Source organism: Anticarsia gemmatalis, chromosome 24, assembly GCF_050436995.1.
Source record: "Anticarsia gemmatalis isolate Benzon Research Colony breed Stoneville strain chromosome 24, ilAntGemm2 primary, whole genome shotgun sequence".
In the NCBI taxonomy this organism is placed as follows: domain Eukaryota; kingdom Metazoa; phylum Arthropoda; class Insecta; order Lepidoptera; family Erebidae; genus Anticarsia; species Anticarsia gemmatalis.
In genome coordinates, this window is record NC_134768.1 from 7,717,971 (window position 1) to 7,997,306 (window position 279,336).

The following is a 279,336-nucleotide window of genomic DNA, read 5'->3' on the forward strand; positions in this document are numbered from 1 at the left end:
TATAAATAACAGAATTTGTACGCCTTTAAAACATTTTGAAGAGGCTGGCAGCTCTTTTCCAGAAAAGGCAGTCCCAATTAGCTGCAAAAGAAAAACAATCGTAAAATAGTTAAAACAAATTTTATTATTTTGGCTTATCACAATGATTTTTTTTTATTCTACTCATCAATACTTAAGCCAATTGAATTTGTATAGTTCGAAAATAGTTGGGTTAATTCTGCAACGAAACAACAACATGAGAAGAAGAGAAATCGTGCCATATTGTAAAAGCGTAAGCTGTCCTAAAATATATTTTTTTCACTAAGTATTTTTCTTGTGCCGCGAGGACTTTAAAAACATACAAACAAGGGACACAAAGTACAACCACACCCGAACAACTATTGGTGGATCGCACAAATAATATAATTGCTCCGTGTAGGAATCAAACCCACAACCTTCCAACGCAATGGTAGTGGCGTGCTGATCACCTTTACTACTGCGCCACGGAAGTCGTCAATTTTTAAATGTACTACTACAGTACCTTTTTGTGATATAAGTTCATCCACAAAACGCGTACTATATTCCGATTCATCCATCCTTTCATCCACATTCATCCACATAATCCCAACCAAGTAATCTTATAATTGATTCAATCCGTAACTCAATATGACTGAGTCAACAAGCTCACTTATTGAATTGCTACAATCTGAAGGACTTGCTTAAACTGATTATGTTATGCTTTATTAGGTATACGTATTATTGTAATGGATCTGTTATTATCTAATATAATACGTAATAGCATTTGATATGGACTAATAACTTAGTTTTCTGTTTACTCTACTTAGGAAGAGAGGGGAGGTATGCGAAGTAACTTTGTCTCTTTCTGTTTCTGAAAATTTACTGATATTTTGTTCAAAGATAGTTTGAGATATAAATAGTATAGGATTGCTTTAACCCGTAAATTCCACGGAAACGAGAATAATACCAGTAATAAGCCATATAACTATAGCACACGAGGTATTTTGCAAATTTGTCAACTAGCGATCATAGCCATTGTGACCAAAAGCTCGATTCTGTACTACTATCGACTAGCGACAACCGGTTAGCTATCGAGATATTTTACACGAAAATCTGTTTAGCGCCTCTACCGGGCTTCGTAAGAACTATTTTGGTAGTAAATTATAAATGTCAAAGTCTCGATATTCGGCAGGACAGACTATACAGAATCACGCTACCGTGCCGAAACATTAAACAATCTACCCATACCTACCTACTCGAATGTTTATGCGTTAATTGAATTTATACTTAACACACTAGGGAAGATTTTTTGGAAAAAATTATGAAAAAAACAACCAAGAATTTCGAAACAGTGTTTTGTTTTATTGTCATAATATATTTTAAGCTAACAGTCACGTTAATAAAAGAACAAAAGACTTAAAAGTAACATGTGAGTCAAAAACGTTTTGAAACTAGTTATGTCAGTTTATATAAATAGGTACTAACTACTAAAGACTTTATTCTTTTGAAACAATAGAATTTTAGCTTAGTTTTAAATGCGAATATCAAGCTTATTTTCCACGACGGCATAGTGTGTTAAAACGGGGATCATGATAACCATCGGTCTTTCGACAAATCCATCGAAATCGACCTCCGTTCCCTTCTTTTTGGTTATAGAATTTTTTATATTAAGGGGATACATTCCAAAAACGATAATTGTACTTTTTTAGGTCTCCAACGACACAAAACTTGTCTATGGAGTATTTTAAAAGTTCCAATCTGGATGATTCACAGATTTTCATAATCCTTGGGGGCACTAAACTGGTCATGCGTCTGCCATAACAACAGTTCTACGAAAATATCATAATATATGCCAGTAATTCTATCCAGGTAGTTTCAAAGACATGCACAGAGTGCTATTTAAAATTCCCTCACTCTCAAAGGAAGTTTTAAAATCAACTTGTATAGTAGGAACAGTTCCCGGCTAATGGAGTGAAAGATCAACAGACTGGCTCCTTAGTTAGCTCAAAGAAACGCAATAGGGATCCCTAATGCACTGCGCAGTTAATCCGCTTACTACGTCTTTACTTTTTATAGTTTGAAATACCGTAGAGTATGGAAGAACAGAATAATAACTGCTTTATATAAGTCGTGTTTAATAAATGTATCGGTATAAAAATCTTGGCATCTTGTTACATTATTAATCAGTATTTTATGACAGCTACTGCTTTGATTCTTGGGCTTTGACATTAGGTTGTAATGTCAAAACCCAAGAATCAATTAGTTAGTACAACCAACAATATTCTAATTCTTTATTTTATGGAGCAAGAAGCCTGTTAAGACTTCACAATCAAAACAGTCGAATTTCTTCAGTAAAATCCTTTTATGAAGACTTTTATGGATAGAAAACTACATAATAATAATATACGATAAGTCTTCGCTTGAGATAAGTAGTTTTTGTCTTACTACGAAAACGATCAACTTTTCATTTATGTTCAATGGACATAAACATAACCTTAAGTTCAGAAAAGAGTGAAGATGCCACACGTGATGCTGTTGGTCTCCATACCTAAGCATAGCTCTTCTCAGAGGGCAAATTTCGCCCCACAGTAGTACATTTAAAATGTCAAACTGCCGATACTCAATGTTACCCGTGCTGGACAGAAGAGGTAAATCTTATATAACAAACCAACACACTGAATACACTGTGTATTACAAAACCAACTAATGAAGTGTTCTTTTTATCAGACGTGAACTGAATTATGAACTAGTGATACATTTTGTTTCTGAAACGTGAACATTAAAGGCTTTCATTAGACTTTTCTTTGTAAGAACGCACTAGGCTAGTACGAGATTAGACTAGAAATTAGGTGAAGAGTGGATATAGTAGTAAGCACTTAAAAAGCGTTGTACTAATGAAATGTGCAAATAAGTGTTAGTATTTTTTTTAAGTTACTGATTACCGTTAATTGATGAGAGCAGTGATAGCCAAGTAAGAAGAGAGAGCCAGTAAGAAGCAAAGCAATGAATTTTCGAAGTTATTTGTATGTTAGAATTAATTATCACTGTCTTTTTGACACCCACGGTGGAGGAAAACATCGTAATGCAATCTTGCATGCCTGAAAGTTTTTTAGTACAGTTCTCTTCAGAACCAGCACTTGGCCAGTGTGATGAACTCAAGGCGTAATCCCTCCCTAACAACGGGAGGAGATCCTTGCCCAACAGGGTGTGGATTGTCAAATCAACGACAAACGCTTTAAACTGAACGTAATAATTTCCAAAACGAGGAAAGACTTTAAATTATTCCATCAATACTAAAGAAAGTTACAATCTATGAATGACTCATAAATTCATGATACTTGTAGTAAAAACATTGTTGACAAATATCGAGACATTTGAGTCACGCTATAATGTATGGAGATCCTGTTTTGATGCTTCCCCTACCACTTTCTGTAGAAAGTTGGCATGTCTACATACACCACAGAGAATAATCAACCTTAGTACAAACGACATACGATTCAAATTCGTTTCACAAGAAAATAGAACTGTCTTATTAATCTTCGCTGGTGAAAGGGAATTCTAAATTGAGTCTTATTGTAATGGAGATAGAGTTGATTTTGCTTTTTGTTTTTATAATTTTCGTGTATTAATCAGCCGGTGTAATGTGTAATATTTTGTAATAACGTATGTGTGTTATTCGGTTAGTAGTGCCGGATTCGAGCTTGTGTTTTGGCGGGCAGTAGGTTCGATTGAGGTTGTTGACTTCTTTGATGACGTCAATTGACTTTGCACCATGTGACATGTAGATTTTTACAACATCTTGTTTTAGTATTCTTATTACATTCTTCTAGCGTAATAAATCTGAAGTCTAAACTCTTAACCCCAATTCCGGGAAGAGACTTTCGCCCAGCCGTGGCACAGTAATGGGTATTCGTAGTAATATCTTTTTTTTTAAGTTGATGACACATTTATAATCCTACTTAGGACATAACTCATCCTTATGAAGGTATCGTTTAGTTATATTATTATAATATGTGACGCCTACTCCTGTTATGTATCGATTTCAACTCAATTCCATTTCAACATCCTAGCCAAAATAATATACAAAATAGAAACATTATCAAAGGCCTATTAGCAAATATAACAGGCTTTTTTCTGAGAAGAAGAAACGTCAAGGTGAGCCTCTAATTTAAAAATTATTTCCGAGAACTTTTTCCTAACAGTCTTATTGACGCAGGCACACATAGGGCATGCAGTATTCGCTTAATATTACTATTCGAATAATTCGAATACTAAATTCGGCACTATTCGAATAATTCGAATAAAACGAATTTTACGAATACTTTAAAGAACTATTGAAAAATTATTTAAAAATAAACAACTTAAAACTGTTTTGTTAGATATTTATGAAGAGTAATACTTAGCTAAAGCACGAATAAAAGAAATAAACAATGAAAAAGTTACAAACAAAACAAATTCAAAATAAATAAAACAATTCACTTTCGTGTGTTTAAATAGTAAGAGCGCATAAAACTTAGTGCGTCTAGTGTACTGTCGTTAAATGAGCGGCCAGTTATTCAACTGCTATTGGTCCGTACAAATAGCCGAAATCGGATACACGCATATTTTTATCGACAGTTTTGTTTATGTTCGGATACAACAGTCTTTATAACACACTAGCTGACCGCGCAGCGTCACATAAGAGAATCATAATTTTCCCCGTTTTTGTAACATTTTTCACTGGTACTCTGGTCCTATTGGTCGTAGCGTGATATATAGCCTATAGCCTTCCTCGATAAATGGGCTATCTAACACTGAAAGAATTTTTCAAATCGGACCAGTAGTTCCCGAGATTAGCGCGTTCAAACAAACAAACAAACAAACAAACTCTTCAGCTTTATAATATTAGTATAGATAATCAAGTATTCGTTTTATTCGAAATATTCGAATAGTCATTCCAAAATTATTCGAATAGTAAAATGGACGAATATCCGAATAAAACGGATATTCAGATATCCGAATTGCATGCCCTAGGCACACATGAGACCTTAATTTATAACACAAATTACCGTTTGGCAATAATCACTAATTTGCTGCTAAGCCTAGTTTGCAATAGGCTAGTAATAGTCGAGTACATCGTACAGGTTACGATAAAATCGAACGGAACGAACATCAATACTGAAATTTAAAATAACTAAACAATAGCTCGATTCTCTGCTACTATCGACTACCGACAACCGGCAACCGATCTGTCATCGAGAAATTCTGTATGAAAATCTGATCAGCGCCTCTGACGGGAGTTGTAGGAACTATTTTGGCAGTACATTCTAAACGTCAAACTTTCGATACTCGATAGAACCGACTGTACAGAATCGCGCTTCCTGCAAGACAACCAACATATGGACGTTAAAACATTACTCTCCTTTACGTCACGAAATCGGGTAATAAGATATCCGATAAATAACCTCGTAATGTGGTATTCTCCCTTCATTTAAGATATGAAAGTATTCGATGACGTAATACCTAGTGTTCATAATAGTAAATACAATTTTGAACGCACTCTGAAAACCCGTGACTTAACAGATAGTTAAAGAGTCATGCACTTTCTTATGTAAGAAACATAATATTTTAGCACAGTTCCTATATAGAAAGATCAAGCAAATACCTTGAGTTGTGGACAATGTTCCATTACTGATCAGGGTCTAACTTTCCTTTGTCAAGCTAAAAGCGAGCATTGCGATTATTTCTACCAAGAACTGTTTAAAAATTCAATAAATTTAAAACAGATCCGGTCAAGTTACGATTAACGATTTAACATTCCTAGAAAAATCTAATTATGCTCATACATGAAAAACATTTGTTAAATGAAATAATCTTTCTTTAAATTCCAAAAGTAGAGGTCTCCTATATGCATTTATATTTCAATCGCCTTTAAATTGTACCTATTTTTCATGAACACAGTAATTGGATATGACCATTACTGAGTGTCTGACTGACAGACAACGCGAAGCCAAAATCCTAAGCGCTTGAATTTTGGCATATATCTTCATTGGAGATTGCAGGGAGCACTAAGAGAAGCTTCTTGGAAATTCTACCCTGAGGGAGCTGAAACTACACGCAGGCAAAGCCGACGGCGGAAAGCTATAATTGAATACACAAAAGATGACAGATATGACCGTACTGTTACATCAGGGGCGTAGCTAACGCCGTACCTGCCGTATCAATTATACCCCAAAAGTGTGTAAAGAAAAAGAAATAATAATAATTATTGTATATTTTATTATTATTTAATATAATTTTCTTTTGTGAAAAATCTTTACCCCCAAACAATATAAGGGCCCCTAAACAATATAAGGGCCCCCAAACAATTTTATATACGGGGTCCCGCCAATGCATGCTACGCCACTGTGTTACATGTTTACCACTCACAATAGTCATAATCTGTAGACATAAACGAAGCTGCACTCACATTCATACAATGGATTGGCCGAGTTACTCCTTCCGAAGTTACATAACCAAACTTTGTAAATAAAGTCTTGAAGGTTGTATTACGCAAGTGTAACGCAAAAACCAATGAATCATCACTATGTGTTTACGTCACAAGTAATACAACATGGATCATTAACGGTAAAACCGCTAACCACCTTTTTAGTTTTAGAAAAAGTTTCCTACGTGCTAAGTTTTAAAAGAAAAAGCCTTAAAAAACATAAACGATTGTGTTTATTCCTATTTACCAGAGGTCATTGAACTCAGGAAATGCTATTTTGATTCGAAAACGATGCTTTGAGCAAGCTCTACAAGTCTTTCTGCATAATAACTATCTATGACATAAATATATAAAATCACGCCTTTTTTCCCCATAGAGGTAGGCATAGACCAGAGAACGCCAATTGGTAACATCCTTACAAAACTGAACTTGCTTCATTTACATCCACATTGTCATAATCATGTATAGAGTTGCGTGAAAACAAATGCAATCAGGCATCAGATAGAAGGACTTAAAATAAATTGCACTACTATTGTCCCGCTACTGGGCAAGGATCTTCTTCTGCAATGAGGTAAGGTTTAAGGCCTCGAGTCCATCTTAAGCCCAAATGAAGGATATAATAGCTTTTATTTCGACAATAAAAAATCCCATACAAACTCTATCAACAGGCTATGGTGAGTCAAGGTTAAAATTGACAAACGCTTACCAAACGTATTGCTGAAGGGAATTCCTGGTAGTCTCCATGAACTGAATTATGAAACCCACCAGGATATAACAACTGGAGTGTGCTGATACATTTGTATGGAAACGGCTTCTTGTTGCGACAAAGTATTAGTCATTTGCAACTACTACGATACTGCTACTATAAGGCTTTTTTCGCGACGTTACTTACCGTAAAATCTTCTCTGTGAATGCACCGGAAATGATGCTGTGGGTTATTTTCACATACGTATGTATATCCTTATTAGAAAAGTTACTTTGCAAAATTGTATTAAATACCTTTTAATATTACAACCTGGGAGGTGTAGATTATTTACTATAGACCTTTCGCCATATACAAATTGTATGGTCCCACGTAAAAAAAAGCGAACTGTAACCCTGAGCACTATCAAAAATATACTAACTGAATTAGAATATATCAATAGTACTTTGTCCGACCCGGGAAACGAACCTGAGACCATGTGATCAACAGGTCAACATTACTGACCGCGCCACAGAGGCAGTCTATTGTATATTTAGTTTCTTTGAATTAAGGTCTACAATAGTCTACATGTATTTATAGATATAAACTACAATCGGGGGCAGTATGCTAAATAAATGCGTGCAGATGCGTTAATTATTATTTGTAATCTATTATGTATTATTTTAATGCGTGATTAATTTATACATATCACGTAATATACCAAAAAATTCTCTGAAAATGCCAACATTTGTATTTCGTATTTATATTAAGAATCAATCATTAGATAATCGTTACAGTCCTTCCGAACAATTTTCCGAATATGCATATGTCTCAAAAATACTCTGGGGTACATGGAAACTATGCTCTATCGAGAATTGTTGCTAAGTATCGAATCGTGGCTCCTTTTGAATAGAATAACCTGACGATGGAAAATTGACTAATCCCCGGTTTCTTAGGTACGTTTAGCGGTAGTTTATCTATTCAATAGCGTTTAAACCTATATAAAAACGCTATTGAACAGATAAACTACCGCTAAATGTGCTCAGAAACCATGGGTAAAACCATTATAATTATGTATATCTTAGAAGCCTACTCCATACTAACCAACTCACACGAATATTCACTGGGATATCCCAAGTTACGCTAACTTCATTCAAACTCCGGTTCGCAAGTTCATTACGAGTATTACTCAAGCAAAAATCAACTTTAAAACAATTCACGTACGTCTTTTATTAGCTTGACAGTGCTTCGTGGTCCAATGATAAACTTAAGTTTGTTCAAGTCTGCAGTGAATTGTAGAAAATAGACTTTATGGTTTTAGATTTAAAGTTAAAAGTGTTCTTTTACGTAATCGTAATCGGTTAAAAATTAAGTTGAAGACAGATGTGGCGACTGAAAGTTGCCCGTGATTGTCGAGCAACTGTATAGTGGCGAGAGATAATTTTTAAGTCACATTTACAGATATTTAAAATTTTATAGATATTTGAAATTATACAGTATTTTACGTGTCATTATTTAACTTTTAACGTTGCAGGCTTACTATTGTTTTTATAGAGAAAACTGCTGCAGCAAAACAGAAGGAGAACTAAACAGTCAGTAAAACCGGTTCAATTATAAAAAAAGATGTAATCAACCCTTGAAGTAAATTAAATTGGAGGACACAAGAAACTATCGACATCACTTAGTGTCTTAAAGTGACTCTATTTACCTATATCATAATACTGAAAATTCAGACTATCAATCGATTCCTAACCTTTATTTCAATTCTAATAAAATAAAATAAAAAAACAAACAGCCTAAAAACAGTAAATGTCTATACACTACCTCTTTAACACAGCTAGCTTGAGTCATCAAAAGACACAACTAAAGTTCCGTTTCAACAAAAAGTGGCCCAGTCTGTGTGTACCCTCACAGAGGTTTATGCAATTCTTATGTTTTGTTATTATATAAGGTTGTTTGGCAGCAGGCCGGCCACTCTCGTCTGCAACGTTCAGTGCATTGAACGCGATCTAGTTTGCCACAAATTTTGGATTAACAACAAATAAGGTAAGTTTTCAGTACATACTTGTTACATACATATTATTAAAATTTAAAGGGATTTGAATAGGGGTCAAATTATTTGACGACTGATTTTATGAAAAAACATTTAACTATCTCCGTCCTTTCATCAATATCGTTTTGACGGCTTGGCTGAAAAAGCCTAACACATACACTTTCGTAGTATTTTTTTTAATATGTATTATAATATAGATAGTACTAGATACCAATAAAGATTTTTCTAGCTTTGAGCTTCGCAAAATAAATTTACAAATATCATAAAAAAAATTAACCCATTTATTATTCAACTGCTAAGCAAGTGTATCCTTTATATTGAAAGTGATTTAGGTCTTAAGTCTATCCGTACTTAAGTACTCATTTATGCTTATTATTGTCACTAAATAAAACATTTCTACTACGTCAATAATAATTCATATTATCAACATATAAATTATCAAACAATAACCAACATATTCAAAAAGTTAATCATTCGATTCAAATTCATAAGTTAATCAAATCAGAAATTTATTGTTCATTATTTTAATACCACAATTGAGTTATAATTTAATTTATCATATGTTATTATTGGATGACTTTTAATGAGTTTTGAATTAACATATCAATCTCGTACATTCATAATTTTAAATTAATAAACTTTGGATTTGGTTAATTTAATTATTTAGCTAAAGGATTAATATTAAGACAGTTTCAGAAGTTTGTAAAAGATTATTATTCCTAAGATTAAGTATTCTCAAAAAGTTTGTGTATTTTGACAGTTATCTTACATTTAAGTATTTCATAATTTATTGCACTAAAGCTTGCTTACAATTGTTAAGAGCATTAATTATATTAAACTATCCTTAACAAGGGATAGATACTAACTATTACTAACCTAACCAAGATATAATTTTGATCTCTTTTTCGATAACACTTACATCATCAGCCTGGCCTTTCTTGGAGTTAGTTATTTAATAACTGAACGATCATAGGCATAACTAGTCGCTAAAAGCCGGTAATATACTAACTAAAGTACAGTCTTATTTTCTATCTCTTTCTAAAGCTCTACATAAGAAAGAGATGCAACAAAAATTGGTGTATCAGTTTCGGTGACATGTTATTGTTGTATAAGGATAGTGAAAGTTCTGTTTCACACAATACCCTTTCTTGGATCATTACGTCAACTACATTGTATGGAAATATAGCCTCAATGTTATATTTAGATAAAGCCTACTTTGAACTGATTTTTTTTGTGACATAAGTGGGTTTATAGTTTTATAGCAATTTTTTCTGCAATATGTTTCGTTTTTGTTTGTAATGAGTTCGCAAATTTGTCATCGTAGATTTTTATCACCTATCGTATTTTAAGTAAAATAAGCTCTAACTGTTTTTTTTACACCAGTAAACTAGCTAAAAAAATCTTAAAAGAAGCCACAAAAAAGTTCATACCCTCTTTTCTAGTCTAGGTTCTTAACCCTAAAACACTCGAGTGTTATACCTTTAACCCTAAAACACACAAGTGTTTGCCTTTAACCCTAAAACGCAACAATAGTCAGGACACAACAACCCACTTGATGCGTAGAAAGTTCGTTCCTTCGTCATTATTATAGTGGGTCAAGTACATGTATGAACGAATATTGGATGTGGCAGCACACAAGTCAATACCGAACTGTATAATTTGGGTAGAATTTTTTAATACCTACAGCTTCATTACATTGAATTAAATCATACCTTAACTGGTTGTAGGACTCTTACAATATGCTTATCACAGCAAAATTTGAACAAACATTTTACTATTTTTAATCACACCTATAATACACTTTTCTTAATTTTATCCTGTGAAAAATGCAAGATAAGGCTTAAAAAATATACATTTCAATTGCAATTTTCAGGCTCGCTTTTGCAAAGCTTTCGTATTTTTTTACAATACAAAAGACACCTTTTGCACTCTTGGGCATCAATGCGAAGATATGATATTCTATGTGCCTCTAAATATATTCCAAGCATTGGCAACTATTTCTAATGGTGCACAAGACCCTGAACTACTTATAACATAATAAACACTAAAACATTACGTCTACCAGACACAGGCCAGTCATTGAGAATACTAATGACATTATGACTAACTGTCGACACACAACAGTTCTTTAGAAAGTTAGTCCTTCGCGAACTGGGACGAGTCTTGTATAATATTTGAAGATACTGACGTCACTGTTGCGAAGGTTAAAGTCCCATTGGCAACAAATGTTTTACATACATACATACATACATACATACATAATATGACGCCTTCTTTTCATAGGGGTAAGCAGAGACTAAGCAACGCCACTTGGTGTACCAAATGAGGCACAAGAAGTTTGTAAGGATTGTAATCCTTACAAACTTGACTGTGCCTCAAGAAGTTTGCACAAGAAGTTTGTAAGGATTACAATCCTTACAAACTTCTTGTGCCTCATTCACATCCATACATTTTTAAGAAAAAATAACTGTTATCTTTGCCTTTCTGGCTTTGCCTAAGGGTTGAGGAAAGCATCGCTAAAAAATGAGCTCGAGGAACATTGTTTAAAACTATTTTAAATTAATGCGAAGTCAAACCCCAATTTGCATTTTAGACTCAAGTCATTATTTCGTGATTGATATTGAATTAAATTTACTTGTGACAATACCACATTTACTTCCACATTCCCTCATGAAAGTTTTCAGAACTTACGTATTCAGATCACAACGGTAGCCGGAGAGCGCAATAAGTTGTTTTTTTATACAGTAACTGAACAAATGATTAAGAGCCAAATGTTTTTGCACTCCGTTTAGGTTCAGTTATTTTGATAGAATGAAAGTTTGGTTAACAGTTAAAAAAGTATAATTGGGGAGTAAAAAGCGTTATATTTGATGATGTAAGGTGATGATTCATTTGAAAGGATTGGTTACATTGTTAAATAAATAAATATTTTGGGGCAACTCACACACGGGTAGCTGTAATTAATATTTTGATGGCTTCTTTTGTTTAATGATAAATTATTGGTATTTTAAGCAGTATGATTAATTGTTTTTGAAGACAAACTGGCTTCTACTAAAACGCAGGTGTTGGCGTTACTTCCTGTCTCTTAACTCTCTATTCCAGATACTATGTTTAAAAAAATATTTGTTTGAATCTTTTTACTCTAAACATAAAGCAGATTTACATTAATTTTGAAGTCTACACAAACCAATTACTGACCAAAAAAAGTGACAGCTATCCTTACTTTTTGCTACTTAATGTCATAATAGAAAAATCCAACAAGACTCCGACCAAACTACATTTACAATCACTAACCAAAACCTAGCCAAACTCAACTTTCTATTACAACATTTATCATCAATGTAAAAGTTTTTCTCTATACAAAATTCAGCCACCGTCAACAATATCTCGGAGGTATTTTCAGGCAGTTATCAAACTTCTAAGAGAGTATGAAAACTTGTCTCTTCGGTCAAGGCCACGAGATAGCAATAAACAACATTGAATATTCAAACCACTTTGACCAACTTTTGCTTATGTAATTTTCTTGACGTGAATTTTTAATGATTTAAGATCGGTGTGAAATCTTTTATAAGTTTGACTTTTTTTTGCCTTGCTTTAAAAATAAGTAAGTAAATTAATCATTGAACAAAATTTATTTCACTCATTTGACGACATACGTCAGGGCAAGCGTCTGCTTCCAGAATGAGAACTGGATCAGGCCTTTAGAAAATAATTATTTCTATTTGGTCAAAAGAAAAGGTTTCTGCTCTACTATGTAATAAGGTGAAATTAATTAATAATAGCCAGAGTTTCAAAAATTATATGATTTTTTCTGCTAGCAAAAATAGTACTGGCTATAGCATCCAACCATATCATGATAGAGTCGGTCATCACATTTAAGTCTGCAAAACGTCATTGACAGAATTTCGACTCTACACTGACACAATAAAGATTATTATAAAAATTCAGAACGTCCAACAAGAAATAATAGTTTCTGAATCAACATGTTCTACTTATTCCTATAAAAGAATAAAAAAAATGACCTAAAATTACTTTTTTAAGAAAGAAATGAGTACAATCACGTAATTAATTCGTTACTTTTCAAAATTCATCATGGCGGCCGCTATTTGGCCGCGCGTGCGCAGTCCGGCGTCGCGCTCCGTATGCCTCGCTCGTACGATGTAGGTGTCCAACCGTTTTCCAACTGAAACTGTGTCGAACACCGTGTTCAAATCGCCATGTGAATATCTATACTTTGTGTTGAAAAGTAAGCACTGTGTTTCGTGTTTTTTTTTGTTGTGTTTTGCCGTACTCGAAATGTAATTGGCCTGAGAAAGTTTAGTATTTTGTTAAAGTTCGCCTTTTGTTATAGTTTTGGTGGTAAACAAAACTTTCGCGGCTTTTTTTGTTTGTTTGTGACAAATTGTTTACTAATTACGCTACTATTATCACATAATTGTTATTTTTCTTAAGTGACTGAATTCATTAACCGGCTGATTTCTTGCTGTTTAATCTTTTTACTTTCCTGCTTTTGTTTCCATATTGCACCTGCAATTAAAATTGTTTTTCTTCTTTATCGATGTATTAAGTTGTACTCTTTCTTGGAATTGCTCTATCACATTTTCCTGTTCAACTTGTAAGGGTCTTGTCATATTAACATACAGTTTTCATTTAAATTACTTTCTTAACAACTGGTATCTTAACCCTTTAAACACCAATAACTGCGTATTTTTTGCTTTCCATACCTCAATGCAAGGCGAGAATAAAAGGTTTTTTTGCTTTTATTGTCACGCTTCATCGCCCGTTGATTGACCGTAGCAGATTCTTGGAAGTAAACTAACAATCCATTTAATATTAATCTTACTTTTATTTTGTACCGCATATTACTATATGCAGGTAAATCTTGCAAAGAACAATTCATATGACTAAGGGACTACGCTACCTGGGGCATATCTATCTTAACCTTGGAACGAAATATCCATTATTAACCTGGTCATGACCGTAATCTTTCAATGCAATATTTAATAACACAATATACCGGCTTAGTATCTCGCCTTGTCTTCTTTGGGTAGGTAGAGTTTGGAACTATTTTCTCTGGTGGAGTAATGTTAGTTAACGCTATACTAATATTTAAAAAAAAACTTATTTTATTTTACTATCAGCACTACGTTAGACTATTAAGTTCTTGCTCTTTTTTTCATTCTCCATTTGAATAATTTTCACTTCACGCTTGAACAATCATACAAACAATTGCACTAACTTATCGACCACATATTTTTATGTACGATACAAATTTCTCGCATGACTTGTCCAAATGAGGGTACTTTCAACAAATTCAGTACAACCGTTAAGTCACGTAGACTATTGTCTCTTCCTCATTTAGTGTTGATGTTTTATTCGTAGGTCATTACATTTAAGCGACTATTACCAATGTACTCGAAATATTTTTTTCTCAGCACATAGATACAACGAACCTTAACTTTCGACAGTTTAAATGACTAGATACACTTTATGGTGTTTAATTTTGTGCACAAAGTTTTTTACAAAATATACAACAGACACGAAATACAATCAGACCCAAAACAACGATTGTAGGTGACCACATAATTTTGTCGTTTCATTAACGCACAGTGCACAAGTGTCAAGTGTCAAATATACAGGGTGTCCCAAAACTCAACGATAATCCGAGACAGGATGACAGGCCAAGTCATACCGGTCCTAGGAAAAATAAGAAAAAAATTCTATATCACTTAGTTCAGCAATAATAGACATATTTCCAAAAAGTTGAAATTCCACACCCTTGGTCGCATTTTCAAGTCCTGTGATCACGAATGTCACAATTTCGCTGTGTTTTTTTGAATTTCGTGATCTTCATTAAATATGCTATGAATCGTCAAACAAATTAATGCACAAAACATTGTTAATTTAATAAAAAAAGCTAAGTTTTAGTGAGTCATGGTTCACAAAAATATCGTTAGTTAACTTTGACGCTTCGTATTGAAAAAAAAATGTACTAAACTACCCTTGGCAAGTTATTTCAAAAGTTGGCGCATTTAATCAAGATTTCAAAATGGTGCTACACTTGCCACTTTTCTTGCCATTAAAAATGTTATTTTTATTTGAACGAAGAGTTTCCTCGCAGATGGACGCAGTGGTTCAATTTTGTGGCCTCCTCGTTCCCCCGATCTAAATCTAGTAGATATTTTTTACTGGGAATGCATAAAAGAAAAAGTCTATTCGAAATCAATACAAAATCTATCAGAACTTCGCCAGAAAATTGACACAGCGTCAAAGGAAATAAATGCAAGGAATTTTGCTTGACTGTTGAAAAGATCTTTTGTACGCGGTTGCAGAGCCTGTATTCGTGCCGGAGGAAAGCAATTATTTTTAGTAAAGAGGTAATTGAGTCAATCCATAACCAATATGTGTCAATTTTCGGGCGAAGTTCTGATAGATTTTGTATTGATTTCGAATAGACTTTTTCTTTTAGGCATTCCCAGTAAAAAATATCTACTGGATTTAGATCGGGGGAACGAGGAGGCCACAAAATTGAACCACTGCATTCGATCCATCTGCGAGGATACTCTTCGTTCAAATAAAAATAACATTTTTTGATGGCAAGAAAAGTGGCAAGTGTAGCACCATTTTGAAATCTTGATTAAATGCGCCAACTTTTGAAATAACTTGCCAAGGGTAGTTTAGTACTTTTTTTTTTCAATACGAAGCGTCAAAGTTAACTAACGATATTTTTGTGAACCATGACTCACTAAAACTTAGCTTTTTTTATTAAATTAACAATGTTTTGTGCATTAATTTGTTTGACGATTCATAGCATATTTAATGAAGATCACGAAATTCAAAAAAACACAGCGAAATTGTGACATTCGTGATCACAGGACTTGAAAATGCGGCCAAGGGTGTGGAATTTCAACTTTTTTGAAATATGTCTATTATTGCTGAACTAAGTGATATAGAATTTTTTTCTTATTTTTCCTAGGACCGGTATGATTTGGCCTGTCATCCTGTCTCGGATTATCGTTGAGTTTTGGGACACCCTGTATATAGAATCTTTCACTTTATGGAGCTAGTCTGTGAAAAGTACAACAATCCTGATAAGTATTTAATCGATTTGTTGCCATTTATAATTATTTATCAATAGTTTTTTTTAATCCATGACTTTCCACTACATATCAAAGGTGTCCTTCCACACGAGGCAGGGCTTAGGTCTCGAGTCCACCATACTGGCAAGTGTCAAAAGTTAGTTTCTTCGCAATCCGCTAGAGGCGTTGAACAATAGTTCATACAATAATAACGATAGCAGAACTGACACCATCGTACTAGGAAATGGCTTTTTTGCACTACAAAAGCGCTTTTTATTTTTAAGTTTTTATTCGTTTTTACCTTACATTATATAAATCAGTAATGTATCGATATTCTAAATAACTATCGTGCTATAGATCGCAATACACGACTAGAAAGTACGACACAACTCCATAATGTAAAAGTAGGAAATTGCCTGCACTCGCGCTAACTTGTTCCGACTAGTTTAACTATATGTAGTTTGCTTTTTGTTTATGCGTTTAGGAGTTATAGGGTAATATATGAACCAACAAGTTTACTACTTTTCTTTATGTTTTTGTGTTCTGCGAGTAGAACAATTGTAATTTCTTTTTGAAAATTGTAGCCTCAGCACATAATTATTTTGCATGGTTTCTTTAAAAACTTTAACTTTACAATATTTGACTGCCTCTGTGGCGCAATCGGTAGTATATCTGACTGCTGACCTCGTGGTCCCGGGTTTAGTGCCAGGTCGAAAAAAGTGTTTTTGGTTTTTCTCATTATTACATTATTCTCAATGTTAAATTCTTTTTTTACGTCTATCAAGCATGTTGTTAAATTTACTTGTAAATTTTCGACTTGAAAATGTTTGCAATCAAAACGACTAATTAACTTCTATTGAACAAACTAATAATATATTGTATAATGAAATTGTAACCAAGTTCAGTGAAATACCGCTGTAAATGTGGAGCTAATTACAAAACCGTACAGTGTATTACTCTTGAATATTTGACATCATTTACGAGTTTATCCCGAGCGATGTTTCGCCAATTAGCCCTACAAATAATATTAGGATTATTTTACACCGACATGAACTTTAACACTAATCGTAATATACATATTACAAATTTAACCAAACTGTATTGACCTGCATTGAAACAAGTTGTATAATGAAAATGGTCAATCACAGGTAGTGTAGCCTGTGCCGAAATATCAAGCATATTTTTTGTAGATTTCTGTTTTATAAAATTGTCACTTAAATAGCTACGATTTGAATAACTAAAGACCAATTTGCGGATAAGATGCTTTACACTGTCTTTATCTGACGAGTATTATTCTAGAGGTATTTTTTGGGCACAAATGAAAGAGCAATATAGTTTCATTTATATCTCAACCTATATTTTACCCTTTACCTATGTTTAAAAAAAATATTCAGTGCAGAAACATCCCCAGATTTTGACTGTTTACATATTTTAGTAGTTCTTTTAAGTCGTAGTGCGGTTGTATTGCAAAGTTTTTGATTGCATTAGGTTCAATGTCATTATGTCACGTGTTGAAGTCCCGTCAACAAATAATATATTCTCCATGAAATAGTGCCTAACATAACGGTGTAAAACAAGCCACTAAGGTAATTTAACACAAACACTACTCTCAAAACTCCGTGATTGCCGCGGTTCATACTAACGTTTGATGTGTTTATGCCGAGCGAAATTGAATTAAGACCTGTCAATGTTCACAATTATTAGTATCATATACATTGAAATGTTCTACAAACAACATTATTTGTGTATCTTTAAGTGTTTGTTCGTTACGCTAAATAACAGCTTTTGTACTATAGCGAACATAATCATTTTGCTTGTTAATTAGTCGAGCTTGTTAAGAGCTAATTATCAGACTAATTGGCTATAGAATTTGGTGTCTTTAGCTCTTATTGATACATAATTTAAGGTATAATATACTTCTAAACAGTTTAATATTTATCATCAACCAACATACGCCAAAGCTTTTTTTGACAATTCGTGGTTAGGAAAAACTCAATTACTTGAAAGTAAAGACTATTTGATAGAATAGAAGATAGAAATAAAGACAAAAAAGTCTGAAAGACAAATGCATATCAATATGAAACAAATTTCTATATTACCACTATAAATATATTCAAATAGATTTATATCCCAACAAACGAAGTTAGATAACAGGAAAAACTGAACACGCGATTACCAAACGTAGGACTCAAATGTACCCAAAGGAACTCACCCGATAATGCAACTAATTCAAACGAAGCCTTAGGGATAGGTACCCTGCCGTATTTCCCTGCAGGCTCAGTCAATGTAGTAATGTAATAAGCAAAACTGAAGGCCTGATCAAAAACATGATTCTGGATTAAACCTCAGATCCTAAGGGAGGGAAACCAATCGCAACTACAAAAATGGACCTAACTCGGCACTTTTGAATGAACATGACAGGGATATATAGCAATTTAGGCTTTTCATATGAAATATAGGAGATGAATAAAATTTTCTGTAGGAATTTTAACGGAAAGGTTAAAAGGAATACATCTTAGCATAAGTTCAACTTGTCTTCAGGGAAATTTAATATCGACGCAAAGGCATCTATAAAGTTGGACGGTCAACAAAAATAAAGGAAAAATAAGCACATTAATAATTAAATTGTAATTTACAGTTCTCTTTCAAGAATTAGAAAATATTTTAATTAAATTTCATTTTCGAAACATAAGCTTCTTTTAAGAGAAGGAGCCGTAATCCACAGAATCTGAACAGTGTCCAAAAAATCTCTTCATCACATTGAAAATTCATTTTCTAAATTTCAATTAAGTGTAGTTTTTAAACATGTCTCCTTCACCTATCTTCTTTTTCCAGGTAGTGTTTCAACATGTTATCACAAGCTCGATGGCTGATGTTGGTGATAGCGGCAGGGCTCACGCTGCAGTCGCGAGGAGAAGGCGGCATCAGGCTGCCTGACCAGCCTCCTAAGCAGGAGGGCGTCTCCGAAGGAAGGTCTTTGAATTTTGGAAGTGATAATGGAAGATCGGTGAGTAGCTTCTAATTACCTTAACTAGTAGTTAAAGGGCCTTTAAATTATTTTTAGCACTCCTGTATCGACTAAAAGGAATTCGATTAATAATTTGATAGTTTCTAAAAAAAATCTTCGTAGTTAAATTGGTATAAAGGCAGACCGGATTGATTATGTAGATAATTTTTCATATGCAGTTTTGTTCAAAACATGATGTTGCTTTATTAAGGGTTTTTATTAGAGATTTGGGAAGAATTTTATTTCAAACTTATTTCAGCTCCCGATTATTCTAGCCTTCCATCATACTAACTATTTTGCTTACTATTCCAGCCTCAAGCCTCAGGCCGTGGTCTTCTAGACTGGATCGGTCTCGGTGAGGACCAGGACCCTTACATCCAACAATCAACCCAGCAGTGCATTCAGGGAGATCTGGCTGACTGCTTCAAAGCACAGGCTTTAAGATCTTTCGATGATTTCTTTGACAAACAAGCTTACCAGTAAGTAGACCTCTTTTCTTTTACTACCTTACATTTACTGTGTTGGTTTATTGCCTCAAGTCATACCAAAAGTATGAAAGGTCTTTCATGGTTTGCGTTTGAAAATATAATTTTAAATATTTTCTTCTGTTAAACCATTATTTAACGTTTAATAAAAGCATAGTGATAAAACAAAAATTTTGGAAGACTTTTGCTTAGCAGAGGAACAGTAATGGGTTAAATGTCTTTAAACCTTCTTGCACACACTTCTTCCAAAAAAAAATAATGTTTCATCTAAGCTTCAATAAAATGTACTTTTCAGGCTCTCAGAAAACGCGGTCCTCGTAAAGGTAGAACATCAAGCTCGTGCGTTAGCTCGTGAGCCTCCAACCTTGGAGTCACAGCCGAGGAGTGGGGACTCCGACTGGGATGCACTCGTCAAATATGGCATGAGGAAGATTGAAAGGTAACTTACATTTATATTTAAACTAGAGCCCGCCCGCGATTTCGCGACTTTAAATACCGATCCCTAGGATAAAAAGTAGCCTACGTGTTATTCTGGGTCTTCAGCTACTTATATATTAAATTTCATCGTAATCGATTCAGTAGTATTTGCGTGAAAGAGTAACAAACATCCATACTTACATGCATACATTCTCAAAAACTTTCACATTTTTAATATTAGTAGGATCTACACTAGTTACTATTGTTTAAATGGATCGAATCGTCGCGCTGAAGTTGTAGTATAGCACCGCTGATATCAGATTCAATTCTTCTTCAAGACATTTCCTACTACTATTTAAATGTATTGTGGTTCGTTCTTATACAAGTACTAAACATTTAAACTGTCTATTACTCAAAGTTTATGTTCAATGAATAAACTTAATAAAATTGAAACTCTACAAAGAAAATTTATCTACCACATCATATTAACAATTTAGGTCTAATACCACGTAATTCTGTGAAAACTTCACAAACAGTCTTCCATTTCTGGAAACGACGAAGCACTCAGACGCGAATTTAATCGGAAATCCATTAGGGATCTTAAATATAATAATTGCTGAAACACGTACAGTCAAAGCAAAAATATGACGTATACGCGGTCACTTCAACGGTGAATTCCTAACACAACTAAAAAAAAATTAGGCCGCTGGTAAAATGGTAGTAGTCTAGTTGTGCCAATGGGAACAGTTGCAAATAATTGTTCCTGATAACACAACCAGTAGTGCCATAGAAGTTATAAGTTGTGCCATTGGGCAGTCACCATTTTAATAATCAAAAAAGTAAAATAATTTTTGTTTTTTTTAACTTCAAAGTAATTTAACAATCATTGTGTATTTATTACTGGCTAATAGCAATAATTTAATTGATATTTACAAACAAAATAGTACGATTGAGCATTTTATAGGTATTTTTGACGTTGACTGTACACACGTACAAGCGCTTCACAGACGTTTGCCGCGGTGATATCGCGCGAGTAGAGATTTATAATAGGATTACTAAGAATTACGAAAGTGGGTAAAATGTTGACGTGTTAGTAGTTAATAGGAACATTTCAGCAACATGATTTTTGAAACGTTTAGTAGTTTAATAATGAAACTGTTTAGCAAAAAATCTGGCAATGGTACAACTCAACTTAAATCACCATATCTTTTAATCATTGACGAGGATATTTTTTCACCTGCAATACTGACGAGTGTCGAAAGTTTGACGTTTAAAACGTACTGCAAAAATAGTTCCAGCAGTGCCCGCTAGTGGCGCTGGTTACATTTTTATACAAAATTTCTCGATAACTAATCGTTAGTATTAGAGAATTGCGCTACTGATAGTTATGTAACATTGTCATGGTATACTGTAAGACAAAGTAAGACAAACTTTATAAAAATGTATTTACTAAAAACCTCTTTCTTTTTAGTTTAGTTTAAGTCTCACACAACTCTTGTTCCAAAATTTCCATTTCAACTATCCAAGTAACAATGTTAACTACTTTAAGTTATAGTTCCTTGCAACGTAAGGCTCTTGGCACACCGTCTCCAACTCATTGCCAAATCTGTTAGTACTACATAACTTCATTTGCATGGAACAAGGCCTAAGTCTCATTTAAATAAACGTGAATTACATTCTACAATATGTTCAGAGTAAGTTTGTGAGATTTATATGTAATATGTGGACTAGATTTAAATAATTGAAACTTTATTAAAGTATTGGAAACTGGATGATGCTGATGACTTTTCTGAGGATTATGGCAGGTCTTACCTTGCCGTCTCGATAGATTCAGTTCTTTCCAAAAACCGCCTGAGTCTCAGTAATTTCTATTAAAGTAAAGTTTCAATATGTTCGTATCAGAAAATGTTACTTTGCAATTGCATTATCTGATACACCTTATGATAACTATAACTAATGTCATTGTCGCGACTACAATCCTTATCACATTTTTGTTATAATATTTGCAATTGGCAATTTTATATCACTTGCTCTTTATACTAAAGTCCCCTTCATTTCTTTCCCAGGTTCTTAAGATCAACGGCCCTGGAGATGCAACTGGACGACGAAGTGACATCCCAAGGAGTCATCGCTCCACGATTCATCAACCAGATCGCTGATGAAGTAGACATTATTGAGGACAAGAAGGCGTCTTTCCGTAAGTACATATATACCAGAACCGTACATGAGTATACCTTCCCTTGTCAAGACCGAGAAACCTTGAAACTGACTTGCTTTGATTGAAAGGTGTAAGGGCATGTCTTGTGTCAACATGTTGACCAACAACTTTTGCACGATATACTTACAGTAGAGCAAACCCGTCGGACTATAAATAATTGCCTAAAAATTAGAAAGTATTGGGTGTTTTGGAGTTTCGGCACTTCAAAAATAGCACCCTCAGAATACGGTAATTGGTTATGGCACATGTTCTTTAAGAAAGACAAATCAAGATATGAAAAGCTTCAAAAGAATGCAAGAAGAACTCTCCTATTTATGATATGGTAAATCATTTAATGTATTAACATGATCCTAATGAACTATTTTTCAATCCAGCTGGCCGTCATAAGTTGAAGAAGCTGATCATCCCCATGTTGCTGATCCTCAAGCTGTTCAAGCTGAAGCTGCTGTTGTTCCTGCCCCTCATCCTCGGCCTCGCCAGCTTCAAGAAGTTCCTCGGATTCATGGCTCTTATTGTACCTGGTAAGTACCTTAATATAGGACAGTGAGGTCTTGGACTTCGTTATTTCGGTGGGCAAGTAAAGCCTTCGATCCTGGGCCTGATCTCTCGCCGGTCGTGTCGATTAAGCCGTCTGTCTTGAGCCTTATCTCCTACCAGTCGTGTTAATTACCCATCCCATATGGTGACTTTGACTACGTCTGGGGCGCAGTGGTTAAGATCACCACGCCGCTGCCATTGCGTCGCGTGGCCGGGATTCTCACACGGAACAATTATTTGTACGATCCACAAATAGTTATTTCGAGTATTATTATACTTTGTGTCCGCTGTTTGTATGTTTGACAAGTACCCGCGCCACAGGAGTAATTCTTAGCGAGGGAGTTAAAAGTGATGGAATACAGAGTGTATCTTTATAATATGTAGTCTCTCGGATACTATAAATCAACTCCTACACAAACCAGCCAGTTTCAATAAAACTGGCCTGTAGTCGAAAATCGATTAGAAGTACGTTTTTATTTATTGCGTGTACTATGTATGAGAATTATTTTCCCGACAAAAACTTTCTACAGCCAAGTTTGCTCGAAGAATATAAATTAAGTCTGAAATGTTATGTTTTCACTAACAAGTACTTAATTAAAAACGGTGTCAGATATCATTGTGACAACGATTTATTACTTATCTTATACCTAAAATGTACGAATATTTCATAGGTTTCTTATTCCTTAATTACGAACTCTACTTTTACTCTAACTTACTCTGACCAAAGGTGGGATTTTCTACCTCTACCGTCTATACCAACGAGTGTCAAAAATTTGACATTTGAAATGTGTTGAAAAATTAGTTCATACGGTTTTCTTACTCCTTTAAAATTTCTTCGATAGCTATTGTGGTTGTTGATAGCCGATAGTGGTATAAATTGACTATTAGTATTCGTTTCTTTGCCTTCCAATCATAAAGAACTATCTTTCCACTCAGTTTGGAGACAGGAGAGCAGACGTTTGGAACCCATCCTATTCAACAATAACAATTCTGATTATTCATGATTTTCTACAAAATACAATAAAAAACTTTCTTGTTCCTTTTCCAGGTGTGATTGGTTACTTCAAGTTCTGCAAGCCCAACTCGTCGCCGTTCTCTCCTGGACATTACTCTGGCCCTCAGTACAGTCCAGCTGGCATCGGCCTCGGTTCTTCCGGCATCTACAGAGATGGACCACCGCCATCTTATGGCCATGGACATTATGACAGCTACTCTGTGAGTATTCACTTTTAAGGATTATTTTTAACCGATTTTAAAGATTAGAGGAGGGCTTCAGTTCTTATGTTAGTCTATTTTTAAAGATTGTTTTTGTGATTAAAAGAAATAAGGATAGTAGGTAACCTTTTGTTCGAAAGATTTTTTCCGTTCAAGTCTCATTTTAGTTTTGTAAAGAGCTGAGAAGTGGTAACTTTTTCCTCTTTTTTCCTATAAAGAAAACTCAGCTTTTGTACTATATACACAAATTATTCGCAATTAAAAAGATTATCTATATCTTTTGTCGTAAACAAATCGTGATAACAAACTAGATATTTATTAGCGTAATTTAAATCACAAATAAATTAAATTGCTCAAATAGCACGTCCAAATGGCTTGGAAATTAGTATTTAGTCACTCGATAACTCGAATTCTACAGATATATAAATTTGTAGCTCTGGCATTATTTGATTTAATGGAGTGCAATCAATTTGAATAGATAAGCTTCGTGTAATTATAATAAATTGTTATGTAATAATTTTTGTTTGACAGTAATGCGATTAAATCTCTACATACTATTATATATACTATACTTATACATTATATACTATATCTTCACTTCTCTGCATCATGCACGGCAGCAGATCACGAATTCTCGAGTTCGATTCCCGGGTCGTACAAAGTGCTATTGGTATTTTCTATCTTATATTAGAATGTTTCTCAATAGTAATCCGAAGTTTAATAACGGTATATCCAGGCCAATTGTTACGAGACTAAAATTGTTGATGGCGCAACATGGCTTGATAACAGACTAATTATTTCCTTTTTCTTATTTCAGAGTGGTCACAAATACGGTTCAGGTGGCTTTGCCTTCAGAGACAACGATAGCCCCCAAGACCTGGCTTACCAAGGCTGGGAGCAGTACAGGAACAAGCCAGGAGCGGAAGACATCAAAGCTGGTGACGTTTAAGACTGACTAAATATAAACACGTCATTTAGGGTAAAAATATATGCCATCTCTTTCTAATCCCTCTCTGAAGAGAAAGACAAAAATATTTTTGTCAATCTGTTATATATTTATGTGTCTGAATTTAGAAACAAGTCGTTGTTAGAAAGAAGATAGAGCAAAACAAAAGACGTATGTAACGGAGATGTAAACACGATGTGTCGTGCTAACAACAGCAACTTGCGGCTATATTCAGATAAACAAATTTAACTAGCACGTACCAGTGATTTTAAATAACTATTCAGTACATAGTGGTTTATTTATAATTTAATAAGAATCTTGTTTATATCTAAGAAAGCTGCCTAAAAGAGTTATTTAAAGTTCTTTTGGCACAATTTAATGCTAATTAGCGAACGTCTGCCCTCACCTTGTAAACAGCCGATTAAATTTAATTAGGAGATGTTTTAAGCTTCTTGCGCTGTAATACATTTGTCGCTACAAATTAATATTTTCATAAACATTGAATTTATTAATACTATTTGCATGAAAGAAGCAATTATTTCAAAACAAATTCGGCATATGGTACATAAAACTTTCCGGCTGCTTTTCCTCGTATCTTATTTCGAAAGGGGTAATTTTACATCTTTTTTTTTAACGAATGCTTTCATCACCAAAGCTACTTATAGATACACGTGTCGATGTTCCAGTTCAACATTTTCTTTCATATCCATTTTCCTCAACCAGTTATATACATACACTAGCTGACCCGCGCAACTTCGCTTGCGTCACATAAGAGAATCATAATTTTCCCCGTTTTTGTAACATTTTTCACTGGTACTCTGCTCCTATTGGTCGTAGCGTGATGATATATATACATATATAGATAGCCTATAGCCACCGAAAGAATTTTTCAAATCGGACCAGTAGTTCATGAGATTAGCGCGATCAAACAAACAAACAAACTCTTCAGCTTTATAATATTAGTAAAGATAACTTTCTAAACGGTCAGTGGGTTTAAATGGGAACCTTCGACGCGGACATTCTTAAGACGGATGGTCGCTAAGCGGTATTTTATTAGAGTCCCTCCAGTCTCCATTCTTTGAAGAGCACATTAAAATTCAGTTTCAGTTATTGGCGATTAATAACAATCTTTAAGCTTAGTCAAAAGTCGTTATAGACTTGAATTATTTTGACAGACCAAAAATACTATAAAAGTTGCTTCTAAAAGCAATCTATTCCAAGTATTTTAGCCTCAAAATCTAGCTAGGAAACAAAGATAGTATTGTTCAGCAATATCGGTGGCAGTCGTAAAGCAATTTATAACCTCAAAATTTACAGTTACAACTTAGAACCGTACAAAGCGACGTACGTAAATCGTACGCGATTTATTACTCTGCATACATTCGTACATGAAATACACTGTACGATTTTGTAAACACATTTTCTATTTTAACAACAGACAATTCTTCTTCTATCTTAAAATAGCCGTCTTACTTTTATCATTATTATTATTATTCTCTGAGGTTTCCAACTTGTTCTAACGACTGTTCATTAATGCTTCTATTTGCAATTAGTTAAGTTAATATATCATAAAAGTCTGATAATAATGCTCTTCGAAGAATGGGAACGTTTGATCCAATTCAATAGTAATCAGGATTATCATTTGTCTCAATTTTGGTCATCGAATCCTACTAATTTTGACTCAGCTAAGTGCTAACCCATATAGATACAATTAAATGAGTCGGAAAACCATTGTCGTTTAAACCATAATTATTATTGAAAGACTTCTATTATGTTATTCTCTTCTATTGAAAAATCAAACTACGTCTTATTACATTTACAGATACAATTTCTAAAGAACAATTTAGAGGAATACCAAGGCAAATATTCCCATCTTTTTACCTCAAATATTTCTGTTTACCCATTTCGCCGGTCATTCATTATGATCATCATAATAAATAACGCTTCCATTTACGATAGAACCATTACTACGCAATTTGTGCCAGATTTCACACAATCTAATACCGTTTTGTATTAAACGGGCACATTTTCTTTTTTCTTTTTTCACCGTCATTTTCGTTTTAAATTTAACAACTTGCAATTTTTTGTAACGTCTCTCTGTAGATGTTTTGAAAATATTGTATACGTCTTTTTAATACTGGACTCTAGTTAATCCCGGTGATAATATTATTGGTTTACTAGCTGACCCGACAGACTTCGTCCTGTCAAAAAGATTTGTAATGTGGCAGTTTTTTTGCCTACTTATTTAAAAAAAATCTCCTGAACAGAACCTTCACCCTGGTGATAGGGCGTTGTGAATTAAAAATAATTAAATACAACATATATAAGGATTGGTCCAATAGGAATTAAAATGTCCCAAATTTGTTTCTTTCCATACTAAATTATGTTCTTTCAATTCTAGATAAGTCTCTTTTTATGAGAATGGTGTTTTTATTGTATTATAAACTTTACTCTTAATATAAATAATATTTTCTAGCTTTTAATGATTGCTACCTCCAACAAACTGCTATTCTTTTCAAATATAGTCATATTTTATGAATTATTTAAATGTCTTCTGACTTATCCATGGCCAGCTTGTCAATTTTGACAGATGTGTGCAATTATCTGTCAATAACGTCAAAAGTGTCAATAAGAAAGTCGGTGTTAAGACAAGTCGCAGCGTTTAGTCTTAAAGTGTGTACTAGACCTAAGTGATCGTGTTTATACTCTCGATTAATAGTTTGTAATTTGAGAGTCGACCTGCTGTATTAAGTTACTGATGCTTAATTTAAAATGAAACCTGAAATGTGATAATTGCTTCAAGATTTTATTTCAATCTATTTTCGACATGTGTTTCGGTTTAATTTTGATATTTAAAGACTAGTTTACAACTGCGGCCCTACCCGTGTTACTTTCTCCCCTAAAGCCCTTTCCTCGAAATCTATTAACTTCAAAATTATGTACAAAACAGGTCACCCGTTTTAACGTGATCGAAAACATACGTTTTTATAGTATTAGTAGATTCAAATCATGATTTTAATTCGACTTTTTTCCATTGAATAACCCTATAAATATATATCGAGTAACGAAATACACAAGTAGATATAATATTGTGTTTTTAAGTAGGTTTTTACATTTACCCAAATATTCTCTTACAAATGTTGCCTAATTTCTATTACTATTGTCATAAAATGTGTTACAAAATACCACAATTTCAGGTACATTTTAATTAAGTCTCAGTAATATTAGCTCTCGTATTAAATATTCTATAAAGAATGTTTCAAAAGATAGTATCTATCTTTGTGTTTGTCAAGTATGACAATATTTAATATTTTTGTATAATACTTATCTAGTTCATAAGTAATGTAAATTATTCTGTATAGTTTGTGAATAAATTGTTTTTCTTTTTTATATATTTTTTGTTTTTATTTGATCTCCTTTGTATATACTGCGGCATTTCTTTCATCTTAATTGAAAGCGTTGAAAGTAAATAATTAATAGTTAGTATTCATTTTTAATACAACTTGGTTCTTATGTACGATAAATTCTGCGACCTTTCTCGATAAATAACTCTCCGTGGCGCAGTGGTTTAGGTCACCACGCCAACACCACTGCGTCCGGAGGTCGTGGGTTCGATTCCCACACGGAACAATTATTTGTGCGATCACGCGACAAAAGAGCAATTCTTAGTGCGGGAGTTTTCAAAAAAAAAAAAACCTGGTTGAGTTGCCAAGCTTCAGCAGTTAAGAAGCACAATTAGATAGAAACACAAGAGTGACTTACAATTTAATTTTAGGATGGTTGAATAGTTAAGGAAACTTAATAACAAAAATATTTATTTTATAGTATGTGTCAGTAAAGTATTATTAGTTTACAATTTTCTAACAGTTTTCTCTAACCCCTTAAAAATATCAAACTGTTATATGTAACCGTGGATCTGGATATATATTTTACTTACCTACATTTCATAAAAAAAAACAAAAAATACTTAATTCTTGGATCTAATTGAAAACCGACACATAAATCTACAATTTCCTTGACCTTAACATTCTAACTTAACCTTGTTAATGAATTACAACGTCTGAACATTACTATTATTTACACTGAGTGTAGATAAGGTGAGGTGGTTTAGGTATAGCCCGAAAACTTAGTACAGAATACATGGAAATACAAATAAATATCGATTTGAATTCAAGAACCTTTGCATTTTTTATGAATAAATACACACACGCGTAAAATTACGTATTTTTCCCATTCTCTCTATAGGCAGAAACCAGAGAACGCCACTTGGTACGATCCATACAAACTTTCCCTTGCTTTATTGTTATACAAGGCCACTGTATAAAAGTACTACACACCTGACCAGCATTTATCCAAATTTGATTAATATTTTTTTGTAATTCCTATTCCTATCACATCTGTTTAACAGGTCACCGTGAGCTGCATAAGCCCGGGGGTCCCTAATACTCTAAATTCTCATACCTCCACCACCCTTTATCCATACATACAGGGTCGTTGGCTTACTGGCTACTTAGTTGTTGGCTTATAGCGTGGTCGTCAACAATTATTTTCATATTAAACGAATTAAGATAACGGCAAAGTCTGCACGCAAAATGATTATTAAGAAAGGCTTTAATTATGTAATTAAATAGGCGACTACGTGACTAGACGAATAACTGTCCGGAATTTATTTCCTGATAAAAGTTTAATATACTATTTCATTTGGTCAAGTGTTAAATCTTATTATCTTTAATCGCAGTGTTTTGAAATTATGAAAAACGAGTAGCGCTATTCCCTGCAGTTGCCATTAAAAATGTACTACAAAATAAGTTCCTACGGCACCTGCTAGAGGTGGTGATCAGTACCTCGATTCTCTATCACTATCGACAACTGATAAACTATCGAATCGCTAGTTATCGAAATTTTGACATTTAGAAAGTACTGCCAAAATATTTCCTACGACACCCGCCAGAGGCGCTGATCACATTTTCATACAAAATTTCTCGATGACAGGTCGGTTGTTGGTAGTCGATAGCAGTAGAGAATCGAGCTACAGTAGCCCGATTCTCTACTACTATCGACAATCGTCTAGCTATCGACAAAGTGTTGTATGAAAGTCTGACGATTCTACGACGTCCGCTAGAGTCGCTGAACCGATTGCGTCGCAGGTATGTTTATGGCCTCTAAAGGAACCTCATTTCCCAATCGAGTATTTTCATTTAGACTTTCTGCCGCAAAAAATAATATCCGTCTAAAATATCTACAAGAAAATAAGTATGATAGTAAAAGGAATCCTACCTCGAGGCGATGAATCCATATATTAATAATCCTTTTAATACCATTGTGCTACGGTTGTAAAATTGTAGAATAACTTTCTTATAGCCCACAGCAACTAACCCTACCGTTATTAAATTTATATTCAAAATAACACGAACCTAAAATTCTTAACAAAATACGTCGTAATGAATTTATCCCTATTGGTTTGAATAAACAGATTTTAATTAACAATCCTTAATAAATTCCTATTCCATGGGAGTTTGATTAATTACTCCCAAACGTATTATGTTCAATTAATGAAATAAACCTACTTCTGGTGCTTATTTTGTGAAAGGAGATTATTGTATTGCTAGAGAGCTGTACGTCTATTAATATAATAAAGCTATACTAAGTAGTTCGATTCTATTGTAATCCAGTCAGTTAAGCTTAAATTAGGTAAGAATCTCGGAATTCGAGATACCCAGCTGTAAATCTGTAAATACTTGTATATTGACATCCTAAAAGTTGTCTCAAAACCTACATATGGTAGGGTGTACGCATAGGGTGTTCTGACTGCCTCCGTGGCGCAGTGGTTTAGGTCGCCACGCCGATACCACTGCAACGGGAGGTCGTGGGTTCGATTCCCACACGGGACAATTATTTGTGCGATCCACAAATAATTGTTTCGGGTCTGGTTGTGCTTTGTGTCCGTTGTTTGTATGTTTGTAAAAGTCCCCGCGACACAATTCTTAGTGCGGGAGTTGTCTTTAAAAAAAAAAATAAAAAAAAAATAAAAAAAAAATAAAAAAAAAGAAAATAAGGTCAAAAGTCACAAAAACCGGTTTTTTGCGCTTTTTTTGGAAATATCTCATTTCAAATAGAGGGCGGAGAGCGCGCGGTCACAGGATCATTTCAGGTCAACCGGTGATTCCGGTTGAAAATGCGCCATATACAGTTGATGAACTATCGATAAATCAATGATTATAAATATTATTCCGCCCTCTATTTCGAAAACGGTTCACCGTAAAAAAAATGTTTTAAAACAAAATTTGTACAGAATTTTATACTGTACAATATTAATAATGAATACGAATAGCAAAAATTTCATAGGAAATGAGATATTTACAAAAAAAGCGCAAAAAACCGGTTTTTGTGACCTTTGACCTTGAAATTTTATAGTTGCGTACACCCTACCATATGTAGGTTTTGAGACAACTTTTAGGATGTCAATATACAAGTATTTACAGATTTACAGCTGGGTATCTCGAATTCCGAGGTGAACTTACTATAATGACTGGACTATTGTACATACTAAAATGTAAATTGTACCACTTTACAGTCACACTCGTTTCTCATAAGGGTAAGGAGAGAAGAGGGGTATCATTGCGATACTCCCTTGCTTCATTCACCTCCATTCATCTTGTCATACGGTACCGCCGGTTAGGAGTAATACACAACTGACCTTCGTCCAGGACATCACCATGAATGTGATATGTTTCCTCCCGGTGTTAGAACGAAATAATACACCTAAATTTTCATACAAATTTATTTAAACATACAAAATTCATAAAACTATACTTGATCAGACATGTTAGTTGTACAAAAGGTACAAAAAAGTTAGAAAAATATAAAATCTTAAATTAAGTTAGTGTGTTAATATTTTTACTTAAATATAGTGTTAATTATGTACTTACTAAAATGGCGATTAATGAGATTTTAGACACAGTTATTATCTTAAAATTATTCGTACTTCTTTCAAATTCTACCGAATAGGGACGTTCTTAACCTATTCATATCTTCAGCTTATAAATAATCCACGACCGGCAAAGGTATTCTCTCAAAAATAATAATTTTCAAAGACTCACAAATATGATTTTTTTTACTAAATTTTTTGATAATCCGTCTATCATTCATCAAAATTTTCTTTTAGACTCGGATTATTACAAACATGCGAACTACGTCAAAGTCAAAAGTTTTATAGGAATGTGACAACACTAGGCTAGTTCGATAAGACACGCAATAGCAAACTAGAGGTCTTATAAAAATAACATATTATATGACGTAGTTCACACGTTTGTAATGGCCCAAGTATAATCTGATTTGCCTAAGTACATCCACTACCAATATTTCTTGACATGCGCATTAACCACACTAAAATCTTTACCTTCTTTAATAAACTTCATTTCGTTAAAGTCCTTCAATATGTAAAGATCATCTCTTTCTACTCCTCTCTTATCTCTTCTATGAATATTCATCTTCTGCAGCTTTTGGAACGGCATTTTGTATCCAGCAGTTCTTGAGTTCCATTTTTTAGATTTCTTCTTCAAATTTGAAGACATTGTTGTATAGAAGTCGTTGGATTCCCTCGCGTTGGCCAAGTCTTCTTGAGCGTCGTATTCTTCTGGAGACATAGTAGGGCTTGTCATCTTCACCACGAATATTTTCTTCATTTTCTGCCTATTTTTCTTTATAATCTTCTGTATCGTACTCTTGGGGGATTTCTTCAAGAATCTCTTTTTGCTCTTTTCGTCGTTCTTGTCAATTGTCGGGAATCGAATCATGTTTTCTGCTTTTTCTATGTATGTCCCGTTGCGTGGTATCTGAAATGTATTAAAGCGAGGTATTAAAAGCATACTTGACTATTGAGAAATAACTTTATCAACCCAAAATTATGTACCCATAAAACAGTACTGTTTATATAAGAATTAAAAAAAAGAATTTCAAATACCCAAATATTGAAAGGACAGAAATCCGAAACGGTACAATAATAAATTGTACAATACTAAAACACATAAAATAGACAAAATAAACTCAAGTCCAAACAATTCTTGCGAATCCTAAATAAACATTATCTTCGAAATATTTGAACTTGAACGTTTAAAAAAAAATATCTATTTAGGGTCCGAAAATTAATTAGTTTATTTAGAAAAAAAGTTGGGCAGCCCGTTAAAAGTTTGTTCAGTGAATAGCTAAACTCTGTCATCAGCCGGGTGGGCAATTAATTAAAACAAATCCTATTTGTCGTTTCCGAAAACGAGACTAATTGGATGATTATTACGGAGATACTCCAGCTGGGTGAACAGTCGAGCTACAAATAAGTTGCTGGTAAAAATTGTGGTTTATGCAAGAAAGTTTAGTATAAATGTGCTAAAGACGATGATGAAGTATGACACTTTTATAGTGTGATGACATAAGCCCATAGGAAATCCTCCATGCCTCTTTTAAGAAGAGTGACCATTAATACCAAGAGAGAAGACCATTTTCATAGTGTGATAAAAAATTCCCCAGGCTCTTTTAACCAGAGTGTTGATGGAGCTAGAAATGGCATGGAGATAGATATAGGCATTGGACGCTAAACCATCATATAAATTGTTGTAAATAAGTGCTGTTTGTGCATGGTGTAAACTATTTGCGATCTTTGCAATAGTAATTCGTGATCAGTGTGGTAAAAATATTTCGAACGTTACTTTTTTCGGCTTCCATAAGTGCTGCTTCCATATAGGATCACCCTAGAGGAGAAAATACAATGCTTTACAACAAATTTATGTTTCTTTTCTTCTACATTTAAGTATTATAGGACATGTCTTCGGTATACGTAACAAAACAATCACATAGCCTTGATATTGTCCATCGAAAACTTAAATTGTACAGTATAAAAATATATAATGAATTTTTTTACCCGTGACGCAACTCAAAATGAAAATATGCCTACCGATATTTTTTAGAATAATTTATATTGGGTATGTTGTTTTGAACATGGGTTTTCTTAAAGCTGTACCTAGTACCTACTCAAGACACTAGCATTCTAGACACTAATATTTGCCACATGTCGCTAGGTGACATGATATCAAAATATAATACATTACCATAGCACTCATATTTTCGACAACACCCGTCCTGCCACTTTCATCATACTTCGATAGACTCTGAAACAAATGAAACGATTCCATTAAATATTTTCACGAAGCTGTTGCCCAATTTATTTGCATTGAATGTTATTATTTGCTTGAAATGTCTTCAGATAGGTACTACATGATATAAATAAATAAATAACACACGACTTATGTTTGTAGCGACATCCAAAACGTAGCATGTCGAACAAAGTCCGGTAACATCGCACTACATCTCTCTACGTCACTAACAACACGTGTCGCAGAACATTTGTCCCCTAGTCTATCCAAATCTGTTGCGCGTTTGATATCACAAAGGGTATGGTTACAAATGGACCTGTTTCTAAGAAGCCCTTCGTGTGAAATATCCTTTTGGCTGGCGTCGGAACTAATTTGCAATGTTTGTGACATTCTTTTAAGCAATTACGATTGTTTTGTTAAATTAATGGACTTTTAGAAAGATGTTTTAGCATTTTCTGTTGTTTGAATTAGTAATTAATCTTTACTTACTAATTTAGCCTATCTAGTTGCAAAAACCACTGAGCTATTCGCCCAAGAAGAATATTTTTCAAATGGTGTGATTTTTTTTCCATTTTTGATGATTGATGGAATAAATTAAAATTAGAAAAGTATAGTTAATCGTCTTTTACAAATAGTTTTGTAATATCTACCGACCTATAATTTGCTCAGCATAGAACAAACGCTTATGAAAAGCATGTTAACGCCTATCCTAAATGCATGATGACTACACATTTAGCTGTTTGTGTTTAGGTACTAGTTATCAAATTTTACAGCTCAATCTCATGTCGTGTCATATCGTCGATAGTTATGCGGATTTGCACGATCCGCTTAAAATAGTATTGGATAATTCCTTGTATCTGACAAACATAGCATTAAATACATAAACAATGGGAAACTGTAGTGTAAAAAAACATGAATGAGTGTAAGATTTCCGAAGACGATGTCCAGGACAGAGCGAAGTTATACAAAGGATCAGGAAGGCTGACCCCACTACCATATGAGATTAATAGCATGGATGAGAGAGATATACATAATATCACGCCTGTTATACCCAAAGGCAAAGGCAGAGACCAACACGCAAATACAAATAACCAAGCTTAATTACTAATATTATAAATGCGAAAGTTTGTGAGTATGTACGTATGTATATTTGTTACTCTTTCACGCAAATACTACTACATTGATTACGATGGTATATAGGTAGTTGAAGACCCAGAATAACAGATAGGCTTTTTATCCCGGAGTTCCCGAGGGATCGAGATTTACACGAGAAGGGTTTCCACGCGGACGAAGCAACTAGCTTAACGATAACCACTAGGAAAGTCACAAGTGAATAATGAACTTCACTAATCTAACATAAGTCGTCGCTTTAGTTATCTAATCGTCTCCAGAAATGCCGGCCACTATTTTCTAAGGAAACATTAGTCATTGTCCTTTGCCAAGTGATAAGAAGTTTGGGACTTTTTACTGTTCCTGTGTTATAACCTTGAATGAGGAAAGTTTTTCTGTAATCTCAAGAATTATAATAATTGTAATCTTGTGTAAGGGTTATCCTTCTGGCTGATATTCGGCTAGGGCGGCCAGTTTTATTGAAACTAACCAACTGTGTAGGACTTTCGTGTGTGCACAAAACACAACACTCTCTATTCCCTTACTCTCATAACCTGGTGGGACGAATAACCGACTGCTTTACGTGCTCTCCGAAGCAAGTGACCAACCTAAACTTTCTAACTCCGGGCAATCACTAAGCATTTTATAAGAAATATTTTTTGACCCGGGCCGTGATTTGAACCAGATACCTCTGACCGCGCCACAGAGATAGTCGAAGTAAACTAAAACTTATTTTGAAACATAGCCATATTTCTTAACCAAATTTCTCTAAAGCGAACCCAATAGCAACCGAACAAACTATTTATATTCATAAACAGATCATCATAAATTCAAAAGTAGATGATTTCAAGATTAAAAATCATTCAGCAATTTCTTGTGTATCAACAACAGGGCATAAAGCCACAGAGGTCACTGACCTTAACACACAAAAAGACCACAAATTACAAGCAGATAGAAAAAAACTAACAAATTACTGAACAAACGGTAGAGATAATGTGTTTTGTATAAAAACTTAGTTCCGTCTACAGTTATTTGTTTTCTATAGGAATGTAGATTACGAACCGAATGTTAAGTGCGTAAAAATATTTACTACGGTAAGCCCTATTAAATATATTTTTTATACATAAACAGAATGTAACTTTAATGATGTAGTTTTGACATAAACGAAAATATTATATTTAAAAAAAACTAATAATAATACTTCCTTTATTTATAAATTAAACGAATAGAATCGTAAACGAGACAAAGAAAACCTATTATTTACCATTCTTTCGGCAATACTTGTTTTAAAAGCAATTACTGAATTAGGAAAATATGTTTTGTCGAAATCTAACCTAAAGTAATCTGTTAAGCACTCCTGTATATCGGAAATAGCTAGAACGGAATTTCAGATAAGATATCTGCAACAACAACTGCTCTACATAATTAACGAACAAAAATACAAGCGAATCTGCAGCCATAATTATGTTTAAAACGTATTCTCCGGTATCCCTTTCATATCTAATGTATCACTCAATCATATTAATTTTATAAAATTACAGAAATATCCAAACAAAGGATCCGTGAAGCCAATAACCATAATAATTTAGAATGAGTAATGGTGAAGATCGGCTTACAAAAGGGGGAATAACGTCATGGGAGACGTCTAACAAACGAAACCGAGACACCAAATTAATAAAGATTTTGTATACATAAACAACTTAATCTTAGAAAATCTGTTAGGTTTTTATTCACAAACTCGTCTAAAAGGACTTGGAAAATATTCTGCACATTACTCTATTACGGATAGAAGGTAGGTTATGGTTTCGATTGTAGTTTCTTCTTTGGTTAGGTTTTTCTGCTCAAGTAATAAATACCATATATTGCTTTCTTTATTTTTAACAATTCAACAAGACAGCCTGAGTAAATTTTAATTGAATACTTATTTTCTAATAATTTATTATGTTATTTGACGCTTCAAACACAATATTTATAAAATACTTGATCTGCAATAGCTACTCATTGTAAAAAGGAAAAGAATAAATAGAATTATGTTATGGGAGACGTCTAACAAACGAAACCGAGACACCAAATTAATAAATATTTTGAAGACATAAAACAACTTAATCTTAGAAAATCTTATTTCATAAAGATCTTATTCACAAACTCTCAAAACATATCTCCTTACTCTACAGACATTCACGAACTTTTCTGAATTTAGTTTGAAAATATGCGTTTTTTACTCGACTACGCACAAAAGGAAAGTTATGCTTTTGATTGTAGTCTGTACATATTTTTACAGTTTTAGCTGTTAGTCTTAAAAGGCTCCTTACAATATTTTCTTCTTCGTTGACACTTTAACAAGACACTGCAATTTAGATTTGATTTAATTCTATAAGTTTTCATAATTTAATATATTAATAAATTATTTGACGCTCAAATAAAAATCAAATTTAAATAAAAAATATCTAACCATATCATAATTACTTATAATATTAGATTTTAATAAGTTAACTTAACTACAAAAAAATATTCCACTTACTTGATCAGCCAAAACAAAATGAATTAAAACAGTAATTAACACTATCGGGTGCATTATAATGATATCAAAAGTTACTAATGAGCATTATACTGTGGTGTGGAACTTTTATAAACTATCCTTCAAGTTTACACCTAGCGAAATTATAAACATCATTGTGTTCTGAACGTGTTTGAAAAAGGTCTACCAACGGATACAACCTTAAGACCGTTTTCTAAGTAAAGTCTAGTTTTATTACACGTAATTATGCCAAACATTTTGATTGAGTGTGGCACAGAAACATAGATCTAACTGTTGTTTATAATGTGGATGACAAAAAAGTGATCGATTTTACAAAAAAAATATTTGATAAAAATATTTTTGGAGATTTTTTTGACTGATTTTTGTGACTAATATTTAATTCAATGTGCTAAATTGATATGTGTTTTCGATTAAAGATTATAAAATATTTGTTATCTATTTGAGCGATTTCTGAAATTTATGAAATTATTATTGCTACATTGGATTAATGTTTTAGAAAATACATTTTACGTATAACGTGAAAAGTTTGTTGTTATTTATTCAACAGTTATTTTATAAAACATTTAATTTTTATTTATTTTCAAGTGACAATAGAATTTGAGTGAGAACTGAAAACATTAGAAATATTCGTGATTAATGTTTTCGTAAATATTTGTGAGTTACTGAAATGAGGTGTTTGGATCAAGATTTCTTTTTTTAATATGTTGTTGGTATACTTTGGACAATTATGATGATTTTAAAGGTATGTTCTATTTTTTTAATATTATGAATCTAAAACATATTTTTTGCTATTAAAATTGCAGCCAAATACATACGTATTATTTAAAAAAAATTGCCGCCAAATACTCAAATTACACTCAGATATACTGAAAGTATCACACAGCACGAAAATTAGGTTTTAACCTATTTTTATAGGGTAAAACCTAATTTTCGTGGTATTTAAAATGTTGGTTAGCACGGCCCTGCTAACCAACATTTTATTAAACGACTCTTTTTGAATCCCACATTCTGTATTCTTCAAAAATCTAACTCACGATGCCTAGCAACTCAGTAGCAAATATTGAAGACCATACATCCTCATAGGCTATAACTACAAACGCAATAGACTTCTCAAGTTGAGTGATCAATATTACTGCTTACTCTTTTGCCTTATGGCTACAGGTAATATACCTCATGCAGGCTTTTCACCAGTGCTATTATTTCTTCCAGTTACTCCCCCTGCTCATCATAGTGCATAGTTCAGGATGTTCTCAAGTAAAGGACACGTACGACCACAGGGGCATCTATCTGGCGGACTTCTGTCCTCGCATGGAGTTCTGCGCTGAAGGAGCTCATGTCATGTGCATGTATTATGACCCTGTAAGTATCATACCTTTATGACGGTATTATTATTTTGACAGATAATTATCTGCAATAGGTGTAGACAGGCTAATGATGATAGGCTGAAAATTAATTATTCAATAATAAGCTCTGCTGTAAAATGGTCTTCTGGTATGTAAAAGAGGTTGGACTTTGCCAAGAGTTGAGTTGCCAAGTGAAATACTTTGCAGCCTTTTAAGAAGGTTTTAATTTTAGTGTAGAATAAATATAATCACTATTTCTAATGACCCACGCAACTTCGCTTGCGTCACATAAGAGAGAATCTATACTTATACTTATATACTTATAATATTATAAAGCTGAAGAGTTTGTTTGTTTGTTTGTTTGTTTGAACGCGCTAATCTCAGGAACTACTGGTCCGATTCGAAAAATTCCTTCAGTGTTAGATAGTCCATTTATCGAGGAAGGTTATAGGCTATATATCATCACGCTACTACCAATGGGAGCAGAGTACCAGTGAAAAATGTTACAAAAACGGGGAAAATGTTGACCCATTCTCTCTTATGTGACGCAAGCGAAGTTGCGCGGGTCAGCTAGTGGGTCATAATTTTCCCCGTTTTTGTAACATTTTTCGTTGCTACTCCGTTCCTAATGGCTGAATCATGATGTTATATAGCCTATAGCCTTCCTGGATAAACGTTCTATTCTACACAATAATAATTTTTCAATTCGAACCAGTAGTTTCTGAGATTAGCGTGTTCAAAGAAACAAACAAACACTTCAGCTTTATAATATTAGTATATTAGTATAGACACTCAGGTAACTCCGTAAAATCATGTTGTGTATCGTCAAAAATGAATCTATAAGCCTTTCGGCTACCAATGCATCTCGCGTATATATAAACAGCATTGAAAGAAGGATTCAAAGAAGGTGTTCAAAAAGCATGGCTGAAATATGATACTTACTTCCAACGTCTTATTAACTTCAAGCGCTCCTACTTAGTACATAATAATAGTGTTAAAAATAAATAAATTAGGAACAGGAGCCATACTTGGCAGTCTTAACGTCTCAACTTAGCTTATAACAACGTTACCAAGAGTTCTTGAACAAACTCGACGAGGTGCTTACTACTAAATTATATTACGACCAAAATAATAAAGCTACGTGCTCCTTTTTGTATATTTTTGTAATTATTTGTTTTGCTTTTTCTTATCTTTGACAAGATCTTTAATAAATACCAACATACCAAAATAAAGAGTGCTTAAAATTGCTTCTTTTTATTTACATATATCTAAAAGATTAGAATCTTTTACTTCGTAGTAATTTGTTTCTGAACTAAAATCACTAGGACTTCGAATTAGCTACGCAAATAGTTGTCTCATTGTCGCATTTGTCACCTACCAACAAAACCTCACGCAAAACACCTTTTAAGCTCTAAAAAGTATTTACTTAAGCCCTTAAAAAACAAAGAAGAAGTGCAAAAGATAACAGACGATTATTATGCCTTTTGCAGCAAAATGCCCATATTTCTATTCATTCACCTCTAGGTCAATAGTTGCAACAAGTTTTTGTACCTTACAGCCCTTCCTCACTAGAACGCCATGGCGTCGCTGGCTACATATCCAAACAGTTAGTATTGAAATGTCACGTTGCCACACCGTTGCCACGTCAGTTACGTGACATACATATACGTTAGTAGTTACGTAGCCGGCGTCGCCGCCATGGCGTCCTAGTGAGGTAGGGCTCTAAACATACATCCGTGACCCATCGTACATCTTTCACTACTAACCATACCTCACACAATACTCCTGTCAAACCCAAAAAAAAAGTAAATAAAAAGGCTCTAAAGGTAACAGCAGCGACACTCTAATTACGTCTTGATGAAAATTTAATCGCAGAGTAACGAAGCAGAAAATATAAGGGCCTGGCTATTGTCCGCTCTGATACAATTACGAGGTGCCAGGTTTTCCTTGTTTTACTGTACTTTATATTTATGAGTATGTTTTCTGGGAATTATATTTGTGTGTTGTTTGTGAACCTGTTATTTTTGGTAGAGTTTAATGAAATTAATTAATACCAAATTAATTTGTTTTTTAATCTTTCCTAGAACCAAACTATAGTTTGGTTCTAGGAAAGATAACTCGACAAAGGCGCCAATTTTTGATTTACTTATATGCCATGAGCAAGCAATGATTTTTATACTTCCAATTGTTAGTATAATATTCGTAAGATATATGTATTTCTTGCCACTGGCGGTCTTATACAGTGCTTTGTGCATGTAAGACACATGAAAACGCAACACAGAACGAATGTACACATTCACATACACACACAGATACATAAAATATCTTTACTACTATTGTTTACTAATGTTCGTTTACCACCTTTTTATTGAGATACTTACACGTTATTCTCATCAACATACAAAATTAAATACAAACCCCACATCAACCATGCCAACAAACCTCTGAAACGCACTAACATTTCACATACCGTCCATCAAATTCCCACAATGCATCCACAATGATTCCCTCGGTCCGAGCGTACGTTTCAATGCACTCAATTCGCTGCCAATTGAAGCTGCTACATTTAACTATATAACGTATCCATACTATTTTTTACTGGTATTCCTCTGTGGTGCAGTTGGTAGTGTATACGACCGTCGAACATAGCTCTCGGTTTGAATCCCAGAGTGAGTCAAAAAGTTGAGGGTTTTTCTGAGTATGTTCATTGTTCAGTGATAGCCCGGGGTTCAACAGTTGAGGTCGGACACCTTCATGTCGCGGAGAGTATGCGAAGCGGTTCTTCGCCTAATCTCCAACTGGTCTTGTCGGTTATTCGCCTAACCAGGATTAAGAATGAAGAAATAGTGTATTGTGTACTGACTGTGACTTATCAAAATGGATTTTATCGTTTAGCAATGAAACTATAGGTAATAGACAGTCAAACTTTCGCATTAATAACATTCTATATTCTTATATGTTTGTATTTAATACAACTTAAAATATAAAATAAATAGTACATTATCGTGTAAAATGAAACATTAATCACATTCCCAACACGTTCCAATCCATGTAATTACTTCATTAAGTTTGTTAACAAGAAATAAGTAGGTACGAGGCGACGGCCGTGGATTTATTTGCCAAGTCTTGTATAGACTCATGAGCCTTCCTAATTAAAGGGGCAAAGCTTAAGAACTTCGTTATTTGTCTAGAAAATGTTCGTATTTAATTAGGACGGCAATTTGTCTTGTAATAAACGAAATAAATACAGGTAAAGAAGTTTTTTCTTTAGTAATCCCGCGTTGATTTTGGCCAGTTCATGTAAGTGTATTAAAAAAACCGTTAAAAATGTTACCCTCAACCGCTAGGATAAAACTAACTCATATTTGATATGAGCGTGGTTTTAGTACAATCGATTAACTCGAAATCAAAAAAATCTAATAAAATAATTTATTCATTTAAGTCATATGCTGACACTTAGGATAGTCAATGATACAGAGAGTGAATTAACCACTAGTCCAGAAGGTAGGGCCAATGACAAGAGCTGGCAAGAAACTCAGACTAGCCAGCCAAAATTTGTCAATAGTTTGCCGATTGTCGATAGCCGATATTAGTAGGAAATCGGTCCTCAGTAGCTAGATTCTCTACTGCTAACGACTACCGACAACCGGCTGGCTAACGAGAAATTTTCCGAAAAAATCTGGTTAGCGCCTCTATCGAGCTCGTGAAGAACTATTTTGGCAGTACACTTTAAATGTTAAACTCGCTAATGAGCGCTGCATTCGTTCAGTGTTTTGGAATATTCTACGCAACGGTTGCCGTTTGCGAAAACTTTCTGAGATCCTCTAGTGTTTCGTGAAAACGCATTTTTAAGTTCGATCTGAAAATAAAATTTAATAAGGAGTACAGACTATGGAGAACGTAACTCGTAGTATAAGTCATTACTATGATTAACCCTCAAATAATCTTACTATTAACAATAATATTATAACAGGTGAGGGTTTAAGTTAAATATTTACATAAAACTTACAAACGCCATTGTTTCACAATCTCCGGTTCATAGTTCTATGTTTTTAAACATAGATCAATATTTAATGCATTGAAATTATATATTATATTATAACATTATTATTTATGTTATTAATTTGACAATAATATAAACGCTCATAACTTTTAAACTCTCGCGTTGCATGTTTAATGTATAATAGAATACGGGAATTAACGCGAACACGCATTTTACCTTAAAATGCCTAACGTTTCGGCGCAGGTTGCACTCGCCGTGGTCGCAGGCTGTCAGCCTGCCAGCTGAAACTTAAATATAAACGTTCTCGTATTTTCAAATAATGTTTTAAAATTTTCTGACGCGTCACTCCTGTTGAAATGATCCTCAAAATTTCCAGTTCACAAAAGTAACAGAAGCTTCTTTGTGTGTTAGTATATTAATACCAGTACTACTAGTATACTGTACTACTAGTATTAAAATACATAACAATAACCTTAGTATTATTTGCAATGCTGTATATTAAATTACAAGAGGAAAATTGTAACTTTTTTAAAGTAAAAATACCTAAAACATCAATTGTTTTAGATATAATTTCCTACATTACACAAACTAACACAATACTCGATCTGTATATAACAGTAGTAGATACAGATATATGTATATAGTATGAAAGTTTCATAAACTTAATACGAGAAGGCATAATCTTCAACATAATTGTGAAATACGAGTACATAAATAGTCAGTAGGGACGGATTATGATAATTACTTTCAGTTCGTCTCCTGGGTGGAGCCTTGAAAACTGTTACCCTTGTAATTTTATTACGTTTGTGTACAAACGGATTTTAAATTGAATTTAGATGTGAGAATTATAATGCATTCGTAATGTGTTCTAGATTATGAGGAGAATTATTAAAATGTAACATAAAATACCTATGGCCCTCTGTTTTTGAATCAAAAATTGTTGGAATTTTAGTTTCACTTGTCTGAAATTCCCTTTTTTTATTAACTTTAAGCACCCTGAATTACAGACCGCCAATTGTAGCTTCCTGTAAAAGTATGTACTTACTTCTTTTCAAATACCAACCAGGACAAATATTTATAAGAAGAACATGCGCTGGGGTAAACAAAAATGTTTCCTCTTACCCAAAAGTTTTCTGATTAAAAGTGTTTTTTTTTTTCAGAATCATGCAATGGGTCCACGATGTAGCAACCCACAGAACATCACCATGACTGCTGAACTTGCCAACCAACTGCTAGACATTACCAATGCGTAAGTTATACAAATAAAATATATTTAAGTAATTAAGTAAAGACGTGTATTGCAATCTATTGGAGTTTTATATTGTAGAAGCCGCATTTGATATGCGTAAATTAATGTTTTTCTTAATTTACTTTCATACTTATGTATTATCTTGCCATACATACCCGCCGGTTGCTGGTACGTGAACTGCTCTTTTCTCAAAATTGTATTTCCTGTCATCCACATTCATAAACCTTATATGTACATTAATTGTACGTCATACATAACTGACGTGAATACTACGTACCAGTTCCTTCTCTAGAAATTCACTGTCCGGGAATCGAACTCGATTCTTATGATCCGCAAGATCTTTTGTTACTAAAATGACAGTTAACTGAAATTATAAAAATAGGTTGTGATATTTATTTTTGAATTCAAATTATATTTTAAACGATATTAATTTTGAGAACTAGGACTTCTAAGTATACATCAGATTACCTACTTAATATAATATGATATTATGACAGTAGTTTAAATACATAGTTTTGCAGTCACTTTATTTGTCAGAAATGTTATCTGACACTTGAATTAAACATAAAACTGTGAAACTAGCCCTTAGAATTCACACCAACAGTAACGAACATCTCAAAAACATTTGCCCAAAGATTATCCTAAGTGATAACTTATAAAGCACACAATGCGACACTTAGGTGAGGCCCAACTTAACCTCAACTTAAACTAAAGTTAAACTTGGATCACAACTGTTATGATGTTTACAAACTAAGTTATAAGTTACAAGGTCCCTCTGTCGATACGAAAGCGAAACTTGGACTCGAGTTATGATTTACAGCTCTTTATCTGGTGCACCAACTGGTTCAGTAATCATATATTATGACTGCCTCCGTGGCGCAGTGGTTTAGGTCGCCACGCCGATACCACTGCAACGGGAGGTCGTGGGTTCGATTCCCACACGGAGCAATTATTTGTGCGATCCACAAATAATTGTTTCGGGTCTGGTTGTGCTTTGTGTCCGTTGTTTGTATGTTTGTAAAAGTCCCCGCAACACAAGAGCAATTCTTAGTGCGGGAGTTGTCTTTTAAAAAATTATGGTGTGTGAATTCATGAGTTTCGGTGAAGTCATTTGTAACGATTATACTATAGTCCGAAACTTAGTAGGCCTTGCCATGATTTATCCAGATAAAATATCTGTATTAAACAGGCCACCTTCAGCTGCACATTGAACATAGGCAGGCTAATTAAGGCTTCTAAATTGTTGGACTGTAGAGTTATACACTTTATGAGACGTGCTAAAGGAGACGCTGAGCTACATATATTAAGAACTAGCTGACCCGCGCAACTTCCCTTCCGTCACATATGAGAGAATGGGTCAGAATTTTTCCCGTTTTTCTAACACTTTTTACTGTTACTCTGCTCCCATTAGTCGTAGCGTGATGATATATAGCCTATATCCTTCCTTGATAAATAGTCTATCTAACACTGAAAGAATTTTTCAAATCGGACCAGTAGTTCCTGAGATTAGCGCGTTCAAACAAACAAACAAACTCTTTAGCTTTATAATATTAGTATAGATTGTGAATGTAATAAGAATGCTGAGATATATTAACTGATTCCACACAAGATCGAACAAGAAGCGTATTCCACATTAACTATCTTTTTATTCAAATAATTGTCTAATATACGAGTACCGAGAGTGTAGGAAATTCTGCTGCAGTAGGTTTAGCATTCATAGTCCATAGATGACTTATCTACGTTGTGTCTGCATCTGCGTGGTATTTGAGCTGAACGTTACCGAACTTTGCGGGCTCGTTCAATATTGGCTCGGGTTGCTGTCAATTAGATAACAGTCACTGAGCCACGTGTGGACGGCTTGAATAGATTCCAAACTTAGTTGTAGTCTTTGTAGGCAACCAACTTAGTTAGTTATTAATTCCTTTGCAACGAGTGCCGTAGAATCGAATTTCTGAGTTCGAATTGACATACTTCCTACTTTAATGTTCATACTTCAGGTGTACATACATTAACATACAATCACGCATGTTATACTCGAAAATATAGACAGAGGTCTATGAAATACACCCGTTACACCCGGTGTTTCGCCATTTACAATGTAAGTCCATGTAATAGTAGCAAGGCAAGTGCTTACCTACTACTAATAAAAAAAATATTATCATTAAAATTAGAAAAATCCAAATATGTCTTTTAAGCAACCACTACGAAATTCTCTACAGAAGTGACTCAGAAACATTATCATACTAACACCTCCATGTCACATAATACCATATCACCTTCACTAAGAAATTACACTCATACGAAAATAACTCACAATATTGTCACAAGATATTCAGGAATACATAATTCACGAATACGTGAAATAAATTTAACATAACGGGGTACATTTCACAATAAGGCTTCTTGAAATAACACTGTCGTCAACAACACAATTTGTAGGAATATAAATAACTTTATTGTTATCTTGTCTTGAAAATCACATTATTTTCCATGTTTCATAAGAAAAATAGAAAAATGTGATGTCGTTTTTAATAATTGTTCTGCATCAAAATAGGTGATAAAAATATTTCTTCAGTAATTATTTGTGCGATCTACAATAGCTGAACTTTGTGTCTAGTGTTTGTATGTTTGTAAAAGTCCCCGCGACACAAGCGCAAATCCTAGAACGGAGCTTATCTTTTTGAAAAAAAGAAAACAAAGAAAGAAAAAACTATTCTTTTTTTTCCCAAATATATTTATTTTTGTTACATACAGTTCATGCTACCAATGTTTTGTATAACAAGATCTAATCTATACTAATATTATAAAGCAGAAGAGTTTGTTTGTTTGTTTGTTTGAACGCGCTAATCTCAGGAACTACTGGTCCAATTTGAAAAATTCTTACAGTGTTAGATAGCCCCGTTGTCGAGGAAGGCTATAGGCTACAGGATATATCATTACGCTACGAACAATAGAAGTAGAGAACCAGTAAAAAATGTTACAAAAACGGGGAAGATTTTGACCTATTCTCTCTTATGTGACGCAAGCGAAGTTGCGCGAGTCAGCTAGTTATACATAAAAACACAATAATCATTTCCTCAACATGTTTCTTTTTGTATTTTTTATTACAGAATAAGAAGTAAGATAGCCTTCGGCAAAGAAACGGGACATTTCGACGCGAAACTACCGAGAGGTTATGGAGTATTTCGAGTGGTATGTTATATTATTTGAATGTACGCGGAATAACTATTGTACCTAATTTATTAAGGTTACCTATATTTGCAAACTTTATCATTGATCTAAAATATTTGTGAGTTCCATAGTTACTTGGTTATTTAACGAGTGTAATAATATAAATATAAATAACTAGCTAATCCGCGCTACTTCGCTTACGTCACATAGGAGAGAATGGGTCATAATTTTCCCCGTTTTTGTAACATTTTTCGTTGCTTCTCCGCTCCTAACGGCCGTAGCGTGATGTTATAGCCTTCCTAGATAAATAGACTATCTAACACTGAAAAATTTTTCAAATCGGACCAGTAGTTCCTGAGATTAGCGCGTTCAAACAAACAAACAAACAAACTCTTCAGCTTTATAATATTAGTATAGAAGTATAGATATAAATTGAATTTGAATTGTTAAAACGGGAGATAACGCCCAGTTCTGTTATATGAAACCTCTATGAATTGAATCCTGTTATTTCCTTTTCTACACATACTTCTCTATATTTCAAATAACTAAACTTTTATTGTAAATCAATATTTTACGGTACATAAATAGGTTTTTCTCTGTTGCAGAGATGGGATAACGAATTGGCTACATTTGCGCAAGTGTTGGCGAACCAGTGCGTCCTTAGACATGACTTATGCAGAGCCACAAGTCAGTATTATGAAGCCACTAAAATCTCCTAAAAAAAATATTTGCGGTCAGACATACTCCCTTTTGTGAAAGAAAAGTATGTGTGTGGTCGTCTTCTTAGAAATCCTTAAAACGTTTCGCAGTGACAGGGGCGATTACAAAACGAATCAAATATTAATTACGTGTTGTCATTGATGTACTATTTTATGGTCTGCAATTCTTTCTTCTATTTATAACACACTAGCTTTTACCCGCGACTTCGTCCGCCACCTGAATTTTCCCATGGGAATGCGTCGTTTCCTCGGGGTAAAAAGTAGCCTACGTCCTTTCTCGAGTATCAAAATATCTCCATACTAAATTTCATACAAATTGGTTCAGTAGTTAAGGCGTGATTGAGTAACAGACAGACAGACAGAGTTACTTTCACATTCATAATATTAGTATGGATAAGACCTTATCATATAACACTTCCTATATTGATATCATGGTAATATAAAAAAATCTGCAACATGCATCAATATTAGCAGTTAAACCTCAATGAAAAATTCTACGAATCTACTCCACGCAATACCCGTACTAGTTTGGTATTTTTCCTGTTATTTTCGTCAAAAGTTAATAAAAGTGTCGCACATACGCCTACGTTTGTTCACGCTTGCCAGTTATTTGTTGTGGGACAATTTTGTTTCGTGTACAGTATTGTACATCAGGCTGCTGATTCATTGTAGCATTTTTGTATGCATGGAACGTGGTGGCTCTTTGAAACTTCAGTTTAGGGTTTTTGGTACACTATGACGTGTATACAACCGCTGATTCTAGGCTGTTTGTATCTGAAAAAGGTTTTTGTTAGTGCAATTTTTGACACCCGAGAGAAAAATATTGTAGAACATGTGTATCGGTATGTCTATTTTTAACAGCGTGCTCTGAAACGGATGGACTGAATAATGTGATTTTTTGTCATTCTTTAGATACTCGTTTGTGAACATCTATGGCACCGATATTTTGATATTTTAGAGACTTAAACTACTGAATACTTAGAGCTGGCAGTTATAGTACCTAATAAACCAAAGTGAGGCTAGGTTAGGAATAATGACTTTGCCTTAAGCCAAAATATTCTTACAATCATTAATTCTTCAACTCCTCAGCATTCTATTTACTCTTTCAAATCTTCCAGAAAGGTTTGCCGACCCTGGTCAGACGGCTGGCCTGGTGCGGTTCACCCATCCTGAGTGGATGCCCATCTCCAAGGTGAACAAGCCCATGGTCCCGGGGTTGAACCACGACAAGCTGACGTACTCCGTGTCACAGACCCTCAAGTCTTGGTATTCGCAGAAGGTAGACGTCACGGTCGAGATGGTGAATAATTATCCAGATTGGAGCTTGTAAGTATATATACGTTATATACATACATACGTTCTTTTATTTGACAGTCTTATTATTCGATCGAAATCTCTGATTCATTTCACACTTATGATTGTCAACCATACAGAGAGTGAATCTACCGCCTGTTTGGAAGGTAGGGAAAACGAGAAGAGCTAGCAAGAAATTAATATAGTAATTATGATAGATTGATTGATAGCCCGAAGTGAGCACTTTTGACTGTTAAGACATGACGTATTGTCTATTTGAAACCACATTATTTGATACCGATTGCCTTTAGCCACTTTTGGTCTTAATTATTAACACAAATCTATTACAATTTTAAAGCCCTATCATTGTAGAAAACGATATTTTCATTAATATAATATTAGAAATTTGGCAAAAGGCAAAAGTAAAATAAAAGTAGATACTAAACGACCATAAAGAACGTAACAATTTCAAAACAAGTAATACATAAAAAAACCTTTTTCATGTCGACCAAAGTCCAGTGAAGGATTTATTCTCCAAAAACTTTGACTTCGCCCGAATCTTAGAAACAAATTTATTTCCGCAAAACGTCGACTCGCCCCTAATAAATCTGGCTAAAACTTCGCCAAATTAACCGCCACAAAAAGGCTTTACTTGTTATATTTGTTACCGTGTGATAGCAAAATCCGGTAGATTTCGTGTTACCTGCCAAATCCTCGGCTGAAGTACTTGCAGCCATTTCACACTATTATTTTCCTGTTAGGATTGTAAGAATATTATAAGTAACAAGGAAATCCATTTTTGATAAAACTATATTAATGAGTTCGACGCTCCAATCCTCTGAATTCTCACATTTAAATTCCAGATAAGGTGTACTTATGTGACATTTTCTAAATTAAGGTTTATTATTTATTTATTATTATCCGAGGTATGAATTGGGAGCATAGAGGTATGTAAATCTAAAAGAACAACAGAAGTAATTTATCCTCAATCTCATTTGACCTTTTACGTCCGTCGTACCAGTTTAAACTAGTCACTGAAAAATACCCTGTAATACACGAGTCTTGATTACACATAAAAACGGATACAGTTCAAACAAAATTCAATTGGGAAAAAAAGTAATCATTGTTGTTATCATAGTTTTAATTATTCCACAGCATATTCATATAAATCCTGAATTTTACAGGCACTTCTATTTTGCCCTAATTCAATATTTACCAGTAACATTCGTAATAAGTTGTTTCGTCTATCGCGTGACCTGGTATAACTTACTGGCTAAAAGATGTTATTAGATTAAATGCTACCTCACAGTATAAAGCATGTTATTCAAACGTTTAAACTACCTTGTGTACTGATAAACATGTTAATTTAAAACTTACACGCGATTTTTCAGTAACAACGTAAAATACGTTTAATTGAAGCTTTACATAACACACAACAAAATAATAAAGAAAAATGCTTTATTTAGTAATCTTGTTACCACGACATGCAACGTACTGCCTACAACCTGTTATACATACCCAAAAATGAAATTAGATATGTTTGATAATAAAATTAGTTTTCATGTAATAGAATACAGGCATATTTTAGAAAAAGGAGTTTTTTATAACAGCGTTATCAAACGGTCTGTTGTTGAGAATATCACTATAAAATTATAGAACAACCCAGGAGTTGGACCTGCGGCCCCGTGATCGGCTGGTGATGCACCAAAACTGTTCGGTTTGTCTATACTTACTTACTTTTTATAGAAAGCCGGAGCTTGGTGGGAGATTGTACTTGGAAATGATCCATGGCTCCACAACGCACATGGGCTGCGGCATGTCTGCGTACACTGAGTTCGCGTACTATGATAGTCGACGTGCACTTAATTATAATGTAAGTAAATAAATTAACTAGACATTTTTTTTAACAAATAGCACTTTTAGTGACATTTTAGTAAAGATTATTTCGAAAAGAGATCGATGGTTGTAATGAATGATCATTTGATTGGGGGGTGAATTCTATCGAAATCGGATGTATTTCTGAATCATGTGTACACAATAAGGGTAAGTCAAAAATTGGTACCGCCCTTTGGAAAATGGGTCAAAGATATGCATCTGAGGTAGAAGCTTACAGAATTTTATTTATATATTTAGTAAGGTGGGATAAGACTAAGACTGTGTGTCTCTAATCAATTAACGATAAATGAACAAAATATCCAAATGTTATTCCCCGGTCTTTCTTAACCTTATCTTATTTGTGATTATCTCACAGTCGGTCCAAATGATATGCAACTTCTCATCTCGTCCTAAAACTGGTGAGGTGACCTACAACACCTCTCGGCCGTCTGACGTGTACAGTACTCCGTGTGGGTGTCCCGTGGGTACTGAAGAAGATTCTGACTGCCTTTGCAGTTACATCGTGGAAGAGCCTACATCACCAAGTAAGTTTTTTAAACATCCCATAGGTGATTCTCAGGTAAACGTTGTTATTAAAAGCGTCTTAGTTGATTCTCTTTCACACATAATCAATACCTGAAGGCCCTGCACGAGGCATTCATATTATCTTATTTAACAACAACCAAGACCAATTTATTTTAAAAAACTCTCACTCTCTGACCAACCTGTAGCACGATTCTGTAGAGCCAGCTACTTTCGAGTATCGAGAGTTTAACATTTAAAATGTACTGCAATATATCTTTCTACGACGCCCGCTGGAGGCACTGAACCGATTGTTATACAATACAACATTTTCCGACAGCTAGCCGGTTGTCAGTTATCGATAATGGCAGAGATTCGCGGTACTGAACCCAACTGGCTGAGTTCGTAAAGGTCAATTTTCTCGTAAAAAAATTTTGAATTAAGGCGACTCAAAATAAATCTAAATTTGCCAATGTGAATATGAACGTTTTACGTGTGCACCAATTTCAGTTTAGTTGTCTATTGATTTTTTTTTAATATAAAAAATAAGTAAAAATGCAATGGTATTGCATAACTATATTCCGGGACATATTTTCAGGTGGAGTCGACATGAGTATACAAGTAGATACTCAACTCTGTTCAAACCCGGAGAATAACTGCGAGTCCACAGTGGTCCTGCTGCCTATATTCACTGTAGAAGACGCACCGCCCGAGAAAATTATTGACAGAGCTGGTGATGTTGAAGACTTGCAGAATATTTATGATTCTGACAGGTAAGTTCTTCAATACATTGGGGTTTGTTTATTCAATCGTTTCTGTTTTCGTACGTGATTAATTTTTGTTGCTGGCAAGTGTTGTTTTCTCAGTATCTAGTGCTGATGCCGGGAGGAGAAGATTGCCCAATCTATACTAATCTATACTAATATTATAAAGCTGAAGAGTTTGTTTGTTTGTTTGAACGCGCTAATCTCAGAAACTACTGATCCGATTTGAAAAATTCATTCAGTGTTAGATTGCCCATTTATCGAGGAAGGTTATAGGCTATATATCATCACGCTACGACCAGTAGGAGCAGAATTACAGTAAAAAATGTAACAAAAACGGGGAAAATTTGGACCCATTCTCTTTTATGTGACGCAAGCGAAGTTGCGCGGGTCAGCTAGTAGTAAGATAAAATCGTATAAATCTAGATTAGTATCAAAGCTTCTTAATCAGTATTTAACTCGGAATCCGTAATCGATCAGATATACAAACAACAGACTCCTGGAACAACTATTGGACCATACAAGTGCTCTGTGTACGAACCGAATTGATCACACCACTTTATAATGTCATAAAAATTTTGATTATCTTTTTCTTAACATTTTAGAGCGGACAACAAATCAAGTATGTTGCCGAGGACCAAATCGATGGAAATATTAGATTTCTTTGAGGAAGCTGAGAGAGAGGTATGTTTATTTTTACCTTTTTCATTTAAAATATATTTATCCTGCTTATTGTGGCCAAGCCGTTTTGCCTGAATTTGGCATTATTTCCTTAAAAAAAAGGTAGAAGTATGAGTTCTGTAGTAGTACGCGTTTATAAGTAGGTAACACCTACATTATCTAACCATTATCTCTCTCTCTTAACTTGTATCGATTCAGTTTGAAATACCTAACAAAAAAAATGTAACTGACATACGCCAGCAGTAGAATGATTAATAACTAACATTGTTACTAATACTTACTAAAATGTATAAATATTTTAGCATCACAACACACACCTGCATTCTGCTGCCGCTAAACCACACAAGACTGTTATGTTGCCTCCTGATCCAGAACCAGCCCAGTGAGTAGTCGTTGTTTACTTACCCATCTTTACCAATAACTTATCTTTATATTTTCTCTATCTACAAAAATATATTAAATAATTGAATAAACCTATACTAGTATTATAAAGCTGAAGATTTTGTTTGTTTGAACGCGCTAATCTCAGGAACTACTGATCCGATTTGAAAAATTCTTTCAGTGTTAGATAGCTCATCTATCGAAGAAGGCTACAGGCTATATATCATTACGCTACGACCAATAGAAGCAGAGTACCAGTATTTTTTTTACAAAAACGGGGAAATTTATGACCTATACTCTCTTATGTGACGCAAGCGAAGTTGCGCGGGTCAGCTAGTATAAAATATCTTCCTTATACTTCTAACTGTTCTAATACCTGTTCCATCCTGTCTCTAACGTTATTTCCACAAACAACTAATAGTTATGGTATTCAGAGAGACACAAGGAGAAGCATTAGTTTAAATGTTCAGAAAGAATTTAAAGTAGAGTCATTTTTTTATTCAGTCCTCCCGCAACCCAGTCCGATGTAGATTGGCCGAAACATCGAGAACCGAAAAGGTATCGTACCTTTATATTTTTAAATTACATTGCGATTTTATTCATTGAGTAATATAATAAAGGTATAGGGCCTAACCCCTCTCTGGTTCGGGAGGAGGCCTTGCCAAGCAGTGGTACAGTAATGATTTCAAATATTCTTTCATATTATTAAAGGAAGTCTTCATACACCAATAGGAGGAAAATACCAAAAGAGCAACATTACACGTACCCCGAACCGAAGCCGAAACCAAAACCGAAATACGAGGCTCCACCACCGAGACCCGCTTACGTTCCACATAAACACTTTTCAACAAGCAAGGTAGAACCAAAATATTTAGTATTTTTGCTACTTATGGGCTAATGAACATAACTCACGAACTCTGAAATAATTCTTGTGATCTTTCCAACATTTTCTGAACTTCAATTCAGGACTTCGAACACTAAAGCCCCACTGACTTATGCAGCAGATGGTGGCCTGTTTGATTTAGCTGCTATATTTTAGAAATACATTATAATTTAGATACATTGTGCATGCAAGCTCTACAAAGTTGTAGGGCTATCATTTATTAGTTGATTTTTTTTAAATTTATCCTAAAACTTTATTTATCTAACACTCACAATTATTTCCAGAAATCAAGCATATTCAATCGAGGAGCAAGATTCAGTCTACCAAGCGACAAAAGATTATTCGATCCGTACAAACCTAGGAAAGCCGACGTGAAACCAAGGAAAGACTTCAAAAACATACAAAAAGTAGTCAATGATTATATCAAACGGCGAAATAATAAATTTGATTTCAAAAAGCACGAAACTAATTATCATGATGTGGTTTTTAAACACACTTCAGCAGCTACAGAGGCTACGTTTGAAACAGAACCGCCTACGGAAACTATACTAAACAAGGTAGAAGAAAGCGTTATGAATTTCAATCCATACATAAAACAAAAAGCAAATGTCACTGTAGAAGACACTCCTAAACATATTGATGAGAACTACGAAGAGAATGACAACAAATTAATGAACCTACTTGATACTTTAGAGAGAGAAGTTAAACATATAGAACTAGACGGTACTGAGAAAGAGATTTTTGATGCAAAGATTAGAAAAATATATGGTAGTGTTGTTGGTAAACCTGTGGCTTCTTTGAATTCTGTAGCTAAGCCTAGAGGTCAAGTTCAGCAGACGCCATTACCTTTGCCGCTCCCTACTGTAGCTCCACCATCGCCGCCGGTAGCACAACACACGCTCCCACCATTCCTTCCTCCTTTATCCCCACCTGGCGAGATACCAAGTGATCTGGACGGCTTAGGAACAGACCTAGGTGAATCAGACAAAGCCTATCTTGATCATAAATCTGACTCCGATCATAGTCTAGACTTTCGATCTGGGCATGAATCGGATCGTTTTTCCGAAGATGAAAAGAACTATAACAAATTAGGTTTGGACACAAAGAGAGATTATATGAAAAACAAACATATCTTAGACAGAAAGTATATTGATAAATTTGATAAAAGATACAAGAAAAATATTGATGATAAGAATTTAGATTTTACAGAGAATAAGTCTCTGAATGACATGTTTGGTAACGATCGTGCAATGTACAGTGATATTGAACAGAAATATAATGAACGTTTGCGTAAATACAGCGAGACGCGGAAACACGGTGATTCAGGTCGGAAATATTCTGATATGCTCTCATCTAGAAATCAAAACAATTTAATCAAGTACGATAATTTTAGATACAGACCTAATTCAGGTGAAGATAGGAAAATGAGGGGTTTTGATAAATATCGAGATAGACAGAGAATGACCCGTGGGAATTCTGAAAGAGGCTTTTATAGAAATACAGAAGACAATATGAAACATAATATGGGTGATCTCAAAAGGAAGAGTTATCCAGGCAAGGAGTTTGACCACGAAGACCCTTTAAGTGAGAATAGAAGAAGGTTCTATCAAGAAAAGTTAGAGAATATTGAAAGGAGACTGCACAATGCTAGGTCTTTCCGTCACAGGACTAAGGACGACGTAAGTTTGAAATTTTAGTACACTAATTAGAAAATTAAAGTCTTGGTGTCGACTAAAGTCATACAATTTTGGTATTCATGTTTTCATAATAGAAATTAGGCTTCAATACTCTGTTTTGGTATGGTACTCGTCGAAGTTTAAATAACACTTGCCTAATTTAAAAACATCTTGTGTTTTGACCCACTTATAACAATAAAAACTATCAAATATTTTATTTTATCAATGTCTAATACAATGATAACAAGGCGTTTGTATAAGTTCTGATCTGCTTCTGACGGCTGACCTATGCGGCTGCACTTGTATACAAAATTTTCTTATCTATTTGTCAGAGGCAGATATAAAGAAAGTATACCTGTATTTGACTTCGGGTCTTTACCTGCCGAGTAATATCAAAATCGGATCGCTAATTTAGCCAAAAAGTTGAAAATACAGACAGACTTTTAAATTTATCATGTTAACGAGTGCATGTTGTAAATATGTAACAAACTTATTTACGTGAGCAGTAAAATGGAGCTTCATATTAACCCATTTGCCGAGTTTGCCGCTCAAATTTTGCATACAAGTGCAAATTAGATGAAAATGGCTGAAACTTGTGCTGTAACCAGAGTGGCCGGTAACAAACTTTCAGCAGTGGATAGTTTGAACATGTTTGAACTAATTGCACCAGACATACTACTGCTTCTAAGGTTTTATTATCGGATTGAGGAATTTTAGAGACCTTAGGAAATTCGGCGATTTTTATAGCATCAGAGAGAAAATGTTTCTCAAAGTAATCTTTAAAAAAATACGTGGAAATATCAGGCACGGAACATACTTCTATGTTTCTATTCCGCTTTTACGGCTAAAGTGCAGAATCGATTTCGATGCATATATTCCTCATAATTGTCATAATCATTTATTTGCCAGAAATGTGGTAATAACAAAGATATTAAAAACAATTTATAGGAGCATTTATATTAAGCATACATAACATTTTATTTATATTCTTCTTCTCTGAGGTAAACTCTCAAATCAAAAAGCCAATTTCCTCGGCAGATTCAAAATGACAATCCTAGTTATTTCAAGTTATATCGCGTCAAAAGATTTCCCGAGGTAAAAACTATTTGTTAGCAGAATTTCATCCAAATCACTTCAGCAGGGTTTACGTGCATAAGGAACAGACATATGTACACACATACATCCTTACAAACTTTCGCATTGATATTATTTTAGTAGGATTTTCCCCCAATGAAACAGTAGGTACGAGTATATGGACAGTATGCATTGGTGATGTCAAATGTAATCCAGCACAAAACGAATTCAAAACACCAACCTCTTTCTGTCAAACCTTCAAATCCACACAAATCTATTTGCCAATGATTTTGACTCACAAATGCTAATATATGTGCATGTTTTTCAGAGAGGGGGCGAATCTCCCGCGCTGCGTATGAGACCGAACCGAGGCGGCGTGACCGATGTGAAGTCGAGAGCTAAGGCGCAAGGAGACTCCTTCTATGTGCCTGATCGAGCTAGATTTATACATGGATTTTGATTTAAATTGTAGTTTTAACATGTCGGTTGTTGTTTATTAGTAAGTACCTAAGTAGTACAATTAATAGAAAAAAAATAATAGTATGTTTTGGGGAGTACCTATGGGGCTTTTGCTATGTATTATTCCTAAGAAAAGCACCATTTGAATTTTAATGCATGCACTTTAGATCTCTTATTGAATATTGATCAATGCACTCACAGAAAAAAAATATTTTGTTTGAAAAACTATAGCAACGATGTAAGAATATGACTTATGTGATGAAACACACTCAATTATATTTAAATAATGACGTCTATTAATAAAGACATGTAATTATAATTAATAAGAAAAAAGTACAATAAATAAATAATTATTTTACGGTATGGTGTTTGTTTTGTTTATGTTCATAAGAAAGTCTTAACAGCAAAATTCCTTTCACACTATTAAAATATGACTTATAGATCAATGTCAAGATGCCTAAAAGGAAAAAAATAGATTCCCAATAGACCGGGATAGTAGCTCGGTAGACCGAGATATAATCTTATACATTAAGTCCGAGCTGATCGACCACCATCCTAAACAGATGCTTCATTGTGCTTGAAACAAAAATCATGTTGATCCTTATCAACGAAATAAAGTAAAAAATCCAATATAATTGAAGAAAAGAATACGTTTACCCAAAAAGAAAAGCCCACTTCACCCAAAAATACGAAAAGTAACAAAACTGAAATTGAAACCTGCGTTGTACAAAATGTAGGTACTTAAGTTCTGTTCATATATTTTACATAAAAACAAGATTAAGAGGATATATTTTTTAATTTGCCTAATTTTCCTACCGACTCTCAACTTTTCCCAAGAAAAATTTCATTAAAATCGGGTTATTGGTTTCTTAGTGAAAACGTAACAGACAAAAACAACAACCTACTTTTGCTATAAATATTATTAAAAATGTATTGACTTATACTGTATTGCTTATTTCAATTTTTATTATACCCACGAGCTGAGTTAAAGACTCCCAAAAAAAATCTAATAAACCCAATAGCACTGGAATTCAAACCCAGGACCTCATGATCGACAGGCCATCACCTAAAGCACCACAACAAACGGCTTGTGGAGGAACGAGGTGATCGTGTTCCTCCAACCAAAGGGAGAATCCTCCGACCAGGCGAGGTGATCATGCCTGGTGGGCCTAGGCTGCCCGACTGTTGTAGTCGGGAACTTGTATATATAGTCAGTTGAAGTGCAAACTTCGATAGCGCGATCTAGGACTTGTGACGTCAGTCACACTGCGCGTGGTGGTTGGTTGCGCGCTGGTCCTAGTAGATGTCGCTGTATGTAGCGAGCCGCTACAGGCTCGATAGAAAAAGAGCAACAAAAATAAAAAAGCAAATCGTTATCAAAGAACCCATACAATTGTGTTCTATCAACAATTATTCAACCAATAAGAGTTCTTTGATATTGTTCGTTTAAACTGACAAACAAGCGGTGGACGTTTTCAATCAAAAATGATTTCAATTTTCAAATTGATCGTCGTTTTGAGTTTAGCTGTGGCCGTTTTTTCGAAAATGCTGCATATAAAAGAGGTATCGTGTATTATTTTATTGTATGTTTTGGGTAAATAGTATGAGCTTATTGCTGCTTATGGATAAGTGTTGGATAATCGAACTGCTAGTTTTTTTTATGATAACTGGAAATTAAAATTTCGCCTTCTGAGTTAACAAATTGTTTATTTAGACGTAGCGAAACCAGGGTTTAGTAACGGCTATTTTTGGTCAAAGTTTTGCTAATGTTGACTGAAGGGCTATCTAATTACTTAGTTTATTTCAAATTATCAAAGACTTTTAGCTGCTCTGAAAAATGGATCGTTAAAAAATAGATTCGGAAATCGTACCCAGGAGCTGGTGGTAATAAATTCGAAATGACTATTTCTTACAGTGTATTTCTTATATTCTGAAAGCTTCATAAAATGTACCGTAAATCATATTTAATACTACATGAAAACATTTTTATAAACTTGAATTTATAGCCAATTTAGTGTGATAGTTCTGCGTCATTGCGGATTGTCTTATCCATACTAATGTTCAAAATGCTAAAGTCTGTATATCTGTTTGTTACATACATCTAAATCGCTAAACCGATTTTAATGGAAAGTGGAAACTTACTCAAATAAAGTAAAACTCAAGTTAAACTGATATTTTTTTCTTCAAAATGTATTTTAGTAGGTAGTAGTAGTTGTTGGTAGCTGAAAGAGCTGATGGACACAATCGGAACCATGCGATATAGTTAGTTTGTAATAGTAACAATAAAAATTATTTAGTGCTTTTATACTTGTTATTGTCCCGCAGTATAATAAATATATTTATAGCTATTATTTTAGTAGTATGGGATCAAATTTTATACGAGACAATAATCCAAAATGTGGCACATATAGCAAATAGTGTACGCTTTTATATACCATTTTATTTCATTTTCTTTATGTATACAAGTAAAATGAGATAGATTGTAATATTAATTTCATATTGTTTTGATTATTGCAGGATTTGGAGCAGAAAGACCCAAAAGCGTTCATGAATCTGTTCAACAACGAAGAAATCTTTAAAACGAATGAAAGGGTAAAGTATTTTATTAAATTAAATAAGAAATATAATAAGAAATATTAAACACAGACTATCTTAGCAGCTACAAAAAAAAGAATAACCTAATTTTAGGTTTCTTCGTACCCCCAACCGAAAAGACAAAATTTATATGCAAATAAGAATATTTATAGCAAAACGAACTAAGTAACTACTACTACGAATAATAAAAATAAATATACTACTAAGAACTAAATTTTGCTACCAAAAATAATCTTCTAAAACCAGGAATTAAAAAAACTATCCGAAAATGTACGTAATAATCTGGGACTTGAACCCAGAACTTCACAATAAACCTAAACTTATACATTTATTTTGTTTTACAGCACGCAAGACACGTTCAAACAGTCACGGAAAGCGTTCTAGATCACCTTATAAAGGAACTAAAACACCAATACCATAGCACTGGGTACAACAGCAACAGTCCAATACGCAGGTTAATAAGAAACCTAAACAAAGAAATGAAAAGAAACGAACACACCAAACTGATGAAGGAAAAACTAAAGAAAAAGGCTACAAATGTCAAGAAAAATAAATTAAACAAGAATAAGAAAACTACAGAACAACCTTTTACTAAATATATGTATTGAGAAGTGTGGTATTTTTCATGTATTTTTTCTAATAAAATTATTTGTGATTGTCTTTTCATTATTTTATTGACCAGATTTTTGCCTCTAAAATCTGTTACTTAAATGGTAATTTAGCCTAATGGCCACAAGAGCTAAAACCTTTGAAACGATCTGTGCTTGACTTGACTTACCTATCTCAATCCCTATCTAAAACGATATAGAGACTATCTACCTTAAGTACGTAGCTTATAAAATAATAATATATCTATAAAAATTGCCCTAGAAAATATATATTTTATATTAGTACGTGTATCTTTACACTGATCATATCGGTGATATCGATTGTACAACTGAATAAATACGCTAATTATGTAATTCTATAACATGACAGTTATTTACACTACCATTAACCATTCAGGCCACGTCAGTATTGAAGGAAATATAAAACAACTGTGTAAATAATAATATAATGGATACCAAATCCAAAAACAAGGGTCCCGCTGACTGCCTCTGTGGCACGATCGAAAAAAAAAATTCTGTCGATATATAATCACGATAAACCAGAGTTAGGAAGTTACAGTTATAATCCTCCGTGCCTCGAATCTATACTATATAATATAATAAATCTATACTATATAATATAATAAAGCTGAAGAGTTTGTTTGTTTGTTTGTTTGAACGCGCTAATCTCAGGAGCTACTGGTCCGATTTGAAAAATTCTTTCAGCGTTAGATAGCCCATTTATCGAGGAAGGCTAAAGGCTATATAACATCACGCTACGGTCATTAGGAGCGGAGTAGCAACGAAAAATGTTACAAAAACGGGGAAAATTTTGACCCATTCTCTTAGGTGACGCAAGCAAAGTTGCGCGGGTCAGCTAGTTGTACATAAAAATGGCCCTGGACCTGACTTCCCACTGGTTAGCCGTCCCACCAGGCTGCGAGAGTAAAGAAATAGAGAGAGTGTTTTTGTATATTGTGCACACATTTCAAAACTATTAACCAAGTCCTATAGAGTGAAATTAAATAGGCCACCACCGTAGCCAAATATTTGCTTTAAGGACGTCATCACATAGAAAGTGATAATAATTTATAAATATTAGATCAATTAAACCAATGTTTAGGGATTAATTAACTACGAAAGATCTAATGGAGAGGAGATTCGTACTACCACACTGTCCCTAAAAGAAAACTTAAAGAAGGTATCAAAATTATATTTCATTCGCACTTGCTATCAAATTCGGTCCTTCAAATGCGAACAGCCATTGAGATTTTGTATGCAACACGTCGAACGATTACAATGATACATACGAGTTGAAAAGTCTTTCATAATTGAAGTATTTCATGACATTTGTTCAGGTAAGCACTCAAATTAATGACAAAATGTTAGGCTTTATAAAATGGCTGATCAAAATAAAATTTTCTGCGGCAATGTGTTTTTTTACAGAAAGTCTTCGTGACTGCCATGGGTCCGGTAAGGTCATATTAAGACAAAAGTGCTGACTGGGATCCCCTAAACTAACATTGGATTAAACCGGGAATGGAGACAGGTAGATGCAATTTACTCAAATTCGCTTTTAATGAAAGGAAATGAACCTGAACCTGTCTTCACCCGGGCCTGTAAAACCGTTGCCACTTAGAGGCAGCAGCTTATGGCTAGCCAGTTGTCGATACTCGATAGTAGTAGAGAATCAGTCTATTGTTTAACCCACAGATTATGCAAAGATCGGCGAGCGCAAATGAACAGTAACTCTATTCCCTACTACTATCGACCACAACCTGCTTGTCATGGAAAAAAATTCTATGAAAATCTGAACAACGCATCTGACGGGCGTTGTAGGAAATATTTTGACAGTACATTCTAAATGTCAAACTTACGATACTCGACAGTACCGACTGTACAGAATCGAGCTACTGTAGATGAAATATTTGATTATCCCACAACACTTTCGTTCTCCACTGTACATGAACTAGAAATGTAAACAGGAGGCCATTAATTGGTAAAAAGAAAACATAGTTCAGTCTTAGTTTTGATCGCCGTACGCACACACAATAGCAATATGAACCGGTGTATCATTTATATTCAAATTATATTTACTATATTACTTCTTATTGAATACTATCAGGTATTTTTTTATATTATTTTAAATTATATAAAAGATAACTGCTCGGTCGTGTCGGTTATCCGTCCCACCAGGCTATGAGAGTGAAGGAATAGAGAGTGTACTTGTGTATTGTGCACATGCTCGGACACAAGAGACAGAGTCCTGCACGTTGGCTAGTTTTAATGAAACTGGCCACCGTAAACGGATAACGGCTAAGATGACATTTTATTTCACAGGTGGAAGCCGGAAGGCCATCAGAAGAAATAGCAAACTGGCTTCAAAATATGGAAAACAAAATTAATGTACAGGTATTTTTTACAAAAGGTAGTTTTATATATTACAAGATATTTCTTATTTTGTGTAATTTTGATATTATAGGAGACCAGAGTGTGCCCATGGATGAAAAAACTTAAAGTTCACATTAAAGGGTTGTTAAAGTTAATAATCCCTCCGTTGGACTAAGCTACAAACCCATAGTTTTATATATTATTCTATAGTTTTGTGTATATAATCATTCTGTAGTCATTATAACTAGCAACTATTAAAATATATTCTACAAATAAAACTAAGTAGGTACTTAATAATAGCTCTTGAAGAATACTTCCATAAAATCACACCTAGTTCCCACGGGGGTAGGCAGAGACTTGAGAACACCTGCGTCCGTCGTATCTTACCATTATTTGCAACTTTTGAAGAGAAAGAATGTTGCAAGCAAATAAAAGTGTAAGTTTTACAACAGGGGAATATTTAAGGTGGAAATAAAAGTATGGTGTTTAAACTAATATAAGCTAATTTATCAAACAAATTCATATGAAAATGAATTCAACTACCTACAATCACTATAGAACAAGTATAACGATAAATGAAACATCGTGCAAAAATCAGCATGTCTGAAAGTTAAAACAGTTTTTGTACAGTCCCCAACTCGCATTTGGACTGCGTTGTGGACAAGGGTCTAAATTCTTCTATACTGAGAAAAGACCCCAATAGCTCAAAAATAATGAAATATATAGAATACCTTTAAAAACATTTTATAGGACTGGTTGAAGGCAATGGGTCTAAAAACAGGACCGGAACCGAAGGACCGAGTTGAAATAAGAGATCCCGAAAATCTGTTATACACAGTGCGGCCTACAGAGACCCCAGTTAACATGCCTGAAGAGACCGACCCGTCAATGGTCGGCAAAGTCTTTTACTTGAAGGAAAAGACTCGAAAGAAAGGACACCTCAATGACGACAAGGACAATTTTGGCAACGGCAGTAATATGTCTAAAGAGAAATTTGATGTAAGTTTGGAAAGAAATAATTCGGGATTGGGATCTGACTAACACTTGATTTTTTGCCCGTGCCTACTAAAATTTGGAATATGCTTTGGAAAAGAAAAAAAGGGAAAGTTTTTCGGGAAGAGCGGAGTGATATTGGGTGCTTTGTGTTGGGCTGGAAAGAAACTTGGACTATAGAATCTGCTTAAAGACGAGAAAAAAGATGGCTGCTTCTTATATGGAACTGTTACGTGGCTTGCTTCACTTGGTGATTCGTGGGTGTTCTGGTACCTCATTCCTGATGATGGTGCATAAACTTCTGCCTACAAGCAAGTTTTTACAGTTATAATCATTCGAAACAAAACATAAAGTGAACATGGGTATATGTGCGATTGTAAAAATAACATGTGTTGTGGGATCCGTCAATAATAAGGATTTTCTGTATCACACTTAATGAGAGTGTCACACATATAATATAATGTGATTGTCTAAGCGATTATATTCGGTATTTGGATATACCAGAATATGTTTACCCGCGGAAAGCACTTTAGGGGTTTAACCCAGTCGGGTCTTTAACCGACACTTTTGTCTGGCCTTACCTGAGAGGTCGAGGCATAAATTAATACATGTTACCTAATTAACTATCCTAAACCTCCTTAGTCCTAATTTAATCATTGTTATTTTTCCAGGGTGAAGAAAACATACGCGTTCAAGATCCAGACCGACCTCGGCCAATAAAGAAAAAGATAAAAAAACGTAAAAAGAAAAACAAAAAAAAGAAAATACATCCACACATAGAAAAGTTTGAATACGATACACAGACGGAAACCGAACCTGCACCTACGAAGAAACCAAGAAAAATCCGTAAAAAGAAACAGCCAAAACCTAGGAAATATGAAGTACCTTCGGATAGTATAACGGAATTCCCAGAAGTTAACCAGATGTTACCTGGAAGAAAACCAGTAGATATAATTGTACACATCAAAATGAATGAATAGATATAAAATAGTTATATTTTTGTAATTTTAGATAAGAACACGAAAAAATGCAACAGGTTTTTAAATTTTCTAAGATGCATAAAAGAAATAAAATAATAGTCTGTTCCACGTTTTATTACACACTCTCTTTGGTTTCTCTCTGAAGAATTAAAATAGAAAATTGTTCGTTTTCCACCAATGATTCCCTAAAAACCACTTTGTAATAAAATAATTAGTCAGATTTCTGTCAGATCCGCACAGCATCCGCAAGCCTAGCTACTAGTAGACTACTAAATATCACTAGGACATAACTAAAGCTAGTTATTTCCCTGTTTTTTTTCCATGAATTGTAATAAGACTACGTATATCCGCAAATACGCTTAATACCCACAAAACCTACTGCCATAAAGATTGGTATGGAGATATTTTAAGATTCGGTAATATTTATTAGACTTACTAAATTGATGGGTCAGCTAGCGAACAAAGTAAACCTACACATCCTATCCCCAAATCTGCAATCCAAAACAAAAGACATACAAACAAACAAACAAAGAATCTCCTATTCTCGAAGCGTCCATAGCTCCATAGTTCAGACCCACCGTCGCGTGGACGACAGTGACACGAGCTGCTATTGACAGCCATATCCTACCTCGGACTTCGGACAATACTAGTTACGTCAATAAACGTATGCTGTTCGGGAAATAGGTGGACAAATGCTTTTATTTTATGTAGAAAAGAATAATGAGTATAACATTAATATTTTAGCTTAATTTAACCTTAGAAGCTAGGATTGTAGTCATCGGAAACTCAAGATTTTGTGTGGTAATCAAAACTGAAAATCCTTTTAGGATAAATAACTACCTAAGATACCTACCTGCATATGATAATAGGTAACAAGATTAAATCTTATGTCAATTTGGCATTGACGATAGTAGTTACAGTTACTGAATCTGTGACTAGCTTGGAAAGGAAGAAAATCTCGGGCAATTTGTTGATTAAAAATTCTAGAGGATTTGATTGTTACGCGACTCCCGGTTGAAATTCAGGTAGACTATAACTTACAATTCCCATGAAATAACACAGTAATTATTTATTAACTATGGAGAGATACTTTCGTTTGTTCAAACCTGAGCTTTGCAGATGAAAAATGGACAAAAATATTACTAATTTCAAACAAAAAAGAACCAAACTAATACATTTCGGACTTGGAATGAGTTGTGGTTTCATATCGTTGAAGTAAAACTACAAATTACTTCGTATTTCAATTTAACAGAATACCAAAACAAAAGCAAAAACTTCAACGAACCTATTCTAAGTTATAATAATATTAAAACTAAATAAAACTTTGGCTACAACAAAAGAACGAAAAGAGTGAATATTTCTAGTCCCTAGAACTTACATATTTTAGAAAATATTCTGTAAAAGTTTACTGGAATAGTTTTCAACTTTAACTCCAACTAAAATATGTATAGATATGTGCAAAAAGAACAAAAATTCTTCGTTTTTTTTTACAAATTCGAAGTAACTCTTTACAGTCGTTTCATATTACAAATCACTATATTCTCATATTCAAAGATTAGATAAATAACAAATATTGAACACGTGTATTATTAATCACAAAATTATCTTCTGATTCATAGATAATGCTTTCAAAAACAAATAGGAACATTACGACATTTACATTTCTTTAGCTTGTCAACTTGTTGTCAAAGTTTTTCGAGCCACCTGAACTCATTTGGACTGGCCAACTCTGGTCTGAAATCGACTTTTAACATTATCTCGGAAACACAAAAACGTTCAGCTCAAATATTATTATAGTCCGACAACTTAGTAGCGAGCCTTAGCATGCACGATTTACCTAGAATATTATAATTATTCCTGTGTAAAATAGAGTATTTAAAGTGTATTTCTAAAATAATGCAGCAAATAGGTCACCGCCAGCTGTAAAAACCTTACTGATGTACTAAATTATGAATTTTGTATGCCTTCGCCAGCCGCAAACCTTACATATAAGGCATACCTTAAAATATCGCTTGAAACTGCTACTAATCGTTCATCGACTGGTGAACGTCAAATCTTTATTAAATCTGGAAGTAAGATGAAAATTTTCCACACTGCGTTAGTCAAGAAAATTGTCACAAACTCACTAGCAGAACGGCTACAATTAGTTCGTCAAAGTCCATTCAACTTTGTACTTTTTTAGTAATATACTTCGTGGTTTATGTACGGTATAATACTACACTCAAGTTTTGACGACTACTGAGACCAAGGAATATTGAAATCATATTCTATGTTAAATAGTTCACTCCAACGCTATACATGATTTAAAGTAATCTATAAAACTGCAATGCAGCAACTGCATATGACGATAATATTTGAAAATTACTATAAATTTTCAGTATTTGGTCATCCTCGTCTTGGTTATTCGTGCCACCGCTAACTTATCATAACTTCTTCACTAAAGACATGAAAGTTAAAACAATACGAGTACGGAAATTAACCACCATAACACGAGTGCATGCCCTAGAAGTAATTATACTCTTTTTTCTATTTTTAAGTCTTTTACATGCACGTTTGAATGATCCCCCATTCAAATACTTACAAGTCGCGACAAAGTTACTTACCTTGCTTTAATTATGCGACTGGAATGCGCAAGAAGCTAACAGCTTAAGATAGTAAACCAAATTTACATATTTATAGTAAAGAATCAAGTCTTCATAGAATCGTCATATGACCGGAAAAAATTAAGAAAAAAGGTCAAAGGACCCCAAATAACAGTAAAAACATAACAGTCCTAAAATGTTCTCTTATTTTGATCCTTAGCGGTCATTGACAGCCAGATTTCACACCTAGCTGGTAATTATAACCGCATCTCACTTGCACACACGCTTTCATACATAAGGTGGAAAGAGAAAGGTTGTAGAAACGGTACATCTTTCTTATGGTACAAGAACTCAGAGTCAAGGACGAATGCACTCGCTGGAAGAAAGAGATAGCGCTACACAAGAGAAAAGAACGACAATATGGTCTCTGTTTAGACCAAAAAATTCTGTTGAGTCGATGCGCGAGCGCCGAACGCTCGATTTGAATTTACGTTCCTTTTTTTGACATTTTATTCAGTGTTATCGTGTTATAAATTTAATTTATTTTTGCGTAGGGTAACACTATTATTTAAATAATGTATACGTGTTTTTACGGTAGCCGGTGAATCGAGAAATGGACTGTCAAGCGGTATCTTAGTGTAGGATCGTGATTACTGATATAATATATATTTTTATAGATAACAATTAATTAATACGTATATCGTGATAGTGCGAGGTGGTTATATTTATTGGAATATTGTTAAACATTGAAGGTAAGTTGAAAATACATTTTATTTAACTACTTTATAAAGTTTCCGATAGTTTACGCAATAAATAAATTAGTTTCAGAATTATAAATGAAATATACCTTATTTTTACGTGTTTAATAAATGTAGCCTCCTTATTATGAAAAGATTGAATTATTTCATTAGAAATAATGTTGGTTACTTTTCGCTTTCTCTTCGCAATGACACACAGACAACACTTCCGTTAAATAACTGTATATAACTATCGTAAAAGGAATACCAAGCTCGGTATTATAAATTATACTATTAAAAGTAGTCTCATTGCGTGTCCCAATGCTGGGCAAAAGCCTCCCGTAGACTTTCAAATTTCTGTTTTTTGTGATTAATTATTATTAATCACTTTGTTTTTTTATTATGTTCTTTATGAAATGGCAATAGGTTTCTTCCTGAAATGATCATTAACTAAAATATTTCGTGGTAAAACGATATAACTAATGTATAACAACATTTTTACGCTTGGATTAAAAATAACTATTGTATTAGAACTCGTATTTATTAAAATAAATGACCTGTGTGCAAAAACTTTAAGATTCTTGTCTGGCGTTTATACTAAGATAAAGCGTATATACCTCTTATTGTGAGATAATACTACAGCCTTCCATGCCCGTAATACGCTGCATCTGTATCTCTTGCTTCTCGACATGTATGAAGAATATTATGGATACATAATTATGTCCGATGCCGGTTTCTTTATCAACATTTTCCTTAATCGTAAAAGCAAGTGATTATTACATTTTAATATGCACATAACTGTGATTATTCTGGTTTTGCAAAAGAAGCAGGGTCTTTTGCATGCGAATAATATTTTAGCAATATAATGCAGTTTTAAAAATAACAGGTTTTCACCCGATTCCATTTCCCTATCTATCCACTGTTACTAAAGACAAGCATTATCTATCATTGCATCGTTACTTCCAAATCTACAATTCGACATGGATAGTCATTTCTATCGAAAACAGTCGATGATAGATCATTTTGTCGTACTAAAAAAGATAGCAATCTATCTGTAATCTTTCACTGAACAATAATATCTGAATATTTACGTTAAAGTAAAAAATAGAGTCGTAATTACTAAATTATTAATTTCCGTATATATTATGCTTACAAAAATATGTATAACATTGCATATAATAAGACAATGACCTATTTACCTACTTAAAGAGTATGTAACTTGTATGCTGCATCGGCAAAATGATCACGTATGAAAAGAATTTGTTAAAATTGCTGAATCATTTAAACATTATGTTTATCTGTTTGTTAGATTTATTGTTTTTATATATTTCTATGTCAATCTATGTTAGTTAATTTATACATTTTTTAATAAACCATTTAAAATAATGTCAGAAGTTTCTGCTGAAAACTTTTCATGAACGTTGCTACAGTTAAGAATAAAACATTATTCGTTTAGTCAGGTCTAAATTGACGTCATTATGTATAATATTATGCCACAATGATTTAATGAAATACAGACTATGATAAAATAACAAAAATCGCGACTTTGTTTTTATTTAAGAATAAGTCTTAAGTACATTCATATCAATCATAAGAATATTTCAAAATCGACTTCACGACATAAACTACACTTAACACGATAATTTCAACCACAAGAAATAACAAGTCTTCTTAATAAACTCCACAAAACAAGGATATACCTATACATAGGTCCTTAAACCCGCTATTTCTAAAATAACAATATAACAGAACAAAATGTTCTAATAAAAAAAAACCTGAAAGCTTACGATTATACAGACAGTAAAAATAAAGGAGAACTGCCTAAGGATTTGATGATGCGAAGTTTTGAAACATAAGAACTTAGTACCTAGACAATTGGTATATATTATGTTACAAATAAATACTATGCTTTTTCATGGGATATAAATAATAATATTCGTAATATCACGCAAATTATACCCGAAGGTAGAGGTGTATGAAATACGTGCACTTTTCCGCTATAAACAATGTTATTCCCATGTCATAGCGGGCCAAATTCTTGCTATTAACTGGACACGTTATCTCTACTCTTGGCTACTATTAAGAAATATTGTAATATAAATTAAAAACAATACCCATAGTACTTAACACGATCTAAGAATCGAACTCGAGACCTCATGATTTGAAAGTTTCATACACTATAGACCGCACCACAGAGGCAATCGAGAAAAATACTCCTGCCTATTTATTTTCTAAATTAGTTCAGCTATTTTGACACGAAACAAGGACAAACAAACATTTTCATATTTATAAGCTTTCGCTCAAAGGAGGTTAAGATCTCAAAATAGACTCAGAAAGTCTTGCTAAAAATATGTAGATATAATTATTTTGTTTATCTTTTCATTGTAAGAACAATACGTTTTAAAACAATGGCGAAATTATTTAGAGAAAGCAGATTACTTTGAATGACAATGTCTACTGCAAAATTATAAAAGAATTTGAAATAATGAAATCTGTGGAAAGCTGAGATGATAATTATAAACATAAGATGAAAGAATGATTGCATCTGTTTGGACATACGACTGTTGACCACGAGGTCTCAGATTCGATTCCTGAGTCCGACAAAATGGACTTTTGAAAATTTATATTAGACCATTCTTAATAGTAGTTTAGAGTTTGGTAACATACTCGGCATAAGGCTGTAAGCTGGCCTCATGGGACCCTATTACATTTGACTATTACATTGTTAATTGCGAAACTTGGTTACATCAAACATCTCTGCCTACACCTTAGGGTATAACAGTCGTGATATTACGTATATAAGGAAATACAGTATATTTGGTTTTACCCGTACTTTGAGCCAATTTCACATTAATAAAGTCCCATATACGTTAATAAAGTCTCAATACTGGAATAACCAAAAATTTTATAGCGTTTTAATCAACTCAATTCCAACAAAAATGAAGTGCGTTACCTTAATGAGTTGTTCAGAAAAGGCTTCAAAATTGCTGGTCCAGTGGCGATGGTGATTATAATACAAGTATAGGTCGGCACAGGTGGGTCAACGACTTGTGACGTCACGAGTACCGCTACTTAGGGTGGCGACTCACTCGAGCAGAGTCGAGCGGATAGCGGTTTTATGGTATTGTTCGATTTGCTTTCTCACACGTCATAGCATATTTATGATTTTTTAATACACACGTAATATACGCATAGTATATCTTTTTGCTTCTATTAGCTACTGACTAATTAGTAATATTAAATTACACCAACTATAAATCTAAGTTTTGCCTTTATCGTTTTGGAGAAAAAACTAAAATTAAAAATATTTTAAGAAAAATCTTTTATGCCTGAGAGTTCCTTGGATTTAGTTCCCGGGCTATTTACATAACTATACCGTTTAAAACTAACTTTCCAAATTTTTTTCCCCTAAAATTCTGTCCAGCAAATTTTCCATTGTCGGACATCTTTACACATAAGAAAATCCCGTAATAGCCAGGATTAGAATCTGTCGAAAATGTTAAACTTACTTCAAGTTTACCGAAGTTAGTAAAATCGTTGTTTAATAAAAATATCTCAATAATATAAAAACAAATCGTCAAGTTTATTCACCCCGTAAATCTTTACGAGTATACAAACGACGGAATAGATATCATTTCACATTCTAAGCAAATGGCGCTTCATATGAAAAACGTGAGGAAACGTTTAGCACAATGTTAGTCATAAACATTCCATAGTAACACCCTTTGAATAGTTTATAACGGATTAATTCCTGCCAAGAACTTCGCGTTGAATAACTCTCTTAAGCATTATGCATGACAAAGCTGATTTAAGACTAAGTACCTAATGTTTTAAATGAGTAAACAAGTGATTAGAATGAAAATATATGTTTTAGAATTCTGAAATGTTTCTCCTAAAGAAAATTTTAAACTGCAACTTAACACGCAATGATAGAGATAAAATCTTATCAATAGTAATTGTCTTTGCCGACAATCTGATGTTATACTTATTAAAATCAATGATACACAAAAGTTTGCTTAAAGTGTCCAAGTGTAACCACAATACACAGGTACACTCCCTATTCATTGCTCTGATAGCCTGATAGGCACCCGCCCAGAGGTACAGAACCGACGACTTGACTTACTCTCTGAAACACGGAGATTTGTGAACTTAACACCGTATCCAAGATTTTTGGACCGGAAAACTCTAGAACAACTTTTTGCCGACCCCAGTTTAGAACCCGAGACCTGTGAGTAACGGGCATATACACTACCGAAACGTAGAAGCAATCGTCAGCACCCGGCCTTTTTTTCCTTATCAACTATCAAATACTTAAGTGAGTCACACAGAACGAATTCAAATAAACTATTCCAAATATGTGTCAGCATACGGATGGCATAACGGTGTCAATACACGTCACACTTTGACTTGAAGTTATTTGCGAGGAGACTTTTTTGTCAACTATTTGTAATAGTAGCTTATTAATACAAATACTGTTAGTTACTATTGAATGATAATATAGTATATGCGCGTATTCTGCGGGTTATTATAGATGCAAGGATTTTGCTATCTATGTAGCTAGTAGTAGGTATTACGGTGTTGTATGGTGTGGTTTTTAGGTCCTAGGTTTCCTTTTCAACCACGCACCAAATGGTTGGTTTTCGAGGCGGTTTTTTGGTGGTCACACCACATAACCCAGTCTTTCTTCCTCCAGGAAAGGTGGGCATTCCAAGGGAATTTCCCCCATTTAAATATATTACGGTGTTTAGGTATATTTTGCTAACAAAAATGTAGAAACTTAATTATTAATGAATTTAGGTTGTAATGCCAATTAATATTTAGTTAGTGTGAAAATATTTCCTGAGATAAATAATTAGTTCAGGTGTTGATTTAGGTTATAATCTTTCTGTGTACTAAATTTCATCTAAATCGATTCAGTAGTAGTAGGATTGAATTACAAACATCTGTACGTCCAAACTTTCGTATTTATAATATTAGTAAGAGTAAGCAAATACTTGCCAAACCCATGAATCATTCAGTAAGCCTAATAAGCAGTACAAAAAGTGTTCTAGGAATTTTATTTTCGCTATAAATTGTACAAAAGACTTATTTAAGTACCGATAAGGTAGCTAAAGAACAGGACCCACGTTTTTGTCAAAATTATCTTTGAACAAAAGGAATGTTTTTCGCATATCTAAACCTAAGGGGCCTTTTAAATAACAATTGAAGCATACCTACCCTTATCTAGTTTTGTACCATTTTATTGTGATAACCGGTTCTCTTTGAATTCCTTGCTATTTGACAATTCGTACATACGCTCTGTGCGTTAAACAATGTTCCGTATATCATTATAAAAATACGTAGAACCAGAAAATATATGTGAATGTTTTAAAGTAAAAAGTATTTTGAACACCGGAGTCAGCCAGAGAGTTGAACCGATTCAAAAAAGATTTTGTTGGGTAGGTAATAAGCCATTCTCGAGAAAGAAAGTTACAGGATTATAAGTATTTAAACACAAAAAACTATGCAGACAGAGCCGCAAGCTTAAGCTAATGTTCTAATACATGCTTATATAAAAGAAAACCAAAGCTTTTCAATGGTTGACATAGTAAAATAACTTTAGTAAAACGGTTCGAACAAAATCTTCACTAAACTTCTTTTAACTACTACTTGCAACTACTTCAACAACTCGGAAATGGTCTGTAATGTAATACAATTTCAGATTAAAGTTAAATACAACAAAGTTTCAAGAAAATGGCCACTAAAATGCAAGCGAAAGCCATTCTAACAATTCCTAGGCTTTCCTATTACACTAAGCGTCTAAGTATATAGTCCACATTCAGAACTGATATCTACGTAGAAAATTAAACCTTATATAACTTAGATTTAGGTTGAAAATATCTTATAAAGTCTCCAAGACAATCAAGACTGAAGATTGCTATGATTTGAAGAAAGTATTTAATGCTCCTTTTGTACTATAAAATGAGGTTTTAACGGTATCTCGTATAGCGACACTAATTATAGAAGAAAATTGGCTACAGTTTGACTATGTGCGTTTCGGGTTATGGACACTAATTTACGTAGTAAAATGGGTATTTTGTTGGATTAAATGGTTATTTAATTGCTTAGCCTATACGCTATATCAGAGGTGTATGGGCTTGATTTAAGTTTGACTCCTAATCGTAAAAGAAAATGTTTCAGAACAAAGATTTCATTTTTATTTTTAAGTCGGCCATAGTTTTCTCTCGTTTATGGTTATTACTGCGCTCCTGTATGTCGTATGGTAAGATTAGATAGACCATAGCCTTTAACGAGAATGTGACTATTAAAATGAATTTATGAGGTCCGGTTTCCCTACTTGTTGTCCTTTGGTTTTTTATAATTAGAAATTATTTCTAGTTGAAAACCAGAGTTTGGTAACGCGCCCGATATAGGGCTATAGACTCGCTCCCAATCCGTCCAATATTCCAAAACGGGGAGTGTTTCATTCGCCTTTAAGTATAAGTGAGTCGTGAATATAAATAAAATGATTCTTCAAAAATATTCAATTTTTTGTCCCGTGTGGGAATCGAACCCACGACCGACCCGACCCAATGGAAGCGTTGTGGGGACCACCTTAACCACAGCGCCACGGAGGTCGCCAAATAAAATACAAAACTTCTTCAGCTTCCTTAACTTAATACAGATGAACATTTCTTGATAACTTTGTAGTTAGTACTCCATTTAATTTAAAAACTGCTTAATTAGTGCTTTCTTATCACTAAAAAGGCACGTATGAGGCAATTTTATCACCTAGCCGCTTCTTTTCTTCACAGCACTCAAGCAAAGCGTTGAATTGTTCTATTTCCATTAGCAAAGACCACTTTCCACGGCAAAATGAATTTACTTTCCTCTTGACAACACTGAAAGAATCTGATATCGGATTTCACTTTTAGATGCCGATGAGACGGTCTGTCGAAGCGGATACATGCCAACGTTTATGTTTATTCAGTGGTTTTTTAGTGCCTTGTACATTTTTTTGGTTTTCTTTATTGATTTTGTGGCTTTAAGACAGAAAATTTGAAGACGAAAAAATCGGGTCGGGTTAAATTTTCGTATTACCTTGACTGTTTTTAAAAAACAGGCGCATATCATATCATTATTTATAATCACGAATTAGTTGTACCAATATACCTAAACGTTTTTTCGCAATAAAGAAAGGGGTAGGTTTTCAACTAATGACATATAGGGACTAGTGCTTATTTTGCCAATATTATTGGCACGCTTCAACACACAAATATAATTTATCTATACTTATATTATAAACGCGAAAGTTTTGATATTTGTCCCTCAATTTAATTACTGAGCGGATTGCGATGAAATGAGATGATGAAATTTTAAATAATTTATAACCTATCCATGTCACTAACAACATAGTATACCTTTTACGAAATCTTTTGACGCAGACAAATCAACGGACGAAAGCTAGAATTTCATATAGGTAATATACATAGATGCCTGAGATAATAATAATATCTATAAAACAGTTGTATTCATTGCAGAAATATCTGGAAATCTCAATGTGCAATAATAATTGCACTTTATAATATAAATGACAATATATCACGCGTTATTACATTGAATATCTATCATCGTTCACGCGATGTATGTACATAGAGACATTGATGGAGGTAAATTATGTCCATTATTTACTGTGATAGGCTTTCCGATAACAAACATTGTGAGTAAATGAGTGTGTCGGCACGCTAATGAGGAGCAAATAACAGCTTATTTTATTTATATTATTATTATTTTACCTACTACAATAAGTAAAAAAGGTAATTCATAACATTTTAAAGACCAGTTACAAGTTTTCGCTTACAATATAATAATATCTCAATACTAGTGTTAATTCTAATTATTACTGGTGTTACATATTTTAACCATTGCGGTAGATTCTGCACCACTATCGACTGCCGACAACTGGGTAGCTATCGAGAAATGTATGAAAATATGATCACCGCCACTAACGAGCGTCGTAGGAACTATTTTGGTTGTACATTTTAAATGTCAAACTTTTGATAGTCGACAGTACCGACTATAATGAATCGCGCTACTGTACTGTTGAAACAAGTTCAGGACCATTTTGACTAGAAATTAGTATGTAATCTTTGAAATTTTCCAGTGTATGGAAGTATAGACTGTAGGCAAAAAGTATATTGTGAGACTTAACAATAAATCTTTTAGAAGTTCTAGACCGCCATACTTAAGTTCATCCCTGAAACGCAATTTTAATTAACACTTCAGAAATAAAGTCGTTATCTCATCCAATTTGGATTGATACATAACTTGAACATTGAATTTTAGCACCTAGATTCTTAGTACAATTTAACAATTACTGAATAAAATCTCATACATTATAAGCTGATAATAATCTCAGTAGTTCCCGGCAGGCATACCATTTGAGAATCATCATGGCTTAGCCTTTTTTTTCCAAACTATGTTGGAGTCGGCTTCCAGTCTCACCGGATGCAGCTGAATACCAGTGTTTTACATGGAGCGACTGCCTATCTGACCTCCACAACCCAGTTACCTGGGTTATAACACGATATTCTTCGGTAAGACTGGTTGTCAGACTTTCAAGCTTCTGACTACTGTTAACGACTGTCAAAGATCTTCGAAATTGACAGCCGGGACCCACAATTTAACGTGCCTTCCGAAACACGGAGGAACTCGATATGTATAAGATGGGCACCCATCCACAGAACAACCTCGGCAAACGTAGCTTAACCTCAGAGATCGATCCGCGCGGCTGTTGTTAACTAAGCCACGAGCTCCTCCGAGACGAGAATGTATTGTAAGCAAATTAGTTTCTTGCGAATTCCAAAAAAACAACATACCGTTTGATGCCAATATCGTGCAGCAACGTAAAGCGAGTGATGAGCTATGTGCGACATTGCGACATGTATGGTTTTACGCTACAATTTACGATAAAATACCATGCATCGTAAATGATGCGACAAAATGACTGTATAAGATGCTAGAACTATTATGCCTAAAGATCCGTCATTGCAGTTTTCTTTTATCTGATATTATCCTCACTTCAACCACTGAATATTTAACCATGATCTTCCTTCCTTCGTACAAAAATGTAAAAAAGGCACATTCAATAACTGAAAAATTACATAAAAAAATCTTTCTTATTTTAAACGATTCCGACCATTACTGTACCTTAACTGGGTATAAGTCTCTTCCAAGAATTAAAAGAAATTAGGCTTTGGCAATATTAAATTGCTACTAGGATAATAGATAGATAACATATCCAAAACATGCTGCAAGATTTTTTTCTAAGAGCAGTAGCGCGAAAGGGTTCTATTGGCATCGACTAACTCACAACTTCGCAACGACTCAATTTTATTTCATACACTGTTCTATAACAATATAGGAATGTTGATAACCACTCCATCAGTCGCGTTTGCTAGTTGCTGAAACGACGATCATAACTCCAATATTACGACAGACCGTCGTAAACGTCGTGGACCAATAACCGTAAAATTTCCCCTCAAATGTATCAAGTGAAGCTGTCTGTACTTACTATAGATATTTCGCGAATACTTTTGAGTATCTTTAAGGGAGTTTGATTGAAAAATTGTTTGGACATGATACTTCTAACGTTTGACATACAAGCACATAGAAATACCTATCTATACTAATATTATAAAGCTGAAGAGTTTGTTTGTTTCTTCGTATGTTTGTTTGTTTGAACGCGCTAATCTCAGGAACTACAAGACAGATTTTAAAAATTATTTCAGTGTTAGATAGCCCATGTATCGAGGAAGGCTATAGGCTATATATCATCACGCTACGACCAATGGGAGCAGAGCAGCAGTGAAAAATGTTACAAAAACGGGGAACATTTTGACCCATTTTCTCTTATGTGACGCAAGCGAAGTTGCGCGGGTCAGCTAGTAATAAATATAATCCTTCTATTAGACTTCGCAGGAATCAAGTTAAAATCTAACCTAAGTAGTATATCTGGGGTTTTTTTATTTTATTTATTTATTTAATCTTCATGTACAGTAGTGGTAAAGGCGGACTTAGTGCATCAAATTAAGAATTAAGCATTCTCTGCCAGTCAACCATTGGGTTAAATAAACTACTTGGTTTGACTAACTATTTTCATTGTTAAATATTTGAATTCAAAGAAAAATATTAAGGATTTCATAGATAAGAAAAGTAAGTCAAAGATATTCCACATATTACATTTTCTGACGGTAGAAAATCTGCTCTAAATTGCCAGAAAACATCGCAAATCGTCAAAGATCAAAAGCAAAGTTGTTAATACTGTTTTCATATAAGAACAGAATAATAATTTATTAAAGAAATTCAAATTCAAAATATTGTAACATCATAAACACACAAAGAAAAACAGCTTAGTAACAATTAACAAAAAATAAAATATCTTGTACCGAAAATTCATGTATATCATATTACGTCAGTCTTTATTACAAAGTTAATACTTCGGAGAAAATAATATCTTACTAATTTCTTCTATGTTGAACACGTGAAATTGATTCTGTTCTCAAAATTTTCCTCATTAAACGTATATTATAATCTTTCAAACATCTAAAAATAACTCTCAGAAAGTTTGCTGTAGGGTTGTATCGGATGGGAATTATAGACATTTAATAAATTAAAACCATGCATTAGCCCTTAAAAAACCTTTTTTTAAAGACAACTCTCGCACTAAGATTTGCTCGAGTCGCGGTGAAATTTACAAACATATAAACAACGGACACAAAGTACAACCAGACCCGAAAGGACTATTTGTGGATCGCACAAATAATTTTTCCGTGTGAGAATTAAACCCAAGACCTCCTGACCACAATTATAGTGCCTTGAAGACCTTAACTACTTCGCCAATTGAACTAGACTAAATTTAAAACTAATGGGTAAATGAAAGTTCCAGTACTGTGCGTTAATTTTTTGTAGATACAGAAGCGTAACTAAATCAAACTTCAATCGGAATTTTATCGGAGGCACATGTTTTCTTTGACATTTTAGGAGACGTACGCTTGATTTTCAAGCGTATTCATAGATCTAGATAGTTAAGTTTTCCAGACCCTGAAACGTTAACTATTGGGACTAGTATTATATTGCAACAACCCATGTGCACAGTTTTATGATGCAATAAATATGTGTCTATGTCTATGATATTCTTGAGGAAATTCCGTAGGTGTATATACTGTAGGGCATCAAAGCTCAGTTACAGCCCTAGTTTGTTGTTGATAAATTACAGAATCGTTGGTTAATTTATCAAAAGATTTACTTGTCCACAATCTGTAAGCCCTAAATTGAGACAGACATTTTCTATAGATAAGTACTAGAGCTCTTGTTTCAGCTAATTACATATTAATTGATATAAATTTTCTGAATGCTGTCGACATTCCTGATACAACTGTCAAGTTATGAAAAGTATATCACAAATATAAAAGTAATTCTTTAAAAAAACCAAAAAAATGTGAAATACGGCTTTCCACGGTTTAGTTTGCGACACAGTTTGTAATGTTTTCCCAACTTGTAAACCTATGTTTTTTAAGTAGCCTTAGGCATTCCCTCACACATAATCTATCTCTAAGATAAAAATTTAATTCAAACGTGACTAGCTAAAAGTTAATCTCGATTTTAATAATAAACACATTAATACGTACCCTTGGATAATTCAAAGTTATGTATAACAATGAGCCTAATTCCATTTCAGACTGGAACACATAAAAATGCATAATCTCCAAGCAAACCCATTAACTCTTCACAGTATTATCAACAACAATAAAAATACAAAACAATAACACTTACTTTATTTATTTCAGAAACATGGCGCGACTCGCTCTCGTACTCATAGCGTGTCAAATCTTCACGCTACCTCTCATAGCAAGAACTGATGATGACAATCCATTCCTCGACCTTGCTTCTACCCTCCTGCAGAACATGGGTGGTGATGGAGGTAACGCAGGTTTGGGAGCCATTGGGAATATCGTTGGGAGCCTGATGCAAGGTGACAATGCAAAGAACCTTGGCGCTCTGTTGGGACAAAATGGCGGCGGAAATGCTGGTGATATGCTGTCAGGTATGATTTTAATTTTAAAATAATTTGCTAATAGCTAAAAAGTATGAATATAAAGGTAATTTGTGCGGCTCTGCTTACGTTTATTGTTGAAAAACAAGCTTATAATTGGACGTAGATGTTGGTTTATCTACATGCTAAGTTTCATCAAAATAGAAACAGCTATAGTTCTAAAGGGTCTATCCCACTAGTCCCGTTGAGTTGTCCCGTGACGGGACAACTGGCACTATTTTGTCCCAGTTGTCCCGTGGCGGGACAAGCGACACTGTTTTTGTGTCAGTTGTCCCGTTGCAGAAAAATCACGGGACTAATGGGACAGTCAGAGGGGTCAAACAACTGGTTCCATTGAGTTGTTGTGTGACAACAGGTACTTGGTACTTTAGTAAGATAGCAGACGTTATACGGTGTGTTGTAGCACATTTTTTCTTAATTTCTAGTAGATAAGTTGAAATTACATTAGGTACATGTTGAATTGACTCGAGTGTTTGAGCTGCTCCAGAGGCCTGTTAACAATATATTTTTAGTTTTCATTACATTATGTTTTTTCAAGTAGGGAATTTCGGATAAGCATTTTACATTTATGGCATGGAAGTTCATAGATATAGACACTCTTGTCAATTTAATTATAAAGTGAAAAGCCCAAATGGTAAAAAAAACTTCTTGTGAATTTAAAGTTTACTTAGAGCAGCGTACAATTCATCATCTGCTATCTTACCAAAGTACCAAGTACCTGTTGTCACACAACAACTCAATGGAACCAGTTGTTTTGACCCTTTCATCTGTCCCATTAGTCCCGTGATTTTTCTGCAACGGGACAACTGGCACCAAAACAGTGTCACTTGTCCCGCCACGGGACAACTGGGACAAAATAGTGCCAATTGTCCCGTCACGGGACAACTCAACGGGACTAGTGGGATAGACACGTTCTAAAAGTATAGTAGTCAGACAGGTAGACTTTCGTTTTATGCTATCAATATGAGCAAGAAATGGAGCAAGAAAAGCATAATTATATAAGTAATTAAATTCTGAAAACGATCAACATGTCATCCAATTTAAATATTCACAAAATATATTTATTCTTGGTAATTAATTCTGCGTAGTTATATAATGAACACCTGTTATAATTAAGCACAAGGACATCGCAGCCTGAAATAAAACGGCAAAGAAAATTAAATAAGATTACTTGTCCAATTAATTAAACAACAGCATTTATAATAGACTATTTTTTATACGCTATTTTTTTACAAGAAATTTTAGTAAGCAATATAATAACGTGATTAATTTCACCAGGCAAAAGTAAACTCATACCTATGTTCCTTTAGTTAAAACGTCACTTAAATGAATCTTTGTCTATGTACTATTTGTTTGATGGTCAGCAGAACCATAGCATATTAAATAAATATTTCCTTAACATCCATCGCACAGAGTTATTTATCTAGGAAGCCACCTTTAACTCTTGCGGCTAAGATACAGGCTTATATTTAAAATGCTCTTATTTACCCAAAGTCTACTTTTCTCCAGGTCTCGGCAGTCTACTCGGCGGCCAAGACGGCAAAATAGACCCAGCATTAATAGGTTCCATGGTCTCAATGTTCGCTCAACAAATGACAACCACAGAAAAACCAAAACCACAGAGAAAGAAGCGAGACAGCACAGAAGGAGAACTCAACCTCGAAAGTATGATGAGTTTAGCTTCAGGTCTACTAGGTAACAAAAACCCTGGAGGTGCCGCGGGAATTTTACCCTTAGTTATGAATGCTTTAAGTTCATTTTCGGATACAGAAGCCCAGAAACGTGCTGACGATCACAAAGACCATTCATCTTTCCTTCCGCCGTTCTTGGAAAAAGCACATTTGTATTGGGACATCTTCATTAATTCTGAATTAGGAAAGACTATTTGGGAGAAGTCAGGGTTTAAGAGAGTGATGAAGGCATTCACCGGTCCTGACGGTAAACTGAGCTTTGAGACGATGTTCAAGAATTTTGAAAACCATTCGTTCAGGAGGCACTGGATCAAAGCGGCTGCCAAGTACTTGACTGATATGGTGGTGCATGTGGCTAAACCTGAGGTTTATAACAGGTAATTGCTTTGAATATTATTGCTTAGAGAATCTCTTCTTAGTTTACAACAATTATTTCGTCAGGAAAAAGACAAAAAATAACAAATTAAGAGAGAAATTTTAAACCAGTTGGTTTGAAATTTTTCTATCTATCGGTTAAACAGTTAATAAAATTTATAGTTTGTTTTTATTAAAAACACAGCTGATTTTGAAATGATTACCGTCATGGTCACTTTTCAATCAGCGAAGATACTAAGAATTGCTTATGTCGCGGGGACTTTTACAAACATACAAACAACGGACGCAAGTAATTGTTCCGTGTGGGAATCGAACTTACGACCTCCCGACGCAATTATACCGAACCCACGACTCTCCTGTCTCAATGATAACAGCGTAGAAACCTTAACTACTGCGCCATGGAGGCAGTCATTTTAAATGTAAAAAACCATCTCATGACACCGGCTGCAATACTAAAAACGATATTATAAAATTAGATATAGGTACTTTTATCCCACAACACGTCTAAACTAGTGACATCAATTTATAAAGCTGCCAGTCACACTATGATCCATTAGTAGTTTGTATAATGATTTTCACTGAAATTTCCTAATTGCGTGCGCCACTGAACAAGCGAGTTAAGGGGCTTATTAAATTTAGTTTGAACTACTAATATGTATATCGTAATTAATTATGGGACGGATTATGGGAGAATACATACTCATGGGAGACGGCCTGTTGTTATGGTTTTTGGATTAGATTTTGATTACTTTGGTAGAATGGGTTATGGTGCTCCTTACATAAAGCGGAGATCCATACTACCCACATTAATGTTCAAATTTTAATATTTGTGATAGATAGAGAGAAAGCTATTCTTTATCAATTTCAGGTTTAAGCTGTTATAGATAACAGCTAAGTAATCGAACAGTACGTATTGATAATAAAAGTAGTTTTTGGCGATCGTGGTAGTGATAAGTATTGGAATCTTTTCCTACATGAAGAAAATGTTTGACTTATGTTATCCAGAAATAGTTGTTACGAGTATTGTGTCCGTTATTTGCATGTTCTTAAAAGTGCAGACTGATTTAAAGAGCTTTTATATTCTTAAAAAATATTTTACATTAGCGTGTATTTCATACTTTACTGCCTTCATCGACTGGTATAAGAGTCGTGAAGTCCTGAATGTATACAAGTATTTATATCCTCAACAAAAGACCTTACGTAAACCTCTTTCTTCCACAGGTACCTAATCACAGCACAATACGTAACAAACAGCTTCCTAGACTCGCAAGGCTTGCCAAAAAGCACTCACTTTAATATGAAGAACCCGGAGAAGTCCCTCACCACGCTACTCAACTACGTGCTGAAGAAATACCTGGATATGGACACTGATGTCGGAGAATATGTTGTGCCTGCCGTGGAGTATATCAAGGTAAGACCTTTAAAAAACGTTCATTTACATGCCGATGACTGACATCTACAATAATCTACATATCTTTTGACATTCTTGCTAATAACTAACCTCGCACGTTAAAAGCAAGTTTTCTATTATCCTATTAATAGAAAAAGGAAAAACTCTGAGTACAAAATGTGTAAAATTGGAATAGTCCAATGTTAACGAAAGTTTTAAGCCCCACACTAATTTTTTTAAGTCATTACTCGCGTCGATCTAAGATCTTTTTATTAAAATTACTTTTGATAGAAATAGTTTGGCGTCGTACTATCATAGAATAACATTCATAAACATATCCACAATTTGACTAAACTAACTACAGTAACAACCTAATCAACTGGTAACTTTAATTTATACTTCTAATTCCTGAACTCTTAACTCCACAGCAAACCCTCAAAATGGCAGAAACCACGACAAAAACCATGTCATCCCGCGGCGACTACCACGCGATCGCTGACCGTCTGACTGACACACTGAACCTGGAGGTCATTGAACCCGTGCTGAGGGTGTACAGAGCGTACCAGCACTCAGTCAAGGCGCCACACTGTCAAGAACATCTCATGTGCTTGGTTAATAGACATCATGATCAGGATAAGAAGGGTAAGTGCGGTTTTTGTTTTGAAACTGTAATGCGATTTCCAAAGAGCCGAAGGGCTTATATCAACAGGCAGAAATTAGGAAATGACGAATAAAATAAGCAATTTTGCGGTTCTTTAAATACGTGGGATGCTCTAATAGACAGGGTATTATGATACGACCTATACGAAGGACGTGAAAGTACATCGAATATAGTCCCTCTTCCGCGCAGGCCTTTAATAATGTGACTATTTTAATCTTGGAACTAATTGTTTCCTGTTTTTTTCCTCCCTACATTGGGCATATTTTTATATACAATTTCACACACATAATAAATAGCATTCCCTTATCAGAAATAAAGGCACCGAATATCCGCTCAGTTTTTAAGTACTCTTATAATAATTTATACGTAAGATACGTATAAATACGTAAGACTAAAATGCTTGTTGCGTCTGTTCCAGGTCTCCCCGGCTTCAAGGCAGGTCTGACAAAGCTGAGCAGTTTAGTCGCGTCAGCCGCTCTCAGCTTCCAGCACGGAGGTGGATTCTTTGACCTGTATAAGGCTATACAGGAGGATGTCAACTGCGAGGTATGTTAATTAAATTGTTACTTACTTTTAGGCGGCGTTAGTATTAAGAATTATTCAAATTAGAGAACTTTAAGAAAACGCAAATCAAAAGCATAAAAAGAAAAATGAAAATTTTAGAACAATAGTGAGTACTTTTTCATCAGGAATGAAATACTTAAATAGGTTTATATGGGTGACAGTGACCAGTGGTTTTTTCAACCGATAGTTAACGTGTCGACATATTACAATTACTAGGGTTTGATTTCCAAGCAAAAGGGACTTTTTGTTTAAAATTATCCTACTTTCATTACTTCTGCATAAGTATCGATTAGCTTATCAGGCGAATATTCGACAGTAGTTTTATACATTTGCTACTTTATCCATTAGTTATACGACCTTATCCATACGTCGTGAGACTGGCCTATAATACTCTATTAATAAAAATATTTTTTATCTATTTTCAGGCCGCGTATCCAGCAGATTGCTCTTCGTTTCACGAACACGAACTCAAAGTCACCACTGAGGTGTATCACAGTGAATTATAAAACAACACTTATCTTAACATAAGTCATCAAGAATTTATACGATTTTATTTTCACGCAAAACATTAATTTATGTTCTTTATTTGCTTAATCATCACTCATCAAATGCTTCGTTCTTTCATTACTCATTAACAAATCATTCATTTTTGACGTTTTCATTAATCGTTGTTCATTTATAACCATAGATTTCTGTCATTCATTTCATTCAAAGCTGTAATCGTTTTAAGTTTACTCATTTGTAATCGTTATATTAAACTCCTTTCTAATTTTACATAAGCAAAACAGCAATCAAATCCATTCATTTATTCGCCAATATTAATCATTCACAGACACTTTCATTCATTTTTAATATCTTCATTCATCATTCTTTGCTCATTTATTTTCTTGACTAATTATTGTAAAAAATAATTTACGCGTGTTACTTAAATATCATAATAATATATCGTGATAAACTATTTCATTATAATTTTAATATTTTATTAGAAAAAAATATCCTTATTTTGTAGTGAAATCATTTAATTATTATTTATTGATTTAAATTATTTTATTTCAATTGACGATTATTGTGAAATATTCGAAGTAAATAAAATTAAAACTAAAATTGAATATTTTACAACAATATTTATATTATGTACTTATTTAATAATATATTTGTTTAGTTATTATTGAAATTTGAAAATAAGTAAAATTAGATTATTATTGCTGGACATTGTGGTGCTAGTAAATATTATGATATTGCATTTATTTCCTCAAATAACGAGGTTTTAGATAGAATAATAAATAATAAACATTATATAGAATCTCTATTAAGAAAAAGTACATACTTAGTTAAAATTATTCCTTCAAAAATAATTATAATTAAGTTCATTTGATAATAATTATTTTAGGCTTGGTTAAAAATAAATATTCTAGGTTTTCGCAATTTCAAGTACACATTATTTCCTTTGTATTATGTAAATACATTTCACATTGTTGTAAGTAAATAAAAGACTTGACTGAAAACCGTATCGTTTATTTATTTATGGAAGTTACCTAACAACAAATAGCACAAACAGTGAGATAGTTAAAACGCACAATTTAATAATATTTTGAAGAAAATCACACCGTAAATCAACCACACAAAAAATGATAGTGTTTTCACTAAGGACACGTTCCCACTATGTCGTAACGATAAATTTATCGTTGAACGACTGTCGTCTCTAGCTGTTCCCATTATAACGATTGTTTGTCGTCAAAAAAATTATCGTTTAGTGACTATTGTATCTAGCCGTCCCCACTGTCACGATAATCTGTAGTCACTACAAAAAATGTCGTAGACGACAGTAAGTCGTGTCGTTCTATATGTGAACACCTCCATTTAAACATATAAGGCACGACACTTAAAACTACACCATTATCTGTCGTCACGACATAGCGGTAACGCGCCATAACAGTTTACTATTGAAATGTCACTCAACTTTTAGCAACTCTAAAGACAATGTCATAGTGTCTTTGTCACTTTAACGTGAATATTAGCAACAGAAATACTTTTGAGCATTTAAAAATTTAATGACATATTTTCTGCATTGAACTGCCAGGTTAATAGAAATTGCCAGTGCTTCTGGTAAATGTCAACAGTTTGAGCTTTTAATACAACTATTTGCTCGTTTCAATAATCTTATTAAAAATAATTGCATTAAGATTGCTTTCTGTAATTTTTCATACTCACACAAATATTCTCTAAATCTTATTACTATTAGCAGTGTGGACGTAAAGGTTTCAACAAGTTACTCCATTCATAATATCTATTGGCATATTTTGGAAAACATAAAACAGCAAAGACGAAGAGAAGTCAGAATAGAACTAAGGCCAAGTTTTATAAAAGACTTGCGATCTAGAGATTGCGGGTGGTTATAATTCAACAATTCCGTAGAGAGCTCCCGTAAGCAGGTCGGGTGGCGAAGGCATACATTAGAACGTCAGTTACTCACTGACTAAGACCTAGTCCAGAAGGGCCAAGTTCGCGGCGAGTCGATTCGCACGTTATCAAGATACTAGGCGCCCCTACATCGTGTCCACAAGCTTCGCATGAGTTTAAAATACACGCAAAGCTTACGTTCCTTGGACAAAACGATCGTGCGAAATACGCCCGCAAGAATCGCGGCGCTTTCGCCTCTTCTGGAAAAGGTCTTTTGCATGGTTGCCAGTTTGATATGTTTACTTAATTTTTATCATGCCTACGCTACATCGTCCATGCCCCGGCTTTTTACCATATTGTTAATCTGAATCTCACCTATTGCACTCACGCCGAGAAATGCTTAACAGTAGACTTAAAACTTAGCTGAAGGGTTTATCAGAATTACTGATATGGTAGATACCTAATAGTCACCTTTAGATGATTTCAACTACATTTAATCCGACTATGTCTATCGGGACGCATTCTGTTTACATGCCTGTAGATATCAATGGAGCTTGCGAAGTCATAAGCACTTTACAATATTATCATAATTTGTATGAAATTTTCTAAACATCTAACAAAACTAATTTCTATTATATAGTTACGTATTTTAGTTTCCATTTGTGATAAATATTTGAAGCTTTGTTCTCATAAAGTAAGTAGTCGGGACAAGACAATGGGACCTACTTAAAAAAGCAACAAATTTCTTATTGATACAAGTTTTATCGATATTTGTTTGCCTCGGTCGTAAAAAAGATGCTTATTGCAAATGAATTAAATGACTAGGACCTAGGTTCGCTTCCTGATCGAGTGGTTTGTTACTTATACAGTTCGAAAATAATGGCCAGCAATGGCTAATGTATCAATGAAGAATAATGAAGCTTAATATTGGTATCTAAATAGATAAATACACTTCTGCTTATACTTTTCAAAATTGTGATGAAAAGGCGTTCTTTTACCATAAATGCTTTTCCGAAAAGTTGAAGTGCTTAATTATATTTTGTTGTCTTGTCCCAAGTAAAGTACTCTATGAAAAAACAGCTCATTAAATCCCATACAATTTGTAATATTTGGACGGATATCATTTGGACTAGAATTACAATTAGGTAACATAATTAATTAACCAAAATAATAATATCATTATTCTTGATTAATAGTGATTATAATAATTAAATATAATTAATCTAAGAAGATAATTTAATCATAAATAGTGATGGAATCTAATAATTACAAAGCATAATAATTAAAATTATAATAATAAGAATTATTTCTTAGCTGGAATATTTTTGCACACCCACTCCATACCCTCCTGAAACATTATAAAAGAAATCATTATAACTGACATAAATAAATCGTAATTTTTATATTTATACAATTAGGAACAATCTTTTGTCATGGCTGACTGATGGAGGATATCTAGAATCTATATATGTAGTATTATGTAGGTATATGTCTAAATTTTTAACAATATTTTCATGTCTTGAGGGTTCATTTGGCTCTTATAAACATGCAATAATTTTACTAAAATGTCAAGTTTCTATAATTTTTCGTTCAATAACATTAATCTAGAATTTAGAGGTTAAAAGTAGGGTACCAAGAAAAAGGGTGTGCAGGTTCAAAAGAAGTACTTATTGAGAAAGGTCTCACCTTGACTCCAGTGCCATCAGTGGCTACACAAGCTTGTATCTGCCAAGTGCGATCTCTGATCAAGTGCAGGCCTAGATGTTGAGCTATTTCACTAGCTGGCAATGCTGGAAAATAAAGTTTACCTTTTATTTTACTATTTATACATTTATGATTTACTGTGTTGAACTGTGTTTCCAGAATAATTTTGTCTAATTTTGTAAAAACCAAAAAGGTTTTAATTTGAAGTCTGAAGAGATCTTTTTCTGTTATTAAAAGTCATCTATTTGTCTATGGTCATTGTGTTGGTAGACTACAAAATTGATAAAATTGTATTCAATGTGTTGTTTAATACCTACCTATGTAAATGAAATTAAAAAGTATTTAAATTTACCAGTAGCCAAATCTTGTTTATTAGCATACACCAACAGAGCCACTCCTCGTAACTTCTCATCTTCAAGCAGTTCAGCTAACTCCTGGTTAGTTTCTTCCAGTCTTTGATGATCAGAACAGTCTACTACATAGATCTGGAACAGTTTATTATATTCTGGATTATTAGGTAAGTATAATATTGGACCATTATTTAGTCATGCTAAAATGATTGTAGAAAAATTATAGTTATTATATTAACTATTGAGAACAAAAAAGGCCATTAAATCCTGTCAACAACAACTTTTCAAGTGCAGATACTGTCAGATGACTTACCAAAATATCAGTATTCTCAAAATAATTTCTCCAGTATGGCCTTATCTTCCTCTGTCCGCCGATATCCCACACGTTCAACTTAAAACCATTCGATAAAACAGACTTTATGTTGAAACCAGCAGTTGGCGTCACATGATTGACGTCTTCAGATGCTAATTGCTTCAAAAGCGTGGTTTTCCCAGCGTTGTCAAGCCCCAGCAACAGCAGCCGCAACTCTTTCTCAGGATTAGAACGCAACTTTTTCAAAATATTCAATAGACCCTACAAATTACAACACAAAATAAGTCCAAGAATAAACATTATTACACACGTTCTGTAAGTCAATCTGAATAAGTACCATCATCGAAATGTTTGTGGAAGTTTGATTAAATAGGAATTGATTTGATATCAACAATAACGTTAATATTCCATCGTAATTTAATTAATTTGTGGCGACTTGCGTAAATTGAAGGGAATTTGTTGACATGCAGCCGTATCCATAGCAACCCGAGTGTGCATTACGATCCGTTTCCTCTTCACTAAATAACGTTAACATTTTGCTAGGTCGATATGAAAAAAGCGTAGAACGAAACGTAGATGTATCGTCCAAAAATTATAAACGCCTTTACACAAAGGATGTTTTAGTCAAACTATTGATCCTATTTTAGCTATTCAAATAACATAATTACTTTTCTTTCAAAGTATAATTTTTGGTTTGATACTCAGTTTTATGTTACGTGAGCTCTGTTTTCGTTCAACAATCAACACACGTAAATCGTTTTTAAACGTCGCTACGTCTGTCAAATTCGCGTTTCGGTGTTGTGCGGCACGCACGTGTATCAATACAAACCCAATATTTTTGGTTGAAAAATCTTTAAAATGGGCAAAATTAAGAAAGAACCCGTTGAACAACAGGAAGAGGCTGATGCCAGCAATATTTCCATCAAAACGGAACCACAAAGCTACGATGAGAAAGTTGATCATTGCTCCGTGATTGCCAAACCCATGGCGCCCAAAAAACTTAGTAAGAAGATATACAAATTAATTAAGAAATCAAGTTCCCACAAAAACTACATTAGAAACGGTCTAAAAATCGTTCAGAAGCAGTTAAGATTAGGTGAAAAAGGGTAAGCTGATATTTTTAATTTTGAGGTTATGTGTACTTGTGCCCACTTGCGGCGTCATTAGTTTTGTAAATACTATATCAAATCCATTCTTCATTACAAATTCATTAAATACATACGTGATTTTATTCAAATAAACCTTTCTGTGGTTCCTTTGTTCATGTTAAAGGTCATTGTAGAAAAGACCACATTTTAACACCAATTTGTATGAAAGTAGCACAATTACTATTCACACCCTTTGTTACACTCCAACCATAACACTAATGACTTGAAACACTGTTCTGATTCCCTTGCATACTCCAACTAAACTTTAAAAATTTTACTTTTCCAGGCTAGTATTCTTCGCGGGCGACATCTCCCCAATAGAAATCATGTGCCACCTGCCCGCCGTCTGTGAGGAGAAGGATGTTCCATACTGCTATACCCCTAGCCGTAAAGACATCGGTTCTGCTATGGGCACTCTCAGAGGTTGCATCATGGTGCTGGTGAAAGAACATGATGATTACAAAGACTTGTACAATGAAGTCAGAAGTGAGATCAAGCTGCTCGGACATCCTCTTTAGGTTAAGATTGAGATATATGTTTTTAATGGCCTGTTTTATCAGAAGCATGTTTTCTTAGTTAGTACTATGTTGGCAGCATTTGATATAAAATTACCTAAAATAAATAGTTCATACACAAGAGGCACTAAACAGTTTCTCATGCATTTACATAATTACTGACTAAGAGTATACTTTGTTTTCTAAAGGTTGATTAAATCCAATGATAATTATTGTTTTGTTGTGATAAAACAGGCCATGTTTTGTAGTTAATGATGACTTATAATAAAACATTTATGTCTGTTACTGTGTAAGAATAGTAGATTTTTCACAAAGAAACTTAAGTTTAAGAATTTTGAGGTAACAGTAAATGTAATATTGGTGAAAATGCTATCATTTTAGGTGCTGTCCTTTTTTGATTAGCATCTATCATAGCAACAGAAACTGACAAGTTCTGCTGACAAGCAAGAACTTATTAGTCCTGAAAAAAATATTGTTACAGAAATTTATTAATTATAATTGTCTAATTAAAAGTAATTTTTCTGCCCAAATTTGTTATCTTTCAACATTAACTATAAAACGTCTTTTATGACCTAATTAATACAATTCTACTATATTGATGAGGTTTATAGCATAAGTTAGGTTAAGACAAATTATTGGTGTGCAAGGATTGTATCTTAGAAACATGTTCTTGTGGACCAAGATTTTTTAAATATAGGAAAATTATTACTAATAGTTTGTCTTTATTTGACCCTTCAGATACCTTAGCTGTCCATTTGTTATAGCCTCCTCTTATCTTTTACTCTAGGTTCAATATGGCCTTAACTAAAAGTTAGTTGTTAGTTTTGCTTCATTGTCTTTGACTTGAAAAGTAACCATCACTATTATTAACAAAATAAAGGTTAGAAATTTTCACTCAACTGTCAAAATACTGTCGATGGGATTAATGCCTCTCTTTTTGGCTAAACAATACTATTCCGATTACTCTGAAATACCTACAATTATAAGTAGAAAAGGGTATTGCAGATTGCAGAAATTAAATAAAACCAATAAATTAATTACACATACATTTAATACACTTATTAAAATCTATGGGTACGTAAAAAATGGCAGATTGTCATTATTATTGACAGTGAAGATTGGCAAAATACAATTATTATTAATTACGCACTAGAAACACTAGAATGTCTAAGCTAGAAGTCTAGATCGCTTTGTGGAGCAGATTTCAGTAATTTTACTACATTTAACAAGAACTTTTTAACAAATTTTCGAGAAAAGTATTAATATTACCACATTTAGAATTGAAAAGTTGCAAATCAAGTTGACATAAGAAAACAATCTTATTACTTAAGTGATTATAAAGCTTAAAAATTGTGTTAAGAAAAGCAGTTTTAACAACGAAAATAAAGTCTATAATAATAAATTCCCCATAGTAATGATAAACTTAGAGTAATGGATACATTCCTATAACTATTTGAAATACAGTCTTTACAGGCTAAATTATATTCCTTACAGCCGTTTTTACATTACAGCATCCTTAGTTTATTTATATTAAATTGTGTCGAACTAAAAATAATACTAGAGTGCAATAAAATCTACTGAAATCTAATCCTAATAGTACTAATAATTGAAGCAGTATTTAATTTCATAGAATAACCCTGCTTTTGAATGAGTGCTCAGTATTTTATGAGATCATAGGTTAATAATTCAGTAAAAATTATACTTGCTTGCAAACAAATAATAACGATTTTAACTTAATTTCTAATACTGTCTGAAAAGTCTCTCAATATAATTTAAATATCAAAACAAATGCAAGACAACATTTTATATAAATTATTAATATGACCATATTTTTAATCCTTGCTGTTGAACTGCAGGGTTTAGATTTAAAATGGTGCCTTGAAGTGGGTACAGCATCAATATTTCTAGAAGAAAACCTAGAACTTTGAATTTAAGAAGATCTTATTTTGAGTGTATTTTCAGATTTCGTAGTCATATCTTTTACTTAATAAAAGACTGGCCTTCTAAATCAAGATAAAGAAAATCGATTATTTATTTGCAAGTAAGTATACAAATAAGAAAATACAGCATAACACGTTAGATGTTTGAACGGCGTGCTGGTTAAATCAATACATTACGTAGTTACTATAGATACAATAGTGTAAGTAGTCCCGTTTTCTGTACGTCGTCGAGTGATCATGATGTTTTGTACTTCAAATTCTTAGGAGATTATTTAAACTACCGTGCGTTTTGTGGATTTGTTTCAAGGTTCAATACATAAAAGTGTTTCAATTCCTCAATCTCAGAGCAATAATTATAACTACTCTGTGAGTTTTTCATAAAAGTACATTTTTAATTTTGATATTACATGATAAAGTGTGATGTATTTGATCATGAATCATGTTAAAATTTCATTATTTGTTAGATTTCCTACAACGAAAGCATACAGCCTTGTTACATTTTCATTTTTGCAACTACCCACAATGTTACACATCCTAAATTAAGGTTTTTTTTTAAGTTTTGCATGTTTTTTCATTCCGAGGTGTTGCTTTTGTAAGTATTCCTCAAAACAAATCCACAGAACCACTACTTAACATTATAAAAACGTTAAAACTACAAGATGTGTCAAATGAATATCCAATCGCATCTACATTCAAAGCCGTACCGTACTTCTGTTCTTAGTACGTTCACTTATAGTTTAAAATCGTTCGCACTAATATAAGCTTAGTTAAAGCTAGTCAGGCTTCAAAGAATAGGGTACTCAATCGTTGTGCGTCGATTTTAATGGATTTTTATTAAAGTCTTAGTAATAGGATTTGATTACTTACATGGTAGTTTGCCGATGAGTTTAGTCTACAGCTTTTCAGTAGACATTAAAGACCGGTTTAAGAACTGAAAGCTTAAGTGTAGGTACATACGAAGACATTATTGCAACTTCATAGCCCAGTTTCCATTGAAGCGGAAAGGTCCTATTAATGATTTCGTTAAACTCGCAAGCGCAAACTGCATTTTGGTGGAAATACAAGTATGTAGTTTGAGCTTGCGAGTTCATCGAAGTCATTAATGTGTCCGTTCCGCTCGCGGTGGAAACCGGGCTATAAAGTTGCATTATTGGTCTCCGTATGTACTACACTGAGGGTTGTTTTGGATTCTGACGTAAGCTTAGGAGGGATTGAACTCATCCTTATTAAATAAACCTAGAAATTATAACCACAATCTCACATAACACTCAAGTAAATGACTTTTTAAATAGCAAGGTTTTAAGAAAATAAAGTTCTAGATCCATCCTTCGTATTCAAGTTAGAGTCAGCTTCAGATCATCGGCAAACAGTCATGTAGTAAATAGTTTTCACTAGAAGACTAATGCAATGATTTTATTAGGTATATATATTGATTGTTTTACTATGGAAATTCCAAGCCTTGAAATATTTAGCAGGTAGATAGGAAAGAAAAGAAGGGCATTTTTTAGCAAAGCGAAAATTGAAGCGCAATTTTAATGTAGCGCGTGATGATTTTGATTCTTTTGTATACAAAATGAGGGTTTTTTTTGTAAAATTCTAATAAAAGTGTATACATTTGTCTTCTAGTGAAAACTGTAACGTTTGAAATTCAATATTTGAAACTTTTAAATTCTCTTTATAGCGAATGTTTAGTAAGATATTTATTTTGTCCAAGTGTCAATAACTATTCATCTTACATTTGCTTTCATATTTAAAACATAATGACCAAAACCTGATTATGACCATTTAGTTGAATTAAAATATCCCAAGTATAATGGATTTTATATTTGATACTTACTCCAATTATTAAAATCTGTAAATAAATAATCCTTTTTCTTAAAAATTTCAGATTCTTTATCATAAAATCTAAGATCGCACGATCACACTCTTCAAAAAATATAGTAAGATGGAATAGTGTTGACACTTGGCTCATTCTCCCTCGATTCGGCTGGCCCCTTAAAATATATTGAGACACGCAAACAAAACTACGTACCCACTACACTCAACGATCAATATCAACACACATCACTTATAACTTTACACACGACGAATATAATGTTCTTGATACTTTAGTTTTACTTCAGTATTACATATGAAATACCTACATGTTTGTATTCACTTAGTGATACAATCATACATATGTTTACGTTATACGTAAAAATATAATTAAAAGAAAATGATGGAAGATTTTAAGAGCTTGTAAAAATGGTATCTGGCATCGGCCAATCCACAAACTGGATTTTTATATCATACAGAGAGCTGTTGCTTGAAAAGTAACTCGAAGTCGAGAAGCGACGTCTTAAAGCTACTTTTAGCCCTAGCGTTGTAATATTGACTATGGTTTCAAGTTTTAAATAAACTTACACCATGTTTTTATTTAACTTGCAGTGTCTGTTAGCTAGTTTGTTGGTTCCACCAAAAATTCTAAATTTGTTTATTCTCCTGTGCTCAAATGGAGTGATATACAAGAACATTATATTGTGTTGTGTGCACAAATCTTTGGTACGATTACGCGTGGTTCGACCGAACGGATCACAGTTCAGATTATTCCTATCACAGACTACACACGAGACCTCAAGCGTTACTAACTCCAACGCTAATTGAAGCACTTGGCTTTGATAACACTATGACAAAGAAATAACCATACGTACATAAAAATACGCTTTTTTAAGGTAGGTAGATCGATCTCAAACTGATCAATAAAAGTATCTTTTGATTTGACGAAGAAATATATGCTACGATTTTGCAACAATCTCGTCCCTTATGAATTTGAAAACGCCTAGCGAAATACGATGTTTTGGTATAATTATACGCTTGTTTTTCTTTGAAATCGGTTAAAATAGACAAAATACTCATCAATTTAAAAAGAAATGCCTTGGAGCAGTTTAGGTAAACTGCATCACCAACTACAGGTCTCTTTAAATTCTAAAAAATACATAATGTTTATCTAAGACTCTTCTTTGAAAAGTTTAGATGTTATTGACAATTTACGTCTTGATGCAGCAAGGATAAACTGGGACCGACTAAAAGCTGCACCAACGATCGATGCGAAGGTTGCGCTTTTTAACGACGCTGTTATCGGTTTATACGACACACATGCACCTGTGAAAAAGGTGAAGCTTAAACGTCCACCCGCTCCCTGGATGACCAGAGGAGTTCGTATGGCTATGAGGCGTAGGAATAGGGCATTTATTACATTTAAGAAAGACCGTTGTGACGAACACTGGGTCCGGTTTAAGGTTGCAAGGAATCGGTGCAATCAGATGATACGTAATGCCAAACGCCAGCACATTCTCAATAATCTCTCTTCTTCTTCCCCAGCTGATATCTGGAGGTTCCTTGGAACGCTGGGTATTGGCAAACGATGACCTTAATCAACATTTCTCCACCTCTTTACCACTGGATCACCAAACCAAGTGCGAGACTGTTCGTATGCTTAACAAATTGCCACGACCCAATCTTCATCCCTTCACCTTTTCCCAAGTGACTTCGGAAGATATTCATAAGATAATCCTGTCAATTAAATCCAATGCGGTAGGCGCTGATAACGTCAGTCGACGCATGATCGTCGCCGTATTGGATTTTCTTCTCCCCGCCATTTCCCACATTATAAATTTTTCACTTGAATCTTGCTCCTTCCCATCCCAGTGGCGTAAAGCTCATGTTATCCCTCTACCCAAAAACTCTAACCCTACACTTCCTATTAACTTTCGGCCCATTTCTATTCTCCCATTCCTATCCAAAGTGCTGGAGGCCTGTGTACACAAGCAATTATTACAATTTGTACTCACAAATAATCTGCTCAATCCGATGCAATCGGGATTCAGACCAGGTCACAGCACTACAACTGCACTCCTCAAAGTGACTGGCGATATAAGGGCGGGCATGGAGGACACTAAGGTCACAGTGATGGCTTTGGTAGATTTCTCGAACGCCTTCAATACCGTCAGTCACGATATTCTCCTCTCCATCCTTTCCCATCTTAACATGTCTTCCGGAGTTCTAGATTGGTTTTCAAGTTATCTTCAAGGACGCCGGCAGTCGGTTCGTGTCGGTGAATCATCATCGATCTGGTGTAAACTCGACTCTGGCGTTCCTCAAGGCGGCATCCTCTCCCCTCTTTTATTTTCTTTTTTTATTAACCATGTAACTTACAACCTTCAGTGTTCGTATCATCTGTATGCCGACGACTTGCAGCTTTACTCACAGGGAACCGTGGACTCAATATCCACGACGATTGACTCGGTCAATACTGACCTTGATCACATCAGGAACTGGTCAGAGAGGTTTGGCCTGGTTGTTAATCCTGACAAGTGCCAAGCCATTGTGGTAGGCAGTCCTAGGAGTATTAGCCGGTTAAAGGATGTGCAAATGCCTCCAATCTTGTTTAATGGCACCACAATACATGTATCTTCCCATGTTAAAAACCTTGGCCTTTACATCGATTCCACTCTTAACTGGAGAGACCAAGTGGCAAATGTTTGTCGTAGGGTTACCTGTACTTTGCGAGCCCTATATCGCCTTAAGAACTTTCTGCCATCCAGGACAAAAACAATGCTTGTACAAACCTTGATTATCCCTTTAATCGACTATGGTGATGTGTGTTACTTTGACCTGAATGCAGATCTCCTCAATAAACTTGACCGGCTTCTTAACAATTGCATTCGATTTATCTTTAACCTTCGAAAGTATGATCATGTCTCTTCCCATCGCTCCCAACTCAGGTGGCTGCCAATCCGTGAGCGCCGTAACTTACGGGCTCTTACAACACTTTTCTCCCTTCTCACCTCCCCCACCCCCCCAGCCTACCTGACTCCCCACTTTCAATACTTGTGCGATAACCACAATCGCCATCTCCGCTCTTCAAACAATCTTCTTCTTCTTTGCCCCTCCCACACCTCTGGTTTTGTTAACTCCTCCTTCCCTGTTCAGTCTATTCTATTATGGAATGCACTCCCCTTCGAAATCAGGGCGTCCACTAACCGTCTGGCATTCAAGGCCAAAGTTCGGGATCTCTTGCTGAACAAAGTCGCAGAATCATCACTTTTATCATAGTTTATTGGTATATATTTATGGTATTTATATAGGTTTCTATTATTTTACATGTCTTATAATTTATAATACCTAATAATAATATGTATTATAACGTATTTATTTATGTACCTAGTATTATATTTTGTATGTATGTAGCTATGTGTATTTATCAATATTTATGTATTTTTGTATACTTCTTTCCATTTTAATCTTTCTTAACTATTTGTTTATTTTGCTCAACTCACTCCTTCACTTCTATTATACACCTACTTCTTTTTATCTCTGCATCACCCGTAGGTTGACTGGTAGAGAATGCCAATGGCATTAAGTCCGCCATTATACAACTTTTGTATATAAAGTTAATAAATAAATAAATAAATAAATAATTCTACTCATCCCTTAAAATTTTCAGTTTTCAAAGCCAAGTGTTTCAAATCCCACACTAAAATTAAAATAACTATTAAAATATAAGCATTAATTCGGCGCCTTACACTATCTTACATTATAATAAAAGGAGTCAGGAATTGTGATGTTTACTAAAGGTGTACAAAAATATTTTGATGAAAAACCATGGATATTAAAAATTAAGTTTTTTTGCGACGATTTACTTGGCCCTTTGGCCGTGCGAGATTGCTGGATTCAATAAATAAAAAATCTAAAAAGTTACGCGTCGAATGCCAACCTCCTCCTTTTTTTAAGTCGGTTTAAAACTCCTTTAAAATATTTCCACAGTCAATGTTAATAAAGAATTTGTATGGAATTCTTAAATCAATTTTAAATGTTTTATTTCCTTCATAAATTATGTGCTACCAAACTTTTTTTTTAGATTTTCTCCAATTCCTTTTTTTTTATTTTACAAAACAGGTTTACTACACAACTAATCCAAATTTTACATTTCAGCATTTGGACATAAAACCACAAAACGAAGTCTATCTATTAAATCCAGCAACCTCACCAAAAATGGTCTAACCATTTACCTTTTCCCATTTCATAAGTTTTCAATAAACACCTACAAGCACCAAGCTAAAATCTACCCTCGAAACGTTCGCTTTCATTTTAACTTGCTAATTTAAACCTTACGCGGTCGTAACAAGGACTAACAACTTATACGCGTGTAGAAAAATATCGTTTTTATAGATTTTGTTTCATATATAAGTGGGAAATTATTTAAAGGAAAATGCAGGTTTCTTGTGTAATTGCATAGATGGGCTAGGAAATAACTTAGTCAGGGATTAACTTAGAAATCTTTTGTGAAAGATAGAGATGTTTTTAAACACTGTTTTCAATATTGACCATATTTTTTTTCTCTGAAAATGGTCACTATTACAACCTAGAGCAGAACCTCATTGAAGACTGTTTAGAAAATTTTCAAACACACTAATCTTTTCATTATATTTTGCCAAATACATTACTTTTTTATTTAATTCCTTCAATTGACAACATACTTAGGTAACGAGCATACAATACACTAAACTTACATCACTCTATCAAGGTATTGTACAGTACTAGGGGCGCTCTCTCTATCAAAGTGTCAGGCAGCGTGAGACAGATTTCTCGTTCTCAGATAAATTTAAAAATGTAAGGTTCATTTTCTATCTAGTTATTTTATAGCCCATTTTTGCAACCAAAACTATGTCAAACTACACTATAGTACAAAACTCAGGCTTCATGCAAAAACAGACCTTAGCGTTAAGAGATTGAGCTCAGTATCGCTAAACTTAGCCGTGATAGCAACACAACGATACACTTAATGGAAAATATACTAAATCTATGTTTAATAAGGTCGAATTTCGCTCTGCGCTTAGTGAACATTCTTTGAGGTTGGTGTTACTTTGAAATAAAAACAATATAAGAAATAATCTTTAGGTTTTACATAGATCATCTTGTACACACAAAAGTACGGTAGTCTTAAAATAATTATATATATTTTTTAAATAAAATACACTGACAAGCAATAACATATACTTTTGTTTATCCCTGCTTTGGGAAAACAGTATTTTAAAATAAAGCAATATTACTGAATTACACAAAAAGCTAAACCCATCTTTATCCCTATACGGCACTTACCCACCTTATCACCGGCTCCCTCTCTCTCTAACTCTCTCTAAAATACACTTTCTCTGTCTATAAGCTCTTCACTATATTCTAATACTGTATGACACTTCACTTCACGCAAATTTACAGTTTTTGATGCTAAAACTCCACTGAATAGTAAATTATAAGGGGGGGACCACAACGCAGTCTATTTTTTTCTAAATTTTAATACGAGTCTACACTCGAAGAAACCTTATACTTTATCATATTCTTTTAACCAACCAACTTGTTGTTTTAGCCAACTTAATCGACGTTACGCAAATGGACTGTTTCTACTACTTATAAAAAACAGAAAAAATATTTAACGAATTTTCGTATATATATTTATATTATGCAGGGTATAATCTCTGGTGGACTCAAGGCTTAACCCTCCCTCATTATGTGAGGAGACCCTTGCCCAGCAGTGGGACATTACTAGGTTTATAATGTCCGGTACTATTTCACCATTCGAAAGTCACATTATACGAAGGCGAAAGAATAGAATAGAAATACTAAGGTTTCTAAGGTACATTTAAAGGTAGTTTATCTCATCAATAGCGTTTAAGCTCATAAACATGACAATTTGAATAGATAAACTGCTACTAAAGGTGCCTCAGAAACCGAGCTTAAGGGAAGTTTGCTTAAAATAATAAAAATGCTTGTATAACACCAACCTCATACCTGGTACATACCGTGTTATAACGTTAGTGCAACGGACTATACTAGTGAGCAGTGTCTATGTGTACACGTGGAATAATATGAGGATACTCAGTATTGTGCTCATGAAACACATCGATACTGGCAGGAGCACCGCGAAACGGAGGGACCTGGAACACACAATATAATGTAGTGTAGGCAACTTAATGTGTAAATCAACTGACTAAATCAAAATAACTTTTTACACAATTTTTATTTAAGTATAATGTTATTATATTAAACTTATTCCAATACAATACACTGGAAACAATATAATCTGGAAGTTATCGATCTTCAATTGGGAATTTTCAGTTGTTCTAATCATTTGGTGTGCCGCGCTAGTAGCGCGAACGTACGAATGCGGAGGTATAGCTAAAGACGCTTGTTTGCGTATAAAACATTTTGCTGTGCTCACTTTGTCATGTAATCGAAACAATCGATATTTTAAGGTTTCTTACAATAACACAGCCGTTATATCCGAATTAGGTATACCTATCCATACTAATATTATAAATGCGAAAGTAACTCTGTCTGTCTGTCTGTCTGTCTGTCTGTCTGTCTGTCTGTCTGTCTGTCTGCTACTCAATCACGCCCAAACTACCGAACCAATTTGCATGAAATTTGGTATAGAGATAGTTTGATACCCGAGAAAGGACATAGGCTACTTTTTACTCCGGGAAAATGACGCATTTTCCGGGAAAATTCAGGTTTCGCCACCGAAGTCGCGTATTATCAATATTATAATGACATTGAATTAACAAAATTCCGTTGTCATGGCAACAGTTTTAATGGCGGATATGCTTTAGCGCGAGTTATATGAGATATAAATAATTTTGAGAATATTTTTCGTGAAAAAAAGCATATTTTGTTGTTAAGGAATAATTAAGCTTTGTATTAGTAAAAAAAAATCATTCACGCAAGCGAAGTTGCACGGGTCAGCTAGTTGTTATAATATACCAGGCACGAGACTAAACTTCGGGTTGTTCATTATCCTCATACTGGGAGGAGATCCTTGCCCAGCAGTGGGACAGTAATGAGTTACATTAACCCCCGGTTTCTGTGTACATTTAGCGGTAGTTTATCTATTCAATAGCGCTTTTTTATATGAGTTTAATGCTATTGAATAGAACTACATTAGATTATATTAGTGTTACCTCCAGTAAGGCAGGTGTCAGAGCGGCGCGGAGGGCTGGTGCTGCAGCGGGTCGTTGCTGCGGCACAGCGCCGTGGTCACGTCGGCCGGCGCCGCGCTGTCCCGCCGCGCCCGGCCTACACACACACTGCGTCAGCTCCAGCACTCGCTCGCACTTATACTAGTGTTCAAGTTAAATGTGAGACGACTACAATCACAGACGGGATATGGAATGCCACGTGCTTTTGTTACATCGTCTTAATAATGTTTGTTGGTATGTGCAACACCAAAATCATTGTATTGGCGTCGGTAAAGTCTATGTGCATCAATAGATTGAAATGCCAATTCCACTCCCACTCGACTTATAGTATGGGATTGTAAATGTGAACTTTGCCTTGCATAAGAGTGAATTACTCTTTAAACAACACAATGTGTTGTGTGCGTGAACGAGCGTGAATAACTTAGCGACCATAACATGGTCGCTAAGTGACTGAAAAGACTTGTTGAAAATTCAGTCTTATTTAACACAACATAAAGATATATACATTTTGATATCAAACTGTAAGTTTAAATGTTGAATGAAACTATTCATTCCAAAAATCAGCCATATATATGACTATAGTATGAAGCAACGGACTCATTTAAGCGGTAACTGCATTTGTAGATGATCGCATGAAAACAAAATAATCAATAGGCAGAGTTTGTTTAGTGAACTTAAAATACTAGAGATATAACTAAATATTCGTTAAGTTTGCAGTGGGGAGCTATGGGGAAAGCCTTTTCCCAGCAGTGGGACAATACAGACTCAAAAATAAATAACTATATAATACTCACTGGTGAAACACAGACAGCCGGTCTGCTGGTTGGCTTGTAGCGAAGTGGTCGGTCGTATCTCCTTCTGCTCTTTACTCTGCTCGTTCACGCACTTCTGGTAGTAGTCGTACTCTTTCACGTACCTGTACCAATTAATACTACATTTATTGACAAGTAATAACAAAATAATTACAGTTTATAAAGCTGGAAATACGCTTTCAAACTTGATATTTATGGGCGGTGAAGGCATTAACATATGTGCACGTGTACGTTGTTCCTGGGCACTTAAATACGTACACGTGTACGTGCCCAGGGGCGAATAGAGAAGAGGATAGACCGTCCTACCGTGATTTGAGAGTGATAGATTATCAGCAAATCTAAGTACTATGTTCATTTAATTTGAAGTATGTGGGTATGACCTGTGTCTCACACGTAGAAGTTAAGAATTTCGATTCTTTCGGAGTTGGGGCTGAGTCCCATGGATCCACTAGTGAAGAGTTGTAGTGTGTGTATTGTGATTGAGGTCTACAATGAACTATAACTAAGTACATTTGGCTAGGTTTGCCTATGGCATGCATGTGTATATTACCAAACAGGCGGGTATCGGTTGTCGGACAGGTAGTCCCTGGAGGCGGCGCTGAGGTGGCGCGCGCGGCACACCTTGTCGTAGGCGCCGCACAGCCGCCACATGCACCAGTCCGCCAGGTTGTGCGCGTTGTGCAACTGACATCATACATACAATACGTTTATTATAAAGTGCTATGTATTTCTTAACTCTTCCAGTAAATTACTGGACAAAATCTATCGTAAGAAGAGAAAAAGGGTACAAAAACCTATAGTAATGAAAATTTATAAGGTAGATATTTGGGGCATATAATAACTTCAATGTAAGTAACCAGACATTACCTTGACAGGCTCCAATAAAGACAGAGCAATGTCAACCACCTGGTCGTCTTCGCACACCCTGCACACAAAATTATATTGTTAAACCCCTAATATTTTTCACAGGCACAAATGTGGCACAGGCCGGGTCCAGGCGTCGCCACAGTATCGTAGCAGAGAGCACGGCAGTCATATACAAGCTGTAGCACGAGCACGCGTAACCTTCTTTCTATATTGCGGGTCATCAGTTAGGTGCAAGAATAAAAATGGGAGACTGTACACTCGCGGCTCTCCTTACTTCCTCTTATAATCAAACGTCAGACACAAGTTCAATCAACTAACGTAATCTCAGAAAACTGTTAACTTGCCGTTAAGCTAGAATACACGATTCGTCAATGAGCCATGGCTGAACCAAGTTAATCGAGAGTCAAGGATGTTTAAGTCACCACGAAGATTCAAAGAAAGCAAGATAACGTATGTTTTTCTGTAACTCACATTTTCTTATTGTTGACATAATAATATGATAGAGTCAAGACCCCCCTCTCCTCTGCACCATCAGCCCCACCACCTTCACCAATCACATCTTAGAGTAAAACTCACCGCATGTTTTTTTATTTGTTTGTTTGTCTGTCTGTCTCTCACCTGTCCATCTGCTGCAGTTGATCTATAACCCTGGCCTCAACAAGGTTCACGAGGCGGTTCATACACAGTCTGTTGGCGAGCTCGAGTAGCTCCAGACATCTGTGGGGGTCCACCGGAGGGATCTTGTCGCTGTATATGTAGCTCAGGAGGATGTGGAACGCGTACATTTTCACTCCGGGGAATGATATCTGATGAAAAATATATCGTTTTTAATAGTCAAACAAAGGAGGCACCATCTCTTATAGGTTTTATTTAGTTAATGCCAAGTTTTGTACGCTAACGCCAGGTAAAATTAAGTTTTCATAACATATTATGTATAGGATAATTTTGAAAAATGTTGATATCTATGCCTATTTTTGGGTTAATTCAAATTTAAGCAGATAAGTATATAACGTAATTGAGCTTCTGTAAAATTCTATATCTATTCTTTATTTGTCGATTTTGTGTCCTTAAATAACTATGTATTACCAAATCATTTGAAAGTTTTGAGAAAATTTTTTTTGTAATATTTACCTAATAATATTTTGTGTATTTTGTATATTTCGTTTTTTTTTATTTATATTTAATATATTTTCCAATTTTATGCGTATTGTTATCAAATATACGTAGAACTTACCACTCTCGATGTGCTTTCCCTGAAATGTCCCTGGAACATAGCCTTCATGGGGTCACATCTTGCCATGAGTACCGCGCGGTGTGCCAAGTGTATGCCATCGTCAAGGTCAAAGGTCACGTCAGCAAACAGGTTGCGCTCCACATACATGTCACGGAGTCTTGAAGGTAGAGGCTGAGAAAGTATGATATAGAATTAACAACAGTCTACAGTCCACTCATGAAAGTCTTAAAACCTATCTTTCCATGAAAAAAATATTTGCGAAATAGCCGAAAGTATGTAGTTATGATACTACATGGCCTAAAATAATGGTAGAGAATTTTTCATTGCAAACAATACAATGATGTTGCGCGTTGTTTATAATCGCTCATAGTTTTATAAACGTACAAATGTGCCAGGTGCTTTTCATCCGCAGGGACGACCAACACCTTATTATTAAACAAACTTAATTTAATTTAAGGACAGATAAGTTAACCAAGCATGTACTTATTTAAAACGACATTAGTCATCTTGTAATTCATGTTACGTATAACTCACCATATAAAACTGCAGCATGAATCCCTTATCGAAGAGCAGGTGTTGGTCCAGTATGAACTGGCTCAGTTTGGTCAGCTCGTGGAAGCCGAGCAGTTCCGCCGCCTGACGTATCTCCTATACAATTCATAATCACATACATAGTATTACCTAAATGTAAAACTTTTACACAAATCGCATTCAAAAACCTCAAGATGTTTCTGAAGTATCATTTTTTTTGTATAGCTGTATTTTTTGGCGTTTTAAAATGTAAGCAAATTTTCTAACGCCATGATCTTTCCGAAAAAATAAGTTATTCATCAAATAAAGTTATAATTATGACAATAAAAAATGACATTGAGAAGGATAAATTACGTATAATATGCTACTTGTAAACACAGTTGCACACGCACACACACACATATACGGTATATACCAACGGTCAAAAAAATCATGGGTGGTTTTTTGACGTAAATGAAAGTGTTCCAGAATGAAGTCGTTTCTCTTTAAAGTTTATATAAATTCAAAGACCAAAATGCTGAGCCGTATTTTCTTATGAGAATCACTTGTGGGAAATAATAAATTCCGTAGAGGGCGCCACCAGGAGTCAATTACATTGTAAATCTATTTATTGAGTTTTTTTACATTTTTGGATTTTCAGCTCCCTATAGATTTATTTATGACGTCGTGATCACGTTTTGACATTTGACGCGTAAGTTTCAAGTGCCGCCCTCTGATTTCAATGCAAGGCAATGTTTTTTTATTATATTGAGGATAAAACTGTTAATCTTAAAGAGAAGAATAATTAAAAATCTTAATTAGAAGCTTAAATATAAGACTTAGAATAGCGTAATGTAAAAAATAATATAGTGTGATAAAGATATCTACTGCAATGTGATAAATCTAATATGAATAATAAAAATATAAGAAAGATAACTGTGCTTTCATAAGATTCAACATTGCTTTTCATACTTGAAAATAAACTGAAGCAGATAGTAGTTATAGATTTACCAAATTTTGTTTAAGTATTTTATCGTTTCGTTTGTGTAGAAATTATGATTCTGTATTGTTGTTTTTTAACTGCATTCCACGAAGAGACCCTTGCCTAGCAGTGGGTTTAATTTATATTAAAATGGCGTATGTTATAGAAATATGACTGTAAAATAAATGCCCAAAAATTTGACTACCAAATAATTTAAGCCCAATATAAATAGAGTTAATTTTATTTAGAATTTGGTTTTATAACTAACAACGAATGGTTGTAATATAACTTAAGAAAGCACAGTTCAAAATGATAAACTACAAAAATATATCAAGAAAAAGGAATACGAAGGTATCAGATTTTTTTTATAATAATAATAATGGTAGAAATTAATAATTATGAATTTGTTTAATGAATTAATTATTTATTATAAAGTTTACCAGTAACAATCCGATCGCAGCCGACTGCAGAACACATCGTTGTTATTATAAAAAATATTATTTTTTATATATACTTTTTTTAATTGGCAATACTTTTATTGGTGGGTACATAGATTAAAAATAGAAGCATAGAATAAGAGAGAGAGTAATAATATATTGATAAAGGAAATGCTGTCTCCTTATTAACACATTTTGATAGAGGCATTCTTAGTCTAACTTTTTAGGTTGAGTAGGTTAAAAACGATTAAATTATTCATAGATATTGAATTATACATATTCTAACATTAAGTATCATCGCATAAAATTAATAACTAAACATTTTTGCTAAATAAAAACGCGTGCCCGACAAGAAGCCGTGTAAGACATTAAGATCCAATTTTCAATAAAAAGGTGAACTTGCTTAATTTTACAAGAATTTATTAATGCACCATATTATTGCTTTTTGGTACCGATAATTAGTAGTTAAACGTATAATAAGAAGACAGCGTAATAATAGCTCAAGTCAAGAATAATGAATAACTTGAAATCGTACATTGAATAAAATAAAAGATATAAATAGTTTTAAATATTTATACGAAGCTTAAGCTTTTGAAATATTTAAAAATATAATAAACAGTGGTTGTTGTGATGAAGTGACATTTTATTGAACTCGTATATCCAAAAAGTCATCATGGCTGCTAACAATAACATTAATTTGAAAATATAAAACCTCTTGGACAATTTAAAATCCATAGTTTAGGAATTCACACAACTTTTTTGAATTTTAATCAAAATCAATACTTAATTTATATCCAGCTGTCCGCTTTTCACAGCCAACCATCAAAAACCATTCAGCCGTTTTTGGGTTTATCGCAAACAGTCAGACAAACTCGACATAAGACTTTAATCTATAATAATATTTATTAATTTAGCTTTCATCTATACCAAAGAACCCCACCTAGAACTATAGTATCAACAATAGTACTAAACTATATTTTAGACACTATGACGTCACTTCACCCCAACAGAACCAATAGCCAACCTCTGTTCCACTGACCTGCTGCTTGAAGGAGCTGCCATCCAAAGTGCCGGTGTATATGAAGTTGATGATCTCCTGCATCACGGCCTGAGAGATCAGCTTGCTCATCGTCACTATTGTCTGCGTTTGAGATGTCGCGTGCTGGATTTTGTCACACTGGAATAATATATTGTTGGTATTGCATTCTAGACTGACTAAGAACTTGCTGTGTTTTAGTCCTAGACTAATATACGAAATATACTGCTTTCTAGACTACTTCCTTCCGTCATGCAAACTGCTATTGGATTTATCAAATATAAGTCCTCGAATATTTTTGTAGCCAGGAGTTTAGTTAGTAAGCGTGGGACAAGGGTATTGCAATAGGCTCGTCCCCTATTGCAGGAGGATAACATTGTACTTGGCTAGACAGAATGTATGTTTCATACACCTCTGCCTGTACCTAGTCTTTAAAAGTCGAATAACATAGAATTAAAGTATACAGGTATATTGTGTCCAAACAAGCATGCCACAATAAATAAGGTAAACACAGTTGGCCGGTTCCAATAACACTGACCGCTACTGCCAAATACAAGTCAATGGATGTTCAGTAAATCAAAATTGTAGAATATAGGTAGTAGAACACTGAACTAAGTAATTTTAATGTAAATATTCTATTATTCTTAGTATTTACCTTGACAACTCTGATAGATAATATAGCGGGGTGGTTGACCTCTCTGTACAAGTCTGGCGGTTTCTTACAACTGTCGCTAAGCGGTAGAATCTGACACGACGATCTGCGCTTTATCTGGTCCCACACTCTGAAACGAACGATACTTAAATATACGTATTAAATATACTAACAAAATCATAGACTTGGTAAGAAACGGAATCATATAATGACTTGCTATTTGGAGTATAAGAGTATTCTAAACTGCATCTGTGGTCGGAACAAATAGTGTACGCCATTGTAGTTCATGAGGTCTCGGGTTCGATTAGTGGAAGTGTTATTGAGTGTTCCCTTTTAAAAATGAAAGTGGAGGAAGTGCTATTAAGGTATCCCTTATCAAAATAAGAATGGAAAATGAAAAACCTGAAAATCTCAACCAATAATTTAACTATTTGGGCATTGATTACTTTTTTATTTTTTAAATTATGTATACGTTTGCGCTGTTATTGCGTAGGTATACGTATAATACGTAATAAGATGTATGTATTTGCTTACCTCATCTGCTTAGCCTGATCTTGTCTGATTAAATATTCCGTGTCTTCATTGAATTCTCCAGTCGTGGCCTCACCCATACTGCTTACCTAGGAAAAACACACAATAATGTTAGTTGCTTTAACCAAATATTGTATTCCAAAATACCCACTATGAAAGTAAGGGTAAAGGAGTTATTTGGGATAGAAATCTATACCAGGGTAAAGCGGTCTTTAAGATACCCAAAGGGTAAAAATTGAAATCATTTACGAAGAATCCGCTGTCCTATTCCGCTAATCCGTGTGTCTATCTGTCGCCATGCTAGATTTCCTGGCCGGTTATCAACGTTTTCAAAGATTATTTATTTATGTGGTGTTGTTGTAAAAAAAAGTTTTTTTTGCTGATTTTTGCAGATAATGGTACAGAACCTTTTGTACATGAGTCCAACTCAAATTTTGCCGGTTTTCTTTTTATGGTAGATATTTCACCAAAAAGCGATAAATGGGAAACTCCACATCTCAAAATAAGAGACAAAATTACCAATTTTAAGCATAGTGAGTGCTATATAACATACCATGCTACTCTCGCTGGAGCTCCTCGCCAGTTCGGCCGACAGACTGACGCAGTCGTTGGTGAGCAGGCGGTGGAAGGCCTCGCAGGCGCCCGCCAGCATGAAGCGGTGCACCGGGAAGCCCTTCGCGCCGCAGATTATCACCATGTCCGCGAAGTACTGCACACACAAATAAATATATCAATGAAAGGGGACTATTTTTACAAGACTCATATTAAGAATTATTAATGCGTCTATTAGATCGGTTTTTAATATCGAGTATTGAGTTTGACACCTAAAATGTACATAAAATATAGTTCCTACGGCACTCGCTAGGGGCGCTTATCTGGTTTTCATACAACATTGTCATTTGTCAACATACACATTTGTCGATAGCTAGGCGGTTGTCGCTAGTCGATATCAATAGAAAGCACTAAAGGAGATATCCACACCATATATTATTGTAGAATCAATTTTTTTGTCTCCAAAATATTATTGTACTTCTTACCTGTTGACGTAGTAGTGTTGTCATATTTTCAAGATAAGTGCTGTTGACGATGGCTACTTCGGGCTCTATAGGTCTAGGTGGTCTGAATGGCGCCTGTGGACAAAATATACTGAATTAGGAAATATATTATTGTGGCCTATAAAAGAGACTAGGTGTGGTATTCCTGATTTTGCAGTTTGGCTCACTCTGATTATTCAGATATAAAGACAACAATATTGTAGTCAAATGGTGTTTGAAGAGAATCTCCGTCTGTCGGTAAAAATCGATCCGTGTTTGTGTCAACAATTATTTTTTCTAGTTTACCTGTAGTAGTGGTCTCTGAACTCGCTTCAAGTTGGTCATCCAGAATCTCTGCTGTCTCCTAGCGATGAGTGCTGCTCTGATAGCGTTCTCGAACACTACGTTAACTAGCAAGTGAACACAACATAACTAAGTGAGAATGATTCTAGTTTACCTGTAGTAGTGGTCTCTGAACTCGCTTCAAGTTGGTCATCCAGAACCTCTGCTGTCTTCTAGCGATGAGTGCTGCTCTGATAGCGTTCTCGAACACTTCGTTAACACCGTAGTAAGTGAACACTGATGTTTCGTAGTAGTAGATACCGAACTCGTGGGCCAATGCGCGCCCCTGGTCTGGCATTACTAAGTCACTTTTGCGGGGAGCCCTGAGGTTTTAATGATAAGTTAATAAAATACTATGTAGGTTTACAAATTGGATAAATCTTTAATATTTGGTATATTGATAGATCTGGGTTTTAATTATGGACCTAAAATGCAAAGCAGCACTTTTGAACACCTTAAATCGTAAGAAATTGTGCATTATATACTGATTGGTTAGCATATAAAATAGCCCAGGTCAGACAAATAAACAATGTATATATTTTTACCAACATTCAACAATCCAAACCCCCTGATGTTAATGATTTAATTAAAGGCATGACTTACCGAATGAAAGGACTGCGGTCTTTACAGTAGTTTAGATAAGTCTCATCTCTGTACATGTAGCGCAGATCATTCTTACAACCCACTAGTAATATAGGTGTGTTAGGACAGAAACGCCTGAAAATAAATGTACGTCATTAATACGATCACACTTTTCTTTTACTATATTCATAACGCAATAGAGATATGAATAAGATTTTTTTTTACTTTTAAAAATGTAGCTATGGAGAAAATGAGATTGTAGTTGCTTACCTTATTTCAGGATACCACATAGCACCACAGTTCCTTAAAGATATCGGATTTGTAATAGAGAAACATAGGAGTACCACATCAGATCTGAAAAGAATACAGTACTTTTAATCATGTGTAAAACTTTCTACAATCAGGCCTTCAAGAAATAGTAAAACCAGACGAGATTATATTTCGAGTTTTAATCAGTTTTTTATGTAAGCTCCATGATTTTGGTAGAGTTACCTTCCGTATGCGAATCTCCTATCTTTCTCATGGTCGCCAAAGGTGTCCCAGAGCCGCAGGGACACATTCACGCCGTCTACTACCTCCCATGATCTTTCCAGCACCTGGTAGAAAAAATTACATAATTTTCCTAGATTAATCCTATAGCACAAAACTAACCTCAATACTGTCTGATCTAATGGCAAATGATCAGTGGCGGCTAAAAATTATGTCGTAAAATAGTGTTGTAATTGTGACTGTTGATCCTATAATCTTCTTTTATAGTTGCTGAGTTTAAATAATTCTAGCAAATATAACTACAACAAAAATATCTATAAAATTTCAAAGATTATCATTAGATAGAATAGGGACTTATTAATAACAATGTGACTACCTTAATGAAAGGCTTTATAGAAGTATATAAAAATTCACTTGTAAAATAAATTTATAAATTTGAATATCAATAATTCTCCTATTACTATAAAACTCACATCTTTATAAATCCGATACTGATCAATAGCCCATACAGTGGGCACGTGTGTGGTCATCAGCTGCGACAGAGACACGTGCTTGTTGCACGCACGTGCACATATCAGCCGCGTCTTGCCGACAGCCGTGTCGCCGACCACCACGCATTTCACCAGCTCCTGGTGAGGCTGTTCGTTGTCCATACTACAGAGAGAATAAAATGTTTTTTGATCTTTAAATACCAACATAATGTAACCCAGACTATAAAAAAAAATACAGGAATTGTATATGGCCTCAAGGGCATGTGCCTACCTAAGCTTTTAAGCCAAATCAGAGTATTTGTAATGTTATTCTTCCACCCAAAATCCCCAGTAAATACAGTGAATTTTATTACTCACGCTTCTGTGCTACAGCAGTAGAGAATATGCATAAAGAGTCCTCACAGATCTAAGAAATAAATCTAAGGTTGTTTTCTGATTTTCTGGGAAATAAATTCATAACACTCAATTTGAATTGAGATGGGTGGATATCCAAATGAAGGTACTGTGTTCTCAGCTCCTTAAGACAACAACAACTGAAGGAACACCATCAGGGTTTCAGTTGGTATGCCTAAGTTAAGCTGGAATGCCTTGCTGGCTGGAGAAGAACATCGGCTTGATATAGAGATCTGTGTTGGTAAGTTTAACAGATATTGCTGCTAGTAGTTGCCCACTGTCTGAGATAAACTTAACAAGTACTCAACAAAACTTTTATTCTCACCAAAACTGAAGGTTGCTGAAGGCTTGACTTAGTTTAATTAAAATAAGGCCTTTCTTTCAGTTTTGAATTAGTTATGGAAATATATATTATCCAGATAAAATACAAATAAATAACAACCAAAACAAGTCCAACAAATGAGGGTGCCTAAAAGCCTAAACATATACAAACATGAATGCTAAAAGAAACCTGAATTAAGATTCACTTGGCCGGCTTGTTGATAAATCTAAACCATTCTTATACTGTCAGGGCAGGATGCCAAGTGAATAATAAAATATAGTAACTCATGTACGATAATACAAACAATAATATGTTAGACATAAATATTTGTATTTTTGTATCTAATAGTCAAGTTCTGTTGCCATATAATGTGGCAATGCCGCCAGCATTCTGGAACTGTTCCCTGTAGTGATGCGGAAGAGTACTTCTAGATATAATGCACGGTTCCTTTCTTTTTTAATACTATTTGGTAAATATATTTTTAATTTATATACATTACTTTAGTAAAAATATCTTTTATAAATTGTAACTTTTCTTGTGTAAATAATAATTGCTTTACAATTATACATAAATGTAAAATTAAGATTAAGTCCACAACCCGCACTTAGTAAATGTAGTGGATTCCAGGCCTAACACCTTCCTCATTCCAGGGTGTGACCCTTCGCAGCAGTACATCAGTAAGTATAAAAAATTCGATTTGTGACAATTATTTATTTACATACCTACCTATTAGTGAATAGTGCTGCAAAATAAATTGGGAAAAAAAGGATTTTAACTTCACTTACTTCTTTCTTACAAAAGAAACAACGACATCTAGATGCTATAAAAGTTTTCATTGTATGGCTAAACGTAGTTACTCTAGCAAATTGACCAATTAGACCCATTGTCAAAGTGTATTTTTGGATATTTCTTTTGTAACTTGTTTTGACCAAAATAGACGTATGTGCGAACTTTAAAGTAAATTGATTTTTAAATGACAAACATTAATTTCTGAAAATTTACAGAAAACAATACAACATCATCAAAGCAAAACAAATATCCCTAACAAATTTTGAATTTTGAACAATTTGAACTGTCAAAAAATTGACAATAATGACAGTTGTGCAAAATTGAATTTTTGTAAAAAAATATATTAGGCGCGTTCAAGAAGGCTATATTTTATTTAAAGATTTTTACTGTATTACTTTTCTTTGAACCTCACAAACAGTTTTATACTTTTCTCGTGCTTAAAGGTCGTAAATAAATTTTATGGATGCTGTTGCCGTACTTTATGACTTTGCAGATTTCAGCATTGTATAACATGAAAAACCAATCGAAATGTCGGAAATTTGTAAAGAAACACAGTGGTTATAAACTATTATTATTACTTTTGAAAATAATCCCTATCCACATTCATGAAAATGACACAATGATACAGCAATACGTTAATTGACTTACATTTTCTTCAATGAATACTTAATTGATTCATACACTCGAAACCTCTGATGATCACAGAAAACACTAAAACATTTTCATTCACTAACACTTATTAACGATCACTAGCACAGAGTAAAATCTGCATTATGTCGTGTAAGTATTATTGCAAATAAAAAGATAATCTTTTCACGATATTTGAGGCAATGGAATGAAGTTGATTTTGTAGCAATGCAGTGATCTGCGCATGTTGGACGTCTTGCGCAGAACTGTAAGAACGCGTACAGGGCGAGTTCATTTTAATTTTGTTATTGACAATTTTAAGTCAACGAACTTTACGGCTATTGTTAAAGTTTTGAATATCCTGGGTTGCAGATCATACTCAATGTAGTACAATTAGTGTACAATGAGAACATAACTATTGTAAATAAAATACTTCCTTTGAGAACTTATGGATGCGTTCACGTAAAAGAGCGGTCAGTGCCGTATTTCAATAAGCAACTTTAATCTTCAAGCTAAACAATACTGCAGATTAGAACTTTCTAAAACTTTTAGGGCTATCTACTGCTTTGCAAAGCCTTGTAATTATTACAAGTATTGCTGATCATATTCCAATAAGCGCCTTGTATTAAAAATATATCAATATTCATTAAAGTATTAATATTTGGACAGGCGTTCACGTATCATTATAAGTACAGATGTTTGACTAGACCTTACTTTTGATGTTTTGGCTTTCGCTGCGGGCTTTATCATAAATCTTAAATCAGATTGCAGGTTTTCTGCTGACAATAAACGATATACAAGTATGTTCTTAGCGTGAATGAGTTTTTAAATGCATACTTGAGAAACTTTTTTTACAGAATAACCTCTTTTCATAATAATTTAAAAAGAACTAGTTAATCTTCTGTCACCTGTCATTCTGTGAGGAGCGATGATTTTGTATCGACGCAAAAATGTGTTTCGTCTCATTAAAGACGAATATATTCACTATAAAAGTTAGGTAAAGCCACCCACCATGGCTTTCTTCGCCCTTCTTTGGAAGGCGCGAACTATAGAAAAGTACAGACTAGACTATGAAAAGGAAAAGATCAACTCAATAGTTATGGGGAACACGCAAATGGAACAGACTCTTTCTCAAAGATGGCGCCACTATCGATACGACACACAGAAGAGGATATCGAGAACTTTTAAAAAGTGGTATCCAGAAGGCAGTGGAGTTGCAAACTTTTTCTTATATTTGACTACAGATCAGACATTTCCTAATTTTCTTCTGAAGAGTTTGATGGGTTTCGTCGGAGGCATTGTACTGACTTACCTTTGCTTCATGTTCTTTGTGTTCCAACTGTCGATATCGTTGATCCATGCGACTATTATGAGCTCTATCATTGGAGTACTCCTGACTCTTGGACTGGCTTTTAGCTATAGGATTAGGTATGTATCCTTGAGCACCAAGATACCAGAGCAGCTGGAGTACCAGCTTCTGTCTCCTGGCTATTATAATTCCATAAACCTACACGACAATAGACATTATCTAGGACCATTACACTCTCGAGAGTCTGTAATTTTGCAGTTTGTCTTAAACCATACTCGTGACATATAAACAATTCTTGTCAATCTAGAAAGTTCTTGGAATCTGTATCACCAAATCATGACGAATCTCTTCCAGATGCCTGGTATTTCTCCTGATACCTCAGTTCTTCTCCCGCGTCGGAAGGTATACGTTAACATGTTATGCCCTTGTACTCATATTGACTGGACCAGCGACTAACACGTTGAAGAACTCCGAAGTGTTGTCTGAATCTATGGCATGTGCTCAAGTAAGTTAATTATATAGAAGACTTCCGATCTCCTAAGAGTTCCTTTTCTTTAATAATGTGGGTGTGGAATACTTCGAAGCAAAGTGCAGTGAAGCAAGTATCCTACAGGCTGGACTTTTTAGATTTTTCTACAAATTACTTTTGAATAAGTATTAGTAAAGATCCCGCTAAAGTGCTGTAGTTTAGATATTTGAATATAGCCCGATTTTTGTGGGCTATAGAAACTCTGTCCCTTAAAAAATCTAGGTGGCGTGTAAAGCATACACAGTAAAGGCGTGTTATTAAAATATCACTTTTGCCGTAGGTCTCTATGTAGGCCTGTAGGGCGATGTACAAAGTTTATTTAAGTTCGCCGGATCTGCTAGTTAATTCAAATTGAGTAGGGGGCTAGCATTTCAATAACGGATTAACTGGTCATTGGGGTGACAAAGTGTAAATTCACACGATCATTGAGCCGCAAACCGATGGCATTGTACATACATACTTATTACGATAGGCTCTCATGTAACTCGGATGGTTTTCACGAATAAGCAACAGATAGATTATGAAATTAAGCAGAAATTAAAACTCCTCAGCAGAGTTTTTTCGATACAACATGACGACTTTTAATCGCTGTTCGATTGTTCTATCCACAAAATCCCTACGACTATTACCAATAACAATTTTTTATTTAAATGTTTTGATGAACTGTTAAGATCTTGCAGGCCTTTTAACTACGCTATATAGCAGGCATGAAGTACGATTGACGAAGACATTAACAATGACGGCATTGCTATGTTTCAGCAAGCCGCAATTTTTACTGACATATATTGTATTTATTTTTCACTTCTTCCACAACGGTATACTGCCAGACAAATATAGTTATTTGGCGTGCAGTCTAATACTAGAAATTTGCCTTGCCTATTATTGAAAATAGTTCTAAATCTACAAATAAAATCTCGCCTGTTGAAGTCTAAAGTTGCAATGCATTGGCAGCCTTATTTTGCCGCAAGGGGAGGCAGTCAGGTTATTGGCATCACTTCAAACACCAGATGTCCAGCTTATTTAAACTGGCGTTACCCGTCCTTGAACATGCATTAAAATGTCGTTTCCACTTGATGTCAATTTGATCGTGATTGCTTTTCAAAATGGCTGTTTCCAACCGAGATTTTAAAGTTTTATACGAATTTTAGATGTAAGTTTAATAGATAACTGCACAGTGCACTTGTAGTTGTGTGTGTGCCTTGCAGAAATCAAATGATGCGGTTTATTTAGGCTTGTTTTAATCAATGGATTGGAAACGGCTGTTAAAAATGTTCGTTACAAAATTTGTATCAGTTAACTTATTTGTTTTTAAGTCGGACTCTGCTTGCAGCGCGTTATTCAGAATTGGATAGATAAATGCCTACTAACTAATATTCTAAGAGCTTTTCCAAATGATTTTCTTCTCTGTCTATTCGAAATAGAGTTAAGCGTCGTCGGGCAACGATCTTGAATGTTATTTATTTCGAAGAAAATACAAAATACATAGCTACAAATATTTCAAGCGAGCCTTTTTAAATCCCACTCAGTAACATCTTGAGTTGAGAATCGTACCTCATTTAAAGTCCCGTGTTAATTGCACTCCTACGAGCTTCAACCTCCTTGAAGTTCTTTGTAGCGTACTGAATTCCTTGCTTTCAAGATTTAAAAAAAGTCTTATAAAATATTCTACGCATTTTGATAGCTATATGAATAACTTGCTGTACAGGTGTAGCTATTATGTAGGCTTATAGTGTTTTATTATATTTATATTTCACTTGGTTGAAGAAAATATTTGCGTTTCTAGACTAGAGTTTATTTAATACTTATTTTAGTGTGAAGTTTGATCCTTGTTTGTAGTTTACATGCTTCAAGTTTTCAAGCGTTCATTTAATATCTAAATAGATTGGACAGAACCGAAATCTATCGCGAAAGATATTGTTATACATTTCAATTTGATTATAAGTATTTAAAACTTCAATATTGGAAATACCTTCGAAATACTCACAAGTTAAACTGAACATTTTCATCGCCAAGAGATTTCACTAGACGCCAATAAATTCTAAAGTTTTCGCTTATAAGTAAACATGTTAAGGTATTTAACCTCATAACTTAAACTCCTTGTTGAGAATGGCTAAAAAACGTTTATTTCCATTGATTTACAACCGTCTGCGAACACCCCTTGTTGAGAAACTATAAAAATGAAAATTAAGGGCCGTAAAATTCCCCATAACATTTTACGCTTAATATACTGCATTTCCATTAGGGTTAGCACTTACTACAAGATCTTACATCGGTAGGTAGGTACTATTTATAATCCAAGTGTGTACAACTGTACATACACCTACATCATATCGAAAAAGGTCAGGTGCAACAAAATGTATTGATATGAATGAAGGGAGACCCTTGTAGGGATAGTCGCAAGTAGCGTTATTTAGTCTTTCTCTACTGCTTGTTAGTTAGTGCCTACGCCTATGTGGAAAAAACGTGGTTGTATGTATGTACCTAATGTATACATTTCTCTTTAGGATAATAATACGTTGGACACAGTTTAAGGGCACCGTATTTGTGACTTTTCCGTGACAAGTTCCCTACGTCTGTGCTATTCATATAATATATCGTCTTCTGATCACGGTTTGCTGCTGTATTCAGACACAATAATTTCAATATCGTACCATAAGGCCATTCATACATAAGGCTACGCAAATCTCCGATACACAGCAACTTTAGTCTACGTCGTCTTCGTACATTCGTCTCGCTAGATTTGTATGGTGGTAGACACTTAAGAAGACAAATCTTTCGGTATCGGAGACTTGCGTAGTCATGTGTAAGAACAGCCTAACTACTAAGTACTACGTCATTCAGGAACCCAATTACCCAACTAGTTTAGTACTAGGTATTACGTCTTTCTTCCGCATTTCAACTGCCACGGCAAATGGTTCACAAGTGACCCATTAATTAATGGTCGTTCTTTGTTGTTTTACTTAGGTTATTTAGGCTTCGTTGCATACGATAGTCAGGCTTATGTACTTTCTGTTCTTCTTATATCGTACGTCTTTCTAATATTATAAACGTTTGAATGTTTGTTACTCAATCACGCCAAACTACTAAACGGATTTTGTATTAACATAATTCTTCGGCTAAAAATAAAATCCACGCGATGGGAGTCGCAGGCAAAAGCTAGTGGGTTATGACATCTTATAAACTCAAAAGCATAAAAAATTATATTACATAGCCGTTAACCAATCACAGGGACCGCCTATCTGAAGCTGAGCTGTCTTACCTTAGCTAAACCTGGATATCGGACTGGGTACTGGATATCTCAGCTGCGAACTTTGCATATAAGGCTCTTTACTATGTTGTTGGACTAGTAAAAACGGGTCAAACAGAACGCTATCCCAATGACTTAACTTTACCTTGTGTTTCAATTACCAGGAACAAATAAAGAGCAACGTGCACCGACTAAACGATCTGATGAAGAAACCTTACAACTCCATGAAGGACTCCATCAAACAGATGACGGAGAGGCTGCAGGTCGTCGCGAAACAAGTCAAGCTGATGATCATTAGACTGAACAGATTAGTGATGAGCCTTGGTGAGAAATAATACCTTGCATAACAAAATGTTACTAAGACACTATGACACCTAGACCTCCTCCCATTACCCCAAAATAGCCATCTTGAATTTTGTTTCAGTCTAACCCTAGTCCCTTTACAATAAGAAAAAAAAACAGTATAACAAAAATATGGGTAGTAGCAAAGTTCACTGCAAAATTCGATATAATATTCGTCAGGATTGTTATCGGGACTTAAAATCTAAATGTTAAATTACCGATCAGTATGTCAAAGATACCTTGCTTATTACCTGACGCTTTAAATTTTTTAGTACCTCGCACACCTCATCACAAGCCTTCGTGCAAGCTTGACCACTGCTGTTTTATTTAATGTATAGTAAATACCACCATTCACAACAAATATGAATGGTGGTGTTCGAGCTGGGCGTCTCCGTGCTTCGGAGGGCACGTAAAACGTCGGTCCCGGCAGTTGTCTACTAAGATAACAGTCGTTAAGCCATGTCAAAGGCCTCTAGGGCCGCTTGAACAACTTTGACACTAGGTTGACCACTAACCATACGACAAACAAACAACAACAACAAATATAATAACATTTAACCTCATTTACGATTTTCCAGTTGGCGTCATCAAATCATCATTCTCCTGGCTGCAATCAATCTCAAAAGACTGTCGCGCGAAACTCGGGGCTCCATACAACCGATGCAGATCTCTTCTACAAAAGGGCATTGCTGACTGCAAGCAAGCACTGAAACCGGAAGTAGCTATGATTTGTAATATTGCTTACATAACGGAGGCTGCATGTGCTACAGTGAAGCCTTTTAAAACCTTGTGTTATGTCACTGATTTTATGGATGAAGCGATTCTTGCTAGTATTAGGAAAAGTAAGTAGAAGTCCCCAGTGCATAAGTATGTTTTTTGACGGCGACTTCTAGGGCTACAATCCATTAGTAGTCTTATTTAAGTCATGTAAGTTGGTTACTTCCAAACGACTAATTGTTCGTTATTCTTGTCTTGTAATCTTGTTATATTGAATCGCTTCTCACTATATAAGTTATTTTTACCCATATTATTACAGTTATTTTAATCATGATAGAATGAGGCGTTGCATACCAAACATTCTTGTTCGCTGTAAACTACTCATATCTAGTATCTACTGAACCTAACTAACCAAAACACTCTCATTCTTGCGTCTTCACTTCGAAATAGATGGCGTCGAAATTCTTGTAGACATATAGGTATAGCACATAAACAGCTAAAATGGATATATTCAAATAGTTTATGTTGTAACATTACAACTAGAAACAATATAGGTAGTACAAATCGTATTGACTATTCAGCGACACTTAGAAATGATATTTAATTGAAAAAGATTCTCAACAAATGTGACTTTATTTCCAGAGCTAAGAGACTTTACAGCACAAATCCGTGCTCTCTTTCAAGTGAAGATCCACATCCACCACTCGTATTCGTTCAGTAATATCACTCGTGCTGCCAGTCAGGGCGCAGCTGGCATTGTGACTGAGATCAGGAACAGAGCTGATCCTCTCCTGACCTGGCTGTCTTGGAGCTCTTGCGTCACTAGTTTGTTCCTACTCCTTATTATATTCAGGTATGCCTTCTAGCTTCCTTGGTCTCATTGGAAGCTTAAATGGAATATACCTCTAGGTACTTACAACCCGCGTTAAAGCAGAACGGCTACGATCTTACCTTTTATTAATAGATTTATGAGGAAAAGTACAGGAAAACATCCTATGTGTTCAAAAATCCACGAAAAACATCAAATAACAATAACCTTACAATTGTTATAATTTCGTCATTCGCGGATTCTCTTTGCTACTTGAAATTAGGCATCATTTCGCTCCACAAAACCCCAATAAAAGGAAATAAAATCCTTTTTTGTATTTTCCTTCTTATTCATCACCATTATGTAATTGTACATACTTATACATAAGTTAGTTCCTTTTCAGGGCTAAAAACTACCAACATATGTACGAAACAAGATCTCACTTCGACAATCGCTACGTGACCAAGGAGTTTCAGGAGTTGGACCTGAAGAGACAGCGACAGGGCAGAGGAACAGTACTGCCCTTGAACAGAAGAGAACGAGCAAAATACATTACCGTATGACTCTATACCTTTTTTCTTCTTGAATGAATGAACGCTGTATTCTTTGATAGCTGCTGTTGTCGCCTTTCCTTAAAAAATGCAAACTGCATTAATTACTGTTGAATGTCGGGGTAGAACATGTAGTGAACGCTATTAGAACATATCTCTCTAGCGATTAAAAGTTGAGAATAACGCAATCTTGCCAGCAGAATTGTCTATCTGCATAGCAGTGGGCTATATCTATCTAATAGTGAGCTGGGGCGTGAGCTACCAAGTACGATCACCAGCTTTGATAGATATTCCCATTAGCCCCCTTTACACACATACTCTATCGCGCATGAAACAATAATTGCGCGTGAAAGAGCGCGTATGCAAAGGGAAAGGTAAGACCACGCGCCGCGCTCATCTGTCTAACCCGCGAAGAGAATCACGAGCGAAGACCGCGCTACTTTCCCGCGCGTAATTCTGTACGCTCTTAAGAACGTGCGATAGAGTGTGTGTATAAAGGCGGCAATTATTGTGTCAGAGTGGTACACGATCACCTGTGCTTCTAAAATCTAATAAAGAAGGAAAAGATTTCTTCATAGTATTTCTTTTAAAAACTGGTACAAACTTATTGTTTCTTTCAAAAGCTCTTGTAAAAAATGTATAAGAAATGTCATTAAATATTCATGTCTCGCGACATATTATAAGCTAACGGAGTTAATTGTTTGAACAGAATGTCTTTCAAACAATAAAACTTGTTGTTGACTCTTCAGTTCCATTTACCTTGTACACATGAAGTGTTTTCAAGGACTTTTTTATTTACTTATCTATAGGAACGTGAATACCTTACACGTGTACGTTTTAGAGAAAACTGCTTAAAATTGCCATCATATTTTCTTCTATTACTTTTGAGTAACAGCACATAATACAAAATTTATATCATGATACTTTAAACTAAGGCAAATCTGCAGCTTCGATTTAATTAGGTAAAACTATCACGTATGGATCTCCGACCGTTGGTTGATGCCAAGACGTCAACAACCCTGTCGGCTAGCAACATTGCTGCTCTTCAGACGTCCATAAATGTTCACCGCAGGGAATTTAAAACAAAATATCAGGTTAAAGGGACCCGAGAGCGATCCATTTACGAATTAATAATAATTTTTACTCATTACAGACAACGTCATTCCGTCTAGTGGCTTCAGAGAAAGTCTACCTGACTCGGTCAGCAGTGTTCATGGCTGTCACCACGTTCAAACTGCTGATACACATGGTGGCCGACTACAGTCTGTTCTGGGTGCTTGTTACTATACGGTACCATGGGAAGTACCAGACTAATTTGATACGTAAGTTATGTTAATAAGTAAAAACGGTTTATATTTATTTTTAGTAGCTCGGAAAATAGTGTTTCATTAAATCCTGTATCAAAAAACCCTGAATGGTTCTGGCGGTGAAGTGCTGATGATGGCTCGGTTGCAAATCTCTGGTCGGGCTTTCCCCAGGTTCTATCTTCGACAACTTTTGTCAGTTTGCAGCTTTCGACAACAGCCGGCTCTTTTTCCAATGAATTTAACTAGAAGAGTATTCCGACCAAAATGGACAAAGTAGTTTTTAAAACTTTAATAATTAATCAATAATCAATGGTTACTCTTCTTTACAGCTGGAGTGCCTGAAACAGGTGCTTACGTCACAGGCGATGGTTTCGTGGCAAGAATGTTTACATCAATTGTCGATACTTTGAACCTACCGTTGTCAATGCCAGCACCATCACTGATTCCATGCTTGCCAGATCCATACCCACCAGACTTTAAGAGATATTCACAGATAGGTACGGTTTATCCACATGTTATCTTTGTAGTGTTTGACACTGAAGATATCTGATTCACGAGAATAGTCACAGTCTCCATCCCCTATAACTACATCTAAGAGATAGATAAACGCCAAGCAAACTGTTGGTCAGAATGCATAATCGTGTGAACCTGTCTTGCAGTGCTGTGTAAATCTTACAACAGAAAGAACAACAACTTACGAATATGACTGTTATATTAAGTTAAAGTTCTTAATCCCTTATTGTTTTGTATATTCTCCAGGAGTTCTCATTTTCCTGCTCTGGTTCTTCGCCCTCTTCGAGCCTTACGGCCTTCGTTTGCGGCATCTCATCATGGGGCAATATCGACCTGAACGAGCAAAAACCAGAGCTGCGTGGTTGTACAATCATATTTTAAGAAGTAGAGGTAAATCTTTACTGAATAATTTTGTTCAATTCCGGCTGTGCTAAAGACGCGAATAATGCATCTTATGCTAGTAGTTAAATAATATATGACGATGATTTCCATTAGTTAATTGGTGCGCTTAGAAGCATGAACACGCACGCATCTTTGTGGAGAGAACATAAACAGATACAAACACTTAATGAGACATTTTGAGGTTTTTCTTAGCTTTTGTCCAACAGATAAATTCGGAAATCAGGACATTTAAATATTTTTTTATATATGCCTTTGTTTCACAGCTGGATTTATGAAGTTTGCGCGGAAGAAGTTGCACCGCGAATACAAATATACGACTGAATCTTCTTCAACGTTCAGCAGCTGGTTGGCCGACCATGTGCCGTAAGTAATACCAGCCCCCTTGATCTGTCTTAATATCAAAACCATCAATTCTTCTCCACTAAGAAGAGATATGCTCCTTTAATGAGATTCAAGAGAATTTCTAAAATATTTATTTTAAGGTGTCTTATAGTTTTCAGTGGCTGAAATATCTGCTGGGAATAGGTCCAAAAGAACCTCACTGTCTTCTCTGTGGTACTACTAGTTCTGCCAATGACAGAGATTCACAGCTGACCAGGTATTTATGATCTTGATTTGTAAGACAAGACTTTAGACATATGATTAGTTAGCTTTTGACTGTAAGAGAAAGCATTTAGGGGTTCTGACTATCACTTTACTTGGAATATTTATACTAGATTATTTATCTCGGATGTGATGTAGACTTTTTATTCATTATTCAAGCCGTTACAATAAACGAACAAACTACGTCATACTCAAAAGAATCATAGGAATGTGACAATGTGTAAATGCGAGCGAGAAACTCTGATAATATATTATATACGTAGTTACTAATTTATTAATAGTATTTACCTACATAACTATGTAAAGATTTGCTAACCCTGCTTCAATTTTAGGTGTAAGACCCCGAGGTGTCCAGGCATTTACTGTACACAATGCTACTCAGACATCGGGCAACTGTGCACTATCTGTATGTCACCAGACGATTATGGCGATCAAAGCGACGTTAGCTTGGAAAAGTAAGAACAACATAACTTCATTGAGTACAATTCCGGAGACTAGAGTAGCCAGGAGATGTGCTTCTGCTACACTTTTGGTTTCTTCGTATGCATTTTATGAAGTCTCTTTGATGACTTGCGTGATGTCACCATTTTTGTTATGCATAGAAACTTGGGCAGGAAAAAAGACTCGTGCTTTTGAAGTCTCTTTGATGGCTTGCGTGATGCCGCCATTTTGTTATGCATAGAAACTTGGGCAGGAAAAAGGACTCCTTGTGCTTTTGCTGCTTGCAGTCTGTTACATAATTGCACCATATTACAGTTACCTACTTTATGAAGTGTTTAGGTTTTTAATCGTTGTTGTATTTTAACAGAGGATCCTCCGATGACAGCGATGATGAATCTCCTGACTGTGGCACTTCCAATACAAATGCAAATGTAAGTAAATAATAAACGACTTTCACGGCATATTTTTTATAAAACATTCAAAATATTTGGATATAGACCCGCAATATGTCGATATATTCAGTTACAAATTTTTCATGGCATGTAACATATGATATGTTTATATTTTTTTTTAGATCAGAATGTCAGAAAGTCAACCTGGAAATAGATCAAGATCAAAAAACACATGGAAGTTCTTTAGTCGGACTCAAAGAACGGAAACACAGGATATTATTCCTTTAAGACAACACAACGGTGGTGAAGACAAAGAGATGAACACAAACAAGGAACTGGTTACCAAAAGACACGGTCGAAGAAGAAGTAACAATCGTAGAAAGATACACGACTCTGAAAATCAAAATAATTATCATGTTGACCACAATAATAACCGAATTCGGATAAAATTAAAAGAGAAACCGCAAATGATATCTATAGGAGTTAATACAGAAAAACACAATAAATTGTACTTAGTAATTAGATTCATAACACGAATGCAGAGACGTAAAATACAAAAGAAGAACTCCAGTATACCTTTAAAACCACATCCGTTATTAAAAATTCAAGAAGTAAATAATATTGAAACCAATAGAGAAAGAAAACAAGGAGATAGTAATGAAAAACGTTTAGAAGATTTCGGCAAATGTAAATCTCGCTTTATAAAATCCCACTTCAATAATTTCCGAATAAATCGTAGAGTTAAAGTAAGGAACTCAGCACAAAGTGATAAAAAAATTACTTGCAAAGAAATCAAAGGGGTTTTACAAGCTGTTAGACTGTTTATGCAGAGAAGCAGTCATATTGCTTCTACAAATAAGAACGCTGTGGAAGAACCAAATAAAGTTGAGGATACAAGTAAAGCTGATGAAAATCCTCCTCCTAACGCTCCAGAAGAAAATGATAAAAAGGCTGTAGAAGAAGAAGAAATAAAAAAAGAAAAAGAAGTACCCAAAAAAGAACCAAAAGCAAAAATTTCACGCGACCGGATTGCAAAGATCAACGCATTTTTAGCAGAGCAATGGAATTTCTTCAAACAAAACATTATTAGCAACACGACTGATCAATTTAAAACTGGCAGTGTGATCTGCAAAGAGATAAAGAATCACAAACGTCGTAAAAAGCGTAAAGACGACGGTACTTTTGTAGTTAAAAAGAAGAAAAAAGATGTTAAGGAAAAAGATAGTAAACGCATAGGAAGTAGCAGGATATCTGCGTTTCTAACTGAACATGATTGGTTTAAGAAAAAGGAATTGGTTCCTCGCAAAGGGCCAGACGATTCGTGCCTCGTGAACAAGTCGGCTAGTGGCTTTGTTGTTCCCGCTAACACGAATAAATTAGTCGCCGTAAGTAGAAAAATTTCATTCTTAGCAAACAACGTTTCTTAGAGCTTTATCTTTTGATATGTATGCCTTCAAACACCTCAATTATCTCTCCTAGATAGATAATTAGATGTTAAGGTCGTATTGTAATAATACCTAATTGATAATGTTACTTATCAGTGCTTTAACTACAAAAAAGTCAAAATGATAAAAATCGCAACAGGGGTTTCGCCATTCGGGATGCAAGTCTTAATATTTAAGACTCTTTATACACTATTTGATACATTTTCTTACCAGATGGTACAGTTGTCGAACGTTCCGTTTCAATGGCAAGAAGCAAAAGCAGAGAAGCCGAAGGAAAGTAAAAAGTGTAGCTGTAACCACTCAAGTCATCTACTGAATCCGCCGCTTAAAGGTAATTGATAAATTAATTAATTGTTTACATATAAGAACGACACACATCAACGTCTTCTCCCTAGAAAATATAACTTTTCATACACTTACCTAAGCTTTTCAGATTCATAATTCATACACACATACATACATATATTAGGTCGGGGAAAAAGTCTTTTCGCATTATAGTATGTATGAACTTGTAATAAAATCTCTTTGGCTTCAAGAATCACAAATGAGTACACGGTTAATTAGGTTTCTTTTAGTGAGCCAATGAGGAACCCAAATATATGAGCTTTTTTTTGTAGAGAAAAGATTTTATTACAAGTTCATATATACATACTATAATGCGAAAAGGCTTTGTCCCCGACCTAATATGAATAAACATACCGATCTCCCATAGGGGTAGGCCAAGGACCAAAGAACGAAGATCTTTTTGAAAGACATCACTGATCATCTGACATATGATCTGTGAATGTCTTTCTAACCATCAAGGGCGGCCGTTACTGATGTTTCCATTTACTACCGCAAAATACATTAAGTAACTCTAAATTCACAATATTTATTTCATAGAACACGTAATGAAGCCGCTAGAGAGATTTCGCCACAGAATTAACACGATGATCTACTCTCCACCATCAAGTTTTGTGTTGAGGATAATGAGCACCATCACTATGGCGCCCAAGTCTTCTGGAATCGGATGTAAAGGTACCACAATAATTATCTATACTAATGTTATAAAGCTGAAGAATTTGTTTGGTTTGAACGCGCTAATCTCAGGAACTGTCCGATTTGAAAAATTCAGTGTTAGATAGCCCATTTATCGAGGAAGGGTATAGGCTATATATGTATCATCATGCTAACACCAATAGGAGCAGAGTACCAGTAAAAAATGTTACAAAAACGAGGAATTATGACCCATTATTTTTTTGTGACGCAAGCGAAGTTGCGCGGGTCAGCTAGTTATACTATACGATCCTTCTCTTCTTCCACGGCTTCGTCCGCGTGGAAAGATATTTCAGTATAACGGTGATGGTATGGTCCTATGTCTTAATCCAGATTACAAATTATCTATCTCGGTGCCAAATATCAAAATCCATTCAGAAATTTTAGCCTGAAACAGTAACAAACGAGCATATATCGCTAGTCCACAGAATTAAGAACCTCATACAAGATTTTTTTTATAGTTTTGTATTGTAAATGTTTTGAAGTCTGTGAATGTAAAATTATTTTTTTAAAGCTCTCGATTTTATTTCTTTGAACGTTATTATTCCATCAATGATTAACACACACTCCTGTTATTTCAGCCAGTTCGATATGTTTGTCCAAACGTGTGAGTTATTTTCGTTCGTTTCGCAATGAAGTTATGAAAGATGATTCAGGGTAAGAGCTACTTCAATGCTTCCTAAAATTGACACTTATTTACTTCCAATATTAATAATAAATTATAAGATCACGGCGTAAAAAAACCTATTCAAGTTCTGTTTTATTTCACAGAATTATAGACACAGACGTTTTGTTCAAAAATAAAGATTATTATGTTGACATATTACCGGTAAGTAAATAAATTAATATAAAATTAATTTAATATTTTTTCAACCGTTGTACTAACCTCACCTCATTGTTATTTAATTTCTTACGTTTTAGCCGGATCCTGCGCATGATCTAATTGATTCAAATTCACAAGAGAAAATTGAAATCATGAGCTCAATCTTTCCTACTGACAGCAAAATACGTAAGTTTGAATCAGTACTATTTCATCCAAATAACCGGCTAGGCTTGAAAACTTTTGTTAATTTATCAAATATATTTGCCACCTATTGGGTAAAAACTGTCTATTTTTCTCTAATTTTCAGTTAACCCAAGGTCTGTACAACGTATCGAAACGGTAAACGAATGCAGAAACAACAACATACTTGACAAATACGACGAATTGCAAGAAAAATGGATTGGTATTGCAAAGTCAGTAGCACAAATTGATATCATCAGAAGACAAATACTCTCGTAATTAAAAACGTTATAATAATTACCCCTACTTAATATAAGGCTTCCCTTTCTGTCATTCTGGCGTCGGTGGAACGTAGAAATTAAAGCGATGTTCTATGAGACACTGCAGTGCTGCTAAAGTGCGTGGCAATTTATTTCTATGTAATACACAAAAGAGAGCTCTACCGACGTACACAATCGATTCAGCGTAAAAGGAAGGGAAGCCTTACGTGCCTAATTAAATCAAAATCAAATCATGACGTAGTTCCGCCATATTTAAATTCTCCCCATTGCGCATTGTTACAAGTGTCCTTTGGTTATAACTGTTACAATTCTTTCTTTTACTAGAGTCTCTAGCAAAAAGAGTCCAGCTCGCCAACCAACACCCAGGCCTTCAATAAGAACCCGCATGAAATACCTCTGCTCCTCAATATTTGGTGGACCATGTAACGAGAAAACCTGTCCCAGACACGCTGGCAAGAGTGAAGATGCTAACTTATCAGCGGGCACTCAAACACCGTTCAAAAGATGTTCTGTAGACCACAAAGATTTGAAGTCTGTTGCACAATTATCTGAGAAAGAAAAATCCAAATGTAACGAAATAGAAATGGCGAAGATAAAGGAAATTGAACGACACATAGAGAGAGAAAGACAAATACAAAATGAATTGCTTCAAGAGCAGACGAGGCACAAACTGAGACAGCTGGAAATTAGTAAGGAGCTTGATCAAGAAGTGTTGAGGCATAAAGAAAAAGAGTCTGCGTTGATGTGCGACGATGATACACAGACCAATTACAATTCAGGTAGGTTTGTAGTACAACTGGGTAGCAATGTAATACTTGTGCCTCTGGGTGACGTATCATTGTTGATTGTGAACACTCCAATGAACAAGTATTTCTTTTGATGTAGTTGATGAAGAATACATCCATACTATCTGTCTTCCCAAAAAATTAAAACAAAGTTTGGAAACACGAATCGCCAAATAATGATTTACAAGTAGGTACCTACTTAAGTGTACCTGAATGACTAACTATTTATAATAATTTCAGCTAATATTGGCACCTCTGCTAAACTGGACCTCGACGCCAAGTAACTAATACGTTTATCTTAATACATAATCTTCTCCCCCATCATCATAACTTAAAAATATCACAAGCTCATTATGTGACCTATATTTCAACAACTTTCATAGGACAGTAGGCTGAGACATTTTCACCAAAGATGTGTGAGATAGCCAGATACTTTGGGAGGAACAATCAATTAACATTATTAAGGTTAGCCTTTCTAGGCGTCATTATGGAAAATAAATTAATAACGTTATTTATAGAATATCGCAATAATATCGTCCAGCTAACTCAAACACCTTTGATGGAAAAAAATGTCGTAGCAATAATATATGAAGCAGTTAAAGCTTTTTCAAGCTGTAAATATGGTAGAATTTTCATTCTATTTTCATCTAAAAATCCCTATTTCAATTCCGAAATCGATAATCGTCAATCTTGTCATTAGTTGCAGAACTAGCGTAATATCTGGCTATTCAGGAGTCCTGTGCAATAAAACAGCAAAACAGGCGACGTCCAAGACTGCTGAGCTATGGTAAATAGCTCATCTTGCCGTTGAGAATGGACGCTTTTGTAATTTACCCTAAGGCTTGTTCGGTTCGGCAATATTTATCGTACAACAAAACCGACTCAACTCACCGGTGTTACCGCCTTGCTAGGTTGGTTAATGCCGAAAATAGACTGTGGATTAGTTTTGTATTCCAGTTAAATATTTTACCTAACTATTTTTTTGTTGAGAGATTTACTCGAGCTTGGTGTCAGCCACACGGTTGTTTTGTTGCTTTTGCAGACATACCTATTTTTCAGATTGAACTAAATTATAAAAGCGTTCAATCAAAACATTTTAAAAACTTTGAAAGCAGGCACCTGCGTACATTTGTCACTGCTTATTGTCGAAGCGATTACCATTGGTTTATCTACATAGATCATCTCTAGTGATACGTCCAGCCGCTTTAATTACAGGCTTTGTCGCTCTTGTTGTAAGGATAGGAGTAATTGTTGTAACATCGGAACGCAATACTCCAAGGATAATGTAACTCCTAGGACTTCGCTGAAAATGGAAGAAAATAAGAAAGCTGAGAACCAAGGTACGGTCAATTTTCTAATACGAGAACAGAGACTTAATATGCAGTCACTCTATCGCGCGTGAAACAGAGACCATTATGAGAAAGAGCGCTTAATAAAAGATGTTGGAAGAGAAGGTTCACGAAATCTTGAAAGTTTCTGTGATGACGCAATAGATTGTCCGTATAAATGCTATACTGCTAGTTGCTATAGTATGCTAGCTGCTGTTGTCGTAAAACAATTCGTGAGCGATTGTTATGTTTTTCCCTCTCTAATTTCAGAACCCAGAATGTGTCACTGTTCCACACAGGCCTCAGAAACGAACAATATAGGAATTTCATGCACACCTGACACTTGTAAAAATGCACCTCAACGCTATTCCTCTAAAAGAACTCTTAGCAGAAACCAGCCTTGCCTCCAGCTCCCTAGTGTAAACGTTCAAACATCGCCAATAAGCTGTTCTGTTACTGATCAGAGAATGAGGAGATATATCCAGGCAGTACCTGGTCCGATGCCTCAACTGCGGCCGAAGTCCCATGTCAAAGACACTTCGATCGTGACAGAGATAACAACAGAGTACAATAAAGATTTGATATATCCAGAAGAACAAAACCTGTGTTCTAGAGGTGTGTCTGCCTTAATACGGTCTAGCCCTCCAACAAGGCATGCACCGAAATTGATGAAAGCAAAACTTTGGACAAGAGACGATTCAATGGCGTCGGTCAATACTAAACATTCGGTGGGAACTGGTGCATTTTTCACATCCATGGGCGTGGGAGAAGTAGCTATACCTCCAACTACAAACGCTAAAGCCATAGTGGCTGTTACGTCACCAAATAAACTGGTTACCAAGAACTTTTTTACTCCCCGTCTCAAAAATACTTCTACAAGTTTCATCGCGGGCTTTTTTCGTAAGAAGACGGATAAAAATTGTAAAAAGGACAATAATTCACGTAAGTTTTTACTCTGGATAATTTCAAATAAGTAGCAAATAAAAGAACAAGTATATTATATTGTGTAATCCCCTATATTCTTATAAATTATGTAATTCTATCTTCCATATAAATATGTGTGCACGCGCATATCTTTTGAACAACTAAACTAAGTAAGTAAGAAGTCGGGCCTGTCCGTTAGTAATAAAAATAATTGAGTACCCTTATTCTTGGTTCTGCAGAAACTCTTATAACAAGAGGAACAGAAGCTGGCGCAGCGGTCAAATTTGGTCGTCGCAACAACTCACGATGGAATAAACGTCATACAGCGACTCCCGGTATGAGTGTCTACCGCTAATCATTCTTATAAGAATAACTCTATTGACGATGCTCACTGGTAGAAATATTGGGTCGATTTGGATGCATCAGACTCCATATTTTTCGTAAAGCGATAAGTTCCAAGCTTAGCAATACACAGTTTAATTTATTGCAATAAGTACTATACCAAAGATCTTAAATTCTATGTTATTACCAGTGTATTGTATAACCCATTTTCGATTTACTTTGTATACTCCATAAGTCGCTTTACACCTTCATATTTTCAAAAACTCTTTATTACCAAATAACAAAATCAGGCCAATTATTTGGAATTAATCATTTCGATCAACCGTTAGATATTTTCTCGATGGAATAATAATATAAGCAATATTTACTACAAATATAGGGTTTCGAAAGATTTAATATGTTCAGCGACTTTTGGAGCTGACTGTTCTTTCACATTCAATTTGTTAGCAAACATTATTAAAACATTTTTTAAATTCTAGAAATGGACGAGAAAAATATCGAAAAAGAAATACAAGTTACAAATCTAGGTGGTGATCTTGTTGCACGTCTAGAAACACTGGAGAGAATTCACAAAAGTAAGCTTATTTTTAACCTTACGAGTATATATGTTAATGTAAAAGCCCGAACTGTGGTAAATCCTAAGATTTTCCGGTAAAACCTAAGATTTACCAACTCCCAATGGTAAAAGTCCGAACTATTCTTTTATTTCGAACTTTTACCACTATTCACTTGATAGATCTTAGGATTTACATAATCACACGGTAAAAGTTGGTAAAGTCATATCATAACGTGTTATAAACAACGAATTTTGGGCAAACCGACATGGGTAGGTTAGGTTAGAAGGCTGAGGTGGGAGCGAGCGAAGCGAAGCTCCCACCTTAGCCTTCGTGGTTATTTTTTTTTATACCACCCAGAAGGAGGAGCCCCGCAAAGCGGGGCTCCGGCGACATCTCGACATCATCAAGTGAATAGAGGTAAAAGTTCGAAATAAAAGTATAGTTCGGACTTTTACCATTGACAGTTGGTAAATCTTAGGTTTTACCGGAAAATCTTAGGATTTACCACTGGTCGGGCTTTTACAGTAACATATATACCTTATTGCTGTCATAAAGTTTGTAGCTCTTTCGTCCTTTGGGGAACGAAGGAGAATTATAGACCTAGAACTACGTTGAAAACTAATTGTGCTTACACTTTTTTCTTCTACACTAATATTATAAAGCTGATGAGTTTTTTTGTTTGTCTGTTTGAACGCGCTAATCTCAGGAAATACTAGTTCGAATTGAAAAAATATTTTTGTGTTGAATAAAACATTTATTGAGGAATATTAAAGGCTATATGACATTACGCTACAATTATAAAGAGCTACTCCGCTTCGCAAAGAAAAATGTTTCAAAACAGATAAATTATGACCCATTCTCGCTTATGTGACGCAAGCTGCGCTGGTCAGCTAGTAATATATATATACATCATTTGCACTTTTCTTTCTCCAGGCATAAAAGAAAAGAAAAATAAAAAGGAAAAAGATTGTACTACAGAATTACTAGAACCCAAAACAGCACATCATGGAACTCAACATGCATTGCGGACTGAGAGATTTGGACATTTTCGCAAAGGTCTGTACCGATCTCTTATTCAATTGCTTACTGAATTCGTGTTTAACATAAAATAAGTATGTGTGTAACTAGTCGGTTGTTGTCTACTAAGATTACAACAGTCGTTAAGCCAAGTCAAAGGCCATTCGGGCGGCTTGAAGAACTTTGACACCACATTCACCACTAACCATACAACAGAATAGAATTGTGTTAATTCTCATGCTCCTTATCAATGTACTATTAATTTTTTTGGTATGCCTAGCAGCTTGTAATAAAACCACAACAACGATAAATTACCACTCTCGAAAGTTTTCAGTCTGTTTTAATTTCCAGAAACAAAAGAAGAGAGGAAGGAGAAATATAGACCTATACAATATGCTACAACAGGAACTCATGCTGTGGATTACGACGCCATATTTGAAAAGAATATTAGAGATAGTTTACGTACGTATGAACTTTGGTTAAAGTTTTTATTAACATATGACAACACTTATTGTTGTTTGGTTGTTGCTAAAAGGTTTTTTACATCTCTTTTTATTTGAATTTCAGCTGACGTCCAAATCATTCCGATAGAAAGGAAGAAATTGTCTCTAGACGAACTTTCACGTGACATTGGTTAGTAGAAATAAAGCTAGATATTATTATCATCAGCCCGAATTGTCCTACTGCAAGGCGAAGGCCTTCCTTCTTTAATTAATATATGTTTAAGACTACTTGGGGCCAATATTACGGAAGAGAGTCTCACTCATCTCACCGTCTCTTTCTGGGCTTACCTGTATGGTAAATGTATTTGTTTTTTCGGGATATCATATAGCAAATCTAAAGTCACGACTATCCTTCATAATTCCTATAAGAGAAACACTTACTGAACACTTAACAAACAGCACAATTTTGTCACTATTATTTCTCGCTCCATCAATTCTCTATTCTTCTGAATAGAGAAAATAAATAACAATCATCATACCATTTCCCTCCAGACTACCAAAGCTCCTTTACCGACATGTTAGAAACAGAGATATCTCCGAGCTCATACTCTTCAAGAAGCGACGAAGACGGCAGAACAGACACCAGTTGCGTCTACAGCCTAGCTACAGTCGACTACAACGAAATACCCCGCAGAAGAAGATGCCGCATCAAACTGGTCACCAAGACGAATCAAGCTACGACTACTGATAAACCTATGGTGTGTGACATGGCAACTTATACTCATGATTGGTGGAGCCCTATTGGGGAGAGGAAGAATGAAATTGGATATGATAAGAAGAAGACATACAATGTAATGGAGAGGCAAAGGACAGATCTAAGAAGGAAGAATGATGTGAAAGGCGGAAGATGTGTGAAGTTTAAGAGTAGGACGCAGATTATACCGACTTGTGAGTTTGATGATTGTATACCTCGTATTAACAAATTATAATGTATCGGAGCCCCTTTTAGGCAGCTTAAATATTTGGTAGAAAACATTACTCCTGTATAATGGTACTACTATACTCCTGTAAACTATGTAATGGATATCAAAATTTTAATGCCTTTAAGCTCTATTTTATGCAATAAATAATAGTAATGTTATATCTCTAGCAAATTGTTGAACACTGGCATAAATTACATACATTACATTATTCAAATAGTTTGAGCAGTTTAGACTTAAAAACTACAAAGACGTGCAGACAGCACTTACTTATGTAGTGATAAATAGATTTTGTTTTTCTTAGCCACAATTATCTAGGTATGCTATTTATCAAGCGTTATGAAGTAGCGCTTCATTTCCTAAACGTGTTCCAAGCATAAACTTCCATGAACACCTCATTTTGCATCTAAATTTAGTCCCACAAGTGGGTAATCTATCAACGTTAAAGTCTTAATCCTAGGGTCAAAGTGCAATAACACTTTCTAAAAATAACAACAGATAAATGAGGGTCACGCGCCTCTAATACCACTCGACCTCTGTTCATGTGTTCGCCCTTGACGTTCAATTGAAAAAATTTCTTTTATAGGATTGAAATACGTTTTACAGGACAATCTGGATTAGATATTTTCTCTTGATTTAAAGCGATCTAAATCTCATTTTAATGTGAACCATAGGTCAACAACTTAGGATACAAAATTCAGAGTTTGGAACGTTAATAGCAGTTTATTACAACCTTTTATGATTTTTCTTGTACAGGTTTCCCGGAAAACAGCGATATTATGTCACCCTCTCGCTACCTTCTAGAGGTAAGTTTAACATTACTAAGTATTTTGATCGGAATCGAAAGATTTTTCACAATTTTTACCATATATCCATGATTTGTTAATATTAATTTCTGATGCAACTCTGGGCCGATTTTTCCACGAATCTATAGCTGCTAGACTTTGTTTTTTCTCCTGGGAAAAGGCCTCCCCTGATATTTTCAAATTACGTCGGCGGTGAATTCTGGAATACGTTCAAATCATTCCACTATCACAGCTTGGCACCCAATGGTAAAGTCAATTGTCTACATAAAACGCACAAAATTTTACATATAAAGTTATCTGGTGATGGAAAAATCCGGCCCTTAGATAAACGAATTGACCTGGCAGTCTCAGAAGTACTACAACGAGCTGTTCGCGTTCACCATGAGGCCGCCGCCGCCGGTCGCCGACTACGTGCAGTACCGCCCGCCCACGCCTCTACCTGATAAGGACAAGACACGATCACCTAGAGGAAGTCGAAGAAGTGAGAAAATAATACTCATTCTTAACAAAGTAGTAAAGAAAATGTAGTTGTCCTGCCCATTTATATCCACTGTTAAGTATAGGCACTCCCCACTATACGCCAATTCAGAATTCATTTAGGAAAACGTAAAGCGTATTTCATATTTTTATCATTATTGACAGTAGTTCTTTAGTCACTAGTCACTAGGCCTAAATGTCTCTGTTTTTTAATCTAATTTTGATATATTTCACAGGAAAATGCTATAATTATGTTATTTACAGATCACCAACATCACTACAGGACAAAGAGGCTGGAGGAATGCTATTCGCCAAGAAGACAGGTAATACAATCACCCCAAAAAGATGGGATAGCGATATGTTTAGAAAAAATTTAGTCGTATAAGTTGAATTCACTTTTCTTTTCAAGAACACTGATGTGATCCTTGAAACCATTACTTCTGAGAACTTGGAATGTATGCTCTGAGGTTTTCTGCCTAAAAATAGTCTGGGATTTCAGTAAACTGCCTGTATTATTACTTCGAAATTCCGTAGTTTCCTATACAAATTTCTTATCAAAATTTCGGGGAAACGTCCTAATAGGCTAATTGTTTAACAATTCATACATAATACAAAATATAATCAGTTTTTCTTACAGTACTGCCCCAAAGGACGTAACAACTCAGATTCTACCAGAACATCGGATACCCTTAAGAAGAGACCCAACAGATATTGGAAGAGTCCAAATAGGTGATATTATTCCACATTCTTACTTAACATATATCTTTATTTTTACGACCTCCGTAGCGCAGTGGTTAAGGTGGTTGCCACGCCGCTACCATTGCGTTGGGAGGTCTTGGGTTCGTTTGCCCACCCCTGGGAAGAAAGCGTGATTTTTTGTATGTGTGTATGTAGGGATGTATCTCACAAAATCTTCTTTTTTTTCAGATATATCAAAAACACTGGCAGAAGATTCGGTTATTAATCGTATTTTGGAAGAAATTAAATTAATTTGTGTTTAGAGTCGCTAAATTGTGTCTGTACTTTTGAATAATAAAGTAAAATTGAATATTGGATTTTTACTTAGTTAGTCCTACAACTTAGTGGAAAACCTTAAATTGACATGCACGATTTATAAATTTTACAAAAAAGAATCTGTGTATTCCCAAAATAAAGTAGCTATATCAAACAGGCCACCGTCAGCTACATAATCCAGCTACAACTAGGTACTACAAGCCACTGATGTTCTAATTTTGCTCCTTGCTTGAATTCTGCCACAACCGCGAATTTTACATACAAAGCCATCTACTAACTTGTTGGACTACATCAACAACTTTCTCTACGGAAGATGACTGTCCGAATGTGGCATCAAATGTTCAATATTTATAATTAGTCCTCTTGCTTCGTTCCGCCATTACAAGAGAGATAAACAAACTATTATCAAATCTCCATTGTCAATCACTGTTACAGATAAATATTTGGGATTTAATTACAAACATCTACATTGGGTTATTCTGCAAGACGTTTGAAAGAAAGTGAAGTCTCATTTGAGTAGGCTTTTCCTACATCACTAGCCTAGCCTTTCTAACAACTATGTTGGAGTCGGCTTCCAGTCTCACCGGGTGCAGCTGGATACCAGCATTTAACATGGACTGACTGCCTATCGGAACTCCACAACCCAGTTACCTGGATAAACACGATACCCTTCGGTATTCGGTGAATAGGCTTTTACTACAAACATAATATTTATGTGACAGTCTAAGAGAAATACACACAAATGACTAAAGAAGTTTTAACAAAATACAATAGTACCTAAAAGTGCCGGTAGAAGTCAATCGGTAAACTTCCCTATTTGCTATCGAGGCGTAATAGATCAAGGCTCTTCGCATTATACTGCTATTACTTACATATGCAGTAAAAGTACGCCGATCCCTGCTATTCATATACGTAGACGTATGTCTTGAAAAGAACTGACTAAACGAACGCTTGATTTTGAACTAGAGAAGAGCAGAGTTAAACAAATAATAGATCTATGAAAGTTTTTGCAGAATAACACGCCTGTAACACGTAAGGGGTGGCTTGTATAATTGAAATAATACCGGTAGTATTGTTTCGTGACCCACTGAAAGATGGACATCTACTTTCTAATACTTGGGTAAGTACATAGAACGATTTTATAAGCTTGTTTTCAAAATAGTGTAAGGTACAATGCCTATAATTTAAGTTGGCAGTCGTAACTAGGTCTATTCCATTCAACGTTAAACTTGCAAAGATGTTAAGATTGCAGGCTAAAATCAAATAATATCTCCGTTTTCCTTTATTTTGTTGTCTGACGAGTTTTGTAAACTTTGCAGTATATTTATCTATCTAAACGGAGTGGACAGCAAAAGTAAGGCTCGTAAGTTTCCTCAAAACTTCTGGTTTGGAGCGTCTTCAGCAGCTTTCCAAATAGAAGGAGGCTGGCAAGAAGATGGTAAGATCTATCTCTTGTTATTTAAGTAATTACCCGCGTTTTCAATTTAAACATCAGGTTTTCCTTATGAATTATCCATACAACATTGTACCTCCAACAGGTAAAGCCCCCTCAATTTGGGATGTAGTCGTCCACTCAGAACAATCTCCTGTTAAAGACCACAGCACAGCAGACGTTGCGGCAGACTCCTACCATCTATACAAGAAAGATGTACAAATAGCCAAAGAACTAGGCTTATCCTTCTACAGATTCTCCATGTCCTGGCCCAGGATCCTACCCAACGGCTTCGCAGACAGGATAAACCAAATTGCCATTCAATACTATGACAATCTACTCGACGAACTCATTGCCCATAATATCACTCCAATAGTTACCATTTATCATTGGGATCTGCCCTCAAATCTTCAGAAATTAGGTGGCTGGACCAATCCGTTGATCATCAACTGGTTTCTGGACTATGCTAAGATTTTATTCGACAAATTTGGGACTAAAGTGAAACAGTGGATCACGATTAATGACCCTAAGGAGATATGCCATGGAGGATACGGTTCTACGTCCAAAGCTCCTATGATTAACATGCCAGGAACAGCAGAATATATGTGTGCGAAGAACATTTTGTTAGCTCATGCAATAGTGTATCATGCTTATGACGAACAATTCAGGAGAGTACAAAACGGAATGATTGGCATTTCGATAAGTTTCCGCTGGTTTGAACCGTCGTCGAGCTCAGAAGATGATCATCAGGCAGCTATTGATGCTAAAATGTTTGATGTAAGTACACCTTACCTTCCTACATTTCTTATTTCTTCGCTATTAGAGCACAACACAACACTGCGATGCTACGTTGCTTCATTGCATCGCAAGAATTTAGCTGGTACGCATTGCTATAATTTGCGGACTGCTTTAAATCAATAATTGTTTTCTTTTATTTTCATTTTAGTGGGGTATTTACACAAACCCAATATTTGGCATCGGTGGAGATTTTCCATTAGAAGTGAAAAGGAACGTCCGTTCGAAAAGCGCAGAGCAAAACTACCCGTGGTCTCGCCTTCCAGAACTTTCAACGGTAGAAGTGGGGACAATTAGAAGATCCGCGGACTTCTTGGGCGTGAACAGCTTTACCACAAAATTGGTGTACAGGGATGCGTCTGTAGATGGAATGTACCCTGTGCCTTCGTATATGGACGATATGGGTGTCGTTCTTGTCAAAGACCCGTCATGGACGCAGTCCATAGCCAACTGGTCTCCGGTAAATATTATTCAAGATCATTTTAAATTTACTTTTACTACAAACATTGAGTTAAACGAATTAACAACATTTTGGTCATTTTAGGAATGATGGAAACACTTTGCACCTGTGAAATACTTAGAGAGATGTTCGAAAATAATACAGCTGATTTATTTTCTGCCTTATTTCAGGTTCCATGGGGCTTTTTCAAACTTCTGGTAGAACTAAAGAATACTTATGATAACCCACCGATAATTGTGACAGAAAACGGATGGCCCACAAGGGGCGGGTTGCTTGATGAAGACAGAATAAGTTACTTGAGAAGATATCTCAATGCTTTGCTGGACGCTGTTGACGAAGGTTGTGATATACGAGGCTATAGCGTTTGGTCTCTCATCGATAATTTCGAATGGTTTAAAGGATACACGTAAGTTTTCATTGTAGATTTTTTTGATGAAACTTGAAAGCTTACAGTTATCTAAACTCTTTTTCTTTTTTTATTTTTAGTGAAATGTACGGACTTTACGAAGTCGATTTCACAAGCCCAGAGAAGACTAGAACCCCAAGAAAGTCAGCGTTAATGTACAAAGAAGTCATTAAAACAAATATCTTGGATCCAGATTACGAACCAGAAAAGTTTTTAGTTGAAGCACCTTAAAGGAATTCGAGTGTTACATCGAACGTAATTTTGGCGGATTTAAGCAAATTTTAGCACAGATGTTTTGAATATTCATGAATCTCCTCATACAATATACCTAATCCACTACTAAATAAACTCGCATCACCTTTGTTATATTAATTAAGCTTTACTCGGACCACAATCAGTTAAGTAGCGCCAAAATCACGTCCGTAATGTAAATGCTCTTTCACTTACCGCTAAACCGTAACGACCATGTATTGTCATCTTTCACCAGTTGTAACTCATAACATTGTTAGCGTTTATATCAAAATGTAAGATTATGTAAGTGCTACTGAAATTAAACATTTTTTATCAAGATAACTTATGTTAATAGCTCTTTTAAGGCGTTTTAAAAAAATAAATTTTATATTTTTGAAGATTTTTTATCGACTAATATACAAAACACACATCACTAGCCAAAATTTTACTAATCCCAAATAGTAGTTACAAAACATCACTAGTGCCGTGTCAAATTTGTTTTGTTTATATGTCACGTCGGAAGAAGTTTCACTGATTATTAGATAAAAATGTGTGATTTAAACGATAATCCAATTAAACTAAGTGTTAAATGGAATGGCAAAGAATATGAAATACCGGAGTTATCGCCATCAGACTCCGTGGCGATGCTCAAAATCGCCATCGAAAATGCCACAGGCGTTCGACCGGAGAGACAAAAGTTACTCAATGTTAAATTTCAGGGTAATTATTATGCATTTACTGTCACCTAATAAATTTTTTAAGATACGAGGGTGGATATTCGAATATTACAAGAATAAAATGTGTCGTTTATTTTGGGAAAAAATGACGACAATTTTCGAAAGAATTTCGACTTCTTTTGCAATATTCTTTATGTAACACACATGCATGTAATACGTGCATTTATGTTCTCAGAAATGCATGCAATGCCCTACATTTAGCTGCATATTTAATCTCCGAATGTAGCGGTTTTTTGTTCAGGGTTATATTTTTCTAAAATCTTATCCCACACCAAGATTTGAACATGCTCTCTTACAATTACTACAAACCAGTTCTATTATATAAAAAATTCACACAATATAAATTCAAATAAACGAAATACTCTGTCCCACTACTTAATTTCTGAGTATACTTAGTAAGAATTTATTACTAAAGAGCTCAGTTTATCTTAAAAGGATACCTGTTAATTAAATATAGTAATGTATTTACAAACCATTATAATTTTCTATGGGTTAAGGTTGTAATCTGTCTGAATAATAAATGCAGATATCAACCCGCTGCCTCAAAGTTCCTCTGTCTGAATATGTCGACTATGTGTGCTGTAGATAGGAGTAAAGTGTGCTTGTTTTCTACAAAATGTGCTGTAGCTTGAGAGCATATCAAAATTGATCTGAATGTGTGAAATTTGATTTATCTTGCAAACATGTTGGTGTAATCATGAGGCTAACAAAATCTGTATTGTACTAGACAGGAAATTAAGACAGATGATGCAATTATTCTGGTTTCCTACAGCAACAACCTAAAATTTTACATTTAAAATGTCACGGTTTATACATGAAGAAGACACTTTGGATAGAACTATTACTTGGATGGATATTTAAATGTCCTTTATAAGAAAGAACTAATGAATGAGTTTAATTATTTAGCAATATTTGAAACTACAATAGTAATGAATTAATCATAGTTTATGCTTACATACATATAGTCTCACCTTTTTAACAAAAAGGTAGCCAGAGTAAAAAATATGTGTTACAAACTTCTTTTGCTTCATTCACATCCACACATCTTATCATACAGAACTGCCAAATATGAGTAGTACTTGGTACCAGAGTTTATATGAGATCTAGTCCCACCTCACAATAGTTATGTATTTTAGAGCTAAGCTAAGTTCCTATAGCAGTAAACTCAAACCACATGGTTATTATGCAACCACCATGGTGGTTCACAGGCAGCATATTAAACTCTTATACACAGTTAACTGCTAGTGTGTAAGGCGGCTAAGGCCCAAAACTAAGTCTGTTAAGAGCAATTCTTTAACACAAAAACATCCTACTACTATTATAAAAGCGAAAGTTTGTGAGTATTTATGTATCTTTGGATGTTTGTTACTTTTTCATGCAAATACTACTGAACCGATTACGATGAAATTTGGAATGTAGGTAGTTGAAGACCCAGAATAACACATAAGCTACTTTTAATCCCGGAGTTCTCGAGCGATGTGGGATTTACACGGGAAGGGTTTCCACGCGGATGAAGTCGAGTATCAATCATCAACTTAATCATACTAACCCCTTAGTATTATTTCACTAGGCAAAGTGGCGACAGACAACTACACACTCTCGGAGCTGCAACTCAAGCCAAACCTGAAGATAATGATGATGGGCTCCCTCGAGGAGGCCATAGCTGGTGCTCAGACTAAACCTGATGTGGGAGACGAGGTCGTCAATGACCTGGATATTGAAGAGGAGGAGGTGGATGTGGAGAACCAGGAGGTAGGTCTTGGGAAAGCTATATTTTGAGTGTTCAGAGAATTGCTATTAATGATTTTTTATTTAACCCATTACTGTCTCACTGTTGGGCAGTAATACACCAAGTTGTGTGGTGTGATTTTGATATTATCCTGTTGCATCTCTTTGTAAAAGGGCTTCCAATAGTGTTACATTTGGGAAAGTTGTCAATCAGTATTCCTCAACATTAATGCAGAAACCCAGATGGGTATCTGGGTTTCTGCATTAGTAGGCAGCTGATATATTCTGCTTCCTATTTTATAGTTTTTCAAGAAAGGGTTCCACGTGGGTATGGCAGTGGTGGGTTCAATCCCAAAATGAAACTAATATTTGTGTTATTCACAAATATAATTTAGACAGAGACATATTTTTTCTTGTGATACTATCAACATAGCTTAAATACAAAGTGATATTTTTGCAGATTTACCTAGCAAAGATAAACAAGCGTGTGCGAGACTACAAGATCAACATACTGAATGAGCCGCGCGCCGGCAAGAAGCTGCTGGTACTAGATATTGACTACACACTGTTTGATCACAGATCTGTGGCTGAAACTGGTATGTATACTATTTTGGAATAAACTCAAAACTATTGTACCTATAGATGAAATCTCACAAAATGTAATAAAAGTACCTCTAAACTGATTTATCATTCATCATGGGTTTTGTTGGTTGTGCTTCCTGGGACCGACTTTTGTAGGTTTTTGATTTTAGCAAGAACCTAAATTGTAAAGACGTTGCGGTCTTTTTAAGTGACGTGCAAAATTACGAATAATTTTAGAGCCCAAACTTGGAATCTAATTTTATAACATAAAACTTGGATTGTAAATTACATAAATAACAAATTAAATGTATTAATGAACTTCTTTACAAATGCCCAGATTTGTCTCTATTTAGTATCTATTTACTCATTTTTTTTTAGCTTTTAATCTTCCCTGAATCTGTAGTCAACCACCTAAGATACGCAAGCAATCAAATGAGTGTATAATAAACAATCTAAATAAACATAATTAATCTACAAGCAAACATATACTTATCTTCCAGGATACGAGCTGATGCGTCCGTTTCTCCACGAGTTCTTAACATCAGCATATGAAGACTACGACATAGTGATCTGGTCGGCCACCGGCATGAAGTGGATTGAGGAGAAGATGAGACTGCTCGGGGTCTCCACGCATCAGGAGTATAAGATCATGTTCTATCTCGATTATCTTGCTATGATCACTGTGCATACTCCGAAGTATGGGACTATAGATGTGAGTATCTTATACTACTAATTCTTACTATTAAGGCCTGGTCAGACCTAAGCGGTATTCGCTACAGTCTGCGGCAGAGAAAAGCCAGTGGGTATGCGGTAATATTACTATTAGTTGATAGTACTGTAGTCGAGTTTTGCTAAACCCGCGCGGTATGTACCTACCTCTTCTCAGAGTGGCAGCGAATATCGCTCAGGTTTGAATGGGCCTTAATATTATAAATGCGAAAATTTGGATGCCGAAAGCCCAAAACTCGAATTTTGATGAAATTTGGTACATAAACACATAAAATATTTTGATGATGTTGCGATTGAAAATTGTTAAATGATTGCATTTTTTGGATTGGCATTTTAAATGCTTAGGTTTTATCTAGTGTTGTGTCAAAATTTTAACCCCAGATTTGAAGGTAGTTTCTTCACGTATGAGGAAATAATCTAGATGTCATTATCTAGCCAAGCGTTTTACAACATCAGCTTGCCTTCAGTAACGCACTTTAAAACAAACCCGTTACTAATAGTACTCTAATACGTTTCTTTTCTTGTTTTCTTCACCAATGCATCATTCTTTTACGATTGAAACCAAGTAATAACCGAAAGTTTAGACAGTGCGTGATAAATCGTCATTATTGCAATCAAGAATGCTTTTCATCTCGTTTTCTCCATTATCTATATCACTTCAGTTTTACTAAACACAGATTAATTGCTAAACGGGTCTTAAAGGCAATGATAATTTTAAGGTTTCGTTACTTTAGTGTAGGGATACTTTTTTTTTAATTTTTTGTCCGTCTGGTACCTAGTTGAAAAAAAAATTACTTAGTTAAAATGCATTAAAGTTACGGAGTAGGGACTAATGACGTCACGTTGTAGCACCTTTTCTACTATATCGAGACATTATGCGACTTTTCACCTCAATGTATGGCCGTAATTATTTGAATTGTGTTATATGTAAAAAATGCGATAGTTCAACAATTCATATCTCTTTTCAGGTAAAACCACTAGGAGTAATTTGGGGTAAATACCCTCAATACAGCTCAAAAAACACAATAATGTTTGACGACATCCGAAGAAACTTCATCATGAACCCTAAAAGCGGTTTAAAGATCAGACCGTTCAGGCAAGCTCACTTGAACAGGGATAGAGACCGGGAACTACTGCATTTGTCCGCATACCTCAAAGATATAGCCCAGTACTGTGAAGATTTTGATACTTTGAATCATAAAAAGTGGGAGAAATACAAGCCTGATAAGAACAGGTCCCAACAGACTGGAATTAAGAGGAAAGCTGAAGATAGTGCCCCGTCCACTCCTAAGGAATGACGGTAAACTGTGCCGGGTCGGTTGTGAATCGACCTGCAAATCGCCTTATCGCTTTATAAGACTGTGGCAACGTAGATTAGGCGGTAGTGTGGGTATTCAAGTCAGATTTTAAATATTTCTTTGCAATAATTTATGTATCTGAAAGTGTGTTAGTTATGCGTGTTAGTGTTTAAAATTTTATGTTGATTCCGATAAATAGACTTGTAAACATGATGTAATTTTACTGATCACTGCTATTTTAATAAAAAATAATAGTATGGAACAAAGACTAATAAATAACTACTCCTTTTTTGAAGTTGGATTAAAAAAGGTTCGGGTACTATACATACATACATCAAATAACGCCATTTCGCCTATGGGGGTAGGCATAGACAAAAAATTCCACTTCTGGTACTACTTATACCGATTGTCAATTCATCAACTTTTTATGCAATACCTGTTTAATTAATAAATAAATGTTTTATAGTAATTTCAAAGAAGTATTAAAATTTAGACTAGTATATAACCACACTACCGACATTAGATATCCATTATAAAAAAGCTTAGTCAGATTACATTAAAAATGTAATGAAAAGGCGATTTGCTTAGTTACTTCGATGTTCATTTAAAGTTATTGTGTTGCTATTTAATTAAACTAGAACAAATTGTGAATGTGAACAAGATATTATAAAGCTAATGTATACAGCTGAATAAAAATAATTGCAAAGTGAAAAAATGGCGACAGATTTTTATGCAGGGTTAAATTGATAACATTAAAAACCTCACAGCAAGACCGACAATAAAAACTTAGAAATTAGTTTTTATTGGCATGTATAACCATATAGCTATATGGGCCATAGCCAGTTGCGTTCTCCAGTTGGTAAACGATCTGTGGGTTAAGCAAACCTTAACGCGGTCATTCCATAGATGGGTGACCGTATAGTGGTCTTTAAACTGGGTGTCTCTGTGCTTCGGAGGGCGTATAAAAATTTAGTCGTTAAGTCACGTCATAGGTCTTCGGGCGGCTTGAACAACTTTGAGACTAGGTTGACCACTAACCGTACGATAAGAAGAAGAAGTTGACTAATTTCAAAATTCGTAAAACAAAAATGGTTCCTTATGATGTTAGTCATCTATTCCTGCGAGGTTTTTATTGTTTGACAAATAACTTTGTATAAGTATACTTCAATTACTGTAGTGCTATTATGAATGTATTAATTATTGTATTCGTCTCAAAGAGGTCTTTAAAACATAAGTAGATATATCTTACGACGCCAATATCATCTTCCATCTTTCAATAAAAATAAAACGCATTTTTGACGATATAAAACCATTTGCAAAATGTAAATTATTAAGCCGTTTATACATAATACTAAATTGCTATACGGGTCTTAAACTCGATGAGAATTTATACCAAACCTTGCTCATTTGGTGCTCAGTTTCGATCGAATTACATCGACCGTGGTGACGGACTAATGTCCGGTTTCTGAAGTACATTTAACGGTAGTTTATCTATTCAATATCGTTTAAACTCATACAAAAATGACAATTTGAATAGATAAACTACCGCTAAATGTACCTCAGAAAACAGGACTGATGTAGATGCTAGGATACGTTTAGCAATTTAATATTATGAATAACCGGGATAGTTTTAAAAGCTATTTATAGTACGCATTTAACTCTGTTTCTGAACATAGCAACAAGTCGCTCTGTATATCCATTTTTAAATTTACTAGATCTGAATTTAAATTCGAAATCAGTGTGTAAAAGCCTCGTAAAAATGTATTAAAATTCGCTGCTTTTTCCTTCATGATATTAAGCGTTTATTCAAAGGCTGTATCAACATGACAATGCCCTTTAACGAATTTTGCATTTAATGCGTTGTATTTACTTAGCTATTATGTGTACTATTCTGAAAAGCAAGTTTTAAACAATATGATATGTAGTAGGCGCTGTTTAATTTTGTACGTGTTAATATAGCAACAAGTTGGCGAAGAGAAGAGTGCAGTGTAAAGAAAAAGTGCTGTAGCTCGATTCTCTACAGTCAGCACTATCAAGTATCGAGAATTTGACATAATGTTCTGCAAAAATTATCCTTACAGCGCCCGCTAGAGGCGCTGATTGAATTCCCATACATAATTTTTCGATAGCTATCTGATAGTCGATATTGGTAGAGAACTGCGCTACTGATTTCAGAGACTGAACAACACTAGCTTCCTTTTGTTCCGCCACTCGCGCTCTTAGCCGACAAATCTTGTAATTTTACACCAGGAGGCACCACTAGTTGACACCAAAAATTACTACAACAGTTTTAATTGTAAAAACTAAAGCACGATGTTGTTCAAATTTATTCTAGTTCGTAACTTTCCAACTGCTGGACCAGGGTCTGCTCTGGGAATTAAATTGGCAGTATTCATTTTTTTAACCTTCTATTGCTAGTATGTAGAAAAAGTGAAATTCCAGACTTTCTAGACATAGGTACTAGTGGCGCCCTCTCGTTCATGATCACAGTCGACTTATGCATTTTTTTATAAATAATCAATCTATGGATATTTTGAATTACCTTCCCAATGTTGCCACATTACAAATTTTAAACTCTTAACTTGCTAGGAAATTTGTTTGAAGACTCATTTGATTTTATTATATAACTTACCATTTAAATATTTTAATTTTTTAAACTATTGTTGTGTTCTTTCGGTCAGTGAATTTAATTAGAAAGATATAAGTCATAGATATTGTCCATTTTTTTACTAGATCTATAAGTTTTGGCCATGTGTTAGTGCCCATTGTACATAACTTCTACATGGCCAGTATCTAATAAGATTATTATATTTTTAATTTATAAAATAAAATAATAAAAATGAAAATAGTTTTTTACTCAACGTTCAACCAACTAATAATTGAAATATCTATGAATTATTTTTTCTCAAAATGATTTAACAACTTAACTCTAATAACAATTTTCTAGGATTATATGCTTTCGTGGCAATGTCCCTTAAAAATACTCAGTTGATTAAAAACCAAACCAGTTGGCATATCCGGCGCAAAATATTTAGTTATTTTAGAAAAGACAAAAGGCCTGTTTAATAAAAATGTCTGTCTATCAATCTTGAGGAAACAAACATGACTTGACGTGATTATATGCGTCAACGCCTACGCCTGGATAATTGGAAAACACGTCACCGATGTGTTTTTCTCAGCGTAAAAAAACAAGGAAGTTGGTGAAAATTTTTCTTCCCCCTTCATTATTCAATTAACGACAAGGCGGTCAAAGCTAATGAGATTTCTTTATGTCCCGAAATCCTGATCGCGTCCAAAGAGACTTTCAACTCGTGTGTCCGTTTGTAATAAAACTAAAATGGTCAACTAGATTTTCACTTTTTAGAGAAAAATTAAATACATACATAACATCACTAGGTACTTTTATGCCTGAAGGTGGAAGCAGTGGTGGATACCAAAACTTATTGACAAATATTCTAATATAAATTCAAAAAGACCATTAACACCTAAAGCAATCCGGTAATAGAACCAGAGACCCCAGGACAGCAGTAGTAAGGAGAATCGTACTGAAATATAAGTTTAAATTTGATTAAATATAGTAATGGACTTTGTGTTCATGGAGTTCAATGCCTGCAAAATACAAAGTAGAACGCTAGTAGGTAATATCAAGTTAAAAACAGGAAAATGTTCATTATGTTTTATTATTATGGCCGGATGTTGTTCACAATAATAACTGTACAGTAAGGCTTATGAAATATATATATAAGAAGTTGTAGCGTGGAAATTTGCGGCAGATGTATAAAACAACGAGGAAAAGAAATACCTAATGGAGAGCACAAAACTATTAGGAAAACCATATTGCATCTCTTATTTAAAGTTTAATTGCCTCGTTTTTCAATTAAATCGATGACTTCATGTTAATTTCAGGCTTTTCCGTGGTAAACCGCTTTTTTTTTTCATTACTAACTCTATGGATGTAATTCCTCTATGTAGGATACTATTTTTAAATTATAGAGGGAAAGACAACGTAATTTATATACCAACTATCTTATACAGGAAAACGAATGTACAAATATTTACAGGAAAAGTAGATTAATTATTAAACTATGTACATGTAATGAAATCGTCTGAACATTGAAACGTAATAAAAACGCAGCAGATAATTTATGGGACGCTGATCTGTTTTTTGGCAATACATAAAAATTAAAAATCGTTCGGGAATCTTGATTTTGACGTTTTGCTTTTGGTGTTGCAAGATACGTTTTCAGATATGCCTGCAGCTCAAAGAAGAAAAACTCAATAAAATTTCCTAACATTTAGATACTTACTTTAATTCCATGCCTAAAAATAATTAAAATTTCCTTGTATTCAAAACCACACAATAATTTAATGATTCACAAACAGAGCATAAATACTTGTTGCGCTTGTTTGTCCTTGTTAGTACATTGAAATCCAACAATAAGTAATAATGTGAAATATGTGCTTTGTATATTTATTTAACAACCTGAATCAGGATAATTGTATTAAAATAAAGTAGTTGTATAAAAACGACAAAATGTCAGAAATAGTTTCATCTCAGCCATTAAACAATCCATCTCCTCCCCAATCGAGTGAGCTACAGGAAGCTGAAGAACTTAAGTCGCCAAGGACCGGCGAAAATGACGACAACAACACAGGGCGTTGCATGAATTGCTGCTTCAGCGTCTTTGACTTCTGTTTTTTAATTTATGGGGGGATGAGAGTGTGTACGGCAAAGTGCTGCAACTTCAACCGCTCCGCAGATGACCGTGAATATGTACTGAAAGCTGAAGATGATCAAAAACCGATAAGAAAGGCGTCCATAGCATCTGGTGATGATGACGATGATAGTCATGGCAGGACAAACCCAGATCAGAGCCTGATCGAAGAAGCGAAGGACGCAGGAAACAATCAGACTGAGCATCAGACAGAAGAGAACAGTTCTAATAATCAAACTGGTCATACAGATTCGACAACACAATCTAGTGTTCATCAAAGTTCGGAGGTAATCAACATCGAACATCATCCAACTGATACACAAGATCCTAATGAACATAAAAAATCTGAAGTACAAAAATCTAGTGGCGATCACACCCCGCCATCGACTGATAAGCTCGTTGCGGGAGCGATTGACTCAACTGGTCATAAAGATTCAGAAATAAATCAGCCTATTCAACCTGATTCTGGATCGCATCATGCCGACTCCGAACACCATAATCCAGTTACCCAAGTTTCGGGAACACAATCTACTGAAAGTCAGAGTCCAGAAAAGCAACAATCATTCGTTCATCATGATTCGGTAACTAATCAAACCCCTGCCCATCAAGACTCGGGAACTAATCATTCGAGTAGTCATCAGGACTCGGGAACACAGAAATCTTTTCTACATCACGGTTCAGGAACACATCATCAAGCAGCACATGACCAGGGGGGAGATTCTTAGTGCTAGAAGCGATTACATTTATTTTTTGTTCTGAAATTATAAGTAGGTAGGTAACGAACTAAAATAAATATTGTGTCATTGTTTGCTGAGAGGAAAATAAAACAATAAATCTGACGTCTATGACACAATTTTATTAAACAATACACCATTTAAACATGTTTTATGTTGATTAAGTAGTTATTATTAAATTAAGTTACTAAATAAATAAATTATTATTATGAAATTATATTGGACTTTGTTATTATTCCTAAAAATAAAATTATATTGGAAATATTTTTACCTATTTATTCCTGGCCATAGCGGGGTTTTTTTATAATTAGGTTGGCTCTCCTCCTAGTCCTGGAATGAGGAAAGGGGTTAAGCCTCTAATCAAATTAAGTCTCCCGCGCCGGCCAAGTGCAGCTTGGAGACGTTGCTATCATAGAAAAAAAGGTAGAAAGTAGGTATTAATATATATTTTTGAAATTAAAACATAGGTCATCATACCACAGATCATTATACTCTTTACATGATCCATGTATCTAATTAGTTGTATATTGAGGAAAATGTAACCACCGATTACACATAGAATTCCCCATTTTAGTGGAATTTTCCATTACACAAGGCTTCACTGGGGGGATCTAAGTCATTCTCAGTTTCGCAGTTACATATACACACAAACTTGATTTTGGTATATTTTCGGATGTTCTGTATGTTTTATATGTCAGAGTTGTATTTCAAATCAGAGTAACAGATTGTAACATATTTCAACACATTCGATCTCATGACTCATTGAATCAAACTACGTACCCAGCGTACCATAGCATAGTCGAACTGCTATGAAACTAAATCAGTGTGTGACTGTTTGTGCGGCATAAATAGTCGTTGTAAATGTTTAAATCGGTCAGTAGTATTTTAACTTGACGAGGGGTCATACCTCTAACCTCATTGTCATATTTTGTTTACATGTTGTAAACAAAGCCAAGTGTAGTGATTAGATGACAATTCAGTGTATTCTTATCGTGTGTGAAAACAATAACGTTGAACTGTCAAACAAAGTGTTCGTAGTTTGAATAAATAAAGCTCCGTCTATCCTAAAACAGGATAATAAAACTGCGATGCGTCATCGCTTGTCCACTTAGGTTTTTCATATTCGCTACTGCGCAAGTTGGCAAAGGAATATAAAATGTCGCACGTAGTGTCCGCACAACCATCGTCTACTTCTCCTTACCAACCGACGGAGGTTAAGGAAAATACGAATGGCAATAATCCTCCAAGGAGGTCAGTTACAATGGAAAATCATGAAGTACACGAGGAATGCTGTTTCCAAGCTGATAGGAGAAACCAGGGATGCTTCATGTTCTACTGCTGCACTTTCTTCGCCAACATTTGTGAATGTTTAAGAACATGTACAGAATGTTGTTGCGAATGCTGTGCAGATTGTCTCAATGACAGCTGTGAAGACAAACCTGAAGACAAGAACCGTCGAAAACGTTATGGTAACTCCAATTGCGATTTCGGCAATGACGACACCTGGGTTGTAGACGCTGTTCATCATCATAATACAACTACAGAGGAACCTAGGGGAACTTATACAAGTTCGCACAATTCTGACCACCATACTTCTGGTAATCATCATTCAAGCAGTCATCACGATTCTGGGACACATCACTCGAGCAGTCATCATGATTCTGGAACACATCACTCGAGCAGTCATCATGACACATGCACATATGATTCTGGTGGTGGATTCGACTCTGGAGGCTGTGATTCAGGAGGTGGCGGTGACGGAGGTGGTACTGATTAGTTCATAAGTGTCAACAGTTTATAATCTTTGTATTTTTATTTTAGATTTACCAAAACAATATAATGAAAGTTCTGAAGCTGCCATATATTACTGTTAGTGGTTTTATAATCGAATTTTGTGCTAAAAAACCTAGTTCAAATGTGCCTAGTTGTTATAAAAAGCAGTCTCATTCATTATTCCTGACTGTTGGCAGTTTGTGCCTAGTGCTTGTGCCTTATATAAGAATTTGTATCTGTCAAAATGATCATGCATGGAATATGATGGATTGTATTAATTATCGTTCAAGAACATATTCATTTAACTGCTATTTATAGCTAAGTTATTACACTAGAATGTTAGTCAGTCAATTAGTTGCACATTTGTTATAATTAAGCATGCTAAGCAAAGGTATGTGATTTACAAAACAGTACTGAGTTTTTAATTACTCACAAAATAAAATGGAGCATGTACCATAAACAATGTTCCTGGTTTTGACTTGAATTTGTATTGATGTTTAAATGAAAACCTACATGTTAGGCATGTAAGAAAATAAGAACTGGTTCATAATAGTACAGGTGTCAATTAAATATTGTTGTGATAATGTTTAGTTATATCTCACTATTGTTTTTTGTAATATGATGTAGTAGTAAACAGCCCAGCATATTACATAAGTTTCAAGTGTAAACTGTACTTAATAATTTAAAATGAAATGATTTGCAAATTTACACTTTGTTAAAAAATAATTACTTTATGTAGGTAGGTACTGTCTGTCATATTTTTTTTTCCTAGTTTTATTCAAGAATTAAAGTTCTAAGTTCAAATTTACCTTTTGGTAAAAGCTTTATTGTATCTTTATAAGAATATGTGCTTTTAGAAAAGTAATAATTATTTTAGTTGTGCTTTGATTGTGCACTTGTGCAGTTAGACAGAGGTGCAAATATAGAGAGATATAAAGAGGTTATACTATAGTGATGATAAGATTGTAAACAAAAATTGTTTCACTTAGGCCACCCTAAGACAGTCACTAGTACTGTGCAATATTTTTGTCAGTTTTTTATACAAAGTGTTGTTCAATTAAATTGCGCAATAATTCTGCTAAATTATTGCACAAGTTTATTGTAGATTGCTGTACAAATAACAATAATACCTATATATTTTTTGTAATAGTAATTTTATATTCTTGATGTCTGTATATTATAGTTATTGAAATAAAATTAACTTGCCAATTTGTATTTCAAGTGTATTTATTAATAATATATGTGAAAATTTTATAAATATTTGTAAAGCTTGCCTAAAGCATTTTTGTACTTAGTTTTCATTGTTGTCTAATAAAAAGTTTATACACTAACAATAAATTGTACTTTTTTCTATGTCATATTATTATATATTTTCCTATACATCATTCCATAGTACAAACAGATACCTACTTAACCCCAGATTTTCATCAAGAATATCAATATTCCTGTAATAAAGCATAGACCTAGTTAATACGAAAATAACTCTTCTAGAATTTTACTGTAGGTCTACTGCCCGCGGTTAATGTCACCGCACCTATTTCACCAGTGATTAATTATATACCGGTAGGGATTTTCAGTTCCATTACGTAGGTAGGCAAGACACTGACAATATTGTTAATTGAGGAAGCGTTTAGTGGCTAATTGCTTTACCTAATAAACAAATGTCCACATTAAATACCTATATTTTTGCGTAACGTAAAAACATTTTATGTACATAGGTAGGTACCTACCTACCTGTGGCATGTGGTCAAACAGGTCAGACTACATTGTTTTCAAGCTAGATGAGGTTCCCGCCAGGATTGCTATTATTGTCTTATCGTTTATCACTCTAGCTATAATACCCCGAAGTGAAAAAAAGATTGAGTTATGAGTATGAACTTAGAAAATTATTAAAAAAAAGCACTATTTTTTGTGAACAATTAATCAGCGCCTCTATCGTAACTTTAAAGAAACTAATATCTGTCACCTTTGAATAACGACAGAATTTAGCCGAGTGAATATTGTTATCGTCGATATATTCTTAATGATGGCTGCTACATAGCCGTGGCAACTTTAGGTATCATTAATATGCCATTTACACGCTGTCTGCCTTTTGAAAGAATACCTGAAATATAATATTATACGCCGTTTCTAGCGTAGGTACCTACCCACATTGTAAATAAAATAATTGAAATATTTATCCTGTGAGTGACAGTTATTATAAATAAATGTTATACCTACCTACCCCCTCAAACGTCCGTGGAGGGTATTGTAATATAATTATGGATACTTTAGTCTCCACGGACGTTTGAGTGGCTACCTACCTACATTAAAAACGTTGGTTTTGTTATACCGGTGGTGATATTGTGAAGGACAAAAAAGTACATCGATAATAGTCCCTCATGTGCGCAAGGAATGAATCCTGATAAGTTAAATTGTCGTGCCAGAGAGGGAGTTCAAGATTACTGGCATTTACTGCGCTGTTTCTGCGACGCCATAATTTTATGTAAGTACCCTTCATAGTTCCTAGACTAGACCTTATGAATCTAGCACTCAAACAAATTATCATTCGTATCAGAACATTTTGGCGCCAACTCAATGCAAATGTTTTCTCAGAAGCTGTTTATTTTGGATGCTGTGAGAGCCTTGAGCGAACACTCAAACGTGCACTTAGTCTAAGGGAAACATAATCGATAAGTCCTACGTCTTGGCACTGAGCCAACACACGCATTGCAAATGGAAATGCATTGATTTGGGAGGTTTAAGGAGAAATAACTATTTAGTCATCTGTTTCTGTTGAACTCAGTGAAAATGGCCAAGGCTGCAGTAAATAGTTACGAACAGCTACTGAGAAAATGAAGCCAGGATAAACTAGACGGGTATTCTGCCTACAGGTCTACTACTACTGGGTATAATTAGGTCATACCTACATTTATAAACTAATTATGCCTAGTGTACCTGTACCTACATACAATCCATAGAAAAAAAGTAGGTAGTGCAATTTATACTCTTAATTCACTAAAATATCTGTCTTAAATTCGATCAAGATCTCACTTAGACTGCAGATTAACAACACTAATTCCAAAATGTCAAAATCTTCAGTCGTTCAACTTATGACCATGATTCAGACCTTGAAAGACAATTTATAGTCCAAAGCTGCATCGGCGCGTGCGTCATTTCCACTCAATCAACATTTACATAGCTAATTCCATTCTTATCTTCCTGCATTAGGGTTAAAAATAGTCTTGCTGGTATGTTTTGGTTTACAGCTGTACGAAATCAGCCAATATTTACTTTTTACGTATTGATTAAGTTATGTAATCATTCAAAAAAGCTTTCGCGAGCTAGTCTAGCGGCTAACACACCCACAATAGCTTGTTTTGATACCTAATTTATTGCGTGAAGTCGAAAAACTATCCGGTCGCCGAATCGCCGCCAGTCTGCGTCCACACGTCGCTGTTCCATTACATTATCTGTGTTTTTGCATAAAAAAAATTGAGGCGTAATTATCGAAAGAGAAACAAATACATCTAATTTCATAATTACTGAACTACAAAATGTCTCTACAAAAAAGTTCGGAGTTAGTGACGAGTCAGCCATTGTCCAACGATGTAAAAAAAGATTTTGTAGAAGAAATGCCACCCGGGGAGCCGCCAGAGACGCCACAAGAACCCGATCAATTGGATAAAGCCATGGAAACCGTTGACAGCACATGTGAATGCCTGTGTGACTGTTTTGATATTATTTCCTGTTGTTGGTCGTGTGCTAATTCTAACGATGACTGAATAATGTGAGGTTATAAACAAACAGACGTTTTTATCATAGTAAACTTATTAATTATTTGATTCGAAAATGTCTATTTCGAAATTTATTCATAATATTTTTTTTAAGAATTTGTTTTTTATATAAAATGTTTTTTATAAGTACATACAGTACAGACTGATAGTTAAAGATCTTGAGTTAGATACGGTGTAAAATAGGTGAATTGATTGATAAGTGACATAATTTACGATAAGATAATGTTATTACTGTTGTACTATTATGATGTTATGCAGTTATTTTATGAATTATTTAGCTTCTATTTAACTTATTTATTTATTTATTAGGTAGGATTTTTGAATACTTATCTACGTAATTAAATAAATCAACGCAGCGCGCTGTGTATCAATTTTATTTTGTTTCCTTTCCTTGTCCAAATTCTTAGAATAATAAAATCGAAATGTTATTTGGATTTAATTTAAAACTATTAACTGTTAACAATTCCCATTTGTTAAATAATAAGCCATAAAAAATCTGCGCAAATAATAAATATTTTCTAATAAATGGAAATATTGCAATTTATTATTTGAATTTCCCTGTGCCTCTCGTACTGCCCTCTAGTGTTATTTAGTAGTACTAGATGGTGTGTGCAAAAGTACTATTTCCTGTTGGCTAATAGTTCTTGAAAACGAAAATAGATGGCTGTGCTAAATTTTAACGATGTACATATAATATGTTACTGTACGGCCCAGCGCATTAAACAGGCCAGTTTTCGTGAAAATTCGTCAACGATGGTAGACTGGGCCATGATTATAATTGCTCTTTTGATCGAAGAAGAATAAAAATGACGCGGGTATCCCCGCGCATACTCGAGGACGCGCGAGCATCGTACGAAAAATTTCAATGTTGTTACTGAGTTTAAAGAGAGAGAACGTCATTTTTATTCTTCTTCAGTCAAAAGAGCATTAATGCGTTAAAAAAATCCTCTCCGCTGCGCTCCTCTTGGTCTGCGCTGACCCTAAAAGCCCGAACTGTGGTAAATCCTAAGATTTTCCGGTAAAACCTAAGATTTACCAACTCTCAATGGTAAAAGTCCGAACAAGCCAGAGTTTATAAACTATGTTACGATATATAAAAAAATCCTCCTTCATAACTATGTTTATAACTATTTCACGGTATAATTATATACTGTGACATATTTATAAAGAAGGAGTTTTGGGCATAGCGACATGGGTAGGTTAGGTTAGAAGGCTAAGGTGGGAGCGAGCGAAGCGAAGCTCCCACCTTAGCCTTCGTGATTATTTTTTTTTAACCACCCAGAAGGAGGAGCCCCGCGAAGCGGGGCTCCGGCGACATCTCGATATCATCAAGTGAATATAGGTAAAAGTTCGAAATAAAAGAATTGTTCGGACTTTTACCATTGCGAGTTGGTAAATCTTAGGTTATACCGGAAAATCTTAGGATTTACCACCGTTCGGGCTTTTACAGTAACATATATAATTATTTATCGAAAAATAATAATTACAATCTGTTTACAGGTAGATAAATCCACTTAATGAATTTAGATATGATCAATGACAATGCAATGAAAGAAACATGATTTTCTTATTTTTATAATAAAGTATAGCTGCAATTTCAAAAAGTTAATAAATCAACAAACATACCTAGTTACTAAAATAAACACATAATATTTCACTTCTTTATAAAAAAACATGACACATGAATTAAATAATAAGTACCATTTAAACCGATAAACAGCTGATGCTGATCTTGAACCTATTAGACCTCCATGGCACCAGGTTGCAGAAGAGTGTTCTTGCAGGTCTCTGATAGGAAAGAAGACAGAAAGACTAAAGTTATGCTAGTTAAGGAAGTTATACTGATAGCTATTTATTCGTATTTCGATATCAGCTATGTCTAGTGCAAACATTTTTACGATAGTCTGACACCCAAGAAAACTGAAGTCAAACTATTATATTATTATGGAAAAGACAATAAACTTGCATCTTGAAAATAAGGCTTTGTGCTTTACTTATAAGCTTAGAACTTTACATTTTAAGATAAGTTACAACAAGTTTCATTATAGTTAAAATATTTTTGTCACACTAGTCCAGTCATTATAGTAAGTTCACCTCGGAATTCGAGATACCCAGCTGTAAGTCTGTAAATACTTGTATATTGACACCCTAAAAGTTGTCTCAAAACCTACATATGGTAGGGTGTACGCAACTATAAAATTTCAAGGTCCAAAGTCCCAAAAACCGGTTTTTTGAGCTTTTTTTGTAAATATCTCATTTCCTATGGAATTTTTGCATTCGTATTCATTACCAATATTGTACAGTATAAAATTCTCTACAAATTTTGTTAGAATGTTTTTTTTTACGGTGAACCGTTTTCGAGATAGAGGGCGGAGAGCGCGCGGTCACAGGATCATTTCAAGTCAACCGGTGCCTCCGGTCGAAGATGCGCCGTATATAGTTGATGAACTATCGATAAATCAATGATTATAATAATAAATAAATTTAACCCATTACTGTCCCACTGCTGAGCAAGGGTCTTCTCCCGTAATGAGGGAGGGGTTAGGCCTTGAGTCCACCACGCTGGCCAAGTGCGGGTTGGGGACTTTGCATGCCCTCAATAAATGTATTTAACAAATTTTATTCATGCAAGGTTTCCTCACGATGTTTTCCTTCACCGTTGGAGCATGTGACAATTATTTCTAATACACACATAACTTCGAAAAGTCATTGGTGTCATCATTTTCTTCATAATTATATTAAATCTATATCTTTTCAATAATACTGATTTATTTGTTTTTTTTTTCATCATGTAAGAAGTTATTAATATTAATTAGGTTAAAATTCAAATATAGTGCCTATATTTTCATGAAAAATTCTGCAATTACATGGGCAGGTAAGTGTTGATAAGTTAATTAATACTGAATAAAAAGTGGATAGGTTATGAAAAAAATGATAAAAAATAATGTAATAGTTAATAGAAATTGACAAATATTTATTAATCATTGATTTATCGATAGTTCATCAACTATAATATATATGGCGCATCTTCGACCGGAGGCACCGGTTGACTTGAAATGATCCTGTGACCGCGCGCTCTCCGCCCTCTATCTCGAAAACGGTTCACCGTAAAAAAAAACATTCTAACAAAATTTGTAGAGAATTTTATACTGTACAATATTGGTAATGAATACGAATGCATAAATTCCATAGGAAATGAGATATTTACAAAAAAAGCTCAAAAAACCGGTTTTTGGGACTTTGGACCTTGAAATTTTATAGTTGCGTACACCCTACCATATGTAGGTTTTGAGACAACTTTTAGGGTGTCAATATACAAGTATTTACAGACTTACAGCTGGGTATCTCGAATTCCGAGATTCTTACCTAATTTAAGCTTAATTGACTGCACTACACGCATTTACACTATCAAACGCAGTAGACACAGACACGCACAATTTCTTATAAAAACATAATATTTTACTAGCTGTAATTATTTGCAAATAACACACAAGAAAGTATCCACAGTTGTTTCAACGCAGCACCTGAATAGGTCAGCGCACACGCACCACGCACACATCCGAGATGCCGTGGACTCTGGATCTATCTTCTCTTCTCCCACTATTTCTTCTGTGTCATTACTTCTTGGTTCACTGGTCACTGTTTCGTATTGAGACATTTTTAAAACGTTATTTAAAGCCGAAGTCCTTGACCTTAAACTTCTTTCGTTCGGAAACCAAGGCCGTTTTTGTTGTCACACCTTTATTTTGCCAGCAAAAGAAATCTTGATTTTAAAATGCAGCTTGTACTGTCGTATTCCTGAATGTTGTATTCTTTAGTCCTGTATTACAGAATAGTTTCATTAATTAATGGTTAATATCCAATCAAACGCAGTCTTGAAATTCAATAATTGTATTAAAATTCTATAAATACACAACCAATTCGTAGAAATTAATAACACCGTTGTTTCACGTGATTCCAAATGCATTAAACTTTAAAGCAATTGCGTTGACGTTGACTAGTTCCACAATTATTCTGCAACAATGTAAACTAACAGACAGACAGGTAAATAAAGTATTTAATAAAAGTACTTTTTAAGTGTCGATTAGATTAACTAGGAGATAAAGTAATACTCGTGCGTTCTACACGCTTGTAAGAACAACTGGCGGGTCCGGCGCCGCGTCTGTCGAATATCGACGCTGGTTTTTGTCAGTTTACACGTTAGATTTCCGTTTATTTTACATCACGAGTCTCTGTACGATTACTGGAAGAATGACTCATCAGATACAACATGGGTTAGTTGCTAGGTCAGTACTGTTTGCCTGATACTGTTTCGTTATATTAATCCGAAGACTTGTTTCAATTTCGCTGTTTGACAACTATCATATGTGTAAATAGACCTTTGATTTCGTATTCTCGCTAAGTAAGATTCAAATTTTATTAAAAAGAAGCTTGGATAATAATGAAATCGTGTCAAAAATTGTTTGTAATTTAGATTGAGATAATAATAACTCCGCTATTAAACAAGACATTATATTAATTAAGTTGGGTATTGTTGAAGTAAAATAGAAAATACAAACGTAAAAACAATATTAGTTAGAGGCCACACTTGGGTGTTCAAGGGCACGAAATTCTATGTTGAGGTAGGTCTTCCTTAACCATTGTGTTATCTATTGTCGTAGGTTATCGAAATAAAAAATATATTTCTTTCGCACAAAGTTTTATTCTTTACATTATTAACATAAATATTGGCATTATTCTTTGTGATCATCGTCACTATTTACTTACCCTCTTATTACACACTATAAACCTATTTCAGTTTAAAAACTACTATAATACGCTTTGTCTTTTTCATTTCGCTAAGGAGTGAAAGAAACAAAACTCTTTATAAGCCTTTTATAACTTCATATATTTTTATTAATAAGAGGGCCAGTATTATAAAAGTATGTATCAACAACAATAATTCAATAATATCAAAAGCGAATAACATTTATGGCACTTTTTGATGCTCTATTTATAGAGAGATACATCAGTCTTACAAACATACATAATATCACGTCTTCTTCTCATAGGGGTAGGCAGAGACCAGAGAACTAGTTTAGTACCTACCTACTTATATAAATTTGAAAAAAAATAGAGTGAATAATTTATTTTCCGGTTCTACAGTGAATAAATAAGTGTCATATAGTTACATAAGTACTTAATCAGTTCTCATTCATAATTTTCTTAAAACAATAAAATTAAATGACTTGCAGAATATTTTTTATCAGTGAGATTACGATTCATTCGAACAGTTCTTAGTTACAGTAATTTCCTGCATTTATTTATATCTAATCTATACCCCGGTAATACATGTAAAGTTAACAATGTTGTTTGTTTGTTGAGTAAATTAGGAAATAGATGCGTTTATATGTCGGAGTATAAAAAATATTTCTATTTTTATAATACAAAGTGATTGAAGACCACAGAAAATTATTAACATACCTAAAAAGCTTCTAAATACGCCTCCCTAACACGTTTTATTTTATTTTATCGTATGGTTAGTGGTCAACCTCTTTAGAAGACAACAGACTTTAGAAGACAAACCTAGTGCCAAGACGTTCAAGCCGCCCGAAAGGTAATTTAAATGGCTAAACGACTGTTAACCTTAGATAGTAGACAACAATAGGGACTGTCCTTTAACGTGCCCTCCGAAGCACGGAGACGTTTTGTCCTTATTACATGTAGAAATTATATTTGAATTGTAGTTATTATAGACATCTACTCATATTTTATCACAGCAGGTGTTTCCTGCGGCGGAGCTGTGTGTTGGAGTTAGTAATAAATAGAGAACAGCTGGCTTTATATGGATTAGAGATAAGAGAACGGATGACCTACTTGGTCATTTGTTAAAACTATGTAGGTATGTGCAGTCAACTCCAAAAGTTGCTGAACATGATATAAGTAGGTACCTACTTAATTACAAATTCCACTATAACAAATTCAATAATAAATATCATCCATGAAAATGAGAGAGGTATCTGACTCAATCACGTTGGCTAAGTCCAACTCTAGGACATAACATACTATGTACTTACTAGATACTCGTAAGTAACATCACACAACAGTAACTTTAGAAACGGGTGACTGACCCCATAGTACCTATAGTCCAACAACTTAGTAGAGATCGAGCCCTATTTATAATATAGGCAGGTACGCGGGTGGCGATGGTTACATATGCAATGTATAATCAACATACATACGTTATAATAAACACAACAGCACGCCTATTATACCTGAATATGTAGGCAGAAATGTATGAAATACACCTACGTTTCGCTTTTTACAATTTAAGGCAAAAGTAATATAAGGCGAGAATATTTCCATACAGCTGTAAAGTCTCCTCACGCGCTAGCCGTGTAGCGAATGGTTGTCTGTTTGCGACGATTACATTATTCTGGACATGCATGGATTTATAACATAAATGTCTTTATTAGTCTGGTACATACAAATGCTTTCTATAAAAATCTTGGACAATAAAAACTACAGTAAAAAGTAACAATAAAAATCATGGCTATATATGGCTCTACAAAATATAAACATTATTCATTGCGATTTGAATCCAATTACTGGTCCATAATTCATATAAAATTTGCTTACAAATTATTGTAATTATATTCCCTGATTGATGAGTCAAGCTCATCTCATAATAATATATTGATTGTAGATATTTAGTCTTATATATGTAAGTCTGTATTAGTCACCCATGGCAGTATGCCAACAACCTATTTCCTAGATGTTGTTTTGAACAAAATCGATTTCCAAACTTGTGCACAGACTTTGCGGAGACTGTCCAAGGATTATTTATCCCTGTTATAGTTATCCGACTTCAATAAAGGATGAGATTCTCAATTCGATTTTACTTTTTGTTCGGTGGTCCAATTTTGATGATTTTGTTGTTACCTTTGTATACATTTGTGCTAATAGCGTATATTTTTGTTGAAGGCGTGTTTTATTTAGGGTAAACAAACAATATATTTTTTAAACCAGACCCGAAACAATTATTTGTGGATCGCACAAATAATTGTTCCGTGTGGGAATCGAACCCACGACCTCCCGTTGCAGTGGTACCGGCGTGGCGACCTACACCACTGCGCCACGGAGGCAGTCCATTACACACTTACATTGTTATGAAGTAATAGATATAGCTACTTCTTATATGTGAAACCCACAACGTTTTCCACGTTGTATTTTTGATTAAAGATCACGCCTTTTTCTTTTATATCATCTATACATACATACACGTTTTCCCACAGGGTTAGGCAAAGACCATAGAACGCCACTTGGTTTGAATAGACTATACATAAAACATATTCCACCTTATTAATAAACCTATAAATAATTTATATTTAGGTACTCAATGTTTAAACCAATCAATGAAAAATACAAAACAGAATAATTTAATTATCTAGAGTTACGTCACGTTTATTATAAAGCAGACTGATTATGTTTATGCATCTACACAGTATTTTATCTCGCAACAAAAACTTTATAACAATGACATTAATTAACTGTTCAATTAGGCGCTTACCTATTAACACTTAACTGTATGGCACCACAATATTAACAACTAACAAACACTCATCTCCGCTCACGTTTCCATTCTCCATAAAAACCTTTCCCGTGTCTCAAAGACAATATACAAAAACAATAAGTCTAATTGGTTAAGCCGTTTAGTTTTGCACGCAACACATTTGTAGATTCATTTTTATAAATTAAATAACAATTCTTGCTAACACTTAATGTTAAAACACGCACCATTTAACTCTGAACTTTGAAATAAGCTGCATATTCATAGAAAAACAAGTTAATCATCGGGACAACAGCTCACTAAACAGAGTAAGAACTCAAGACAACACTCCATTGATTCACAAAAACATTGACAACATTCGCAACACATACAAAAGTACTCGCAACAACTTGGTTCTGGTTTTACTTCTTCCACCATTTCTTTAGCACCTTCCTTTAAAATGTCTGCTCCAGGCTGGCTAGTTACCGCTTCGGCGTAACTCGGCGGTGGGCCCGACATTGTCAAAACAGCTGATTGTAATTTTCGTAAATATAGGAGTTCAATGACCTCCTTTATTTTGGTGATTTTAACAGCTGGTTTTATTGTTTACACTTGTAAATATGAGAGTTGAATGACCTCCTCTCAATGTTTTTGGTAATTTTATTGTCCGCACTTTTTATTACTCTCAGTAATGATGTAGATTTTAGGTACTCTTTCAACAAATTCACACTTTTATCACTCTCTGTACCTACTGAAATAGTTGTTAGGTACTTACTTTATGTAAACAAACAAACTCACGATCTCAAATAAGTAAGTAGGTACCTTTAAAAAGAGTACCTATACAATTGTATATGTACTTATATACTCTCAATTATTATTACTTCTCTATTGTTATATACTGTTAAGTTATTAAGCATTAACACCGAGTTTATTATTATTACGAGAGTAAACAACACGACCACTTCCGCACTCGTTTGATGTTCAACTGCCGGGAGTAACATGAATCTTTGTAGCTATAGTAAAGCAATCGGGTTTACCCACGTTTTGATCTGCATTTCAATACTGGTTTGTACCACAGATAATATCTTCATTTATAAAATTGTAGAATTTGTTTGGTTGAACGCGCTAATGTCAAGAACTATTAGTGCGAATTGAAAAATTATTTGACTGTTGGATAGCCTCTTTATTGAGGAAGGCAATCCATACTAATATTATAAATGCGAAAGTAACTCTGTCTGTCTGTCTGTTACTCAATCACGCCTAAACTACTGAACCAATATGCATGAAATTTGGTATGGAGATATATTGATACCCGAGAAAGGACATAGGCTACTTTTTACTCCGGGAAAACGACGCGTTCCCATGTAGAAAATTCAGGTGGCAGACGAAGTCGCGGGTAAAAGCTTAGCCTACTAGCTTTTACCCGCGACTTCGTCCGCCACCTGATTTTTCTCCATGGGAACGCGTATAACACCACGCTAATACCAATACAAGTAGGGTAACAGTAAAATTTTTTACAAAAATGGGGAAAATTATGACCCATTCTCTCTTAAGTTATGCAAGCGAAGGTGCGCGGATCAGCAAGTATATTATAGTCATGCGTATCACAGTATGCGTCATCGATTTGTTTTGAACATCGTGATGAGTTAGTAGTGTAGAACACAGATAAGGACTAATTGTATGCATTTAATTAGTATGTGGGTTCGAGATAAACTTGTTTTAAAATGACCTCATAGGTTCGTAATAATTACATGTCACATTAGAAACCATCAAAGCGAAAAGAACATTTTAATCTTTACTTATGTGTCTTTTTCGGGCTATTAACAAAAATTGTAGTCTTACTTATTGTGCCCTCGCCTTGTTCCTCTCACTAACTGAACTACATTTCAGTTTCAGGTAAATTTTCAGACTACCCTGATTACTGAGACTTCGCTGTCTGTCACTAGGCTATATCTCATGAACCCTGATAGTTAGACAGTTAAAATTTTCACAGATGATGTATTTTTCTTCAAATCTTACTGTAATTGCATAAGAGAGAAAGGTCCTTAGTACATTTACGTTAGATATCTTTAGAATTATCTCAAAGCAAAAGGCTTCAATTTCAAGCCATACGGTAAAAAACCAGCGTCAGATTGTGCGTCAATCAGATTAACTTGTATTCTATTGTATCTACGTCAACAATCAATCACTAATGATTTCTCTCGATTAAAATATTGTTTTTGTCAAGATTGGGGTCATAGTACTTAAAGATAAGAAAGTATTCTCGTCAGAGTACAAGTTGCGTCATTAGTATGACGCATGTATTGTAATAGGGACTTAGATTATTGTAGAGGGGATAGGCAATACTCACTCACTCTTTCCTAGATATATTTTAAGCGCCAAAAACTACGTCATGGGTCATGTCATTTTATAGGATAGGTACTCCCGGCCGCACTTACACATGGTCACATTACTACGATTCCTTTTATTATGACGTAGTTCGCACGTTTGTAATGGCCCAAATATTAAATAACCCACTTGCAGAAAATCTATAAGGGCAAGAACAAAACCAAAAAGTTATGCCCAAAATCGAACCTGGGGCTTTGTGATTAGATAACCATCGCCGAGACATGCTTTAAATAATTTAGGGTAGTTTAAAGACCAAATCAAGTAATGGTCTACAGGTCTAAATGAAAAACGAAAGTTTGTTTTGCAAGATTTATTCACACCGATCACAATACACATAAAATGACTAGATATGCAGAGATATAACAATAAAATAGTTGAAATTGCTCATCTAACGAGTATTATAGACATAGACTTTAACTTTATTTATTAACCAATCACTTTGAGACAACCAATTTGAAAATTTGACCAAAGAATACCAATTAAATAGGTTCCTTTATGGTACTGGGTCTATAGTCATCACAAAAGTAATTCATTAATAAACTACAAGTAATAATTATTATAATAAAACGACTAAAGTTTACTAAAGGCGAGAATGGCGACATCTGGTGGTCAATTTTGGAACTTAATTTGACAACCATCGTGACAATTGCGTAGGGTTGCCGACGAAAAAACAATTTTGAAAGATTTTGGTTTTTATCTTGTAAGAAATTTGTTTGTTTGTAAATCCAATGTTATTCTTAGTTCCCTTTTTAGTGTTATTTTGCCTAGATGTCGCTAATATAGTACCTAAACTATACATAAGTAACAGCGCAACTCGTTCACAGTAGAACTTTGCGAAGAAAATGTGATCTATTTCTATAAACATATAAATAATTTACTTACATTTATCTACTATATAAAACAATTCGGTACTTTGGCAATATCTAAATTCTAATTTTGCAATGTTTTGACGAACCTCAAATTTACAGAACGGCAAAATAGACTAATGTTTACGACACTTTTCTCGTTACTACTTAACATTTTCTTCATGGGTCATGTAGACAATATAACAGTTCAACATTTTTTACAGTATCTGCAGAGGAAAGATCTTTATCTAAAAGATTTTTATTGTAAACTTTATACTTTTTGAGGCCTGGACAGACTGCTTCCTCCGTCCATGGCTTAGGGTAAGCTTACACCGAGACGCTGCGCGCACACTTTTCAAGAAGCAATTCAAATATATTTATTTTCTACACGAAAAGATACACATAAAGTTATGGAATCTGAATCAGGAGACGCAATATCTATTTATCGTGTCTTTAGTCGGGTCTCTGTATAAGCTGACCCTTAGTCTGCCGTAGTCTAACTTACTTGTATTCAAATGAATACCTGAAGAGTTTAAAAGTTATAAGTGACAGAGTAAAGATCGGGGTTTTTATTATAATTTAAGAATAATTAAATAAGACTATAATGTGGGACAGGTAAAACAAGTTTAATGCGTAAGTTAACGATTTTCCTTATATTAATTCAGTTATTGGGTATTGCCGGCACTGATTTAGCAATGCGGAATTTCAAAAGACGGAATAGTTCAAATAGTTTATATTCCCAAGTCTATTGTTACGTCTTCTTTTCCCTATATTTACGCAAGTAATTACGTGGGGTATCCTTATTTATAGAACGTATGGTTAGACATAAATACAATTAAAACGCATTGCCGTCATATGATTTTATAGTACGCACCAAACACGTCGTGTTTCTATATATAGCAGCAAGTCTAGCTATGTCTCATCTTTTTAGTGTTAAAGGGCAAAACGGGACCCTATTACTAAGCCTCTGCTGTCTGTCTTCAGGCTGTATCTCATATCATAAACCGTGATAGCTAGAAAGCTGAAATTTTCACAAATAACACAGAAAAAAGATCTTTACTACATTTAAAAAGTTTAAATATATATTTTAATGTTTGAAGTAGAGTTTTCATAAAATTTGAGGTTCGTCGTTCTATTTTAACAATTTCCAATCTATCAAATGCTACAACATTAATATAATTTATTGTTTAATTACATTATCTCTCGATTTTGGTGTTTATTTGGTAATACTAAGGCAGAACAGTATTTTATTTATTACGTATTTTGATAACATACAATTAAAATAGTTATAGTTTTGGAAACGAGAATCTTTTGATCTATAATATTTGGTTGCGAATCATTCAATTTTAAGTAACTCATAAGTATCATGCTGTCTCTGTCACTTTGATGTGTATAGTAGAGACAGGTATACTTTTGCGCATCACTTAAAATTGAATGACTTTTAGAGAATGGTAACTTCAGGTTTTTAATCATTCGTTCTCGTTCAGTTGTTTTTGTAATTATTATTTTAACTTGAATATATTTTTATAGTCCTGTTACATGTTTTATAGTGTGTGTATAAGTAAATTATTCTATACTGTTGAACATACTAAATTTTTATATATTACTATAAAAATTGTATGCTATAATTTTTGCCGAGTGCTTCTTAAAATATAACATTTCTATATTTTCTATGGCAATATGCAGTGTTTAAAAAAAAAAAAAAAAGTTCAAATGCTGGCGAAAGTCAATTTCACAAATTTCATTATTTTTGTACAATACATAAGAAATTTTCTTTTAAAACAACAATTCGAAACATTTTAAATACAATTTTCCTAGAAAATATACTTTAAATACTCTCCAAAAAGCTTCAAATTTCGCTTTCAAAAGCAGTATATTTTATTAAAACCATAAAATCTCTTTTATTAGGGAACACACGTTGATTTATGTTCCCGAGACACAATCGAAATTTTGGCCTTTATAAATCCGGAATAATTGGACTTAGCTGCCTACATGAACTATACAAAAACATATAAAATACCATTACTCTTAGTATTTGCCCGAAAGCTTTAAAAAATAAAAAAATAAGTACGTTATTTTACCGCATGGTGGCGCCACTGTCTATAAATATAATTATTTTCACGTTTTAAAAGCAGTTTTTATTATGACTAGCATTATTTTCACATTATAGTGCATTATTTGCCAACAAATACCAGAAGGCCAATTCTCGTAATTAAAAATGTTCAAAATCTTGCTTTGAAAAAAGTGTCCATTTACTTTCCTGATGCCTGGTTTCATGACTCTCGAATAAATTGGTTAGTTTATCAGTGGAATTTCGACAGTCTTTTTTCGTACATACGCTTTCAATTTATCAAGCAGAAGATATGTTATCTAACACTTATTCATCAGTTAACTAGCCCTTTTTCTCCCAAAATGCGTACCAGCCACACCAGCTACTCTTTATGAAATGTCAAAAACACATTTTATTATAGAAATACGACGCAGTGACGTCACAGTATATTTTTGTTGATTTCAAATGAGTGTCAAATAAAATGTTTCAGTCTGTAATAATTACAATTTCTACATTATTGACGAAAAAAGCTACAAAAGTCTGAGCATTTTAGATGAACCTTTTACGAGTACGAGTTTAATACTTTTTCTTTAACCCAGTCAACTACTCAATTTCGTTACTGCTTACGGTCACTTTAATTGTAAAAAAAATCACGAGAATTGGCCCTCAGATTTCAAAATATATGTTTTTCTAAGTACCATATTATTTACTGGCATTTTGAATCCCTAATCACTAAAGAATCTAACTATGAGTTTAGTGAAGTTTAAAACGATAAAACTTATATATAATTATTAATAAATAACTTATTATAATTAATACTAAGGCAGGTACATTGAAATTCATGATATTATGACAATGATATGATACAATTTTAAGAAGTTTGGAAAGGGTGACTTACAGGCAAGAATTGATTTTAAAAGTAACTGTTATAATTAAGCTATTTTGCCCATTGGATCCCTGCAAGGACTAAATTACTTTGAAATAAAAAAATATATTTGTATGCGTATGAAATAATATTTGAATCTCATGTATTAGGCTCAACCCAAACCTGCAGAGACGCATAGATGTTAATAAGAGTAAATCAATTTAAAATAAATTCTCATAATTCCTATGACATATTGTTTAAAACATGGTATATTAATAATATATTATTATATTTTCTTGGCGTCTCTGTATGTTTGCGTTGGGTGTAAGGAAGTGGAATTCACTTTACCAAATGACGTCTTCTTACAAACATATATCAAAGCTGAGCGTTGTCAAAATTCACTCAAAGATATATTTATTTCAGAATATGTCCATAAAATTTAAATCGTTATGTCACCCATTTTTATTTTTATAGATATTAAAGTATAGCTTTTCTTTCAAAAGCTCTACTTAAAGTACTTTTTAATAGTTTGAAATGTCCTATAATTTAGTTAATTTAGAATTACACTACATTGAGATTTGTATGGGCAATCTCAGGAACTACTGAACCGATTTCGATAAATTTAGTTAGAATAGTCCTGTAGAATGATATATGTACATTAAGTATGTATGTGAATGGTGTGATTTGCGATTTATTATCACAAATGTGATGAGCATTGTGGTGTACTAATAAAAATACACACAGACTCAGTTATTACACATCATTAGGAATGTATGTAATTCAATATGATCAAAACCGTGCCTGCAAAGTATCAAGTTTCTATTAAATTACGATCGATTTATTACCATTATCTTTATCAATAGCCATTTAAAAATATTATCTCTCTATACTCGTATTATTAACGCCAAAGTCTGTCTGCTTGTTACGCTTAGGCTACGCCAACGAAGCGATATTGATGATGATATTTATACCCTAGAACTAGTTGAAAGCCCAAGACAAAAGGACCCCTTATTTTAAAAATCAACAACTTTTTTTACTTTAATTAAGGAAGAGGGTTCCTGTTGATAGATTGCTAGTTAGTTAATACGAAAGCGCTTTTCTTAAATATCATTAGTTCTTATAACGCTCACAAGATGTCACTAGGTTGTTGTGAGTTGATTTTTCTGTTTTCTAGATGGCGTTAGTTTCTTCATATTTAAGTCTGTGTGCATTTCTACTTTTGGATGGTTTACATTATTTATATATAACTTTATATGATTTAGTATATTGACGATAACGAATAGACACCGAACACGTTCTATATACTAATAACTATATATCTATTATTATATAATAATATTAGCGATGGAAGTCTGTTTCACTTCAACGATATAATTTATTATTTTATATACGATTTTAAATCGTTATAATTAAGTACTAATAAGTACTATGTATTAGTATTTGATATATTAATATTTTTGCCAATTTTAATAGGTTAAAATTTGCCACTTGTATTGAACTAAGGCAAACGGAGCAGCGGTTGTTTATATTATACGTATAAAATAGAATATTTTTTTACATTGCAATAGTTTTAAAAAGCTGAGAATAGATAGTGTCCTCCGTATAGAGCACACACTTGGAACTGTTTAAACAAACTCCTGCAAAGTAAGCTAGTTTCAAGGAAATTAAAAGCTACTGATACTGAATATACGTTATGAGGACATATAATTTAAACAAAAAAAGTAAATCGTTATATGCCTTCCGCCACTCCGGAATGCCTCTAAAAGCTTTATTAAAATACATCTATTACAAACATCAATTTTATACGAGTGAAACCTTCCATAATACTAACACACCTACAGAGTAAGAAAGACGTAAGATGAAGTATACGTAACACCACTTACGTCGTTCTTGCTCTGATAGTGTTATAATTGCACGTTAAAGCGAAATAGTCGAAATGGCAAATAAAGTACCCTGTGATGTTTGCTATTCGCTCTATATTATAACTATCTTATTAATAAACGTTGTATAAGCTCTGATTAATTATACAGTGGTTTGTCTTATTCACTCATATACAGTTCCAACATTAGAGGAGCTCGTGGCTAAGTAATAATAACCGTTAAGGTTGTTCTGTGGATAGGTGACCATATTAAACACACCAAGTTCCTCCTAGTGTTTCGGAAGGTATTTCGGCTGTAATTTTCAAAGATTTACGACCGTCGTTACCAGTAGGTAGAAGCTTGAAAGCCTGACAACCAGTCTTACCGAAGGGTATCGTGTTATAACCCAGGGAACTAGGTTGTGGAGGTCAGATAGGCAGTCGCTCTATGTAAAATACTGGTATTCAGCTGCATCTGGTGAGACTGGAACCCGACCCCAACATTATAGGAAGAAAAGCTTGGCTGATTGATATACAGTTTCAAAATTAATTCAAATTGACAAAACAAAAACGTACTTTTAATAACTTAGTAGAGCTTACACGACGTTTCTTAGTAAGATAGTTTGTTTATTTATTTGCCATATATAATATACTATGCCTCATAGCAAATATAATGAAGTAGCAATAACATTACTTATAAAACTATGTGAGTATTATTAATTATTTATACTATATACTATTATATTATTATAATATATTTATAAGTATAGTCAACTGCAATAATTACTGAACAAATTTAAACTTTCAAATCGCGTATTTTTATATGATTTGAAAAAAGCTTTTGACAACAAAGGAAAATTATTTATAGCACTATAAATAATTTTCCTTTGTTGTTTTTAGAAGCACGAAGATGCCTAGATATTATTTAAATACATAGAAGGCTAATCTGCCGACCAGCCGTGGTAAAGTTGTATAACTCCACAACTACCATTAAATATTTTTCACTGTATTATATGCTAATGCAAAAATAGACCATCTCGGACACTATTCCGTGACCGATGGCCGGTCCAAATGGCTGCCGTACCCGGATATAAGTTAGGAGGACATTATTATTATCTTGTTATGAAAATATGAACGTGTTCAGTATCTCTTGCAGCCAACTGTACAGTATATCTTTGGAATGTTGCGATCATAAGTGAAGACATAAGAATTTGAAATATTTATATAATTTATAAACAAGTATAATTCACAAAGATATATAATAATATTAATACGTATAACCAAACATATGTATAGTATAACTTTATAATTATAATACTTTATTATTAAGTAACGATATTTATATTTTTAGAAAGAGTAGAAGAAGTAAGAAGAAAATTTTAATTTGGTGGAAAAGTCTAGAAGGTTGTAGAGGGCGCTACTTATGCTTTATAGCTGAATAGCGAAAATTATTATGCTTAGATTTTTTTATTTAAGATATTATTTAAGTAGGGGAGCCTTGCCCTTGTTTGAATGTTTTCCAGTCATAAACATTTTTTTATAGCGAGATAATTAAATATCACTTTAAATATTGCGGTTAGAGTAAATAGCGGGTCCAGGATTATGCCATCAGGCTAGATCTTTCTTTGGCCTTTTTTAGAAAAGAGCCGTTATTTTAGTAACATATTAGATGCCTGCTTGAGCTAACCTCGAATTTAAAGTTTATACCTACCTAAAAGTTATTCAAAGCTTTCACCTTCTAGACTTTTCCCCCAAACTGTACATAGAACTCCCACATTATATATCAGTTTCTTTAAACAAGCTATTAGGGCTGTCTAGATTGAAGTGTATGTACCGTGAGTTGGGCGAGTCGCTCACCGGTTCTGTGAGGTTGTCGTGCTCCGGCGCCTCGGGCTTTATGTGCTTAGGAGACGACTCTGAGTGGAACTCTTGACGGAAGTTGCCTGCAAATGTAGGGAATTTGTTAGTATGTGAATATTTGAAAAATTGTAGTAGGTACTTATATTGGTTGTTGATGTACTTATTATATTTGAAAAGTATGTGTTGAAATATTTTGTTTGAGTTTTTTAATGTTGATTTTTGGTTTACAAGAACATTTTAGTCCAGCTGCCTATTTTATTTATGTTTGAAATGAAAGCAGTAGTGTTCTTTGTATAAAACTAAATGATGGTATAATAGAAAATGTTTTTATTTTCTAATTAATCATTAATTCAAATAAATCATATTAAGTATTGAATAACATTATTATAAGAAAACTAACAATAAGTGACAAAAACTAGTCAAACAAAATTACTAAAAAAGTAGTCAAAAAAGGATAATTTAGGATGGTTACTAAATTGGATACTAAATACAAAACTACATAAAAATAAGCAAGACTACAAAAACAATAATACTTACAAGCGAAGCAGTACGACACTACACTGTAAGGACACAAGCAGAACACACAGTAATAATGTTAAAATGTAACAATATACTAGCGTTTTAGACAATATCCATATTTTAAACAATCTTTAATATAAAAGTAAAACAAATTAGGTATTGAGAAAAATACGTTAGTGTTAAGACATTCTGCGTATAAACATATAACTTCAACGTGCACGTATACGTTCTCAAAGCTAAATCCTAGCATATGTATGATTTAAAGAAATTGTCATTTACAGTCCGTTTTCGCTCTTCTAACTTACGCATTGACAGAATTCCTCGTAATAAGATGCTGTGTTCAGGTTTTACTGAAACTATGACTTTGTTTTAATGTTTATAACAACTAATATTTAATGTACGTCTTCTTTTATTCCGTAAAGAATTAATTGTTAATATTATTGTCTATAACGCTAGTACATTATATAAAACAAAATCAAAGTAAAATGCGAGTTGAGTGCATAAAACGTTTATTAACGTACACGCCACAGTCCGTGGCTTACAAATAAATACGTGACTTACGTATCGAGTGACCAGTGACAACAACCCTATATTTAAATCATTTGTATTAAGTATTATATAGTTCAGAATAATCTGAATTAAGTCATATATTTTTATTACAAATATTTTGTAATCAATCAAAGGTTTTATGGGGGTTTCTAGTTTAAATTGGAACCCGCTTTAAATAAAGATTAAGACATTAGAATTCCTTACGGAAATGTTGCATTTCGAAGTACTATTTCATATTTTTATAGATACCTCGTTTTATTTCAAGGAAGTCTAATAATAATATTGTTAATCCCATGTAATAATAAGCTTATTAACAAACTTAGAACTACTGTTGAGAATGTTACAACAGGAATAAGAAAATACCTTTTTGTCCGACCCGGATAACGTCAGGCCTTGGTCAATTCAGTTACAATTTAGTTAAAACCAGGATAATAATAAGGTATTTATATAAATTTCTATATTCACATAAAAGTTTATTTTATGTTAATATGGAGTCTATGGTAAATATAAGATGTTGCCACTGCAATAAAATATACAAAAGTGTTACCAGTCTTAAATAAAATAGTGACTTTTTAAATATAACGAAAAACAATGGTAACTAAGTGACTGTTACTTTTTGTTAAAGAATTTACCAATTAGATTTATAATACTTTTATAAATATATTGTTTTAGTTTTGTTGATACATTTAGTGTCAAATTGTAACATAATTAAATATATTCAGAACTTCATAACCAGGATTAAAATCAAGAATATATTTTATTATTTGATGTTTTGTTATAATTAAGTAAAATGTAAATTGTATGTAGTTAAACCAGTTTAGATAGTGGATAAAATTCACTTATTGTCATATTTTTTAATTTGAAATATAGATGGTAATTCAAAAGAAATTCATAAATTTTACGCCCATTAAGAAAGTGTAATTTATGTCAGATATTTTGGCAGGATTGATAACTGTTTTTAAATATAATCTGGAAATGTTACTACGATATGAAACATTATTTATGAACAAGTAATAAAAACAGTAACGCTGCTTTCAAAGTAATTATTTCTTGATACTAAATATACCAACAAAACCGTTGTTCTAAACTCGACGAAACAATACATAATATATTATATATGTATTACATAAACACTTGAGCATACAGACTAGATTTACATAAACCATTTGGTATATAACAATAGCTGAGTAGAACGAAAATTATATTATAATATTGCATTGAAAATAACTACACCCCCTAGAAAAATTTAATTAGGAATTATTTATTAGGAATCAGAGAAAAATAAATACTTTTTTTGCATTTTTTACTAAAGTGAAGACAGGGGGTTTAGTCGATTAATCATAACGATTATAGTAACATAGTCGACTAGTAAGCACAAAGTTACTATTTACAAATTGAACTTAATTAAAACATTGATATGTTATATTAAAAAAATAATTAAAATGCATGCGGTTCAACTCCATGCGTGTCAGTTTATGGTATATAACCATAGTGTCTAACCATATTACATGGTTGATGAGAAAGTCAACGTGCGATACAATAAAAATTCAAAAATTGCACAAAACAATGCATTGTCGGAGCAAGCTGATTTTTGACTTCAAAAAATAATTAAAAGTCACATTTAACTGTCAAAACCATAACCAAAAACTGTCAATATTTATAAATTAAAATTTTCGAAGTCAAAAATCGCCAACACAAACGAATAATCGACTAAAACAAATCGATACAAACTAAGCTTAAGAGGAACACTTTGTCAAGCCAGTACAATCACACTTCACTTTACGAGCGCGACTTCTACAAAAACCGTAGCATTTCAACGCGAAACAACACAAACCACCCTTCTTACTGCCCTCGGACTTACACGATTCACGACTATTGAGCCTTTGCAACTCCGGTATCGGTTTAACCGTCTCTTCCTTATTATTTAGTAATCTATCGAGTCGAGATTTCAACTGAGTAGGGGATACGCTTCTATCACGATTTAATTTACTAGTTTTAACCGCCACATCGGCAATTTCGTTTGACAAATCCGAGCCGGAGGAAGCCTCTACGTTCGGGCTGTGAGAATCTACGCTTTCCGGCGTATAAGGGTCTACGCATTGTCTAACACACAGTAAAGTACTGTCTACGTCGTTCACGTAGACGCCGTCGAAGCTACAGTAATCAGCTGATGTGATCTCTACGTGAGGTATTCGTAGCATCGTTTCGTTTAAAGATCCTGTTCTAGTTCTTTTAAGCTTTATTTCGTCAGTCAGTTTGTCCGGATGGGAGCACGAAATGTCGGGTAGTTTGAGTTTTTTGCTCGCGTAGAGGTCGGGGTCTGTGGGCATGCGTGAGAGTCGCGGGGGCAGTAGGGAGAGGGTGGAGGGGAGGCGGGCAGCGCTGGCGCAAATAGTGCAGGGGAATTTGTGGTCGCAACAGTCTAGTATACCTCGGTCACATTGTAGCATCACGCGGAGGTAGATCGGCTGTGGAATAGAATGGTGAGTTGTTTAATAAGTGGTTAAGAATTATGGCATGTAACACCGAATTTACTGTTTAAAGATATTTTATGTTTATTTAATAAATCAAATACTCCGTATTGCTTATTCATGTTACTACAACAACAATCTTCGCCTTACGTTTACAATAAAATTTGGAATAGACCAATTATTTTTTAAAAAAATATCCATATTAGCTGTTTGTTCCCCGACTTTATAGTGGATACGATTACAAAATATAATCTTATTTTCTTTGGAAATGAACACTCTCCCAAAACTTTTATATTGTTTCTGTTACATAACCCAACAAATACTAAAATATCTAATTTTATGTCTTTTTTTTCCCTATAATGAAAATATCTAGCAGTGAGTGTGGTCTACCTTATGGTCCCCCATGCAGACCTCGGGCCCGACGACCCCGTACAGGCTCCTACGACGCACGGGGTCGCGGTCGCGGGGTCGCTCGCGCGCCTCGCCCTCCGACTGGTTGCGGGTCAGGCGCCGCCGGGGCGGGGAGCCGTCGCCGCACATCCTGCCCGGATAAAAACAACTTAAGGTATTAAACGTACTGAACATAAACCCTTTAACATTAAAGATTTGGGTAAATAAAATTGAGGATTAGCTGATTCTCCGCGAAATTCTTAAGTAGTGTTTGTAATGAAAGTCTACGTCTTTATGTCAATGTCGCTTTCTTTTAGGTAATTTTCTTTTCACAAAAAAATGTGTAATTTTAAAACACTTTATTTCGGTTATAGCTGAACTTTATGATTGTTGTATTATACAGGGTGTAACAGGCGGTCTACCGAAAACGAGAAAAAAATGATTTTAGACATGATTCTGGTGCTTATGGCGTTGAAAATTTTCATCGCTTTTTTCTTGATTTTTCCGATTTTTTATGCGTTTTTTTTATTTTTTTCGGTATTACTTCGTTAATACTACACAATGCAACATGAATATGAAAAAAAATCCGTCATATTACTGTTTTTCACAAAAAACAGCAATGGATTAAAACAACGTATAAATTCGGTATCAGCTGTTCGCGCGCGGCCAACGACACCGCGCCGGCGGCGGCCGCGACGGTCGACGTCACGCCGCGTACCTACGCGCGCCACACAGACACGATTATGCACACAGCTGTCAGCCTCACATTCACTAATATGCAGCGTTACTTAGTATTTGTGCTATGTTAAAAATGAAAATGACATTATTATCCCGCTCTCCGATAAAAGGTACATTAATAAGATTTAAAATGTGTGATATCTTATTATTACACCGTACACGTACAAATACATATAGAACGATAAAAAATTCTATTGATATTCTTTAGCGCTTTAAAAATCTCTAATAAACAATTTAACATGTATTGTCGCTTTGTTCCATTTGTTCTTGCAAAATTATTATTCTATTCGATATTTACACGCTCATTCATACTTCATACAAGCGCGGTGCGACTCGAAAAGTAGATGGCCGTAGTGACGCGTGACGCCGCGACCGCGCGTGGATGTTACATAGATGGGATGCGACAAAATCGATGCTAAGTAATTCTCCGGGGATAATGAATTATGATAAGTTAGTTTCTCTGATAAGAATATTAATGGATATTGATTGTTATCATTGTTATGTACCTATATGTTTTACGGTTTAATCAAATAAACGTTTCGTGTTTATTTTATTTACTTAAATTTGATTTTATGTTATAAATATCAAAGTATTTTAAACTTACATCAATAATGTTTGTAATGTTATTCGGTATTTGAATAAAACTACAATGCAACGAGTAACAACCGTGACAAGTAAAAATAGTAATGCCACATCAATATTTTATTGAATCTAATCTCTCGCTGGGATCCTAACTCGTCGCTCGTCACCAAATCGGCGGCGCGCGGGCGGACGGCGCGGAGGGAGCGGGTGGCGCGGGCGAGGGGCGGCGCGAGTGAGCGGAGAGGCGCCCGCGCCGGCGGCTCTCTTTGATCGATAGTTCGAGCAATTCGCTCGCGGAAGACGGAAGCTCTTCACCGGTGTCGTTCGTTATGTCCTATTCGTCGTGTCGTGTGAGAACTGTTGTTTATTATTACTTGTTATTGTTTCGGTTTTGAGTTGTTAGTGTTTTTATTGTTATTATTTTTGTTGTTATTAGTTTCGAAGTGCAGTTGTGTTCGTAAATAGGAAGAAAAGTTGATGTGTTATGTATGGTGAAGCACGTGGAAGTGCACGGCGTGCTCTGCACCTGTACGTCCGAATCCAAAGGTACTCAAACTCTCGCCATACACCAGGTAATTGCGTGTTGATAGACATTGATAACAATTCATTTTAGCACTTTCTCAATATTGGTTACATTTTGCTATTATTGTTTGATTTCACGTAAGCCAAGTAGGTACCTACCTACTTACAATTTTACTATGAGCTATTGTAACATACGGGCGTACTTACAATACCATAAACGATGCATAAGATTGTTATCTAATGATAGCGTTGCATACTAGTGAGCGCATAGACGTGGTGGTACGCGTACGTACCTACGACGCGTCGCGACATGTCGTCGCTCAGCGCGCCGCCGCCGCCAGAAGTCTCGTAGGCATGCGCGGAGATACATCGCGTTGTTCACTATACATTGAACGCTCAAAAATGACTAACTCGGGAACCAATCATTTCCGAGAAAAATGGTTGAAGTAAAATTCGCGCATTTAGTGTCACAAAATTAACATTGAAGTTTTCGGTTAACCGTCGTTTACACCCTGTATATTACTCCTAACACTAGACTATAAAAAAGTAAAAAATACATATTAATAATAATAAAGTGGTATCAACTAACCTAGCGCTAATAGCCTGCTGCACACTAGTGGGATCAGCGATACTCTTCCTGCTGAAGTTAATACCAGGCACCGCCAGACCGTCCAGTTCAGCCATGCTGCCCTTCTTCTCCAATGTCTTGCCTGGACTGCCCTGGAACCAAAAATATTAACTTCTTTAATTCTTACAATCTATTTCCAGCAGTACTAGAACCGAATAAAAGGCGAGAGAACTGGAATAAAGAAGAGAAATTCTGAAGAGTAGCCAACGGCTTGAAATTATAATTTCGCTCACTTTCCACCATTATCAAAAAGTGAGATTAGGATATTTGCTGCCGACCAAAGCCTGTGTCGTGAATAAAGACCAACCAATTAATGAGCAATTTACAGGTTAAAAATGTACCAACATGTTTTTATTGTTTTCACTAAATATAATCAATTTGTTGAAAATAGCAATAAAATGTCGTACCTGTGAGTTTTTGGTGGCGGGAGAGCCAGACCGCGCTGGGCTGCTGTCTGAAGACGACACGCGGCCGCTACTATCTGTAGAGTCTGTCACTGACTTCCTGCAAACAAACAAGTGTTTATTGAGTACGTTCGCTATTAATAGTAAACTTTATGCTTCTGTAGAATCGTCTAATGATGTACCAGAAACACTTTAATTAATTATTGGCTGATTCTCGAGACATTTATCTGACAAAATTGTTATTAAAATAAGACTTGTTTGGGTAAATATACTAACCTCGACGCGTGAATATGTCTGTTGTCGGCTGTTCTGCCAGGCTCCTGTTGTTGTACTAGCAGTCTAGCTGACTGAGATAGTAAGATTCTGTCGCACCACGCTGGACATCTGAAGAGAAAATCCATATTTTTTAGAATTATTCATACGAGATAATAAAAACCCTTTTATTATTATTGAATATATAAGACTACGAGTTAAATGTGTCCGTGCACGTGCACGTAAAACATCAGTTCGCGTAGCATCATTGTTATGCCACATAAAAGTTTTAAATAACTGAATTTCCTACTGAACCCATAAAAAAGTGACAAGAAAGTAAATCATACACAATTTGTATACTATTGACATAATATGTATTCTGTGATATTTTACCTTGTCTTCATATAGTGTGTGGGCAGAGTAACGTCTTCCTCGAAGGGGTAGGAGGGGGGAAACTTGACCGGGAACTCGAACAAGTGTGGCCGTAGTGCTTCCAACTCACGATCGTAACGTTGTAACTGAAAGCAAACATACAACAACGGTGTTCAATATTATTATTTGATTTACCATTGCATTATTCCTACTTATACGATACTAGCTTACAAAGAAGCTGAGTAAATTCCTTTTTGGAATAAAGTTAGTTATGTTAGTATCTCGACAATCAGAGATTCCGAAAATTACTAAAAGCTTCGGTCGTAATTTTTAAATTTGAGGTTTGAATATTACGATAACTAAAACTTTACAATATTCATCAACTTATGTAATGGTTAGAGTTTCTCAATTCTCGACTGCTTTTTGTTCCCGGATACCGCGACTTCTCGAGCCCCATTTCCCGGGAATTCCCGGATCGAGATTTCTCGATGAGAAACCCTAGTAATGGTGTACATACCCATGGTTCTCTAAAGATGTTCTGATGGTCAGTATGCGCGAACTCTTTCTTGCCCACAGTGAGCACCACGCGGTTGTCTGCGTCACGGAACTGAAGCCGGGAGGCCTCCACCGCGGAGCCATTCTGTTGCCGACATGCTGATAATTCTTCCGTTACTTTCTGAAATAAACAGGTAAATATTCATGTTCAGTAATAAATAAGCGTATTGTTAATTAAGAACCTTTCGACCTGGCGGTAAATTCAATCTATGTATTATTTACAATCAAATAGTACTTGTGTAAATTAACTGCACGTTTGGCGCAGTGATTAAAGTGGCCATCTCGCCGCAATAACCGTGACGCTCCGCGTGGTAGGTTCGAATCTCACCCGGGATAAATAGTATATAAGTATGTTTATCAATTATTTAGTTACCATAGTACAACCTCTGCTTAGTTTGGAATGACCGTGTGGGAGTTGTCCAATTGTATTTAATTGTTTTTAAGCTGATAAAACTAATCAACGAATTGCATACACTTTATAGCACTGAATCTAGGAAGGAAGTGCTTTTTAACTATTAGTATGGATATGTTACCTTAACAACGCCAGCAGTGTCGGTCCTAAAGTTGAAGTCTCCGAAGATGAAGTATGGCGCCGCGTTCACGTCCGAGTGTAGGTGACGTAGTGTGTGACGGAGAGCGCGCCGGCGACTGCGACAATATACCTGAGAATAAAGGATACCTATTAAAAACGAATGTCTGGTTTATGCATTTGAAAACTATGAATGTATGAAGAAAACTATATAGCGTTAAAAGTTTTTTTTTTTTTACTTTATTAATTTCTTTTCACAATTTTTATGGAACTTTGGATGCTTTAAATAAGTAATCGGTGACAAAATATTACAAGAAAATATTTATGTAAGACTTTTGTTTCTAAGTTGATGATCTCCATTAAAATTAATTTAGAGGACATTTTTCTAGTTAAAATTACACCAATACTTCAAGGATGCCTAAATACGAGATATTTCGATTATCTATATAAATAAAAATTCTATATACAAAATTTCACTATATAATTTAGAGCTACTATTATTTTTGCTTACCGAAGGGAATGTCTCCATAGCGAGTAAGTTAGAGGCGTCGTGAAACAGATGTATGTTGACGAACTCTATCGCAGTGCCGCGGATCCACCAGCGAGTGCGCAGGAAACCTTTGCGAGACCACTTGCACTGAAATATACAAGTATAGAAAATGAAATACTATTTAGTTGTTATCTCTTATTTTAGTAATTAGCCCCAAAAAGTAAGTTGCTTTTTAAGTGTATTTTGAATCAATCTTGTATGCGTTTACAGTAATCTGTAATCTAATATTAAGATAGTCATAATATGTAATAAATAGATTTAAGAATAATCACGCCTTTAAGGAACAGGCAAAAGTGTTTCAGTATCACCAACGGAAAAAAGGCATGCACCATCAAAACAATTTTCAAAGTCCGTCTTTCTAAAGCAGCTATAACTATGAAAATAGGCTTGTATGCCTGTTTCCGATTAAGTCACTAATGGGAAGACACAAAGTACTTACAATACAATATACCACAGTTGGTAGTCAACTTTATTTAAAACCACGAAAGCTTTAAGAATAGAAACGCCTCCCGCCTAAAAGCCTAACACAATCGGTTAACCTATATCTGAATTTATAGACCAAAATCAATACTGACTGGGAATGGTAGCCGTCACAAGAATAGACTACTGCAATCTATACTAATATTATAAAGCTGAAGAGTTTGTTTGTTTGTTTGAACGCGCTAATCTCGCGTCCGATTTGAAAAATTATTTCAGTGTTAGATAGCACATTTATCGAGGAAGGCTAAAGGCTATATATATATATATATATCATCACGCTACGACCAATAGGAGCAGAGTACCAGTGAAAATGTTACAAAAACGGGGAAAATTATGATTCTCTTATGTGACGCAAGCGAAGTTGCGCGGGTCAGCTAGTCTTATATATAAACGAAGCTGTAGGCAGAGGTGTATGAAATATACTAGTGTTTTGCTATTAAGTTATTATGTGTAATAGGGGGCGAGCTTATTGCCATATACCGGCCACGTTACCAAACTTCGGGCTACTATTGAGAATATACTAAAACAAATAATAAAGAATTGAAGGCCTAACACCCTCCTTTGTTCGGGAGGAGAGCTTGGTTCAGCAGTAGGGCAAACATGGGTTAAAAGGCTATCAGCAGTTTAGCACCTAGCTTGGCACGAGAATCGGACCCGAGATTTTGTAAAAACCGGTCGTAATATACTCTCACCTACTACATGGAATAAACATTTCATTTTATAAATGGCAAGACGCGGTTGTGTTACACCTCTGCCTACATCTTAGTGTATAACGTGCGTAAAGGTTTAAATAATGAATTAGAATATTTGTTACCCAACCACAAACCGTGGTCACCCACATCAACCACGTGTGACGTCATAATTTTCCTTCCTTCTATTTAAGCGCAAATCTTCTAAAAAAGGCAGAATTATGCACCTTTAATTACGTGCGTCAATTGAGGAATGAAGGAAAACAATCTTTTTAATTCCCACGAATGCATTACGTTGAGAATTTACTATATTATTTTTATTACTAGCGGGAAGTATCGTGGTAAATATAATAATATTATGTGTTACAACATTTCTGAAAAAACCCTGTGGTTGACAGTAAAACAAATTCTTTAAGCTAAATGCTTCTTAAGCTTTATTGTTGCCCCGCTCACGAATTTTACTTTTTCATTCAATATTTTTTTCTTATCCAATAGAAACTTTTCCCGTGTCTTTAAGACAAAAATAAGTCATTAAGCGCATAAAAACACATTTGGCGATTCATTTTAATGTAGGTATTAGAAAGTACGTCGAAACGTCGAGTAAAACATGGTGAAATGGGCTTGCGGTAATTCATACGGACGCTAACGTTGCGATTTAAGTCTAATGAAACCATTTGCTACTTTATGTGACAAAAATACAATATCTACTGCGAAATAGACTATACGTACTTGACAAAGGATTTGAGATAATCCAATACTCACTTGTACGGTATCTCTAGTATATGTAAGTCTTAGATCGACATAGCACAAAACAGTTTTATTACTCACTTATTATTTAGGTTTGAAAATATCGACAAGCACAAAACTTTCCGATAACCAACCAAGATCGGCATACTTTATTTTATAGAAGATGAATGTTTTTCAGCACATGATCGTGTGTATGTGATAAAACATCGTGATGAAACCTTGCATACCTAAAATTTGTTTAATGCATTTATTGCGGGCATGCGAACTCCCCAACTCGCACTTGGCCAGTGCGGTGGACTCAAGGCCTAACCCCTACTCCTCGTTTAGGAGGAGACCCTTGCCCTACAGTGGGACAGTAATGGGTTAAAAAAAGGTGTATGTGCTGAAAACATAGATAATTACGATGGGCTACTATGGAGTTTTTTCTGGACATTTGCTAAGCTATTCGAGGCCTTAAGGTGTGCCGTCATTGTCTTATATAAGTTTTAACAAAATTCTTCGCATATAATAAGGACAAAATTAACATAAACCTGTAGTAATGTAAGATACCTAATTTTATAATTATAGGGGATTACCCAGTATAGCATTAGGTCGCCCGGAGACGATCAATAATATTGCGTAATATAGTGTATTACACAATAATAAGGACTAATTAAATACGCAGTTTAATTTTGTAAATAAAATTCTGCAAACTTATTGCTCTAACTTATTGTAAGCCTAGGGTCGGTGTAGGTCGGTGGGTCGACGCTTAACAGTTACCCCGAAAGGTTTCCGTGACGAAAAAAAGGGGTGGCTTAGGTCTTGTCAATTTAATTGAATGTAAGCTACACTTTATTGACGGGATGTATACCCTGGTATACGTCAAAAAAACAAAAGTGGCCAGAGTGCAGCAGGCTACTAGCTGACACCCCCTCCCTTAAGATAAGATAAGAATGCTCGATAAAATGAATACCTCTGGGAAGAAATGCTGCGGAAACTTGGCCTTCTCCTTAGTGGTGACCTTCTCGATGTTGCCGGAGTGTATCTCCTTGCCGATCACCTCCACGTACGCCTTCAGCTCAAAGTCCCACATCTTCAGGTCTGTCAGCGACGAGTGTGCGAAGTACATGTTGCCTAGCGCCTACAACAATAAACATATCGATTAATTAATTCATATTATTAAAACTACTGGACGAATTTAGATGAAATTTGGTACATTGTTTGTTTGTTTGTCGTATGGTTAGTGGTCAACCTAGTGTCAAAGTTGTTGAAGCCGCTCGAGAGGTCTTTGACATGGCTTAACGACTGTTGTTTTAGTAGATAACAGCCGGGTCCGACGTGCCCTCCGAAGCACGGAGACACCCAGCTCAATTACCACTATGCGGTCACCCATCTATGAAATGACCGCGCCAAGAGTTGCTTAACTTACAGATCGTTTACCGATCGGTGAGCGCAACTGGCTATGGGCACCTCAATTTGGTACAGATAGTTTATAATCTGGATTAACATACATGTATTTTTTTCTTAACCCATTACTGCCCCACTGCAGGGCAAGGGTCGCCTCCTAAACGAGGGGGAGGAGTTAGGCCGTGAGTCCACCACGTTGGCCTAGTGGGGATTGGGGAATTTGCACTCAATAAATTAATTAAATAAATTTTTAGGCATGCAAGGTTTCCTCACGATGTTTTCCTTCACCGTTTGAGCAAGTGATTAATTATTTCTAATACACAAATAACATATATAGGATACTTTAATTCCCGGACAACCAATGTCACGGACGTAGTCACGTGCAGAAGACAGTTTACAGGACAATTTTTCACGCAGGCGAAATAGTGGGCAGAGGGTAGGTAGTCTGAAATTGGTTCAACTGAGCTAGAGTCTTATTGTCTACACCTACATTAATGTTTCACCAGATATACATTCATATTGTAATAGTGAACCGGTACTAATCGGTAAACAGTCGCATATTACAAAAAAAAGGATTATAGTCTTTCTGTTGCTAAGCGTTTCTAATCCGATCCAAAAATAATATACCGCTCACTCCAATATGGATTTAAACTAAAAATAAATCAAGAACAAGCGGGAGGTCATATCGGCGAAAATATCATTTTGTTGCCATGTCTTTAAATAAATACGTCAATATTAATTTGATATTAATTATTCCCTCTCTAGTAAAAGCTATAACTAGAAGCATTTTTATTTAAGGCATTTTATTTGTTACTGATTTTACTCGTAACTTCGTAAATACTTCCAGGAAAATGGCAATACGTTATTCCACCGCAATTCCATTCATCAGATTGAATGTCTATAGATAAAATATAATGTTGAACAGACTTTAAATTCCCTAATTTCCTAGACCTAAAATTCATTCTATCGATACAATAAACGTTATTACAAAGACAGTGAGATGTTTTAAAATAAAAACAAATTTAACTTATTAATATCCCACTGCTGGGCAAGTGTCTCCTTTCGTAATGAGGGAGGGGTTAGGCCATGAGTCGATTACAAAAAATATGTGGCATTAAAAACATAATAGGCGAAATGTGAGAATAATCCGGTTTCTGAGTACACTTTGGCGGTAGGTTATCTATTCAATAGCGTGTTTTGATATGAGTTTAAACGCTATCGAATAGATAAACTACCGCTAATTGTCTCTCAGAAACCGGGGGTAAATCTCACAAATCTTAACGGCTTGCATTTAGTAGGAAATATACATTTTATTATGGAAGTATTATAAATACACAATTTACATAAGTGTGTTCTTAATAATAGTAATTTTATGTCAAGTAAGTTACCCTTTGTTTGTGTTAAAGTTATTTTTAGAGCGATTGACGTCACTTGACAGTTTTTTTTATCATTTCAATCTCGACGACAAGTCTTCTAAAATTATTTTATAAAAACTGTTATTTTTTTCGTTTTGATTAACAGTGGCCTCTCGAGAGGTTCAAAAATTATAAAACATGTTTATTCGTAGCATTCGTTACTCTTTATACTCCTCTATCGTTACTATATATTAAAAAACTTAGCCCTTTGCCACGTTTGTATGTGTGCTTGTGATAAACTCAAGAACTGGTAAATGGATTTTTATGCGGTTTTCACTATGAGTGATATGAGTTGTGACCAGGAGTGATTTACCAAAAGATTACTGTGTGTAATTTATTCAGGCTTTAAATTTAGCTGTGAATGATAACTGCCTAAATATCTCGCTGAGGAGGGCATAAGATGAAAAAAAAATACAAATTACGCCCTTTTATCCTGTATCCGTCTAGCGGACTGTATATTGGCCTGCTAAATATTTGTTTAAAACGAGAGAAGCCGAAATACGAACTTTATAAAAGCCGAATATAAGCCGGGAGTGAAAGCCGTACTTAAGATTTGATCACAGAGTAAGTTTACGATTTTGTAAACTTCTTGTAACTCTGTTGAGTTGTTGGGAGTTTGTGTTAAAATTACCGCTGACAACTCCACGAGTTTGATTGTGTAAGAGCCAAGTAGTAATAGGATTATTTACTGTTGACGTCAGAAAGGGATTGTGTTACTAATTTGCTGAGTGACAAAGAATAATTAATTTGTTTCTGTTGAATAATCCATAGTAATATAAAAAAACCTGAAAGTGACGCTTTATGTCAGTCATGTATTCACGGAAAAACGACTACATTAATTTAGATATTTGGTACTTAGGTTAATATCAAAATGACATGCCGGCGAAAACTAAACCTATTTCTTAAAAAGGGGCTTAGCTGTAGGCAAAATCCAGTAAACAAAAATCATAATTTCTTGGTAGCGCATTTTGACTGAAAGCAAATAGGAAAACTGAGGAACAAGAAGGCCACTACCTATAAGTATTATTATATGAGGAAAGCTGATTTTCAGTTTAAATAAGGAACAAATTCAACAGCACAGATAGAGTAAAAAGCTAATCTATTATACTATTATACTAATATAATAAAGCTGAAGAGTTTGTTTGTTTGAAAGCGCTAATCTCAGGAACTACTGGTCCGATTTGAAAAATTATTTCAGTGTTAGATAGCCCATTTATCGAGGAAGGCTATAGGCTATATCACGCTACGGTCATTAGGAGTGGAGTAGCAACGAAAAATGTTACAAAAACGGGGAAAATTTTGACCCATTCTCTTAGGTGACGGAAGCGAAGTTGCGCGGGTCAGCTAGTTCTTAAATATTTCCCTAAGACCATCTATCGACCACCGACGTTCGAGAAAAAAAAAGAACAAGTCTACTTACGGTAAACTTCTCCGGCGAGCTGAAGTCCTCATCAAGGAATATCCTGATTTTATCAAAGAGGCGCAACTCGGGGCAGTCGCAGAGTCTCTGCACGAAGTCCTGGACGTACTGCATCGACTTCTCGTAGGCTTTGCCACCCACTTCCTGAAGGTGGAGCGCGATGAACTTCGGGTCCATTCGGGCGACTGCTTGGAGGAACTCTGATGTCCATATTGGCAGCATTACTGAAGGCTGTTGAAGAAAATCGTGGTATTAATAGTCTTAAAAACAAAGAGTAAAGCAAATGAGTACAGGAATTAGCTTTTAGTTGATAGCTTTTCTATTTGTTTCTTGAAATATTTCCACTCTAGTGTATAACGTCATTATGACGATGGACGTTTGGTACTAAATTACGCTTAAACTACAAAACTAATTTGGACACAATTTTGCACACCAGTAATTTATAACCCAAAATAACACATCGGGTTTTTGGAACTCCGGGAAACCTTTCCACATGGAAGAAGTTTCGGGCAGAACATAAAGATAACTATATCAAAGTACGGTCTCCCCCACAAAATTCTCAAGCCATATCTTCAAATTTTATTGATCTGACATTTGCAAATAGTAGGTAAATTAGTCATCTCTTCCGAAATTAATAGCTTTACTTGGAACTTACAATATAAAAGGTGAAACGTGGGTGTACATAATGCACTACAACCTACATGCTCGATTATATGACAAAAATAATGATACAATGTATCAGTGTAATTTTAACACAGGATATGAAACTTCCCGTTTGTGTTGTTTGGGATCATACATACATACATAACACCCGAAAGTGCAGGTATCTATGTATGAAATACCCCAACTTTTCACCATTAACAATGCTAATCCCATGTACTGTAATAGGGGGTGAGCCTATTGCCATTTACCGGGCATGTTTCCAAACTACGGGTTACGGTAATATAAATTAGAAAAGACTCGAGTTACTCGCCTGACCACAGAATCGAGCCCAATACCGCATGATCAGCATAGATAAACTACCGACTACACTAAGGCATATTTGGGTTTCGGTATCTTCAAAAACGTGTGTTACCCGAAACTAGTCAGATAGTGAGAGGGACTAGCTTAAGGGCTTTATTATATCATGTCCTATCTTTGGGTTGTAACCCTTCATCCGTCAAACTAAACCGAACTTTGATACATAATCATGTCCACTGTGATGTTAGGAGAAAGTTTCTTTAGGTATAATTTAATTTCACTATACCTTTTTTTATATCATTTATTCTAGTTCAACAATAAAATTTTAATTTTCACAAAAATCGCCAAACTGCATAATAGAAGTAATACAAAGTATAAATTTTAATCCATACTAATATTATAAATGTGAAAGTAACTCTGTCTGTCTGTCTATTACTCAATCACGCCTAAACTACTGAACCGATTTGCATGAAATTTGGTATGGAGATATTTAGATACCCTAGAAAGGACATAGGCTACTTTTTACCCCGGGAAAATGACGCATTCCTATGGGAAAATTCACTTGGCGGACGAAGTCGCGGGTAAAAGCTAGTTATTTATATAATACAAAAGGGTTTTCCTTGGTAAATTTACCTAACATTTTATTTTTAGCGCATCTGAATATTCCCCAAGTTTAAGATCACGTTTTGTTCAATAATACAAACATACTGCATTATATCAGGCCTGTTATTCTCGAAGGTGTAGGCAAGGGTGTATGAAATAAACCCCGGTTTAGCCATTAACAATATTAGTCTCCTGTAATACGGCGCGTATAAAATTAAACAATATTGATCCGAAAGTTGGCTTTGTATAAACAAACAATATAACCATTGCTATCGTAAGGCATACATTGCCGTCACGTCTAAACATCATGTATTATAGACAAAGGACTATAGTTTCTCCATACATTGACATGGCAGGCTAAAGCCTAACAAAGCGTATAATGACAGCACATGACGAGGGGTGGCACTGGGAACAACGCTGAGGAAATTGAATTACACGCAACCTACTTCCAAGAGCTTGTTACTTGAAACAATCTTGAAAGTCAACTCGCAAAGCTCTGTGGATTCACCCATTTGGAATTTTAAATTTTAACTCCCGGCGAAAATAGAGGGTGTTATAAGTTTGACGGGTCATTATAGCTCTTAAACTACAGATTATTTTTAATGGATAATTTTTTTCCGAAAATGATGTGATGTAGAATATTCAAAATTTTGTTGATGATTTGTTCTTGTTTTTTTTGTACGAAACTGAATTAATAAAACTACATTTGCATGATATAATTTCTTAAGAAAGATAGCCTTTTTGCACGACCAGAATTCTAACATCAACATTTCTGAAAGCTGCCCTAAAAAGCGTCCATTAAATCTATTAAGAGTTTGTAATCCGATGCTGGAATAAAGTAAGCAAACAATTTCTAAAGAATGTTCAGAGACCTAAATAGCGACAAATCGATCTGAAAAGAAATAACCAGGGCAAAGTTTTATAGCAGCAGAAATTCTCAAGGAACTTTCCAACTTTCCCCAACAGCTTTCCACTTGAAAAACTATAAAATCAGTTTGAAAAAATCCATTTCAAAGTTTCAACGAGTTCATTATGGAGGCCGGTATTCTGGTGATGCGAGGAAAAGGTCATGGGTCGGTGTTTTTATTCAATTATAGATAATTGCCGTCTAGCCGTATATGGTCGGGTCGAAGATCAAACTCCACTCCAAATTGTAATGAGGGATCTGATAACTTATCTCTTAGAAAGGAAGCTGTTGAGATTCTTCGAACGATAAGTATTGGCGTCAGTAATTAGTTTATTGGTATACCAGCAAGAAGCCGGTTAATCATATTGGATTCCGGATACGGTTTCATATCAAGTAAGCGTCAATCAATCTTTATTTGGCAAATATGGGCCAAAAATAAGACGTTATTTTTGTGAAACAGTATACGTAGAAAAGCAAGTATTGCAGAAACAATACTCAGAATTGATAAGAGGTTTGGGAAAGTACATTAAAAATTTAGCGGTAAAATCTTTGACTCATATAAAACATGTTTTAATTTTTAAAGCAGACTAAATTATATTTCATATTATTTTTACCTCCGTGACCACAAGCAGTGTTCTTAAATTAATTGTTATGTTAATAAAGATTGCAGCTAAAACAAAATATGCGTTATTATTATTCTAAGTCCGGTTTTAATTCCAATACATTTTATTCTAACAACACAAAGATGAGGATATTTTACTTATTTTACTACTTCTCTAGAATATAATGAGAGTCTAAGGACGACGGAGAAAGAATACCGGTAATTACGTCCGTTGGCGAACGGAATACAGAAAACTGAGACTTTTCAAGACGGCTCTCCGAAGATATACTAAATAGTAAAAATGGACCCTACATCTTAAAGGTCTTGAAATTTACTTATTGTTACATAAAAAGCAATCACCAAATTCAAATTATCCTTTATTTCGTAAACTTCGTACAAAGTATTTGAAATAGTCATATATTGTATTTTTAATCCGAAGATAACACCAGTACTGAGACATAAAGTGCGTGTTGGTACTAAGCTATACCTTATGATAGATGGGAGACCTATCACGATAATGATGGTATAGCGTGGCGGTCATCATTTCAGCACAGGCCCCACTTTATGTAACCCACGACATTTTCAACAGAAAGATAAATACACCCAGGCCAAAATCGATACCTAACTTACAAATTCGCCAATTCTCATTCAAAGGCTCGGCCCTGAATACCGAAACAGCCTTAATTATAACAGTTCCTTTACGTTCATTGTTTGCACGTAATTGATTTCGGAAGAAACCCTTATTTCGAAGGCAAAATAGGGGCTACCTTTTCGCTTTTGTTAGAGGCAGTAACAGTAATAATGTATACTACACCTTAAGCAATATTGTTTGGGGACAAGCAATTATTTTTAATGTTACACGCATACAAAACAGGTTTTAAACGATAGTCTATTCGTCTAGCCTTAATACATAATTCAGAGATGTATAAAGCACGTACGGCTGGCACCAAAAGTCGCAGAAGGTTACCAAATTTGAAAAAATGTCGTCGAAATTGTTCCCGCTTCTATCAATCAATCACTGAAGCGCTTAATCCGAGTTCCATTAACGCCAATCATCGCCGTCGCCTGCTATATGCCAATTCCAATCATTTCTGCTATGTGCCAATTTCATCTAGGTTTTTTGGATGACAGAATTCCAATCTTCATATGTATGTACTTTTGAATATTGTAGCTCTGCGGCAATGACTTGGGTCAGACAGGGTTGGAATTCTTAATTCATGTTGATTAACAGTTGAAATAATTAATGTATTAGGAAATTCTAGATTTCCTTTAACTTTGTTTCAAAAGGACGATCAAGAAGTTTTGTGTTATATACCGCGCTCAGCAAGATTACGTGTTAAAAAAGTAATTAACTCTTTTCCTTGATCTGTGTGAAAGATGGTTAACAGTAATATTAAGGCCTCTCAAAAATGTTTCAAGAAAGCTTTCTTTCTAGTGTCAATTTGTAATGTTTTCAAATGTAAAGGTGACGACTGTACAAAAAGCCTGCTTTAAGCCGCCACCCTGTCCTCAAGGGCATCGTTGAAGAAGCGTCAGCCCAGTCACACAAAAGGGTAATAAATATTAAAGTTGTGTAGACAAGGATCTAACACGTGAGGCTTGGGGGCTTAAGGTATGTTACATTCAAATATTCCAAGCGGCGAAAGTACCTCTAGAATTATTCGGAAAATTTCGTTCAAGCCAGTTTGTTTTTACGAAGGAAATGAAAGGCTTGCTCGAGTTAGAAGAGGAATTTTGAGGAGATTGTTTTAAGATTGGATTGTAGGTAAATATAAGGCAGTGTCGACGCTTGATAAAGATAAATGAAAAAAAAAAACATGACGGGACAATTTCCCCTAGCGTGGAATTAGGGCAAGGCAATGTTTGTAAAAGGTTCTTTGACGCAAGATCATTTTTTAGGGAGCTGTTGTCTTATCCATGCACGTTCGCTCCAATTTTCTTGCGAATAAAAGAGTGTGTATTAGTCAGTCTTTCTATTAAAACATAAATAAATATTCCAGTGGTCTAATGATTCACTTCAAGACCCATTCAAACCCAAAGCACGCGTGTGGACTATGACCTAATCCCTATTATACTGCGAGGAGACCCGGCACGGTAATCAGGTTAGTAGGTTGCAATAATATGATTTAAGCTACAATATGAATATTCAAATTCTAAATCAAATTCTGACGGACTAGGTACACAGTTATTAAAAACACCTAACTTTTGTCTGCCATTTTTCATTTTAGTTTCATGTATTAGGAGGCAAGCCTTTGACATATCGGGTATGTTATTAAACTTGGGATTACTACTGTTAATATTCCTATGGAATTTGGATGAACTGGATAAAACTGTCCGGCCTAAGATCGGCAATCGCAATGATATGGTCCCACAAAATAAAACTATATTTTTTACTAAACTTGGACCTTGGAATCTGCAGTCCCAAACCCATCATATTAGACACCAAGATCTAAATGATCATGGACCAATCATAAACGTTTCTATAGGTAAATAATAAATATAAATATTACATATTACTATTTGCAACTAAACCGCTCTTTTCTTCACATCACAATAGTTGTGGACAGTTACAAAGCGTCATTAAGCCGGTCGTAAAATCGCTTAGGTCATGACATGCATTGATGTCATGCGCTAATAGGCGCGGCTGTTAATACTCGCATCACATACATCATCGTATTAAACTATATTAATAGGAATGGTGACAGTGACAAATTCATTGTGTTATCAAAGATTTTTTAACGAAAATGTAGTCTGTTCTTCTATATTTTAATGATGGGAGCGATGCGATAGTAATACAATGGTTGAGAGGCTGTGACTTGAAAATGCAGTATCTATGTGAACCCATTTTTAATAAGGCAGGGTCCACATGTTGGTCCCAACGCTCGCCCCCAACATTGGGACCAATTCCATTTTCTAGATCCACATGTTGGAGGAATAGATTGCGGATAACACGATTGTTGGTAATGTTAGTAAACATTGATACAAAAACCGCAGTATCAATTTTGATAGAATCTAGGATGGGTAATCATAAAAAAGATGGAGAATTTTGAGGTCGAAAAATAAAACGACAAAATCAAACAAACATTAGCTAGAACTAGACTAGACTAAATATAGCAGCAAGAAACTAAATTAGGATCGGATTTATTTCTCCTAGTCTTATTTCCAATCCCAAGTTGGGAACCCAATAAAATTAGGGTCAGTAACTACTCTAACGCAATTAGGAATAACATCCGCTTTTTCTCGGAGCGACTTAACGACGACGCCACCTGTTTTCTTTAAATAAAACCCTTTTTAATGTTCTCCTTTTGTAACTGAAGCGTTATGAAAATTTTTAAACTTCATTTATTAGTATGGAAAATCTTAAAATCAGCGTTTTACTAACATTGTTTAGCGACCGTTCTTTTCATAAGTTTTCTACGCGTGTCCGGAAATACGGAGACGCATTATTCCTTAAAAATATTAGAAATTCGAATAAATACTTCATTGTACTCTCCTTTGCCATTACCATCTGCCCGGATCATTTCGATAAGGAACTAAATTAAAACCTATATCTAATATGCTTTTCCAAAAAAAAAAATACCTGAAGCCAAAAGAAAAAAAGTTCGAAGATATAGTAATAATAATTAGTTTAATATTTATTAAGGTCTACCTTCACGTGTGGTTATATAGAGCGATTGGAGGACAATCTATAATAACGACTATTAACGACATACGTAATTTTGTATGATAATGCTAATAGCGTGTTTACGTAGTAATTGTTCTGTGCAGCGTAGTAGTCGCTCTTGACTGACCTTTTTATATGAGTTCTATTATAAGTGCAGGTACTGTGTGTAAGAAAACTAACTGTGAGAATATTATCTTGCATTTTCCAGAGGACCTAATTTTATCTTTTTAACCAGTTTTTGCCTGCGATTTCGTGCGTGTGGCTTAAGACAGAATTTTTATACAAACTTTTATCCCCAATTTTATACCCCTAAGGGTAGAATTGATCAAAATCCTTTCTTAGCGGGTGCCTACGTCAAAACATCATTCAGGTACATGCCAAATTTCGGCCTGATCCGTCCAGTGTTTTGGGCTTGATATATCACTATGTCAGTTAGTCACCTCTTACATTAGATGTCTAGGGGGGTTAGTAGACACTTAAGTTAAGACTTGTGGGCCCCAACCCCATATGGCTGCCGGGGGACAAGGGTGGCGACCCCACAAACTTTAACTTAAGCTTCTACTGACCCAACCACGCAACCCTAAATGTAACTTTTCAATGGACTATTTAGATAGGAAGCCTATCGACGCAGAATTATACGTGTCGTCACAAAATAAGTCGGGTAACAACATTGCCTAGGGATTATATTTCCGAAGAAATGGTTCGGAATAACATATGTTACGAAAATAGAAAAATCTTTTCCAGTATTCATCGAAAAGGAATATAATAGGCAAAGATATTTCAAGACGACCTTTTGGAAAAGTAACATCATTTTAAGTAATGTCCCCGCAGACGTAGGCAACTAAATGCGTGGACAAAATTTATGTAATTTTGTAACTTTTTCCAAAACAAAAACTACTTATAATGCCAAAATTTTCCCCAATGAATACGATTCGCCACCTCATTCAAATTCCAATTTACAATCTACGTTCAATATAACGATCAATACCTAACCTATCCAATTTTTACGAATAAAAACCGAATTCAATTGAAATAAGATTACATTTATATTCCTTTTACAAGACCCTTGAACGTGTATATTGGTGTAAGGTCCCAGTGGACATCTTTTTCTTCGTACAAATTCATCCTCATGAAGATTTATTGCAAATGAACTGAACAGCTCTACGTGTTAGGCTTGCTATAAACATATTCGTTTAGGCAATATTCATCGAAGAACAAAACCGACTTGAAACAACTTGTCCGGCTTGTGCTGCGTGCTTATCACATATCTTAGTAGAGTACGTCAAGATGGGTTACTATTCAGTACATTGCTGCTTTGACGTAACGCATTAATCACTAGAAATTAAGGAAGAAAACAATGTACAGCATAGTGGCTTTCAAATAGTTGTCAACTGAAATACGTGATAGCCCATAATCGCGTCGTTCTTTCGGGTACGATTGTCACAATTCGGTTTTGAACATTCAGAAACGGCGGTGGCGAGCGGCATTGTTAGCGAACATTCATATTCATCCACACACAAACGGTTTTGCCGCCCGGCTAGGCCGATTAATGCCGAACCGAATATGTAAGTAGAAAGGTTTAAATTCTATGTAGAATAAAGTGAAGTACCTGTATGCAATATATGTATTGTTAATCCAGATATGACTATATCGCGAATATGAAACCATCAAAAAGTGATTTCCCCTGCTGATTAAGGTATTATGTTATCGACAAAACAAGCAAGTAGGGTATGATATAGTTATAACAATTCCCTAACCTACACTTTGTTGAGGACTCACGGCCATTACCCTATTTAATTTGCCCAGCAGTGAAATGGGTGGAGACTCATAGCAAACCAGACAGCAATGGTTTAATGTCGAAGAATAATATAAACGGCTCGTATAAATTTGAGAACGAGAATTCAGCAAATAACCTTGCATTTGAAAAATTTAAAACGAAACAACATCCGTTTTTAAAAGAGGGTTCGGCACAAGAATTAATAATCCACAATTTCACGGTATTAACGCTTTCTTTATGCAAATCTGTAGCCTTTTTCTGGCTCACGAAAAACGTAGCGTAAGCTCGCATTAGTATACAATCTTTTAATTACAGATTGTTTTAAAAGAGACCCAGTTTAATTAGGCCGTGCCAACACAGCATTTATTAACAAGGTTTAATACAAAACAGCAGACAATAAATTAGCTAATACAAGGGCTTCAGTAGGCATTACAGCGATAAAGGCCATAAAACAATTTTGATTAAATTCCCTATCTAACATTGTTCTATAAAACCTCGAAAATATCGCCGCAATTAATTTTACGGAAGATCGCTTCGACCTTACACTCGACCGTCGTTTTCATATAAAAATAAACATATTTTCATAGAAATAACATTCAATATGATATCCCGAGCAACGCGGATTTATTTTTAGATATAGTAGAAGTAGCGGCCGATTTTAAATAGGTTTTTATCTTATCAAAACATGGGTATGTTGTGTATGGGTGGCCAGCTTGTCGATTGAATGTTAGTCGAAATGATTTTCTGAATATGTAGTGGCAATTGTATTTGAAGGGCTTTCATTCTTTCGGTCTATGTTCCCTAACACATGAATATTTATAATAACTATTAATATGGTAATAAAGCTCTATGTTGTGGAACAAAAAAAGATCAATTTGACAGTTAAGCAGCTGTGGTAATCACCGTATTTATGAAATTGGGGCAAGTATAATCTTCCATAACTGCCCACTAGTACGAACTAACTCAACTCATAGTACGACGGTATTCTTATGCATATATTTACCTAATAAACCCAGAGGCATGTAGTATGTTAAATATTATATTTGTTAGCCAAATAGAGACCTACATTACAAAGTTTACGAGGGTCCCAAGTCCCAGACAAGCTGTAGCATATCGTAGGGAGAGAAATAAAACGTCAAATAAATTGATATCACGATAAAGGGAATAGGGAGAGATGAAGACTTTTTTAAATATTTTCGTCTGCTAGATTGTAAAAAATATCATACTAACACGATTTTTTTTAAATTAAAGAGCAATATTAGGTGGCTTAGTTAAAAATCATTAACGTTATGAAGTGGGGGACGTCCCGTGTAGTACAATTTCTACTATAACGTTACGTCATGAGAGTTTTTAACTCAAAGTATCGCTGTAATTATGCACCAGACACACAAAAACAAGAATCTACCAATAAGCTTACAAAAATATAAAAAATAGTCGTCATCCCTATCGAAAGGGACTTCTTTCAACAATCTTAAAATTACGAATGCAAAGCGAAGTGGGTAATAAGACTGTTTTATTGCCTTGTCTTTCGCTCGTCTAAAGTTCAAATTGCCCTTTTACCGTTTGAGAGCTTGATATAAAGTGCGCGCTTTTTCAGGTGCCGCTGAAACGTTTATCGCCTCGTTCTGTATATTTTTATTATGTTCTACTGAGTTTGGGTATGGGAAAAGGTGAGAAGATTTTAGTTCCGAAATGTTTTTGGGTCTAGAGGTGTTAGGAAGGACAGGCTTTGAATAAGATATGATTTAATACTTATAATGTTAGAAATGTAGAATAATGGTATATAATTAAAATATAAGGAATCATTTAATACAAACTTGTCCTAGGCATACACCATTTCACAGGCATATAAGAAGTTAAATTTCAATAAATATTGAACACGAGTGTGTAAAATTATTTAAGGAGCGTCAGCCCACTACCACCCCTTTCCATTTCGCTAACAATCACGTGAAACTAGGTTAAATATCCGAGATAGGTAAACGGTTATCGGGCGTTCTATACGGAAATCCTATCAAACCAGAGTTCGGTAACATAATAACTTTTAAAACTTTCCCGCAGCATGAACTATTAATTAATATTACGCTGATCGGCAATCTCGGTGTAAAATTAGACGGGTAATATGCTCCATTAAGGCAAAAGTTTATTTATTCCTCACTAAATAGGTCAACTTTGAAGGGAAATGAGCTTCAAGTTATTAAAGAGATGCTCTAGAGACGAATAATAGCAATTAAGTCGAACAAAATGGCTCTATCAACATTGAATGGACGAAGATAGGACAATAATGAGGGGCCGAAAATAGAAAATCTCATTAAGGCAAGCAAAACTCAGTGAACGGGAGAAAACGGGAGAAAAGCTTTCAGGTGTATTAATAAAAACCGAAGGACGTCAGGGCTTTGAATAAAGGAAACTATTGGATATCCTATCTTCAATAACTGTCCTTTTAATGTAATATTCTAACAAAAAATCTAATATCTATCGGGTACACAAAAAATATTTCTTTTTCCCTATCTGTAACCAACTGGTAAAAATATTATTCTATGACTTCGTCCGTATGGATTTTCCGGCACAATACGTTTTCTATTTAGGTTATAAATTATCTTATTTTCGCGAAAATTATTCTGTTTGTGAGAACAACATTTAAGGGTAAGTTTCATGGCAAAGTATAAGTGCCAAATAATCTATCCCATCGATGAAATCATTGCAGATGTATGAAAAGAACTGTCAACATTTCACGAGACGAGATAACCGATACTAATTATTTAAAAGTAATGAAAATTTAAACCAAGTAGTTATGGACCTATTTTACCACATTCCAGAAATGGGTGACCGCTTGGAGTTGAGCTTCTCCGTGCTAAGCAGGACACGTCAAAAATCGGTTCCGTTTGTTGTCAATTAAGGTAAGAAATAACTATCCCATATTAGATTGGTTCAGCGATATATATCCATATCCGTATTCGAAATCCCACATCCATAACATCCCCTATACCGTGTAGTGATTGTTCACGCTATATGGGTCGCTACCCTCTCCACCGATGATTTAATGTAATCGCCGTCCACACCTCCCCATCATGGATGAATTGATCTGCTATTGACACAGAATATTTATAAAAGCCTTCTATTTGTAGACGCTTTTACGGTAGCTGTATGTTTAAGGCGTATTTCGTAATTGTGTTGGTTTTGGATCAATTTTGTGGATTATAGTCAAGAAAAATGGATTAAGGTATGAAAACCAAGAAATGGTGTATGTGGAAATCGAAATATTTGAAAATTATTGTCAATGTTGCGCAATGCGCATATTTGTTGTGAAAATTGTATGTACAACAACGGGACATATGAACGTATAAATCTTAAGAGTCCGTTAAAACCATTGTTTAGCTCAAAATATGGGCGTACTACATATGTACATAATAAATTTGCATTTGGGATAGTAGCCACATATTAACCATCGCAGGCATCTGATCCGCACGATTTAAATCAAGTCCCCAATTTATTAAGCTATTCAAAACGGCGAGAGTGTGAAAACCCTCCACATTTCATTTAAGCTACGGGTTTTAGAATTAGGAAGTCAATTGCCACTTCGGTGCCGAAAAGGCAAGCAAATTAACGAGCAATTTGAATACCGTTGATTATTCTCTTTCGAATGATTAGTTTTACTTTAAAGCATCGATTTATTTATATTCTTTTCTCGTATTTCCAGTTGTGTAAAAGCCTTTGGGTTCTTTTAACGACGGGCGTCTTTCCGGGGTCTTTTTACGTGCTCTCCGAAGCGTGTAGACAATCGTTTCGAATAGATTCTAGTACGGGCATATAGTTGGTGTAGAAATAGGAACTTCACAAAATCAATACCGTCTTTTACCGAATACCGTTAGAGGACAGTTATTTTATGTGAAAATCTTTTCTCCGGCACCTGTAATTACACGCTTTTGAAAAAACTTAAGTAAAGCTGTCAGTATCAGAAAAAGAAATGCTTCAAGTCAGTACACGCCGTTTACAGTCAATGTTCGGTAAATTCACTAGGACCAAAATTAATGTCTAGTAAGTTTTTTAATTGTTGTCAAATACAGGTCTTATCTTTTTTATATTTCCTGTAATTATCAGCCCTTTAGTTATATTTTGGAAAGAAAGAAACATTATGTATCCGAAATCTGTATCTGTAATGATGGATGAAACTTTTTATCTAAACGGAACCGCACTGGTCAGCGGGGATATAATATTTATTTGTAGACAAACTATAAATTACTTCTTTTAGAACTAGCCCAACCCTAATAACATCGTTCGGCGTCCTTGCGTCAATATTTTGAGTACAAATCTGGTGGCGTTGATATCAACTTATCACCGGACGACCGGTCTGGCGCTGATTGTACCAAACAAAACACATAATATTGTGATATAACACTAATATTATGAAGAGATAAACTTTATTCGTTTGTTTTTGAGGGTAATCTCTGAAACTACTGAACGCAATACCGTATGTATTTATTACTATCTCTGCCTTATTAATAAAAGGCGATTGATCACTAGGAGTGGGAACCTGAAGCATCGGAAATACCTGTTAGGAGATGGACTTATGGTGTAGCAGAGTTTATAGGTAAAACCTGGACAATAGTGGACCAAAACAGAGCTAAAACGGGAATAAGTATGAAAGCAAGGGTAGAGGAATGTTTTGAATGATGATAATCGTCATCAATACCTACGGAATATTAATCTAGAATAGTCAGAAATGGAAAACTCACGGAAAATCTTGCCCCAGGGTCATTGCCGACGGATACCCACTCGTAAAACATTTTGTATCATGAGAACTATTATATTTCCTGAACAGAAAAAATGGGCAAATGAACTAGCTAATATAACGACGGCATCGGAGTGACGGCAAGGCTCTCGGGAGCAGAGCATAATTACTACAATTTACTATAGCTTCAAGAGATGCTTTCTGCTAGAAAAATGTATTTTACGTGAAAGCGAAGACAAAGCTCTTCGTGATATTTTATTCATCTATGTAGAACGTTTTATAAGTATGATGGTGATACGAATTCCTGAATTCATATTTCAGAAGGCTTTGGGATATTCATGTGAAGCATGCGAATTCTTTATACGTGAAAATTTTCATCTCATGAGAATAAATTTCTAATAAGAAACTGGTATAGTTTTTACTTGCGACTCCGTCCGCGTGAAAACCTTCCCCGGGATATAAAGTATCCTATGTGTTAATCCAGGTAACTTACTACCTGTCTCCATTTTACCAAAATTAGTTTAATATTTTAGATGTCGTTGATAACATACATCTATTCAAACTTTCGCATTTATAACATTAGTGGGATGTAAGATTAAATACTAAAACCTGCGAAACCTTTTTCACTCTCTATAATGAAACATGTATAATATGTACTAACAAAATAACAAATAAAATATATTCTTTTTATACTAAACTATATCGTAATTGAAATTCTTCTACCGTAAACTGAGGAATTAAAATTCTGCCAAAGGCATAAACCTCTTTGAGATAAAGATCTAAGTATTTTGGCAAATAATTGGTTGTTCGTTGAAGAATACTAACAAGAATGGGGTTTTATTTACCTATTGTGATAGCTATTCCTTCACAATCTAGCTTGTATTGTTATATTAAATGTATTTTACAAATTGCCCCGGGGAACACCGCAATTCTCATTTTGTTTGAGTAAATATTTAAGTATGTACCTTAGTCAATTTTGTTAAAAGCATGTATGAAAATAAAAAATACTGATAGGAATTATTTTACACAATTTATAGATGAGCTTTTGGTTTCTTTTAAAACGAATATATTTCAGGCACAATAATATCAGAACAGTTCTTTACAAATTAAAAATAAATATGCTTTATAATGAATACTCATAAGTTTTTCCAAGCTGGGACCACTGACTAGCTACTATAGAAAAATAATGTAACATTGTATTGAATAGGGTTATTTTATGGTATTACCCAAAATATAAAAATACTATGAATATAAACTACACATAATGTTTTTTTTTTTTCATACTACGATCTGTCGTCCCTGGGACATTTAGTAGTATCTATGTCGCTATGCATTCATATGGATCCATATGAAAACTACACATTAAAGAAGTTTTTGTAAAGTAGTATTGTGAATGTGACCCATTGCAAACCCCTATCTACTCCTATAAATCTTAACAATGAGAAAGTGACTTTGTTTAATTTATAATCATCATGAATTATTTTTTAAAGCATAAACTTTTCCGTACATTTTTTGTTAAATACTAATTATTCATTGAATAAACAACTACGGAACAATAGACTCTGAAGATTAATATTATGTCCACCAAAAGTTTTACAAGCATTTATTTCAGTACAAAATTATCTGTCACTCCATGATTTTCAGGAAACATTAAACAATAATGCATTGCTATGAAATTCCTCATAGGTGTAAACAATCTATGTTATAACAATAACATAGAAATGATTAAATAATACATAACAATGTAAATAAGTAACAATGGTTATAAAATACCATAAATTAATTATTGTCAATCAATTTGTATGTTATCAAGCATTTTTAAACCGTATATCTGATTATAAATTATAATGATCATGACGTATACGGTGTAAGCGTCATAACATGTAATTATGAGGCTTTCAAGTTTGCATTGACATTAAGTTTTATTGACGATAATGCTACTTTACTTATCAACTGAGGTAAGGTTAGCTAAAAAGTGTGAACGTCAATTATATGTTTGCTTCTAATATGGTACAACCATAATTGTGACCTGATTCAATGCTATTAAAAGGCAATTATTAGACTTTTTTGTTTACTTCTCGAGTAAGAATTTGGTTTAGTTGCTTACTTTGACAGTATTCATACAATTGTTTTTAGAATAGTCAAAAGTTCTATATTGAGTTGAAGAAACTACTTTAAGTATACAATGTATTATCGTTTCAAGACATAAAGAACAAGCACTACTATATCGGCAAGTTGAAAGTTACAGTAATTAATGACAGTATTAATAACCTTAATAAATTTAAAAGTGGGTACTGTCACCACAAAAATTAAGTCCCGGTGAAAGATTTAAAGAAGTCATAATCTTTTAAATTATTTCACTTAGATACAATATTAAGTAGATAATACTAATAGCTACAATCATTATAAAGTCCAATATTAAACCAGTTATATGTTCAAACAAGTCGAACAGTGTACAGAATAATAGTAAAAAGAATTTGTTACTTTAGTGGGTACCTCAAAAAGTTTTATTCATAACAAACTCTTTGCAAGCAAAAATTATCAAGCGTCGTCATGTGCGAATATAAAATTAGTTTATTATTAGAACAGTTATCTTGCCATAGCATCGCGCGCAACATTTTAATTGAATTAACAACATAATTACAGCGTTGTCACTTATAGGCGCTTGAAAACTCTTTGATTGCAAATAACTTTTTTCAGCAAAATACTTACGTCTTCGAAAATAGATCCAACGTTGGCGGTCACGAGCAGCAACGGCACTTTATCTGAACCCATTTTTTTGAACTTCAACATGTTACTGATGAGTTTTTAGGTGAAAACAATTCGCTAAAACGCGCGAGGTTATTATCAACACAAAGTTGTTTTACCGCCTTTTCTATAACTAGGCGAAAACACGCCCTAAATACGAATACTGATCATTACATTATAGCGTCTGATTATTACGTTTCCCCGCAGAAAACGGGCGATTTTATAAAATGTAGTAAAATCACCCGAGTCGCCCCAGCCCTTTCTGACATTTGGGTGAATGAATGACATTTGTACACCCACATTTGCACGTATAAACAGCGTATAACCGGGACAATTTCAGATGTCTACTACTTTTGAAAAGCATTTCAGGCATTTAAATAAATTTCGTCATTAATTTTCAATGAAAAATATTTAAAAAATCTTAAACGTAATATTATATGGTTCAGTAATGTTAAATCACAACAGGTAGAAGGATAAAATACACGCACATGACATAATCTTATACTGACAAGCAAATTGTTATAAATAATCATCCGTAGAACGGAACGTTAATTCATGACTTGGTGAACATTTCAATTCAGCCGGTTGTTGCTCCAATGACGTCGACTCTGGGTTTACGTCACGCCCACTTTCAGGGCCGTATTTGCGTAAATAAATATGGGAAGGCGGTATTTAAACGGAGAGGTCAATTAATACGTAGGCAATGACGATGAAAATTTAATTTTGTAAATATTGTTTTTATTTACTGCCACGTGTAGCACGACTTTGTAGTAGTAAAACATAAACACGTCCGTACGTTTTTTACACATTATTACGACGAAAGAATCATAAACGATGTTGTGTTTCTATGTGGCTGTTTGGATCATTAAATACTTTATAGCTGTTGCTGTAAATTTCTAACGAAAATACTATTTCTGGCTCAGTATGCTACATACAGCACATACTTTCGGGTATAAGCGTAGATACGAAAGCAATTTTTCGGTATTCTAAGTCCGCTTTAATAACGATAGCAGAACCTCTTTGGTGTAATTTGGATATACTTATTGCACAAAATATATTAAGTACTGGCACACAAACATGTCCTTCATTTTAAATCGTATTTAAAAAATGTTAGCCAGCGTCTTATAAAAAGAACGACAGGCGTTTGTTTTGTTAGTTTTTTGTTTTGCCTAATTTATTTTGCGTAAGTAGAGTTGATATTTAACTACAGTATTTAACAATAAATCTTCAAAATAATTAATCCTTGAACATAAGCGAGACAAAATTCATCTCTGTCTGTTTTCGGGGCGTTCCTTCGTTGCGCACATGCGATCTACAATCCAGCGGCGCTGAAATCGCTGAACGCTGAACTGCGAAAATAGAAATCGATTATTTGGAGTTTACCGTGCTGTGTGTTCCTGTGAAATAGGTCGCGTATATTCTTCAAAATAGAGAAAAGGAGAAAAATGTAAGTAAATACATTTATTTATCTTTAAATTAGTATATAGGAGTAAAAATCTGTAAGGAATATCGATAGGGAAAAGGAAGGTTAAGGATGTTTTTTTTAAACATCTGTTCCTTGCAATCGATACCAGGTTTTAAGGAAGAATGTTGCCGAAACTGATTTTAGAAGTTGATTTATATAATATTATCTATTTTATGTAGACTTGTCTTTATTTTATTACCGACTTATCTTAAATTTAACACAGTACAAATAATTATTTGTTTAGCTCAATTATTTTTCAAATCATAATATTATTCAACATCATGAGAATTAAGCCTAAGAATAAAAATAATCGAATCTAAATATTTTTCAACGTTAAAATATCTCGGTCAGGGTTACAGCGACCTATTTTGTATAATTGATTTATTATGAGGAAAATGTTGAGAATAGCTGACTTTTTGACATATTTTGGTAGTTATCTCTAATATTTTTTATATCGAAACTGGGGTGATATTGTTCCTACTCTAGCGGTAATTTGCGGAACTAACGCGAAGCTAGTATACTGCGCTCGGGGCCAACAAAAAACTTAGAAAAAAGTATGAAATATTAGTGCCTAAAAGTAAATGAGTAGTTTACCATGTTTTGTAATATACAACTGGTAATTATTATTGTTTAAGATCATAATTATTCATTTAATTATGAGATTTCTGACGCAAAACGTATATTTCTTATTCATAATGAATGGCACTCTTTTTTGTTCTATTTTATTTTCATTTTGAAATTATTACATTAAATGACGTCATTAAATAAAGCCTTGTCCCATAATTATTTAAATTCTATTATTTATTAGACATATAATTAGTTTATTAATAGATACTGTTGATACTTGTGTAGATTCTGGTAAAAAAAACAATTTTATTCGTTAAGCACAAATCTTAAATCAGTTTTAATACCTAATGTACAATTTACAATAATAAGAAATGGACATCTAATTTCAATAAAAAACTAAACAAGTTGGATGAGTATAACTAACAAACTGCATAGATAAATAATAATGTTAACCAAATTATATAAAAAAGATAGCAAATAAAGTCACATAAAACAATGTAATCAGCTAACAAAATGGTCAAAATTAAACCAGCCTCTTAACTCTCATCTTAAATTAAGACACATTTCATAAATTCTAACTTTATTCTATTGTTTCCAGTTCTCCCAATGTACCTGCTATGTCTTCTTCTGGCTGTGGGGTCAACAGTCGCTCACACACACAATGCCGTCGAGACGGAGATGTTCGCCATACCCATCAGCCCTAACCTCTTCAACTGGACTTATCAAGGTAACTGACTTAATTATTACAACTATTAGGACAACTGCATCAAAATCATAGTCATTTAAGTCAAATGTTGACACTTATGATAGTCGTTACAAGAACTGAATCTACCATTAGCACGAAAAGGGGGTAGAGCCTTGTAGAAAGAGCTAGCATGAAACTCACTGCCACTCTTTTCAATCTCCAAAATGTTAATGTACAAGTTGATAAATAATTAATAAATATAAGCGGAATCTAGATAATTCGTGTGTGCCTAAGCTCATTTCTAAGTTGTTGCACAATATCGTCAAGCGAGGGTTTGATACTGAACATTATTTGTAGATGATAGTTCTTGTAAGCTACGCCAGGGGCGCTTCTTACTTTTTGATACGATTTTGAAAGTCAATAGTCGTAGGAAATCGCTCCACTATAGAGTGACTTTTAACTCTACTCGTACTATCGTATTGCCTTCGTATTTGGCATTTATTAGGACTGTCGACTGAACATAAGTTACTACTTTGCTAGTTAGTACCTTCAATGGACGCTAGGGGCGCTGATCCATTTTTCATACTTTAACATTCTTCAATTGTAATTTGACTTATAATTGTAGAATTCAAAAATAAATAGTAGGTACTTAGCTTTAAGATAAATTAATACTTTTTCAAACAAAACCAGTAGGTACTTAGGTTGTGAATTAATGTGATGGTTTTATTCCAAAATTGACGTGGTGGGAAACTCTCTGTTTACAGATATATTTAGATAGTTAGGTTTAATTATTACAAAAAATATTAGATCATTCGGAATTGACCTTATAAGAACTGTGCTAATGCCGTCAGTTCTATACATGACTTATTTACTTATTTGTTGATGAAAATGGAACAGATTTCGATTCGATTTTGCTATGAAGGTGTCTTCAGTGAATGTATTAATTAATGTCCTCCTAGCCGATACACGGCTACGGCGGTCAGTTTCATTGAAACTGGCCATCTGTGCAGGACTTTGTTTATAGTGCCCAAGTGTGTGCACAATACACAGGTACACTCTCTATTCCATCACTCTCATAGTTTGGTGGGACGGATAACCGACACGACCAGTGAGAGGTCAGGCGCAGGACCGACGGCTTTACGTGCTCTCCGAGGCACGGAGGTCTTCGACCTCAACTTCCTAACTCCGGGCAATCTCTAAGAAATTCTTAACAGAAAATCTCAGAAAAGACTTTTTGGCCCGACCCAGGATTCGAACCCGAGACCTCTCGCACCGCAGTCGCATATACTATTGACCGCGCCACAGAGGCAGTTAAAAGTTAAAAGTGAATGTATGCAGTTTGTAACTTACCTACCACGTATTTTTCTATTACAGTTGCGTTAAAATAATATTATTTGAAATGTATATTTTTAAACATATTATATAAAATTCAGAACTGTTTGTAGCTATTGTGAATGTTACAATATATCAACAATACAATAGAATAACCTTGTATTTGACATAGTGAACTTGCTTCAAAACATTATTTTACAAACATATAAGTACTTAAACAACAATAGAAGATTACAGGCCAAAGGATAGATACTACTAGCAAACACACTCATTTAATTTAAAAGAGTAAAATAATGAAATTGGTATGGACAGGCAGTATCAGATGAGCCATAGATTTCGGAATACTGAATGCCATCAAAACATTCTGTAAAAAACCCAAAGTCTCGCAGCTTAGTCTCTCTGTCGTAAAAAGTTGTGAGATCTATGAAATCCCAAGTCTATTAATCTATTTAGTCTCTACTTAAAGGACCTTCTGTCTTAAGTTATGTCATAAGTTATTATCACGCCAATATTAAAAATATTTTACGTTTAAAAAAATCTAATTTCTGTGAGACAGGCCTACTTTTCATTCATGTACTACTGTCACGAGAAGTGGTTCAGAAAGTGATATTCAGGTATTGATTTTTTAAAATACGCAATTAGTCCTACCACTATACTTAGGTCACTACTTATATTTTGAGCCTTGACGAATCTGATTGTTTTAGACCCCATTTGGCGTTTTTATCGTAAAGTTTGATCTTTTTGACTACTACATTCCTAAGAAAGTTTTGAAATCTGCGCTGAAAATATTTTCAATATCGTCGATCGAAAATTGTAAGTGTGCGGGAAAATGACATTAGGATGTTAACATTTTCGTGCAAATATTTTTTACGACTTTCGACGTGACATATAGAAACAGTCGTGTCTATATCGACTTATTTATTATTTCGGTGATAAAGTCTGATCCTTTGAAAATTTAAAACGCCGATAAATAGAGTTCTATCATGATTATTTTTCCATCACCAATGAAATTCCTGAAGGTCGTCCAAGGTCACGAGTTGTCTTCGGAAAAATTGATGCTGTGCGAAAATTAATTATGCATTTTAGTTTCCTGATACATGAAAAGAATGACACAATCTTTAATATTATTTCCACTCTTAGATATAAAATATTAGGTAACAACATTTCCGATTAGAATATTTTTTCTAAGTGAACCATATTTTTTTTTACAATATTTAGATAAGGTCCTCGAGCCGATTAGCGCAAATAAATGCTTGAAAAATCTATCGTTTTGCTTCAAAATACACGTATCAAATCGTGATAGAACACGGATCTAGGATCTATGCGTATGAGCCGAAAAATAAACACCAGTCGACTTTATGGGTGCTTTAAGATGAACCAAATCCAGAAAAAGTTATTCACGCTCGAAGCATTTCGAATCAAACTGTCCCTTGATTTTTTTTAAAAACTTTATCACTGCACAAAGTGCCTTCAGAAAAATTTAGAATGGTTAATTTTTATTGATTTACAACCAAAAGTTTGCCCAAAGTCTTGTTTAAAATATGGAAAAACCACAAAATCCTACAGGTCGAGTTCCATAAAAACAATGTCAGCCTTAACGCATCTTGTTAAACAACCGGCTATTATGTGCACGAAAAAATCGAATGAATGAGTTTCTCGCCATACCGTTACAGTTTGACATCAAATGACTTTATTTTAATCAAAAACGCCAACAATAAATACCGTAAACATTATTTTTTCATCGGCTCAAGTAACAGGTTATGCTTTTAAGCACCCTGTTTTTAAGGGGTCTTCGGGAAAGAAAAAAAAATATTAAAAAAATATTTCGGTCGGATCAAAATCTATCTAAATCATGCATAAGAATACCCGAGAACACGATAAAGTAGTTTTCACTCACATATTTACCGTTTTTCATAGTTAGGCTCAAAATATAAGTAGTGGCCCACGTATAAAGGAATATATCATTTTATTATTATACTCGAGTTATGTTAGCCTTCACTGATAAATAATTTAAAAAATGATTGTTTTTTTTTACTTCTAGATGTATTTGTGCTAAATGTATGCTTATTTGAATTTGAAAGATTGAAATTATGGTGAGATACAAATGAGATATCGTATACTAGTTTTAGTTGAATGAGAGTAGACCCCTTGTCCTGTGGCTGACCTTCTGGTCACCCTCACATTATTTCAAGGTTATAAAATAAAAAGAAAACCGGTTTCAATTGTTGCATAAACTGAATCTGTTTGATACTTATTAGCAGCTGTGGTATGAACAGAAAAGATCGCAGATGGTATTGAAATTATAAAAGGGTTATTTCAATAGAACATAATAATATTATAATGACTGTTCTTGTGGTACAATACTTGTGTACTACAAGGTCTCAGATTTGATTCCCGAATGGGGATAACGGTTGTTGGATTTATCCCGTTGCCATGGAGTGACTTTTAAATGGTATTAGTTTACGAGCGATTTTTAATAAACTTGTAATCTTATCCTTGAGTTGCTTACTGGTAACATTACTTTTTGTTAAACCTTATTGTAATGTAAATATTGAATACAGTAAATATGACTTAAACGACTATTTAAGCCGATGACCTTATGTTAAATCCAGATCTATACAATTTTGATTATAAAGAAGTTTGACATCAATGGAGTGACCCGTAGACCGGAAGTGGCATAGGAACCTTCTCGTCATGTAGTTTCAGGTTCGTAGTCTATGTTCTAGAGACGGAAACTTCCTGAAAGCGGTTAGGTATCTACCTGAATATATATACGCAAGAAATAAAGCAGGACTGCCTTTTCAGCTAAATATTAAGAGCTTTTTTATATTAGGTTGTCTTCGAAATGAAACTGGCTCGCAGGTGCCTTGTGAACGAAGAAAATATACAGGTGAATGCATGGTGTTACACGGTTTTGAGTATTTGACGATTTTGCCGGCAATTTGTAGTACTCTGTGCTAGTGATATTTTTAAAAATACAACGAAATGTAAATATATTTCGATAGGCTGTAAATAAGCGTTTTATTACTTTGGTTTATCGATAAATTCGAGACTTGTAGTTTACTAAATATTTATGGTGAGTTATACAGTGTTGTTTGTGGATTTTCAATATTTAGCATTTGTCAATGTGTAGATGCCTTCGGCTCGAGCAGCACCCACACGCCGCCCACAGGAAAATTAGGCAAAAAAATCTTTCTTTACATTCCTCAAATAAATGGCTCAATTTTCTGTTACAATAACATTACAAGGAAGAATATAATCGACTAAATGTGGGTGTATTGATTCTATTGCTTTATAAATAACTTACTTTTTCGTAGGCAAAAGATATTTCTGTAGTTACTGACTCTAAACTTATGTGATACTTACTGAAAATTATATTATCATGATTGGGCTTCCAGTTAGATTTACCCGTGACTTTAAACGGCGGGAAAGTATAAAAGCCATTTAAGGCCAGTTTCACAGCTTATGGATAAATGTCAGATAGCTTATCCGATAAATAAATTTACCCACTGGAAATTTACGAAAGCAACTGATCAATACCTAATTATTCAGAAATTATGAAACTGGCCAAAAAGCTCGAATTTTCCGATAAACCGAGCATTAAGATCCACATTTTGTTTTTGTTTTGTTTTACAGTGTGTTTAAGAAAACCAAGAATGATACTTTACGACACGAATTGTTTTTGAATTTTGTACCAATGAAATGTTTGGTTTTGCAATATTTCGTGTGATTCGCAATAAAAAAGTTTTAATTAATTCTTGTTAAAGTTTTTCAACTCTTTTGTTGTCAAGCATTTTTATGGATGCTTTGATTTGTGACTGCGCGAGTTTGTTGAGAAATATTTCCTTATGTGTTTACTGTTCAAATTTTTATGCTTTGTACATAGCGAAGTTTATTTTTGAGGTTTTTTGAGGCAGTTGCCGTATTTAGGTAGTTAGTTTCAAGCTGATTTAGAGAGCCATTTCGTACTGATCAACTCATTCAATGATGATCATAACGTTCAGTTTCTCGTTGTTCGTTTACTTTTTTAATATTAATTACATTATATGGGAATTAGCGCGTATATTTTTACATTGGTGCACTTGCGACCACGGCCATATAACGAGCGAAACATCAACTACGCTGCAGGACTTTTCTTAAAAGATAATGCCGTTAACACGATGACCATGGCGTAGTGCGACTAATTATTCGATGATGAAGTTTATATTTTATTTAGTTATTCTTATTACTGTTAAAGATTACAAGTATATGACTGTGTTAGTATCTGGTCAGGTATTAACTACAGGCATGGGTGGGGTCCGTTCGCGTCTGGTTGTACGTACATTGTGTATCGTGTCTGGTGTAGTACCTACACAAGTCTAGGTCGTTTTGGATCGACTCAGTGGTAGACTAGTGTGGTCTATGCAATGGTAGTTAAATGTAAGCGACTGCTGATTACAAGGTTTCACGTAGGATTTCGGAGCCAACAAAGTGCTTGCGGGTTTTTCTAATTGGACTAACAGCTTTTGGGTTTTTTATTAGAATATTCTAGTATCCGGTATATGACAATGGGCTCTACCATTGCATATGTAGCGCGTCGCGTCGCGGGGCGGTAGCCGGCACCGATCACTTAACTATCTTTGATTCGCCCTATGAGCGATTTAGTTCTTGTCGAGTGTTGGCTTCATGTTCTATAATGGGTTGAATTTTATGATCGCTAGTCCGAAATCTTAGCCTTTGGGTTACCGTCTAGGATGTCGTAGCTTTCTCAAAGTACTGACCAAGACTATGAAGTCTTCCTCACTATGAAGCCCAGGGGACTAGCACGCTTGCTAGCTAGTTACTAAAATACTTGTTTTTTCGGCGACTATTAATGGCCATGAACATGTACAAAAGGATAGAAAGAATACGGTGTCCTCAGTCTAATGTCAATAGATATTAACTTATTTTTGCGATTCTCTTCATTTAAATATATATTCGCCAATTTAGTAGGCTGTGTCTGAATAGAAGCTTTATCATAATTTTGATATAAATATCGTACTTTACAAGTCACAATAGACTTAAATTCTAATTCCGAAGTTTTCGCGTGACTCGCGATCATTATCTTTTCAGACATAAACATTTATTACAAAACTTTTAAAATACGTGTTCTAAAGTGTTTTAAAATGGCCGGCATCCATCATTTTAACAGATAGTTAGTGTCGTAAAATCAATGCAGGCTGTAGCAAGCAACCCCTCGCACACCACCCCTAGCGGTGACCACTCCCCGCGCCCCGCACTTCCAGACAACTCACACATTGATTGATCTGTATCTGTATGCAATTATAAATGTTTATGTCCTATACCTGAGCACTAGACGGCGCATGTCCGGCAATGCAACGCAATCAATAACCCTTCGCAACTCCCTCAGAGCCAGTGCCATTAAATTGCATACGAACGTCATACGCACATTGAGGTCCTCCGACATTAAATCATTTTTGAGTAGTTTTATTAGACTGTGATTGCTGTAACTGCTTGTGGGTGTTCAGGAACAAGTAAGTAGCATTTTGATATATAATTTTCCGCGATTTTCGAGAATTTCGGACACTTTTCTTTGTTTCGGGATTTTGTACTGTGTCCACCATTTTCATTCGGTCGGTGATGTAAAAAAGGATGTTGAAGATTTCCAAAAATCGTATCCAAATTTCGTCTAATCCACTTATTTTAAGAAACTGCGCGAGTAATATTTCTATTTCCTGATTTTTTTTTTTAATATTTTTGCGAAATTCTAAGGCTTTTTTATTTTCCTCTTTGTCTTTGTCTGACTTATGAGTAGGTATATTTGAGTGCTTTTCCGAAAAATTTTATTGAAATTACGGGGTTCTTTGTTCTTGGTGAAGTTAAGCAATCTTGAGCGCGATTGGTGCATAGATGGATAATCTCAAAGATTCTTGAAGATATTTGTCTATCTGAATTATATTTTCATTGTAATAAGTCAGTTTTGGGTGGTATTTTCAAAAGGTCATGTCATTTTTGGTTCGGAAAATTTGGGCGGTGGGGTCCGCCATTTTGTGTAAGGTACAACACAAAGGAAGTACCGCGAACACGGCTCATAGCGCATGCGTAGAACCAAATATGACTTGTGCGGAAATTGAGTGGGAAGCTGTGATTTTGTATCACAATCTTGCATTTGATTACATAACTTGAAATTTCTTTTCGATCTGGACTTCTTTACTGAGAAAACCAGCTGAAATAATTCGTGGATTCTATCGGTAGTCATCAAGGTATATTTCGAACGGTGCCTCGGGATTTGGGCGAGGTCGATTCAAAATGGCGGACCCCCGGATGCGGATACCAAGCTTCCGCCATCTTGAATTCGGGAATGCCGCATTGACGTAACATAGGGCGTTAGCGATTCACGCGTCCCACTTCCCATCCGGAACTACGCATTACGACTTAAATTATATTTAAATAGGTAGTAATTTGAATTTAAAAACAGTTTATTAATAGTATTAGCCAGTTATTAAAAGCTAAGATAGATAAAAGTGTAAGCACCTTTGTCGTTTAATGGGAGTGGACAAAGGCAAGCTCGGATAACTTTAGCAAGTCAAGAGCTAATAGACATCCCGAAAAAAATGACCAACTTATGTGTTCTTGCATATACTTAACTTTTATTTCCATATTTCAGAATTCGACCAGCAGTACCGGTTCCACGCGTCGCTGATCGGCAAGCCGGAGCTGCCGTCGTGGCTTCGCTACATCTACAGCGGGCGGCACCACTCCGGGTTCATCTTTGGCACGCCACCGAGGGGCAGCGCTGGAGAGACTACGGTAAGCATCTCTTGTTCTTAGAAAATTTTCTTTGTTAGGAAATAGGGAGTGATAGATGATTGGGAAAAATCCGATGGCTGATATTTAGTTCTTTAAATTTTGGTTGTGTTGGCTTCATTTGATTTCATTTTGGGGTAACAAATTTTATTGTTTCTCAGTTTTCTTTGTTTAAACGAGGGCTTGGGAATTCCAAGTAAACTTAACATTCACTAGTTGATAGGATGCTCTTCTAATTTCTATTGTCTCTTGTGAACAGCAACAAAGGTTTCTTAAATAGTTTTTGATATTAACGTCTTCTTTTTTCCATCTTTTCAGTTGGAAGTGATAGGCCTGAACCGGCAGGACTATGAGACGCGGCGCGTGCTTCTGATGCTGGACATCCGGCCCAAGGAGAAGATGGCGCGCCACGAGGTCGAGCTGAAGATCGACAACCTGAACGTTGAGGATCTGCTCGATGAGCACAAGTAAGTTACAATCCTATTTGTTTTGCAGTCAAGACATTTACTCTAGTTTCTAGAATGTTAACAGCAACAGATGAATAAGTGCTGAAACTAGTGAGCCATTGACGTTGGAGACGGGCTGCAATCTGGCTTTCTAAACCGAAAAGCCGAGGCCTAAGTAACAATTTGTAAGGTTGATGATAACTTGAAAAGAATATTGTTAATAATATCCTTATATTTGAGCAGTGTATCCCATACTAAACGAAAACTTCTATCAATTTCAGAATGACGCGCCTCAAGGACATCTTACGCACCAAGCTGTGGACGGAGAGCAGTCAGGACCTGTACGCGACTTTCCTGGCTTCAGCCATCGATTTGGGAGCGCGGCTGCCTTTGAAGCCCAGCGATGGCGAAGGGTAAGGACAATCTTCATCTAACTTTGTTCTTCTGACAGTCATTTGGGCTTTTAATCTTATTTTGAGCCCACACTTGGCCAGCGTGGTGGACTCAAGGCCTTACTCCTCCCTCATTACGAGAGGAGACCCTTGCCCAGCAGTGGGACAATAATGAGTTAAATAAAATAAAATATTTTTTTTTGTTATCTTCATCTGAAATAATTTGAAGACTTAATATTGAAAAATATTTGTGTTTTATATCTTTGTGCAGTGCCCTTTCTGAATTTGTATATTCATTTTATTTTTTTTTCTTTCAGGTTGGTGGTCCGGCTCGGCAGTTCGGTGCCATTCTCCACAGAGCTAAAGCGGCTACGTGAAGAGGTCCGGCCTTTGTCGCGGCTGCCGAGCTGTCCGCGCGAGTACAAGCGAACTACAGTAGAGCGGCTGTTCCGGGATGCTGGTCTTACTCTGGACTGGTGTAGCTTTGAACTGGTAAGTACATTTATCTTTATTAAGACATTCTTAAGGTGTTGTATACACCGCGATCACATCACGGCGATTTGCGAGTTGTACGCCGCGGTCTGTGTGTAGGGTTCTAAGTTACAGTGAGAAAGAATGCAGAGCTCTGTATTCTGACTGCAGGGTGGCCGGCGCTTTGCTGCCGTTTTTCTCAACACAAAGCGTCTTTATAATTAAGCATAATAATTATTTCCTTTATTAAGAACATAAGTAAAAAATACCATATTTTTATTCATTTTATCATTTTTTTAAATATTAACAAATAAAATTCCTATTTCAGTACAACACAGTCTACAAAGAACGCTCAACAGTCCACCTGGAGTACCTGACAGAAGTGCCGAACACCAGCAAGACGGCGAAGTCCTTCAAGGCCCTGGACACTCGCGACAGCTGGTCGGCGCCGGACCGGAGCTCGCTGCCCGTGCGGAGCTACGCGCGCCTGCTAACTGCTGCGCTATTGGGACCTCTCACGCTGCTGCTTCTAGCACTTACTGGTCTTACTACTGTTGTATGTGCCCTGCATGCCACTGTGTAAGTATACCTGTTCTTTCTTCATTCTTTCGTATGGTTAACGGTCAACCCAAAGGAAAGGCCATTGATATAGCTAAACGACTGTTATCATAATTGACAATAACCGGGAGTCAGTTGATATAACAATATACGGTCACCCATCTATAGTATGACCGCGCCAGGGGTTGCTTAACCCACATATCGTTTACTTACTGATAAGCGCAAATAGCTATGATCGTCTCCACCTAAGCGTATAGCTGTACTTATTATGTACCTGCATCGTACCTGGACTGTACATGGACTGTACCTAGACTTTACCAAGACTGTACCTGGAGTGCACCTGTACTGTACCTGGACTGCACCTGCACTGTACCTGAACTGCACCTGTATTGTACCTGAACTGCACCTGTACTGTACCTGGACTGCACCTGTACTATACCTGGACTGCACCTGTACTGTAACTGGACTGTACCTGTACTGTAACTGGACTGCACCTGTACTGTACCTGAACTGCACCTGTATTGTACCTGAACTGCACCTGTACTGTACCTGGACTGCACCTGTACTATACCTGGACTGCACCTGTACTGTAACTGGACTGTACCTGTACTGTAACTGGACTGTACCTGGACTGTACCTGTACTGTACCTGGACTGCACCTGTACTGTACCTGGACTGCAACTGCACTGTACCTGGACTGTACCTGTGCTGTACCTGTACTGTACCTGGACTGTACCTGTACTGTACCTGGACTGCACCTGTAATGTACCTGGACTGCACCTGTACTGTACCTGGACTGCACCTGTACTGTACCTGAACTGCACCTGTACTGTACCTGGACTGTACCTGGACTGCACCTGTACTGTACCTGTATTGTACATGTACTGTGCGTCTACTGTATCCGTATTGTACGTGTACTGTACAAGTACTGTACCTGTATTGTACCTGAACTCGGTAAATAAAAACTCGGAATACAAACAGACTTGAAGAGTCTTAATCTAATCACATTTTTCAATTTCAGAGATCCAGTGTCCGAAAACTTTTTGAACAACATCTTTCATATTTGTATTGACTATAGAAACAGAAGGTTCGAGAAATTCGACTTCTTTACTTGTTGATCTAACATTTTGTTGTGTGATACTAATTAACATCCTTTACTAATATTGCTCACTCTTCTGTGACAGTCTTTTGTGAAACTAATTCTCTTACTTCATTATTAACATTTAGTAATTTAACGAAGTTTCAATCTCAATTACTAACTTCAAATTACTAGCACTAAACCTTTACTTTTATAAAAACAAAATGCCAGTTTCTTGCCTGAGTGATAATAAATGTAAGAAAACATTTGTCCAAATCCCCCCTGATAAGGTAACCGTTACTTAGAAGTCAGATAGAAGTGACTACACATACAAATACGTGACTACAAGTACATTGAATTAAGTTACTACACCGTTTAAAACAGTGTCAACAGCAATTCTCAAGCATTTTATTACAAAATGATAATCCTTGATTGTGAATTACAGGACGCGATCAAAGGTGGAGATGTGTGTGTATGGTTGTCAGACGGAGCCGGCGCAGGTTGCAGACAACAACAGCAATAAAAGCGCTGGACCTAGGTTAGTATAATTGTTTACTTTGATTTATCTACTGTGCCGTTGTCAATGTTAAAAGGTCACTTAGTATTGTGAACATTACTTATGAAAAAAAAAAATAATAATAGTTTTCCTATCAGTTCTTTTATAACAGGGTAATGCCAGCGTAATGTTGAGTTTGTTTAAGAAAAATCTCACATTTTATAACGGATTTTTTTAAATTTTATCCGAAGATAACATCTTTTCGTTATACGACCACCAATCTGTAACTACTAAATCTTGTAACTCAAAATTTTAAACAAAAAATCCTTTCATTAACACACATACTTATATCATGACAACTATTTTAACAAACTTTATCTTAATTTCCAGTCCAAACAACAGTCTGTTCCGGCCCTACAGTCCGAAGTCGAGCACGAACATCGCAAGCAACTACAACAGACCACAACCACCTCCATACATGGGATCCGCCACGAATTCCCTTCACAATCGCAAGTCTGTCGACAAAACACCTTCCACCAGCGGTCATACCCCTGAACATCGAACACACTTACTTGAAGAGTCCCTTAAACTCTTAAATGAAGCTAAAATATCCAGCGAATTCGACAATCTCCCTTTAAAAGATCCAATAATCGACATAAACGACGGTACTGAAGATTACGTTCCAATAAAACCAGATCAAAGCGGTTATATCTCGATGAAACCGGATCAAACCGCTTATGTCCCGATTAAAGCGGATTTAGATGATATTGAGGTCCCTGACCTTGCTAAGTTCGGGATTGCAGGCTCTATATGACAGGAGGCTCTTGACGGTGAACCTCCCGTCAAAACATGGTTTTGTTAAACCAAGTAAAAAAATACCTTTTAAGAAAACACGATATTATCTTTAAGGAAGTAGAACTTCGTAATGTTAGGAAAAAGTTTGGTTAAATTTAAGATTTTTGAGTTCCATTTTACCCTCGAACGCTAAATGCGCGAGGTGGAGGTGAATATGTACCGTGGTTAAATAATAATGTCGTCTTAAGCTAGTATTAATATTTATAAGGTATAACTTGAATATAGTAATGTGTGAGAAAACATTAACAAAATACATAGGTTACTATGTAGCCACAAAACAGCTAAAAAGCATCATAATAACAGCAAAAAAAACAGCTTAAAGTTTCATGATCAAGGTTTGATATTACACCAACTCTAGTCATATGACGAACCTCTCCAAAAAGACTATTGCTTTAATATTCATAAATAACACTTATTGAGAAAAGCACAAGATTAATATTCCATTCTCATTCAGCTTTGAACCTCGGAGTATAAAATAACAAAGTACAGTCACCTCAAATATAAGTATATATTTTCATTATCGTCATATATTTTTTCTATACTTACTTTTAAACTCTCGCGTTGCATGTTTAATGTATAATAGAATACATATAATAATAATAAGACACGGTTAGTATAGTGTGTGGTGGCGGTTGGAAAAATCAAAATATGAGGGTGGATGGACATTCGTCCGCCTCATATACACGAAGTCCTGTCATCGCTGCTCCAGTCTGCCTGGGACCACGGCGAGTGCAACCTGCGCCGAAACGTTAGGCATTTTAAGGTAAAATGCGTGTTCGCGTTAATTCCCGTATTCTATTATACATTTTTTCTATATGTTCAGTAATTTCCTACACCGCTTTCGTATCGAGTATTTGACGTTTAAAATTAACCGTCAAAATTAGTTCCTACTAAACACCCCGGAGGCGCTGATGTACCATCTTTAAAGCGTCTCTCGATAACCACTCGATAGTAACTCGACAATTCTTCGATAGGGGACTTAATACTGATTCGATGTTAGTAGGAAATCACTCCTTTCTACTGTGTTTTTACGTATATTTTAAAATTATTGTATTCTTTGGCAGGTAAGTAAGTTTATTACTGATTTTCTGTGCTCTTTTATTACAGTTTTGTTTCATGGGTAAGGTATATTTATTTCATTTATTTACGGCAATTTTGGTATATTTTATTACGCATATTTTTATATGTTTTTTGTGTTTCAGGTGAGTTTGAATATGTTTAAATTCTAGAATAAGATATTATACTACGCACAGTATAAAGTATAATATAAAAATGCGGATTTATTGTATTATAATTATATTAAGTTTTAAATTACTTTTCTATAAAAAAACAATCAAAATTTACAGTATCACTATTTGAATAATTAAATTATAGTTTTTAATTCGGTATGACGTCAAAAGTTTGCTGTTAGAGCGCGGAGAGGTTTATCGGCCTAATGTTTTATTGCACTACAAACAAGTGAGTTTGTACCGTAATAATAATTTAGGCAAATGGTATTCAACTCCGTTTACTGAAGATGGAAATACTGAATTTTATTTATTTTCAAAAGTAACATTTCTTTTTCAAATATTCGGCCAATTTCAGGGAGATTTCAAATTAATTTTTAACCGCATTAGGGTAAGGTAATTAGGATGTCAAGATTGTAAATACGCCGTCCCGCAGATTGGGCTCAATATACTAAAAGGTACTAGTGTGTGAAATAACATTAAGATTAGTATTTAAGTATACGGGCCTGTTTTACAATCGATTTGGCAAATTATTTCTGATTTAACCATCCATCAGAACAGAGTGAAGGGTATTTTGCAATACGATCAGCTAAGTTAAACATCGATGCCGAGGTATAGACTTCGATGGGTGCCCATTTGAACTCCCACTCTCATACTTTGAACACACCATAAATCGACTGTAATGTCTACGACATTTGCAATATGACAACCACTTGAGAACATTGGCCTATAAATAAAATAACCTTAGGACCGCAAGAGGTGTGTTATGCGTGAAAGAGTATCTATCTCTTCTCTATCTTAAATAAAGAACTTAATATTATTACAGTTGCCCCATTACGCACTAATTAAAAAACAGCTATTACAACTTAACTTATTAAAGACAAAAATAACTAGTCATATTTTAGTACGACTCTCATTCCACCACCTTTGACGTGAGAGTCTGAAACCATCTTTAAGCAAAAATAACTTTCACGGTTTTGTGATTATGAGCATATAGGTTTCGATCGGGATTTAAACAAATGAAATAAAACGACTTTAATGAAATAAGGAATACAGATATGACCTGGATGAAAACATAGGATACTTTTTAACCTTAGAAATCACGCGGGATTTAGAATAATTTGAGCTATCGCTTGTCAAACAGGCTTTTAAGTTTTAAGGTGTAAATTTTCGATCTGGCGGAAAACTAACCGTTCGTAAATAACGTGTTTAACACGATTAGAATAAGATAATATTAAGTATGTATATGAAAGAAGACGATTAAGAAAAGGGCAGATACATTAGTTAAGGACCAGGAAGTTCTTTGTACATTATAAACTTCCTTAGGATGTAAGAAATTTAAATTAAGATTTAATATACTTAATAAAAAAAAATGAAAAAAATACAAAAAATAAAATTGCCAAAAAAATTACAAAAACAAAAACGAAAAAAAAATATAAAACATAAAAACCCAAAAAAAAGATAAAAATTAAAACCAAAAAAAATTATAAAAAACAAAACCCCAAAAAAGCTATAAAAATAAAAAAACACAAAAAAACTACAAAAAATAAAAGCTAAAAAAGTTACAAAAATAGAAAATACAAAAAAAATACAAAAATAAAAATGAAACTCGCTTTACTACTGCGATAACGATAACATCTTGTTTACGAAGTTTCACACACCTATCCGGGTTTACAATATGTTTATTTTTACATCTGAAAATGTAAAATAGCCAATTTCAAACAACATTACATCGGCTTATGGTCCTCAACGAAACGGCAGGAACTTTACACGATTAATATCTGGACATCCCGGATGCGTTCGCGCAGTTATTAAACTGTAATATTACTTTAAGAAGTCCTATATTTTGAATACTTTTCCAATTTCCTGTTAGTTTCCTACCCGAATAAGTGTGCAGCTTGAGCGAGTTTCACAAAAATATTATCATTAAGTTTTAGTGAGCGTTTTTACATGAAACGACACGACCAGTGACCACATAACGACATGAAAATAACATCTTTCATTTGAAAATAATACCAACGCGACATTGGTAGTTACGACATTTAACTAAACAGTTCTTACTCGAAAAATATATCACAATATAACTAATATTTGACTTAAAATTATAACATTACACCTGTTATTATCAACATACCAACAGAAACGTTTAGTTTGATGTGAAAATGCTCACTAGTGAATAATACTACTTAATTATTATAAGTATTAGCATAGTCAAGGTTAGTTGGAAAGTGAGTGCGTTGTTAAAATAATATATGATGACGTAGTTTAAACATCAAATAAACAACAATGTACCTTGCAAGATAATAGAAGAAAAAATAAACACGACAGCATTGCCTTTGGTCTTAAAAAACAAATCCAACCAAATAAATAATAAAAAGTAACACAATTTACGCGATGAAAATTATCAAATTCACAAAACTATTCAATACTATTTCATGCAATAACAAACCACAGAAATCGATAACATAAAAAATATGATAATCGTTTGATATAATAAGAAATTAGCAAATTCCAAGTACTTTCTTTCTAACTAATCGTCTAATTTTAACTAGGTTAACAAATAATTAATTATAAGGATCTCAAGACGACATAAAACATTCTTTGCAAACAGTAGCTGTAAATACAGTTTTTAAGTAGCTAAGTCACTAAACGATTGTATATAAAAAGAAGCTAAAAATATTATAAAAAGAGATATATTTTTATACAAATAACTAATTGATAAGCCGAGATGAGTATCCAAACGAAAGAAATATTAAAATAAGAATATATTTTTATAAATCGATAGTTATCAAACTCATAGGTATAAGGAATGAAAAACTGAAACATCTTTGAACCAGAATGTTGAGAAAAGAAGTAATTGAAGGAGGCGCAACTTTTGTAGAAGTTAAGGGATTGAGTGTTTTTACATCAGACGACACGGTCACGACACGATCAAGATATTTGCCCCTAATGTCACAACGAAATATCTTATTGACGGTACAACAATCTCTCCATTTTAAGAACCGAGGGCCAAGCCAATCTAGTGACTAATATTTACAAGCATAAATATTTGAGATATATATTTACTTCGTTAAAAATTCTATTGGCGCAACATTTTAAGATGAAAATTAAATAGTGGAATTTAATAATAATGTCCTCCTAGCCGATATACGACTACGGCGACCAGTTTCATTGAAACTGGCCATCTGTGCAGGACTTTGTTTATAGTGTCCAAGTGTGTGCACAATACACAGGTACACTCTCTATTCCATCATTCCCATAGTCTGGTGGGACGGATAACCGACACGACAGTGAGAGGTCAGGCGCAGGACCGACGGATTTTACGTGCTCTCCGAGGTACGGAGGCCTTCGACCTCAACTTCCCAACTCCGGGCAATCTCTAAGAAATTCTTAACAGAAAATCTCAAAAAAGACTTTTTGGCCCGACTCAGGATTCGAACCCGAGACCTCTCGCACGGCAGCCAAAACAACAAACCAAAGTCATTGTCTAAGCAGATAAAGATGTTTGTTATAGTCTGATGTAAAAATTCTCAGTTAAATTAATTGTAGGCTTGTCTGACAGGTCGCGTAAGAAAGGAGTGTCGGTATTTGCCGTCCTCCTCTATCACGACCCAACAGAGCTGTAACGCTAGTTAGGAAAGTGCTACTAATGACATATTGAAATTTGCTTAGTCGAAGAATACAAAACTCCAAGAGGGGACGCCCTAGAAAGATATACACAGATCATAACAGTCAATGCATCCAAGATTCGGTTATAAGAAACTAACGTAAACAATTCATCTATCAATGTTCATTAAACAATATCATTTGAGAGAAAAGATGCATTGCTAGAGTTTTTAGTAAATATACCAAACAAATAAATAAAAAATCTTCTGACCCGTATAATTTAGAAATATTTGGACAATTTTCAAACAGTATACTGAGCCAAAAAAGCAATTTAAATAACAAAATTTTAATATCAATATCCAGTACATCATCAGCATTGTATCACTTTTTTAACAAGCTTTACAATAAAATAATAATTTAGATTTAACTAGGTTAGGGAAAACCATGCCCATCTGATACCAAAAAATATATTCTTAACAAACTGTAGTTTGTACATACAATTCTAAGATAGTATAAGAAAACGAGTCTTTCAAAGAACTGGAAATGAGACAAATTATATTTAAATACCTAATATAATAACGACTTCAATGGTTGGAGCTTCTATAGGATATAAGCAGTCAGGTATTTTTACATAAGCCGACACGGCGACGACACGACTTAGGGAAGCCCACACACTACATAAAATAAGACCGTGAACTAATGAACTTTCCAACCACAACTTTCCTAATTAAAGTCCCTTTACCAAGAACATCGGTCATAATATGCCCCTTTCGAACATGCGGTTGATGGTCAGTAGTCGTTGATACGTTTAGGCTAATGTTAAAATACTTACAGAAATTAAACTATGTTTCCTGAAAGATCTAAGGCTGTCTCAATATTCACTTTGAGAATGTTACTAAGCCGCGAGTATAATATAACCGAGTTCTGAAATAAGGCAGTGACTTAATAATAAGGTCCAGAGTTAGTCGGAAAAGAAATACTTTCATAATGACTTTAGCTTTGAGTCTATCGTTCAAATTTCAAAATAACAATAACAGTATTTTAAATTAAAAGTTTTAAACCTCATTGAAATAAAAATGAGTATTTTAGATTTGTTTCACTATTATAAAATAATCATTCAATTTTGCCGGGTTGATACTCATTCCCCGGTTTCGGACAATAGCAATGAAAATATTGAAAGATTCACAAAGACGTTTGGGAATGCCTAATTTCGTAGTAGTATTTTTGCCGTCAAATCGCAGGTACAGAAGGAAATGAAAGTTTTAATAATTCCCATATTTTGAAATATACAATCAACAAGAAACAAATCTTAAAAAAATCGAAATAATATCAAAATCTGGTCTTGGTCAGAATCAGAATAAACATTTTTTTAAACATGAAGTACCTACACTTAGTTTTGACTTACATCCAAACATTCAATCATTTGATATAAAACAAATTGTAACAGTTTTAAAAAGGTAAAACTTTTCCGACTAACTTTAATAAAGGTCTAAATAGCTATAATTAGTAATAAGAAACGAAGTTCTGTCAAAATCTATGCAAACGGTAGTTGCACATACAGCGTGTAAGTTAAATAAGGGAAAACGACATAAAGAATTAGTGTAAAAGAGAATATATTTTTATAAAAGAACAAGCAAACACTGGCCCCTCATAAGATAAATACTGAGTACTTAGATATTAAGTAAAAAAGATGATGGATATTTGCACTAAATAACAAAAACGTAGTTGTATATAAATTAAATGTAAGTAGTTGAGTGTTTTTATATTAGACGACACGATGCCGATACGACACTAACTCTACCAAAATATCAAAACGATTTTTATTTTTAATCGTCATATTTGTTACTTATTGGACTTCGAGATAAACTAAAGAAATCACATTATTTCTAAACTAACCAATTAAACCTTGGAATCAGTCATTAAATTATTCATTAATAAATGTTGCAATAGTTTGAAATGTTATGACAGTCATTAACCATGAAAATTTTCAATTTGGAAGAATCATGAACAATTTTGAAACAATATCAATTGTTTGATTAAATAATTAAATAAAAAACACACACAACAAAACATTAATTGCATAGAATAATGAAGAAATAATACGGTCGGCACTTTAATCTAAATTAAAAACACTCAATTAAACAGGGTGAATATTTCAAGTGGGTCTTTAGGCTATTTCTAAACCATAACAGATCAATAACAATTCATAAAGATTTCCAGTTGCAAGTAAATTGAACCAGTCGTTCATTTTTGAAAAACGTTTTCAACGAAAACAGGCAGTTTCTAATAATAAAATAAACAACAATATGGAATTTGGATCGATTGCTGGCTTCAAAATAAAAATAACAAAAAAACATTTAAACAAGAACAATTAAATTCACCACTTGAACAATTCACCGCGTATTGTCTCTTCGGTAAAGATATACTAACTTTGTTCTCACGTAAAATTGAAATGATTTTTAATTTTTTAAGGATATATTAATTTATTGGTGTATTTATTTACTGTTATTAATATTTTGAAATATTAAACCCTAAACTATTTCTTAAGTTATATTAAAACATCAAGGCTCAATTTAAGAATTACAACATTGAAATATTACTACTAAACACTCAAAGGGGTTTAACTCATCTATAACCATCTTGAGTTTTCTAGAGCCAACTTAATATTCTCTTTGTGTTCTATTACAAGCCTAAAAAAAACCTGAATTTCAGTTTATTTTCATACATTTGTTGTATAATTTGACATATAACCATTTATTTAAATGTCAGTTAAATGATTTGGAAAGTCTTGTATATCTTTTCCGAAAAGTCGTGCATAGTATAAGGTAGGTAGGTATTAGGTATATGAAAATTAAATTTTACCGACACATGGATGACTAATGCTAGTTACGATGAGTAGTTGTACATACAGATAATAAGTTAGCTAAGAAAGAATATAATTCAAATAAAGACGATTGAATTGACAGTAATACCACATTATAGGTTTAAGAAGAAAAATAAATATTTTTGTAAAAAAAAGGGAAATATAAAAAAAATGTTTCTAAGTTAGTATAAGATTTGAGGAATGACGATGTTGTGAATGAGTGTTTTTACATGAGACGACACGAAAGATTTGGAAGCTCATTAGTGGCTACCGAACTCTGGGCTACTATTGAGAATATTCCATCAACAAATAGCACTTTGCCTGCCGATCACACTTAAGTCCTCCTGACTCAAATACACTAGTATACTTTATCTATGACATGGTAATAAAAACAGATTTCAGGCGATCGTTCTCTATGTATAGACACTCACTTTAGTATAATTATTAGCTCGTCGAGAAAATCCGGAGTAAATGAGTCTTTATAAAAACGCGATTGACCTCAAGGAAATGAAGAACATCTTATATTTTGTAATCAAGCTGTACCTAATTAAAGAAACAGCCTATCTAAGCATGATACTATACGAATCCACATGTCCACCTATAATAACATCTTGTGTAACTGTTGCGTTTCAAGCTAAGAAAAACTGTGAAAAGCTGTGCTTATTCCATAGATTCAACATCAACTCAACTCTCAATCGTGGATTATTTTGTTCTATGTGGTCAGTCACCGTTTTAATATCATCAGCTTTCTCCGGGTTTTCTCAATGATCTCTAGTTGTAAACGCGGTTAGTCGAAAAAGACGTGCTAAACATATAGGTACTCAAACAAAATTCTGATAAATAATACATTATTAATATTTCACCAAAATCATGCAAAAAAATAATATCTAATTAATTTTAAAAACAATATAAAAGTGATTGAACACGATAACAAACAAATTTCGTTTTGCTTGCCCACTACCAAATCCATAGGAAAATCGATATGGAGGTTATAACAATACAACTGAGTTCATCACTAACACGATTTTTAATATACAGGTCTTACCAAACATATATAAAGCATCCTTTCAAACCAAAATCATGAATCCACCACACAACATGTTTCACAAATTCTTGAGGGCATGACATGTAAAGTCCCTAATATGCACTTGACCAGCGTGGTGGAATGAATTCTAACCTAACCCCTCCCTCCAATTGGGAGGACCTGACCTCGCTCAGCAATAGGACAGTCACGGGCGAAAAAGAACCATTATTAAAAAAATCTTGGCACATCTTTTTCAACCAATTTAATAATAAGTAGGTTAAGTTAGATTTAAACAAAACGGGCAAGTTAAAATTCTTTGCAAACAGTAGATTGTACATACAGTTCGTAAGTTAGCTAAGGAAAGAAAATACAAAAAAATGTAGACTAGAGGCCGGTTTCACGACTCGTGGATAAGTGTCGAAAAACTTATCAGAAGGTCATTTGACAGTACTGTCATTTAACCTTTCTCATATATTTATTTGTTATTTATCCATAAGGCGTAAAACAGGCTCAAAATATTTTTGTAAAAAAATACCTACTTCTATGTATGGAATAAAATGACGTACATGAAGTGGAATAATTCATATTCATATGAAAAATATCTCAATGAAAAGAACAATGAAATAGTTAAGGAAAAATGCTTCTATGCGCATAATAATATATTAGAATAGTTAAGTGTTTTTACATCAGACGACACGACGCCGAGACGACTTAAACACACTGATAATCTTGTACTCATTAGGCGACATACCATTAGATTGCCTCTACAACAATCATATTGATAAACTACATTTTAAACAAAACAGATAGTTTAGACATACCAACATTAACGAAGGTTCTATAACCAAGCTTATAACCGTTTTCAAAAGTTCATCTCTGGTGACGTTTAAATCTGATGTAAAACACTATTAATTTGTAAGGATACTGATAAAATAGAGGATTATTTTAAAAGCTAATCAGGTAATAAAAGATCATTAAGACTTAAAATATGTTCTGAGTTACATTAAATATCGGCATAAATGTAATAACTATGTGACAATGCATTTTAAAATAACTAATAAACTGTTTATCTAAGTCCAACGACTACTCCCAGACAACTTAACTATAGGATAAACGTTGAAATTTTAAACACCAATAATTTGCTATAAAAAACTTTTTCAAAAATCCTCTATTTTTTTCTTATAATTTATATATAATAAGGTTGGTCAGAAAAGAAATGCTAATCGGAGATATTTATATTCTTATTAGTATTTAATTTACTTATTTAATTTGAAAAGACATGAATGCAGAATAAATATTGTAACTGTAATTTACCAATTGCACGAGAAAGTGGCATAAATAACCAAAAACCTTAAACGACAACCAAAAGTAGTTAAACAGTGTACGAAGCTTCTTTAATTGTTTAATGGTCTCTATAACAACTATAGGAATGGTCATTTTTCAAAAGATCCGCGAATATCTTGGTAACACAGAAAGGCTAGCCAAATTTTGAATGTTGTCTATTTAAGGTTAGTTTATTATCTTAGTTAAACATTATACTGGTTTTTATCATGAATTAGTTTGACTTGTAAAGTTTAATTGCTTAATTTTGTTACAGTTATCGTCAAATTAAATTATTTTGAATTTTTAAAAGATTTGCATTTCTTCTCTGACAATAGCTATTTGTCGTGTATTAGAATAAGTAGGATAAGTAAACAAACCGGCACTTCTATTTCATTACAAACAGTAGCTGTAAATAACGTTTATAAGGTATTTTAAGGTAAAAAACACAAAAAAATGTAGATCAGAGATATATATTTTTTATATAAAACGGATCGATATCCACAATCGGAAAGGTGTTTCGTGTACTAAACGTAGTTTAAGTGATTGGGTATTTTTATATTAGACGACACGGCACCGACATACATCAAATTAACTGTTTCACTAAAACACTGTATGTATATTTGTGATAGATAGCGGCAATCACAAAAATCATTATCTGTGCCCTAAATATCGTAACAACTTCCATACATATATAAAACAAATTTACAGTTTGAACAATTAACTTTAATATAAAACTCAGGCACCAACAAAAGTACAGCATGTTCTTGAAAACTATGACCATCAAATACAGTTTAATTCAGATGCTCGTATTAGTTTAATGTAAAAAATCTCAATTAGATATCATAGGTAATCGCCAAATTAAAACTGAAACAAAACCGACAGCTGATCAGTCCTGTACTTAATCAAGTATTTTCTTTGGCGGTTTAATGTCTAATTTAATATAAGTATAACGCATGTAGTGGCATGTGTAGGCACTTGGCGGAAAGTAGAACTAAAGACTAATATACAATAATATTATGCCTTTTATACCCGAACCTTTAGGCAGAGGTGAATGAAATACATCCACGTTTTGCCGTTGATAATGTTAGTCCCATGTTATGTAGTGCAATCATATTGCCATTATACCGAGCAGATTACGAAACTCCAGGCTGTTAACTGAAGACTATTTTCGGTAAAGCAATATACTAACACGATGCTAATACTGCTTTATTACATACGCTACTAACAAGCATTTCTTCAGCCATAACTAGTCAATTTACATATATAAAATCATATGACACTAGTTTCCCCACGACAGTCAAATGTTTTAGTTTGAGTTTCGGAAAGTGCTTGCACATGCCAAAGCATGCACTGGGTTAGTCGGAAAAGATGTTAATTTTACACAAAAAATCGATTTGATTCGATTAAACAACTAGAAGAAAACATACTTTTAACACTTCTTTGGAGGAAATAACCATAATAATTATATTTTTATTCATATTTAATTTAATTTAATTGAAACATAAATAAATGAAACGCTTTTTTCCTTTGTTCATATTTCAAAAAAATACAATGTTGTTGCAAATTATATCATTCCGTCAAACTTTGAGGTTTGATGACGAGACACGCTTTTTAATTAAAAACTTTTTCATAAATTATGTATAAAACAAACAAATAACATAATCTAATTTGAACGGAATTTTGCTGAGCACAAAAAGGAAATATAAAACAATTTATATCTTTTCCGACTAACTTAGTATTAGTATTTAAGTAGGTAGGTTCTAGTTGATAGGAAAACCTAAGTCACCTTTCTCTTTACAAACAGTAGCTGTACATACAGATTATAAGATGGGTAAGCGACAAATACAATAAAATAACGGAGATATTATATTTTTATACGAAAACACTAGATTTAAGATACTTGATTTACTAAATTAGTTATAAGTATAATTAAGGATAGTTTAAGACTTTCTTGATAACATGTAGCAGAAACAAATTATTTCCTTTAACATCTTATTTTAATTATTTACAGAAATTACGTTCACAGTTATTTGATTTTTACGATATTTACATATTTATGATATTTACAATATTTTATGATACTTTTCAAATAATTTTGTTTTTCGTTGTCACTAAAAGAACAACAAACCTAAAAGGTTTTAAACGTTAGATTTTTCTGATTTTGTTATAATATTTAGGAATGTATTTATGTTTATGTTACATGTTGTACAAGGAAGTTAGAATATAATGTAAATTTAAGTAGTTGGGTGTTTTTACATCAGACGACACGATACCAACACGACATCGTCTCGACAACATCTCTGACACGTGAAATTAAATTCTAATATAATTCCGTCATACCATCATTGGAAATAACAATTATAACCAGGATGACTTTTAGCATCTAAAGCTTAAGCGCAGTTCAAATTCCAACTTTTCTCCCATCTATGGTATAACCGTGTCAAATATTGCTTCACCTTCTCCAGGTAAATCACTGAGAACAACTGACTAGCGCGCTCCTATAACACATACTATGGAAGGAACTAACATAAAAGTCTGATGTAAAAAGACTCACAAGCAATCGTTCTCTATAAACTAACTCCAGTAAAGGGATAAACAAACGTACATACAAATTATCACAACTCCTATGGGAAACGATGGGAAACGATGGGAAACCATGGGAAACCATGGGAAACCATAGGAGTTGTCAGAGAACAAACAACGCCACTTGGTAAACCAACAAAAATATTAAGAACTGAATCTAATAACAGCTCTCAGTAACTTAATAGCAGCGTAACCTTATTGAAGATAATAAATCGGAAGCGACTATAACTAAATACACTTATAAGTAATATATAATGATGTATATCGGAATAGAGATACTAAGGTAAAGAAAACCAAATCGAAATTAAACAAGAAACATAAAAGTATTTTACCATCTTAATACATTTTTGGAGAATAGACGTCACAGTAAATAATTCTCCATCATGGCTTTTTAATCAAACAAACGCCAAAAAATTACTGCTCTATTTATTGAAAACCCAAAACCAGTGTTTTAATATTAGTTTCTCGCCTGTTGTCTTTACAATAATGAGGGCCCAGTATTGCTCGTGAAAACTATATTTCGTCAAATATTTGAAGATGTTGGTTTATAACCCTTTCCGAATATTCGTTTTCGTTGATTATAGTTGGAAGTCTGGTCTTCTTATGTATTTGAATTTATATTTTAGTTTGTAAGTATTTGTCACGATGGCACGTGCCCTCCGATGGGCGTGGAGGGAAGGTGGAGGGCCCATGACATCGTGACAGACACTAATACTGGGACTTGTACACAATAACTTTTCCGAGAATGAGTCTTAATTTAATAACTTTTGCTACCTGTCTATTAGGCCATGGTACATTGACATTGGTCTCATGCAAAAATAAAACGTGAATATTAAACAACTTAAGCACCTTCAAACCCTCATCTACAGGTGACAAACAAAGGTGGCCACCGAATTTATCAGTAATGAAAATAATTATTATTTTGGTTCTAAAGTATCAATTTTCTTCTAACATTTAAATAAAACCATGTAACTTGCTAATACTTTAGTATTCAATGAAAAAAAAAACGGTCAAATAAATGTGAATAAACGCGCCGAAATTCTGTATTACCTAAGTTCCATTTTTGGACTTGAAATATGAACTATTCAAATACTCTGGTTGTCATCTTAGTATATCTATCCGATTACCTCGCTTAGAATATGAGTCAGCCCTGGCTACCACGATTGTACACACTACGTCGATCTTTGCAAACATTAGCTTGTAAATAGAATAAGTTAGTTAAGACAATAAACTGAACACAAATAATATATTTTTATAACAAAATAATTAAACTACATTAGACGTAATATCCTCAAGCCTGTGAGAGGCTAAAAACAAAAGTACGTGAACAAAATTAATTAGGTAATGAGAAAGAAAGTTAATGTACATAATAAACTTTCTTAGTTTGTACGTTAGGTTAAGTATATAGGTGTTGGGCACTTTATATTAGACGACACGATACCGATACGACGTTACGCTTAAAGAACTAGCACTTAACGTAAATATCTTATTATCATCAGCCTAGCCTTTCTTCCAACTATGTTGGTGTCGGCTTTCAGTTTCCCCGGATCCAACTGAATACCAGTGTTTTACATGGAGCGACTGCCCATTGAACCTCCACAATCTAGTAATCTGATTTATTAACTTAACGTAAAGATATATTGATTACATATTACTTCGTTATTTTCCTTTCATAATTTATATTCAGTATGGCGCATTTCTGACGCATTTTTTATTTCTCTTTTTTCATAGTATATTATTATCTTCTACCAACCTCGTATTTACATGGGTTCAACAATTTTACAACAACCTTGTCTCCAAATGTATTAGAATGAATTTAAAGCGACGGTTTTCTAAACAAGCTGCAAGTTATTTTTACCCCTTGCATTGATAAACAAACAAATTAATTATTTCTAATAAAATATCTGTATCGTATCGTCCTGTTTAAATGTATCCAGCAACAAAACTAATATAAGTAGCACCATAAGAAACCAGCGTTCTATATAATGTTAGAGAAGTAGTACATAGTGGCTCCGTGCTTATGCGCGGTGAACATATAAAGATTAGGAAATCTAGTCATTAGAAATATATTTCGATTGGCATATCAATGAATATATAATATTATAAAGAGATTCTATCAAGTTTTAAATAACTATAGCTACAGACAACTTCCTAAATTAGCATACAAAGAAGTATATTTTTACAAAATTGAAATTAGTGCTTAAGATTACATGATATAGTAATTAAAAAAGTGGACTATGACGAACAAAGATTACACACATAATTAAGGAAAAAGGGGAAGTAATTGTACATTTTCTTACTTCCATAGTTCGTAAGTAATTTAAGTAAGTAACGATTAGACACTTAACAGAACTCAAACATGACAGCGATTTAACTGAAAAATAACATCAAAGTACAACATACTTACCACCGATTTAATTATAAACAAAACTTAGGATATGACTCCGACTTCAATTCTATCTAAAACCGACTTAATTTGGACTTGACCTGAAGCAAAGATATGACTTACTCTGCGTCTGCTTTTCCCAACTGATAGCGCGATTATATTTATCTTGCTGCGGCATGTCTCTAATTTCGTCACTGCGGCATTTATAATGCTTCACGTCTCGGTATGGTGTATCTTATAGCCGCCTTCTAACCTGGCCAAAACAGTCTATATCGCTAACGTGTTGGCCGACCTACTTGTGGTGCCGGCCTAGAATAGCACCACCCTAGTCATAGCAACCGACTAATACATCTTCACACCGGATGACGGGGAGCAGCGTCATTCTGCGTACTGACTATTTTACTGCCAACGACTAAACTACACCGACTCGACTAAAACGACTTTTACTTTCAAACCGACTTAATCCAGACTCGTAACCGACTTAATCCTAAACTCAAAGAAGAATGAGACATCTAAAAATTATATCTTCATCTTCTTAAAATCGTATCACAATGTCTTGGACTTTATTTGTCTTCAATCAAAGTCCAGTTTCACATTAAGACGCAGCCATCTGTCAATTGTGATTGTCCAGAAACAAAGTAACAAATAACTGGGCATGACGAAATACACAAACCACTTAAATAATAAAATAATAGAATTAGATCTAATATTAAGATAGGTTTAAGAAAACAGACGTCATCTATGAAACATGGCATGTTGATTATTTGCAATCGGTAGCTGTACATACAGGTAATAAGTAAACTAAGAGCAATACTTAAACATATTGGCCGAGCTACTTGTGGTGCCGGCCTAGAATAGCACCACACTAGTCATAGCAGCCGACTAATACATCTTCACACCGGATGACGGGGAGCAGCGTCATTCTGCGTACTGGCCATTTTACTGCCATTGGCTAGACTACACCGACTCGACAAAACCCGACTTTGACTTTCAAACCGACTTAACCCTGACTTGTAACCGACTTGTTTCTAGACAAAAAAAAACTACTTAATTAGATTAGCCAGTCAGTTAAGTGCGACATCCAAAGTTTATATCGCCAACTACTTAAAATCGTATCACAATATCTTGGACTCCTTTTGTCTCCAATCAAAGTCCAGTTTCACATTAAGACGCAACCAACTGTCAATTGTGATTGTCCCGAAACGAACTAACAAATAACTGGGTACGAAGGAAATACTGATAAATAATATTAAAATAAGATTTACTATTAAGATAGGTTTAAGAAATTAGACGTTATCTATGAAACATGGCATGTTGATTCTTTGCAAACGGTAGCTGTACATACAGATAATAAGTAAACTAAGAGAAAATATGTACTTGAACATATTGGCCGAGCTACTTGTGGTGCCGGCCTAGAATAGCACCACCCTAGTCATAGCAACCGACTAAGACATCTTATACCCCCGGAATGACGGGGAGCAGCGTCATTCTGCGTACTGACTTTTTTACTGCCAAGAATAGATTATACTGACTAAAATGACTTTGACTTTAAAACCGACTAAATCCTGACTCGTAACCGATTTAACCCTGACTCGTAACCGATTTAACCCTAAATCAATACCAACTTAATACGAATAGCCAGTTATCTAGTTCAAATCGTATCACAATGTCGTGGACTCAATTTTTCTTCAATCGAAGTCCAGTTCCACATTAAGACGCAGCCATCTATCAATTGTGATTGTCCAGAAACGAAGTAACAAATAACTGGGCACGATGAAATACACAAACCACTAAAATAATAAAATAATAGAATTAGACCTAATATTAAGATAAGTTTAGGAAATCAGACGTCATCTATGAAACATGGCATGTTGATTCTTTGCGAACAGTAGCTGTACATACAGATCATAAGTAAACTAAGAGAAAATATGTACTCAAACATATTGGCCGAGCTACTTGTGGTGCCGGCCTAGAATAGCACCACCCTAGTCATAGCAAACGACTAATACATCTTCACACCGGATGACGGGGAGCAGCGTCATTCTGCGTACTGGCCATTTTACTGCCATTGACTAGACTACACCGACTCGACAAAACCCGACTTTGACTTTCAAACCGACTTAACCCTGACTTGTAACCGACTTAATTCTAGACAAAAAAAACTACTTTATTAGATTTGCCAGTCAGTTAAGTGCGACATCCAAAGTTTATATCGCCAACTACTTAAAATCGTATCACAATATCTTGGACTCCTTTTGTCTCCAATCAAAGTCCAGTTTTACATTAAGACGCAGCCATCTGTCAGTTGTGATTGTCCAAAAACGAAGTTACAAATAACTGGGCACGATGAAATACACAAACCACTTAAATAATAAAATAATAGAATTAGATCTAATGTTAAGATTAGTTTAAGAAATCAGACGTTATCTATGAAACATGGCATGTTGATTCTTTGCGAACGGTAGCTGTACATACAGGTCATAAGTAAGCTAAGAGCAAATATGTACTCAAACATATTGGCCGAGCTACATGTGGTGCCGGCCTAGAATAGCACCACCCCAGTCATAGCAACCGACTAAGACATCTTCACACCGGATGACGGGGAGCAGCGTCATTCTGCGTACTGACCATTTTACTGCCAAGAATAGATTATACTGACTAAACTGACTTTGACTTCAAAACCGACTAAATCCTGACTCGTAACCGACTTAACCCTGACTTGTACCCGACTTAACCCTAAATCAATACCAACTTAATACGAATAGCCAGTTATCTACTTCAAATCGTATAACAATGTCTTGGACTCCATTTGTCTCCAATTGAAGTCCAGTTTCACATTAAGACGCAGCCATCTGTCAGTTGTGATTGTCTAGAAACGAACTAACAAATAACTGGCTACGATGAAATATACGAAACACCTAAATAATAAAATTATATAACTAGATCTACTAATAAGATAGGTTTAAGAAATCAGACGTTATCTATGAAACATGGCATGTTGATTCTTTGCGAACGGTAGCTGTACATACAGGTAATAAGTAAACTAAGAGCAAATATGTACTTGAATATATTGGCCGAGCTACTTGTGGTGCCGGCCTAGAATAGCACCACCCTAGTCATAGCAACCGACTAAGACATCTTATACCCCCGGAATGACGGGGAGCAGCGTCATTCTGCGTACTGACTTTTTTACTGCCAAGAATAGATTATGCTGACTAAACTGACTTTGTCTTTAAAACCGACTAAATCCTGACTCGTAACCGGCTTAACTCTGACTCGTAACCGACTTTATCCTAAACTAAAAAAAAAATACTTAATAAGATTAGCCAGTAAGTTGAATACGACATCCAAAGATTATATCATCATCGACTTAAAATCGTATCACAATGTCTCGGACTCCTTTTGTCTCCAATCGAAGTCCAGTTTTACATTAAGACGCAGCCATCTGTCAATTGTGATTGTCCCGAAACGAAGTAACAAATAACTGGGTACGCTGAAATACTGATAAATAATATTAAAATAAGATTTACTATTAAGATAGGTTTAAGAAATCAGACGTTATCTATGAAACATGGCATGTTGATTCTTTGCAAACGGTAGCTGTACATACAGGTCATAAGTAAACTAAGAGGAAATATGTACTCAAACATATTGGCCGAGCTACTTGTGGTGCCGGCCTAGAATAGCACCACCCTAGTCATAGCAACCGACTAATACATCTTCACACCAATGACGGGGAGCAGCGTCATTCTGCGTACTGACTATTTTACTGCCGTTGACTAGACTACGCTGACACGACTAAAACGACTTTGACTTTCAAACCGACTTAACCCTGACTCGTAACCGACTTAATTCTAGACAAAAAAAACTACTTAATTAGATTTGCCAGTCAGTTAAGTGCGACATCCAAAGTTTATATCGCCAACTATTTAAAATCGTATCACAATATCTTGGACTCCTTTTGTCTCCAATCAAAGTCCAGTTTCACATCAAGACGCAACCAACTGTCGATTGTCCAGAAACGAAGTAACAAATAACTGGGCACGATGAAATACACAAACCACTTAAATAATAAAATAATGTACTTAGATCTACTATAAGATAGGTTTAAGAAAACAGACGTTATCTATGAAACATGGCATGTTAATTCTTTGCGAACGGTAGCTGTACATACAGATAATAAGTAAACTAAGAGCAAATATGTACTCAAACATATTGGCCGAGCTACTTGTGGTGCCGGCCTAGAATAGCACCACCCTAGTCATAGCAACCAACTAAGACATCTTCACACCGAATGACGGGGAGCAGCGTCATTCTGCGTACTGACTATTTTACTGCCAAGAATAGATTATACTGACTGAACTGACTTTGACTTCAAAACCGACTAAATCCTGACTCGTAACCGACTTAACCCTGACTTGTACCCGACTTAACCCTAAATCAATACCAACTTAATACGAATAGCCAGTTATCTACTTCAAATCGTATAACAATGTCTTGGACTCCATTTGTCTCCAATCGAAGTCCGGTTTCACATTAAGACGCAGCCATCTGTCAATTGTGATTGTCCAGGAACGAACTAACAAATAACTGGCTGCGATGAAATATACGAAACACCTAAATAATAAAAGAATATAATTAGATTTATTATTAAAATAGGTTTAAGAAATCAGACGTTATCTATGAAACATGGCATGTTGATTCTTTGCGAACGGTAGCTGTACATACAGGTCATAAGTAAACTAAGAGAAAATATGTACTCAATCATATTGGCCGAGCTACTTGTGGTGCCGGCCTAGAATAGCATCACCCTAGTCATAGCAACCGACTAAGACATCTTCACACCAATGACGGGGAGCAGCGTCATTCTGCGTACTGACTATTTTACTGCCAACGACTAGACTAAACCGACTTTGACTTTCAAACCGACTTAATCCTGACTCGATACCGACTTCTTTGACTTGATTGCTACGTCAGAATTGAACTTGTCATCTACTAAAACACCATTATAAAATAATTGGACTCCATTTGCCTCTGATTCGAGACCAAATTTTTATCTCGAGATAAAATTGACGTGGTAATCTAAACTTTACAACTTAGCCGTAAAACCTTAAATTTTAAGATAAATTTAGTAAAACAGGTGGTGTCATTACATTCTTTGCAAACATTAGCTGTGCATACAGTTCGTAAGATAGCTAAGGAATAAATGTAAGTTATAAGATGAAATACTATAAGTATTTCTAATGAAATTGGACAGACAAGATATCATTAGTTATAAGTTGTAAATACGTGAATGAAGTCGAGAGGCCTGTATTATGTAATAAGTTGTACATATGAAGGATTATGACCCGGTAAGATCAATAGAAAAGTGAAGAAGGTTAACATCTAGAACGATTCAACAACTAATAGTTATTTAAAGTAAATTTAAGACAATAGCACTAGAATTTTACTTTCGTTTTGTAATTTGAGGTCGGAAATAATAAAAATATTTAAGATTTCAAGATAAGAGGACAAACCACCTAATATCTAAGTTGTTCAAGCTCTATGACGTAAATTACTGCTATAATAATTGACAACAACCGGTACCGACTTTAAGCGTGCCATCCAAAGCGCTAAGTCGGTCAGTTCTAAGACTACTATACGGCCACTCATTATCAAAGCTTATTAACAACTATTCGTTTACCGGTGAGCAAATTTGTCTATGAGCGCCTCTACAATACCTATAACAGTTAAATTATTACAATTAATTTGTTAAGAACTTAATTTACTGAGTATAGTTTTTACATATTCGTTTTTACATATACGTTTAAAAATATGACATAAAGTAATACGAAATAGATTTAAATTATGTTACGTTTTTATTTATTTTTTTACAAATTAAGTTACTAAATATCGCTAAGTTAGATATGTAAGTGTACATACGAAACAATAACCTTCAGTGGATCCTAAAACGCAAATAGGATAATATACGGCTAATTATAGTCATATTTAATAATCTTAGGTATAAACATGTTTGTCTTGGCCGCTAATATTTATGTTAAAATTTGACTTACTTATTTATAAAACGTAAATCTTATTTCAATCACAACGGAAATATCTATTATACTGATTTTCATGAAATTAGTACCATGCGATAGAATAATTCCAGATAAAGGTTCTAGTGTATAATCTATCAAAGTTTCGTGTAAATTGGTTGAAGTGTAACAATGATTGTGAAAGAAATCGCTATTGGCCAAAATATGTCTGCCGAAGTCACTAGTTGACATAAACCTAATCTATGCGCGTAGTCACTATCGTTTCATAATTTGTACAAAATACGTTGTGTTACAAAAGTTTTGTTTGGTCTGGAATCAACTGTGTGTGATATGTAAGTTGTCCAAAAATATTAATTAATTTATTCATTTATTTATCAAGAAGCAATGATATGGCCAAGTGGTATAAACATTGACTCCGTTATCACGAGCGGTCAGTTGTTCAATACCTAGGCAACACACCAATGACTTATCCAAGTTATGTGTGTATTATAAATAATTATCACTTGCTTCGTTATACGGAGTATACCAGACGATGCACAAAAAAAGGTAACGTTTCCGAAAGTTCTTTAAAACAGTTCTAGTAGGAATACAAAGTCCCCAACCCGCACTTGGCCAGCGTGGTGGACTTAAGGCCTAACCCAATTTCGGGAACATTTAAGTTATTATATTTATTTTTACGAGGGGACATGACTCGCATAATCGTATACCAAAATTATTTGGCTTTAAATCAGATTTGCGTGACTTGTCCAAAAATATTAATTAATTTATTCATTTATTTTTAAGTAAGCAGTGATATAGCCCGATGGTATAAACCCTAGCCTCGTTAACATGCGTGGTCGGGTGTCCAATACCTAGGCAACACACCAATGACTTAACAAAGTTATGTGTGTATTAGAAATAATTATCATCTGCTTTATTGGGAGCGACGGTGAATGTAAAACGTATCCGAAAGTTCTTTAAACAGTTCTAGTAGGAATACAAAGTCCTCAACCCGCACTTGGCCAGCGTGGTGGACTTAAAGGATAACCCAACTTCGGGAACATTTAAGTTATTATATTTATTTTTATGAGTGGACAACATATACACAGCGTAAACTAGATATGCATAGACATACATTTTTTGTATACAATCGTATACCAAAAAATTTAGATCTGTAGCGTTACCATGAGTTGGTAACTACAGTCTCCCGGAGACACTGTAGTTCTCGTAAAACTCGAACAGCGCCTCTAGCGGATAGTTAAGGTACCAAAATTGCTACCATATTTAATAACGTGTAGTTAAATTAAACAACAGTGAATGTAGATTGGCTTTGTCGTTCATTCTTTCCCTATTTGAGCCCACTGTTGTAGTTGCGTTCTCACGTTAACTACTCTAGTTTTTAACTACGCCAACTCATGGTAGGGCTACTGATGGCGTTGTGTGAGTTGTCCAAAAATATTAATTAATTTATTCATTTATTTATAAGTAAGCAGTGATATAGCCAAGTTGGTATAAACATTGACTCCGTTAACACGGGCGGTCAGTTCAATACCTAGGCAACACACCAATGACTTATGAAAGTTATGTGTGTATTAGAAATAATTATCACCTGCTTTATCAGGAAGGTGAACTCAAATCGAGTATTAAATACCGTGGTGGACCCAACCTGCTTTTAATCAGCATGGGGGGGAGGCCTAATCCCATTTTGGGAACAGTTTAGTTACATATTATAGTTTTTTTTCGAATGGACAAATCTTATAATCACATACAAAGGTTTTTTTAATTACAAATATCGGTTATTTATTTTTATATATCGCTCCAAATAAGATTTAAATATTGTTAAAAAGTACGTACTTATAATTAATAGATATTGCGGCCAAGACAGATAAATAGTGTAATTTATAAAGTATAGGCAACTATACCAATAAGTTGTACATTTTGTGGCGCTGAACATCCAAGCTAGGTAATTTAGTGTTTAAAAACCCGACAACATTGTCGGTGACAAAAATATGTGTTTTAGAATAATTACTTTTTGATATTGTATATTTACTTTTGTCTATCTTAAGTAATATTTCTTTTCAACTTATAAAATTTCAAATCATATTTGTTTTTTTTTAATTATAATTTGATTTCTATCACCCAAAAATATTTCCCAGCAAAGATTTTAACCCGCAATTGACTTGCGTGATGACTCAATACTAAGCCCCGTCAATATCCCGGGAGGAGGATTAAATTAATTTATATTCTTTAAAGTTTACTTATTTAGTGTTTCTGACTACGATATATGATAAATTATAAGAGTATGTACAATTGTACATTGGGAACAGGTGAGATCGAGTTAAGATTTAAATAGATTGTACATAACTGGACTCCAGTTTGTTAGGATTAAATGTAATTTGAATGAAACTTCGGGAAAAAGAGTGATGAAACAATACTTAGATTACATTAAGGCGTAATAATTATAATTCAGCGTAATAATATTTTCATTATTAATTATGTTTCTTATTATTTACAGCAAAATTATTTATTTCGTTCAATATTATAATAATTTTGAGCAAAATTTTCTATTAAATTAAAATGATTTTTATGGTTTAATATGTTATTGTAAATTATTTACAACATCAACAGAAATTTTTACACATTACTATATTCAAGTTAATCTATTAAAATAAGTATTTAACCTAAGGTACTAATGTTTATAATAAAAAATACTGTAGGTACTAATGAGACGGGGTGCAGTGGTCACATTACTGCAACGGAAATCGTAGGTTCGATTCCCACACGTAAGAAATATATTTGTATAATCCTAGGTGATATAAAATACACGTATTTAACTTTAAAGTACAATTATAATAGATTATGTGAGTTTCATGTGATATATCAATAAATAAGTATGGAATGGTGTAGACGCGCAAATTAAAAGTTGCACCATGTAAATGATAGAAAAAGAAACCGAGAAACATTACTGAAAGCGTTGGAAAGGAAACTAATTTGATGAAAAATATGTAACTATAATTAATACAAATAAACGTGATTGTTATTCTTTAAGCCTAGCGCACACCGAAATGTATACAATCAACATCCTGCAAATGAAACATCAAACTTTAATGTGTCAATGGCCGCCTTTACACACACGCTCTATTGCGCGTTCTTAGGAGCGTACAGGATAACGCACGGGAAAGACTTATTTCTTACGCGCGGTCTTCGCTCGCGATTTTATTCACGGGTTTGACAGATGAGCGCCGCGCGGACTTTCCTTTCTCCTTGCACATCTTTTCATCGCGCGCTCTTTCACGCGTGATTGTTATATCATGCGCGATAGAGTGTGTGTGTGTAAAGGAGCCTATTATCTATGTGAAATAGACACTTCGCAGGACATTTTGCAAGTAGTAAGATGTTTGTAAAAGCCACCAACTACGCCTCAACATAGATTCGGGAGTACCCGATAACTGATCAGCAGTTGCAGACACGACAGTCTAGAACGCATTTAAGCCGTTATTTGCATAATTCTGCTAGATCTTAATGAAGTAATTAATGTTAAATGTGAGTGAAACTACATTGTGTCTCCGGTGTGCGCATACAAGTAGTTTGAATAATAAATTCTTTGAAATTCTCGGTGTCTACATATTATAGTATTATAAATGTATTTTTGGAGCCTCAACACTGTGTAAATTAGGTAAGATAATAAGCCTCAACTGTAAATTTCAGTACTTGAGGGATTAGACGATACATATATTAATGTATTTTAAGAATTAATAATATACACAATAGTATTTAAGTAAGTTGTTGAAACGTCATTCAATTGCTATACAATCATTTTTGTCACTTAAAAGAGTAGTAAAAGATCTCAAAACTACGGGTGGAGGAGGGATAGGCCAAGGGGGGCTTATATCATCCGATTGGTACATTCTCACAGGATAACTTTACCTGTTCAAAAGCAAAGATATTACTAATTACAAGGCAAAAACATTAAAAGATACGCCCCTACATCATTAATGTCCGGTTGTCAAACGCTATTCAATAGAGAAACTACCGCTAAATGTACCTCAGAAACCGGGCATAAGTTACCCAACTTACATCATAACTCGATAGTGGTAAATCATGCCTATATCTTGATATGAATGACGTTTCATTTTAGTCGTAGGCTACTAAATGTCAATCTGCTGAAACTTAACGTTTCAAGCTCTTTAGAATAAGACTTCTTTGTACAAACTATTTTATAAACATTAATCTATGTAAAATAGTAATCTTATAACATTGCTATCCTCTTTTCTATTCAATACTTTTTTACTGAGCTGTTTTTAAACATGATCTATCAAATAACTGTGCTTTGTGCTACATAATAAGCCGACCTATACCTGGCTTTTGAATTCATTGTACTACTATCCATCATAAAGAGATAACTTTATATAATATGATAAACATCTGTTAAGTAAGTCTCCTATCTATCTTGCTTAAAACCTCCCATTGTACATAATGAAATAACTTCAAAAGCACACAAAAGTCCACTTAAAAATCAAGGCCTAAAACAGCTATAAATCACCTTTATTGCGCTACGAGTATAACTTTTTGTTTATAATTGTTCAGACACAAATTAACCCGAATAAAAAAGGGTTAGGTTTATTTACCCCCTAAGGGAGTAATAGGGGAAGTCGATCTGCTCTTTGCACAAAGGGGACTTCGTTTACAGCATTAATACGCATTTATGTGTCGAACTATCTTATTTACAATCAGGAAATTTATAAAATCTGATTAAGTGACTGTACCTTATATCTTTCGATGAATCCTATTTCGTATAGGACACTCCTTCACATTAATCGTCACTAAAATCTACTTGTCTCCATTATAATCTGGATGTTTAAATAAAAAGTAGAATTTTAAAATGTTTGTACCTCATTTACAATTTGTGCTTTTAGAATAGTAATGCTTTGTTTTAAGATTATAATAATAATTGTATGTTTAGACGCTTTTAATGTTAAGTACCTATTTTAATACTCACATATCTCTAGTCAGTAGCGAGTAGATTATATGTTTATAAATGTTTTTATAATAAAATATCAATAAAAATGTATTTGCTGTTTTCTTTAACCTTCCCTCTTATTTAAACTTCACTATTACTTAAGAGACCCCCCCTTAGACTATAAATTGGTTAATTTCATTAAAGTTTGATGACTTTGGTATCCTTTAGGCACATGAACTAAAACCTATCTTATCATTGATTAAATTATTACAAGGGGTTTAAGAACGGCGAACTTAGGTGAGTTTAAGCACTAGCCAAATAGAAACATTAACTTCAAGTATCGAGTAGCATCACCACCTTAAATTCTATTCTTAATAATAACAGTATCTTTGATTACGCAGATAACCCTTTTCAGAGATATAATAGAAAATCTTATTCTGAAAGATAAGTCCTTCACGCTGTCTAAAAAATCTTGTTATCTGATAATTTATATTTATTTTTCGAGTAAAATTATAACCGCAGTTGGTATCTCGTAACGCGATAGACATACGTAATATCACGCCATTTCCCATAGGGGTAGGCAGAAACAAGGAATGCTACTTGGTACGATCCTTGCAAACTTCCCTTGCCTCATTCAAATCCATACATCTTGTCATACAGGATAGACTTGTTGATGAAATAATTTCGGTAAGAAAGCTCATTAACGACGGCAAGTATGAGGGTGTAAAAATACGTTACGCACTAGCTTAGAGGCAGTTGCACTACTTAAGGATAAGTGTACGATAACGTATCTGATAGATAAAGGGATAGCAAATTTATGAATAAATCTGTTATACCTAATTTCTTTTGTTTAGCTAACCGCTACTTATTTTGAAAGGGTGTGAAGCTGGGTATGATATATTATTTTAAAATTTAGTTCGATCATAGAAATAGGATCAAGATACATATAGATCCGGGAATTTTACGAGTGGTATAACGAATATTTTGGTGAATAAAACAGGGATTTAAAGTTTTAGGAATGTCACAATAATAATATATTATCTAAATTTCCAAAATTTTACATACATATGTAAAATCACGTCTATTTCCCATAGAGGTAGGCAGAGGCCAAAGAACGTCACCCTAATTTTAATATTATAATTGTTCAGTACATTTCATCCCACCCTATACCCCATCATACAAAACACATGTACATCTAAATGTAAAATATTCAGAACCTACTCAAAACGACGCATTGAGTTCAACAACCTACGCCATAAATCACGCCCAGCAACCCCTTCAGCCCGCTCTATCGATCAGAATCTGTGCGCAATTATAAATAACCATCTATGTAGCCTATATAGTCTAGGGTTGTAAAGAAACTTCCATCCGCATCCGCATCATTTCGAAATTTCAACAACAAAGTAGAATTCCACCAGACTCACTTCCAGTCCACAAATCTTAACGTGAGGTAATTCGTTATGTTTTTTCCATGGTCTAGATCTTTGAATACACTCGAAACTCAAGTGCAAGTTTCCTAAAATATCAAAATGCATCGCATGTGTCTACGTTAAAACCTCCTTTGGTTAAGTTTCTGAGTCCCACCAAACTTAACGCACGGTGCTGGAACTTTCATAGTCGCATTGGTTCAAATGTAGTCTAGTTAATGAATGTTTTTGAACAGATGCTATTAATATATCAAATGTCTAAAACTCCGATTCAAATCCGGTATCTCCATCACAACCCTAGTTTAGTCCTAGATTCTGCGGACTCCCGTACAGCGCATGTCTGGCTTGCACCCTGATCAATATGCGGTACAGACCCGCCAGTCTGTTCCGAGTGCATGTGCAGTACGAGCGTGTCCTGAACTCAGCCAATTCCTGCCCTCGTTTCTTCAAGTCCCGGGTCCCCCGGGTGCTGTAAGTAGTCTTTTTCTTACTTATGATAGAAGATTCATGAATTTGTTTTAATATTTTTGCAATTTTGATGATCGTTTGGGTTGAAGATGGGGTAAAGTGGGTGTGTCTATGTGTTAAGCAATTTGAAAGTGATTAATGTATGATCGTGTTAACTCATGCTCTTGTTGATTTTATGAAGAACCACGAGAATATTGCGTTGAGATAATTATATTTTAATCTTTTAAGTGTGACTAATTAAAAATTGATGAATGTGATTTGTCTATTGTGAACGTGATGTGATTTATTAAACATTTTTCGGGGGATTATTCATCATTTTTTTTCCATCACCTTTGCTAATACCTGTAATGAGGTACTTAGTATTGTGTCCTGTGTTCTTTTTGCAAATACTTACGTATGATCTTATTTTACTATCAAAAATATTACCGTTATCTTTTTAGGGCGTAGTTGCGTCGCCATTTTGATACACTTCGGAAGCATTTTGCTTTTGGTCAATTTAATATTTTAACCGTTTTTGTATCAATAAATTGTTAAAATAATAAACCAATCCAACCAAATAATAAGTTTTTAAATCCCCGCCTCGAATTAGTGCTCTAAAATGACAAAGATTTCTCCGTTCCTCTCCGTTCGTCCATTTATCGCATTACGCAAGGGGCGTATTTCGGGAGTATTGATTTTGCTTCAGTGCCCCGCTGGCCACACCCCACCCTTACTGGCATACATAAGCGGGCCTTACCCCAATTTAGAGAGTTATCTGTGCCTCTCTTTCTAACTTATGCTGTCCCATACTATAGAAGCTGATCTATATAATGATTTGAAGTACTACAGGTTGACTGGAATTCGATTTAGTACTTATTTTTGGTCCGCGTGAAGTCCTCCTACTATACTAGTACTTCTGTTTTTGAGATAGGGCGTGGCCCCCTGGACCAACATACTCTTGGATCTAAATCTAAGTTTTCTTTGTCCCAGTGAACCATGGCGAACAATCGGCCTATAACCGAAGTGCGCAGCGTGGAGATAGGAGCCGAGGTGTTCTTCTTCGGCTGGAAGACTCGATACGAGATAGAGTTCTTCAAAAGGAACGTCTACGACAGCATGGGTTCTCTCAACGACCATGTTAGGTAAGTTTATCATCATTCTGGAGCTGTTGACAATTTATATTTTCAGTTTTTTTATTGTGTTTTGTATTTTTGTTTATTTTTTTTTACTGCTGCGCAGCTGTTATAGCAATCGATTTGGAAAAAAAAGTTAATATGGCTCAAAGTATTTTCCTATAATATTATATTTTCTTTTGAATTTACGCGTTTTTTCTGTTTTACAAAGCCCTTCTTCAAAATTAGATTGCTATCCTAAGGGATTCAGAGCGGAAATTAATACATTAGTCAGTTTCTTAATTTGCGCACTGAGCTGATAATTTACAGAAGTACAAAATATTTCTTCACAATGTCTTATCATTAAAACCTATTTTTCTTGCCAGGGTTTGCTACAAGTTCGGCAACTTCTGCGGCCTAGCTTTGGAGCAGACCCCGTTGAAGAACCAGGTGTTGGAGGACGGGACTGTGGTTGAGCGGCCGGAGACCAACCGCCAGGTGTTCAAGCCCACCATCCCTGGCACCGGCCGCGAGAAGTCGTCGTGTTGTCTGATGAAGATGTTCGTCAGCAACATCCTGATGCCGTACTTCTGGGTGACCGTGCTGTTTGACACCGTGGTTGCTACGCTGGGATACGCCTTCTATCAATCGATGTAAGTTTCCATATTGGTTTATTAATTTTCTATCTCGTATTTCTTGACACAGGTTAAAAGGGCGTGGTCGCAACTGGCTTGACTTCGACTGTGGTCTTTCTAATATTTCTTGTGATAAGCCGTTGTTAAGAAAGAGTAATTGAGCTGCTGCCATCTTCCTTGCTTCCTTTATTTTAAGTAGGTTAAAATTTATTAAAAATCTTTCCTTTTTACAGCTTTGATATCCACAAGTACCACGCCTTTGTCGGAAAATGCAAATCCTACTGTAAAAGGTATGTTTCTTTCGTATCACTTATTTTCCAAGTAAATGTTATTTGAATAGGCCAGCTGGCTAGTTTTAAGTCAGCGAATTTATTACAGTACCTAACAAATTTCATATTTACTTCTGGCGCAAAAACATCAAGCACACCTCCCTTTTACATATCATTAAATATTTAACATTCTTGAGAAACTAAAGGTTTTAACAAAAGCTTTTTACATAGACAAGAGTTACTTTTAACCTTTGAAACTTTGAGTTGCAATTCATTCATGATCACCAGCTTGCGAAAATAATAACTTTAACCTAATAATAACCCACGATTAGGCATAGTTCCTCTAAATATTTGTATTGTTACAGCCTTCTTCATATCGACGTTTGCCGTGTAAGCTTCTTCTACAACTGCGGCTGCCCACAAACCGAGAAACAACTACCGAAATTCAACGAACGCTTAGTGATTCTGGACGGAACTGTAACAAAGAAACTGTCTCGACGAGAGCCCGCGCCACCACCGGTACATACGCCTACGGAATATAGTTCGATGTGAGTATTTAATACATTATTTATTCGATTTTCTTAGGGATATATGTACAGTAGGCGTGATGCAAATAAAAAGGTGGTTTAGGGATTTTTTCCCATAGCTTCCAATAATATGAATAGGTCACTGCCTAATTTTTTGAGAGTAGCAATGTTAATTTTGATTAAATACGGTTTAGTAATTAAGCCGTGAATAACTATGATTGATTATGGAAGTGACGCTGCTATCAAGTTACAGTGCTTTGCTAAAAACCGGTAACTTCTTCTACAACTTCGTGAGCTAAGCTGTGAAGCTGAAAATAATCAATCCTTCTTTTCTGTAATTAAGAGTATGTTTTATTTATCCTCATTTTTTATACATTTCCAGCTCGCACTTCGCTCCATCATCACGTCGGCGCACACGAACTGGTCGCAACAACAGGTCTCCAGGCGAATCTCCGCATAAGAAATACTCCAACAACTTCCAGCACCGGGGCGACACCTACCCGCAAATGCGCAAACCTTTCCAGTGCGTGCACACGCATGTGTCACGTCTAAGGAGAACCGTTTCACAATCTATGAGGGAGCTATATGTTCCACATTAAGGGAGACAGATAATATATGCATGAACCTTTTCAGTTCTTTATGATATTTATTTAAAATGATTTTTAACACCAATCTATTGACCAGTCCGAATATAACACCAATTCGGGTTTCGAACACCATCGGGAGACAGCCACCATTGTAAACACCAAAAGCCATTAGGTTAAGATTCTTCAACTATATAATGTAACTTATTCTAAATTAGTGTAGCAGGTTTCATAACCTAAAGTTAAATAATGGTTAGTTTAACGGGAAGTTGTTGCAGATTCATCAAATATATTCTGTCACTTCTGTCAAGTGGGCTCGCTAGGTATATACCTGTAGGCCGTGGAACCTTAGTATCGTAAGCTTAGGTTAATCCCATTATGGAAAATGACAACAGGCGTTGTCATTTTCTACAATAAGCTCAGTGGCTGGGCAAAAAAATAGAAAGATATGTTCAAAAATACAAAAAAATTGCAAAATATTATAAAACACGGTACGAAAAAACATAACTGTAACTGCGTGTTTAGATTTTTGATTATTGGTGTCGTATTTCGATGATATAATAGAAGTAAATAATTACTTTATAAAGAACAGTGATAGCCAAAGGTAAAAACATGTGCGTCCCACGCAAGTGGTCGACAGTTCGAACCCAAGGCTGCACACCAATGACTTTTCACAAGTTATGTGTGTATTATAAATAATAATCACTTGTTCCAAAAGTCCCCAACCCGCACTAGGCCAGCGTGGTGGACTCAAGGCCTAACCCCTCCCTTAATTGGGGAGATCACCCTGCGGAAGCAAAATTGTCGACGAAAAAATTTAACACTTTTTTATATTTATATAAAAGATTAAAAATTCATCTATCATCTTCATCTATATTTGAATCTTATTATAATAATTGTATCGTACAGTAATAAGGTAGAAAATTTTAAACGATTTTAGGAAATAAGCTCTCAATTTCATCTTCGTATTTCAAACCCCATTTCGTACTTGAGACTATTTCAACCCTTTACTAGTTTGTACATTTTTTATATTCTTTTTAACTCCTGTGATTACATACAGGGAAACTTTAAGATACAATTTACAAGCACAACGCGTCTTAGTAATGTGTGGTCATATATTTTGGGTGGAAATCCTTAGAAATTCTGTGTAATGTGAAATTTTGAAGGGAAATTGGGGTAGTGGTGTAGATGCGGGTCCAGTGGTATAAGAATCAGGGATGTAAGTGGATGTGAGACTGTGAGGGCACCACAGCTATCCGGAAGGAGTTATTAAATGGCGCAGTGGCCTAGATAGGTCGAAATCACATGCCAGAATGTCTTTACATAAATCGGACAGATCAGTACAAGATCTGTACAGACAGTCTTAAACTGATCTGTCATTTAAATACATAGGAAAGTCTTTTTCGAAAAAAAGTGTTTATGGTAATTACATCTTTTACGCTCGAGAGATTCTTATGGGTAAGACCAGGGGTTTTTTCGCGTAACATAAGCACTTGATTTTGAAAGAGAAACCTTAAAATATGATCACAGTTATTAATGAGCGCTAAATATTACTTAAGTACTATATTTAAGTAATGTATAAAATGTATGGAATACAACCTGTTTTAAACCCAAATTTTATTTCTAACTTGAACTTTGTTCACCCATTTTTTATAATTTGTTAAAACTATGCCCTTTTCTATTACCTTTACTATTTGTATCTGATCTACAATTTACATGTTTAATATGTGTATGTGTATTCAGTAGAATTTGATGTTTCTAAGTGTTTTTATAAAAAAATAAACAAAAAACCCAAAATCGAGTTTTATTTCAAGTAATCTTCAATCTTTTCAAAGATCAAAAGTTGTCACCATCTCTGGTTAAATATAAGTCACTTACTAATCTTGACTATTTCAATAATCATTTAGCATGCACTTTATCTATCAAAATGTTAAACCAGAAGTGTTGACGTTTAGAGTTGAAGATAAACTTTGAGTCAGAACCTTTGTAAACACACTAAAGTATTAATGAGTCATGTAGGGAGATCAAGGTAAGTGCTGTGGAGAGAAGGCCTAGAGTGGCTATATTCAAAAATGTAGGCAGAAGAAGTATTGGTAAGTTGATAGGTAGAAGAATACCTAGGATTAGAATGTTAGCTTTTTAGGTTCAAAAACATGCCTAAATTAGGTGTACAATTTCATTTTAGTAAAATGTTTTTGTTTCGCCATTATTTAAAGTGATAACTCACTTTAATAACCACATGAACTTCACTTCATGTTTTGTTGACAAAGTCAGAACCAAAAAATAACTAGACATTAAAAAAAATCAGATATAAATTAAAATTCGTACTGCCTAAATGTCTCTACCTAATTATTTTAAAAATTTTCGAAAGCCTATCATAAAACCCAATTTCCGAAAGAAATCTATCATGTACCTACAACGCAAAAGAAACATTGAAAAACATAGCTATAGGCACATTTCCCACAAAGTAAAACACGTGTAGTACCTACATAATAATATGTTCATACAAAAAGCTCTCACTACATCGAGATAACAAAATACAGGGGTAACTGAGAGAGGTGACATATTGCCTAGTTAAAAAAGGACAGCATGAATAATTTATAGGTCGGCTCCACCCCTGGGTGCTGGCCAGGGGTTGAAAGTTGAGGGCACACTGAGAGACCGCGCCCACGGACGGTGTGCGATGATACAGCGAGTGTTCTATATTTTGACGAGCTTATTAATAAATATTTAAAAAAAAGACAACTCCCGCATCAAACAATTGCTCTTGTGTCGCGGGGACTCTTACAAACATACAAACAACGGCCACAAAGTACAACAATACCCGAAACAATTATTTATGGATCGCAAAAATAATTGTCCCGTGTGGGAATCGAACCCACGACCTTCCGACGCAATTGTGCATGAGGACCTAAGCCACTGCGCCACGGAGGCAGTCTTAACTAAAACTAACTTCTTAAATGTAGATATGTTTCGAGTCTGATAAGACAGTCAATAGGTTAACCCATTATAGTAACGCAACACGCTAAAGTTTGTAAGGACAAGTAGCGTTAAATTTGAATACTCCAAAAAAGTAGCCTGACAAACTAGGTTTTACCGATTGCCTCTGTGACAGGTAGTGACGTAAAGAGGTCTCGGGTTCAAATCTCCAGTAACATAAATCGTTCTGTCAACATATTTTCGACAAAAGAGTGTTTTGTGCACACATTATTATTTAGCCCAGAAAAAAAGCCTCCGCAACGGTAGGCAGGTTTCAATTGTTTCATGGCCGTCGTAGCCAAACATCGACTAGAAGAACATTATTATCGTCAGTAACAGAGAATAATTTACCATAATTTAAAACAAGCTTTGTAAGACGATACTATTTCTAAGTACTTAACAGTAAAGGTGACAAACAAGCTTTTAAAATCTATACAAACGACGAAAGTCCAACATTCAAAGCTCGCGCTCTCATTGTAGACCCACCCTATCCCGGCGCCTAGATACACCCGAGAGAGCTGCATTGATTGATCTGTATCTACGCAAATTATAAATATGTGGGCTATACCCGGGCCACCTGGAGGGCGCATGTCCGGCCTGCATCGCAATCAATAACCCTACAAGCCCTGTGTCATAACCGTGGCAACTGCATTCGTATTCACACGTAACGCAAATATTTGTGATTGTGCTTCATACACTTGCTGAGCAGGGAACAACCGTGAGTACCTTTTATTACTTGTAAAGCTGTTCTCAAATGTGTTCTCGATAGTGTTCTTTTATACTAAGACCGGCGACCACCTGTAGATGTCTTGAAAGTTTTAAAAGCTTGCGATTTACTTAAGCAGATTTATTTTGAGGGATTTTGTCTTAGATTTAAATTACTTATGCTGTTCGTGGATTAAATAACGTCAAATATAAGCGATGCGTAGTGTGTTCAAAGTACTTTAGAGTTTTTACGCGGTTTATGCTAATTTAGAGAATGAAAGCTCTAGTGAATTTCTTACAGTTTTTCGCGACTCTCTTAATTTTTATTCTATGTTCGTTGAAGTGAAATGAATCTTAGTTAATCCTGAATATTTATTTCAATAATTCAATTGGTAAAACACGTCTTGTTGCCTTAGGATAGGCAGTGCGTTGTCCTAAAGTGATACTGTAGTACGTGAGCAAACAAATTTCAAAGTTTTTTATTATATCTTTAAACGAATGTGAATATTAAACACAGTTTTAGGATTTTCTTGGAGTTATATTTCCGTGAAATTCCGTGGTTCAGATTTCGCGTAATCATTAAAAACTGTTGTATTTGTGTATCGGAATATATTTGATATATTAATCCGTGTTTATGGGTTTTAAGAGCAGAGTCCCGCTGATTTTATAAAAGACTTGTGCCTTATCGTGAGACAGTAATGAGTTAGTAATAAAGGTTTTGTTATGAATTTAATAAGTGCTAAGTATGATATCAATAGCTCAACTGTTAATCGCATCTGTTAGATACTTATGAGGTAGGTTAAACACATTTCCTATAGATCATTTAATACACAACTTTTTCATTCATTGCTTTTAATTCAAGGAAATGAAAGTGACGTGTTTTCGACGTGTTAATAAACCATTAAAATAATATATAATGTATAATAGGCTCAGGCTCGTGCCACGAGCTCGACCACGGCGAGTGCAACCTGCGCCGAAACGTTAGGCATTTTAAGGTAAAATGCGTGTTCGCGTTATTCCCGTATTCTATAATACATTAAACATGCAACGCGAGAGTTTAAAAGTTAAAATAATATATAGTTTATCAGTATAGTGTTCAAAACAAGAGGCTATTGTTTTTAATTTTGGCTCAATGGTCGGAAGGAATCAGTGGGTTACGCAGCCTTTAACAGTCCATAGATGGATGGGTGCTTAGTAGTTAGTAGCTTGATCTAAGCTTTACCGAGCTTCGACGGGCTTGTATAAAGCCGGTCCCGGTGTTTGTTCATTTGACTAAGTATAGGCTTTTAAACGGCTTGAACTGCTCTGAAACTAGATAAACCACCAACTATATGATAAAATAATATGGATCATCTTTATTCTGTCGCAGTGATAGTTACAATTTTGATAAAGTGTTTCTCTTTAGTCTGAATCAAAGCGTAGCCTTAACTTTTAAACGTTAAACTTGCACAGTCATTAGCAATGTTTTATGGCCTCATTAGTCTTAAAGACGTTTATTACAGGACTGTCGATTACGAAATAATTCCTTATTTGTTATATCCAATCCTCTAGAAATTGTGTTCCAATATTATTAATTCTTTTGTTGGTTTGTTACTCATTCAGACAAACGCTACAGAATTAGATAACATTACTTACCAAACTTAGTCATACAAAAATCAACCCTTTTTTATTTTACACAAAGTTCATGCGAGTGACTTTGGTTCAGCTTGTATTGTTTGTTGCGGGCGTTACTTGGTAGCATGCCAAGTTTATCCTACACTTGGCATGTTACCAAGGTACGCCTCAGCCCTACCTACCCCACTACCTACGGGGATAAAAGAGGTGAAGGGTGTAATGTGGGTGTATTTGTTACAACTTTTCTTTTGTATTGTTTCTTTGTTCTATGCTTAGGGTATAATAGTCGAGAATGAAATCTTACTTAAGTATATGTATTTTTATTGCGTAATACTTTGCTTTTGATATTATTTGTGGTAATAATATAACTGTTAGATTCATTAAAGTGCTCAGCTCGTCCTTGGTGAAAGAGATAAATAAATATGATTTAGGAAGTCATAAGATTTACAAAAAAAAGTTTATGTGTTTATAAAAAAGAGCATACGATTTAGGTTTAATTACGCATAACATTGTTTTTGGTATAACACTTGGTAAATTATAATATTTAGGTAGATTTAACTATTATACTACATTTTTGAGATGAACTGAAATGACTTTACAGTGATCTGTTATTCCAATATTATTTGGAAATAAAATTGTCAAAATTAGTCTCAGCGTTATTGAAACTTTACTAATAAATAATTGCTTGATGTGATCTTTGATGACTAGCGCAGCCAAAGTAACTGCTTGTTTGTGCCTCATCTCTCAACAAATATGATAAATTAGCAACAAGTACACAACAATGGTGTTATAAAATACCTGTATATATGACAGGGAATACTGATTTAAATTACCGACTGACTGTCTGACATATCAACTCAAAGCTCAAACTATTGAGATTAGAAACTTGAAATTTTCCACTATTCTTTCTTTTAAAGTGTAGGTAAGCACTACGATAGCATTTTTGCTGAGTTGTCCACTAAAGGTTTAAAATGTGGGATTAAAGTTTTAACGGAAAAGCGTCTTTCTGTATTTGATTAGATATAAAAAAAATGTGTTTAGTGTTTTCAAAACATCGTGACCCCTTAGCTCAAAATAGGGATCAAAAGTGCGTAGGGGAGTTCTTTTCGTTTTTGGAGCTAAAAACTTGAAAGTTTCTGTGAGTGTATGGGTTTTCTAATAGAAATAAATATTATTACGTTTGGGTGGTTTTGGAAAACCACACCGTAAAGTGTTTAACGTCGGGTGGAAAGTTTAAATAGAAGTTCTTTTGGATTTTGAACCAATCAAACATAAGCTTCTATTTTCAGCAATTATTGTTTGATTTCCCACTGTAACACAAGATCGGAGCCGTGCGGGTCTAGTAGTTTTTTTATAATATTTTTCGTTTGAACTAACTAAACACCTTTTAAAAAAATACTGTGTATCCATTTCAAAATCGGCCGCAATGGATAATAAAAGCGAGGCGTCGTTCAGAGGGCACATTTATCACGTTCGTATAAACACGCCTATAGTCGTAAAACATCGGAAACACTCGTGGAAATTCGGCACGTCCTCGGTTTTTCGGCAGCCATTGTTGCGTGCCAAAGCCGTACCTACCCATTGCGCATATTATATTGATTTGAATATTATGTTTCTAGATTCTGAAGTTAAGTTCATATTTGAAGCCCATTAAATAAAAGAAAATTAATTATAATATTTTAAATACATTTACACACAAATCAGGCCTATTGCCCGTAGGGGTAGGCAGAGACTAAAGAACACCACTTGCTACGATCCTTACAAACTTCCCATGCCTCATTCACTTTCATACATCTTATCGTGCAGAACCGCCGAAGTTTCAAGTGACATGCAATCAAAACTGTGTGCTTTGAGCGGCAGTGTATTGGAATGCTAATCACAAAGTTCCCGGGCTAGTTGCGTAGTTTGGGACAGCTGCTATTGGGCTTTTCTAATCGCTGCTAGAATATTCACAATAGTAGCCCAGAGTTTAGCATATAGGTGATAGGCTCTATTGAACTAACAATGACTGTATGAAGTGTATATGTTACTGTAAAAGCCCGAACTGTGGTAAATCCTAAGATTTTCCGGTAAAACCTAAGATTTACCAACTCTCAATGGTAAAAGTCCGAACAAGCCAGAGTTTAAAAACTATGTTACGATATATAAAAAAATCCTCCTTCATAACTATGTTTATAACTATTTCACGGTATAATTATATACTGTGACATAGTTATAAAGAAGGAGTTTTGGGCAAAGCGACATGGGTAGGTTAGGTTAGAAGGCTAAGGTGGGAGCGAGCGAAGCGAAGCTCCCACCTTAGCCTTCGTGGTTATTTTTTTTTAACCACCAAGAAGGAGGAGCCCCGCGAAGCGGGGCTCCGGCGACATCTCGACATCATCAAGTGAATATAGGTAAAAGTTCGAAATAAAATAATTATTCGGACTTTTACCATTGCGAGTTGGTAAATCTTAGGTTATACCGGAAAATCTTAGGATTTACCACCGTCCGGGCTTTTACAGTAACATATATTTGGTACAGTTCTGCCTACGCTTTAGAGTACAGTAGGTGTAAAGTTATTAATAAAACGAACTATAAAGAGCATAAGCTAAACCATTTTTACATTAGATGACATGTGGAACATTCAAAATTTATTGTATAATTGTAAATATTTTCTTTTTTGTTATTAAGCGATAGTTAAATTTAATAAAATTAAAAAGAATACATCAGGTAAGTAGATAGGTTTTGTATTTTGTGTCATTAATGAATTAAATGTGGAATCATCCCTTTAGGAAAAGGTTGCTTTCGACTGAAAATTGGAGTTGCGTCGTAAAACAGGATGCGCGACGCGGGGCGTTGACAAAGATCGCGCAACAAACAGATGTTATTGATTCTATCATTGCGATGCTGGTATTTAGGTCATTACATAATATTGTGCTAGCTACTTGTTACGTACTTTATTGTTCTGAACAAAATAATTGCAAATAATTTTTGGTGGTTTGGTTTAATTTTATTTTGCTTAATAAGCTATCAAAGCAAAGACTGTTATTATTTTACAATTATAAAGGGGTTGTAACTATTTTTTTTATTGAAAAAGTCCTTTTTACCCTATATCTGAACAATAAAAAGATCTACGATCATATCAATCATATTTTCTACTAAATCAATTTTTAAATTCGGCACAATCTAAATTAATACTTCGATTCCTGTTTGATGTTTTATCTACATTTAGAACTTCAGTTTCTTTTATTTGTTTTAGGGAGATATGGAGCCGAAGTCACTGGAAGAGGCCGAATGCTGGCCCAAAGACACCAGAGCTCAAATTGAGATTAAAAACCTGTAAGTATTTCAGACACCACTTCTTTTAAGCAACTTTCTTTGCAATTATTTTTGTGCTTTATTGGGTAATAATTTACACTATCATTTAGCAATTCATATTATTTTTGGGTTTGGACACTATTAACAGTTTAGCAGCAAGTATAGCAGTTATAAAACAGTTGACACGTTTTTTTCAACAGCAAATTGAACTTCTGTCATGAAATACAAACTACCGGATAAGCCGGTTAAATCCGATTCTGAAATACGACTTAAATGCTCTTTTTTTTTTCAAAATCTCCAACAATTACCATTACATAATATTCTCTAGGAGATTTTATTTAGGATTTTCTACAACGATTTCTAATGACTATTTCAGGGCCAAGAGGTCTTCCAAAACCATAGAACCGTTGGTCGAGCAGGCTGCTGAAGAGATACCTCTGAACGCCATCGAGCCATCATCGGCGTCGCCAGAGCTGGTCAAGCAAGAGATCGAGGAAGAAGGAGAGTCTTCTGCTCCTGTGACTACTCAACCAACTATTGAAAACCCTTTGGGAAAATTTAGCTCTGATGATTCGTCGTCTTCGAGCCCAATCACTTGCGTGCCAAAAAATGATCCGACGGCTGCCGAGGCTTCAACTTCGGCTGATGAGAAAGAGAAAGCTGTAGACAGCTCAACGACAGAACCGATGCCAAAATCTAACTTTGAAATGCTCCTGAGATATGTGCATGCCCGTCGTCATGCTCGCCCAATAAAGCAGAAGAAACACCCCGAGCACCTTATTGCTCTTTCTGTGAAGACTCTTCGTGAGCAACAGCAGCAGCAGCAGCAGCAGCAGCAGGGCGCTGCTGAGGGCTCCGAGGAGAAGAAAGAGCCCGAGAAAGCTAAAAATGTAACCATCAGCGCTTATGGTGTAGGATACCATAAGTGGAATTCTTCCGTCCAGGCCAAGCCTATGGAATACCTCTCGCCACTGCTCTCTGCTCCTCCAGCTACTACCAGTGATGAGAAGAAAGAGACGTGCATATTATTCCCTAAAGGGAAATCCAATAAGACTGCTCCGTTGCCGAGCGGTTCTCGCAAGCAGATGAATTGCTTCAATAGAAGCATCTGCAAGCCCAACCAAGAGAAGAGGCGTGTTACCCGCATCCCGCGAGGACTGGTGAGTAAATTTTTTCAACCTTACTTTAATGCCAGGGTTTCAGTAAATGATATATGCGAATCACGAGGTTCCAGGTGTGATTCCTGAATCAGTGAGTGTTGTTCTGTACTAAGATGACACACTAGCTCTAGTTCCTCTGGCTATTTTTCAAACAACACCATATCTTATTTGAAAATTATTATTGCGACATTACATTAATACGAATGCGATTCATGGTTTGGTCATGATAATTATTTAGCACACGAATAAGAGTATATGTGTATCTCTCAGTTCTGGTTGTACACAATTTCAATTGCTACAGAAACTTTATGTTTCGTTATAAAGCAATTCATACTAAAATAAGACATCTCCTACAGCATTACAGCGATACATTCTTACTTCACTTTTCAGTTACAAAACTTTCCGTTACAGCCTGTGCTTTGCCCCGCCCCTTATACATAAAAGTGAAATAAATTTCCCTAATGACTTGTGGGCGTATCGACCAGGTTACGCCCACATATTCAACTGCCTTACTAAGTCCAAAGCTTTGCTATTGTTAAAGCAGAACTGACATTTAAAGAAAAACATCGACTTCTACTTTTATAGGTATTTTAAAAGCAATTTTAAAGTTTTTCGCGCGGTTTGAACAACATTAACAGAAGGTGCTCGGTGTAGTAGCAAAAATTTTATATTGATGGGTGAACGCATTTGATCATTTTCGTGCACATTAGGAGTCGAACTAGCTGTTAATTATTATTATAGCATTCTCTAAGGGCATGAAGGTAGTGTTATAAGTGCCCACAAACCATACAATAAACAATGCAAGGCTGACATGTCAAAGACAGAAATTTTACTTTGTAATTTTCACATTCCAGCAAATCACCATAATCCAGGAGTTAAAAGAAGTTAAAGAAAACATCAAGCAAGATGAGAAAACGGCTGAGAAGGTGATCGTGACAGAGCCACGCAGATCCCAGGAAGATTCCCTCGACGAGACTCCAACTAAGCTGATCTGTCATGGCACCATCAGCGAGGCTTTTATGTGCCTCTGCGGCTTGTTGTGTTGCTTCAAGTCTCTTGTATGTTGGTAAACGGGCTTCCACGCCTACTGAAAGACGTTGTTTCAAAATGATTTGTTTCTGTGCAAGTATCGTTACATTTCGTTCTTGGCTTTGGTATTTTTATTTTGAAATTAAACGGTTTTTTAGTTTTTTTGTAGGTTTAGGATTTTTTTCATGTTGGACGCAAAATAAGTTTTTTTTTTAAATTATAGTCATTTTATGATAGTTTTATTTGAAATTTAATGTTTGGGAATAACAATCGAAATTGTGATTTTAATTTTGCAATTTTGCTATTGAATTTATTTGCTTAATTATGAATTGATTGTACTATTTTTTCAGTTGGACGTTTGTTGATGAAACAAAATGCTTCTTAACATTTTAGTTTGATAATTTATTTTCTAGTTAGAAAGAAATGGAACGATATTATTATGATTTACTGGTGTATATTCAGTTTACATATCTTTCATGCAATAGTAATGGTGAAAATTATAATGATTTTTCCACTACAGTTCAATGGAAACGCGGGCTTTTCACAAATTTAGTATGACACTTGATGACTGAACTTTGTAGACTCCAATAAAAGAAATGTAAAAGGAGTCCGAACATACTTACTTGAAATGGCGGCTTTTAAAAGCATATGCCGTTGCTCTCTTCCCGCGCAAATATACGTGTTTCCATAGCCAATATTACTATCTACTTCCTCTACGATGTGTCAAATTTTTAATCAACGTTTTAATTGTTGTGAATCTTTAACTTTTCGATGTCAATTTTTGAATGTTTGTGACATTTGTTCAAATATCTATGTGTCAGTAGTGAATTTTAATTTCGCCGCCAATTGAATTTGTAGTATCAAAATTTTCTAGTATTAATAACAACGACAGGCTTACTCTCTAGTAATCCGAATTAATTGAATTACTATATAAAGTTAGATAGAAACTAAATTTATTGCAAACGAAACAAATTCCATTGACGTCGACTTTCTGTGTTGTTACGTAGTTATCTGTAGGTTAACTGACAGTTTTACCACCCCTGGATAAGTATTGTTTAGCTGTCAAATTGACAGATGTCGGCACCTTTGCCGTCGCGTCATCTGATGGATAGCTTAACTAGAAGTGGGGAAAATAACGTTGGTAGTAGGGTCATGTCGATTCATTTTGAAAAGTAGAAGTAGGTATTGTTCTATATGTGGTTAAAAGTAGATATTTCTGTCGTGAACTCAGTTATCAATGGTCGATGTAGTAGAGTACAATGTCTAATATGTATTACAGTTTTTTTTATATATTTTTTTATTTATTTCCTTTAGAAATCATCAAATGTACAAGATATGTGATAATTTCATCGAACTTATATTGAATAGATTATTTTTGAAATTTTCGATGATAGGGTATATTTCTATTTTTACGCGATCTTATTAAAATTAACTATACATAAGAAATCAAGAACTATCGCTTTTTTATTTTTCTGTACACATAAGATGATTTCTTTTTATAAGGAGACTTTTTTTCGATACCTAACTATGATAAAGTACTAATTTTATGTCAAATTAACGTTTAGATATAAAATATACCAAATTATTTCTTGGAATAGATAATAAATTGCTCAAATAAGGTTAAAAAATTGTATACAAATTTTATTTTGAACTATTCAATAAACTTGACAAAAGAGGATGTTACGTAATTTGAGCAAACAAATTTTTTTATCATTTAAAGAGCAAATAAATCAATTTTATTAACTTTCAAAATGTCTTGAAATAGTCTGCTTTCAGAATTATTTTTTATTTATTACTCAATAATGTTGGCAAAATTATAGGACTATAAATATATTATAATGATCTTTAAAATTAATTTCTTAATTTTATATTATATTGCCATGTTTATTGAAAAGTTCATAATCGTCTCCGTCTGAACAAAAGGCTTTATAATTTAGATGAAATTTTCTACGGGCTAATTAGTTTGACTGAGCTTTTTTATAACGATCCTATGACGTTCCTACCTTATCAACTGCAGTGCAGTTTGTGACTGTACAACATGCGATATTGTTTATTTTATTTATTAGATTAGGTAGTTTCTCTTCAAATGTCTTCATTTTTACAAAATTTTGTTTTGTTTTCTTATGTTTGTCTTTATGTAGTTTAGTTTTACCGATTTCGATGTTTAACTGTCAGCAAATCTTTTAATATCTATTTCAATTAGACAGATTACAACAAAAGAGTTTCGAAAAAAAAATATTGATTTAGATTTTTTTCGTTCCTTTTGCCATTCTTGAAAGGCATTTGAAGAAAAACTGTCTATTTTTATTTTAAAATATTGTATTTATTTATTTTAATTTAATGTATGTGTTATAAATGTTAAAATATAAATGTTTCTTAGTAGTGAGTAGGGGAAAGTTAAAAAAATGTGTATACCTAAGTGTTTTTATAATAAAATTGTCAAAAAATCCAAAAATGTTGTTTTATTTATATAATTTTAATAACTTGGTAGAAATCTGTTACATTATATAATTGTACCAAGGATTAGTTAGAGATTGAAAACTCTATTCTTCTTAATATGTTTCGTATAATGTAAAAATTTAAAATCTTTGATTAACTAAATATGTATAAATGGTTTTCCATTGACACGAATCCGTTGGCAAATTAGAGTAATATCTATTTACTAATTATATATAGGAATTTAACAGTATATACAGCTAACACATGCTACTTAATGTATACTAAACATGCTAGGTTTTTATTTTGGAAGATACACATACATATCTCACATAATATTGTTACGATGTAAATTTCTATATGACATAACACTGGTGTAAAATGTATTTGTATTATCGAATCCTGAGATATTCTCTCATTTGTGCAGCATCTGGGTTACAGAGGATTATAAAACTGGCTGCCATATGTTCTTGTAATTGTACGTAAATGTATTTATGTCAATTATGCAAACCTGCATTTGATGCAGCTTCTAAACTATGGTAACTTAAAACATATGTCATAAGCGTGTATGTAAACTTTCGTATTTTCCATTCGGGAGTTTTCTTTTCTGAAGGTAATCTCTTCAACCTGACCTAAATGTTAATGTATATTTTGTGGTTTGGTCGCTGCTTAGAAGTGCAGGTTATGTAATAGGTTTGAGTTATATTGCTTCAGAGAACGTTGGCACATGCAAATAAAAATCATACACAGTACATAGTATCTAGATACCGTATTCTATGATTCATCATTCTAAAGTATCAAATATTGATGCCATGTTAAAGTTTGTCGCATTGTATGACTGTCCACAGTTAAGTCAGTGAACTTAGCCGCAGATTATCAATCTGCGGCTAAGCCACCTACCGCAGGAACTTCAGGCTGGATCAAAAGTTTTGTCTGAAGTTAGCGCTCTCTATCCGATCCGAATCCGAGTTATTATTAAGTTAATACGAATTTCCAATTAAAGATAGAATTTAGAAATGCAAATTCGGATCTCAGAGTCAGTGAATTTTATAAGTTATAGGACTTCTATGGAAATGACTTAGTGTTTATATTATTTAGTATTTGGATGCTATTTCTTATATGGAATTTTGTTTGTACATTTAATGATTTTGATGTGTAATTTATTATGTCTCAGGTCTGTCCCTTAGTGGTAAGTACAGAAAAGTTTTGAGGGTATGCACACAAAATTGTGGAATTTGAAACTACCAATTCACCATTCAGCAGTTCTGAGTTACTGATGTTTATCCCAGACTCGAATCGAAACCCGAATTTCTTAACGAAACTCAAAATCGGATCTCTTCAACACGCGACAGCTCTACACAACTCTAACACCTAACGGGTTGAATACATAAGCATATTTCTACAGCTTGCCTCTTCGGCTACCATTTAACGAGGGTGGCGACTACATACGTAAGTAAACCGCTGAGTAGACACAATGATATGGCAATGGGCGGTGCTGGATAGGCCACCCCCCGGTCATTGACACGAGGGGAGCCGGCCCCTCGACATGGTCCCCTCCGGTGAGGGGGTGGCACCCAGTTTATTGTTTGCAAAAATGTTATCAAGCCGTGGACTACGACAAAGGCGATAGCGACATGTTGGGGACGAAATTTCGGTGCTTTTGGTAAGATTTTTTCATTTTTTATTGTTTTTCTTACTGTGGAAAGTAATGTAGAGCACGAGAGTGTGTGAATCAGCCAAGAAAGCCTATATGAATAATATAAAGGCTGTTGAGGAAAAATTTATTGGAAACTTAAGAAAAATCTTGTAGTTTAACCAAACGTACCTATACAAATAATAATACCCAAAAATAAGTAAAAAACGTAATGCAGCTTAAATTCACAAATGCATTTGGAGCGCCCCAATCATACTTTTGCTGTATACTGAATCAAAGCGCGCAAAGCCCACGAATTGCCTGTAAAATCATCAAAAGAAAAACTATTTTTACCCAAATTGTACCCCAAAAGTCTCCCACAAACTTTTCGGAACAAATTTTGCACATTTTTGTCCAATGTTGCCAGTTATTATTATGTAAATTCGTGTAAAAATTCAACTTGAAAACATAAATCATAAATCGTGATTTGAAAATTTTAAAACGTTCAACTAATTATCTTTTAATCCGCTTAAGCTCTCGCTTGCGACTTACATTCGAAAAACAGTAGTTATTTCAACAATTAATTCGTCCAGAATAATAATAGGGCACGCAAAGGGCGCATGTCCTGGACACAAATCAATAATCCTGTGTAAAGTTCAGAGTAATCTCGGGAGGTTCACTGCAGTGTGCAGTACGTAAAAATATTCTTTACACTCATTTTACTACCCATTTTAAGTGATAAAAGGAAGAAAACGGTAAGTTATCTCTTATATTATCGTATTTATATATCGTTGTTAGTTTTAATCACGTTTGTTAGGTACATTTTCTTAATATTTCCCATGTGCGTAGTTGCGTATTGATTTTTCACGTGCTCTTGTTGTTCTCATGTAAGGCCTCCTCTCTGTGTTAGGTGTTAGGCCAAAGAGTAGATAGCCCCTACGTTAACGGCCGTGTTCGTTATCTATAGGGAGTAAGCAGACCTCCGACGGTAACTAAATATTGTTTTTTCCAACAAAAATTCCGCCATCATATTATATGTTATTAGGTTCCTATGGGTATTTGAATATAGGCAATTTATTTCGTATATTAGTCAAGGTATTTAGATATTACAATTTCATAATGTAAAAGCTCTTCTAAAACACTGTTTTGTGCGTTACAAATCGTGTGCTCCGGTGTGATAAATCAAATATCATTTGTATCATTTGATTTTAATGTACTTATCTTTTTGCGTATACATGCGACTTATTTTAATTATAATAACATGAAAAGGACAGCTTATACCCACTTTATCTACTTTTCCTACAAACGTTTTTCTTTGTGCAAAGAGGTTCCACATAATGATAAGTATACGATGAGCATGATAATAAGTGTTGCAGGAATCTAGAATTTAAATCCAACGATCGCTAAGCTTCTTAAACCTCACTCAGCTGTTTTTGCTGCAAAGCATTTACTTTTCAACGCCATTTTAAAATTGAGAGATAGTCGAATATATAGCTCTAAATAGGGTTTTTTGATCATTTGTATCGTACCGAGGAGTTGTTATGAAAGGATAAATTTATATATGGTGATGATGGCAATCGGAATTGTTTGGTGGATATAAGCGGAGGCTCTAAGCTTCTAGATCATTCTTGTGCTCTACATTTTTCAATGAGCTTGATTTATTTAAATGCACGACATTTGTTTTGGTGAATTGCTATTACCCTTACCTTTGATTGACTTTATTTTAATTATGAATTTTAGCCGATACTGTCCCATTGCTGAGCAAACGTCTCCGTCCGTAACGTGGGTTGGGTTAGGCCTGTGTCAACCACGCTGGCCTAGTGCGGGTTGAGGACTTATATTTTCATTACTTTTCAATAATTATATTACGTTGCGCCGTAGATTAAATCAAATGAAAACTTTTATGACATTTATGATTCATTAGCCAGCCGTTATAAAAATATCGTCCCTTTCTAATAAGAACAAACGCATTGTGACCTAATAATTTTACATTTTCAAAAATTTTTCTTTCTTATGCCAGTGATATATTGAATTAATTCAATTTTTTTGTACTTTAAAAAAAAAAAAAAAAAAATTAACCCTCTAATAAGAAATGAATCTGGCTCAAAAATTATAAAACAATTTCCAGTTAAGACTTTCCAATTTGACCTGTTATTATTAAAAATACTTCTTTGTTTGCAATTGAAGGAGCAAGTGGACAAAGGTGTTAGGTACCAAAAAATATGTCAGAATTATTATTTAAGAAGTTTTGTATTTTTTTACATAAATGATTAGTTTAAGAAAGTTTATATTCAATTAATCTTTATTGTTCCACTACTGGGCAAGGATCTTCTCACAAACGGTGAGGGGTTTGCCTTTGAGTCCACCACGTTGGCCAAGTGCAGTTTGGGGATTTTGCAAGCCCCCATTAAATGTATTAAAAAAATATTAGGCATACAAGGTTTTGGGTTATATTGTAGTAATGTTATTTTTATTGTGTCTCTGAAAGGCCCATACATCATATAAAAGTACGCAAATAAAGTTACAAGTATGTAAATTAATTTCAGCGGTGAACCATGTCTAGACGCGTGCCTGTACGTAGTTTTCTTGAAGACGAAAAGATGCCGAGTCCGTACTACAGCAGGTAAATTATAACATACGATATTTTGACACTTTATTATGTTTATTTATTTATATTACGTACTTTTGACCGTTTTACACAGTAGTGAAAGTGTGATAGACAAGACATTGAATTTTCTTACTTCTAGAATAATATGTTCAAGATTTTGAATAAATTCTTTATTTAACTATGTTTCCATAATATATGGATAACATAACATCAGAGACATGCTTAAAAAAGTCACAGTTTCTTACAAACCACGAAATGTTTTAAACTTGAAACGATTAAAAAGAAGTCTCATAGGTGAGGTTTTTAATTAATTTAGGTATTAAGCTAGTGTTTTCTTTGCAGTGTGACCAGGGAGCATCGAGCTGCTTCAATTAGGGGACAGTGGGAGGAGAGTCGTTACGATGAAAGTCCCAGGTGCGTAGATTTTTATAACAATTCATCTCTTTTGTCAAATATTTATGTTTATTTTTATGTTAGTAACCTGGCTTCTTCTTCGGTCGCATGGTCAGTGGTCAACCTAGTGTCAAAGTTGTTCAAGCCCGGAGGCCCTTGACATGGCTTAACGATTGTTATCTTAACAGGCTATAATTATTTATATAAAATATATTTAATTTAACTTAAGGGACTTAAGACTTGAGTCAAATCATTTACGGTTACGATTTGATATTAGCCCGAATCTAACTCGGTTGCATTCGAATTCGGTCCTGTTGGGAGTAAGCCACTTGGAAGGAGGTCTATATTGTAATATACATGTGTTTTGTCCTAAGGCGCCGCCAGCGACGCAGAACTTCACCGAGGACCACTCAGCAGAGCACTGAAGCTAGTTCTATTCGGTAAGAGGTTTTTTATGATTAATTTATTAATTTAGACTAAGTTACATTATGAATATGCCACACTGTCGCATTGGGTACAAACCTGTAAAGATAGTAAGGAAGATAAATAAATAAATTATTTTGAATGAGTTAGGTACTAATCGATTCTTGTGATTCCGTACGCGTACAAAGTTTTAGTTTTTGTTAAAAATACTTCTTCCATAAAAACCTGACGGTGTTCCTTCAATGTCCGACCCTTGCTTTTTCAGTTATCTTCAGGCTACATTTCAATAAAATCAATTCAGTACTTTACTAGACGTTTCGGCCATTTTAGCTTGTAAACTACCAATACAAAGTCTTTTTCACGTAATAAGCTAGGTTTGCTGATTTATGATCGGTGTCTTTTGAGATTAAAGATACTTAGTACTTGGGCCATAAAAAATACATCTAGTAGGTTAAAATAACCGAGAAAAATGGATAGGTCAGTTGTATAGAACTATTCTGTTTTAGCTCACGTCGCCGTAGTGCCACCCGGAGGTCCTGGTACGACGACCCGTATGTCGATGAAGAAGGGTAAGTAATATTTCTAGTATTACATAATGTCTATGAATGTATTGTAATGAAATAATGCAAATTAAACCCTCACAAAAATGGGAGGGTTTAATTTCAAAGTAAATATGTTTGTCAAATTGTTGGAATTCAATTTTGATTATAGAGGTACACCACTACCACAACTGATATTTTTAAAGATTTCACAAGTTAAGAGAGAACCCAACACCTAATATAATATGTATGCTTGTAGATTTCTAAATACATATATTTTACACAAAGCTATGAAGTAAGTATGTATTACGACCATATTTTATTGCATATAATAATATGTGGATTTCTTAATAAATTAATGTGCAATGACATGAGGACAATCTGTAAAGTGTGTGTACTTTTCAGTTACGTAAGCCTTGGCTGTCGATCACGAGCGTCTCAGTACGAAAATGAGGACCGAGAAGTGACTAGGTAAGTTTCCTTAACATATTTATTTGAATCAAATCATTTATCCATTCAGGTCAAATGTTGACACTTATTATAATCGTTACAATTACTGAATATACCACTAGTTAACTCGAAAAGGGAATCTTGAAAGTCCAACAACCAGTCTTACCGAGGGGTATCGTGTTATAACTCAACCAGGACGTGGAAGTCTGAGGCTGTCACTTCAAGTAAAATATTGGTATTCAGCTGCATCCAGTGAGACTGGAAACTGACTCCAACATTATTGGAGGAAATTCTAGGTTGTATAATTTTTCTATGTTCCCAGTGGTAGCGGGCGTCATCGAGCCAGTTCGACAAGGGCTTCACAGACCATTAGTGAGAGCAGCCCGGTGTTGTAGTATGTATAATTTTTGTTTGTCATTCCCCATGCTTTCCTTGGAAGGTAAAGTAACTTATGTAAAATTTTAAAATCTTAAATTATTAAAGTATTTCTCTTTGTCCAAGCCTAAAAGTAATTTATTTTTCTAGTTGCGGAGAGGGTGAGGCGTAGTTTAGATTAAACGTTATTTAATATTAAGTATTTGCGTGGCTAACATATACTGGTACTAATAATTCATTTATATTTTAAGTTACCAGTTAACTGAAAACTATGCCTAATATGCCCTTGCTCATAATGCGAAATGCTAAGCCAAGATCAAATAAAGTATCATTTATTAAATTATAGCCCGCGAATGCGTAAAGCGAAGGCAGCGATATATTTAGTAATTTTTATGGTTTTCAGTTGTATTTTGTCTGTTTTTCAGCTCTCGCCGTCGTTCAGGTAGTTCAGCCAGGCCTTCGCGTGACTACAGTAACGATGGTAGACTGCTGTAAGTAAAATTAACTTACAATATGATTTATGATGGCTGTAGTTATGGTAATATCTCAGTATTTACGCAAGGTTCATAAGGCGACACACATTATGCAGTCCGACAACTTAAAACGCATCTACCTAGATTATTATAAAATATTTCTGTGTATTGCTTAACTAAAACTAACTGGAATCATATTTTATATTCTAAGAACAAATATTTAATATTTATTATTTAGGGCCATTTGCTCTTAAAATATTATCTCCCTTATGTACACATGAAATACAAATTACTTTTTGTTTTTGTCAGTGGCGGTTGTGAACATCGTAAAAGCGGTTCTATTAAATCGCCTACCACAGAAAATGAAGATCAGCAGATCTTGTACGTAATGGTTTTTATAATATTCCCTATGTTTCCAAAGATTATATACGTAACGGATGTTTACGCTACTGTTGGTCTGGTTTCAATTACTGGTTCTCATGAGGTTTTCTGTTGGAAAATAAACACATTTGAGTGCCATCATTATGAGTTTAGTTTTAGATTTGTTTGTGTGAAAAACAAAAGGGTCCAAACTGTTTACCAATTTTAACTACATGAGACCTTTTTCCAGGATGGAGGAGTGCATGGGATACGTGGACTACGAGAAGAAGGTGCGACTGGCACGAGAATTGGAATACCAAAAGCAGAAGAAACATGATGAAATGAAAAAAATTGCCTCTTTGAAGAAGCGCTCCGACACATCTTTGCATTATGAAGGATCATGTGAAGAGTCAGAAAATCCCAAAGATAAAAATTTGAAAAAGAAGAATACTACTAAGGGTAACAAGCAGAACCGGCGCACCCTGAGGATGGAGAGGGTTCGTGAGGTTCCTCACCGTCCCCTGGAGCCTATAATGGAACAGCCTTCGGAAGGTATCGAGCCATATCCTGAATCGGAGAAGGAGACATCAGAATCACCAGGGGAATACTGGATCAGGATTTTCCGCACCCACAGTGGGGTAAGCACACTCTTATTTTATTGCATTGCCGTTTTGTATTGGATTATTGTTTTCTTCGCATGTACACAGTGGTTGAAGCGTAACTCATTTATCTGTTGCTAAGTTTCTGCTGTTTTTATTCATTGAATCTAGGTGTCACTGCACTTATTTGTTTTGGAATCAACCGTTCATGAATACGATCGTTTATAGCCCTTCTCCCATTACGATACGCCCGCGCGACTCTAGTCTCGGAGACTAGTCGCCACGAAGTATCTCACATACATTTGTGTGGAGACTCTCACATTACGATACTGGTAGTCTCCATACAAATGTATGTGAGATACTTCGTGGCGACTAGTCTCCAAGACTAGAGTCGCGCGGGCGTATCGTAATGGGAGAAGGGCTTATGAATGTAGGATTGTAGGTGGTTTAACATTTACAAGTATCTATCTGCGTGTTTATTAACTTTGTATATAACTAAATGTTTTCAAAAGGTAGATCCAGACAGCCGCGGTAATTCTTTATTTGTATTTGCTAGGTCTCTCACAGATATCTTCAGCAAATGATCTGCTCTTTTTGCTAGAACAAGCAATAGAAATAATAATATGTCTTAGAGCGTGATATTCTAAATTCCTTCTATGGTATAATAGATATGTAGTATTAATTTCTGGTGGACAACAAGACAAAGGTTCTGATTGGTGTTTTTAAAACTTTAGAGGGGTTTGATCTTTCTGATACTTAGGGTTATGATACCGGGGGGTATAAAGTATGGATATTTAAATATGCAGTGATTGTCATGAGACATACACCATATTTTACGGCTTAGATTACGGCTGTTGACATATTTGAGGGTACTGACTTCCCTTAACGACATTGATGTTTCTTAAGTAGGTATGCTGTATGTACTCACTCTGTGACTCTGTGAGCCCGCGGCTGTTCGGACGCACCTTAAAGAACTTCAGATCCTTTTAATGTATTTAATCTATGCATTTTAGTCATTGTCATTGATGTGGTATCTAGAAAAGCTTTTGTATTTTAGAAATTTTCGAACAAAATATTGCAACGTTTAGTAGGAATTAGTAATTATCGGAATTACTCCATGTTTGAATGCACAATCATAAGGCTAGTTAAACAATGACTGTATTCGCGAATCTCTTACATAAACATGTTATTTGCAGGAGATTGTACGAATCTTTTCGTACCCAAGCTTTCTTAAAGAAATAATTGAATGGCATACGGTTGGGGGTGCGAAACGGCGCCGATCAGAATTCTATTGGAGAATGATCTGGAACTGGTATATTTTCAAACGCACTTTCAAATATTATTTCTGCTGTGGCCCAAGTCTTGATCGTTTTTAAAATATTAATATGATAAAGTGCGTGGAAACAAAAGCGTTTTATAATAAACCATTTGAGGCGATATTCTTGAATAAAAAATGTGTATACGTGAAAAGTGATCAGCGCCTCTATTGTGTATAAAAAGAAATATTCGTCTCGATTAAAGTGCACGTTTGAAGAGATCGAGTGTATATCGTAAAACCGTCGAAGGTCTCGTCTCTCTTCCGCCGGATATACATTGGTGACCCGTTCTATGGCATGAAACTCCACTTTTGTTTGAATGTTAAATTTTTGGATTAGAAAAGCATAAAATGTGATACAAATAATATTACTATTTCAATTAAAATACAAAGAAAATTATATAAAATAAAAAAAACAGCAATATGTGATGTAAAATTTTTAAAAAGATTTATAGTGCGTTGGGGTAATTCCGAAAATTGGTTTGTTTCCGAAATCCCTAATTTCTACTCATCGCGGCAATATTTTATGTAGGGAAGTTCTGTCGCTGTTTCCATAAAAGTCGTTTAGGTGGACATTCCTGGAACAAATTAGGAATATTCCGGAATTACCCTAATACGCTCTTTTCCAAAGTAACAACGACACATAAGACATTTATATATGACTATTGTATACAACATTTAACAGGGATTTCGCACAACTTCCGAAATTTTACATATTCATGGCATTATTTCTATAATTTTAGTATCTATTGTAAATAATATTATACTTTGGTAATATTTATTTATTTAAATAAAAAAGAGAGAGATACCTCTAGTTATATCATTTTTAATATTTTATTATTAATAATGTCCAATTAAATAACCTTTAAGTAATTTTGGAAAAATGTCCGTCTTATTTCGACAAAAAGAATGAAGTATTTAAAATATTTTTCTCAGCAATAATTTTAAAAACCAAATACAATTTTTGTAGTATTTTACTTTATAATTTAGGTTTCTAATGATATTATTATAATTTTAATATTATCAATACTCATTTGGTAAGACATAAGTATTTAGGTTGAAGAAAATACTTGACTGTATACAAATTTAAGAAATAATTTTACTTTAAATGGTTGTAAATGCTTGTAGTGGTATGTGTTCGCTATTTACTTAAACAATAAATGTAATTATATGTACTTGCGAGCCTCTTGATGGCCTAACTTATTACAACGTGGCGATACATTATTTGATCGAATTAACTGATTTTTATATCTATAATTATCGTTTAAATAAATATTATATGAAAAATTGTAAACTGCATACTGCTGAGAAAGCGTAGTTAAGCAATGATTTACAAACATATCATCACGACTTCCATAAGAATAATCGGATTATAAAATGAAATCGTCACGCTGTATACTTTGTCAAAATGTCGTATTCCTATATTATAAGCACACGCAATTATAAAAAGCTTTAAATGTTTTAGAAACTCTACTCTACCTCTCTTCTGCAATTTAATATATCATTATATTTTTAGTATCTTCGAAATAATTATAATTTGATAAATGTATGTTAGCAAAAGCGTTTGTGATTTAGTATAAATATTTTTGTTTTAATGGAAAAATAACTTTTTTTTAAAGTAAATAATTAAGTCAAAAAAATCATAACTGAAAAGGAGATTTAGATTAGCTATGTGGTATCATGGGCTTTAAAGAGATGATAATAAACAACATTTTATGGTCTGATTTGAAGCTCAATTGAAAACAGAGCTTGTCTATTTAATGAATCCAAAATTAAATAAATTCAAAATTATGAATTTATTTTTGAAAGTTTTACAGATAATAATAACAAATAATTATAAACTGGCGAGTCAGGGTAAAAAAAGAGAAAAAGTTTAGAAGAATTTTTAGTTTCTCTTTCACCAAAAATATAATTTATTTCGAAGATTTCATTTTTTGTTTGGAAAAAGTCGTATTATTAGCAAATAACGTATCTCAATGTAAGTCTGCCTATACTGTAAACATTTTCATGAGCGCTATATGCGCGTTTTATGTACATATTTTAATCTAATTCTAAGTGTTAACGTGTAAGTCTAATATGTCCAGATACATTGTAAACACATACCCTGACCCCGAAAAATATTATTACCGCAATAGGTGGTTTAATACCTTCAATTTTGATCAATTTTCGGGCTAATTTTGTCACTAATTTGTAATTAATAAGAGGCACTAAGTTGAAATTCAGAGCTGAAACACACATCGAACATATCGCACTAATAATACAATAGTGTAAGAACTCAAAATATATCGATACAACTGCAATTAGACTTTACACTATAACCTTACCATATTCTTGAGGCGCTCATAGCCAGTTGCGCTCACCGATCGGTAAACGATCTATGGGTTAAAGCAACCGTTGGTGTGGTCATTCTATAGATGGGTGACCGCATAGTGGTATTTGAGCTGGGCGTCTTCGTGCTTCGGAGGGCACGTAAAAAGTCGGTCCCGGCTGTTGTCTACTAAGATAACAGTCGTTAAGCCATGACAAAGGCCTTCGGGCGGCTAGAACAACTTTGACACTAGGTTGACCACTAACCATACGACAAACAAACAACCATATTCTTTTTATTTATGAGTAACAAAATAATATATTTTATTTCATTCCTGAAACACAAGAGCATTTAGCGTTTTACACCCATAATAGGAAGTCATAAATAAGTTATTTGTCGATTCTAATAAAATATGTATTTTGAGTTACAGCACTATTGTATTATTAGTGCGACATCTATATTCGCTTGACATAAATAAGTAAAAGTTTTATATTTAAAATTTTCAGTTTGAACCCTGTTATTACACAAATATTGATAGATTTTTTGTTATTGTAGATTGTTAATCCTTTGTATCTCTTTTGACTGATGTTATTTACAAAGCTGTTTATAAAGAACAATAATCAACAGATTTTTTTTGAATATTAAGTTTACCGGTATAAAAAATATATAAATACTGTCCCGTTGCTCGGCAAAGGTCTCCTCTCGTAATGAAGGAGGGGTTAGGCCTTGAGTCATATTATTGAAAATGATGTACTGAGATTGTTTTTCTTTAATAAGATATTTTCAAAAATCTACTTTCGATGTGTAGTGATATTATTATAATAGTCGTTAAGGGAAGTCAGTATCTTCAATTATTGTGTATGTATAATAAATAATATGTAATATTTATTTTGGGTTGTGAAATTCATGTTTTCAAAAATAATAAAGTAATCGGTTTGTCACCGAATTATTAAATCAATTAATCATAGAGAGAGAAAAGTCCTTTTACATAAATGAAATATTGGTATCTTAAAATTTTTAAGCCATTTTAAATATTGTAATTAATACGAATTTATCGAATAATGGCAGTAAAGGGGTTTTTTGACATTTTGTGTCCAAGAACTTATTTATTTGGACTCGTATTCACAAACAAAACTTATCTCAGAATGGAAGAAATGCTGATATTTGACAGATTTCGCACCGTTAGGCTTACTTTGTAGTAAGCATGCATATTCGGTTCGGTATTAATCGGCATAGCCGGGAGGCAAAAGAGTATGTTTAAGCCAACGGCCTAGAGATTTGTTTTTGAATACTAGTTTAAAAAAAAACTTAATTTATCATTCTTGTAGAAAATAAATTAAAAAATAAATGTCGTAGATATAACTTTGAGAATCAATTCAATGTTGTGACTGAAATCAATTCAATCATTTTAATGTAAGCTCATTCAATCACTAAAATATTGAATATATGTTTAAAATCTTCTAAATAATGTATTAAATTAAATAATAATAGGTATATAAAAGAAGGCCATGAGTTTCTTACGCCGGTTCTTCTCATGATGCCTACATTTCCGAACCGGTGGTAGATTCACCATTAGTTTTAAGATAAAAATGTGAAATAAATGTTTAAAAATGACATCAATTTAAATGTTAAAAATCTATGTTAGCAATGACTGTCTTTACAATAAAATTATTGTAAAACCTAATAGATTTTTTTTACTTATTATTCTTACCTGTTTTTGCAGATGTAGATGGAATTACTTTTCTTTTACCAGTCACGTAAATTTATGGAAATATACCTCCAAACATATGAGAATCATATAATT

The 279,336-nt window shown here is 34.5% G+C and overlaps 19 protein-coding genes and 2 long non-coding RNA genes across 36 annotated transcripts; 17 read left to right on the forward strand and 4 right to left on the reverse strand.

Annotated features, from left to right (window-relative positions):
- Positions 1-9,111: 9,111 nt before the first annotated feature.
- LOC142983681 (uncharacterized) lies at positions 9,112-28,494 on the forward strand. 3 transcript variants are annotated; one of them, XM_076130671.1, is made up of 8 exons: positions 9,112-9,191; positions 19,113-19,284; positions 19,597-19,763; positions 20,065-20,208; positions 22,253-22,383; positions 22,779-22,925; positions 23,990-24,156; positions 24,974-28,494. In XM_076130671.1, the coding sequence occupies exons 2-8, from the start codon at positions 19,126-19,128 to the stop codon at positions 25,103-25,105; spliced, it is 1,047 nt and encodes a 348-aa protein (XP_075986786.1). In that variant the 5' UTR covers positions 9,112-9,191; positions 19,113-19,125; the 3' UTR covers positions 25,106-28,494. The 3 variants fall into 3 exon arrangements, with proteins under 3 accessions (XP_075986786.1, XP_075986785.1, XP_075986787.1); XM_076130670.1 differs by lacking the exon at positions 9,112-9,191 and adding an exon at positions 13,322-13,444; XM_076130672.1 differs by lacking the exon at positions 9,112-9,191 and adding an exon at positions 13,341-13,358.
- A 3,375-nt stretch (positions 28,495-31,869) lies between these two features.
- LOC142983692 (uncharacterized) lies at positions 31,870-38,031 on the reverse strand. Of its 2 annotated transcripts, XM_076130690.1 has the most exons (4): positions 37,880-38,031; positions 34,204-34,263; positions 33,805-33,846; positions 31,870-32,937 (listed from the first exon to the last, which is right to left on the reverse strand). In XM_076130690.1, exons 1-4 carry the CDS (start codon positions 37,931-37,933, stop codon positions 32,455-32,457), a joined length of 639 nt encoding a protein of 212 aa, XP_075986805.1. In that variant the 5' UTR covers positions 37,934-38,031; the 3' UTR covers positions 31,870-32,454. The 2 variants fall into 2 exon arrangements, with proteins under 2 accessions (XP_075986805.1, XP_075986806.1); XM_076130691.1 differs by lacking the exon at positions 33,805-33,846 and having other exon boundaries at positions 37,880-38,028.
- A 38-nt stretch (positions 38,032-38,069) lies between these two features.
- LOC142983691 (uncharacterized) lies at positions 38,070-58,328 on the forward strand. 7 transcript variants are annotated; one of them, XM_076130687.1, is made up of 16 exons: positions 38,070-38,094; positions 38,483-38,639; positions 39,107-39,256; positions 44,404-44,492; positions 47,603-47,684; positions 48,269-48,350; positions 49,501-49,708; positions 51,422-51,548; positions 51,927-52,095; positions 52,671-52,845; positions 53,442-53,520; positions 53,820-53,899; positions 54,403-54,456; positions 54,610-54,754; positions 55,066-56,460; positions 57,860-58,327. In XM_076130687.1, the coding sequence occupies exons 2-16, from the start codon at positions 38,625-38,627 to the stop codon at positions 57,989-57,991; spliced, it is 2,982 nt and encodes a 993-aa protein (XP_075986802.1). In that variant the 5' UTR covers positions 38,070-38,094; positions 38,483-38,624; the 3' UTR covers positions 57,992-58,327. The 7 variants fall into 7 exon arrangements, with proteins under 7 accessions (XP_075986802.1, XP_075986803.1, XP_075986798.1 ...); XM_076130688.1 differs by having other exon boundaries at positions 38,078-38,196; positions 54,631-54,754; positions 57,860-58,328; XM_076130683.1 differs by having other exon boundaries at positions 38,078-38,196.
- Positions 58,329-59,343: 1,015 nt separating this feature from the next.
- On the forward strand, positions 59,344-61,245 carry LOC142983679 (uncharacterized). The gene is made up of 3 exons (XM_076130667.1): positions 59,344-59,553; positions 60,508-60,582; positions 60,930-61,245. The coding sequence occupies exons 1-3, from the start codon at positions 59,476-59,478 to the stop codon at positions 61,191-61,193; spliced, it is 417 nt and encodes a 138-aa protein (XP_075986782.1). The 5' UTR covers positions 59,344-59,475; the 3' UTR covers positions 61,194-61,245.
- Positions 61,246-63,170: 1,925 nt separating this feature from the next.
- On the forward strand, positions 63,171-65,659 carry LOC142983604 (uncharacterized). 2 transcript variants are annotated; one of them, XM_076130572.1, is made up of 4 exons: positions 63,171-63,297; positions 63,513-63,584; positions 64,314-64,562; positions 65,228-65,659. In XM_076130572.1, the coding sequence occupies exons 1-4, from the start codon at positions 63,232-63,234 to the stop codon at positions 65,534-65,536; spliced, it is 696 nt and encodes a 231-aa protein (XP_075986687.1). In that variant the 5' UTR covers positions 63,171-63,231; the 3' UTR covers positions 65,537-65,659. The 2 variants fall into 2 exon arrangements, with proteins under 2 accessions (XP_075986687.1, XP_075986688.1); XM_076130573.1 differs by having other exon boundaries at positions 63,513-63,578.
- A 2,901-nt stretch (positions 65,660-68,560) lies between these two features.
- On the forward strand, positions 68,561-87,138 carry LOC142983456 (uncharacterized). Its single transcript, XM_076130343.1, has 7 exons — positions 68,561-68,870; positions 80,684-80,940; positions 82,459-83,017; positions 84,237-84,426; positions 84,834-85,047; positions 85,485-85,612; positions 86,056-87,138. The coding sequence occupies exons 2-7, from the start codon at positions 80,688-80,690 to the stop codon at positions 86,134-86,136; spliced, it is 1,425 nt and encodes a 474-aa protein (XP_075986458.1). The 5' UTR covers positions 68,561-68,870; positions 80,684-80,687; the 3' UTR covers positions 86,137-87,138.
- Positions 87,130-90,972, reverse strand: LOC142983457 (ADP-ribosylation factor-like protein 3). Of its 2 annotated transcripts, none has more exons than XM_076130345.1 (5): positions 90,735-90,972; positions 90,398-90,634; positions 90,087-90,219; positions 89,717-89,820; positions 87,130-89,378 (listed from the first exon to the last, which is right to left on the reverse strand). In XM_076130345.1, exons 1-5 carry the CDS (start codon positions 90,738-90,740, stop codon positions 89,334-89,336), a joined length of 525 nt encoding a protein of 174 aa, XP_075986460.1. In that variant the 5' UTR covers positions 90,741-90,972; the 3' UTR covers positions 87,130-89,333. The 2 variants fall into 2 exon arrangements, with proteins under 2 accessions (XP_075986460.1, XP_075986459.1); XM_076130344.1 differs by having other exon boundaries at positions 90,398-90,658; positions 90,735-90,916.
- Positions 90,973-91,169: 197 nt separating this feature from the next.
- On the forward strand, positions 91,170-92,774 carry NHP2 (NHP2 ribonucleoprotein). Its single transcript, XM_076130347.1, has 2 exons — positions 91,170-91,503; positions 91,832-92,774. Exons 1-2 carry the CDS (start codon positions 91,256-91,258, stop codon positions 92,061-92,063), a joined length of 480 nt encoding a protein of 159 aa, XP_075986462.1. The 5' UTR covers positions 91,170-91,255; the 3' UTR covers positions 92,064-92,774.
- Positions 92,775-98,873: 6,099 nt separating this feature from the next.
- Positions 98,874-115,488, reverse strand: RhoBTB (Rho-related BTB domain containing). 3 transcript variants are annotated; one of them, XM_076130475.1, is made up of 20 exons: positions 115,166-115,488; positions 112,996-113,176; positions 112,526-112,629; positions 112,304-112,387; positions 112,055-112,168; positions 111,567-111,774; positions 111,113-111,205; positions 110,629-110,784; positions 110,079-110,164; positions 109,548-109,674; positions 108,896-109,033; positions 107,860-107,883; positions 106,462-106,575; positions 105,928-106,098; positions 105,312-105,499; positions 104,694-104,751; positions 104,377-104,510; positions 103,809-103,930; positions 102,997-103,111; positions 98,874-101,973 (listed from the first exon to the last, which is right to left on the reverse strand). In XM_076130475.1, the coding sequence occupies exons 2-19, from the start codon at positions 113,173-113,175 to the stop codon at positions 103,014-103,016; spliced, it is 2,199 nt and encodes a 732-aa protein (XP_075986590.1). In that variant the 5' UTR covers position 113,176; positions 115,166-115,488; the 3' UTR covers positions 98,874-101,973; positions 102,997-103,013. The 3 variants fall into 3 exon arrangements, with proteins under 3 accessions (XP_075986590.1, XP_075986587.1, XP_075986589.1); XM_076130472.1 differs by lacking the exon at positions 115,166-115,488 and having other exon boundaries at positions 112,996-113,327; XM_076130474.1 differs by lacking the exons at positions 107,860-107,883; positions 115,166-115,488 and having other exon boundaries at positions 112,996-113,327.
- Positions 115,489-116,156: 668 nt separating this feature from the next.
- On the forward strand, positions 116,157-126,977 carry LOC142983403 (DC-STAMP domain-containing protein 2-like). Its single transcript, XM_076130239.1, has 15 exons — positions 116,157-116,572; positions 116,808-116,958; positions 120,394-120,553; positions 121,150-121,413; positions 121,931-122,141; positions 122,500-122,653; positions 123,801-123,969; positions 124,284-124,451; positions 124,714-124,857; positions 125,133-125,232; positions 125,363-125,467; positions 125,805-125,927; positions 126,281-126,344; positions 126,488-126,671; positions 126,940-126,977. Exons 1-15 carry the CDS (start codon positions 116,157-116,159, stop codon positions 126,975-126,977), a joined length of 2,451 nt encoding a protein of 816 aa, XP_075986354.1.
- A 2,586-nt stretch (positions 126,978-129,563) lies between these two features.
- Positions 129,564-130,031, forward strand: LOC142983560 (uncharacterized). The gene is made up of 3 exons (XR_012960101.1): positions 129,564-129,614; positions 129,707-129,794; positions 129,916-130,031. It is a non-coding gene; the product is annotated as an uncharacterized LOC142983560 (long non-coding RNA).
- A 405-nt stretch (positions 130,032-130,436) lies between these two features.
- Positions 130,437-131,189, forward strand: LOC142983468 (uncharacterized). Its single transcript, XM_076130368.1, has 2 exons — positions 130,437-130,848; positions 131,095-131,189. The coding sequence occupies exons 1-2, from the start codon at positions 130,455-130,457 to the stop codon at positions 131,136-131,138; spliced, it is 438 nt and encodes a 145-aa protein (XP_075986483.1). The 5' UTR covers positions 130,437-130,454; the 3' UTR covers positions 131,139-131,189.
- Positions 131,190-132,076: 887 nt separating this feature from the next.
- LOC142983415 (uncharacterized) lies at positions 132,077-138,735 on the forward strand. 2 transcript variants are annotated; one of them, XM_076130253.1, is made up of 13 exons: positions 132,077-132,194; positions 132,453-133,124; positions 133,346-133,441; positions 133,928-134,023; positions 134,939-135,061; positions 135,374-135,484; positions 135,590-135,655; positions 136,018-136,413; positions 137,202-137,251; positions 137,576-137,732; positions 137,993-138,051; positions 138,366-138,457; positions 138,656-138,735. In XM_076130253.1, exons 1-13 carry the CDS (start codon positions 132,164-132,166, stop codon positions 138,690-138,692), a joined length of 1,986 nt encoding a protein of 661 aa, XP_075986368.1. In that variant the 5' UTR covers positions 132,077-132,163; the 3' UTR covers positions 138,693-138,735. The 2 variants fall into 2 exon arrangements, with proteins under 2 accessions (XP_075986368.1, XP_075986369.1); XM_076130254.1 differs by having other exon boundaries at positions 137,597-137,732; positions 138,354-138,457.
- Positions 138,736-139,796: 1,061 nt separating this feature from the next.
- LOC142983613 (myrosinase 1-like) lies at positions 139,797-142,475 on the forward strand. Its single transcript, XM_076130585.1, has 6 exons — positions 139,797-139,862; positions 140,062-140,180; positions 140,281-140,951; positions 141,121-141,429; positions 141,600-141,835; positions 141,916-142,475. The coding sequence occupies exons 1-6, from the start codon at positions 139,837-139,839 to the stop codon at positions 142,064-142,066; spliced, it is 1,512 nt and encodes a 503-aa protein (XP_075986700.1). The 5' UTR covers positions 139,797-139,836; the 3' UTR covers positions 142,067-142,475.
- Positions 142,476-142,542: 67 nt separating this feature from the next.
- Positions 142,543-149,986, forward strand: Ublcp1 (Ubiquitin-like domain-containing C-terminal domain phosphatase 1). Its single transcript, XM_076130257.1, has 5 exons — positions 142,543-142,786; positions 144,374-144,555; positions 144,992-145,127; positions 145,614-145,825; positions 146,811-149,986. The coding sequence occupies exons 1-5, from the start codon at positions 142,615-142,617 to the stop codon at positions 147,138-147,140; spliced, it is 1,032 nt and encodes a 343-aa protein (XP_075986372.1). The 5' UTR covers positions 142,543-142,614; the 3' UTR covers positions 147,141-149,986.
- A 6,673-nt stretch (positions 149,987-156,659) lies between these two features.
- Positions 156,660-182,249, forward strand: LOC142983473 (uncharacterized). The gene is made up of 3 exons (XR_012960091.1): positions 156,660-156,847; positions 179,445-179,636; positions 182,072-182,249. It is a non-coding gene; the product is annotated as an uncharacterized LOC142983473 (long non-coding RNA).
- Positions 168,350-206,987, reverse strand: 5PtaseI (inositol polyphosphate-5-phosphatase A). 2 transcript variants are annotated; one of them, XM_076130379.1, is made up of 13 exons: positions 206,684-206,987; positions 190,731-190,961; positions 187,462-187,629; positions 184,555-184,680; positions 184,048-184,176; positions 183,477-183,635; positions 182,981-183,105; positions 182,612-182,719; positions 182,339-182,435; positions 181,893-182,023; positions 179,462-179,612; positions 179,032-179,068; positions 168,350-175,615 (listed from the first exon to the last, which is right to left on the reverse strand). In XM_076130379.1, exons 1-13 carry the CDS (start codon positions 206,762-206,764, stop codon positions 175,449-175,451), a joined length of 1,710 nt encoding a protein of 569 aa, XP_075986494.1. In that variant the 5' UTR covers positions 206,765-206,987; the 3' UTR covers positions 168,350-175,448. The 2 variants fall into 2 exon arrangements, with proteins under 2 accessions (XP_075986494.1, XP_075986492.1); XM_076130377.1 differs by lacking the exon at positions 168,350-175,615 and having other exon boundaries at positions 176,544-179,068.
- Positions 206,988-208,047: 1,060 nt separating this feature from the next.
- Scgalpha (sarcoglycan alpha) lies at positions 208,048-247,944 on the forward strand. The gene is made up of 9 exons (XM_076130697.1): positions 208,048-208,166; positions 209,350-209,478; positions 217,415-217,557; positions 217,873-218,021; positions 218,282-218,413; positions 218,710-218,884; positions 219,192-219,442; positions 220,945-221,037; positions 221,386-247,944. The coding sequence occupies exons 2-9, from the start codon at positions 209,358-209,360 to the stop codon at positions 221,807-221,809; spliced, it is 1,488 nt and encodes a 495-aa protein (XP_075986812.1). The 5' UTR covers positions 208,048-208,166; positions 209,350-209,357; the 3' UTR covers positions 221,810-247,944.
- A 1,672-nt stretch (positions 247,945-249,616) lies between these two features.
- Positions 249,617-254,627, forward strand: LOC142983713 (uncharacterized). The gene is made up of 6 exons (XM_076130720.1): positions 249,617-249,733; positions 250,700-250,851; positions 251,208-251,474; positions 251,690-251,746; positions 252,091-252,273; positions 252,635-254,627. Exons 2-6 carry the CDS (start codon positions 250,706-250,708, stop codon positions 252,849-252,851), a joined length of 870 nt encoding a protein of 289 aa, XP_075986835.1. The 5' UTR covers positions 249,617-249,733; positions 250,700-250,705; the 3' UTR covers positions 252,852-254,627.
- Positions 254,628-256,456: 1,829 nt separating this feature from the next.
- On the forward strand, positions 256,457-266,064 carry LOC142983590 (uncharacterized). Its single transcript, XM_076130552.1, has 4 exons — positions 256,457-256,533; positions 261,373-261,452; positions 261,808-262,591; positions 263,446-266,064. Exons 2-4 carry the CDS (start codon positions 261,379-261,381, stop codon positions 263,659-263,661), a joined length of 1,074 nt encoding a protein of 357 aa, XP_075986667.1. The 5' UTR covers positions 256,457-256,533; positions 261,373-261,378; the 3' UTR covers positions 263,662-266,064.
- Positions 266,065-268,340: 2,276 nt separating this feature from the next.
- Positions 268,341-274,140, forward strand: LOC142983749 (uncharacterized). The gene is made up of 10 exons (XM_076130771.1): positions 268,341-268,444; positions 270,236-270,312; positions 270,640-270,711; positions 271,065-271,130; positions 271,620-271,682; positions 272,058-272,123; positions 272,425-272,496; positions 272,903-272,968; positions 273,260-273,331; positions 273,561-274,140. The coding sequence occupies exons 2-10, from the start codon at positions 270,245-270,247 to the stop codon at positions 274,048-274,050; spliced, it is 1,035 nt and encodes a 344-aa protein (XP_075986886.1). The 5' UTR covers positions 268,341-268,444; positions 270,236-270,244; the 3' UTR covers positions 274,051-274,140.
- Positions 274,141-279,336: the final 5,196 nt, after the last annotated feature.

What these genes read in the sequence shown, in the direction of transcription:
- LOC142983403 (XM_076130239.1), top strand. Translation starts at nt 116,157, where the DNA reads ATGGCTTTCTTCGCCCTTCTTTGGAAGGCGCGAACTATAGAAAAGTAC. An exon ending in GCTTTTAGCTATAGGATTAG is followed by an intron (nt 116,573 to 116,807) that starts GTATGTATCCTT and finishes AATCTCTTCCAG; the next exon opens with ATGCCTGGTATTTCTCCTGA. An exon ending in AAGACACGGTCGAAGAAGAA is followed by an intron (nt 126,672 to 126,939) that starts GTAACAATCGTA and finishes TGAAACCAATAG; the next exon opens with AGAAAGAAAACAAGGAGATA.
- LOC142983415 (XM_076130253.1), top strand. Translation starts at nt 132,164, where the DNA reads ATGGAAGAAAATAAGAAAGCTGAGAACCAAG. An exon ending in ACGTCATACAGCGACTCCCG is followed by an intron (nt 133,442 to 133,927) that starts GTATGAGTGTCT and finishes TTTAAATTCTAG; the next exon opens with AAATGGACGAGAAAAATATC. An exon ending in TATTGGAAGAGTCCAAATAG is followed by an intron (nt 138,458 to 138,655) that starts GTGATATTATTC and finishes CTTTTTTTTCAG; the next exon opens with ATATATCAAAAACACTGGCA.
- LOC142983681 (XM_076130671.1), top strand. Translation starts at nt 19,126, where the DNA reads ATGTTATCACAAGCTCGATGGCTGATGTTGGTGATAGCGGCAGGGCTC. An exon ending in TTTGACAAACAAGCTTACCA is followed by an intron (nt 19,764 to 20,064) that starts GTAAGTAGACCT and finishes TGTACTTTTCAG; the next exon opens with GCTCTCAGAAAACGCGGTCC. An exon ending in GACATTATGACAGCTACTCT is followed by an intron (nt 24,157 to 24,973) that starts GTGAGTATTCAC and finishes TTCTTATTTCAG; the next exon opens with AGTGGTCACAAATACGGTTC.
- LOC142983691 (XM_076130687.1), top strand. An exon ending in AACACTTTTCAACAAGCAAG is followed by an intron (nt 54,755 to 55,065) that starts GTAGAACCAAAA and finishes AATTATTTCCAG; the next exon opens with AAATCAAGCATATTCAATCG. An exon ending in GTCACAGGACTAAGGACGAC is followed by an intron (nt 56,461 to 57,859) that starts GTAAGTTTGAAA and finishes CATGTTTTTCAG; the next exon opens with AGAGGGGGCGAATCTCCCGC.
- LOC142983679 (XM_076130667.1), top strand. Translation starts at nt 59,476, where the DNA reads ATGATTTCAATTTTCAAATTGATCGTCGTTTTGAGTTTAGCTGTGGCC. An exon ending in AAATGCTGCATATAAAAGAG is followed by an intron (nt 59,554 to 60,507) that starts GTATCGTGTATT and finishes TGATTATTGCAG; the next exon opens with GATTTGGAGCAGAAAGACCC. An exon ending in TCTTTAAAACGAATGAAAGG is followed by an intron (nt 60,583 to 60,929) that starts GTAAAGTATTTT and finishes TTTGTTTTACAG; the next exon opens with CACGCAAGACACGTTCAAAC.
- Ublcp1 (XM_076130257.1), top strand. Translation starts at nt 142,615, where the DNA reads ATGTGTGATTTAAACGATAATCCAATTAAACTAAGTGTTAAATGGAAT. An exon ending in ACTCAATGTTAAATTTCAGG is followed by an intron (nt 142,787 to 144,373) that starts GTAATTATTATG and finishes TTATTTCACTAG; the next exon opens with GCAAAGTGGCGACAGACAAC. An exon ending in CAGATCTGTGGCTGAAACTG is followed by an intron (nt 145,128 to 145,613) that starts GTATGTATACTA and finishes CTTATCTTCCAG; the next exon opens with GATACGAGCTGATGCGTCCG.
- LOC142983713 (XM_076130720.1), top strand. Translation starts at nt 250,706, where the DNA reads ATGGCGAACAATCGGCCTATAACCGAAGTGCGCAGCGTGGAGATAGGA. An exon ending in TCTCTCAACGACCATGTTAG is followed by an intron (nt 250,852 to 251,207) that starts GTAAGTTTATCA and finishes TTTTCTTGCCAG; the next exon opens with GGTTTGCTACAAGTTCGGCA. An exon ending in TGCAAATCCTACTGTAAAAG is followed by an intron (nt 251,747 to 252,090) that starts GTATGTTTCTTT and finishes GTATTGTTACAG; the next exon opens with CCTTCTTCATATCGACGTTT.
- RhoBTB (XM_076130472.1), bottom strand. Translation starts at nt 113,220, where the DNA reads ATGTTGGTATTTAAAGATCAAAAAACATTTTATTCTCTCTGTAGTATG. An exon ending in AGTATCGGATTTATAAAGAT is followed by an intron (nt 112,630 to 112,995) that starts GTGAGTTTTATA and finishes TTTTTCTACCAG; the next exon opens with GTGCTGGAAAGATCATGGGA. An exon ending in GGGAAAGCACATCGAGAGTG is followed by an intron (nt 105,500 to 105,927) that starts GTAAGTTCTACG and finishes ATTTTTCATCAG; the next exon opens with ATATCATTCCCCGGAGTGAA.
- Scgalpha (XM_076130697.1), top strand. Translation starts at nt 209,358, where the DNA reads ATGTACCTGCTATGTCTTCTTCTGGCTGTGGGGTCAACAGTCGCTCAC. An exon ending in TGTGCCCTGCATGCCACTGT is followed by an intron (nt 219,443 to 220,944) that starts GTAAGTATACCT and finishes TGTGAATTACAG; the next exon opens with GACGCGATCAAAGGTGGAGA. An exon ending in AATAAAAGCGCTGGACCTAG is followed by an intron (nt 221,038 to 221,385) that starts GTTAGTATAATT and finishes CTTAATTTCCAG; the next exon opens with TCCAAACAACAGTCTGTTCC.
- LOC142983468 (XM_076130368.1), top strand. Translation starts at nt 130,455, where the DNA reads ATGAAATACCTCTGCTCCTCAATATTTGGTGGACCATGTAACGAGAAA. An exon ending in ACAGACCAATTACAATTCAG is followed by an intron (nt 130,849 to 131,094) that starts GTAGGTTTGTAG and finishes TAATAATTTCAG; the next exon opens with CTAATATTGGCACCTCTGCT.
- LOC142983604 (XM_076130572.1), top strand. Translation starts at nt 63,232, where the DNA reads ATGAACCGGTGTATCATTTATATTCAAATTATATTTACTATATTACTT. An exon ending in TTCTTATTGAATACTATCAG is followed by an intron (nt 63,298 to 63,512) that starts GTATTTTTTTAT and finishes TTTATTTCACAG; the next exon opens with GTGGAAGCCGGAAGGCCATC. An exon ending in AAAACAAAATTAATGTACAG is followed by an intron (nt 63,585 to 64,313) that starts GTATTTTTTACA and finishes AACATTTTATAG; the next exon opens with GACTGGTTGAAGGCAATGGG.
- LOC142983749 (XM_076130771.1), top strand. Translation starts at nt 270,245, where the DNA reads ATGTCTAGACGCGTGCCTGTACGTAGTTTTCTTGAAGACGAAAAGATG. An exon ending in CGTTACGATGAAAGTCCCAG is followed by an intron (nt 270,712 to 271,064) that starts GTGCGTAGATTT and finishes TTTTGTCCTAAG; the next exon opens with GCGCCGCCAGCGACGCAGAA. An exon ending in GAGAGCAGCCCGGTGTTGTA is followed by an intron (nt 272,497 to 272,902) that starts GTATGTATAATT and finishes TCTGTTTTTCAG; the next exon opens with CTCTCGCCGTCGTTCAGGTA.
- LOC142983457 (XM_076130344.1), bottom strand. An exon ending in TTGAGAATACTGATATTTTG is followed by an intron (nt 90,220 to 90,397) that starts GTAAGTCATCTG and finishes AAACTGTTCCAG; the next exon opens with ATCTATGTAGTAGACTGTTC. An exon ending in CTGATGGCACTGGAGTCAAG is followed by an intron (nt 89,379 to 89,716) that starts GTGAGACCTTTC and finishes ATAATGTTTCAG; the next exon opens with GAGGGTATGGAGTGGGTGTG.
- 5PtaseI (XM_076130377.1), bottom strand. Translation starts at nt 206,764, where the DNA reads ATGTTGAAGTTCAAAAAAATGGGTTCAGATAAAGTGCCGTTGCTGCTC. An exon ending in CTATGGAGACATTCCCTTCG is followed by an intron (nt 184,177 to 184,554) that starts GTAAGCAAAAAT and finishes CTTTATTCTCAG; the next exon opens with GTATATTGTCGCAGTCGCCG. An exon ending in ACATCTTTAGAGAACCATGG is followed by an intron (nt 183,106 to 183,476) that starts GTATGTACACCA and finishes GTTTGCTTTCAG; the next exon opens with TTACAACGTTACGATCGTGA.
- LOC142983692 (XM_076130690.1), bottom strand. Translation starts at nt 37,933, where the DNA reads ATGCACCCGATAGTGTTAATTACTGTTTTAATTCATTTTGTTTTGGCT. An exon ending in TCGAAAATATGAGTGCTATG is followed by an intron (nt 33,847 to 34,203) that starts GTAATGTATTAT and finishes TTTCTCCTCTAG; the next exon opens with GGTGATCCTATATGGAAGCA. An exon ending in ACTTATGGAAGCCGAAAAAA is followed by an intron (nt 32,938 to 33,804) that starts GTAACGTTCGAA and finishes AATACATTTCAG; the next exon opens with ATACCACGCAACGGGACATA.
- LOC142983590 (XM_076130552.1), top strand. Translation starts at nt 261,379, where the DNA reads ATGGAGCCGAAGTCACTGGAAGAGGCCGAATGCTGGCCCAAAGACACC. An exon ending in CAAATTGAGATTAAAAACCT is followed by an intron (nt 261,453 to 261,807) that starts GTAAGTATTTCA and finishes TGACTATTTCAG; the next exon opens with GGCCAAGAGGTCTTCCAAAA. An exon ending in CCCGCATCCCGCGAGGACTG is followed by an intron (nt 262,592 to 263,445) that starts GTGAGTAAATTT and finishes TTCACATTCCAG; the next exon opens with CAAATCACCATAATCCAGGA.
- LOC142983456 (XM_076130343.1), top strand. Translation starts at nt 80,688, where the DNA reads ATGGCGCGACTCGCTCTCGTACTCATAGCGTGTCAAATCTTCACGCTA. An exon ending in TGCTGGTGATATGCTGTCAG is followed by an intron (nt 80,941 to 82,458) that starts GTATGATTTTAA and finishes ACTTTTCTCCAG; the next exon opens with GTCTCGGCAGTCTACTCGGC. An exon ending in TCATGATCAGGATAAGAAGG is followed by an intron (nt 85,048 to 85,484) that starts GTAAGTGCGGTT and finishes CGTCTGTTCCAG; the next exon opens with GTCTCCCCGGCTTCAAGGCA.
- LOC142983613 (XM_076130585.1), top strand. Translation starts at nt 139,837, where the DNA reads ATGGACATCTACTTTCTAATACTTGG. An exon ending in AGGAGGCTGGCAAGAAGATG is followed by an intron (nt 140,181 to 140,280) that starts GTAAGATCTATC and finishes TACCTCCAACAG; the next exon opens with GTAAAGCCCCCTCAATTTGG. An exon ending in TTGATGCTAAAATGTTTGAT is followed by an intron (nt 140,952 to 141,120) that starts GTAAGTACACCT and finishes TTTTCATTTTAG; the next exon opens with TGGGGTATTTACACAAACCC.
- NHP2 (XM_076130347.1), top strand. Translation starts at nt 91,256, where the DNA reads ATGGGCAAAATTAAGAAAGAACCCGTTGAACAACAGGAAGAGGCTGAT. An exon ending in TTAAGATTAGGTGAAAAAGG is followed by an intron (nt 91,504 to 91,831) that starts GTAAGCTGATAT and finishes TTACTTTTCCAG; the next exon opens with GCTAGTATTCTTCGCGGGCG.